Raw genomic sequence first — 287,907 nt, 5'->3', positions numbered from 1 at the left:
GGGGAAGTTATAGTGCTACGGTTTTGTGGAGAGTTGCAGAAGAGGGCATCAGAGAGAATGCTTAATTTTTGCCAGGACTGAGCCCCGGCACCTCTCAGCTTGGCAGTTCATAGCCCTGGCACCTCTGGGGTTGCCATGTCAGTTATGAAAGTAAAAAAATTGCTTGATCCCTGACACTTCTTTCATTACAAATTAAGCACTGGCCAGAGGGATTTGTTGGGGAAAGTTTACTGGCACCAAAGACACCAGGAACACCCACGACTCACTGCCTGAATGGAACTCTGTGCAGGGTTCCTGAACTCTGAGTCTAGACACAGTGCTCGACATTTATCTTCTTATAGGGCGACACCACTGGGCCCACTGGTCCTCATGTTGATATAACCCTATTTTACTGCTCGCCCTGTCTTTCCCCTCTGCTGTTTTTCTCCATTCACCTATAAATAAATATTTCCCTTCCCTATTGTCATAAACATACAGCTAAGGGTAGCATAAAATCCCTCCTTTACCTATAAGGGGTTAAGAAGCTCAAATAACCTGGTTGGCACCTGACCAAAAGGACCAATAAGCGAAAAAGATCCTTTCAAATTTCTGGGGGAAGGGGTTTTTTTGTGCTCTCTTGTTTTGTCCGGGATAGAGAGGGACCAGGGCAGGAAAAACCATCTTCTAAAACCCTACCTGAAATAAGTGTCCAAGATTACAAAAATTGTAAGTAATAGCAAGGAAATGCGTTAGTTTATCCTTTGTTTTAGCTTGTGAATTTTCTTGTAGGATTTAACTACTCTGCCTCCAGGCAAAGAAAACAAAAAACTCCAGCTGCTCTCACTTAAAAAAAAAAAAAAAAAGTGTCCTTTTTTTAAAAAAAAACCCTCCCTGTCTTTCAAGCAGCCAAAAGAAAAAATGTGTTCTTTTTAAAATCCTAAGGTCTGTGCTTCTGGTTCAAAATTATCCCACTGCTCTGCCACCATGTCAGGGTTCCCTCCCCACTCTGAACTCTAGGGTACAGATGTGGAGACCCTCATGAAAGACCACCTAAGCTTATTTCTACCATCTTAGGTTAAAAACTTTCCCAAGGCACAAATTCTTCGTTGTCCTTGGACGGGATTGCTGGCACCACCAAGTGAGTTAGACAAAGATTCAGGAAAAGGACCACTTAGAATTCCTGTTTCCCAAAAATATCCTCCCAAGCCTCTTCACCCCCTTTCCTGGGGAGGCTTGAGAATAATATACTAACCAAATAGGTGAACAAGGTGAGCACAGACCAGACCCTTGGGTTTTTGGGACACTAAAAACCAATCAGGTTTTTAAAAACAGAACTTTATTGTAAAGAAAAAGTAAAAGAAGCACCTCTGTAAAATCAGGATGGAAGATAATTTTACAGGGTAATAAGATTTAAAACACAGAGGATTCCCTTCTAGGCAAAACTTTAAAGTTACAAAAAAACAGGAATAAACCTCCCTCTTAACATAGGGAAAATTCACAAGCTAAAACAAAAGACAAGCTAACGCATTTCCTTGCTATTACTTACAATTTTTGTAATCTTGGATGCTTATTTCAGGTAGGGTTTTAGGAGATGGTTTTTCCTGCCCTGGTCCTGTCTGTTCCGGAGAGAACAACAAGAGAGGACACACAAAAAAACCTTCCCCCACAGATTTGAAAGGATCTTCTTCCCTTATTGGTCCTTTTGGTCAGGTACCAACCAGGTTATTTGAGCTTCTTAACCTCTTACAGGTAAAGGAGGGATTTTATGCTACCCTTAGCTGTATGTTTATGACACTTATATTGTGATTTTCGGGTGGGGGGAGGATGTTTACTTCAGGTGGTTTGGAACAGGTGCCCATCAGAGCAGGCCAGAGCCACCCTGCAGATTGGTGCCATGCGGGTGCTATAGTTACAGAAGTTTAGGCCTTTTCTAGACTAGGAGGCTCTCTGGATTCCACATGAGGATTGTTGTTAAAAAAAAAATTCCACTGTTGCTCCTGCTGATTCAGTTCCAGCAGTGGAAGGAATAGTGAGAGCCCTTGTACGGGCTGGGCACCAGGCACTGGCTGGTGTTAGAGGTGCCCTATGGTCCAACTCTGCTCAGAGGACATCTTCCTTTGAGAAACTAGATGAAATGTGCTATATCAGAGCTAAGTATTATTATTATTATTATTATTTATTATACTTAAGCCCCTTCATATTCAGTTTAAAACAATTTGTACCAAAAAATTCCAGGGTTTTATAAAAAGTATTATTCAGTTTTTTCTGATTTTCACCCTACTTTTGTATCATTCAAATATGTAAAAACTAACTTGTTTTATTAGGAAAATACAATACATTGCATGAGATATATGTATTACAATAATACATTAGTCTGTGTGCATATGCAAAGCTGCCTATTGAAGTAAGGCTATGTATTACTCTAGAAGATACACACAATAAACAAACAGGCATGCACGTAAGCTTTGAAGTGTGTGCACATCTGAACGTACTGATGAATCTCACGCTTACCACCTACAACATTTCAAGCTTGTTAGCTGATAATGGTTTAAAGATTTGACACACTAAAATGGGAAGAAAATGAAAATCTGTATCAGAATATGTTTCAGAACGCAAGGAAGTATTCAAAAGTTTAAAAAAAACAATCAGGAGAAAAGGATGAAGCTGAGTGTATGCACTGCAAATGGTGTAGCCCAATTATTAAATGTAAATATTTATATGCTAATAGTTCTAAGAGTACAACAGTAAACTGTTTATTTAAATGAAAAGTTTTATTTGGGGATTAGAAATATATTGTGTTCTAAAACTTGGAGATGGCATTGTGTTTTGAGTTCTTTTTTAGTTCTGCAGCAAACCACATTGACGAATGGAATTCAAAGCATTAATCTACTGAATACTTTTTTCCCCTCTCTTTCCATACACCAAAATAAACCCCGATATTTACCCAGAAAAATTAATAGTTTTTTGCACTGATTTTCACCTGTTTTTGTTGGTGTGGTAATAAACACTGAAAAATCTGCCCCCAAAAAAATAAAAATAGAAGCTGAATACAAAGGGCCCTATTGATACCACTGTAACTGAACTGGTGAGAAATTCTGTCATAAATATAAAGGGAAGGGTAACCACCTTTCTGTATACAGTGCTATAAAATCCCTCCTGGCCAGAGGCAAAATCCTTTCACCTGTAAAGGGTTAAGTAGCTAAGGTAACCTAGCTGGCACCTGACCCAAAATGACCAATCAGAGGACAAGATACTTTCAAATCTGGAGCGGGGGGAACAAAGGGTTTGGTCTGTCTGTGTGATGCTTTTGCCAGGAACAGATCAGGAATGCAACCTTACAACTCCTGTAAAGTTAGTAAGTAATCTAGCTAGAAATGCATTATATTTCCTTTTGTTTAATGGCTGGTAAAATAAGCTGTGCTGGATGGAATGTATATTCCTGTTTTTGTGTCTTTTTGTAACTTAAGGTTTTGCCGAGAGGGATTCTCTATGTTTTGAATCTGATTACCCTGTAAGGTATTTACCATCCTGATTTTACAGAGGTGATTCTTTTACCTTTTCTTTAAGTAAAATTCTTCCTTTAAGAACCTGATTGATTTTTCATTATTCTTAAGATCCAAGGGTTTGGGTCTTACAAATTGGTGAGGATTCTTATCAAGCCCTCCCCAGGAAAGGGGGTGTAGGGCTTGGGGGGATATTTTGGGGGAAGATGTCTCCAAGTGGGCTCTTTCCCTGTTCTTTGTTTAAAATGCTTGGTGGTGGCAGCATATGGTTTAAGGACAAGGCAAAGTTTGTACCTTGGGAAGTTTTTATCTAAGCTTAGGGGGTCTTTCATGCCGGTCCCCACATCTGTACCCTAGAGTTCGGAGTGGGGGAGGAACCTTGACAACTTCTAAGAGAAATTTCCTTGTGTCAAGATTCCTCCTCCACTCTGAACTCTAGGGCACAGATGTGGGGACCTGCATGAAAACCTCCTAAGCTTACTTTTACCAGCTTAGGTTAAAACTTCCCCAAGGTACAAATTAATTTTATCCTTTGTCCTTGGAATATCCACTGCCACCACCAAACTCTAACTGGGTTTACTGGGAAACGTAGTTTGGACACGCCTTTCCCCCCAAAATCCTCCCAACCCTTGCACCCCACTTCCTGGACAAGGTTTGGTAAAAATCCTCACCAATTTGCATAGGTGACCACAGACCCAAACCCTTGGATCTGAGAACAATGAAAAAGCATTCAGTTTTCTTACAAGAAGGCTTTTAATAGAAATAGAAGTAAATAGAAGTAAAGGAATCACCTCTGTAAAATCAGGATGGTAGATACCTTACAGGGTAATTAGATTCAAAACATAGAGAATCCCTCTAGGCAAAACCTTAAGTTACAAAAAAGACACACAGACAGAAATAGTCATTCTATTCAGCACAGTTCTTTTCTCAGCCATTTAAAGAAATCATAATCTAACACATACCTAGCTAGATTACTTACTAAAAGTTCTAAGGCTCCATTCCTGTTCTATCCCCGGCAAAAGCAGCATACCGACACACACAGACCCTTTGTTTCTCTCCCTCCTCCCAGCTTTTGAAAGTATCTTGTCTCCTCATTGGTCATTTTGGTCAGGTGCCAGTGAGGTTACCTTTAGTTTCTTAACCCTTTACAGGTGAGAGGATTTTTCCTCTGGCCAGGAGGGATTTTAAAGGGGTTTACCCTTCCCTTTATATTTATGACACCTTGTATGGACCAGGCTTATAGTGACTGAAGAACTTGTGCAGTAAATCTGGGTGGAAAGCAGTTGGCTATTTTTTGTATTGCAGTACAGCCCTTATCAGGATCTGGGCCCCGTTGTGGTAAGTCTTCACCGAAGGCTCAAATCTTGGACTTGGAACCTTCTATATTTCAGGTATCCTACCCCAGCTCCCACTTTTCATTATTCTGTTTGAGGCTTAAACTCTCGATGCCTGTATAATGTATAATATATATTTTAAGGAATACATTTTCTCTGCTGAAAACTTTGCCCACCAGCCCATTCCCCAGCTGCTTATTGCAAATTTTTTGTAAAGAATTTTGAAGACAAGGAAGTTTATCTGGCGGAAACGGCTCTCTATCTAGAAGCAGAAATTAATTTTAGACTCTGTGTATAATTTGATTAAAACAATAGATGAAAAGTTATATGTTGCAATTCCAAATGCTCTTTAGTGAATTGTAACCTGCAAATTTAGTAAGGATTCTCTTTTCTGAAAAATCAAGGCTCACTGAAAGGAGTGGTTTTTAAAATCATAATCTCAAACAGTTATGGAAGTTTATAACTTTGAATCAGTCTCTATATTGGAGAGGATGATGTGGTATCAGTGTACCATGACATGGAAGTAATTCGCTTGTCCCAGCATGGTTGTCATTCTGATTTTAATTTAGACTTATAGACTTTAAAGCCAGAAGGGACCATCATAGTCATCTAGTCTGACTCCTGCAGACCAGAGAACCTCACCCACCCACTCCTGTAGTAGACGCATAATTTATGACTGAGTTACTAAAGTCCTCAAATCATGATTTAAAGACTTCAGGTTACAGAGAATTCATCATTTACACTAGTTTAGTTTAAATCTGCAAGTGACCTGTGGCACATGCTGCAGATAAAGGTGAAAAGCCCCTAGGGTCTCTGCCAATCTGAGCTGGGGGAAAATTCCTTCCCGACCCCAAATATGGCAAATATGAGCATGTGGACAAGACCCATCAGCCAGACACCTGGGAAAGAATTCTCTGTAGTAACTCAGAGCTCTCCCCATCTAATGTCCCATCATTGGCCGTTGGAGATATTTGCTGCTGGCAGTCACCGATGGGCTACATGCCATTGTAGGCCGCGTCCTCATACCATCCCCTCCATAAACTTATGAATCTCGGTCTTGAAACCAGTTATGTTTTTTGCCCCGACTGCTTCCCTTGGAAGGCTGTTCAGAACTTCACTCCTCTGAATCAATACTGACCTTCAAGGAAATGTAGAGTCTGCAGTACAGGCTGGTTATTTGCATTTACTCAGATATGAAAATATTGATGGACTTAAGTTTTGCTTTGAAATTCAAAGAATGCTAGGTCAGCACTGTGACAGCTGTGCCTCTGCTCAAGTTTTGAACTAACTGTTGCTTTGGTTTTGTGGGCCTCATTGCTTCTTAGCTATATATTTATTTTACACTGTAAAGTTCATATACAAGATAGTTGCCCTTTTTTCTCTGTGTTCTAAAAATAAACAAACAAATCTCGGTATCACATAGAGTTCTTGGAGTTTACATTTTACTTCTTGTTACTTGGTTGGCCTGTCTCCAGGAAACAGACAAACAAAATTTTTTAGTTCTTGGTTTTCTGCTCAGAGTAGGTGTTTGTTTCAGAAAGAATGGGCTCTGCCATTAGGCCTATTGCCATTCCTATCTTGAATGTACAGTGTGGTTAATCCTATCATCTCTGGAGACCTGAGATTCAATTTGGTTTATGTATAGTCAGGAGTGAGGCCCTGATCCAAAGTCCATAGATAGTTTCTTACTGACTTGAATGGGCTTTGGATCAGACCCAGAAGCATGGCTGTCTAATTCCCAGAAAATATGTCTAGTTCTATTCTATACAGGTCTTATACTGCCCACATCACTGTAGTATCTGAGTGCCTTCCAGTAAGTGTATAAAATCTTGTGACTAATATCTGACATTCTTTCTCTCCTCGTCTCCCTAGTGTAATGTAGTTTGTTTTGTTAGGCTTTTTTAAAATATGCATATGCCGCTCTGTGTTTGTATTGGAGAAAGCACCATCAAAGAAGTACACCTTGCAATTGGAGTGAAAGGTGGGGTCGATTGTAATGGTCTTTAGTGCCTGCGGGCATTTGTTCCACAGGCTGATTTTGGCTCTTGAGAAAGTTCTCCGAGATATATTACATTACTATAGTCCAGCCAGGAGGTGACAAAGGCATGTATAACTTGAAACCAGGTTATCATTCTCCAGGATGGGACAGAGTCCCTTTGCCAGATAGAGATGGTAGAAAATGTTACTTGCAAATGCTGCTATGCAAGAGCTTAGTGTCAGTGAAGAACCCAGGAGCACTCCTATCCTAAACTACAGACTGAATTGGCCAATTGTGGGTGTGTACCTTCAACCAAAGGAGTCTGCACCAGGGCTGCAAACTCCTCAGAATGTTTTCATTTGCCCACCAGCATCTCTCCATCTTGTTCAGTTTCAACCAGCTGTTCTTTATTTATGAGCTGATCTCATCCAGCCACTGGGCCGTGTTAGTGGTAGTGTAGTTGTATGTAGTGAAGGATACGTAGAGCTGTATATCATCTGCATATTGCCGGCACTTGACTGCATGTCAGCTTACCAGTTCATCTAGTGGCTGCGTGTAGCTCTTGAATAGGACCAGAGGGAGAATGGATCCTTGTGGGACTCAACAAGTGAGGTCTGGTGGCAAAGGTGCAATTTCGCATCACTACTCATTGGGTGCATCCTTCCTGCAAGTACTCAAACCCGGCACCTCTGCCACCTCTCTCTAGTGGAACAACAGTCTCTAATAATTGACAGTGTCAAATGCTGCAGTTTGAGGAGGATGAGAATGGACATCTGCCCTCCAGCCATCAACAGTGGGAGATCATCCACCAATGCCACTAACGCTGTCTCCATCCCATGTCATAGGCTGAATCCAGATTGTGTCATGTCTAGGACACTGGCTTCAGTTAAATGAGTCTGTAGTTTGCCTTTGACTAGCTTCTCTATGAGCTTGCTCAGAAATCAAAGATTGGATAGTGGGTGGCAGTTGGCGAGATCCAATGTATCCAGGGTAAACTTCTTCAGTGTTGGTCCCTCTATTGTGTGTTTGAAGGTAGAAGGGAAGATTCCTTCTCTGAGTGAGGCATTGGCTGTTTCAGTCATGAGTGACACCGGTTGCTCATGACCTTTTCACAAACCAAGAGTGGCATGTGTCAGACTCTTGGGCCATGACCGATACTTCTTGTAGAGTGAATGTACCAAATGCAAGCAGACTGTTTACTGGCTGATATGGAGGGAGCAAATCCATCCTGTTTGAGAAGCCTTCCAAACATGACTACTTTCAGCAAAGTAGGATGATAGTTCTTCGCAGTACTTTGCGCTCAGTTCTGTTATGACCTGTAGGCTTTCAGGGTTAAAGAAGTGGTTTGCCATCCTGCGTAGCTCCTTACGTTTGGCATCTGTAATGGAGGCTAAAAGGAGGCTTCCCTTGGCCTATAATATAGCTTCAGCATAGGCTTGGAGAAATTCTTTGTTTTAACTTGTCTGTTTCAGACTTCGTTTTCTGCTATTGCTGCTCAAGTTTCTGTCCCACTCTCTTCATCTGGCAAAGCGTGTTTGAAAACCAAGATCAGTGTTGGCAATAGGAAGGAAGGGACTATTTGGGGGCCAGTTTGTCAATGTTTGAGGCTAGAGCACAGTGATTGTGATTCACAAGATCCTTGGCACAATGTCCTGTGGGTGAAGAGATGCTGGCTTTTAGCAGGTTTAGCAGGTTTTGGAATTTGGGCTCCAAGAGTCTTCATGGTTGAATTGGGATCAGGGGTCTTTCTTGTTGGCTCGGAGAGTTGATGATGATCATCTCTCCAAGACAATGGCTGGGATATTGACATCTAATCAAAAGACCAGGTCTGGAGCATGACCAGCTGTGTGGGTTGGACTGGAGATGATCTGGGAAAAAGCCTAGGGAGGCAAGTGAGGAAGTGACTTCTTGGGTTTTTCATCAGTGGTCTTATCAACAATAATATTGCAATCTCCCATGTTGGCAAACCTGTCTGGTATTTCACCACTATTGCCAACAAGGTATCAGGAGCTTCTATCTAACCCTGTAGCCTTTGGTGGTCTGTAAATGAGCACAAAACTCATGTCAGCTTCGACACTGATTTCTATTGTTAGATGAGTGGATTCAACTGATCTTCTCTTACCAGAGGCACCTGTTTTAGATTTGAAGTTTGAAGAGACGATTAATGCAATGCCACATGCCTTCTGAGTCTGTGATGAGCCAAGTAGTCTCGAGGGACAGGATGGGCTAGCATGGGGCTCACAGTGTCATCCAGATGTCTCTGTGATGCTTACAAAGCTATGCCCATTGTATGGTGCAGTTGGTAGTCTCTGTTGGTAGTCTCTGTTCAGGAAAAGACCATTTTTTAAAATTTTGTTTTATAGTAGTACCCAGATACTCAATCAGGGTCCATTTTGCATGTGTTCTGCAAACCTATACCAAAAGACAGTCACAGCCTCAAAAATTAGTTTAATGCCCCCATCCTACAAACGCTGGTGCTCTACTTCAGTCTCATAAGTTTATTCAGAATAGACAAAACATGCAAGTGGGAGTAAGGAAGAGAGGCAGTTGGAGAGGAGGATAGCAGTGTCAGGAACATGCAGTTACACAGACTAACTACAAGAACAATTCACAGGGTTTAAGTAGCTAAAATACACTAGATATTAATGGTATCGGAGATCACTGCTGCAAAAAACTATATTTACCACCTAGCCTGGTTTACTCCTGGGGGAATTCTGCGCTACTACATGTGTGCATAATGAGCTGTGCATAGTTTTAATTTTTTGTGAAGAAAAAAGCTTCTGCAAATGTTGCTGCAGTTCCTCCTTTTGCCCACCAGAGGGAGCTGTGGTGATTGAACACAGCAGTAGCTCCCTGCCAGTGAGGGAAGAGAAAGAGCCTGCCCTCTTCACAGCGCCTGTCCGGCCAGGTCAGGAGACAGGGACTATGGGAGACAGACTGTGTTGGGTGCTGGGGAGTTCAGACAGCGACTCAGAAGGGTTAGTGGGGGAGGACAGACTAGGGCAGGGGTTGAATGGAAGTGGAGGCACAGGGCTACATGGTGAGGGGAAGGGGGTACAGAGCTACATAGGGACAGGGGAGTGGCTGGGTGGGGGCACAGAGACACATGGGGACAGGGGCAGATGTGCCTGACTGAATGGGAGAGGTTAGGGGTCAGCCAGGGTCTGCATGGGAGAAGCTCCCTAACAATTCCTCCCCACCCCCCAAAGCAACCTTTTCCATACTTTTCCCACCCATACCCAACAACCCTCCAAGTTCACACTCAGGCTCCTTCTCAGCAATTTACTCCCCTCTCCCACAGTTCCTCCATTACCCCTGACTCCCTCAAGCCTTTGCACTGCTTCTGAGGGGTGCAGGAAATACAATTCTCCATTGTAGTTTAAATTAATTATTATTCAGAGTTCTGTATTAATATGCCTAATAAGGAATTTTTTGTCAAAAAACAGTTGCTGAATCTTTTGACAGATATTTTTAAATAAATGACCAAAAATAATTGAAACTGGTGTGATTGTATTGTGTTATTTTGACAAATAAAATATGCAACATTTTGCAAAATTTTAAAATACTGTGCACAGAATTTTTAATTTTTTGTTGCAGAATTTTTAATTTTTTGGTGCAGAATTCCTCCATGAGTACTGATTGTGAGAACTTGTCTTATTGTTGATGCTAAATTTTAAGCACTCTGTTGTGTCTTCTATTCCTTCTCCATAACAAAAAATCAATTTTAACAGAGTGATTGTGTTAAAAGTGCACAGTTCTTTCTGGTTCTTCATCCCCTCTCACAGCTATGGCATTATCATCCATAAGGAACTCATTAATTTGGAAGAGTCTTTAAAGCTACAAGCTGTCTTTTCAGAATCCGTCTACTGATTTAGGAATGTTTTACGGTATATGCCAACTCAATAATCAAAATAATTTGGTATTGGGGATCAAACCACAGCCTCTGAAGAACAATGGAATTTACTGCTTGCTCCAACTTATTAAATAACAGCACCAGCTTTTTGAATAAAGAGGAGCCTGGTAAGACTTGATGTAATGGCAGAGTAACTAATTTTGTTCTTAAAACAATACTTGTTCTTTGAGCCCTTTAAACTTAACACAAGCAATTTCTCACTTCATAACTTTCCTTCCCATGACCTTGTTTTGGAATACAATACATGCAGATGGCCTACTTAACAGAAGAGACCAATCATATTCTGCCAATTTCCAGCTACATTTAAGTATTTATGGATGACTCAGAAACATTTCAGCCTATGGAAACAAATCTTCTCTTTCTGTGTGGAAAGACAGATGTGTTAGTGGCTGTACATTCCGCATTAAAAAAGAAATCCAACATATGGCACCTGGCCAATAGCATATGCGTGGTATTTGACTCGTGGCTTCAAATAGGGACAAAGAAATCACAAATTTTTGCACATATCTAAACAGTGTGCTTAGTATAGCATTCAGTAGCAGAGTAGTATTTTACAGTATCCTTCCAGAAAAATGACTATACAAGTATGAATGTGAACAATAATTAAGAAGAATTAAAAGAAGCAGCAAACATGAAATAGTGACAAGGATTGAGCATTGCAAACTGTAATGGAAAGTGCATTCCATCTCAAGGGGGTTATTTACAGAAAACTCTAGTTCCCATCACCACAAGATTATAATTTAGGACAAATAGAAGTAACCAGCTAGTTCTGAAACAGCAAGAGCATAAGATAAGAGCAGATCAATCCAGCTTATTTAAGGATCTTGGTTTTCAGTTTAAATCAGAACCATCCAATAAAATTACACCAATTGCAACATTCTTTTTCTTAAGAAATAGTTTTAAAAACAAAACAAAAAACCCTACTGGAAAAAGTGACCAAAAATGGCAAGGCTCTTTTAAAGGAATTTTCATTGGAATTTTTGTTGTTCATGATGTCCGCTGTAAATTGCACCCTGTACCACTTCCTGTTTATCGTCTCCGCAGTTCATATGTAATTGTAAATAGCAGCAGCAAAGTAAGCTTTGTGTGTGTGTTTGTGTACTGTGTTGGAATGCAGGTGGTAAACAGTAAATGAGATTGAAAACAGTTTTTGTATTTATATTTTCATTACTAATGCAACAGCTTGTTTCTGCATACATTTAATATTCAGATAAAGAAAGCCCACCCAGTTTTTTGAGGAAGTTGCATGACAAAAAAGGAGCCAAAAAATAAACACTGAAAATGAGTATAACTAGATGCTGAAAAACAGACACCCCCACATGTTGGGGAAGATCCTGTATAAATCTTAAAAATAGAATTTTCAAAACATTATGAAACTTTACAACAACCTCCCCATAGGAGGTCATACATGTATACACTGAGCGCTCTGGTATCTGCAAGTATGTGGGCTACTGCCTTCTAAAGAAACTGAATCTTTGTAATCAAAAACTCCTGAGAACAAATCACAATAATCTAGCAATGACTTGAACATGAGCATTAATGAACATTCAAAACCACATACCGATCAGGAGGTCATTTTTGCAACATTTTATATGCAATGACGGGTTGTCAATAGTCTAAATACAGCCACTACCTGCACGCTGCACGTAGGAACTGATGATACATTCCATAGATTTGTGTGAGTGTGTTCTTGCCATGTATTCCATTCATTCTAACACAGCCTGGTACTGCTTGGTCTGAAAAGCTGCTGCCACTTGTGCAGCCTCTGCTGTTGGAAGTTCTCCATCCTTTGGGTAACTGTGTCAAAGGGTCATCCTAGGGCCTTGTTATTCATTATCTGGCCCAGGGCCAAGTGCCTTGTGGCTCTTCCTGCCACTTGGTATTAGCAGTGGCAATTTTTGAAAACACTGAGCAGATTCTCTGTTGGTCTAAATTGGTGCAAGTCCACTGAATTCAGCAGAAGTTTGTAGTTTAACCCCAGCTGAGGGTTTGGCCCATTATTGCCTTTTTTAAATTGCCAGTGAAGAATATCTGGAGTTTCTGCTTCCCTTCTAGTGGTGTCCTGTGTGAGAGACTTGCATGCACTGCTGAATCTCATCCAGGAGAGAGAATTCACTGCCTGCGAATGGAGCATCTATCACAAAACAAGACACCACTCACTATGCAGACATTGCCACCCTTTTTAGACTCTCATCCCAGGGCATGGGGAGAAAGGAGAGAGTCACTAAGAACACACGCTTCCTTCAGTGGCTCATTTGAAGGGTCCTCCATTCTCCCACTTTTTGGGGGGTGTCCCACAGGGTTCTGTCCTGGGCCCCTTTCTGTCATTTTGCGGGGAGAAAAAAACTTGAGTGACCATATGGAATTAGACCAATGCCCTCTCTCCAACAATGGCCAGTAGTGGATGCTTAGGGGAAGGTGCAAAACCTCCATAGTGCATCAAACTGTGCAGTACTATACCACTGATGGGAGGGTTCTTCCTAACTCCAGAGGGTGAGCTCTCACTTCTATATAGCATCTGCTGTCTCATGTCTTAGGGCCTGATACAAAGCTTGTTGAAGTCAGTAAAAAGACTCATTTATTTCAATAGGTTTTGGATCAAGCCCTTGTTCTCTTAAGTCATTCCTTCCCATCGTTCCTCTCTTCCCACTTGTCATCCCTACCGCTGAGCATTTTCATTGACTTTCCTTGAACCTGTTCTAGATCTATGGTTTTTGAGATGAGGTGACAAAAATAAGAATGTACCATTGATTTGTATAACTGCATCATAATGTATCTGTATTATTCTCTATGGGCCCAATCTAAATTCTCTTTGAAGTCATAGGATGGGGCACAAACCCCATTTTACCTGATCATTTAACTGCTGTAGTACATCAAGCAGACTCTTTTATGGAGCTGCCCACAGTGATTCTTAGGTTTTGAATTAACAGTAACATCTTTAAAAAAATCAATCAGTGTGTTCACATGGGAAAATTCAGCTCAGTTTAGGAAGTTAGTGTCAGGCCCATGCACCATTGAAGAGCTGTGTAAGCTCTCAAAACAGGCCAAAATGGGTCTTCAGCTGTGTATAAATCTTGTGCTAGCCCTCTGCGTGGGGATGGATTTAATCCAGATGGTTTAGGAACCAATCCCCTGAGGTGCTGAGAGTTTTCGTCCCTCAGGGATTCTCAGCAATCTGCAGAGCTAGGCTCTTTGTTTTGTGCATCACTTTCTATTTGGAAATATTGAATTTTATCTGCCATTGCAATGGCCAGTTTCCTAGGTTGTCTTTCTAGTGTATCCTCACAATCCTTTTTGGTATTTAACTTTGTTAAATAATTGTGTAACCAGAAAATATTTCTGGAGTGTTTAGATTGCCACGACATACTATTTTCTCTAGCAACAATGACTTCTGGCTTCCTTGGGTAAGCCGAAGATGCCGGGTAAAGTTGCAAGTTAATTTTTAAAAATCTGATTGTTACCATTCCTTTTTTGTCTAAATTCCAGGAAAGTAGCAATAGGGATTTTGTATTGCCTACGGCAAACAATAGGCATTTTTTAAATTCAGCACAAGGGGGGCGGGGGCGATGACTCTGTGATTGTAATATTAATATTCAGATTTTAAAGCCATTTGGTGAAGGGTAGTATTGAAAGAACCAGCTTCACCCTTTGAAAACATTGGCAATCTCACTTTTAATTGCTGTATGGTAAATTTTATGATTGCCCAAAATATTCAGTGTAGCCTTTGTTAAATTAAGCAGTGCTGCTGGCTGTAGCGAGGATCTCAGTTCATTGTTGTTTTGGGGAGGCAGTCAGGTCTGAGAGTGCCTGTGATTTAAAATACCTGAACTGATTTAAATCTCCCAGGCACTGGAATAAGAAGACTACAAAATGGAGGAAAGTAAGACTAATTTGCTGACTGTCATAATGAAAGATGACTCTGGAACAGGAGAATAAAAACCACATACTAATACTAACATGCTATAAGAGTTTTACTTTGCCAATGCAATCTGTGTGAACTGAACATTATGTAACACAGAATGACGACAGTAGACAAAAGGAGGACTTAGAAATGGTGCCATCTGTTTATCCCCCAAACCAAAAAGAGCAAATGCCAAGGAAAGCTTGCATATTCACAAGAGAACGAAAGCTTTCTGAACCCTGGCTCTCACGTCTCCAGCTGTTTCAAAACTTCTCCTGCAGCTATTTGGGTGTCTCTCCGATCTTACCACTTTATGACAGTCTTTACACATATACATTTTATGCTGAGATGCAAACTAAATTAAGTTAGAGACCCAATAGAAATCATATTTCTTGAATCTGTGGCATTGTTATGATGCCATGTGTTTATACACTTCAGCTTTTAAGAGGACAGTCCATTTTCATGTCTTCAGGGAGAAAAGCACAGTTTCATAATCAAAAGAATAACTACAGAGGCTTAAAGCTTGACCTTCCTTTACCATCTTTTCTACCCTGCTTACAAAACCATAATGTATATTTATCATTATTAATCCCTCTGAGCCAGATTCGTTTCTGGTGGAATTCCATTGACTCCAGTGCATTTCTAGGAAAGCGGGGATTTTTTCAACTTTGTGAATGTGTACATTTGGTAAGCAAAACAATTACATTAAAAATTAAAGTTTATATCCATATACAGGGCTTGTGAACTGAATTTTTGTTTGCTCAGGCTAAAATTCATCCATTTACATGAGAAAACCTGTACTCTTTGAGTTTTATTTTGAGGGTGTGAGTGGTGCTGGTCCTCTGCACAAGAGGGATTTTTTTTTTCACTTGAGAGATTAACTGAAATAATCATTTCACTTAAAATCAAAAGGTACTGTCAAAATCCATTCAAAGGAGTACAGTCAGGTGTGTTATGTACAGACCTAGTTCAGGTATCACAGATAACAATACTATTTTCCATATTTATTTGTCTAATTATAATGAAAACAAGATTTTTTTTGACTAAACAGGGTGAAATTATTATATAATGGAAGACTACCTTTGAGAGGGACAATAGCAACCACGAAAAGGAACACTCATGCCACACTCTAAAATGTCAGTGTTTGACTTTGCCAGGGTCACCTGCATGAATGAAACCCAGTACAAAACAACAATAATAAGCAATCCTAGGTTTGCAGGATCCCGTGGTATTTTCCAGTCTTGAAATCCCAGCACTGTGACACTGAGAGACCTGGCTGCAAAACCCCATGTTTCAGGTCTTTAGATTGGAGTATGGTGAAGATTTTGAATAGCAGCAGCTTTGAGCTATTTGTACACTGGGCCATTTTAGGGAGCAGTTTGACTTGATCCCAGAATATTTGAGATTGCAAAATTGTGCTAGAATTGCATTCTCCAGTCACCAGCAGACAAAAGGAAAATAAGAAGTGGCTCCAACTATGCACTAAAGTCTTGTCTTCACTACTGTGCTACACTTGTGCTACTGCACCAATATAGTGCGTATGGGGAAGACATGCTATGTTGACGAGAGAGCGCTCTCCCATCAATGTAATTACTCCACCTCAATGAGAGGCAGAAGCTATGTTGGCAGGAGAGCATCTCCTGCCAACATAGTGTGGTTTAAGTCGATGTAACTTACGTTGTTCAGGGTGTGGTTTTTTCACATCCTTGAGTGATGTAAATTACATTGACTTAAGCGGTAGTGTAGACAAGCCCTGAGATGTACAAATGCCACAGATAGTGTATATGCCTTATAATCAAGAGCTCAGGACCTTTTTGATCTTGCGAGTCATATTAAAATGTTTCCGCACTTCTTTGCTGCATATTGGTTTCCTAAACCTGCAGGATATCAGTAGAATAAAGTTCCATTTCTCCTTAATTGATATTAGCATCAGAATACTTACTATACACTGGTGGTCTTTCTACAGAAATCATTTGAATTCTGCCTCTAAAAACACAGGCAAGCAATGATGTTGCACACCTCCGTGGCTCCTCTTGTACTTTCTGAATGGGATAAATTCACCCTGGGAGTAATTCCATTGACATCAATGGAATTACTTAACTCTATTGATGTCAGTGGAGTTACTCCAGGGATGAATCTTGCCTTGTACTTGCAAGTAATTTTTATTTGGAAGGTAAAACATTATTAGTCAAAGTTTTTGACAACACTGTCCTTCCTTAGGGCTTTAACAAACAAATGTTCCACTTCCTGATTCTGAGGAAGAGAAGTACAGGTTTGAGGTTTTTCTATTGTGGATAATTCTGGCACACACAGATTGCATTCTGGAATAATGTGTTGGCAGGAATAAAAATTAAAAGGGAGTGCCAAAATATTATATTTGATGATTAATGGTGCTGAGAGGCTATTGAGTAAAGGTAACTTGAACAGTGCTTTGAGGCCCTGTTCAGGTTCCCATTGATATCTGTGGAGAAACTCCTATTAACTTCAGTGGTGCAAGATCATCCATTAAGTGTTGGACTCCAAAGAGGAGGATCACCTCTCTCACTCCTCTGCCCGAGTTCTGTGGTGTTTAGCTGTTGCTTGTAATTATTAGAACTGGGAGCACTGGCTGTTGGGAGTCTGAAAGCACAGGAAACAGGAAGGATGGGGGAGGAGTTGAGAGGCTGGGAGAGAGCTACGGAGGGCGCAGCAGTAGCTTGGTAAACAGATTTCCACTTTGAAAATAAAGTCCTGTTGAAGCTTGTTAGTACCTTGCCTGGTTGCTACAACGTTTTGGCAATGAGGATGGATCTTCTGCCTCTGAACCCACCTGCACCCTTTCTGCAAAGCCCAGGTGAGCCTCCAATTGCTTTTACTACCTGGATTCATATGCTTGAGACTTATTTGCTTGCAATCAGTAATACAGAGATTTCTGAAGTAAGAAAACGTGATCTACTAATCCACTGCCTTGGAGCAGAAGGGTAGCATATATTTTACACTTTTCCCCTTGCAGATGATAAATATGAGACTGCACTCACTGCATTAAAGAATTTTTTTTGGGCCAAAAGTGAATGTAGTAGCTAATCGCTACAGATTTCGCCAGCATGAGCAGAAACCAGGGGGAACTATTATGCAGTATATTGCTTCCCTGAGGAGTCTGATTGTAAGTTGTGACTTTGGGAATATGGCAGATGAGATGATTAGAGACCAGCTCATTGAGAAAACAACCATGCTTCATGTAAGAGAACGCTTACTTCTAGAACCACAACTTACACTAGAAAAAGCAATAACCATTGCTACTCAGATTGAGTCAGCTACAGCTGAAGCCAAAATAATGAGCATGGGTACAGGAGGCACTGTCCAGGCTGTGACTCCTTTGCAGAAAAGTTCACTACCACTGCAGACACACAATTGCAAGAGGAAAACTAATGAAAAGCCACCGAATCAGCAAATTCAAAATACAGTAAAAGCATGCTTTTGCTGTGGATCCCCACAACACCTTGCAAGCTACACAGGATGTCCGGCAAAAGTAGCTCAGTGCAATCATTGCAAAAAGATTAGACATTTTTTTAAAGTATGTCACCGTAGCCAGTTCAATCAACAGGTGTATGCAGTTACAATACCAGATGTTACTGTGCTGAGCATGGACAAAATCACTACTGCACATATTCCAGAACAGATAAAGTGCACTGTAAATGTTTCCGCCATACCCTCAGGCAAACCATACTCTAGTCAGCTAATGTTGGACACTGGCTCAGCAGTATCTATACTACCTGATTCCATCTATCTGCATTACTTTAAAGATGCGCCTCTTATTGAACCCAAACTTCGCTTGGTGTGCTATTTGAAAAACCATATTCCAGTACATGGCTGCCTGCCAGTAATAGTTACTTTTGGTGATTGCTGTGTAACTTCAGAGTTCTACATTGTCCACAAAGGCACTCCTATCCTTGGCAGAGATTTATTGGCTGCTTTAAATCTCAGGGTAGTTAGTGGACGAATTGATCTTCCTCAGCAAAGCACTCTTGCGGTACACGCACCAATTTCAGCTGGGACCCAACACCAGGTTGAGGAGAAACTCAGCTGTGCTTATGGGTTTCTGCATAAAGGTAAAATGCGGAATAATGTGGTGCCTATACGACAGAAGTTATGGCGGTTACCATTTTCAGTCAGGGAAGCTGTTTCAGAGGAAGTTAGAAAACTTGTTCAAAAGGACATTATTGAAGAGATCGACTCCTCAGAATGGATTTCACCTATAGTAGTGACTCAGAAGAAGGGTGGAGGCATTCGCCTTTGTGTGGACTTAAGGGAGCCAAATAAAGCTATTGTGATTGACAGCCATCCTCTTCCTCACATAGAAGAAGTATTTGCAGAACTCCGTGGAGCAAAGATGTTTTCTACTCTTGATTTGCAGAGCGCATGCCACCAGGTTATGTTGCATGAAGATAGCAGAGACCTCACAGCATTTATTACACATGAGGGACTATTTTGTTTTAAACGTGTTCCATACGGTCTCAAATCTGCCCCAAGTGCCTTTCAAAAAATTGTCATTGATTCTGAAGAATCAACATGGAGTTCAGTGCTATCTGGATGATATTATCATGTTTGGAAATACTTCTGAGGAGCAGGACAATAACCTGCAGTCTGTACTAAACTGCATCAGCACAGCAGGCCTCCAGCTCAATAGGTCCAAATGCAAATTTGGGCAAACTGAACTCTCCTTTCTGGGGCATACAATTTCACAGGCTGGATTAAAACCTGATCCAGATCATATCCTGGCAATTTCAAATGCTCCTCCTCCAACAGATTTGCAAAATTACAAATTCCTTCTTACATTCCTTCTTGGGTCTTACCTCCTGGTATGCAAAATTCATTCCCAGTTATGCTTCTGTCATTGAACAGTTATGGGAATTACTATGGAGAAGTTCAACCTTAGTGTGGACAACAGATGCACAAGCTAGTTTCAAAACGGTGAAAGACTTGATTGTACATAGTCCAGTACTTGCACTATTCAGTCCTGTATTGCCCACAGTTGTAATTACTGATGCTTCTGATTATGGACTTGGGGCTGTTCTCACACAACTGCATGAGGACAACACAGAGAGGACTGTTGCATTTGCTTCAAGGACACTAAGTAATGCTGAGAGAAAATATTCTACAGTCGAAAAAGAAGCACTTGCTTGTGTCTGGGCTACTGAAAAATGGAGAACTTACCTGTGGGGCCGCATGTTCAAGTTACACACAGACCATAGCCCTTTGACGACATTGCTCACCACGAAAGTACTGGGAAGAGCAGCATACCGTATTGCTCGATGGTCTGCAAGACTACTCTCTTTCAATGAAGAACTGGAATATAAGCCTGGAAATCAAAATGTGGTCGCTGATTGCCTTTCTCGCCTGCCTTTACCTTCACCAGATGGTCCACCGGAGGATGAGGATGTAGTAGTTGTGCTTATTACAAGCACTCTCACTGCAGTTACAAGAGAATAATTTCAAGCTGCTTGTTCAGCGTGTCCAATTCAACAAAAACTATGGGAATTTCTGACAAAGAGATGGCCCAGTCACCCTAAAAACTTTGACCCAGTTTTGCTGCCTTATTTTAGAGTTCGGGATGAACTTTCTTTGTTTGATGGCTGTGTTCTGTAAGGTACACACCGTTCCTTGTGCCAGAAGAATTACAGTCAAAACTCATACACCTGGCACACGATACTCATCAAGGAATTGTCCGAACCAAACAACGACTATGGGATCTGTATTGGTGGCCAGGGATGGACTCTCAAACTGAAGCACTCATAAAATCCTATGTCACTTGCCAAATGCACGATAAAACAGCAGTGACATGTACCTCTCCATTACAGCCTGTTCCTCTTCCTGAATCTGCATGGGAAAAAGTGGAAATTGACATTTTAGGACTCTTTGATACTGCTCCTATTGACTGCCATTATGCCATCACTTTAATAGACTATTTCAGTAAATGGCCTGAGGTAGCGTTTACATCGCAAATCTCTTCTGCTACAGTAATTAAGTTCCTCTCTTCAGTTTTTAGCAGGGAAGGTAACCCCAAAGAACTGGTTTCAGATAATGGTAGTCAATTTACTTCCCTGGAGTTTGAAACTTTTCTATCACAGAAGAACATTTTACACAGAAGGTCATCCCTATATTACCCTCAAGCCAATGGGGAAATTGAACGGTTTAACAGAAGTTTGAAAGAGTTTGCAAACGGCTAAACTGGAAGGGCGATTGTGGATACCCTTCACTACTGATTTCTTGCAAGCATACCGGGATACAGGACATGCCACAATGCAAAGATCACCCGCAGAGTTACTGCATGGGAAACAAATGAATACTAAACTGAACATTGCTGGATTGTTAAAGGCACAACCTGATGCCCCAAATGAGGATGATGTGAGAAAAACAGTAGAACAGAACTCAGCAAAGTCTAAGGCTTTCACAGACAAGCAGCGGGGTGCTAAGGAACCAAAGTTTGAGTGTGGTTCCTTCGTTAGAATACGAAAACCTGGCATTTTACGCAAAGGGGACCATAAATTCACAGCTCCTCTTAAAATCATAGAGAAGAAGGGACCTTACACCTATCGACTTTCTGATGGGCGGGTACGGAATGCTTCTTATCTTGCACCTGCCTATGCACCAACAGGAGATTATGCCAACACCCAGTCTTCATTGGATGACTTCACCGTAGTACCAACACAACAAGACATTGCACTGGAACCGGGGCTTGAGAGACGGCCTGTCAGATCCATACGACCACCTGTCTGGACTAGAGACTGTTATGTAGTATTTACAGTGTATTCAGTGTAATATTTCTGCCAATAGTATAGTGTCTTGTTTCATATTTGTTCCTTTGGTTAGAACAATAATATTTATTTTAATTGGGAGAGTTTCTTAAGAGAGGAGGGAATGTGGTGTTTAGATGTTGCTTGTAATTATTAGAAGTGGGAGCACTGGCTGTTGGGAGTTTGAAAGGACAGGAAACAGGAAGGAGGGGGGAGGAGTTGAGAGGCTGGGTGAGAACTACAGAGGGTGCCGCAGCAGCTTGGTAAACAGGTTTCCACTTTGAAAATAAAGTCCTGTTGAAGCTTGTTAGTACCTTGCCTGGTTGATACAACAAGTTCAGAAGGGAAATTGCCACTGTTGAGTGAGTCAAGAAGTAAAGGGAAATCCCGGCTCCTAGTATTGGTTTGCTGCTTCTGCTGGCTTCAGGGAGCAAAGTTGGTGGTGTTGCTACAGCTCCCCTCTACTGGGAGGAGAACTGGATGAATGATGGTGGGGAAAATATGTCTGGTAATTTATTTGAAAATATCATGAAATTCATCCAGCTTAATTCAAATGTTTGATGTTCTGTAAGTGGAAGTGAAGATACAATCTTGCAGCAAGATCTGCCAGCTGCTAAAGTCCCCTACAAATTTAGGGCTAGAGAGAGTTGCCTGCCACCACTTCCAGAATGAAGAGGAGCGATGTTTCACTGGGTAGACCTCCTTTGATGGTTCACTCCACTTACAATGAACTTTGGGCTGGTGGGGGGAGAAGTAGTACATGTATTTCACTGTAGGAAGTTCCCACTCTATTGGATATACGCTGTAGTAATAATGATATTTGTACTTAGTTTTTTACCTTGTTAAAGCACTCTGTGTAAATTCACCAATTAATCCTTACAACACCATTTTACAGATTGGAAACCAAGACCCAAAGAGGGTTAAGGCCAAAATTTTCAGAAGCATCCTCTCAATACACAAGAGTATCCATGATTCCCAATCAAAGTCAGTAACAGTCTTGGATGCTGAGCATCTCTGAATATCTGCCTATCAATCCCCCAAATTAAGCATCCAAAATTAATGGACATTTGGAAATTTTGTCCGACACAACTTGTCCAAACCACACAGTGAGTCATGCATGCCAAGCTCCTAGTACCATGCTCAGCCTAAAAGGCTATGCGGCCTCATGTGCAGTGTGGTAGAGTTAATTTTGCTGAATATAACTTTTGCATTTCTTGCTCTTTTTTTGTTCAAATTTTAAACCATAAAATATTGCTGTAACTTTCCCCTATTTAACTTCCTTGTTTAAAAGAAAGGCAAGAAGAAAAAATTAATTAGATATGATTACTATATATGACTGTAAATGACTATATCTGAAACCATTGGACTTTGAGTTCCATATTTTTAGATTTTTCTGTTAACTGAGAAAGGGAATAGACTGAGCAGGGACTTAGCCAAGCACTAGGTCATGTAAAATGATAGACTACCATGATGCTGGAAGGAATGAAGGGAGAGTGAAACTGAATGACCCTGCAGCATGATTCTTGGACACAGGGAGGCGCTCTAGATACAAGGGCATGCTCCTACATACTTGTAAAAACAAGTTGGAGTGTTTTTAAATGCAAAAAAAGTGTTATTCTCAGATGCCTAATTTGAAAATGCTAAAAAGATTTTGTTCAAACTTTTAAACAAAATTCATCTTTGTGGGGAGACTATGGAAAACTCCCCAAGAGCAGGTGGTTCATAATGCAAATTGGATTGCAAGTTGAATTGCAACGTTAGGTGCATGTTTTTGCTACTGGTAAAACTATCATATGGCAAGCAGCTTCTCTGTTGCAGATAACGGAAATCAATTTAAATATTAATGTCATTTTAAAACCAGCCTTTGCAATTGTAAAATGCACGAACTCAGATTAAAACAAAAAAGGAAAAATAAAGCAATTTAAAGTAAAGTGACATAATGAAAAGTAATACTTTTTTCTCTAGAGGTATAGGAAAAGAAACTAACTGGCCCAGTGTCCATTAAATTGAAATGGAAACTACCTACAAAAGTATTCGGGTTACAAGGACAGCTAATAATTTCTTCTTCTTGAGTGTGGGAAATGCACAGTGAGAACGTGGTCTGTTGGTGCCATCTATTGTGTATTTTTTGAAACCATAAATATATCAACCCTAAATGTTGTAGGATTTGACCATATTCCCCACTAAAAAGTAGAAGGGACCTTTGCACATTCCAGCACTACTTCCAAATTTTGATTGAACTTTACAGATAGACCTCTACCTCTTCCATTCCTTAGAAAACGTACATCATAGTTACTTTTATAACACCTAGCAGCAAATGCCTTCTCATGCTAAGTGTGCGCACCTTGTGAAAGATCCTGCCCAGTAGAGTTTACAAGCTAACAGAAGCAGAGACACATAGGAAATTATATAGGCAAAGAAAGCCACATATTACAGCTAGGCTAGGCTGTGTTCAAGTAGCAGTTGTACTCAACAGAATGTTTCTTTTTGTTATTTGGTCACCTCATTTTTATTACAATTTACTCTTCAACTACTTTTGCTGCCTTCAGTGGTCTGTTCTGTATATTACCTATTTTATAACTTAATCTTTTTACAGAATAATATCACTAAATACTAGTGTTTACTAAGTGATTCAAAGATTCCCAAGCTTTCCAGGCAACTGTTTCAGTTCACCAATCCAAGAACTCTGCTGTACTAAATGTACCTGCTGCTTCCCATTCAGAAAGTTAAAGTACATATGTAACTGAACGTGGTGAATGGGTAAGAGACTTGTTTAGTACAGCCCCTGGTCCTCTCCTCTTTCACATCTGTTCTTAAAACACATTTCTTCCATGAAGCCTAACAGGGATAATTTGCTAAAGGAGTTTGCCAGAAGCTGGGACTGGGTGACAGGCCATGGATCACTTGGTGATAACCTGTCTGTTCATTCCCTTTGGGGCTTGCCATTGGCCACTGTCAGAGGACAGGATACTGAGCTTGATGGACCTTTGGTCTGACCCAGTATGGCCGTTCTTATGAGTGTTGATACTTTCAAAAGTAAAATAAATTAATAAATAAATTACACACCCTTTATAATCAGTAAGATATTTGGAAGCACAGATCAGAGAATAACTATAAGAGATTGTATAGGGAATACACAAAGGAAACATGCCTGCAGTTCTATAGGGGGCTACTTAAGAGTGCTAAAACTGACAGGAGTGAAATTTATATGGATTGCCGCTTAACGTTGTGAGTGGGACTTGCAAAAGTGCTCAGCATTGGCTTAAATCTTCTTCCATTGAGGTCAATGTTAAGTCTTCCATTCAGAGTTAAACCAATGCAGTGAGTTTTTGCAAATCCCCTCCTACAGGACCCCATTGTGCTAGGTGCTGTACAAACACAGACCAAAAAAATGGTCCCTGCTCAGAAGAGTTTACAATTCAAGTAGATTACAGATCTGTGTAAGCTTTTCTATGTATTAGAACCCTTGTTTCTGGTCTCCTCAGCAGATATTATTTAGCTGCTCCCATGTCCCATAGCACTGAGCCAACAGAGTAGATTTTTATGTGGTACCATATCAAATTTTTTTTGAGGTCTAGGTAAACTATGTCCACTGTAGCGTCATCACTATTGATTCTTACTCATTTTTCTCCAAAAGATGCATTAGAGTCATGGGCATGGATTTTCTTTTGTTACTTCTTGCCACTGATGCTGATTAAATTCTCTCTCTTGTTCTATGGTCAGTGCTTCCAATGTCCTACCCACTTTCAGGACCAGATTCTCAGCACTGGCTTCAGTGGAACTGCACGTAATTGCACCAACTGAAGATCAGGCTCACGAGGTCAAGTTTGTGCGTGTGTATTTTCCAGATCATCCCTGAGTCCTCTTTTTAAATATAGTTTGTATTAGCGGTTTCTTTTGCTATTTCCCATGTTGAAATGAGCTTTTAAATATTTTGTTAGAACTTTCTTTATCAGAGTTGCGAAGTGCAGAAAAGGTCAAAGAATCCTTTGCCCCTGAGTGCCCAAGGAAGGAGGAAAGGTCCAATTCTATGAAAGGAAATATGTTGCCCAAAGAATCTGGAAAAAATCCTCTCAGGATCACACCACCGTAGCTGATAAAGAAATTAGAGTTACTAGAGACTGAGACTACCAGGGCTAACTGGACTCCATCCTTGACTTTTGAAGGAGGAGGCAAAAGACTTCTTGGGGTGAAATTCACCCCTATGCAGAAGGCCTATGTGCCATGTAACCCTAAGTGGTGCATAAACTTTGTGTCTTCCTGCATAGGGGTGAATTTCATATTTGTTACTTCTGAGGCTGTACTCTATCAGTATAGGAATACCAGCATACTATACCAGCAAAGCGCTCCTAGTGTGGACACATCTTATACTGGCAAAACTGCATTTTCATCAGTATGGTTTATTCCAGCCCCACTCCCCCCCCACCGCCTGGCCAGTTAAAAAAGCTGTACTGGTAAAAGTGCAACTTTGCCAGTATAACTTCATCTATAGTAGGGGCTTTTGCCACCACAGCTATGTGGAACTGGATCACATCTCCACATCCCAACCCACATAGCTATGCTGGCTGACATCTGTAATGTAGACATAGCCTCAGACAGCATACCAGCCCCTTCATTGATCTCTTCTGCCTCCTATTAAAAAAAAGAGAGCAAGAAAACTAAGAGAATGCATGTTGTATGTTTGTCCATCTTTCTTTCTTTACACTCTCAAAGCTTCATTCTGTAAACTTGCCAGTTCTCCCCTTTGCCTGGGTTTTTTGTGCGGCTGTTTTTATTACTGTTTGCATTTCTTTGTTTATTTAGCCTTCTTTTTAACTTATAATGTATTTATTGTTATATGGCCCTCATTACCTTCTTAGGTATATTTCAATTTCTTTGTGGAATCAACAGCATCTTGGAAGAGATTGTTTTAATTAGGTATTGTCCAGGATTCTGTCTTTGACAGTGGCAAGTACCAAATGCTTCAGGGGAAGGTGAAAGAAACCCTAAATTTGGCAGATATGGGATAATCTGCCTCTTTTGAAAGCCATGTTCTAAACCCTAGTAATTAGAGATTTACCTGATGCATGAAGCATGCATATCTCCCAATCTTTTTGTATTAACTTTTTTATAAATCTCTATATTGGTTATCCATATAAATGTCTTTACCATCTATAATTCTTGCTAAATTCTTGTCCTCGATGACATCCTGTGACACTGAATTCCTACAATTGTGCATTGCATGAAAAAGTATCTCCTTTGTATAACTATTTAGGAAGTTTTAACAGATTTACAAAACACTGCCATGTAAATATTAAAAACAAAACAATCATTATAACTGTAAGTTGTTGGTTTTTTTGGTTAGACAAATATTTTGCAGTAATATAATAATCAAATCTATTTAATTGGGTGTTGTCATATTACAGAGGGATCCTTTTTCTACCATCCAGGACATGTTGTTTGTGATTAATTTTATCAAATGGAGTGAAACTACTGACTCTACTCATAGTCATCAAATTGGCATATCTATAACATGTTAATATTCAAAAATATTGGACAGGTGGTGCTTATTTTTTTTAAGATGAATGTACTTTGAGTACTGAATAAATCATAACCAAACGTCATCTAAGTATTTATTTTGCCTCTATTTTGATGCATAAGTAATTGATGCATTGATTTTTTTTTTTATAAAAACAGTCTCCCCTATTTTCTAGAACTATTCCTTTAGTTTTGGACTATTTTTCTTTTGCCAGTGAGTGGCTATCAGTGTCTAGCAGTTACTAGCTAATAAGAGATTAACTTTTCATTTCTTTGAGTGTGAACATTTCCATTTGGGAGCCCCAGGAGGACTACCAGTGGATTATTTGGTAATACATAACCAACAGTTTGTAATATTTGGCTACAAATCATACCCCAATACTTTCTAATGACTGGATATGTCCATCTATGTGTATACAATCTCCTCTTTCAAAGCAATTTCACCAATATTTATCCCCAATTATTGTTTTTTGATGACTTTCAAGAAGTCCCTTCTGGTTAATTTTCAAGTTAATCCTCAGATATCTGACCCTCCGCTTCACTCTGCTGTTGCCAGTATGTTCTCTGTCTTTTCTTTTCCTACTCTCCTTTTCCTGGGTTTCACCATCTGCCATGATTTTTCTAGCAGTTTATCATTAGCTTCTACCTCTAGAGTATCTGCTTGTGTGCCTGAGATTTGGATTTCTATCCCAAATAACTGGAGTGTAGTTTTCCCTCGTTTTAAGTGTCTTACTGTATAATAGTTATTTGGAAGCTGAATGGGAGCTTAAATGGGAATCCACATCTGTAGTGGATATCTGCCTTCCTGAGTGCAGCTGTAATTTCCCCATCTCTCTTCTTTTTTTTAAAGTTAGAGTAGAAAGCTCTTTGAAAAATTGTAGCTGAAGGTATTTGAATATGAGATCTAAATAACCTCTAGCTTCTTTCAATATTAAATCATTCTTCTGATAATCAGATCTTTGAGTCTGTTATGAAGCCCAATAGAGAGAATAGTGCCGTATGTGCTCTGGCCACTTTCACCTTTACCAGACAGTTCAGCTTTAGCAACTCCGCTATCAGAGTTTTTACGTACAAGACTGGATTTCCTTCTTCAGCATTTTCAGGCAACCCCTTAATTCTAATGTTGTTTCTACTTGCTCTAGTTTCTATTTCATCTAATTTAAGCTGCATCGCTCTTTCTCTGCTCCAGCGGTGCTCACATGCAGCTCTGCATCTGTCTCTCTCACTTGTTTCTCCTAGGCCAGGTTATAGCACAGTTACTTGATCCTCTATATCAGTAACTTCCATCTTTACTGCTATACTTATGGACATCATGGTCTTAAGTGCAGAGATCAATTCCCTGAGGTTCATTTTGGTGGCCAGTTAATTTTCTTTAGCCTTGTCATTCCTGCCTGTTTTGGCTGCCATGTTTTCACTTAGAATCAAAAGGGCCTCTCCAGTGTGAGCCTGAAACACTCTTCTTAGTGAGGTAGATTTTTAAAACTTTGGGATTTTTTTGGAGGGTCCATTCTCTGCTACCATGTGTTTTGCTTTCTTGGAGTATTTAGTAGGTTTAAGGAGTCAATGGAGGCAGATTACTTCACTATTCCTGAATAGCGTAGGCTTCAGGCAGCCATCTTTGTTCAGCTTCCTGCTGGTCCCCAGTATTTCCTTTTATCAGATTTCAGTTGGTCTCCTTTCAATTTAATCAAATGTCCCCTTAACACTGATGCATGTCAGAAAGCATACAAGATTGTTATGGAGTGTATCAAGTGTGTGTTTTACTTATTAGGTTGTTTGCAGTGTTGTTGTAGCTGTTTCTGTTGGTGAAAGAGGCCAGCTTTTGAGGATTCACAAGCTATTACCTCATCCACCTTGTCTTACTTTATGGGCAGCTTTGTGGCCTGTCTTCATGACAGGGTGCAAGTTCCCCTTTACTCTCCTGTACAGGCTACCCACATCATGGGTCACTGTACAGGGGTGTAGAAGGGAACAGCCTTTCGGGGGCTGCTATTTTGCTACTTTCCCCTCCACCCCACGCAGGTGGGCAGCACAGCTGAGCAGTATAATTCATTGGTATAAACTCGCAGTAGATTACTTTCCCTGGAGCAAAGGGGAAAACAGGGCAGGAATTGTGACTCAGTCAGTTTCCCTTCTTGGTTTGCCCTTGTGTTGTCACCGCTATGGTTTGTCCCTCACATAGGGCAGATTGTAAACTTACAATCAAGCCCTGTGTTAATTACCTGCATGCTTGTTCTCTGCTTGATTAGGAATACTTTCCAAAGAGATCCCTTGAAATGAAATTGCTTTGTTGATTAAGAAGGGCCATTGAAATTGGAATGTATTTTTACCACCATTTCAGTGGACTTAACACCCAGCTAGTCAGTCCCAGAGTTGACACACCAAATACCGTCCAAGACAGTGTTGGAGGAAACTGTGTGTTAGTTGTTCCAGGGCAAGACTCTTTCACTTAAAGGATTTCAGTTCCTACATTTCATGTCTTTATGTCTCTGTCTTAGCTGTATAAGAACTGCATATTGTCAGCTGAAATTATATCCAGTCCATCATGCTAATTAATCTAGTGAGATTCCCAAGTGTAAATCTTATTTTATTGGGAATAATTATTTTGTCATACAAAGTAAAACTTTGCAATAGTTATCAGATACAGTAGGGTGTGCCATCAAGCATATCAAGGGGGAAAACATATCAATGGAATGTGTTGCCTGGGACTGTGCAGAGGACTGAGTATGTGTAACCCACACACCTTCTGGGTGTGGTGGTGCCCCCCATCTAGTGGCATGGAGACCACTTAGAGAGATAAAATGAGTCTGCTCTACAGCCTTAGCTAACAGCCAGCTGGCTTTTAGCTCATGCACTTAGCTCAGGAGGTCATCTAGTCTAACCCCCTGCTCAAAGCAGGGCCAATCACCCTCCCGCCCCCCCGCTTGATCCTGCCCGCTGAGGACCGGAGTCTGTTGGCGTTACATATGCAGCACTCTTCTTGTTGGATGCAGCTCCTTAAGCAAGGGGGAAATTCTGGCTCAGATGTAAAAATGGGCTGGCAGAGTGGACTCTCAGGGAGACAGGGAATGTGTCTTTCGCTAGTTGCTGTTCAGCTTTCTTCTTATTTAATTTACCACATTTTTGGTTTAATGTATTATTTGTGCTGAATTTCTGTTATTTGGCCAGAATAAACTTGTGTGCATTGCCATTTAATCATGCAAGTGGTGTTTCCTCCTTATGGTTCCGTATCTTGGCTTGGCATGTGTTTGGTGCCAAGATTCTATGACTGAAAATACAGGATAAGCATCCCACATGTGGCTAACATTACTTTTGTCATGCTAATGAAATATTCTTCATTGTGCTTCATACTGAGTCTATGAATGCAAATTTCCTAACTTTTCCCAGGTTTCTAAATCCTGTTTTTCCTTTCTTTTGAAGTTCCCCTTTCCTTGAAGTTATTGTGAGTCCTACATCCTTGTGAGGTATCAAAATAAATGCTATATAACATTGTGTCTTCTTTCCCCATAGGACACACATTCTTTAATCAGCCAGGCACATCTCTTGCATTTATTGTCTGGATTAGGTTTTCAACAGGAGGCGTCATGGTTACACTTTCAAATTTAAGGCAAACAGAACACTAAAGATAGCAAAGCCGCCAGTGCTGTCAAGCAGAAAAAAGTCACACTATTTTGGCTGTGGGGAATCTTAAAAGGAAACTTTGTCGGGTTTTTTTCCAAGTTAATAAAAAATGGAGACTCAGCAGAATTTGGCTTTAAGTTTAATATACATATCAAAGGGTGCATTAGCAGCTGGCAAGTCTTAGACATCACTCTTCACTGATAGTGTACATGATATTTAATATAAAATTAACCCCTAATGACAATTACCAGTATTTCTGCAAATGACTGTGATATGCCCTGGAAAGTACAATTTTTGCTGAACTAGCCTGATAGCTCAGTGGTTAGTACCCTGTATGGAGTTAATGAAATTTTGTCTTTTCTCTGTAGTGCATGAAGAATATTTCTGCCTCCAGCTACTAGCAAATGCTAGGTCCTGGTTAGTTGTAATATGGCAGACTCTTCAATTATTATAGCAAACTTCCACCCCAGACTCTTCAAATGCAGTAATAGTTTCTTTAAAAAAACAAGGTATAAAAAGATTTATAGTAAAAAATATTTAGCAGCATGTCCCATGGCCTATCTCAATCTTAGATGCCCTCCAGTAATGATATTCAGTTCCTTTATATAACTATAAGTGGCTCCCCTCCTCCCTCTGCAGTTCTCTTTTTGATGACTCAAGGGTAGGCTTGCCTTCTGCTGTCATTGGTTAGAAAGGTATGCTGGAAGACCTTTGCCCATGCTAGTCAAACAGCATTAAGGTCTCAAAGCATCCAACTTCCCTCTGACTGTTTCTGAAAAGTAATATTTTATTATCCCTTTCCTTCCCATTACATTCTTCAGCTTTAAGCTACCTCGTAGCCACCATTAAAATAAGCTTTTAGCCTTCTACAGGGAAGAAGAAACTGATGAGCAGAAAACATTTTTTCAAGCAATATTAACAGTCCAGACTTCCATCTAGGATATTTATAATGTACCCATTAGCTTGACACTATAAGTACTGAAATCCAGTAAACCATAAAACTGTAGGCCTTGGAACAAAGTTACCCATGTCTGCTCACAACACCATCTTCCTCCCACCCAGTGTCTTGCAACTTAACAGGACATAGACCTTGACAAAAAAATATTCGGAATGTGGGAGAAAAGCACAATCTAACGTGCTAATTAAAATTAAACTGATTTAATTTTGTTCACTTTCTTGACACTTTGCAAATAATATGCAAACCGTATTTTCCTTTTTAGTTTAAGACTACTGCCATTAATCAGACTACTATTAATGGAAAAACCATTTCTCTAAAGTGAAAAGTTGAGGAGCTTCTGTTTTACACTGTAACAGAATTTGAAAGTGCTTTTACAGGTCACCTTTTGGTACCTTTTTTAAATTATCAAACAGTATTAAAAATTATAAAATATTGCAAGGATGCAGAGTAAAGAGCCCATTCAGGGGGAAAATACATTTAGAAATGTTAGTATTAAAAAGGTCTCCTTGGATAGGATTTTGCAGATTGCAGAGTTGATGCAGTGGCTTCATGTCATATCAGCACTGAAATCCCTTGTTTCACTGCAACATTTTCTTTAATTAAAAAAAACCCTACAATGTTCATTGATAAAAATATAATTTCTCTATTTTCAGAAGTCTTCATGCATTTCTGTTGATATCCTTAAGGTAACTCCCTATAGGAAAAATAAGATCACTTTAACATAAATTAATTACATAGTATTGTGCTGTGCAATACTAGGGACCACAGCGACTGCATTGGGATGTTTTGGCAAAAGGTAGAACATGATGAGAGCGTTTGGAATTTTGGAAGGGAAAAGATATTACCCAGCCCTGTGTTTATTTGACTGTTCCATTGTCTGGCCATGATATGAGAGTCCTGCTGGTGGCAGAGAGAGCAAGTAGTGTGCTGTGTCTAGGAATGCATTATGCACATATGCTATTTTCAGAGAACAGATATACAGTTGGTGGTCTGGCAATAAGTATGCAAGAGGCTCAATACTAAACCATCAGCTCAGTTCTATCAATGTGCAATCTCTCCACACTAGATGGTTTTCACTTAATATTTGTAAAAGTATTTTATGTTAAAAAGGGGAAAAGAATGACAAGTACATCCTTCCACAAATTATTGGACAGTATAAATCAAAGTGAACAACTTTTAAAAAAAAGGGGGAGTCTGATTGAAATGAAGTGAATTTTTACATAAAATCCCTCTTAAAAACAAAGAATGTTTTAAAAAATAAACAAAACCCAAGTCAAAGTGAGTTACTTCACTTATTTTGGTGCCATGTTATACACGTGCACCGTACTATTTACAGGGTCTGATCCTGCAAACACTTAAGCACATGAGTAAAGTTATCAATTTATCTAATCAATTTACCAGATAATTGATTGGCTCAGGATCTGGCACCAGCACTGGATTTTGAATAATTATATAATTAAAGTAAAAATGTTCCTGGTGGAAACCAGAAACGAGCTCTGTGTGTTATAAAATCTGTATGTGTGAATACCTTTAACCTTTCTAGCTTAGGTTAAAAATTATTAATTTCTATAGTACCTATCACTATATCATTGATAGTCCTTTTAAACTACTGCTTAGGCTTATAAATACCAACCTGAAAATCTCTAATGAAGGTTAAGAAGAAGATGATAAAACTAAAGGCCACTGTCCATTCGCAGATTGCACTCACAAAATGGTAAGTATAATCCTGATGGAAATGAGAAACAAAACACACTTCCATATAAAACACTAAAACAAAATTAACACGGAATGGTAGACAGAAATGGCAAATCAAACAAAAATAGAAATTCTCATTAATGTACATGTAGAGAAATATCAAACCTGTAAATGGCTGGTCTTGCTTAAGTTTTTGGAATTGCCCTTTCCTTTATGTTTGGGTAGAGAAAAACATTTAGCGTGATATTCATACATTCCACGTCTTTCCAAGGTGGATAACAGCTGCTTGGGTAAAACGTCCCTTCTACTCTTATTTGTCTATTTGTGGCATGTAACTAGTTCTGTTTGAAAACTCTGAGGATGTCATCGGCAGCAAAAACAAACTCCTGTATTCAATGCTCACATGTTTTTATTCTAGGATGTTTATTATTTGGACTAGGGTGCTGAATGCTTCCTGTAAGATGCTGAGAGCCCACGACACCAGTCAACTTCAGCAGGAGTTGAGGACTCTCAGAAATTTGCAGGACTAGCTCCTTTAAAAGTACTGTAAGAGTGAAGAAAGGAAAATGTATCCAATATTCCATATATCGCATGTATACATCACTTGTACCATTATGAAATAGTGAAAAGCATAACAAAACTAGTGACTTCATATGTAACACACAGCCAGTAAAAATAAACACATTTAATTGACAGTATTAAGTTTATAAATTGTGCAATAAATTATATGTTTCCAGAACATTTTAAGTTATTGCACCTTCATGAAGAGAAGTGAACTTTATATATAATAAAGTCACTCCATTTCCAGTGAGATCAATATCTCTCTATTTATTTAAAAACCAAAATTTAAAAATTAGCAAAGAAAAAAAAATTCTCTTTTCCTTCCCCGTTCCCAAACACCTATATTTCAGCAAATATCTGATCCAGACTGATTCTCAGAAGATCTGCCCAGTGCTTTGTTTCCTGAAAGCTAATACAGGTTTAAGCTTTCGCAGAGTACTAAATATCCTATACGCCAGGAGTGGCCAAACCGTGGCTTGCGAGCTGCATGCGGCTCTTTTACAGTTAAAGTGCAGCTCTTAGAGCCCCCTTTTTGCCCCCACCCCAACCCCCTGCATTCTCTATCTACCAGAGTGGGGAAGAGGGAGCTCAGGTCTCCTGCCCTGCAGGGAGGTGGGTCTTCGGGCTTCAGCCTCACAGGAGACGCCTGCCAAACTCGGGGCTTCCGCAGGACTGGGACTGAAGCCCCAAGTCCCGGCAGGCATGCCGTGCAGGGCTGAAGCCCTGAGCCCCAGCAGGCGTATTCTACAGGGCTGAAGCCACAAGCTGAATGAGGCATGCCTGGCTGTCAAACGTCTGAAGATTATCATATTTGGCTCAGAAAGTCAGTAAGTTTGGCCACCCCTGCTACAGGCTTTGCATACTCTACCATTAAATAATATGTATTGCATAATAAAGTTAATAAACTGTAGGGAAAAAATACCTCAGTAGAAGGATATAAAAATAAGTTCACTTTGGCCATAATCATTCCTATTAAATGTTAAATGTGATGGAGACAATGGCCCAAATTCAAGTCATTCATTCAAAGCCACAGAAGTCAGTAGAGCTAGGCCTCAAGCAAAAGCATGACATTTTAGTGATGGCCATCCTTATCACATGTACTGTGCCTGCACCCAGAGTGTTTTGTAAAAGAGGTGTGCTAGAAGCTGTCTTGTAATGGGGCACAAATAGAATGAAAGGGTTTTTTTCTGAAATATGCCAAATGTTTCAATAAAAGGACCCCATTCCATAACACAATAAACACAGGAGCTTGACATTATTAAAAATATCTAACTTGTGAAGATTCATCTTCTCAGCTGCTTTTCCACTGTTTTGTCTAAGCATGTTGCCCAGCTTACCCTTATAAACTTTAGTAACAAGATGCAGGCACTGCATTCTTTTACTTCATTTGTAGAGAAAGTACTCCCTCCTGTGGTATAGCTTGTCCACAAATCCAATTTTGAGATCCTTCCCAATCATCACCACAAGTGCTCTAAGATCCTGATCCACAAGCCATTTAAGTTAATGGAAAGACTGCTATTGACTGCAACAGGCTTTGGATCTGACCCTAAATGCTTAATCAGTGGCAAGGATTTAATTAGAGATGCTGAAAAAGTACAGTAAAATAAAGACCGGAGCTAAACAGTCATCCATAATTCAAACCAAGATATTCCTGAGGGTTGAAGATTAGATTGATTATTTTATTTATTTCATTTTTTGAGGATGTGGTTGCATAAGGAAGTAAAAGTGCTGAACAACTCACTTCTAGGGAGGTTTTATCACAAGATTTCTCACTCAATTTTGCATAATCAGATTGTCTGGAACTTTGGGCGCTTACTTAAAATGAAAATCCAACTCTTTTGAGGTTTCCCAATCACTAATTTTAGGAAGCCCAGCTGTTAACTGTTTTTTCCCTAAATAGGGAAATGCCAGAGGCTTGACATCTTGTTTATCGTCATACACTATTTAAATTCCTTGTGCTCTTGTCCTTACATGTGCCTAAAAGTACATAGCATCGCATACCCAAGCTAATAGACTGCAGGATTAAATTGGTTACCTACTAAGGGTTTACCTTTTCACCTGGAATCCAGTCAATTTTTGTTATGGAAATTAATGATGCACATGCAATCACTGGGAAAAATGTAAAGGAAATCATAAAAATTGCTTAATGAATAATAGTGAAAATATTTCTATTTATAATGCATCCCCTGTTCCCATTCTCTAAGACTGAAGACACCAAACAACAAGTTACACTGCAGTATAAAAACAGAATATTAAAAAGCCAAGCAAACATAGTATATTCCCACAAAGCGTCTTATAGTGATCAACACAAAAGATACTCTGAATAAATAAGATTAGGGGTCTTTGCAAAGGAGGAGGGTGAGATGAGGCATTCTTATGGACAGGAGAAGAAACCAAGAGTAGACCCTGGCTGTATGGCTAAGATGTGTAATCATTTGTGTGAACGCTGCTTGTCATTTATGGTCCAATCCAAAGCCAATTGAAGTCAATAGAATGATTCTCATTGACTTCAGTGGGGTTTGGTGCAGGTCCCTAATCTGTGGAGTGACACTCTGGTTAGCCTCTAAGAAGGAAGTTCACCAAGTCTCGCAGCCAAAGAATGACCACCGAGGCCATCTAGTTCAGTATAAAAGGGAAATTGTGGGTGCCAAAATGAAGGGCTAGAGTAGGATCCTCATGACCAACCTTTGATCAACTTTTGGTTTCTAGGGCTATATGTGGCAAGAGGGAACCTAGTCCTGTGATAAGGGTGGTGTTAGCATTGTAATGAAAAAAAAATCCCCCCAAACATTTTCTAGCCTGAAGTTTAATGGTTTCACTCAGTGCTAATGAGGCCAATTCAATTAAGGTGGAAGTGGCCTATTCTCAACAGTTAACAAGAAGGCGTGAGCTTGTCACTATTGAGAATAGGCCACTGTTGAAAATAGGCCATTTCCACCTTAATTGAATTGGCCTCGTTAGCACTGACCCCCCACTTGGTAAGGCAACTCCCATCTTTTCATGTGCTGTAATATATATACTGCTTTCTGTATTTTTCACTCCATGCCTCTGAAGAAGTGGGTTTTAGCCCACAAAAGCTTATGCCCAAATAAATGTTAGTCTATAAGGTGCCACAAGGACTCCTAATTGTTTTTGCTGATACAGAGTAACATGGCTACCACTCTGAAACCTGTCAATGAGTAGTAGTCCTGTTCATTAGTTTACTCATCTGAACCAGAAGGCATCACAAAATGGGGAAGAGATGGCCAGCCCTCTGTGGAGATAGAGGTGGTTAGGGACTATTTAGAAAAGCTGGACGTGCACAAGTCCATGGGGCCGGACGAGTTGCATCCGAGAGTGCTGAAGGAATTGGCGGCTGTGATTGCAGAGCCATTGGCCATTATCTTTGAAAACTCGTGGCGAACCGGGGAAGTCCCGGATGACTGGAAAAAGGCTAATGTAGTGCCAATCTTTAAAAAAGGGAAGAAGGAGGATCCTGGGAACTACAGGCCAGTCAGCCTCACCTCAGTCCCTGGAAAAATCATGGAGCAGGTCCTCAAAGAATCAATCCTGAAGCACTTGCATGAGAGGAAAGTGATCAGGAACAGCCAGCATGGATTCACCAAGGGAAGGTCATGCCTGACTAATCTAATCGCCTTTTATGATGAGATTACTGGTTCTGTGGATGAAGGGAAAGCAGTGGATGTATTGTTTCTTGACTTTAGCAAAGCTTTTGACACGGTCTCCCACAGTAGTATTGTCAGCAAGTTAAGGAAGTATGGGCTGGATGAATGCACTATAAGGTGGGTAGAAAGCTGGCTAGATTGTCGGGCTCAATGGGTAGTAATCAATGGCTCCATGTCTAGTTGGCAGCCGGTATCAAGTGGAGTGCCCCAAGGGTCGGTCCTGGGGCCGGTTTTGTTCAATATCTTCATAAATGATCTGGAGGATGGTGTGGATTGCACTCTCAGCAAATTTGCGGATGATACTAAACTGGGAGGAGTGGTAGATACGCTGGAGGGGAGGGAGAGGATACAGAAGGACCTAGACAAATTGGAGGATTGGGCCAAAAGAAATCTGATGACGTTCAATAAGGATAAGTGCAGGGTCCTGCACTTAGGATGGAAGAATCCAATGCACCGCTACAGACTAGGGACCGAATGGCTAGGCAGCAGTTCTGCGGAAAAGGACCTAGGGGTGACAGTGGACGAGAAGCTGGATATGAGTCAGCAGTGTGCCCTTGTTGCCAAGAAGGCCAATGGCATTTTGGGATGTATAAGTAGGGGCATAGCGAGCAGATCGAGGGACGTGATCGTTCCCCTCTATTCGACATTGGTGAGGCCTCATCTGGAGTACTGTGTCCAGTTTTGGGCCCCACACTACAAGAAGGATGTGGATAAATTGGAGAGAGTCCAGCGAAGGGCAACAAAAATGATTAGGGGTCTAGGAATGATTAGGAACACATGACTGATGAGGAGAGGCTGAGGGAGCTGGGATTGTTTAGCCTGCAGAAGTGAAGAATGAGGGGGGATTTGATAGCTGCTTTCAACTACCTGAAAGGGGGTTCCAAAGAGGATGGCTCTAGACTGTTCTCAATGGTAGCAGATGACAGAACGAGGAGTAATGGTCTCAAGTTGCAGTGGGAGGGGTTTAGATTGGATATTAGGAAAAACTTTTTCACTAGGAGGGTGGTGAAACACTGGAATGCGTTACCTAGGAAGGTGGTAGAATCTCCTTCCTTAGAGGTTTTTAAGGTCAGGCTTGACAAAGCCCTGGCTGGGATGATTTAACTGGGAATTGGTCCTGCTTCGAGCAGGGGGTTGGACTAGATGACCTTTTGGGGTCCCTTCCAACCCTGATATTCTATGATTCTATGATTAAAACAATGATCAACAGAGGTGATTTCTCTTCCAGAGGCTTGGATGCTGTGACTCATATCTAGCAGCTCATAGTAACGAGTTTATACAAGAACACTGTCCTGTCAATTAGGTTGAATGCACCAATAGAGTAGTTGGCGCACAAGTGATCATAACTTTTCTTTAAGTAAAATGTAATTTGTTTTATATGTATAAAATATATATTTTATATACAAGAAAAACGTTTTTTCAACAGGAACTTCACAGCAGAGTTCCTTCTCTCACTAACACTGCAGCTGTCACAAGCCCAGCAGGATCACAAAACAGTCAGCAATTATACAGATTATGAAATAAGTGAATATTATTTGTCATCTTTGGTCTGTTTTTAGTTTCCATGTTACATGGCCAGGCAGCATAATAAAATAAACTTCCGTTTTCCCAGAGCAGGATTTCTTACCAGATTTACAAACTAGTATTTCTGACCTCTTCACATACACAAAGCTATTACAAATATTTAAAATATAAAACAGTTGAAAGAAACAGGTTGAAGCAAGAAGACAAGTACATACATATACTTGGTATTATCCAGCATAGTGATGTGGGTCAGTCATGAGTTGCATTATGAACATTCACCACCATGAGTGAGAGAAGCTGCAAATTTAAGAAGTATACTTGACAACAACCATCATATTCCTGTGTTGAGCTAACAATATTCACCATTGTGAGCTGGAGAAGCTGTGAATGTGAGCACCTTAGGTCATAGTCTGCCTTCTGAAACATTTGTATAACTTCAATTACTGCATGCTGTTGCTACTCCTGGGGGAATTCTGTGCCTCTGGGCAATGCAGAATTTTGCAGAAATTAATGTTGTGCTCACAGAATTTCCTTTCCCCCATAGAAATTGTCTGCAATGCTGCTGGCTGCTACTGGGAGCCGCTGGACCCACCAGAGCCCAGCTAGCACATAGAAGACACTGCCAGGGGGTGGGGAAGGGAACTAGAGGGTTCCCAGCAGCTGCAGTTCCCCACATGCCTTGAGGGAAGGAGACAGTGGTGTGCAGGAAACTCCACACAAGCCTGTGACCCAGCATCAGGCTTTTTCTCTCTCTGGGCTCCGAGGGTAGTGGGGGCGGGTGTCTGGGCTGGGGGAGGGGTAGAAGGATGGGTGTCTGGGCTGCGGGGGGGGGCCCATGGCTGGGCTTTGGTGTGGTGGTGTTTGAGTATCTGGGCAAGGGGGGGCATGGCTGGGCTCTGGGGGATATCTGGGCTGGGGGGCTCCCACAGGTGGGCTCTGGGGGTAGAGGGGTTGTGGGTGTCTAGCCCCCCCAGCTAGGCTCTGGGAGGAGGAAGAGAAACAGGAACTGGGTTGTCATAGGGAGTTCTTTAACTCTCTACTCCTGGGGGAATTTTTTGTGCGTCTCTGTACTGTTACAGACATATTTGCTAACAGGTATTTTGAAATAAATTACCAAACTAATTGAAACTGGTGTGATTAGGTAGTGTTATTTTGACAAATAAAATTTGCAGAATTTTAAAGTATTCTGCACAGAATTTTTAATTTGTTGGCACATAAATTCCTCCAGGAGTAAATTATTGCACATACTCTGATGGGAAGGTGGTCTGCCTATTTCAGGGCCAGGAGGCCTGAGGCTAGCCAACCCTGTTCAATCACACCTCTGTATGCTAATTAACTATATCCTAGCCACAGGGGGCAGGATTGATTGGGGGCAGATGAAACATGTGAGCCTCATAAAGGGCAGAGAACTGTTTGGCAAAAGGGAACCAGAGGGAGTAAGTTGGCTTACTGTGGCAGGCTCTGAAGAAAGGTCTAAACAGAAGCTGAGGGCTCCAGAGAAGCAGCCTGGGAGTAAGACCCTGAGAAAGCAAGGGAGGGCCAGGACAGTAGCAGAGGGAGGTTGCATGCTGATTTCTTGGAGTCACAGAGTTGGACAAGGAAGACAGAGGTCTGTGGAAGGACTCTAGCTAAAGAGAGCTGGGAGCCCTTTATGTTGGAACTTCAAGTTGAGGATTGTTTTGTTAATAAAGGCAGATTCCAAGCAGGGAAGTTAGTGGACAGAAAGACTGTGTGGATTATTTTTGGGAACTCAATGAGGAAATTGAGACAGAAAGTGCCTACATAATGGGAACTTATGCATTTCAGTATTTAGTTCCTCTAGCTAACACTCCAAAGATGGCTAGATAGTTTATCCAGGAGGAGACAGTACAGGCTAGAAGGATGGCTGCTTGCCTCTTCAGTCAGAGGGCCAAATATAGATAGGCTCCCACCTGCCCTCTTTGTTTCTTACAGGGTAGTTTGGCCTGTATGTAGTGTGTTGGTGGCTGGTTATTATAGGGTTAACTCTTATACATGAGTGGTGCACTGTGTGTTGTATTTACATTCACTAGCTGTCTCTTAGAATAGAATCCCCTTTGCTTTCTTCCCTACCGCCCAACCAAAAAAAAAAAAAAAAAAAGTAGGAAACAAGGGCATAAGACTTAAGTACGCTACTGACAACTGAGGTGTAGCTTCTAGAAATATCCAGTAATTGCCATTCATGCTTCTTACAATGCCAACTTGCTAAACATGGTGCTCCATCTGCAATATAAGCAGTAGCCTGGCATTTATCTTACTTTAGAAGTGGTTTAATGTCAGAGGAAGAACATTTGCATGTAAAGATACAACAATGTGATACACAAAAAGGATACTGGGAATAACAGCTATGCATGACACGATAGAGATGGCTATCCTTATATAACATGTACAGTGACTGTTCCATTGTGGACATGACTTGAAAGAGATGACAGACTGAAGTGTAATGTAAACAACACCAGAGCCAAAAGCCACAAGAGCTCCTCCATCATGGACGCTGGGAACAGATAACTCCTGGAAAAAGAATCAGCAGAGGGATTATCTGTTATTATTCATATTACAGTAGTGCCTAGAAACTGGCTGTAAAAATTGGGCCTACAGATCTGTCCTAATTGCGAGCTCTGCTGTGGTAGGTGAGGGAAAGGTTAAGGAATGTGTCAATAACCTATAAACAACAGTTGTTGAAGGGAAAAGGAGCAAAAGCGAGACAGATTGAATTTGTATGAACAAAAGATTGACTGATATAACTCAAGGACCATGTTAAATAGTAAACAAGAGGAATAGAGGACCAGAAATCAATTAACCAAAACTGGTGTGTTGGAAATTAGGCCTAATTGGTGGAGAAAAAATGAGGAGACTAGCTATTCCATCCATCACTCCCTTTTTGGGTCCTTAAAGAGACTTTGGGGAGGGAAATTTGGGTACTGAGATGAGCTTCACCATCTTGGCTGCTGCCCCACCACTTCCTGGGACATTAGGCCTTCATCATCCTGAGAAATATCTGACCTGAACCAGGCCAGAGAAAAGAACTCAGACAACACTGCCATCTCCACCAGTTCCAGCTAAATCCCAAATACCACCTGAACAATTTAGTGATTGTGAAAGATGCCAGCTTGAAGGCACTGGCAAACTGAGTGCTTTTCCCAGAAAAGAGGTACCACACAGATGATGCAAGATTGCCTATGCTATCTGCCAACATGTCTTCATTTTATATTTGAGGGACTGGTTTGAGGAGTGATAAGTTCATATTCTCTATACCTAGCCAGTCCTTAGTTTTTCTGCTGCAACTGTCAATGAAATGTTTTGGTGGTGTTTTTCCTCACTGCTGGTAAGAGACTAGAACTGGCAGGTCACTTCAAATACCCCACTCTCAGATGGTCAGTCAGACAGTGTGCAATATAAAAGCTGGGGGGAGGGTGGTGTGCAGCAGTCCAAACCAGTGACTTTGAAGTGTAAATCTCCATATCCCTCTATCAACCCCCTGAGCTCCTTCCCCTTTCCATGTCATCAGCCATCTTTATTTATGTTGTGATATCCAGGTTATTGAAGATTCTTTCACTCTGAAATATATCTGGAAGTGAAACCTACAGTAAAATAAAGTATATGGCCAGTCAAAAGAACTTCCTGGATTGTCTAAATGTATAAACCGCATATGTTAAACTATGCCAGGTCTATATCACCTCTGTGCCAGAGAAATCTTCTCATAGCTAGTTAAACCAGCTTTTAAGCTGGTTTCTGCCACCAGAGCAATGCAAAGCAGCATTAATAGAACATGTCTTCCTTGCTTTTGTTATATCTTCTTTCCCTTCCCGGCATGAAGCCACCTTTCTCTCCTTTTCCTTTCCTATGATGGTGTAATTTTACTTTGTTGTTGTCTTCAACATCTGCTTCCCCCCTTTTACTTCACCCCTTCTCCCCGCCCCCCCCATTGTGTTTTATTCTGTTTAGATTTTTATACTATGTTCAGTACTGTGGTATCTAAATTTTCCTTTTCCCCACCATGCTTTCTATATATGAAAACAGAGTCTCAAAATTGAAAGTTTTGAATTGAAAAGCAAGCTTAACTACGAGTGTTGTTACCAGCACCACTGTTCTCTTCTTTTCTAACTTATTTCTTGGACCGTCTCTGCCTTTCATCGTCACCTCCATACATGCTAAAAAGGGCTCAGAAAATTTGCCTAACTCATCACGTTCTGAGGAGTTTCTCCTTTAATAGTCAGTCGCTTCTTAACACGATCCCACCAATTGTATTTCACTTCTGTATTTTAAAATAATGTATGATTAAAAATAGAGAACAAAACACCTGAATCACCTCTGTTCACCTTCACAGAAGTTCTTTTGCTTTTAGGAGACATTGCTAGTTATCTTCCGCCCACACTTTCTGGCTGTTTTGCTGAGCATTCAGGAGCAATACCATTAAAATTATAAAAAGAAAAGGAGTTCTTGTGGCACCTTAGGGACTAACAAATTTATTTATTTAAGCACACAAGAGATCCAGTTCCTGGACACTACAGTGCTAATAAGCGATGGTCACATAAACACCACCCTATACCGGAAACCTACTGACTGCTATACTTACCTACATGCCTCCAGCTTTCATCCAGACCACACCACACGATCCATTGTCTACAGCCAAGCTCTACAATACAACCGCATTTGCTCCAACCCCTCAGACAGAGACAAACATCTACAAGATCTCTATCAAGCATTCTTACAACTACAGTACCCACCTGCTGAAGAGAAGAAACAGATTGACAGAGCCAGAAGAGTACCGAGAAGTTACCTACTACAGGACAGGCCCAACAAAGAAAATAACAGAACGCCACCAGCCATCACCTTCAGCCCCCAACTAAAACCTCTCCAACGCATCATCAAGGATCTACAACCTATCCTGAAGGACGACCCATCACTCTCACAGATCTTGGGAGACAGGCCAGTCCTTGCCTACAGACAACCCCCCAACCTGAAGCAAATACTCACCAGCAACCACACAACAAAAACACTAACCCAGGAACCTATCCTTGCAACAAAGCCTGTTGCCAACTGTGTCCACATATCTATTCAGGGGACACCATCATAGGGCCTAATCACATCAGCCACACTATCAGAGGCTCGTTCACCTGCACATCTACCAATGTGATATATGCCAACATGTGCCAGAATGCCCCTCTGCCATGTACATTGGCTAAACCAGACAGTCTCTACATAAAAGAATAAATGGACACAAATCAGACGTCAAGAATTATAACATTCAAAAACCAGTCGGAGAACATGTCAATCTCTCTGGTCACTCGATTACAGACCTAAAAGTGGCAATTCTTCAACAAAAAAACTTCAGAAACAGACTCCAACGAGAGACTGCTGAATTGGAATTAATTTGCAAACTGGACATCATTACATTAGGCTTGAATAAAGACTGGGAGTGGATGTGTCATTACACAAAGTAAAACTATTTCCCCATGTTTATTTCCCCCTCCACCCCGGACACTGTTCCTCACACATTCTTGTCAACTGCTGGAAATGGCCCACCTTGATTATCACTACAAAAGGGTTTTTTTCTCTCCTGCTGGTAATAGCTCACCTTACCTGATCACTCTCATTACAATGTGTATGGTAACATCCATTGTTTCATGTTCTCTGTGTATATAAAATCTCCCCACTGTATTTTCCACTGCATGAATCCAATGAAGTGAGCTGTAGCTCACGAAAGCTTATGCTCAAATAAATTTGTTAGTCTCTAAGGTGCCACAAGTACTCCTTTTCTTTTTGCGGATACAGACTAACACAGCTGCTACTCTGAAACCATTAAAATTATACTTTCCACCCTGCCTTCCCCAGTACCAAAATGACCAAAAAACTTTCCTTACAACTAATTTTACTGATTAAAAATTTACAACCGAGCTCACAAGATTTGTATAGATAAAAGCAAATTATAAAATTCACAGCATGTGTGAAATTGAAGTGTTTTCACAAAACATGTAGCAACTTGTTTTGGAGAGAGAAAGAATGAAGTCCCCGCCTCCCGCCAGTCTCATTCAGCCCTACTATAGCATTTTACATGTTGACTTATTTCTCTAACTAGGGAAAAATGAGGGTTTAGAGAAAAACAAACCACCACCATACGTGAACTTTCTAAGTGAGTTAATGGTACAGTATGATCTACTGGTTAGGGAACTGCACTGGGTAGTCAAGAGAGCTGGGTTCTAATTCCAGCTTTGCGGCTGATTTTCTGACTTTAAGGAAATCACATAACCGCTCTGTGCCTCGGTTTCCCCGTTAGTAAAATGGGGATGATACATATTTTCATAAAGCTTTATTAGATCTACAGATAAGTGCTATGTAAGAGCCAAGTACTATTGTTAATAATAAAAATAACTGTTCAGTTCACTTACTATACCATACAACTGTAGGACCCAAGGTATTGAGAACCCCCAGTTCCCATCACCATCTATGACAGTTCAGGGTACTCAGAAATTTGAAGGATTGGGTCCTTATTTTGTCATGTCTTTCATGCAGGCTGTACCCAAAATACAATATAAATAAACAGAAGAGATAAGATAAATTAAGAGTAGGACTGTCGATTAATTGCAGTTAATGCATGCTATTAACGCAAAACAATTTAACTAGATCTAAAAAATAGTCGTGATTAATTGAAGTTTTAATCACAGTGTTAAACAATAATAGAATACCAATTTAAGTTTATTATAAATATTTTTGGATGTTTTTCTACATTTTCAAATATATTGATTTCAGTTACAACTCAGAATACAAAGTTTACAGTGCTTACTTTATATTATTTTTATTACAAAAATTTGCACTGTAAAAAAGATAAAATAAATAGTATTTTTCAATTTACCTCATGTAAGTCCACTCAGTCCTTCTTCTTGTTCAGCCAATCACTAAGACAAACAAGTTTGTTTAATTTACAGGAGATAATGCTGCCTGTTTCTGATTTACAAAGTCGCCTGATACTGTTACAGCCAACATTGCCAGATAGTTACATGCCAGATATGCTAAATGTTCATATGCTCCTTCATGCTTTGACTAATAGGCTCTAAAGTTTTACATTGTTTTGTTTTTGAGTGCAGTTATGTTAAAAAAAAAATCCTACGTTTGTAAGTTGCACTTTCACAACAAAGAGATTGCACTACAGTACTTGTATCAGGTGAATTGAAAAAATACTATTTCTTTGTTTATCTTTTTCACAGTGCAAATATTTGCAATAAAAATAATATAAAGTGAGCACTGTGCACTTTGTATTCTGTGTTGTAACTGAAATCAGTATATTTGAAAATGTAGGAAACATCCAAAAATATTTATAATACATTTAAATTGGTATTCCATTATTATTTAACAGTGCAAGTGAAACTGCAATTAATCGTGACTAATTTTTTTAATCGTTTGACAGCCCTCATTAAGAGATGAGAAGGTAAAACAGGCAAGATCAAATGAGAATCAAAATTAATGATGTGACTGGGCTCCCTCTCTGAGTTTTATGCCAAAATTGTTTTTTGTTTGCTACCGATAGAACAAATCAATAACAGGGATTATTTTAAGATCCAAAGCATGATTTATATGATTTAATTTCTATAGCGTGTAAATCTTTTGTTACAAAATATTGCCTGAAGGTAATACTAACAGAGCTGGACACTGCACTGGAGACTTTTTAGCCTGAAACATCCAACGTTTAATACTTGCAAAACTGTATTCCTCAGTTTTTGAAACCATCCATGGATTTGCTAACTCACAGGCCTTATCTCTCTTCTCTCCTCAGCTCTCTCTGGTTGCCTATTACTGTTCTTCTCTGTTCCTTCCCTATACACAATTGTACATTGTTAGGTTACTATACACGCACAATACTGTGTACAAAACAAAATGTGCCTATATTGTGGCCTAACAATATATGACTGAGTTTGTTATCAGAAAGTCACATAACAAACATGGCAGAACAAAAAGATGGGACTATAGCCTCTCCATTCCAACAAAAAACATGTTTCTCTCTTGGTGCCTCATTAAAATGGTTTCCTCCACTCCAAATGCGAAATCTTCTACTCTCAGTATATAAAAACCTACAGTATATGTAATCACATTAAGTAACAGGAGGAAACTGGCAAACAATGAATTATTAATGTATTCTATACACAGTAAATGGCTTGAAACAGATTAATTCTACTAAGAATGAACTTTACTATACGAGGATAGTCATAATAATAAATGAAAGTTCAAATATCCAGATTTCAGAGGTGAAATCAAAGCTGGTAACAAACTTTGCAAAATGCTGTAAATTATTTAAACATACTGTTTGGCTCTGGCTTTTGGTAAATTATTGATAAAGTACAGCAGGCTACATGACATCCCAGGGAAGATTAAAGAAATACTTCATAACATCCCACAGTTTTTTCCCCTCAAGGGACATAATCAACTGATTTTCTACTAGGTTTGCAGAAGCAGTAACACAGGAACTTTGCAATAATTGCAAAACACTTGGTTTGGATGGCCTTTTGCAACTCTAGCAGGAGTTTATACTGTGGTGTAGAATGCTTCTCTCAAGCTAGAAAGGAATTGGGAAAAATGGTGGAATATAGATGTTTTTTACATCAGTTACTTTCAGAAGAGTTCCCATGCAATTCTGTGTATTCCTTTCCTCATCCAGCACAGAGAATGAGAGTGAGGCAATAATGAGACTTTGCTCATTTGTCTCATTTTCATCTAATTAAGAAGTAACTCTCAGAGAGGTGTAACAGTCTTGTGATTAAGATAGTGGCATGGGTCCCAGAAGATCAGGGTTCAATTCCCAGCACTCCAACAGATTTCCTGTGAGACCTTTGATAAAACCACTTAATATCTCTTTTCTCTTGTCTGCAAAATGGGGATGATACTTCCTTTGCCTGTCTCTTCAGACTGTAAGCTGTTTGAGGCAGGGACCTGTACCTTATTATGTGTTTGTACAGCATGAAGCACAATGGGGCCCTGACTTTAGTTGGTTTGTATTGCAGTCCAAATAGTAAAATAAGGAATGTCAGAATCAGTGAGAACTCATCTTATGCTTTCTGACAAGATCCCAAAACCTTATTAAGAATCTTTTAAAGAAAGAACAAAAAAGAGTTGGAGAGAGAAAGTTAAAATAAAAAAAGGAGATAATGGGCAGAGATCAAAATTTTTCTTTCTGATCTCTGGTCAAGGACCAGGGCTAGGAGAAGTTTATTATTGTATTTTTTTAAATAAAATATTTCTAGACCTTCTGTTTTGCAAGATTTCCAACTGCACATTCATGTCATTCTGCTTCCTATCTTACTTTTTTCTCTTCATTGCAGTATTGGGAGCTCTTGATGTTACACTGATATTGCCTATTCTGCTCCCGTAACACTTCTTTTGTCTGGTCTGGTGGTTCTTGCTCTCTGCTCTGTCTCCGCAGCATGTACTGAGACAAAGAGAAGGAGGGGACCACCAGGAGCAGACCTGGCATCTTAGGAGCATGAAGAGTGCTACCAGCAAGTGGGCAGTAGCAAAGGGAGGGACTATTTCTGGTTCAAGATACCTCAAAAATATTTGTAGTTAAAATGTTTGAGGAGTAATGGTATTGAGAGAGGTGAAGCAGGACAATACAGAAAGCAAGCATGGGACGCATATAAGGAGGTAAGGGATATTAGAACCTCAAAGTGTCCATTGGGCCCAAAATATTGCTCAGGCATGCAGGAGTGAAAATCACACTTGGAGTTGCAGCTAGCAAGGGATGTTAAGAGTAACAAGAAGGGTTTCTTCAGGTATGTTAGTAACAAGAAGGTGGTCAAGGAAAGCGTGGGCCCCTTACTGAATGAGGGAGGCAACCTAGTGACAGAGGATGTGGAAAAAGCTAATGTACTCAATGCTTTTTGTCGTCTCTGTCTTCACTAACAAGGTCAGCTCCCAGACTACTGCACTGGGTAGCACAGCATGGGGAGGAGGTGACCAGCCCTCTGTGGAGAAAGAAGTGGTTCAGGGCTATTTAGAAAAGCTGGACGAGCACAAGTCCATGGAACTGGATGCACTGCATCCGAGGGTGCTAAAGGAGTTGGCTGATGTGATAGCAGAGCCATTGGCCATTATCTTTGAAAACTCATGGTGATCGGGGGAGGTCACGGATGACTGGGAAAAGTGCCCATCTTTAAAAAAGGAAAGGAGGAGGATCTTGGGAACTATAGGCCAGTGAGCTTCACCTCAGTCCCTGGAAAAATCATGGAGCAAGTCCTCAGGGAATCAGTTCTGAAGCACTTAGAGGAGAGGAAAGTGATCAGGAACAGTCAGCATGGATTCACCAAGGGCAAGTCATGCCTGACTAACCTAATTGCCTTCTATGATGAGATAACTGGCTCTGTGGATGAGGGGAAAGCAGTGGATGTGTTATTCCTTGACTGTAGCAAAGCTTTTGATAGGGTCTCCCACAGTATTCTTGCCAGTAGTTAAAGAAGTATGGGCGGGATGAATGGACTATAAGGTGGATAGAAAGCTGGCTAGATCATCAGGCTCAACAGGTTGTGATCAATGGCTCCATGTCTAGTTGGCAGCCAGTATCAAGCAGAGTGCCCCAAGGGTCAGTCCTGGGGCTGGTTTTATTCAATATCTTCATTACCTATCTGGAGGATGGCATGGATTGCACCCTCAGCAAGTTTGCAGATGACACTAAACTGGGAGGAGTGGTAGATATGGTGGAAGGTAGGGATAGGATACAGAGGGACCTAGACAAATTAGAGGATTGGGTCAAAAGAGTTCTGATGAGGTTCAACAAGGACAAGTGCAGAGTCCTGCACTTAGGATGGAAGAATCCCATGCACTGCTACAGACTAGGGACCAAGTGGCTAGGCAGCAGTTCTGCAGAAAAGGACCTAGGGGTTACAGTGGACGAGAAGCTGGATATGAGTCAACAGTGTGCCCTTGTTGCCAAGAAGGCTAATGGCATTTTGGGCTGTATAAGTAGGAGCATTGTCAGCAGATCGAGGGACATGATCATTCCCCTCTATTCGGCATTGGTGAGGCCTCATCTAGAGTACTGTGTCCAGTTTTGGGCCCCACACTACAAGAAGGATGTGGAAAAATTGGAAAGAGTCCAGTGAAGGGCAACAAAAATTATTAGGGGGCTGGAACACATGACTTATGAGGAGAGGCTGAGGGAAGTGGGATTATTTAGTCTGCAGAAGAGAAGAATGAGGAGGGATTTGATAGCTGCTTTCAACTACCTGAAAGGGGGTTCCAAAGAGGATGGATCTAGACTGTTCTCAGAGGTACCAGATGACAGAATGAGGAGTAATGGTCTCAAGTTGCAGTGGGGGGCGGGGCAGTTTAGGTTGGATAGTAGGAAAAACTTTTTCACTAGGAGGGTGGTGAAGCCCTGGAATGGGTTACCTAGGGAGGTGGTGGAATCTCCTTCCTTAGAGGATTTTAAGGTCAGGCTTGACAAAGCCCTGGCTGGGATGATTTAGTTGGGGATTGGTCCTGCTTTGAGCAGGGGGTTGGACTAGATGACCTCCTGAGGTCCCTTCCAACCCTGATATTCTATGATTCCAAGTTCTCTTAGTAGAACAGCCAGTCTTCCTCCCTGCTAGTCAGCACTCCAAAAATAGGTACAGACTTTGCCCTCACCTCTACAACGTCCCCACTGTCTACCAGCCTGGAGAGCATAATAAAACCTGAGTTTGTAGCCCAAATTGGAGTCTGCTGCATCCTGCATGACATCAGTTGATGGGTAAAAAGCTGACTAGCTGAACAAAATATACTTTTACTTGGTCTCTAAATGGATGGTGTGTGTTCTGTTGCTCTATGAGAACACTAATTACCCAATGTGGTCAAGTATCTTTAAGCTCAGGAAGTGTGCTGTTTTCTTTTTAAAAGAAAGAGAAGTGGACAAAGACATAGGATTAGTAAATTATCTTAGTCATTTGCTTACAATTTTTACAGTATAAACTATAATGGCTTGGGACATAAAAACAAAATATTTCCACTCAAGTGTTCTTAGAATAAGACTTACTTTCTCAGGCAGCAGGAAGATGCAAGTTGCACGTACACACAAACACACACAAATTTCAGCCTAGCTCACAACCCACTACTTCTTACAGTTGCAAAATTTCTGTGCTCTAGGTCACATCTACCTTCACATATCCTTCTAAACTGCATGGTCTTCTATGTTCCTATGCATCCTGACTCAGCAAAGCATGTAAACACATGCTTAAGTCCATCCTCATTCAAAAAAGGAAGGTACTATCACCTGTGCTTAACTTTAAGCATATAAGCAGTCCCAGCTTTTGTTGGTATATGCTGAACCTACAATAGGAGGGTTTGCCAATAAAGCTAGGGTAGAGAAGACCTAATTTGTTTTGCCCTCCACTCTAAACCTGAAAGGCTTAACAGATCACTTGTTTCACTAGAGTGATAACTTGCAGACTGGTGCTATTTACACCCTGTCTTTACCTGTGAATAAGGCCTATCCTGTACTCAAGAAGGTTTTGCCAGTATATCTAGACCAGCAAACCTACCTGGTGTAACTTATATCAGCAAAGCAGTCCTGATATTAGAATAGTAGAATAAGCTAAACAGGTAAAAGCACTTTTATGCCAGTATAACTATGTCTACACTAGAGCTTTTGAAGGAATAGAAATGTCACCAAAAAAATCACACCCTTAACCGATACTGCTATACAGGCAAAAGTTTCTAGTGTAGACGTGGCCTTAAGAGAGTTAGGAACCAAATATTTCCTTTGAAAGACTAGTGGAACAAGATGGAAGTAAAACATTGTTTTTCATGTTAATTTACTGATCCATAAATACAGCATTAACCATTTAAATCTATAATTTTTATGGTTAAAACTTTTAAAATTAGATTTGTGATTAAAATTGGACCATACCTGAAAATTTGCAACAATGCCCATTCCAATACAGCCCAGCAATCCAATACATAATGTAATTAAGTTACATGAAGGATTCATAAAATGTGATGATTCGTTTTGCTTCTCTATTATTAAATATCTGATGTACATTGTAGCTGCACCTAAAAACAGAAAGAAAAAAAACACCCCAAAACATTTATTTTCATTTACCATGCAATTATATTATCCTTTTTCATTTTCTTTGGTGAAATTACACATACATTTACAAAATTCACTTAAAACCACTATGCACTGAATTACATCTTCTCTAATTCTACTGTGATGGGAGTGGGAATGGGGACTAAAAAGTAGTAAGTTCTACATGTATTATTTTCAGATGCTATTCTGAAGGGGTCTCCTCAATACTATCTTCCCCAGTTGCCCCCATAAATTACTTTGGGACAATTTAGGAAACAGGGTCATTTCAGTCCCATTACAATTTGGATTTTAGAGAGCAGAGAATGTTGACAACCATGCAGCCAGCATCAAGATTTTAGTCAGGAAGAGGGGATGGAAGAGGATAAAGTATGGGCCAGATCAGACGAGGAACATTCACATAAAGAATCTGACACATCAGAAAAGGGCAGACAAATAAACAGTGACACGTTTTTAAAGTGCTTGTACACAAATGTTAGAAGTCTAAATAATAAGATGGGTGAACTAGAGTGCCTCATGTTAAAGGAGGATATAATAGGCATCACAGAAACCTGGTGGAGTGAGGACAATCAACGGGACACAATCACTCCGGGGTACAAAATATATCGGAAGGACAGAACAGGTTGTGAAGTGGGGGAGGAGGGGTGGCACTATATGTGAAAGAAAATGTAGAATCAAATGAAATAAAAATCTTAAATGAATCCACATGTTCCATAGAATCTCTATGGATAGTAATTCCATGCTCTAATAAGAATATAACAGTAGGGATCTATTATCGATCACCTGACCAGGACAGTGATAGTGACGATAAATGCTAAAGGGAGATTAGAGAGGCTATCAAAATGAAAAACTCAATAATAGTGGGGAATTTCAATTATCCCCATATTGACTGGGTACATGTCACCTCAGGACGAAATGCAGAGACAAAATTTCTCAATGCTTTAAATGACTGCTTCTTGAAGGAGCTGGTACAGGAACCCACAAGGGGAGAGAGAACCCACAACTCTCGATCTAGTCCTGAGTGCAGCGCAGGATCTGGTCCAAGAGGTAACTATAACAGGACCGCTTCGAAATAGTGACCATAATATAATAACATTTAACATTCCTGTGGTGGGAAGAATACCCCAACAGCCCAACACTGTGGCATTTAATTTCAGAAAGGGGAACAATGCAAAAATGAGGAGGTTAGTTAAACAGAAATTAAAAGGTACAGTGACTAGAGTGAAATCCCTGCAAGCTGCATGGACACTTTTCAAAGACACCATAATAGAGGCTAAACTTAAATGTATACCCCAAATTAAAAAATACAGTAAAAGAACTAAAGAAGAGCCACCGTGGCTTAACAACCATGTAAAAGAAGCAATGAGAGATAAAAAGGCATCTTTTAAAAAGTGGAAGTCAAATCCTAGTGAGGTAAATAGAAAGGAGCATAAACACTGCCAAATTAAATGTAAAAACGTAATAAGAAAAGCCAAAAAGGAGTTTGAAGAATAGCTAGCCAAAAACTCAAAAGGTAATAATAAAATGTTTTCTAAGTACATCAGAAGCAGGAAGCCTGCTAAACAACCAGTGGGGCCCCTGGACGATCGAGATACAAAAGAAGCACTTAAAGACGATAAAGTCATTGCAGAGAAACTAAATGAATTCTTTGCTTCAGTCTTCATGGCTGAGGATGTTAGGGAGATTCCCAAACCTGAGCCGTCTTTTGTAGATGACAAATCTGAGGAATTGTCACAGATTGAAGTGTCACTAGAGGAGGTTTTGGAGTTAATTGAAAAACTTAACAGTAACAAGTCACCGGAACCAGATGGCATTCACCCAAGAGTTCTGAAAGAACTCAAATGTGAAATTGCGGAACTATTAACTATGGTTTGTAACCTGTCCTTTAAATCAGCTTCTGTACCCTATGACTGGAAGATAGCTAATGGAACGCCAGTATTTAAGAAGGGCTCTAGAGGTGATCCTGGCAATTACAGACCGGTAAGTTTAACGTCAGTACCGGGCAAATTAGTTGAAACAATAGTAAAGAATAAAATTGTCAGACACATAGAAGAACATAAATTGTTGCGCAAAAGTCAACATGGTTTCTGTAAAGGGAGATCATGTCTTACTAATCTAATAGAGTTCTTTGAGGGGGTCAACCAACATGTGGACAAGGGGGATCCAGTGGACATAGTGTACTTAGATTTCCAGAAAGCCTTTGACAAGGTCCCTCACCAAAGGCTCTTATGTAAATTAAGTTGTCATGGGATAAGAGGGAAGAGCCTTTCATGGATTGAGAACTGGTTAAAAGACAGGGAACAAAGGGTAGAAATAACTGATAAATTTTCAGAATGGAGAGGGGTAACTAGTGGTGTTCCCAAGGGTCAGTCTTAGGACCAATCCTATTCAACCTATTCATAAATGATCTGGAGAAAGGGGTAAACAGTGAGGTAGCAAAGTTTGCAGACAATACTAAACTGCTCAAGATCGTTAAGAGCAAAGCAGACTGTGAAGAACTTCAAAAAGATCTCACAAAACTAAGTGATTGGGCAACAAAACGGCAAAAGAAATGTAATGTGGATAAATGTAAAGTAATGCACATTGGAAAAAATAACCCCAACTATACATACAATATGAGGGGGGCTAATTTAGCTACAACTAATCAGGAGAAAGATCTTGGAGTCATCATGGATAGTTCTCTGAAGTTGTCCACGCAGTGTGCAGCGGCAGTCAAAAAAGCAAATGGGATGTTAGGAATCGTTAAAAAAGGGATAGAGAATAAGATGGAGAATATCTTATTGCCCTTATATAAAGCCATGGTATGCCCACATCTTGAATACTGCATACAGATGTGGTCCCCTCACCTCAAAAAAGATATACTGGCATTAGAAAAGATACAGAAAAGGGCAACTAAAATGATTAGGGGTTTGGAACGGGTCCCATATGAGAAGAGATTAAAGAGGCTAGGACTTTTCAGCTTGGAAAAGAGGAGACTAAGAGGGGATATGATAGAGGTATATAAAATCATGAGTGGTGTGGAGAAAGTGAATAAAAAGAAGTTATTTACTCGTTCCCATAATATAAGAATTAGGGGCCATTGAATGAAATTAATGGGTAGTAGGTTTAAAACAAATAAAAGGAAGTTCTTCTTCACTCAGCGCACAGTCAACCTGTGGAACTCCTTGCCTGAGGAGGTTGTGAAGGCTAGGACTATAACAGGGTTTAAAAGAGAACTGGATAAATTCATAGAGGTTAAGTCCATTAACGGCTATTAGCCAGGATGGGTAAGGAATAGTGTCCCTACCTTCTGTTTGTCAGAGGGTGGAGATGGATGGCAGGAGAGAGATCACTAGATCATTACCTGTTAAGTTCACTCCCTCTGGGGCACCTGGCATTGGCCACTGTCAGTAGACAGGATACTGGGCTGGATGGACCTTAGGTCTGACCCAGTATGGCCATTCTTATGTTCTTAAGAAAGGTTATGACAGGGAGATGAGCACTAAGTTGGAAGATGGACAGTTTATTAGACTTTAGTCTGCCCTGATAGATATCTATATTCGGGAACCACATCTGTTAATGACCAGCATATAGTTTCTTTGTTGGATGTAACAGGAAAAAAAGTGCACCCAACTATGTCATCAGAAATTGTTCTTAACTCTTGGGGCCCAATTCTGACTAGCCCTTGCCATAAGATCCCTCCAAACTAGTGTATACAGATATTTTTTGCCAAAATATCACTATCTTTAGGCTCTTATACTCAATCTATAGGCCCTAATACTCAATTAATTCCTATCAGAGATCTATTTACATATGAAAATTGACTGCATCAGAGAACTGCATTATAACAGGAGTGGGTCAATATGTTGTAAATCGGGCTCTGAAAAGAACAGTATAACAACACAGTTCATAACTCAGGTCTTGTCTACATAGGGAAGAACAAATCATACAGTGTTATACACAATTTCCCCAACACAGTAAACTTGCCTATGCAGATAGGCACTTAGAGGTGATATAATTGGAGAAGGAGGTTGTGTATAGACACCATTTTGGGGTTGGGGAACATATATGCTTAAATATACAGGCCTAGATTCTCCGCTCCATCAGATGAGAGGAGGGTGCGCAGTCAGTTGCAGTTCCTTGATTCAGGACCGCCTGGCCCCGCTGCAAGATTCCTGACGGATCGGACAGGGTGGATTGATTTAAATCAAAGCAATTTAAATCACTGATTTTGATCATGATTTTAATTAGCAAGCAGGAAACCTGGATTCAAATAATCAAATGTGTTTTGCATTTGTACTTTTTAGTTAATTTCATAAGACAGATTGATTCAAATTGGTGGTAACCACTGAAACATGTCAATTTACAACTAAATATAGCCTTTATACTAAATTGGTTCTTCTTTTTGTGCACCAGGAGAATACATTATATCTATACACATTTAAGTAATTACATAGCTTAAACTTACATTTATTCAGATTCTTATTTTTTACATTTATATTATGTTAGAAAATAGTTATTTACTAGATGATAACTAATTTTTACTTGTAATCTGTGTCAATCTATTTGAATGGATATTCAAATTCAATTAAAAGTACACAAAACCGGCATTTTTAAATGTGTTGGATACATTTAAAAAGTTGATCAAAATGTTTATCAAAACATGTTTTTACATTTAAAACTAACTTATTTATTAAAGGAAGTATTGCCTGCAGTTCGTGAATTGAATGTTTCTGTTCACCATGTCCTTCAAGATTTTAGAACTAGTAGAGCTCATTCTCTCACACCTGTTTTTATTCATAAATTGGAAGAGGATAAAAAGCTCTCCTGCTTTTTCAACTCCCTTTTGAATGAACTAGTCATTGAACTGAACTAGTTGAATACACTGAAATGATGAAAATATTTTCTCTGCACCTGCAGAAGAGGCCACTGCTATCAAAAGCTGGTATAGCGTGTCAACAAATTCTGGTTCCAGGTGCTTAGCCAGTGACTTCAACCATTTCAGTTATTTCACTTTCTTTGAAACAGCAAATATGCAGCTTAATTTCCTTTTTGTATTTAATTTAAATTATTTTAATAGATTATAGTAAGTTTAGGCCTCAACATAGGTTGTCAATTTCAAATGTTATTTTGAATAGATTTATTTTTTTTAACTAAACCTATATTTAATTTAAATTTTTAAAAATCAGATATTTAAAAAAAAATCAAAATCACTGATTTTTATCCAACCTGTTAAGGAACCTTATGCCAGTGGAAGACCAGGCATAGCTGAGCCCACACCACTGTTCTACCACACCTCTCCTGGTTCCACACCCACCCTGGCCCCTCCTTTCCCTTATACTATGGGTTGTGGTGGGGAGCAACTGGTGCAACCAGATTTATATCAGCCGACAGTTTTCTTCCACTGGTCATTTCTAGCTGCTTTAAGGCCACTTTGCACTGATTAAGTGGTCTTAGTAGACCAGAGAATTGATCCATACCATACACTCACTGACCCCAAAGTGGCACTCTGCAGTTCCCTCTATAGTGTTCTGGAGTAGGCTCTCTGCAGTATTTTGTGGGGACTGGAATAGGGACAACCAGCACTCATCCTACTTCTAGATCCAGGTTCTCTGATATTCAGACAGAATTTGCCCCTTAATATGCTCAGACCAAATACCCATACATACCTAAAAATGCTGAAATATTAATCATAAACCCAAATATGCCACTTTCTGGAGGTTTTGTTCCTGTGTCACTAAAACAAGAAGAACAAAAAAGTTAGTTCATGAAGCTTGTAAGATTCAAGTCCTCAATTATACAATTCCCTAAAAGAAATGTCATTTGTATGTAGTTTTATTTTAAGAAGACAGACATTTAAACAAGGAAATATAATGTCCTCTGTTGCCTGTCTAAGGCTTTACTGGTCGAACTGAATGTTTATTTTTGGGTGAAAAAACTGTTATCTTACAATAGAATACAGTCTCTGGGCTATATCCCTCCCGCAATTCATCACTCATACAGACCTGTGATGACCTGGAGTTACACAAAAGGTATCTATGAACAGCAGCTAATTAGAAGGACATTGGTGAACTTTACGGAGGATGGCACTGTCAATGCCATTTTATATGTCAATTGCCAGCTAAGCTAGTACTGTAGTTAAGACGTCAATCGACAGTATGCAGGCTTGTGGGAACATATGGTTCTGTGTTGGACTGTTGGATCCTACAGATGGTTCTGCTATCAAAGGGCAGAGTTGTACTCTGATTCACACCCCAGTCCTCAGTATCCTGCTCTCCCTACATGTGTGGCTCTGCCTTTGACGATAAAAGGACGGAGCAGCTACATTAAAATGATAGAACTGAAGGGCCCCAATTCTCCTTTCATTTACATAGTAAAAATCAGGACTAACTCCATTGAAATCAGTGATATTATATGAATGTAAAACTGCTGTAAAGTGAAAGGAGAATCAAGACTACAGCACACTGTTAACATTCAAACCTGCAACTGGTTCAAAACATAAGCTCTGCAATTTTCCCTCCTTAGCTTGCTATTGTGTTTAGTAAAACAATTTTATTAGAGGCACTTTAGTAAGGTAGTTTCTGCTATATCCACACAAGTCTTCTCTTCAGGAATACATGGGTGCTGGAACTAGGGGTGCGTGCCACACTCCCTGGCTTGAAGTGGTTTCCATCATACACATGGTTCACAGTTTGGTTCAATGGCTCTCAGAACCCCGACTATAAAAATTGTTCCAGCACCCCTGCAGCAATATGGTTGTCATTTAATGGCAAAAATGTCAAGGTTCTTGCTAAAATTCTAGGAATAAATAAATGTAGGTTTTACAGTATACATATAGACAGGTTTCAGAGTAACAGCCGTGTTAGTCTGTATTCGCAAAAAGAAAAGGAGTACTTGTGGCACCTTAGAGACTAACCAATTTATTTGAGCATGAGCTTTCGTGAGCTACAGCTCACTCGGATGCATCCGATGAAGTGAGCTGTAGCTCACGAAAGCTCATGCTCAAATAAATTGGTTAGTCTCTAAGGTGCCACAAGTACTCCTTTTCTTTTTGAGTATACATATAATTATAGTACACTAAACAATATACACCATAATGATCCTTGCTGGTATTGCACATTGAACAATTATCATGCACACTGTGAAGAGAGTTGTCACTTTGGATGGGCTATTACCAGCAGGAGAGTGAGTTTGTGTGTGGGGGGGTGGAGGGTGAGAAAACCTGGATTTGTGCTGGAAATGGCCCAACTTGATGATCACTTTAGATAAGCTATTACCAGCAGGACAGTGGGGTGGGAGGAGGCATTGAACAAGCAGTTCACTTAAGTGATGTGTACTCCCTGCTCTCCTTCCACTTTTCTTACTGGTTATCTTCTTGAAAGGAGCCACCAATTCACCTACTCAGTAATTTTGAGAAGCCTTCATTCTTGTAACCACTGATGTGACAAACAATTCCTTATTTTATTGTGATAGAAAGAAAAGGTGTCAAACGCCCAGAAAACTAATATAGAATATTGAATTGTACTTAGATTCCCTCTATTCTGCCACTTCCATTTATTTACAACCAAATTTTCAAAAATGGCCACTGACTTGGCTGCTTCAAGTTTTTGACTGCCCAACTTGGTTTAATTTTCATTAGTATTGAGCATCTGAAGTTCCCATTGACTTCAACTGAAATTGTGGGTGCTCAACACCACTCCCTCAAATCAGGCATCCTAAAAAGCCAAGGCACCCCAAGTCAGTGGCCGTTTTTAAAAAAAGTTTGGCCATCTTGTTTACTTCAAGTAGGAAGACTGGAAATAGACCTTCAAAATTAAATCGGAGAATCACAATCTCCCTCTGCCCCCAAATGATTGATGTGCATAGTCTGTCTATCACTTCCTTGCAAATTAGGCTAGCTGGTCAAGAATGGCAAGAAACTAGATGGATACATTGAAGATAGTGATGTGAGTCCTTTTCTTTGTGAAGTTGTTGTAATGAATACTGAAAACATCCATACTGACTCCCAGCACATATGGATAAAAATTCTAATAGGGTTCAGAGAGCAATAGCTTGGGAGACTTCAGCATTTAATCAGTATCTTAGAGTTTGTACAGCCTCTCAGGACAATGTTAAGATTTTCTATTCATCTTATCTTCTAGTTATTATGCTCGTTCAAGTCAAAGACTTGCTACAGCACATACTTTTTAATAATCACACATTCCTTACCTGACAGTGAACCTGGTAAAAACAATAAAGTTGCCTCAATTTCACATTTAATAGTGTAGGTGTATTTGAAATCTTTGCTTTAATTATCAAGGCCTTTTTAACCTTGAATTTTTGATATTTTCCTCATGAGCCTGGAGTAGTTTTATAAAAACGGCAGAAAACTTACTTCCAAAGTGAGCCACTTCAGACAATTCTGAAGTACTTCTGCAAATTAGAAACTGCTCTATGCAAGCCAAGTACTGAACCGTGGTTACTTCAAAGCCTTTGAAGAGCTTCAGGTGAGAAAGGAATGGAATCTGCACACGTGAAGTACGCAGTAATTTGAAATTCTGGGAACACTTCACATTTTAAGAGCAGTCCAAATAATTTTAAATTGTACTGAGCTCCACTCATTATTGAATTAAAGCTGTCTTAAATTAAATTTTATAGAGTTCTACAGTTTCAAGCAAACTCAGTGCTGTATATACTCAAATATGTACGGTATTTAAAAAGGATTGTTTTTTCATACCACAATATCATAGGCACATCTACAATGTAACCATAAGGTACAGTACTGGATTTTCAGGGACAAAATCATGTTAAATTCTATACTTTTCACCATACAGAATAAAACTAACATGAAATGAAACCTTAAAATGCATAACTGATGTTTTCAGGATCACTATTGTAGATATTTTACACAAATGATTTGCTTTAGCCTATAGTTGAGAAAGATTTAAAATGAAATTACATTCATCATATAGAAATTTTTAAATGGAAAAAACTATATAGCGCATATGAAACAAAACCTGCTATTAATTTAATTTACAATAACGTACAGGTAAAGGTAACCCACTGTGGATAAAATGAGGGAATTAGCGAGAAATTATAATATTAATGTTTAAGATTTCCACTCAGAACTCTGCTGAATCAAATATTATTTTGAAGTGTATGGAGGTGAAAGCGAACGAATATTTAAGATCCAAAATATTTACACTCACTGTCAGAAAATACCTTATATGCCTACTATAAAGTCAAATTCTTCTGCTTCAAAATGAAATCCCAACATTTATCATCACAAGGAATTGGCATGATATACTTCCATACTATGACATTCATTGATCCAAAAAGTACCATCTTGCAGAAAATATCCTTAGGAGTCTGACTGAGTATTTAAGCCACCAAGTTAAAAATGAGCCAGAAAATTCAACCCAGTACATCCTACTGAATGACTTCAAGCTTTTTTGTAAAGATCAGTTTAGATTCTGAGCAGCATAAAGAAAAGGACTCACCACCCATCCTACATCCACTCCCCATTTTAGGTTCTGTATATGATAGACTGTGAAGTCCTGTTAGCAGTTTCCTACCGACTGTGTTTAAGCAGTTTGCTAGAAAGATATTAACATAGGTGTCCTGGCCAGTGTAGACAAGGCCTATGTCTTAACATATCTGTTATATCATAAAGAAATACAACTGAAATAGCTATGAGTGGACATATATTGGGTATTTATGAAATAAAAATGATTATAACTGAAAACTTGAATCAAACCTGTTAATATCTTGCTTTGTCTAACTGGAACTCCCCTTTCAAGAGAATTAGTTCATTTTTTAATATCCAGTAAATAAGCCAAGACTGGCATATTGCACAATTGAAATATCTTGCAACATTCTTCCCCTTTCACTTTAATTATGCTAACTTATGGCTAAATCCCCTGATTAAGCTAGTTATTAAACTAAAGGAATGAAGCAAGTACTAAACAGTGTAACAATGTGTTACAGCTGTTTTGCAAGAATCACAATATCATCCTGAAGAGCACAGAACGCTGAATCAGTCATCTATCAAAATCAGTTGAGTTCATAACTATTAAAAGATTGTATGCCAAATTTTGCTGCATGTCCTGTTCCACCAATGCAATTCTATGATGCTCTGAACTGACAGGGCATATTTTCTGAAGGGGTTTCCTGAGTATGTATTTATTCAAAATCTTAGACATATCAAGATTATAAAGTCTGGTCTTTCCTAGTTTTATTGAAGGATCTCCTGGAAGATAGAAGGATATTTAATGTGAGACCTTAACACCTTCACTGAAGGGTAAAGGCGTTGAATCTATAACTTAGGCCTAATCTCCATACACTTCTTGTACTGATATAACTATGTCAGTTAGGAGTGTGATTTTTTTTTTAAAAACCAAAAGTTATACCAGCACAATGCCCATTGTGGATACAGTTATACCACTGTAAAAGTGGTTTAAGTTTAAATTGGTGTATCTTATTTCCCTTCCATTGGGGGGAGGGGGAAGAGCTATACTAGAATAAACACCTTTACACCAGTAATACTGTGTCCACACTAGGGGGATTGTACTGCTTTAGCTATACTGGTATAGTTTACTCCTGGGGGAATTCTGCACCACTCTGCAATGTAGAATTTTGCAGAAATTAATGTTGTGCATGCAGAATTTCCTTTCCCCACACAGAAATGGGCTGCAGTGCTGCTAGCCGCCACTAGGGACAACTGGATGCGGCAGAGCTGGGTTATTTGCAGCTGGGCTCTGGGGGCAAAGAGGGTGTGGGATCTGGGTTGAGGTCACCCCATGGTTGAACTCTGGGGAGCAGGGTTTTGGGTGTATTGGCTGGGGGGCCCCACAGGTGGGCTCTGGGGAGGAGGGGTTGTGGGTGTCTGCCCCCCGGATGGGCTCGGAGGGCGGGGGGAAAGGGGGCAGAGAAACAGGAACTAGGTTGTCAAAGGGGTTTCTTTAACACTCTACTCCGGGGGGGAATGTGTGTGTGTGTCTGTATTGTTACAGACATACTTGCTGACAGGTATTTTGAAATAAATTACCAAAATAATTGAAACTGTCATGATTATGTAGTGTTATTTTAACAAATAAAATTTGCAGAATTTTTAACTTCTTGGCACAGAACTTTTATTTTTTTGGTGCAGAATGGCCCCAGGAGTATATAGTTACAGCAGTACAATTTTTGCGTTTGCAAAGCCAAAGGCTTCCTGGACTCAGAATGCCACTGAAGTTAAATAGGTGTAAATAAATACACAATGTTGTTTTAAATGGAATAAATATCTCTTCCCCTCTTAATTAGTATTATGTATTATTTGAATTGCAGTTGCCTCTAGAGCAGGGGTCGGCAGGCGAGCCCGTTTTTAATGGCACACTGCTGCCTGCCGGGTCCCAGTCGCTGGCCCCGCTCAGCCCGCTGCTGAACCCAGGCTGGTACCCCGGCAGGCAGCAGCATGCCATTAAAAATCCTGCCCGCCCCGCTCTTCTCCCGCCCCGCAGGATGAAGAAGCTTGGTCCTGCCGGCTGCTGCTGCAGGGCAGGCAAGCTCCCCCCTCCCCCGCTTCTTCCCCCAGCATGCTGCGTTCCTGCCCCTCCTCCTCTCCCTCCCTGCCACCGATCAGCTGATGGCCCTTGTGTGGGAGGGGGAGAAGAGGAGCTGTTCTGGGGAGGAGGCGGAGAAGAGGTGGGGACGGGGCCTTGGGGAAGGGGGGTGGAATCAGGGCATATCCCCTCCAGCCCCCTGCCATGAGCCACTCTGGGCAGGGGGCTAGGAGCACCCCCATGACCCCAGCCCACACTCCCAGCCCCCTGCCCTGAGCCCTGCACCCCCTCACACACACCCAGCCCCCTGCCCTGAGCCCTGCACCCCGCTCACACACACCCCAGCCCTCCGCCCTGATCCCTGCACCCCACTCACACACACCCCAGCTCCCTGCCCTGATCCCTGCACCCCGCTCACACACACCCCAGCCCCCTGCCCTGATCCCTGCACCCCGCTCACACACACCCCAGCCCCCTGCCCTGATCCCTGCACCCCGCTCACACACACCCCAGCTCCCTGCCCTGATCCCTGCACCCTGCTCACACACACCCCAGCCCCCTGCCCTGAGCCCTGCACCCCGCTCACACACACCCCAGCCCTCATCCCTGCACCCCACACACACCCAGCCCTCTGCCCTGAGCCCTGCAACCCCCTCACACACACCTAGCCCTCTCCCCTGACCCCTGCACCCCCAACACACCCCAGCCCTGACTCCTGCACCCCCCACACATACCCAGCCCCCTCACACCCCATGTCCTAACTCTTGCATGCCCCACATTCCCACCCCCACCCCTCGCACGAAATGGGAGCTGCCCAGGTAAGCACTCCACACCCAAACCTCTTGCCCCAACCCTGAGCCCACTCCCTCATTCTAGCTCCTGGCCAGACCCTGCACTCCAACCCTTAGCTTGCTCCTTCACCCCCAGCCCTGTGCTCAGTGCACTCCCACCCTCAGCTCAGTGCAGAGAGAGGACGAGAATGGGCTAGAACCAGGAAGAAGGTAAGTAACCACTCTATGTGAGCAGGGTCAAGATCCCAGACCGGCAGTGGGCTGAGCAGGGCTGGCAGCCAGGACCCTGGCTGGCAGGACCCAGCAGACGGAACCCCAGACGGGCAGCGGGCTGAGTGGCAGCGGGCTGAGCAGCTCAGCCCGCTGCCAGTCTGGGGTCCCAGCCGCCAGCTCCGCTCAGCCTGCTGCCGGTCTGGGGTTCTGGCTGCCGGCCCCTTGCCAGCCAGGGTCCCGGCCGCAGGCCCCGCTCAGCATGCTGCCAGCCTAGGTGAACGGAACCCCAGGCTGGCAATGGGCTGAGCGGGCCAGCAGCATAAGATCAGCATTTTAATTTAATTTTAAATGACGCTTCTTAAACATTTCAAAAACCTTGTTTACTTTATATTATATAACTATTGTCGTATGTATAGACTTATAGAGAGAGACCTTCTAAAAAACATTAAAATGTATTACTGGCATGCGAAACCGTAAATTAAAGTGAATAAATGAAGATTTGGCACACCACTTCTGAAAGGTTGCTGACCCCTGCTCTAGAGGCTCCGATCAGGGCCCCAATTTTGCTATGCAGGGTACATACATACGTGTAATTTAAAATACCCAAGTCTCTGTCCCAAAGAGTTTACACTCTTAGAGCCTAATCCTACAAACATTTAAGCACAGAAACAATTAAAGATAAGCATGCAAATATTTACAGGAGCAGGGCCCATATATTAAGACAATAAATGGAGAAAAACTGATGAATCAGGGAGAAGAGTGGGAAGAACAAGGTAAACAGTTACATGATTGTGTTTGTTATAAGAAGCAACAGTCACTTAGCCCTGGTCTACGCTTAAAAGTTTTACTGGTATAACTATTTTAGTTAGTGATGTGGGGTTTCTTTTACCCAAACAGTTATGCCTGTAAAAGCCCTAGTGTGAACACAGTTATATTTGTAAAAAGGTGATTTAGACCTGGATAATTATTCCTCTTCCCATATGGGAATAGCTATACCATTGTAAACACCTTTATACCAACATAAGTGTGTCCACACCTCGGTGTTGTACCACTTTAACAATACAGGTATAGGTAAAGCGATACAACTTTCTCATGAACATAAGCCAATGGGACCTGATCTAAAGACCACTGAAATCCAAGTCCATGAGAAGCTCTCTATTGACTTCAGTGGGCTTTGGATGGGGGGCAAGACTTTTAAAGGTATACTGTATAGGCATCTAAAGATGCAGATAGGTATGCAGTGGCATTTTCAAAAATACCTAGACACCTAACTCCCATGAGGTTAGGAGCCTTGGAAAATCCTGCTAGGTGCCGATCTGCATCTTTAGGCACCTAAATATCTTTTAAGTTCAAGCCCAAGGCCCTTAATGAGTCATCTTTCTTGTATCAGAGGGGTAACAGTGTTAGTCTGTATCCACCAAAACAACGAGGAGTCCAGTGGCACCTTAAAGACTAATAGATTTATTTGGGCATACGCTTTCGTGGGTAGCTTATGCCCAAATAAATCACCTGTATCTGTAATTTTCACTCCATGCATCTGAAGAAGTGGGCTTTTTACCCACAAAAGCTTATGCCCAAATAAATCTGTTAGTCTTTAAGGTGCCACCGGATGCCTCCTTTTTCATCTTTCTTGTGTCTTTTGATGTCATCATTTATACCACTTCTCCAGTTTTCACCATGGCCCCAAACTAGCAAACTCTTACACATGTGAGTAACTTTATGTGTTTACAGTAGTCTCATGAAACTACTCATGTCCACAAAGGTACATAAGTATTTTCAGGATTGGGGCCATAGTCTTCCAGCCTAAACAGGATTTGAAATATATATTAAAAAAAACACAAGCAGGGGAGGGGGAAAAACTATACAACCCCTACTGCCCCACACTGCCTTTTAGATTCTATTTACACACCATAAAGGAAAAAAGGGAACAAATGCATTTCTCCCCTTTGCCAGTCACTTTTAACCTTCTAGGAACTAAATCAAAATAATTATTCTCCAAAATATTCAGATATTAAATATGAATAAAGTCAAAACTATGAGTAATTGTATTTTACTTAACTGTACTTGAATATTGAAAGTAGAAAATAAAATATAATATTTTAAGACATTTCACACACATGCCCTCCCATCCCTTTCTGATGTACAGTAATGACTTTTATCCCCCATCTAGTTTAATTATAAGAATGCTAAGTTATCAGGAAAAGAGAGAAACAAACATTGCCATAAAAATTGCTTCAGTCTTGGTTCAGTAACCCAACACATAAACAAAGATGACATTTAAAAGACATCCTCTAAAAGACCCGGCCATGAAAATATCAGATTCTGGGCTCTCTACACAGACTATAAATACTGCAGGACACCAGCTCTTAAATAAGGTCAGACTCTCTCTAGATCCTTGAACCACGTTGTTGCTCTTTGGGTCCAAATAGTGCTATCATGGCACAGGTAAAACTCCCAATACCCGAGAGAGTTTTACCAGGATAAGTAGGACACTGCAGGGGCTTGGGCCTAGGGGAGGCTTGCTTAACCCCTGTTCTGCAGTCATGAAGGAAGCAGGACTCGCGAGAAGCATGACTGGTATAAGGAGAGCGGTCCTGCCTCCCCCGCGTCCAAAGGGCTCTACTCTATGCTATGGGTGGGGGGCCCTGTTGCAATACGTGGTTCCTTCCTCCCGCTGGGGGCAAGCAGCCACCCCGGGGACCAGCCTCTGCTCTAGGACGAGACCAACTTCCCTGCCTCTCTCTCCTCGGCAGGAAGAGCAGGATTCTTCTCCTTTCCGTTGAGGTGTCAGCGCAGTGGCCTTCCCTGCCCCCACCCCGCCAGCTTCTAAAACCTCAGCCCCTTCCCCCCCCTGCACCCTCCCCCCTTCCCCAGCCACCTGGGCTGCGGGCTCAACTGCTTCTCCCCACTCCAGCCCTCCGCCCACCTGGCTGCAGCCTGCTCTCCCCAGCCACCTGGGCTGCAGCCTCCACCGGTTTCCCCCCACTCCAGCCCTCCGGTCTCCTGGCAGCCTCCAATATTACCTCCCAGATCCCAGCCCCCATTTTCGCTGCCCCTTACCCGAGGGCTGCTACCTCGGAGCCCTGCGGCTCTGCAACCTGGGGGCAAGCCCCGGCCTCTGCCCCGCCCCTCCAGCGAGCAGGGCAGGGGGCTCCCACCTGATGTAGGGGACAAGCGGCTCCACGTGCCCGCCTAGCACGGCGATCATATAGGAGATGATGAAGGCGGCCGAGGACCAGCAGACGAGCAGCGCGGGGATGAAGGCCACTCCCGGCATGAAGCACAGCATCCTGCCCCGGGGGCCCGCGGCCGCAGCCCACCCCGGCCGGGCACGGGAGGCGTCGGGCAGCAGGAGCGGCCGGGCGGGGTGGAGGAGCGGGCTTTGTTACGGAGCCAGTGAAGTCACAAAGCGGATGGGACAAGGCTCAGCGGAGGAGCCACGACCGGCTGCCAGCTCCCCGCTCTCCAGAGACACCCCGAGAGAGGGTCTCCCTGCCCCGCCAGAACTGCACGGTCTGTCCCCGCCACACACACACACACACACACTGGGCGTGTTCCCCTTCTCTCGCACTCGGGGCTTCTTCGCTCTTCCTCCCCACGCAGGGCTGGCCCCGTCCCCTTACACGCACACGGGGCTAGTCCCTTCTCTCCCGCGCACAGGTCTTCCCCTCCACGGGGCTATTTCTCTTCACAGGCGCGACACACACAGGGCTGTCTCTCCCCGCACTGTCCCCTCTCACACGCAGGCACACGGGTCTATTCAGTCTCACAGCCAGGCTTAGCTATCTAGTCCTTTGGCCCCTGGCACATTCGAAAAGTAAGCCCATTCAAGGAATTGTCTCTCTCCACCCCCTCCTGACGTGGGTCTTCCTCTCTCTCTCTTATGATTTATTGGGTAATAGTGTAAAGCAGCTAGTGCTTTCGTCCCCCGCCCCCAAGTTCACACAGAGACTTCTCCCAAGCAGCGCTTCACCGTTACCGCGCGCGAGGGGAAGGTCCCCTTTCGCTTTCGTTTCTGCCCTTCACGTGGATATTGCTGCTCCTCGCTTCCCCTTTTTGTTTCCTGCACGGAGGAATTCAGGGTTGGCTGGCGTGAACGCCCCAGCAAGCCCTGACTCTCCGACTGACTGCCGCAAAGTTAGTTTTAGCATTTTTGAAGCAGACTTGCTAACTGCCCCTATCTCTAACCACCGTTATCGCCCCACTGAGAACAGAGCTGGTATAAGGAGATGAGGAGAGTAGCGAGATGATTCTTTGGGACACATCCAAATGGTAACATTTATTTTACATGAAGAGAGAGAAACACCTCAGATGTCTTCCCTCCCATCTGCCTTTCAGCTTTATGGTACAATCTTGTTATAGAATTAACTTGAGTGATCTAGTCTCCAGTTATTTCCCTTCTGTTAGCCTGTCATGATGGAGAGTAGCCACACCATCTAACAACAGGCCAGTTGCTGTAGCACCCTGGCTGGGTTAAGTAAGCGTTCCCTCAGCTGAGCCTAAGGCTAGCTAGCTCAGGCTGGGTAATGAGCCAGCTGGGCTGCAGCAGAATCACCTGTTTGGCCAGCTGCCCAACTGGCTGCAGGGAGCCAACAGGTCTCTATTTAAGAGTTGTTTCAGAGTAAGCTGTGTTCATCTGTATCTGCAAGAAAAGGAGGACTTGTGGCACCTTAGAGACTAACAAATTTATTTGAGCCTAAGCTTTCGTGAGCTACAGCTCACTTCATTGGATGCATTTTTCAGTGGAAAATACAGTGGGGAGATTTATATACATAGAGAACATGAAACAATGGGTGTTACCATACACACTGTAACGAGAGTGATCACTTAAGGTGAGCTAGTAGCAGCGGGGTGGGGGGGACCTTTTGTAGTGATAATCAAGGTGGGCCATTTCCAGCAGTTGACAAGAATGTCTGAGGAATGGTGGGTGGGGGAATAAACATGGGGAAATAGTTTTACTTTGTGTAATGACCCATCCACTCCCAGTCTCTATTCAAGCCTAAGTTAATTGTATCCAGTTTGCAAATTAATTCCAATTCAGCAGTCTCTCGTTGGAGTCTGTTTTTGAAGTTTTTTTGTTGAAGAATTGCAACTTTTAGGCCTGTAATCGAGTGACCAAAGAGATTGAAGTGTTCTCCAGGTTTGTGGCACTGCAGTGAGCTACACTGCCCTGAGAATGCTTTTACAAAGTATCTTGATCTGTGACCAGCTTATGTTGATTTATTTAAAAAAATATGTTTTCCAGGTTATCTTTGCAAAGAAAAGGGCTGGATATTTTGTCTACAAATATTAAAGCTCAGATTTGTATTCTCCTTTCTAGTTTCCTACAAGAGGGAGGCCCATGTCCACAGGCTTTGTGTATTCATCCTCACCAGGAACAAAAGCTAGCTCATGTTAGCTAACACACAGTAAATTCTTAGTGAAGACAAGGCAATGTGTCATTTTAACACAAGTTTGCAGGACATGAATTCAGAACACAAATTTTTGCTGAGTGAAAACAAGGCATAAGAGGTCCAAAAGCCAGTTCTAGACACAAGGGGTATTTACATTGCAATGTAAACTCCACGTTAGTGGGACTTGAGTCATCTGACCCTGGGTTAGAGAACCCAGGGTTTAAGCATCTACACTGGTTGTTAACTCTAGGTTAAAAAAATTCTAATCCAGGCTTGAATGTAGGGCTCTGGCATCCACACTGCTGCATCCACCCAAGTCAAACCAACCATATCCCAGACTCCCTAGTGCCATCCTGAGATGTGGCTGGAGTAGCCCTTTGACCATGGTGCAGTGTGGGAAAACTTGACCTTCCATCCTGCATGCTACAGGAAGTTTGAATAGCTGCCAACACATCCTGCCAAACTGTCATTTTGGTTTGTGTGTTCCCAGCTACCAGCACCAGCAACATGAAAGAGGCGGCTTTTAAATAACTTATTTTGCGTGTGCTTTCATTCCTGTGTCAAGAAAAAGGCAGAGCTTCCATGAGATGCTGGTTGACCTTTCAGCCGTGTATTCTGAACTATCAAAAGCACCTGACAGAGCTAATGATGGAGCAAGAGGAGGAAGACGCAGATGTGACAGACTCAAACTGGCTGATACTGCTTATGATGCTTGCTTGGTACAGCTGCTGATGCCCCCCAAGTAGACTTGTGCTTCTGGAACAGGGCCACGAGCACAGACCTGGTGGGACCAGTTAACATTATCGTGCAAACCTGAGATGACCAGCAGTGGGTCCAGAACTTTTGCATGAAAAAAGCTACATCTCTGGAGCTCTGTGAGTAGCTTGCCGCAAGCCTCCAGCGTAAAGACAAAAGTGTGAGGGTGACCATTGTGATCCAGAAGCAGGTTGCTATACTGTCTGGAAGCTGGCTACCCCAGACTGCTGCAGGTACATTGCCAACCAGTTTGGTGTTGGAAATTTGACTATGGGTAAAGTAGTGGGGGAAATTTCTGAGGCAATAAGGGGTGTGGTTTACCCCAAGGTGGCGGGCATAAAAGACCAACCATACAGTGGTTTTCAAACTTGTTTTCTGGCAACCCAGTTGAAGAAAATTGTTAATGCCCGCAACCCAATGGAGCTAGGAATGAGGGGTTTGGGGTGTGGGAGGGACTCAGGGCTGGGGAAGAGGGTTTAGGTGCAGGGGTGAAAGCTGCAGGGTGGGGCTGGGAATGAGGGGTTCAGGGTGTGGGAGGGGGCTGTGGGGGGGTCAGGGCTCTGGGCTGGGGGTGCAGGCTCTGGGGTGGGGCCAGGGATGAGGGGTTTGGGGTGCAGGAAGGGGCTATGTGTTTGTGGGGGCTCAGGGCAGGGGATTGGGGCATGGGTTTGGGCCACTGGCTTACCTCAGTCAACTCCAGGTCAGCGGCACAGCATGGGTGCTAAGGCAGGCTTCCTGCCAGTCCTGGCACCGCGGACCTCACTGGGCCCCGGAAGCAGCCAGCAGCAAGTCTGGCTCCTAGGTGGAGGCGCACAAATGGCTCAGTGCGACTCTCACCTGCAGGCACTGCCCAGCTCCCGTTGGCCAGTTCCCAGCCAATGGGAGTGTGGAGCCAGTGCTCGGGGCAGGGGCAGAGCCCCATGGCCCCCCCACCTAGGAGCTGGACCTGCTACTGGCCGCTTCTGGGGCACAGTGTGGTGTCGGAACAGGTAGGGACTAGCCTGCCCTAGCCGGAAAGTACCGCCAATAGGACTTTTATTGGCTCAAGTCGGCGGTGCTGACCAGATCAGCCATGACCAAGTGTCTTACATTCCACAACCCAGTACTGGGTTGTGACTTGCAGTTTGAAAACCACTGCTGTAGTAATTGCTGGTTTTGAGAAAATGGAGTTTTCTAACTGTGCCTTTGATGGGACTCATGTACCCATCTTCCCTTCTTAAGGAGCACATGAGAACTTAAACTGCAAAGGGGATTACTCCATTGTTATGCAGGCCCTTGTGGACCACAGAGGGAAATTTATGAATGACAACATGGGTTGCACTGGGGAATTTCATGATGGCAGAGTTTTTTGCCCACCACAGTCTATATTCATGGACAGGCTTCCACCAAATGACACGGTCATAAATCTTGGTTTTTGAAACTGTACCCTGATTTAAGAGGCCCTGGCAAAAGAAAGTTTAATTACACTCTCAGCAGATGTAGAATAGTTGTTGAATGTGCTTTTGGCAGATTGAAATCCTGTTGGAGATGTCTACAGACCCATTTGGATTCCAGTGTCATCAATGCTGTCCGCCTTACTGTGGCTTGCTGTACTCTTCACAATCTTTGTGAAGCCAGAGGTGAGCCCCTTTCTGCTGAATGGACCCATGACCACGAGAGGACACTGAATTGGTACACTCAGTCAGAAAGGCCACCTATCACAGATGCACCTGGGCAATAGAAGTCAGGGATGCTTTGTGCTCCCACATTATGGACTTGCATGGCCTAACAGAAGTGTGGGAAATAGTATCTTTATGAATGTGTTTGTGCGAGATGGAGATGGGCTTATTGATTGTAGTGGGTTTCAATACTTGGGGAGGTGGGTGTTGATTGTCATGCAATGTACTTATAAATGACATGACCACTTCTGAAAAAGGTGGATGGTGTGAATCATAGTATAGATTGATGTAGATCAGCAGTTCTCAAACTATGGGGCGGGCCTGCCAAGGGAGATGTGGGAATTTGACAAATATCACTTTCCACATTGCCAACCTTCCTTCTGTGCTTCTGCTGGCATGGTGCTGTCTTCAGAGCTGGGCGCTCAGTTGCCATCCACTACTCTCCACTTTGCCTTTGCAGCTGGGTGGCCGTATATGTACTTGGGGAGCATGTAAATGATTACAGATACAAAGAAGGGGGGCCTGATCAAATAAGTTTGAGAACCACTGGTGTAGATAAACATATTGAGAAACAGTGTTTGCATACTAATTCCTAATTGTCCCTGACCATGTGTTCACTTTTATTATTTTAAATACAGATTGTATGACTTGATACAATGATAAACTTTCTTGATTAATTAAAAAAAAGTTTATTTATAAATATGTATTAGAAAAATACAACATTCAACCACTGCCAGGCAAGCCAGCTGACATTACCACACTAAAAACACCAGTAACAGTACCTTAAAAAAAACAAAACAGAAAAACAAAGTGCATGAATAAATGCAAACAGTGAAAACAGGTACAAGACAGAAACACCCTACCATTGCATGTCCCCTGCCCCCATTCTTTTTTCCTTTCTTTCCCCATTTGCTGTGCCCTTGGTGCCCAGGTTGGGATGGAGGCATCCCTAGGAGAGTGGGTCAATATGGAGGGTGGCATGGGGTAAAGTTGCTCTGCCCAGCCACTCCTGGGGTTTGATTGCATGGGCAACCCAGCCATGGAGTTTTCCAAGCTGTTTCTGGACTGCATCACATCCTACCACACGGGACTTGGATGATGCAGCAGGAGCCGACGCTCTTGCAGCCATTAGTGATATCACCCACTCAAACAGCTCTTTCTGCTGAGCGCTGAGCTCCTCCCTTAACTGCCATTCCTGTTCCAGGAGCTGTGAATCGAGTGCCTGCTCCCGCGCTGAAACCCCATCCTCAAGGTGTGCAGCCAGCCTGAGTCTTTCCTCTTGTCTCTCCTCTAGCCGCAAGTATCTTTCTCTTTGGTGCTGGACCAGCTTGTTGGCCCTGTCCAGAACTTCAACTATAAGTTCATCATGGAAATGCTTCCTCTTGGAATGGTCCATGAAGGTAAGTTGGGCCAGGCTTCCGCTGCAGTGTGGGTGAGCTGTGGAAGTACTGCAGCCAGTAGAGGTCGAGGGGCCTGGAACAGGACAAGACACAGAGGGCTATTATCTCAATTAGCTCAGTGCAGGAGCATAGAGAAAATCCGTGTGGAATGTCAAGGACAAAATGTTACTTTTCCAAATTGAACTTCAGTATATTGTGAGAAAATAACATTTGCTTTATAGTTTGTGGCTAGTAGGGAGAAGGCTCCAACCGGCAAGTAAAAGAAAGCCCTTAGAATAATAAGTCTTATTATAAGTATAAGTATTATAAGTAGTGGAGAAGGACATATGTAGGATGTAACTAATAAAATAAAGAGATGCAGTAACAAGACAAAGAAAAACTGCCTTAAAAGAAACAGGTCCAAACCTTTCCACTTGTTCTGCTGCTAAGCGGTGGGGGCTGGGGTGGGGGGGAGAAGAGAAGATCAGAGAGGAAGGAAAGTAGCAAGAATAAAGTGCTTCAAACTGGGTTTTTGCTAAAGTTAGATGAAGGATAGAAAGAGAGCCATAAATCTGAATGTTCTTCATCAGACCCTTCCTGATCATGCTGGAGTACACCAGAATGAGACGGTCAGCCTAGGTCTAGCCCATTTGTACGTATATTGATCGCATGCTTATGAATACTTTGTTACTGTATTGTCTGTAGTGACTGCTTATTTTTAGGCTGTTAGACATGTTTAGAGTTATTGCCTAATGTACCATTTGGCGTTTGGATTGAATAAAGGAATTTATGGTTAAACTGGTGTTGTGTGATTTCCCATATTAATAATTTTCAGTATTAGTTCCAACATGTGTTATAGATACTAATGGGTTGAGGGACCTGTTACAACACAGGAATACTCTGGTATAGTTAAATCACAGTTGCTTTCCCCAGCATTTTAAAAACTGCCATTCAGTGTTGTAAAGCTGGCATCCTCAGTCCTACAATGATATGGCAATGGTGGTGTCATCACCATGGTAACTCTACATTGCATTTTGTACATCATTGTTTGGAGGAAGGCTGGTAATAGGGCTAAACTGTTAGAAGTTTATTCAGAGGTTGTTGGCTTGAGGCCACAAATGTTGAGTTTGGCTATGAACTCCGAGGCTGGATATTCAGAGGAGGAGTAATGGATATTGCCGTTACTCACAACTGTGGAAACTCAGTCAGGTGAAAGCACTTTGTACAAGGCCTGGTTTGAAAGCCCAAGGACTGACTAATGGCTAAAAAATCCAAAATACTGAAAACACAAACATCTCTAAGTGTTGATGGACTGAAGAGAGTTTCTATTAAATCTAGACAGACTGTTTAGATAAGGTTTGCATATTTTGCTTATCTGAAATTTGTATCTATCAAATCTAGACCTTTTCTATTATGCCTATGATAGTATTTAAGCACTGGCTGGGTGAGGGGAATTTGGACTGTGTATATTGCACTAGATTTTTCAGCTGCTCCCTGCTTTCTGAGTGCAGTTGAGACAAAGTACAAAGGAACCAGTTACAGCTGCATGGATCCTGGGGCTGGCTTGATGCCAATCTTGGCCCTTTTTAAAATTAGAGCAACATAGGAACTGCTCTAAAGCACTCAAAATGGTAGCAACCCCAAGAGGCTGTCCACCATCTGGGGACTGCTAGACTACAGTGTGCTGAAGCCAAGGCCTCCTTTGCCTCTAGACTGGGGCTGGGAAAGTGGTGTATATGAACCATATATGGCTACCAGCATGATCCCCAGCTAAGGAGATCTGGTGGCTTCCATTCAGGCTCTGCCCAGGGGTTAGGTGGCAGTCAGAATCTGTCCTGTTATTTGTTTTTGGTATTGTTTATAAATACTGATGTAAAAAAATCTATTATGATTGCTGTTATTCACAAAAAGAATTGCTCATAAATAAAGGAATACAAAGGTCTTTGTTTTGCTTGTATGATATGCAAAGAAGTTCTGTAAGGGTATTTACATTAGATATATATTAACTTCTATGATTTTTGCTAGAGGCTCCCTGGAAGACTGAAGAACTAGTAGGATTATATCAGCACAGGAAATGAGAGATGGAGACCAAAACTGTTGATTGAGGATGGGAGGGATTTTAGTCAAACAGTTCATAACCTTGTGTTCTATTAATATCATTTTAAACCAAACACATGATGATGAACACCTGGAGGAAGAGCTCTTTGTTAATGATTCAGCATACCTGTCCTTTAAACGGAGGGAACGGTCTCACTCCAGTTCTCCAATCCTCTGAGTCTAAGGAGACCTCCAGCACAAACAGGGAAGTGAGGGTTTTTTTTCATTTAAAAGGCAAAAAGAAAACACCTGCTTTGGACGCCTCACAGAAGGGGGGGGGGGACACTGTTTTTTCCTTTGCGTGTTACCTTTAAGACCCCTTCATTTTACCATGACTCTACCACCTTTAACATTCCTTTAATCAGCAATATTTTTCTAATTTAAAAAACAAGCCATTTCACCCTTAACGATTGAACGCATAAGCAGTGGAGCTTTTGCACTCAGATGTATCCTTAGTGGGTTTGTGCAGCATGTATCTTTTTGAAAACCTGTAGATCTGAGCAGTTCTATGGAAACAATGAAGTATTGAGAAGACTCTGCATCAAGTGACTTGGATCATTGTAGCCATCACCAGGTATACAATGTAGCTTTAACCATTAGCAGAAGAGGTTTTTTTAAGTTGAGTTAGGGCCAAACCTGTGAAACTGGTTATGGATCAAATGCCTCTGGCCAAAGATCCACACCCCAACCTGAGCAGAATTTCACATAGAAGCAGGATTTCATCCACATCCTCCTCTCTTCTTATCAGGTGGGAGCTGTGAGTGGAGTCTGGCAGCTGTGCCAACAAAGGGCAAGATGCCTTTCCCATTTGCTGATGTGATGAGGAGAGGGAGGTCAGTAAGGCCCCAATATAAAGACTTAAGCAATGCTTAACTTTATTAAAGCACATAACCAGTCACTATCACATTAACTTTAATGGGACTACTCCACGTGTGAAGTTGAACACATACATTAGTCTTATGTCGGATGTGGAATGAGGGCTGTCATCTATCCCTCTTCCACTCAGTTTTTAATCCTCCAGCTCTCCAACATTAGATAGGATCTAAACATCTGTAACGGAATGTCCTTTGCATTTTCTCTGAACACCATTTTAGTGTATATTATATTCTATAAGCTTCATGTACACTGAATTCCTTTTAAAATAGTTTTTGGGTCCGAATAAACTCTAATCATATACTGTTTTTCCCCTCTTTTGTTTTGAGGTATGTAGCCCATCTGAGATGTAAGGCTTTATTTCTTAAGCAGTACTTATGTTATTCTATGGATTGTAATTTCTTTTTCCTGTCAAACCATGACTGATTAATTCCAAGTTTCATGCGTAGTGATGTTTACAAAGAAACTATAGTTTTATCCTTGCAAGGATGTCAAATGCAATGATATTGTATAATCACTTACTAGCTCAAGCATGTGAATTTGTGCATTTAGGTCTAAGTCTTGTATGATGCACACCCAGCTGTTACAAAAATTTTTTATGATAGACAAGAAATTATTTCTCCAAACTACATCCTGACACTCACTTAGTTTATACGTGGTAGCTAGAAGTCATGTTGTGTTATTGATGTCAATAACTTCTCCCTGTCTAGGACGTCTCTTCCCCGCTCCCCACAACAAGAAAAAAAAAAAAAAAACTGGCATCTGTCACTCCTCTGTTTTTGTTGTTACCTCCCTGATTCTGTTCAGGATCTTGACTTCACTATCATGGTTTTCATAAAAAACCTTGTTAGCACATTCCCATTAGTATATTTTTACGACCTGTGATTTATAGGTATGTTTATGGTCTTCTCCACCTAGATGTTTTATTTCAGTAGAATCAGTGTAATCTTTATGTATTTTTTCTCCACCATGTTTAACTTCTTTAGATAAATATAGTATATGATGATCATATTATCCCATCATGTATCAGAATTTTCAGTTTTGTCTAGTTCCTCTCCCAGTGCCAGGCTCCCAGCTCAACTGATTTTGCTTACTCAGTGCTCTTCTTCTTCAGGTCTGGGAAATGTACTCAAAGGCATGGTCGGCGGGTGGACCCACCCCTTCGGGGAGGCTAGCCTCGCAGCCCGCCCCCTTCTGCACAAGACCCTGCCCCTGGGACCACCCCCTCCGGCTGGAGAAGCCCTGGGCCAGCAGAACCCCGAGCCACACCCCCGTCCCTCAGCTCCAGAGGAGCCCTGGGCCTTCCCCAGCCAGCCGACCAACCTGAGCCCCAGCCAGAGCAGTCCTGGCCACCCCGGCTGGCCCAGGGTGGCAGCAGCTTCAGCCCAGTGTCCCATGGCAGTGGCTGCAGCCCAAGAAGGCAGAGCCTTTCCTGGCCTGTTATACCTGCCGCCCATGCTTAAAGGGTATGTTTATACTGCAAATAAACACCTGTGGCTGGCATATGTCAGATGACTCTGGCTCTCTGTAAAATATCAGTGTAGATGTTCTGGCTCAGGCTGGAGCCAGGTGTCTGGGACCATCGTGCCTCTGGGACTCCGTGAGCTTGGGCACCAGCCTGTGCCTAAACATCTACAGCACAATTTTACAGCCCCACTAGCCTGAGTGTGACAGGGTTGCTCTACTCACCGCTCAGCAACACCTCCTTGTGGCTCATCTGGGGAATTAGCTCTGCTACTTAATCTGATGCTCCTTCATGTGGTTACTCAGTCTGTCAGGATGGCATAGGTCAGATATAGAGTGATCGTTTTGTGAAAAGTGTTCACCTGCAGGTGATGGGGTGTTTTTGTCTTATTTTTCTGTGTGAGTTCATTTGAGAGTGCAGTGATTCTGTCTCATCTCACGCACATAGCTGCTTTTTGGGGCATTTAATGCATGGATGAGGTATGCCACATTCTGTGATAGGCATATGTGTGACCTCCCAGTCCTCATCCTCAAATGAAACCTGCACAACACCTTCAAAAGGTGAGCCTGGGAACTTAAATTCATAACTTTGCTAGATACTAGAAATCCTGGAGTGAATAGAGACACTGGAATTATGGCTTAATACTGAAATCTATAACCCACTTAACTCCCCTTCAAGCTTTCTTCCTTTCCTTCTTATGACTGGAGAGGTGTTACAGGGCCACTTCCCCTTGAATGGTCCCTTGAAACAGAGCTCCACGTCAGCTCAAAAGTTTGTGTCTCAACAACAGAAGTTGGTATGATAAAAGATATTATCTCAGCCACACTGTTTTATGTAACAGTTCCTTGTCTCTCATCTGACTCCTGGGCCAACCATTATTAAGGCTACAAATCTTTCATGGAGGTCACAGATTACATGACTTTCTGGGACCTCCATGACTTCCGCAGCGGCTGGTGCGGCTGACCACAGGGCTACCCGAGCAGCTGGGGTGGCTCTGGGGCCAGCCGCACTGGATGCTGCTCTGGCGGGGCTAGGCAACTGGTTCCGGGTGCTGCCCTGGAACAGTGGTCCAGGAGCAGCAGTGGTGCCACAGACCTCCCTCGCCTGCAGGAGCAGCTTCAACAGTGATGGGGCCACAGGCTGTCCCCCACTCCCAAGAACAGCAGCCTCCACTGGAGCACCACCTCCCCACCCTCAGCAGGTAAGATTTAGTAAGGGTATTTTTAATAAAAGTCTGGCTGTGACTTTTTGGTTACTACCCATGACCGTCCATGATTTTTACTAAATACTCCACTCCAAAAATCTTCCTTAGATGCTCATTACCAGAAACATAGTTTCATTTTGAAAAAGTTGCAACCACTTCTCTGTATAATCCATTCCACAAATGCTTCATAGTAGCTAATATATCAAACTCCTCTTCTCTGTGCCATCTTCTTCATTGCATTAGGATTCTTTAATTCTATCTAATTAGCTGGCCATATGGAGCATGGTAACATTTAAAAGAAAGCAAATAAATATGGATTAGCTCTGGAAAGAGTAGTAACTCAGACAAGATTATGGTGTGGCATTGAAAAATTAGGCTAAAGCATTATGTATATCAACTTGTCTTTAAAAAAACTTTAATTTTAGTAAGACTTGTTAACTTTATATTTAATATATTTGGCAGCTAGGCAAAATGCTTTCCTTTTTTGAGACTTTCAATAAACAAAGGACACTAAAAGCAATGGATCTACTGCTGCTTTTCATAGGGCAAAGCCTTTGCTTGTGAGTCTGGCTCAGAAGGCAGGGTTCATTCTAGATTGCTCTCAGCATGGAAGCTCATTTTGCAATAATATTCTAGAATGGCTATTGTCATTTTGGGGTTCTCTGGAACATCTGTTGTCTGCTCTCTAACAGAGACATTGTTATGGTCATTCACATGTGTGCGTTTTAACTATTGTAATTTGTTCCAAATGGGGCTTCTCTAGAAACTGATTAATATGATACAACATAATGTGGCTGCCATTTTCTCCTTGGTATAGGAACAATGGAATCTGTGAATATCTGCCCTCTACACTGGTTTCCAATAAGGAAACAGATCTAATTGAAGGTTTCGCTGACTGTATGTAAAGCCTTTGATAATCTAGGTTTCAGGTGCTTGAGTGCTTGCCGCTCCTTCTATGCTTCTCGAAAGCATTTGGGATAGGCTGGATTTTTGCCCTATAGACTTCTTGCTGAATGAACTCTCAGTGAAACTCCATCCCTGAAGGTGTCTGCTGGAGTCATAGAATCACAGAAGATTAGGGTTGCAACAGACCTCAGGAGGTCATCTAGTCCAACGCCCTGCTCAAAGCAGGATCAACCCCAACTAAATCATCCCAGCCAGGGCTTTGTCAAGCCAGGCCTTAAAAACCTCTAAGGATGGAGATACCACCACCTCCGTAGGTAACCTATTCCAGTGCTTCACCACCCTCGTAGGGAAATAGTTTTTCCTAATATCCAACCTAGACCTCCCCCACTGCAACCTGAAACCATTGCTCCTTGTTCTGTCATCTGCCACCATTGAGAACAGCAGAGATCCATCCTCTTTGGAACCCCCCTTCAGATAGTTGAAGGCTGCTATCAAATCCCCCCCCTCACTCTTCTCTTCTGCACACTAAATAAGCCTAGTTTCCTCAACCTCTCCTCATAAGTCATGTGCCCCAACCCCCTAATCATTTTTCCACTGGACTCTCTCCAATTTGTCCATACCTTTCTATAGTAGGGGCCCCAAAACTGGATGCAATACTCCAGATGTGGCCTCACCAGTGCAGAATATAGGGGAATAATCACTTCTGGGTAGGGATTTTCTTTGAAAATTTGCTTTCAGTATTGAATGCTCAAGCTGACTTGGTGTTCAGGCCTCCTCTGGATGCTCCACAAGTGAGATTTTCAAATCTTTATTGCTATGATCTTATGGTTTCCAGTCACAACTTTTGCTTGTTTCTAAATGCCACTGTCTTCTCCATCTCATTTAGAGCCACAGAACACTTTTCAGCAATCCTCTGTGGCTTACTGTGTCCTCTCCAGCACCTGAATTGATACAAAAATCTCAAAAATAGAGAGAGGGAAGAATTGGTTGCTGTTTATGTTTTATTAAAGTAGCTTTTCTCATTCTGTGCTTAGATATTGGAGCACTGGGATATTAATCAGATAAGGTTAGTTTCTATGCACTATTACCAAAATTTTCAAAACCATGAGAAGGTATAAATATCTATTAAATACCCATTTAGGGACTCAAGAGTTTTTAAAAGTTATTTAAATTTAAATTAGATTTAAAAGTTAGCGTTTGACAGCACCTAAGGGCCCAACAGGATTTTCAAAAGCACCCATGCAATTTTCCTCCATGCTCAGCTTGATTTGAAATTCCCCACTAGCTTCACATTAGCATATGTACATTAACAATTTATATTCACAGGAGACTGTAAATACCACTTGTGGATTTATAGGTACTTCATTACACCGAATATCTCTGCAGTCCAGTACCATCTATCATAAAACTGCCATTATTTCTTTTTATTTAAGAGATAAGGTCAGTGGAATTGTTTTATCAAAAGCTAAGGTCTCAATAAATCATGAAGCAAAGATGAGTATGTATTTTCAAAGCAGGTGTAAGCAGTGTCAGGATGAGCTCCACCCTGACATCTGGTGGTGAGGTGTGGCAAGTTGTGGAAAAGAACTTCAGGGGCCGATCTCATTTGCATAGGCACACCCACCACGCCTAGAATGAGACCATAGTTGCCCAAATGGTCACTTTGGCTGCTGTGGGATCCCCAGTGTCTCTGTTATTGGGGCAGAAAGAATAAATTGTTATTACCCTGATTATGGGAACTGTGCTTGGAACTGTATGTGGCCTTTTGTTATGATGGAGGGATTCACCATCAACTAAGTAGCACTCGCTAGGCAAGGGTCATGGGTTCCAAAACTGTGTGAATAGAGAGAGGCTGGGGACAAGTATTAATACTTGGTGGCATGGGCCCCTTGGTGAGGGCCTTACATGCTAATTGCACTTCCTCCTCTCTCCACTGTGGAATATCAGAGCTAATTTTGATTTCAGTAGAAGTCTAGTTATAGGCTGCTGAGCTCACTTTGGGCTGACAGTGCACCAGCACTGGGGCTTCCCTACTATAAGCTGAATTCACCTAAGAGCTGAAATCACTGAGTGTTGTGTTAAGTAGTGGGGGATCCTGAAGATATATTGTGGAACAGTTTGCGGGACGGCTGGAGTGCCTTGCGGACCGGCTGGTGAAGCAGTTCGACGCGGAGCAGTTTGTGGATGGCAGGAGCTGCTTGTGGGCTATGGAGCTGAGCGAAGGAGTTCGTAGGGCAGGTGGCAGAGCGGAGCGTAGCTGAGCGAAGGAGTTTGTGGGGCGGCTGGCAGAGCGGAGCGCCGCTATGGGGCGGTCAGCTTCAGATCATGTAAGGTGCCTCTTACCCCCGTCCCATTTCCATCCAGGTTGGGAGGTAAAGCTCCGCAGATAAACTTTCGAACTCTGGGGCTGCCCTGACCAGGGACAGAGACTTTTGGGGCATTGGACTTTTGGGACTTTGGGTGATTTGGGGTTGCTGGACTCAAGAACCAAAGGGAAAAGGGCATGCCCCAATTTGCTTGGGGTGGGTTTTTTGCTCATGGGTTGTGTTATGAATCCTGTTGGTGGTGTTTCCCCAACATAATGCCACATTGTTTCTCTCTGTTATTAAAAGGCTTTTGCTACACTCAGACTATGTGCTTGCGAGAGGGGAAGTATTGCCTCTTGGAGGCGCCCAGCGGGGGTGGTATATATTTGTCCCAGGTCACTGGGTGGGCGCTCGAGCCGGTTTGCATTGTGTTATTGGAATGGATCCCCTAGATATTGAACCCGGCCCTTGTTGCTGCCAACTCTGACGGGCAGAAGGGTTACACAGGGAATGCTGGTCTTGTAACAGCGGCTTTAATTCTGCTCTATACCAAATAACTAATGTAGACTTAATTATTATATCTGATAGATTATGGTGCTATCAAATGACAAATCACTGTGTTACTACTGAATCTGACATGGTTTTGGGCCCAAGCGTACAAAGTGCTAGGTACTTCCTGTGAGAGGCTGAAGACTCCCACTGGTTTCTGAGAGCTATTAGCACCCTCCTCGCTCAGGAGACACCCAACACGTCATAGTATGAAACCCTTAGGAGCAAATCTTGAGGAGTTGACCCACTATTAATAGAACTGTTTTCATTTTTTCTTAAATGTTACTGAAAATAGGTTATTTGTATTTAATCATGACCCTGCACTGTCTACAGCTCAAATTTTGCCACATTGTGCTAATGCATGAGAACCAGAAAATGACACATTAAAAACAAAAATGAAAACTACTAATTTATTTTCAACTGAGTAAATTTAGGGTTCATCCTGCAAACCTTTATTCACATAAGCAGCCCTTACAGTAGACTCCTTATATAGCTGTATGAATAAGGATTTTCAGGATCTTAGTTTGTGAGGTATTAAACAGTCAAGGAAATGCATGATCTCATAGGATTGGAGCTATTATCAGTCCTGAAAAAAAATCAATGTAAAAACTAAATATCACTAATGATTAAGTTTAGCTTTTTGAATTTTCCATTTGAATAATCAAAGGTGCTGTTAGTAGCACAAATAATTTAAGTAGTTTAAAAGCTTAATTTCTATAATTAAAAAATGTAATATTTACCTAATTGCCTAAAACATTTGGGCCAGATCTGTAGGACTAGTCCTTCTGCCCTTTGCTCAGCTCAGGAGAGGGCATAGGTAGTTTTAAAGCCACTCTAAAACTTCCCCAGGCCTGTGGTACAAATTATAGCTGCCTTAGAACTGCTATAAATTGTGCCAGATGCTGATGGCTTCCAAGGGCCATTATGACAGCCAGCAATTACCTGGATTTGATGGCTCCCTGGCCATGTGAGGAAAAAACGTTTTTAAAGAGTCTAATAATCAGTTTCTTCTAATCTGGGACCCTGACCATGCATTCATCCATTCATAATTGTATGGCTATTGCATGGTGTCAATACAGGGAAGAGTTAAGGCTATCTGGATGCCTTAATTGTGCACTTCTTACCTTAATATGTTTGGATTTCTTTTAAGTGCAACCTCCACTCTGGATTTATGGGATAATACTTGACCAGATACTTAGCACAATTAATATTAAACAATGGGGAAGAAACACAAGACAAAACAAGGAAAGAACAGGTTAAAGACTATTTAGATAAATTAGATGTGCAGTATTCAAGTCCATAGGGCCTGATGAAATTCCTCCTAGGGTATTTGGTTCAGCTACTTCCTTGATCTTGAAACTGTTAGCCATTTTCTTTGAGAATTTATAGAGGACAAATGAGGTCTTAGGGTGCTGGAGAAAGGTACTATGTTTTCCAATATTTTAAAAGGGGAATAAAGAGGAATTACAGGCTAGGAGAGGGCAACATGAGTTAAGGGGGGAGGAGGAGGGATAGTAAAGAGGGCACCACTTTCTCCCCATAACAATGAGTGATGAAATGTCACTACATTGGTTCTTTTAATAGATGCGCGGGTGAGATCTATGTTACATAATTTATCTCTCAGACACTGAAGTATATGAGGAAAGTGCTGTCATCACAATACTGCAGACACAGTGAGCTCAAGGTGTCTTTCCTGGCATTGTATTTTACTGTGCCCATGACCAGGCTGCTTGCCTCAGGATCTACTTTTTGTTTGGCTACAGTGACACCCCCCCCACCCGCCCCTGTCACAGGGGCTGGAACTAGGGGTGCTGTGGCCCCCCCCCTCCCGGCTTGAAGTGGTTTCCATTATATCCAGGGTTTACAGTTAGGTTCAATGACTCTCAGCACCCACACTATACAAATTGTTCCAGCGTCCCTGCTGCCTGTGGCAAAGGTGCAATCGGTATCACCGGGACTGACTCCATATTGACAACCCTCTGCCTTTGAAAATCACAAATCACCCCCCCCCCCAAAAAAAACAACCCAACAACCATCCACCCAGGATAATTTTACAAATGACACGGGGGGTGTCCTTTTTATTGGCCTTGGAGCGGGGGGAGAGAAGAGGCGCGGGGGAGAAAGGCAGGACACTCACAAGGCCTAAGAACGTTGCTGGAAGGGAAGCGGAGTCTCGTGACTCCCGGAGCTGGGGCTCGAGGAGACAACGGGCTGGGGGTGGGGGTGGGACTGCAGGACACGCGAGCGCTGTGTCTGTGGGGGCCCTGGCCCGTCGCCCGTGGGACCCCGCCTCAGTGGGAGAGGGCGGGGGTGGCCCCCGGGTAGCGGCACCGTAGCCGGGGGCTGCCAGGCCCGGCCAGGCCGCGTGGCTGAGCGCCGGCTCCCCTAGGTGGCGCCGCCGAGTCTCGCATCGCCGCCGCGCCCTGCCCCCGCGCCCGGAAGCGGCGGCGGGGATGAGCCGGGCTGGAGGCGGAGGCAGTGGGCGGCGGCAGCGGCCAGTTGCTGGGACCCGGCCCCCCTCCCCGCCCCGGCGCATGGCAGCGCGGTGAGCGGGCGGCGCAGGGTGATGGTGGTCGGCGGGTCATGCTGCTGAAGCTCCTGCAGAGACAGACCTACACCTGCCTGTCCCACAGGTATGGGCCCTGCCTCTGCCTCGGGGGCCTGGTCCTCGTCCTCGTCTCCGCCCTGCAGTTCGGAGAGGTCAGTAACGGCCGGGCCGCTCCCCCTCCCCCACTCCGCGCGCGCGCGCGCGCTTCCTGCTCGCCTCCCCGCGCAGCGCCCACCCGGCGCGCGCGCGCCCTGGTCCCCTCCACCCCCCCGCATCGCCCACCAGGCGCGCGCGCGTCCTGATCCCTCCACCCCCCGCAGCACCCACTCTGCCTGCGTGCCATGGTCCCCCCCCGCTCTCCCCGCAGCACCCAGTCCGCGCCCGCGGGCCCTGCTGCCCCGTCTCCCCGCAGCACCCAGTCCGCGCCCGCGGGCCCTGCTGCCCCGTCTCCCCGCAGCACCCAGTCCGCGCCCGCGGGCCCTGGTCCCCCCCCGCTCTCCCCGCAGCACCCAGTCCGCGCCCGCGGGCCCTGCTGCCCCGTCTCCCCGCAGCACCCAGTCCGCGCCCGCGGGCCCTGCTGCCCCGTCTCCCCGCAGCACCTAGTCCGCGCCCGCGGGCCCTGCTGCCCCGTCTCCCCGCAGCACCCAGTCCGCGCCCGCGGGCCCTGCTGCCCCGTCTCCCCGCAGCACCCAGTCCGCGCCCGCGGGCCCTGCTGCCCCGTCTCCCCGCAGCACCCAGTCCGCGCCCGCGGGCCCTGCTGCCCCGTCTCCCCGCAGCACCCAGTCCGCGCCCGCTGGCCCTGGTCCCCCCTCTCCCCGCAGCACCCAGTCCGCGAATGTGCCATGCTCCCCTGGTCCCCCCCCCCCGCTCCACAGCACCCCCCCACGCATCTTATCACTTCCCGGCCCTCCCTCCTCCTGCAGCACCCACTCCATACGTGTGCCATGCTCCCCCTTCCCCCGCAGCACCCACTCCGTGTGCGTGCCATGTTCCCACTCCCCGCACAGCACCCACTCTGTGTGCCATGCTCCCCTGGCCCCTTCCCCTCCACAGCAACTCCCCCGCACATCTTACCTGTTCACCCCCCCCCCTTGCTTCCCCCCCCCCCGTCCGCATTTGCCCAGCCAGCCCCATCTGTGGTGCTCCTGCCTGATGCACCCACCTTGTGCATGTGCCTTGGAGCACAGCTCCCCTGAGTCCCTGCCTCCTTCCCCCTGCAGCACCATGTGCCCCTGTAGCAGCCCCCACTTCCCTTCTGAGCGCCCTTGCAGCACCCACCCTGTGCATATGCCCTGAAGCACAACTGTGCCCCTCGCCTCCCCAACCTTCCCTCCTTCTTCTGCCTTTAAACACTTGCCTTAAGTATGTGAATTACTTCCCCCCACAGTACCCTCTTTCCCCCTTACTATCAAGCTCTGATGCTCCTGCAGAACTCCCCACCCCCACCTTCTGACATTTACCATAACGCAATGCCCTGTCTCCACTGTCATGCCCTGTGCTTCCACAGCACCTACCCCAGTATGCTGGCTTCCCCATGCAGGACCCTGTGCCTACGCAGAAGCACCCACACATCCCCTCCTATAACTTGTGTTTCCAAAATACCCATCTCCAGTGCTTCCCCTGCCCTCTGAGTACTACCACCCCTGTGCTCTTGCCTTTCCTCCCTATATTCCCCCATGCCCAGTGCACTGGCTACTCCACGGTATGCAGCACTTGCTCCAATGTCTCTCCGGCACCATCACAGAACCCTGTTCAGTATCCCTATGCAGTACCCATCTACAGCACTTGACCCACGGTGCTACTGCCTCCATACAACCTTGCCTTCTGCAGAAGTTTACAGCACACCAGTTCAGTGCCCCAAGTGCCCTTGCTCCTAGGCCTTTCCCTAGCCCGTCATCAACCACTACTTCTCCTGTGCCACTCCTATCCAGTGTCCCTGCTTCACACCTTGTAGCACTTCCACCCATGGATGCTCTGTTTTGATGTCTTGAATTTATCACTCTTCCAGGTGCTGTTCTTCCCTTAAGCAACTCCCACTCTCTTCTCGTGCAACATTCTTGCCTTCCTATTGCTCTCCACTGAGACAGCTGTATTTGCTGTGGGGAACTGAATGTGGAATTTTGATGTATTTGGTATATTCAGAATACAGGGATTTGTGTATAATACAAATTGGATCCCCTTCAGCTAATCACAATGCAGGGTTTTGTGGAATTGCCAATTAAACATTCAGTTCTGGGGCACTACTCAATATGGTCATATTTACCCTTATTTTTAATATCTTACTGAGCTCTTTATCGGGCCAAATTATGTTACATCTGTGCAACCTATTAAGATCACTTCACTGAAAGTGTAAGTTAAGGCCAAATTTGGTCATATATATAAAACCCCTCAAGTCAGTTAGCTGACTTCTGTTTTGGAAAGTGGATTTAGGCAACTTGATTTTAAATTCTTTATTCAGCTACTAGTTTGTATGTAAGGCTATATGTTTTTAATATGCTAAGCAGAAAACTTATATCCAAGCATAACCACAGTAATTTTTGTTGTGTGTATATCAGTACTGCCTACTGGCAGCTGAGATCCTTGCACTGTTGTTGTACCAAGCACTCTACAAACACATACACCTTGTGTTCACTAGAGACTTTTTTTAATGTTAGTTAACACGTGTGTAGGAGCCTAGTGTAAATAAGTCTCAGGTAAGGTTCACCTTGATCAGGTAATGTGTTAAAACTACAATATTCTAGTCTATACACAGATCTTAACGCATCTCAAAACAGCTAATATGTAAAAATACACCTCTTTTCCAGTATAGCCAGGGACATCCTTGCTCTAAGAGTTTACAGTGTAAGTAGACAAGAAAGAGGAAGGGAGGGAAGGGTGACAGAGGTATAAAGGAATGAAGTATCTTGACCAAGGTGAAACAGCAGGTCAGTGAAAGGTTAGGGAATAGAACCCTGGTCTCAGAACCTTGTTAGACACTGCCTGTTTTGTAAGTAGTTTTACTTTGCTCTGAAATTACTGTTCTGATGCCAAGATAACACAAAGGAAAAGATGTATGATGATGCTTTGATATTGCTGACAGTATGAAATGAATCCTCTATCTGGGTGGGGTGTGATTCTTGTTGACTCTTGAGCTTGTGAAAGGATCACAGTTTAAAAAAACCCAACCCAACACATGCCAGGATTTAGATTTTCAATGTGATCAGCATTTGTTGACTCTAGCCCCAATTTGATTAGCACTCCTGCATCATGAAAGCAGTTTGTATTGCAATTTAATATTTTAAGATAAAATACTCGAGATTTTTGAAAATTGAAGCAGTTTTACAATCAAGTAGCATGTACAATTTTGTTTTGCAGGAGAACACAGGGAACTAATATACTATATGTCTTTACTGAAAAATGCCATTCTTCTTTTGGTCCATTTCAGAAATATTGTATGAATTTTAAATGTCAAGAAAAGGGCCTTTCAATCTTGACTGGTCTCAGCAGGCCTGGGCAGTGAGAGACTGGGTACAATCTTCACTTTCTCAGATATCTTGGTTTCTTTGTTTGTATAACCTCCATCCCTCCCTCTTCAGATGATTTATCATTATCACTTTTTTTTATCAGGGCAGGGTGATTGGAGTTCTCTTTAGAGCTATGTTAATGCCACTTGTGAATGGCCGGTTGTTACCACAGTAGGGGAACTGAGTTCTTCTTCTCCCCTGCAGCCTGGAGAGCTGAACTTGGTATTTCCAACCTCCTGCTGCTCAGCAATATCATCAGTATTTTGACTGGCCTGCTTTTATCGTTTTTAATATTTTTGTTCCGTAAATAATATGCAACTTAATTTTTCCCTAATAAATGGGCTGAACTGCCTGGAATGATTTGCATATGCACAGATACAGTAAACACTCTTAACTATATATCAGGTCAACACAATCAAAAAAGAAATAAACACAAGCTTTTGAGATTGACAACTGCAAATTTTGGGGATTGTCAAAATCAAATAGAATCAGAGGGAACACTGGCCTGCAAATGCAACATAAAAATACCCTTCAGGTCTTAAAGATCCCAGTCCTCTAGCAGTTTCTCTATTTCTACCTAGATATCTATTGGGAGGATTTTTTAGGGAATTTATCCAGATTTTATCAAACAGAGAATGTTTGTGGAGGGTAAGTATGCCTTTTTGTAAAATGGATGCTAAGAGGCTGGAAGCCCATGTTTGGGGCACTGTTATTTCATTGTGCATTTAGAGCAGTATCTTACCACTAATTTTCCTGTGTTTTGAAACTGACTGGTGATTGTGCAATGTATATGTTACATTGTCCTTTGCAACTCCTGGTGATAAAATCATATCTAAAAATAAACTAAAACATATACTTGTTTGCATTGATGTGCAGTTAGAAACCCCAAATCCAATGTGCACATCTGATAACGGATGAGAAATCTTCCACAAATGGTGGTCACATACCAGAGTTTTATAAGCTTGCATATGTCAATAATTATCAGTTTATAAGATGAACAGAATTAATTCTTCTGTTTAATGGAGGAATTCATCTTAGATAAAATTCCATTAGAATAAACTACATTTAGGAATGTTAAAGTTGAACAGCAGTGAAAAATCAGGAAATGCCAAAGACCTGGTTGGACAGGCAACTTTAACTCCTCCCCCTTTGATTATGCTAAACACCGTGGGAATGAATTCACTGTGCAATGCATTTAGCCACCTATTTATGCATGACTAAGAATTTGTCTACACTGCCCCTGTGTTTGGACTATAGAGGTGTGGATAGTGGTGGGCACTGAAGTGTTGAGCTGTAATTCCCTTGCGTGGATACTGCAGGCATGAACTAAAAGGTTCCTAGTTTGCATTAATGTAATCCTGTTTGAAGAGGATTATGTTAATGCGAACTAGATACCTTTTAAATGTAGTCCTCTTCAAACAGGAGTACATCAATGTGAACTAGGAATCTAGGAATCGCTTAGTTTGCGGCTGCAATATTCACACAGGGGAATACTTTGGTGTCTCCGCTATTCAGATCCCCATAGTCCAGAAGGCGGGGCTCTGTAGAGAGGTCCTGAGTTTTCTTTCATTTAGAACTAGAGCCAGGGCCGGTGCAAGGATGTTTTGCGCCCTAGGCGAAACTTTCACCTTGTGCTCCCCCTTCCCTCCCCCCCGGACTCTCACACAGTTGACACAAAGTATTAGCGAAATGATGCAGCTGCAATTGCCAGAGTCTTAGATCTGAAACAACTCAAGAAAAATAGTTAGCTTCAGTCGACAACCTCCGAAAACTAGTAAACCTAGCACGATAAACAGTCTGTCAGAATGGGTAATGGCTGCGTGCAATGTCATTGCCACTTTGTACCATAGTGAAGCAGTACGCTTGTCCCACCCACCCCCGACACTGTCCCTGGAACACAGCCCTCCCCAGAGCCCCCCAGCACACAACCCCTCTGCCTCCCCTCGGAGCCTGGCAAGGCATACAGTGTCGTCTCCCCAAACCCAGACCAGTGCACTCCGCCTCGCTCCATAGCCCCCTCCCTGGCCGGCTTGGCCCGCTGGTCCCCCACAAAGCCTAGCCCAGCACACAAAGAGTCCCCCCTTTACAGCGCCCAGCCAGACACACAGCCCCCTTCGACCTCCCTCCACCTTCTCCCCCAGCACATAGCACCTCCCCTCCGCCTTCCCCCCCCCCCAGGCCTGCTCGGCACACAGCACCCTCCCCCCGCCTGCTCTCCCTCCCCACCCCGGCACACAGCATGCCCCCTCCCCCTCCAGCCCTGCCCAGCACATGAGTGAGTCCTGCTCCTGTCTCCAGAGTGTGGCACGCAGCCCCCTCCGGCCCAGCTTGCCCGTACCTCAGCCTGGCCGGCCCACGGGACCCTGCCCCCTGCTCCAGAGCTTGGCATACAGCCTCCTCCCACCCCCAGCCAGCCACGCCACGCTGTCCCTCCCCCCAGAACCTGGCACACAGGGTCCCCGGCACCAGCAAGCCCCTGCTTCCCCCCCACGGAGCAGAGCCCCCCGGGCAGCACATGGAGCCCCCTCCCCGGCAGCCCTAGCCTTCCCCCTCGCTCCGTCCCCGCAGCCCGGGCATCCAGTGCTCCCTCCCTGCCGCCTACCTCACCTCCTGGGGTCCGGGGAAGCAGGGGTGGGGCACGGGGCTGGCACCTGCAGGGGGAAAGGCGGGGGGAGAGCGATCAGCGCGGGGGGGCAACCCCAAGCCCGCCCCCCCTTCTGCCCGGCCGCCTCCCATCTGCGAGCTCATTGCCGCTCATCCCGCCAGAGCCCTTTTTGGCGCCCCCAAATCTTGGTGCCTTAGGCGGCCACCTAGTTTGCCTAGTGGGTACACCAGCCCTGACTAGAGCTGATTGAAAAACAGAGACAAAGCGGTGGAAGTTTGAGTAAACTTTTTGCAGTTTTTCATTGATATTTTGATTTGATGGCTATTGTTGGATTCTATTTAGAATACTGGTAAAACTGGCTAAATATTAGTGCAAAATATACTTCACCTGCCTGAAATGTACTTTTCACTCACTATTTGTTCAAGTCACAACAGATCTTCACAAAATCACTCAAAGGTACTGCTTATCAGTGAGGGCTGTCTCCTTGCACATTTCAACTCGCTACCCTTCAGCCATTTAAGCACAAGAGCTGTTCAGAAACAGTCACATATATTTTAATGGTAAGAGTGTATTTTTGTCACTCTTCTCGTGCTTAAAAATGACTGAATTGTGTTTGAATAAAGTTTCTAGAATAATTTGCCCATGGGCAGACACCAAGCATAAGAAGATGTTGAAAATTATGAGCTATCAGAACTGGGGTGATAGTGCTTTAGTTATAGCTATTGCTTGTGATCCAATTATAAAACAGAGAGAGACTGCTATCCTGTTGCAGAACTTAATACTGATGCCAGAGTGGCACTTGCAATTAAGCAAAATTGGGTTTGCCTGCTGTAAATCCACCGCAGTAGGCATTAGTGCTGCCAGTATAATGGGTAGATAAGGCAAATCGTTCAAAACTGATAACATACTGGTAGCTCAATATGTGAAAGTTGGCTTGTTGGCATCAAGCCCCATCTATGAGTTGAAGCTCAGTGCTATTTAAGTACAGTTCGAACTTTTTTGTATCCAGTAAGTGTTATAACCAGATTTAAATATTGCATCCCACAGTTAGGTTGGAACATGGTTGTTGAACTTCATTATGGCAGAGTTTGGTTATAGACAATTTTTGACTGAGCTTCTCTTGGTGGTTCAGCTTTGTTCAAAGCCCTGTGTAGATGGAACATGAGTGAAACGCATATTTGGATTACTAATACAATAGTTTCAGGGTAGAGACTTAGTACAGTGGGGCCCTAATCTTAGATTCCTTAGGCGTTACTGTAATACAAATAACAGAATGTGGCTGCCTTCTTCATAGAAAAAGGTGTACGTCAGGAGTGACAAACATGACATTTATCTTAAAATGTGGTATTGCTGCAGTCGTTTAGTACTGTGACTAGTTCTTTAATTATAGAATATAATCCAGAATGCACAGGATGTGATTTAATGCATCTTAAATTACTGCATATATAGGCTTGGAGTGGTGATGCTCCTATTTAGCTGGTTGAATAATACATTTTGTCATTCTCTTTTATTGAGGCACGTATTACACTTATTCGTACCACCATTATGCAAGGAAACAGAAAAGAAAAAGTCCCCAAAACTTGTCCCAGTGCCTAGTCTTGCATCTTCATTGCTTTTAGCAGGTCAAAGCAGCTAGTGAAGTGGGATTCATAAATCTTTGTTTTTGTAAGGTGACACTTACGTAGGTCCTTATGGTTTAACTGATATACGTGACAAGGTATTTGCACAGTTAACCCTCTTCTTTCTCAAAAATTGTATTCATAATATGAATTGAGATTTTATTATCTCAGAATTCTAAAGTGTAGATTATGCTTGGATTCATCATTTTTAGTAATAACATCTACATTAAAAAGTACTGTTTGCCAGCTTAGTTCTGTGTTAAACTAGTTTCTGAGACTGTGAGGAGACCAGCATATCTGCTAGAGAGAGGGGGAAGAGACTTAGATGAAAAACAGATTTTTTGCATTGTATTATTTTGAGATAAGCATTTATTTACCTTCACATTGAAATAGCAATGAGCAAGTTATGCTTATTTTGTAAATTCTGTCTCCGTGTGTGAGAAGGACGAGAATTGACAGGCATGGTTTTGGTTTCAAAGAGCCTTTTTTTGGAGACTTGGAAGGAGGTTTATATGTGCTTGTGGTAGCTCCAAATAAGTTGACACTAGACCTGATCCTGTACCCATGTAAGTCAGTGTAGGAGGCTTGTCGTTGACTTCGGTGATGAATGATTCAGCTCATTGTGGAGGTGGCTTTAGAAATGTTGTATTCTGTGAATGCTAGCATGGAGAAATGACTTATCTTGTCGTTTGATGTTCTTTTTTAATGCAAGGAAGAAGCAACCATATAAATGGCACCCAGCTTGGTGAATAATTGGTATGAAGTATTAAGAATTATTTTTAAAAAGTAGTATCATGTTGAGGGGGAGAGGAAATAATCTCCTTTTGTGGTAATTATTTAGTAAACTCTGAGAACTGGTAGGTAAAGTCCCATAGGAAGAAAATCTAAGGGAAAAAAGAGCTCAGGAGAGCTTGCAGTTTCTCAGAGAAACTATATTAAAGGCTCAACAGCAAACTGGCCTGATACGAAGGAAAGATAGGAAGACTAGAAAGAGACCAATATGGTTCTATCAGGAACTCTTGAGTGTCCTGAAAATAAAAAAAGAATCCTACAAAAAGTGGAGACATGGACAGATTGCTAAGGAGAAATACAAAAGACTATCCCAAGCCATCAGGGACAATATCAGAAAAGTGAAGGCACAAAATGAATTATACCTAGTAAGGGACAGAAAAATCAGTTAGGAGCAAAAGAAAGACAAAGTCCTCTGCTTAGTGGGTAAGGAGAGTTAATAACTGATGATAACAATAAGGCCGCTGTATTTAAAGCCCATTTTGCTTCAGTCTTCCCTAAAAAGGTAAGTTGTCGCCAGATACTCAACACAGTTAATATTAACAACAAAGACGGAAGGAACACAAGCCAGACTAGGGGAAAGAATACGTTAAAGAATATTTAGATAAGTTAGGTGTATTCAGGTCGGCAGGGCCTGGTGAAATTCACACTGGAGTATTTAAGGAACTAGCTGAAGCAATCTCAAAACCGTTAGCGATTGTTTTCAAGAATTCATGAAGGATGTGTTGTACCAATAAAATAAAAAACAGCAGGATCTTATTAAAAGGGAAAAAGGCAAAATACCACATTTATCGTGAATACAGGAAGAATCATAGTAAGCAGTTAGTTATAGCTATAACATTCTATTCAATCTCATATTTATTCACACATTCAGTCACATACACACACATGAGGAGGGAGCAGGGTCTTGTCAGAGGCTCATCGATATGGTCCTGGAAGTTGGTTTGCAGAATCACACCCCAAAGGTCTCACTTTCTAGAGTCCATTTTTATAGGAATTTCTTCCTATGCCAGTCTATGGGAATTGCTTCATCATGCTGTTGCTGAATCAATCAGCAGATAGCACATTCCTGACGGCTCTGTGCTGCTAGATGTTATCTTGTTCTTTGGTTCTCCCATTCTTGAGGCTGTTGGGTGGATTCCAGCCTGCCCTCCAGGGGTCCTCTCGTTATTTCCACTTGATGCCTTCTTCAGCCGATGGACACTGGATTCTTAGGCTGGCACCTCCCTGATCATTCAGTTATTATCCACACCAAGCATCCATCCACATACTTCCTCTATCTCTATTTTAATCACGATTGTTAATACAACAAAGGGGCAGGGAGTCTCTGGGTGCTGTTTCTGTTGTTACAGAGTATTGCTTTGAGTCTCTCTCTCTGTGAATTGCTTTGAGAACAGACTCTGTCTCAGAATGTACTAACGCAATTAGCAGCTTGCAAGTTTCACACATAGAGGGAGAGAAACAGTACCAAAAACCAAGAGACCTCTTAATTAGTAATACCCTGGAATTTAAACTATGGGGAATCAAACTCATTTGTGATTTTAATACAGAACTTCTTTAATATGATCCAACAATGGGTGAAGTCCCAGAGGGCTGGAGAAGGCCAAACATAGTACCTGTCCCTCTAAAGGGGAACAAAGAGGACCTGGGGAATTATAAACTAGTCAGCCTAACTTGGATACTTCAGAATACTATTAAACAATAAATTTGTAAGCACCAAGAGCAGGGGTGGGCAAACTTTTTGGCCCGAGGGCCACATCTGGGTGTGGAAATTGTATGGCGGGCCATGAACACTCATGAAATTGGGGGTTGGGGTGCGGGAGGGGGTGAGGGCTCTGGCTGGGGGTGCGGACTCTGGGGTGGGGATGGGGATGAGGGGATGCAGAAGGGTGCTCCAGGCTGGGATGGAGTGGTTCGGAGGGTGGGAGGGGGTTCAGGGGTGGGGCAGGGGGTTGGGGCGCGGGAGGCAGTCCGGGGTGCAGGGTCCAGACGGTGCTTACCTCAAGCAGCTCCCAGAAGCCGCGGCATGTCCCGCCTCCGTCTCCTACACGGAGACGTGGCCACGCAGCTCTACGCATTGTTCCATCTGCAGGCACCGCCCCTGTAGCTCCCATTCGCCGCGGTTCCTGGCCAATGGGATTTGCGGGGACGGCACCCTGGGAGGGGGCAGTGTGCAGAGCCCCCTGGCTGCCCCTACGTGTAGGAGCCGGAAGGGGGACATGCCGCTGCTTCCAGGAGCCATGCAGAGCGGGGCAAGCTCTGGACCCCACTTCCGGGTGGGAGCTCAAGGGCTGGATTAAAACATCTGGAGGGCTGGATGCGGCCCCTGGGCAGTAGTTTGCCCACCCCTGACCGAGAGGATAATAAGGTTGTAAGTAATAGCCAGTGTGGATTTGTCAAGAACAAATCATGCCAAATCAACCTAATTTCCTTCTTTGACAGGGTAGTAGGTTAGTGGATGGGGGAAGCTGTAGATGTGATATATCTTGATTTTAGTAAGGCTTTTGGCACAGTCTCGCAAGACGTTCTCATAAGCAAACTAGGAAAATGTGGTGTATATGAAATTACTATAAGGTGGGTGCACAACTGGTCAAAAGACTGTGCTCAGAGGAATTGTTGATGATTCACTGTCAAACTGGGAGCACATGTCTAGTGGAGTACTATTCTATATTGTCATTAATGACTTGGATAATGGAGTGGAGAGTATGCTTATAAAATTTGCAGATGACAAACTGGGAAGGATTGAAAACACTTTGGAGGATAGGATTAGAATTCAAAACTACCTTGATAAACTGGAGAATTGGCCTGAAATCAGCAAGATGAAATTCAATAAAAGACAAGTGCTGAGTACTATACTTAGTAAGCCAGAATCAAACGCACAATTACAAAATGGGGGATAACTGGTTAGGTGGTGGTAGTGCAGAAAAGGATCTGAGGGTTATACTGGATCACAAATTGAATACAAGTCAACAATGTGATGCAGTTGTGAAAAAGGCTCATACCATTCTGGAGTGTATCAACAGGAGTGTCATATGTAAGACATGGGAGGTAATCGTCCCACTCTAGTTGGCACTGGTGAGGCCTTGTCTGGAGTACTGTGTCCAGTTCTGGGTGCCACACTTCAGGAATGATGTGGGCAAACTGGAGAGTAACAAAAATAACACTCTCAGAGCTAGGATAATGGACTAGATGGACCATTGGTCTGATCTGTTATGGCAATCCTTATGTCTCCCAGCTGAACTACAGTCTATGGGCATTCTCTTTGTGTCATTACTTAGTGTGTCCTGGGTTTCAGGTTTGATCTGTGCTTGGAGATTAAATGTGACATTTTTTCTTTGGTTAATTTCCAGTTTGTGTGTACTAACGTGCACATCAGACCTGAATTTTATTTTTATATTTATATAAAAATAAAATAGTAAAGGTTTTGAAGAGAGAGAAGTAAATTATCATTAATTCTAATTTAAAAAGAATGTGACTCCAAGTTTTCTTTCTTTATAGGTTGTCCTGGAGTGGAGTCGAGACCAGTATCATGTTTTGTTTGATTCTTATAGAGACAACATTGCTGGCAAATCATTTCAGAATCGGTAAGCTCTGGTGTAACTCTTGGGGTTGTAGTGTTGCATATTTAGCTATTTGGTGTGTTTGCCAGATGTTTAAGATGCAGTAACATACTGTATAAGTGGATGTTTTTCCTCCTACAAATTTTAAGTCTGTACTAAAGTTGTATTTGATTTTACACTTTATGTATTAAATCAGAAAATGTAAATTGGAACCAATAGTGATATGAGAACTCAGATTTTAAACTTGTTTAATAGCAATTTTTACACTACATTAGCACTTCAGTCTGGACTGAACAAAATAGTTCTTTTTAGCACTGCAGAAGGGAAAAGTGACTAATTTCGCATATTAAAGTGTGTATATATAAATACACAAGTAAAGTTCCAACTTGGTTTATTTTTACATATCAGGAAGCGTTGTTTTCCATATGTTGTAAGTTTTCCTTCATCTTGTATGGAGGTTGTTATTAAGTGGAAAATGTCACAAGGCATGGAGAAAGAGGCCCTTTTAAACAGAATAATTTTAAATCAGAGAAACTGGTCACATCAGAGTGAAGCCTGAGTCATATGAATAGTTATTCTTCAGTTGTGACAACTCTTGGGAGGCTTCTTAGAATCTTTTAGTTCACGTTTTGAATAATCATGGGGTCTACTGTTCAGGAAGTCAGTATGCCTGTGGGCTATAATGTGGGAGAAGCTACTTAGGGTAAGTCGTTTGGTTTCTTTTAGCCTCAGTAAACTCAGCTGGAAACTTGTCTAAAAAAGAGGACCTCACTGAAAACCAGATGCTGAATCAGAGTTAAAATGTTTTGGGTCATAGGACCATATAAATTAGTTGGGTGGGGGTAAGTGGTTAGATCATGTAGTCCACCCCCCTGCTAGTACAGGATTGCTCTCTACTGTACATTTTGTTGTTGTGCGTTAGACCTCCCACTGCTTCCGCTCACCTCCCCACCCCCAAAAAGATCAGTAGATAAAGGAAAGTGGGCACTTTTGGAGCTCTTTTAGATGATAATCATTAGTTTAGAGCTGAAATGTTTCTGCAGAACTATGCAGTGGAGCTTTTTGGTCTGTCTGTCCCTATCCATATCCTTTTCTAAAATGCCTGTCACTATGGTAAACTGGGTACAGGGATTTAGATAAAACAGTGGGGTTTGTCCAAAAAGGGCATGAAAATCTCAGCACTGTTGTATGGATATAGTCAGTTTTCCGTTTTGCAATGTGCAGTCTAATTCTTTTCTGCTTTGGTTCTTCAGGGAATGCTTCCTTTTAGAGGAGACTTTTGCCACTCTTGAGCTGAAGGATCAGTGAATGAGTGTAACTGGTGACTGGACAAGTCCTAAAGTTTTCACAGTAGGCACCAGAGCTGCTCAATATTTGGAGTTCATTAGCTTGTCTTTACACTTGCTCTGTCAGGTGTGATAGGAAGGGGTCCGCAGTATTGGGAGGTTTGTCAAGAGATTTGTATACAATTAGCTATTCCATATTGCAGTTTTCTTGGAATTGGCATACCAAAAATGACTTTGGTTTAGGGGTGTATTTTTCTTGCATCTGTCAGCTACAGTAGTACAAGTCTTCCTTGTTACCTAATCCTGGGAATATGATTAACTGGATATCCTTAGCACATGAGCTGAATCAGTGTGGGGCTGGTGGAATCTTTTGGTGAGGTTTTACAGACATGATGTTACTTTTGCTTTTTGTATAACCTGTAGATAGAGGACTTCTGATTTTGATACTTTCTGTCCTGTCTGTGTTTATGCTCCGAAATGAAACTGAATGAAAAGGAGGGACCCACAACAAATTGGGCTTCAGAGAATTGTTCCCATGAAAGTAAACAAATATTTAAATGGACGGAAAGTAAAACACACCTCTTTCAGATATCAAGTGATCAAGCAGTTTACAGCAGAGAGCAGTACAGTTTTTGGGAAAATGCTAGTACAGTTTCTACTTTGTTTAGATCTCTGGTGTAGTGCCTTTTAAAAACAATAAAAGAACATCTCTGAGGGAGAGGAATTATTTACTCTCAGGACCAATGTGGACACAAGAACAAATAGATATAAACTGGTCATTGGGAAGTTTAGACTTGAAATTAAACGAAGGTTTCTAACCATCAGAGGAGTGAACTTTTGGAATAGCCTTCCAAGGGAAGCAGCGGGGGCAAAAGACGTGTCTGGCTTTAAGATTAAACTCGATAAGTTTATGGAGGAGATAGTATGATGGAATAACATGATTTTGGTAATTAATTGATCTTTAACTATTCATGGTAAATAGGCCCAATGGCCTGTGATGGGCTGTTAGATGGGGTGGGATCTGAGTTACTACAGAGACTTCTTTCCTGGGTATCTGGCTGGTGAATCTTGCCCATATGCTCAGGGTTTAGCTGATCGCCATATTTGGAGTCGGGAAGGAATTTTCCTCCAGGGCAGATTGGAAGAGGCCCTGGAGGTTTTTTGCCTTCCTCTGTAGCATGGGGCACGGGTCATTTGCTGGAGGATTCTCTGCTCCGTAAAGTCTTTAAACCACGATTTGAGGACTTCGATAGCTCAGACATAGGGGAGAGGTTTTTCGCAGGAGTGGGTGGGTGAGATTCAGTGGCCTGCATTGTGCAGGAGGTCAGACTAGATGATCATAATGGTCCCTTCTGACCTTAGTATCTATAAATTCCTCGACAAACTATTATACATTATGATGTGACTTTCTTCAATAACATCATAAAGTTAAAATTTGACTTATGTACATAGGAACACATACTTATGCTTAAAAAAAAGTACAAATTTTTATTTTGTGAGTGATTTAAAAAAACTGGTGATTTTATTATTAATAATTATAAGAAATTGTACTAAGTAGTTGTAAGGACAAGGAAAATTTCTTGTTCTTGCCTTTAAGGCTCAACATTGCAGCTTTTCTTTCATCTCCAGCCTGGTCTTTTTCAGCATTCCCATGAGACACATTAGCCTCAATACCTCCTCCTTGCCTTCTCTTTGTTTTCCTTTCATGCTGTCTGTGGTATGTATATTGCTTACCCCAAAACTGTTCACCAGATCACTTTCCTCCTCTTATTAATAATCTTAAAAACTTGCTGATTCAGTCTTGCATGTGAGAATCTACATGTTAACTGTATGATTGTATGATTTTCAGCTCTGTCCTTCCTCCCCCAACTATTAACAACCCTTGCTTGTTGTGGCGTGTTGAATTTATATTGTATGCCGTTCTGGGACATGACCAAATAATATTTGAGTGTTCCAAAAAGCGCTAGATACCAAACAAAGCAAGTGACGAGATAGTCCCTGCCCAGTACCGTAGAGCATACAATTAAAATCGAATGTGACACAACAAGTGAAGGCCACAAATAGGTGGGAAGGAGGGGAAGAAGATGAGTGAGGCTGGGGAGGGAAAAAGATGCAGGGGATATGGAGCCAAGAAGGAACAGAGTGGGGCTCCAGGCATCGGGAATGGAGTAGCAGAGTTGTAATCTGGGCCAAGGGAGATGGGAAGAAATTGGAAAGCTGAGGTGGGGAGGGGAAAGAGCTAGGGCTTGTAGTAGGACTGTGCCAGCAGGTGAAGGTGGTTAAGAGAGTTCTTATCTACTCTGAGCCTTACCACACAAATATAGAACCAGCTGTAGGAGGTGAGCCTGGCAGGCTCTGGATCTCCAATGGTAGAAGCAACAAATTCCTATAGCTGCAACTAAATGCCCTCTTCAGAGCTATGCGCTCCCAATTCCTGGTCAAACAAGATCTGACACCCCCAACTTCCTTGGCTGGCAACTGGGAAGTGGGGCCTTGTGAGGGAGTAGAGGAAGTATGGTAAACGTAACACTTTTTAAAAAAATAAGAGAATTGTTTTATTGACTGGAAACCTCCCAAATTTCAAAGTTTCATTTAATAGTAAATTCCACGTCAGATATGTAAAGGGATCCGCTTTATGCAGAACACCTCATGTAGAGACTTTATACTGAGCAATTGAGGAGGAAGATGCTGAAGTAGCCTTTTTTATTCCCTTTTAAATTTAAAGCACAGTAATACGATAACATGCCTTTTGAGATTTAAAAGTCTGTAAGTTATTTTTTGAAGAGGCAATGCAAAATTTACTAAAAACTTGAAAAAAGATTCACTAAAGAACTATAATTTTCTCCCTTAATGCTACTGAATAATCCTAGTGATAGTTAATCACTGTACTCTTATTAGGTGTAACCTTTGTAAAATACTTATTTTTTATTAGTGTTTATTAGTAACCATTAATCCCACAACAATGTTAAGTTTATATGGAATCGTTTTAAGGAAAAAAATATGTATAGATGAGAGTTTGGAAACAGTTTTAAAAGCAGCCTTCAGATTATGCACATACAAACAGTTAAGTGAAATTATGATGATATTTTTTCTAATCTTGTAGACACTGGTTGTTTTATATTCCCTGCTAATGGAGAACAGACTTGTCAAACCAGTATTATAACTGAGACATAATATTTTTATAACCAAATACATATAACCATAAAATGTTTCTTTCCTTAATTTTATTTACAAATTATGTGGCTGAATAGGGCAGTACTGTAATAGGCACATTTTAAATATAGTAGCTTATATTGTACTTCTAATTGATATGATATATCCATATTTAGTGTTAGTGACAGTTTAAAAATAATACATTTTAACAGTCAAAACTAGCACTAAAAATCTCCCATTATTTAAGAAAGAATTGGAATTGAGATTATTTTTCAATTCAGCTCCTCAAAATTAGAGTGAGTTAATAGTGAGACCTTGCACTATACCCAGAAAGTCAACATACTTAGGCTTTGTTGGACTAAGGAGGGAAGCAAATTCCAGAGTCAATGCTCTTCCACTTAAAATTCGTAGGATCTAGACATACAAATCTAGAGATTGTCTGTCTGAATAATCCATCCAGTCACAACCCATAAAAAGAGCTCTTGTTACTCAGATTCTAAGCCATGATGGGTCTGATGGGTGAAAAACACCTTAAATTACACCTAATAACATATCAGAAGCCAGTGCAATCCCGTGAAGCAGAGGTGAAATAAACTCCATGTGACACAGTGCAGAGTGACAGGTTTCAGAGTGGTAGCCGTGTTAATCTGTATCAGCAGAAAGAACGAGGAGTACTTGTGGCACTTTAGAGACTAACAAACGTATTTGAGCATGAGCTTTCGTGGGCTACAGCCCACTTCATCAGTTGCATGTAGTGGAAAATATAGTAGGAAGATAGATACACAGAGAACATGAAAAAAATGGGGGTTGCCATAGCAGCTCTAACCAGGCCAATCGATTAAGGTGGGGTATTAGCAGCAGGAGAAAAAAAACTTTTGAAGTGATGATCAGAATGGCCCATTTCAAACAGTTGACAAAAAGGTGTGAGTAGCAGTAGAGGGAAAATTAGCATGGGGAAATAGTTTTTAGTTAGTGTAATGACTCATCCACTCCCAGTCTTTATTCAAGCCTAATTTAATGGTGTCCAGTTTGCAAATTAATTCCAGTTCTGCTGTTTCTTGTTGGAGTCTGTTTTTGAAGTTTTTTTTGTTGAATAATTGTGACTTTTAGGTATGTAATTGAGTGTCCAGGGAGGCTGAAGTGTTCTCCAACTGGTTTTTGAATGTTATAATTCTTGACATCTGATTTGTGTCCATTTTTTCTTTTGCGTAGAGACTGTCCGGTTTGACCAGTGTACATGGCAGAGGGGCATTGCTGGCACATGATGGCATATCACGTTGGTAGATGTGCAGGTGAATGAGCCTCTGATAGTGTGGCTGATGTGATTAGGTCCTATAATGGTGTCCCTTGAATACATATGTGGACAGAGTTGGCAATGAGCTTTGTTGCAAGGATAGGTTCCTGGGTTAGTGTTTTTGTTGTGTGGTGTGGTTTGGTTGCTGGTGAGTGTTTGCTTCAGGTTGCAATTATTCAACAAAAAAACTTCAAAAACAGACTCCAACAAGAAACAGCAGAACTGGAATTAATCTGCAAAGGGGACACCATTAAATTAGGCTTGAATAAAGACTGGGAGTGGATGAGTTATTACAATAACTCAGAACTATTTCCCCATGCTAATTTTCCCCCTACTGTTACTCACACCTTCTTGTCAACTGTTTGAAATGGGCCATCCTGATTATCACTTCAAAAGTTTTTTTTCTCTTGCTGATAATAGCCTACCTTAATTGATTGGTCTCTTTAGAGCTGGTATGATAACCCTCATTATTTCATGTTCTCTGTGTATCTACCTGTGTATCTATCTATCTCTTCCTACTGTATTTTCCACTGTATGCATCTGATGAAGTGGGCTTTAGCCACGAAAGCTTATGCTCAAATAAATTTGTTAGTCTCTAAGGTGCCTCCTTAGAACAAGTACTCCTCGTTCTTTCTACTGCAGAGTGAATATCTCTAGTCCCCAGAAATAGAGCTTTCTGTGTGTTTCAGGAGTCGTCTCATGCAGAATGCATTATAGTAATCCATTCCAGAGGTGACAAAAGCACAGATAGCTGTGGTGGAATAGGAATAAAAAAGGAAACATTGCAACTTCCAAGCCAAGTGAAGATAGAAAACATTGTTGACCATCACTGCTATATTGAACACCCAGAAGTAGCTGATGATCCAAAAGGCACCTTTAGGTTGTGAACAATTGCAGAAACAGTTATTTTCTGTGATCGATTTTTTCCAGCATAACCTTTGTCTTATCTGAGTTTCAGCTAACTGAGTTTCACACCTGACCAGACGCTAGGAAAACCAATTAACTAAACTTTTATCTCCAGGTCTGGTAAAGCTGAGCTGTAGACCTGAGTTTTTCTCGCATACTGCTGGGACTGCAATCCAGACAGTTTCTCAGTCTCTTCTAGCAACCTCACGTGCACGTTAAACAGGAATGACAGACTAAGGCTCTGCAGTACTGCTATGTGAGAGAGCTCTTGAGACAATGGAGCAATTATCCGCTACTGTCTGTCCTGTTGAGCAGTTCTGTTCTTTCCCCTTCAAATACCATCTATCCTTGCCAACACCACCTTGTGGTCAACAATATTAAAAGCAGTTGATAGATCAAGAGGAAATTGAGTTTGTTTTCTCAGGGCATGAGTGTCGTGTCATTCATGTGAGAACACAAATCTACCAATCTCACTAAGAAATTTATTCAAGCCTTACTGATTAAAAGTAATACAATGCTCTGAGATCATAAATAGCCTAACATTGAGTGTCAGCATTTCAAGACTTTGCATAGACATAATAAATTTGCTTAGCTAAAACTAAATTTTGTAGAGGCACTGAACCTAACACAAACTAGTCAAACCTGTTGAATCCAGATCAGTATTTGAAGTTCATTTTTATTTGGCTGGAACAAACCCTATATTTATTTAGCTAGTACTTTTTGGTGTTTGAATGTTTAACAAAAGTCTGTTATAAATTCAGACCTTGCTGACTTCTTTTTTGGCTGAAAGACTATTATGCAGGGGGGTGTTAATTTTTAAAAAAAGTTCAATCAAATTCTGAATTTTTGTACGTTCAAAAAACTCAAGTTTAGATGGAGACAGTGAAAGATAAGGACTAAATTCTGCTTCAGTGGAGTTGATTTCTGATTTCAGGGGGAATTCCATTGGGTTGTAAGTACAGGTTTTGGCTCAAGTGTATGCATATTATTAAATTATTTTATGCAGTTGACTTGGATAGAACAGGATGACTGAAAACCATTATTCTGAATCAGGTAGTTTTTTGATTAAGCCAAAGTTAAAAGCTATCATGGTGAAGACTATGGACAGTAGAAGTGTGGGGCATTTGTTTTCTCTCACAATGATGTGTGTTAGGAGAAAATTTGTGATGTTAATTGGTCATACAGTAACTCCTCACTTAATGTCCTCCTGCTTAACGTTGTTTCAAAGTTACATTGCTACTCAGTTAGGGAACATGCTCATTTAAAGTTGTGCAGTGCTCCCTTAGAATGTCGTCTGGCTGCCTGCTCTGTACACTGCATGTAAGATTTTGTGGAAGAGCAGCAACTTTACAAGGGAGCATTGCACAAGTTCCTCCTCCCGCTCCCTCCCAGCGCTTAGGACTTTCTGGGGGTGGGGAAGGAGTGGCAATGCGGGGTGCTCCGGAGAGGAGGTGGGAAAAGGTGGGCCTGGAGCGAAGCAGGGACGGGAAGAGGCGTGCCTGGAGCATCCCCCAGCAAAGTCGGCGCTTGTTCTTCTCCAGGTAAGCTGCCACTGCTGCTGCGAAGTTGCTTCCTAGCGTCCTTGCCTGCAGCGGGCTGTGCCTGTGTGGGGTAAGCCAGGGGCACTTCCCAACCACAGTACAGTACAGTACTGTACAGTATATAATGCCTTTTGTCTGCCCCCCAAAATTTCCTTGGAACCTAACCCCCCCCGCATTTACGTTAAATCTTATGGGAAAATTGGATTCGTTTAACATCGTTTCACTTAAAGTTGCATTTTTCAGGAACATAACTACAATGTTAAGTGAGGAGTTACTGTACTATAACAGGGCTGTCCAATCTTAGGGTTACAGTCTGTCACCCTGAATGTGTTTAGTAGCCTATCCATAGGACAACTACTCCACATGAGTAATGATAACAGAATGTAGTCCTTAAAATGCAAAACCCCAAAAGGATAGTTTAAAATACTTGTTCTTCATACTAAAGTACACAGATCAACTACAGTGGGTACATCAGCCTGTTGGTAGCTTGGGGGCAGAATCAGCCCTGCCAGTCACTGACAGCAGGGGAAAGTCTTGCCTCCTGAAATTCCGTCCAGTTTGCTCTTCCCCCATGGTGACAGGCAGCTCTGCCATACCCTCATGCTGCATAGATTTTTGGAGTGAAATTCCAAAATTTATTTCAAATTTGTTGCTAAAATTCATCTTAAATAATTTTTCTGGCTAATTTCCAGCCATGTCCCAGAGCTGCATTTTTGGGAGATTTGTCCCCTCAGCTCCAACTCCTCGTCTGAGGCGTTTGCAGTGGCTGGCACCCTTGCAGACTTCAAGGGGAGAAAGCTCAGAAAACCAGGGGCTACAGTTAAGGGGTTGTCTCTCGCTCCCCCCTTTAACACTCGTCTCACTGGGGAGCTCTGCTGACTATGTGGGCATGCAGTTTCCCTCTCAGCAGGTTAGGCAGGGTTACCTCCCTGGGTGGGAAAGGAGTTCTGATGGACAAGATGCATCCCAGGCTGGATGTGGTCACCACAGCTCCCTCCCCTGGCAGGAAGGGAAGCATGCAAGACCAGAAAAGAACTGGTTCTGGGGCAGGCAGCCCCGCCTCTCCCATCTTAACTCAGAGGAGTGAAGCCAGAAGGGGGGCACACCAGATGGAAGATCTTGCCTATGTCCCCATAATCTACACCAGCAACCTCATCTCTGATTGTGGACCTCAGACACCTTCTTCACCTCCACTTCCCTGCAGGCCATGGGTGAAGGGCATCACACACAGCACAGACACTGCCAACACCAGAGTGTACAGTAAAGGGTCTCTGGGTTCAGCTTCATCCCCCTCCTGCCATCCCTATAGCAGCCTGGTCAAGTCTTTATCGTATAATGTTCTCAGCGTGTTCAAAAAAAGGAAGTTTTGGACAAATCCCAACATTAAATGCTTACGGCATCAACCTTATTCCCACCCTGCATAGCCATAGAGCACAACCTTGGAATTATTCTGCTCCTTACAGCACTACCCAAATCGAACCCCTGTAAGAGGTGCCATTATATTTCCTAGCCAATAGAATAGGCCTTCTGATGGCTGTTACCTTTAATCAGGTGAGCTTTTATTTGAAGTTGGGAGTTTCTTTAATAAGACCCACTGTTGTACTTTTATATCAAAATGGTAGTCCTCACAACTGTAATTTGTTCCCTAAGTAAATTCAAGAAACTTTCCTTCTTTGGTTAAGTATCAGAGTCCAGTCATTAGAAGCACTGATAATCTCAGGGCATGTCTTTTGTACTGAGATCTGCTAGATGGGCATTAGCAGGAATGCTGGACAATTGGTTCAATGGCTCTCAGCACCCCCACTATACAAAACTGTAAACCCTGGATATAATGGAAACTACTTCAAGCAGCACCCCTAGTTCTAGCACCTATGATATTAGTTCACTAAATTCTACATATTGGGCATCTAGTTTTAGCTAATACCATTTCTTTTCTTTTGGCAGAGGTCTTCTCCATGCCTTAGTACCCAGGGGAAGATGGAGGTCTTATATATATATAGTCTACCTCATTTTGGATGTCCATATTTAAAGCATGACCCTGCTTCCCACCCTAAAGGCACACTGCTATAAAAATCCCGGTGTAAAAGATCTGTGGACTTTGGCATGAAGAAAAATAGGGAAGTTTATCTGTGCTCATCTGAAAAATTCCTTTCTTCAAGTAATAAGCTTCACAGACCCAGTCAACCCTGGAAACAAATGGATCATCCAGAATAGAAATGGAAATTGACATCCAAGAGTTTGGATTTGTTATTAGGTTGAATTTATTATGCTCTGCAGCAGCAAAAATAATTGTAATTTTCCTGAAAGTATGTTTAGCGCAAGATGTAATTTAAGAAAGTAGATTTGAATTATCCTGGCTGTGGAAGTTATATCAATTGGAGGGCACTTCAATAGGTGGGGCATTTCCCTGTTGCCAGTATCTGTCAGTTCTGGTTCTTCCCCCAAGCTACAAGTAGGCTGAAGTACCCATTGTAACAGGTCTGAGGACCTTATTACTTGAAGAAAGGAAATTTTCAGGTAAATTTTCTTACTAATTTATTCTAAACTGCTATTGCTGCTTCTGAACTAAGTTTGCTAGAAGACCTGTAATCTCTCCAGATGCCTTATGGGAGTGCAACTCAAGATACTAGAGTTGGATCAGGGATGAATTTGTTCGCTGTTGTCTAGAGTCTATATTATAGACCCTGCTTTAGCTGTTGGTTAATTAAACTCAATGCTATTACCCAAGAGAGACTCCTGGAGTGAAATCCTGGTCTCGTTTAAGTCAGTGGGACCAGAATTTCATCCCTTGTCTTGTTTTTTTTCTCTTGTTCTGTATAATTTACCAACAATAAAGGCGTGATTCAAAATAGTCTCTGTACTTCAGACTGTTTTGTCCTCATCTGAGTAGTCCATGTACTAAGAGTGTGCCTGGATCTTTACATGGAGGATTTGAAAAACGATTATTTTAATAGGAGGTTATTCAAAGTCATTGGATAAAAAATTGGAGTGAAAGAGGAACATGTTAAAGCATTCTCTCATTGAGTATAACTAACATTTTGACCACTAGTTAAGTTTGATGCAGATGATCACTTTGTCTATCACCTTCTCTTAGTTTTACTTCTGCAGAGTTGTGTTAAAAGCTTTTGTATAATTGGGAGGATAATACACAGACAGAGAGCAGCGTTTTACTTTGTTCAGTTTTTAACACAGAGTCCATGAGTTTCAACTGTCTTTTGTATTACAATGTAATCCATGCTACTGTCATACACTTGTAAATAGGTTATACTGCTCTTTCTTGTGGTTTATGTAGACTCTGTTTGCCCATGCCAATTGATGTGGTGTACACCTGGGTGAATGGCACAGATGTTGAGCTGATCAAAGAATTGCAACAGGTTAGAGAACAGATGGAGGAAGAACAGAAAACAATGAGGTAAGAATCTGTTCAATGGAGACATAATACAGTTGTTTCTAGCTGGCTGCAGTAATGCTTAATGGATACTCTCCATTTTCTTTTTGCCATGTTACTCTGCATGTACAGCCAAACTAAGACTTGTCAGTTTTATTTCCTTGTTCTTATACACTTGGCCTTCATCAAAATGAACTTCTTTCAAAACTCCTTCCAGCAAGGAACAGCTGACTATTCGGGCAACCTTTCAAATACAAAGAAAATATTAATTTATTGTGACCTTGTCATATCTCAGCATGGATTCACCAGGGGAAGGTCATCCCTGACTAATCTAATCGCCTTCTATGATGAGATTACTGGTTCTGTGGATGAAGGGAAAGCAGTGGATGTATTGTTTCTTGACTTTAGCAAAGCTTTTGACACGGTCTCCCACAGTATTCTTGTCAGCAAGTTAAAGAAGTATGGGCTGGATGAATGCACTATAAGGTGGGTAGAAAGTTGGCTAGATTGTCGGGCTCAACGGGTAGTGATCAATGGCTCCATGTCTAGTTGGTAGCCGGTGTCAAGTGGAGTGCTCCAGGGGTCGGTCCTGGGGCCGGTTTTGTTCAATATCTTCATAAATGATCTGGAGGATGGTGTGGATTGCACTCTCAGCAAATTTGCGGATGATACTAAACTGGGAGGAGTGGTAGATACGCTGGAGGGCAGGGATAGGATACAGAGGGACCTAGACAAATTGGAGGATTGGGCCAAAAGAAATCTGATGAGGTTCAATAAGGATAAGTGCAGGGTCCTGCACTTAGGACGGAAGAACCCAATGCACAGCTACAGACTAGGGACCGAATGGCTAGGCAGCAGTTCTGCGGAAAAGGACCTAGGGGTGACAGTGGACGAGAAGCTGGATATGAGTCAACAGTGTGCCCTTGTTGCAAAGAAGGCCAATGGCATTTTGGGATGTATAAGTAGGGGCATAGCGAGCAGATCGAGGGACGTGATCGTTCCCCTCTATTCGACGTTGGTGAGGCCTCATCTGGAGTACTATGTCCAGTTTTGGGCCCCACACTACAAGAAGGATGTGGATAAATTGGAGAGAGTCCAGCGAAGGGCAACAAAAATTATTAGCGGTCTGGAACACATGACTTATGAGGAGGGGCTGAGGGAACTGGGATTGTTTAGTCTGCAGAAGAGAAGAATGAGGGGGGATTTGATAGCTGCTTTCAACTACCTGAGAGGTGGTTCCAAAGAGGATGGTTCTAGACTATTCTTAGTGGTAGAAGAGCACAGGGCAAGGAGTAATGGTCTCAAGTTGCAGTGGGGGAAGTTTAGGTTGGATATTAGGAAAACCTTCTTCACTAGGAGGGTGGTGAAACACTGAAATGCATTATCTAGGGAGGTGGTAGAATCTCCTTCCTTAGAAGTTTTTAAGGTCAGGCTTGACAAAGCCCTGGCTGGGATGATTTAATTGGGGATTGGTCCTGCTTTGAGCAGGGGGTTGGACTAGATGACCTCCTGAGGTCCCTTCCAACCCTGATACTCTATGATTCTTGTTTTTTAAGTGCCATGCACAAAAGTGGCTCTCTGCAAATAATAACTAAATTTGGTTTGGTTTCAGAACTCTGCAAGAGAAAGTTTTTTTTTAAATAGGAGAAAAACCTTATTTATGCCAACTTTTTGAAAGCACAATGAAACATTCCTTTGTATTTGGGCTTTGTTAAAAACTTCTATTAAAACCTGTGCTCGAGTGCTCCTTTTAAAGTTCAATTTTGAGTATCATAAAAACTAAGACTGTGCAGAGAAGGATATACATCATTTGAAGATATAAAACAGATTAGTTAGCTCTACAGGGCAAGGGAACTGCGAAAATCATGCATTGCAACATTCAAGGCTTCAGTTTTTTAGGTATTAACTTGTTCTGGACACACCTATTTAAACTTGATTGTATTATAAAATTATCCACCAAAAACTTCAAACCCTAGGCAGCCCACTATTCAGAAAACAAATGCTGCTGCTGCTGCTGATGCTGCTGCTGCTGCAGGTTATGTTGTCCAGGAACACTTGATTCAGTTCTTGGTCAGCAACTCTTCAGGCTTTTTACCTAATCTATTCACCACCTAGAAAATCATCTCATTCTGTTACTCAAGCTGTTATAGTGTTCAGTTGTAATTAAAAACAACAACAACAAAAGTAAATAAAAGGTAATACATTCATCCATTTTTCATATGTTACGGTCTGTAGCTAGGTTGTTAACATTAATTGTCCAACTGAAAAGTGAAATTCAGTGTTCATGTGGCATTTTATTAATATTTTATTATTATTGTTTACATAGCAATACCTGTCAGAATGTGCTAGCTGCTTTCCAATATGGGCATAATCCTGGCTCTGATAACCTTACAATTTTTGCATATCTAATCTAATCTAATCTTTCCTCGTGTTTTACAAATATTAATAAATTTAGCCTCATAATACCAATGTGAGGTAAGGAAATATTATCTCCATTTTATAGATGGAGAAACTGAGACACATAAATTGAATGCCTTACCAAAGCTCACACAGGAAGGCTGGAGCAGAGTCAGATAGGTCACCTGAGTCCCTGTCGTATGCCTTATTCACAAGATCATGTGTTTCCTTCCTCTGCAAATACATTTTCCTTCATGTCCTCTGGAGTAATTATAGAAGAGTGTTCTGTTATGGAAATCATTCAGTTTCACAAGACATTCTATGCCCAGGTGTCTGAATATTCAGCCCAAATTCTTTATAATTGACTCAGTGTAATTTAATGTAACTTTATTTTTTGTTTAGGGAAATGCTTGGGAAAAATACAACAGAACCACCTAAGAAAAGGTAAACTTTTTTAGCCCTAAATAATGAAGTCAAAGAAAGCAAGAGATGGCTTACGTTTTTGTTTGAAATTAATTTCAGTTTATATGGTATGTTTGCTCTCTGGTGACCAGTGCATTCTTATCTTTTGTATCATTTCAAACAATTTAAAATCACAAATATTTGCACTGAACAAAGATAATGAGTAAATTGTGAAAATGGGTGTGCTTCTCCACAAGTGAAAGTTTGTAATGTTTAGAAATTGTGGACTTGTTGTCTCTGTTCTCACATAATTTACACTTTAAAGGTTGGCCCAATGTATATTAAACAGAGTCCTGTATAACCCAAAAGCATTAAAGATTCTCTCCTTTATACTGTGTTCACCTTTCCTTCTACCTGCATAGCATTAAAGATTCTCTCCTTTATACTGTGTTCACCTTTCCTTCTACCTGCATAGTGTTACAAGTAACTGCATATAATATAGAGGTGCCATGTCAGTATGTATTGCATTCTAGATATTACATTACAGCTTTTCTGTTCTAGTTGATCATAGGTCTCAGGAGCTATGTAAAGATTTCCACAATATTTCCCTGAAATGGACAAAGGGAATAAAATCTGAAATTTAATTGTACGAGCTGTTTAGAGCTTTATTCCAAATGCTTCATAATATGCTTGTGTGAAGATTTTTAGTCACTGTCTGGGCTTTCCCCAACAAGAATGGCCTTTCTGATATGAACTTGACTCAATGTTTTAAAAATATATTTAAAAATATGGGGATGGAAAGTTGTGGTACACTCTGAACAAATGTTGCTTACGAAGGTCACCACTCTGGCATTCCTTCTTTCAGGGTGGCAAATCTGGTTATTATAGTCCATACTGTGGGCCAGATTTCTCATAGGCTGTTTGGAAAACTGCCTTTTTACGGTTAGCTGATGGATGAAGGGCTATTAATGGCGCAGGGATAGTATAGATCCCCACCCCCCATTCTGCACGGCACTTTGCTTGGTTTGCTGTAGTTTGAAGATCATTTGGGTTAAACCACAGTTTTTACAAATGTTAACACAGTAAACAGGAACTTTTAAAAAATTGTATCTCCTCACCACTCCAAAGAAAACCAGAAAAAGTCAGCGATAATGTGGATGAGTTAAAGTTATAGCAATAGGATTTTTTTTTAGCAAAACAACCCTCTTTCCTTCTTCCAGAATAGTAAGCCACTTACAAATATAACAGGGGTCAGATTTTACAGAAAAATGGTCAGAAGTATTCAAAGAAATGCTGCTAGCAGACTTCTGTATATTGTGTCTCCCAAATGTTAACGATATGTTAATTTTCGATTGGCATTAAATATACTTTTGATATTTTGTTCTAGTGAGAAGCACCTGGAGTGTTTACTGACACACTGCATTAAAGTGCCAATGCTTGTCCTAGACCCTGCCGTGCCTGCCAACATCACTCTGAAGGACCTGCAATCTGTTCATCCTTCTTTACAAGCTGCTAACAATATATTCTTTATAGCAAAACCAAAAAATCCTTCTACCAATGTGACAGTAGTTGTTTTTGACAGTCCTAAGGAAGGTAAGAACTGGTTTGTTGTGTTTTCAATCATCAGAGGGAAAACCAATATTTTTCTTGGTACTAGCGTTGCAAGGTGAACTTGGCCTTTATCCAAACAACTTCCTACCCCAGACCAGTCTCTAGCTTTTTTCACAGGGCCTTTCCTACGCAGCCATGCCTGGGGTCCTTGTCCAGCTCTTTTGGTGAATACCCCCACGCCTGATTTTGCTTCATTACCTGCTCTTTTTAGACTGACCAAGAAGCTTGCATGGTTTGGCCTTCCTATCCCAGCCGCCATTCTTAGCTGAAATCAACAGCAGGCTGTGCTTGGGTCTTTGGCCTTCTTTAAAGGGTCAGCCCTTTGTTTCGCAGCATCATCTGTCTGTCCTGGTGGACTGTTCCTTTTTGTCTCTCTGGAAACCACTTACCATGTAGCGGGTGCTACAGTAAACAAATAATAGACTGCATTTAATAAAGCTAAAGGAAAAAAGGCCATGCTGACAAAGCTGACGTAACTGTATGTTTGTTGTTAACGGAGTATTTTCCTGTTGAAGTGCACATGGAATTCTTAAAAACATGCACTTTAAGGCTACTGTGACAGAAGGAGTGTACTCTCATCAATCTGTACTTCAAGGTGCTGATTTTTCTGAGTCCTGTAAGCTTTTAAGTGGAATTTTGAAGTTTTGCCCACCTGTATGTTGTGAACGTCCATGTTGCTTCCTTTGTAGGTACTCCAGTTTTCCATACCTCTTCAGACATTTGTACAAATAGTTGGTTATTAAGTACACCAGTGGTTCTCAACCAGGGGTACGCATAACCCTGGGGATATGCAGAGGTCTTCCAAGGGGTACATCAATTCATATACATATTTGCCTAATTTTACAACAGGCTACATAAAAAGGACTAACAAAGTCACTACAAACTAAAATTTCATACGGACAATGACTTGTTTATACTGTTCTGTGTACTATACACTGAAATGTAAGTACAATATATATATTCCAGTTGATTTATTGTATATGGTAAAAATGAGAAAGTAAACAATTTTTCAGTAATAGTGTGCTATGACACTTTTTTTTCTATTTTTAATGTCTGATTTTGTAAGCAAGTGGTTTTTAAGTGAAGTGAAACTTGGGGGTACGCAAGACCAATCAGACTCCTAAAAGGGGTACAGTATTCTGGAAAGGTAGAGAGCCACTGGTGTACACCACGCTGACCCTTACTCTGAGAAAATAAACTGTCTCCTGTAAAATATAGTCCTCTTCCTACTCCAGACACTTGTGGATGCTTAGGAGCAGGGAAAGTTGGACCATTGTCCACTACATTAGAAGCATCTCCTTTATTGGCCTGCCTACCGAATACAAGGCGCTAACATGGTAGAACATTATGTTAAACCTTAAATTCAAATGTATTTTTTTAAAATAATTGTCAGACTCCAACCATTTGTTCAGGTGATGTTGTCTTGTACAGTACTGTGAATGCAGTCTCCTGTGCTCTATTTCTGTCTCTGCCATTGAATTGCTGCTTGACCTTGGCAAATCATTTTAACTCCTTTTCCTCAGTCTATCTGTCTGTAAAATGGTATTACCTCCCAGAGTTAATTATAAAGCTTTTTGGGATTCTTTGCTGAAAAGGATTATATCACTGCTAAGATTAGTTATTATATGAATTTGACATTACAGGTAAATTGCTGTGTTCGATAACATTTTCCGTATTGTATTGATAATCTTAGAAAGTTGATCTTTTAGACAGAGGAGAATAAACCCTAGAAAACCTTTTTGAATGTATTGTACTAAATACTAGATCTAATACGGTACAACAGGAAATTGTATACTTGCCAAAAATTAATATTCTTTACCTTAGAACAAACAGCAGTGTCTAGGTATTTAGCATTTGTATAAAAGATTCTCAGAGCAGGTACAACTTCTTCATTTATCTTAATGTATAGTGTCAAGCAAGTGGTCACCACCTAACCAATAATTCATAAGTAATGCAGACAACTTGTGGCTCTGTAACCCATTCACATTCTTTTTTGTAAGATTTTAAGCTTTAATTTGCAAGAGATGAATTTAATTAATAGAATGTACTAAAATTATGACCTCTGGAACCATTTATTTATTTCAGCTGAAGATGCCCATTCTGGAATGTTAAAAGAAAGCAGCAGACAGACAGTATGGAGAGGTTATTTGGTATGTTTATTTAAGAGTTAAGTTAATTACTTACATTTTTTAACTAAACTGTCAGATGTTGTATAAATTTAATTTTCTTTTCCTACATTTTTAAAAAGTATTTCTTTCACTGTTTGCCTAAACCTGTGTGTAATAGTGTGAGAGTGTTTTTAAAATAAAATAAAATATTCTAGTTTTGAGGTTTGGGCTAGGTGTCAAATTTAGCTCTCTTATCTGGAGAAAGGTTTGAGAGATGTGTGAGTGAATCACTGTGGGTTTTCAAAAAACAAAACAAGAACTAACTAGAAATTCTATTTTTCTTGTAGACCACAGACAAAGAAGTACCGGGTTTAGTGTTAATGCAAGATTTGGCTTTCCTTCATGGATTTTCAGCTACATTCAAAGAGACAAATCAGCTAAGAGCAAAACTACCAGAGAACTTGGCCTCTAAAATAAAACTGGTAAGAACTTGCAGGGGAGAGTAGTTTGATTACATTGTTTTGGAATTCTTTTTACAGAGAGATCCTGGCCAGTCAGATGCCAAAACTTCAGTGCATGACCTTCAAGCTTATACTATGGCTTTTGCTGATAGTCATCATCTTTCTCTCCCGTGCCCTTAAGGTTATTTTCGTCCATCTATGTTCTTGCATCATGAAGTACATCAGGATAGTGCCTCAAGTAATTGCTTTCAAAATTGCTTCCACAATTGTGTATCTAATGGCTGTCCAAGCTGTGGAGGTTAGGTTGCTACCTTTCAGTTGTTCAAAAACTGAAGTACTGGCTGTGTCAATTTTTCCAAGACACATTCACAGCAGTCTCCTCTCTGGCAGAACAGTCCCTTGGTACCTGCCTATCTAAATTTGATTGGAAGACTTGTATTGTTCATGTAAGGTCCTGGCTAGACTTCTTTTCTCTTTGCATTTGGAAGAGTTTGTACTGGTTAGAACACTAAAGTAGGAGTCAGGACTATGGTTCTGTTACTGACTCTGCCACTTACTCTTTATATGACCATCGGCAAGTTGCACAGTCTGTGCCTCAGTTTATCCATCTGTAAAATAGGGCCGTGTTTTTTGGACATAGCAAAAATGAGAGGAATCATGGCAAGAGATGGCACAGACTGCCGGGGGACTACTGGTCATGAGGACCCTTTCTTCTTCCCTTCCCAGGAGTCCTGCCCCCACATTTTGAACTGTGACTAAAATGCAGTCTTCTGATTAGCTCTATCCCCCCCCTCCCCTTTTTTTTTTTTTTTGCCTTTCTCACACTCAATCCTAAAAATCCTAAATCTCTGGTGTGGGGTGGACAGCATGGAAGGAGGAATTACTGTATGGAGTAGGGAGTAGCAAGGGGTGGGAGTGGACAGGTTGGGCCTCCAGGGCTCCTGATAAGAGGAACAGGGACAAGGGGGATGGTTGACATATAATGGAGCTAACAGGATACATACCTAATGTCACACAGTTTTCTTATATATCTAACCACCTCCTATCACCGCTCCCCTGGAGAGCTGGGTGGCTGGATCCCAATCCCAGCTGGGAGCTAGGGCGAGGAGCCCCGGGCAGCTTGAGGCCCAATGCCAGCTGGGAGCTGGGGCAAAAAGCCTGGGGCAGCTTTGGATCCTGATCCCATTTGGGAGCTGGGGCAAGAAGTCTGGGCAGCTTTGGACCTTGATCCCAGCTTGGGAGCCGGAACGAGAAGGCTGGGTGGCTTTGGACCCTGATCCCTGGTGGGAGCCGGGGCAAAAAGCCAAGGAGCCCCCTGCCTGCTCCCTGCCAGGAGTGGGGCAGTCTTGTCAATTTCACAGCTCAGTGAGCCATGAAATTGACAAGCCTGCCCAGCTTCCCCCTGCAAATGAGGGGCCAAGAAGCCCCAGGTGACTTCCCCCCACGCCTGGTGGCGAAATGGGGGAGGAGGAGAAGCCCTGCGTGGCTTCCTCCTTCTCTTGGTAGTGAATGGGTTCAGGAGAAGCTCAGAGGGGCTTCTTCCACACCTTGCGGGGCAGGGAAGGGGGCGGGGGGGCAGCCTGCCAGGAACTCAGGAGCCTCCTGGCAGGAGCCCAGTCTTCCCCTCTTAGGTCGGTGGAAACGCTCCTGGTGAGGACACACACCACTCACCCAAGGAGGGTAGTGTAGACATGTGGTGGCTGTAAGTCGACCTAATATAGGCCGGCTTAGTTTTGTAGTGTAGACATACCCTTCTTTGTATTGTGGAAGTGCCTAGTCAAGAGCTGGGCCTCATTGCACTAGGCACTGCGCGCGCACACACACACACACACACACACACACACACACACTCTAATATATAAAAACAAAAAGATGGTCTCTGACTCAAAGACCTTATGGTCCAAGATGAGAGATGACAGGTTCATACTACAGACAGTGAAGGAGGACCTTTTACAGTGTGTATTTAAATTTGAAACAATTCTGCTATATTAACTTTTATTTTTTTATTTATATCATTTGTAAAATGCTTGGAGATATTCTGATGGAAGAAGTTAAAAGTATGTTAATTGTCACAAAATTATCGTTCCCTGGCCCTTCTGACTCTCATGCAGTTTCCCAGTCACACCCTTGCAGTGGTTATTTTACAGTGCAGTGCTGCAAGTAAGGGACTGTAAACAAATTTTGAAATCACTTCCATTAGCAAAGGTGGCTATATATGAGGGGGGAAGGAAAGAGGGGAAGGGCATTAGAAACCAAAAAGTGAAGCTGGTGATACATTTACATACAGTGCTAATGACTCTAGTCTAATAGAATCTGTTCTTTTCTTGAGTCAACACATTTCTGGATCCGGAGACCTATAAAAATAGTTCTACCATCTGGACTGTAAAAGTCTTTTCTTGAGAGCTGTCACAAGTTTTCTGTATGTTTTGTAATAGGTGAGCTCAAACTGGAGTTGAGAAAAAGTGATGTTTACAAAGCAGTGATTGAGTAAGGGACATCTTGAAATTAAAAAGTAAATAAATAAAAAAACCCTGCAGAAATATGTTTGATCATTCTGTCTATAATCAGATCAGCTTGAGGGACAATGTAGGCTAGAGGACTGAGCATGATTAGGAGCCAGGAGCTTCATGAGTTCTGACCTGGCTCTGCTATCGACGCACTATGTGGCATCAGGCAGTTTGCTTAAATTCCTTGTCGGCTTCCCTCTCTGTAAAATGGGGATAATGGTCATTTACATATCTCACAGCAACACTGTGAAGATTAATGTTCATAAAATGCTGTGAAGTTTTAAAGAGTGTTAATACAAGATGTGAATTTGCAGGGTGAAAGCACATAGATAATTACCTATGAAATTTATGTATTAGTAATGTAATGAGCTTGAAGTTTATTGGTCCGCTGTTAGCTGTTAATGTGCTTACTAATCATATTTGTTTTGTGGGCTGAACATGTTCGGGTAGGTGTGCTTTAATATTTAGTCCACTGTTTGAACTCTTATTTCCACTTACAATTGAAACTGCCATATTTAACACGAGATGGCGCTCCTGCTCTTTATCATTCAGTCTGCAGCTTTTACTCAATAACAGGGTTTCTTAATGGTGACTTGCAAAGGAAATATATTGGGCTTGGTGTTGTCTAGCCTAGAACAGACTATGGTGACGTAGGAGCTAATCAAATGGACAGGAGAGTAAAGAGACTGAATTGAGTGATGGAGAGTGGGAGGGATTTTTGGTCAGACTTTAAAACTCTGGGGGGTGTTTTGCTTTGTTAGAAAACCTATCTCTGCTCCCTTGTTTTCAAGAGATTGTTTTGCCATATATACTATGTAGGTATATAAATACACACTACTGTTTTTCAGCAGAGTTTTGTCTTTTCTTCAAAAGCTTTTCAGAATCTCTACGTTTAAGAGAAAAATCTTAAGCTAACCTAGGTGGGCACATGCCCAAACTGAACTGCTGCCTTATCATATAGCTGTATTCCTCATCCCTTCCAACCCTGTTTGTCACCCTCATTTGGATTGTCACATGTGGAGCAGCCAGAGCACACAAAATAATAGTGATGAAGAAAGGAAAACTATTGGTAGCAAATCCAGTCAGGAAGCCATTCCTAATACCTGACCCTGTTTTGTCGAGGTGGTAAGGTCAAGTCAAATAGAAATTAAATATTTTTAAAAACCGTTTTGGGGTGGGTGGAATGGGAATCTCAGCCGTTCATGTCATATGCCAGATATCTGATTCTCCGGGGCTGCATGACGTTGTTGTATTCCTAAAAAAAGCGCATGTCTACTAATGGCAGCTTTGCAATCTGTAGCATTTCCATATCAGTATTTTTGGAGATTGCTTGCTGAGCAGACCGCAACTATTCCTCAGCCATACAACTACAGAAGCCATCCTTTCATCAGTATGTTCAAATGATTCCCTGGAAGGTCTGCAATTTATTAGATTTTTCTAATGGCAAACCTCATAAGTCAGATTGAAAGTGATCAAATAGCATATGAGTCAAACCATCGACAGCTTTAAAATGTCACAGGCATGACAGCTGTGCTTGTTTGATTGCTAAGGGATGGGGTGCTAACACTGTGACAAGTGCTGTCTTAAAAGGGGCGGAAAAGGTCAGATTTAATCGAAAATAAAAATTAGTCCGAGGGAGTTAATAGTTACATAAAAATCTGGTGGGATGGTTCAATTGTTTTTTAACTTGATATAGTATTACTGTAAAGTACTAAATTAGTTTTACAAATCTCAGCCAACTAAAAATGTATGCATTAATCGACAACTGTTTTTATTAGCGCTAACATTTTTTTTGCACAGCACCGAGGAACTGACGACATATTTGCTGCTGTTAAATTTTCAGTCCAGCTTTTAAATATATACACTGTGCTTCTAGAGAACTGGAACACAATTGTGCATTTTAAACTTGTTTGGATCTTGCACACTACAATGTACAAATAAATCCTTATAACATTTAACTTGGGTGGTTTTACTTTTAGCAAAACATACCAGTCTCCTGCCCTTTGCAAGCCACATTTGCTGTCAGATATAGCATCCAGTGTAAGCCCCTTCTCATCCTGCACATTATGAAATCTGATAGCCAGAATAACTAGTGGCAAGAGATAAAAACAGCTAACAGATCAAACAGTTCCCCAGTAACGAATGACCTTAGCAGCAGATTGGCAATCATGTTTGAGGACTCCGAGAACCACCAATGGATTAGTTCTGAAGCCTTTTGTGTATCAAATTTCGAGATCATAAGTTGATCCTTCAGCCGTTCTAAAAATTTCATGTTACAGGCATAACTGAATTGCCTTTCTGTCCCCAGAAAGGTGTTACTTTAGAAAAAGGTATAGTTCCTTTAATGAAAAACTAAACTGAGGTTTCAGAAAAATATGAATTTCATTGTGGGGAGACTAAAATGCATGATTTAATGTAATAATGAAGCATTTCTAACACAAGCAGATTTATGGCTGCTGGATTGCAGTGTAATAAGAGAAACTTAGTTGGAAACAGTAATATCAGGCACACAATGAAGTTTTATGAGTATTGTTCTATGAAAAAAAAAAGAAAATTTCAGTTTCCCAGCATTAGGTTCTTCTTCCTGAAACATGCCATGCATTTGAGGATGTCAGTTTTCATTTACCATGTTGGTGCCCTTCATTGTTAGGTTGCTTTACAATATAGTTGATATTTTATAAGTTTTCATCATTCAGTCTTTTCTTAGTACGATCACGAGAGAAATACAACAAAAAAATGAATGAGCTTGCAAGGGAAAGATCTCTCTTGTGTGGATACGTGCCAGAAATGAAAGATTGTTTCTCTGCTTGTATAGTTACAGCTTTATTCAGAAGCCAGCGTTGCCCTCTTGCAACTGAATAACCCCAAGGGTTTCCAAGAACTGAGCAAGCAAGCTAAGAAGAACATGACTATAGATGGAAAAGAATTGACACTTAATCCTGCTTATTTACTGTGGGATCTCAGTGCCATCAGTCAGGTAGGTAAATTTCACCAAGGAATGTATAGTGTCATAAGTTTCAAGGAGTATGATTAAATAAATACAGTTAAGGAACAAGTATTTCTCCCAAAATTATAGGATTGTTAGGAATTGGCTATTCCTGCCATATAAAAAATAACTCTCTGATCTTGAAACCTGGAAAGAAGAGTTTGGAGGGAGAGGAGCTTAATCAAATGGTCTTTTAGGACCACTGAGTCAAAAATATTTGGCCTTCCATACACACTTTGGTAAAATTGTCTGCAAACTTGTCAGATTATTTTAATTTGACAAAAGTGTCATGTCTCAGTAGATACTTAATTTCACATAAGCATTTTATTTTTCATGATGGGAAAAAGACTTAGTTAAAATAGCACATTTTGTTTGCTCCTCATGGCATTTCTTTTCCCCCCACCCCCTTTTTTTATAATAATATACATACTGTTAGTAGTGCCAAAATATTAATGGTGTCTCATCTAAAAGCTTTCAAAACAACTTTTTTGGCCCTTTTTATTTAACTAGAAGACTTCAGTAAAAGAGAACTGTCTTCTTCTGTGGAACAAATGACAAAGCCCATTTTTATCAAAATTATATTAAATGAAGTGAGGAACTTCTATTTTCAAAGAAAGATTTTTTTTAAAAAAAGAATCTTGTCAATTGCTTTCTTCCAAGGCCTTTTTATATTATAGTAAATCACATATATATAGACAGACAAAGCAAATGCATATATTTTATTATAAAGTCTTGTCATATGCTGTAACCAATCAACAGCTTAATCCTATAATTAAAATTGAATACTTCTGTGAACTTTTGCTTGGCTTATGGGAACTGTTCATATTTTCTCACTATAATGCAGAACCTTAACTCAGACTTCACTTCCTCACGGAAAAATAATGCATTATTCCGTTCGCTGATGTGTGGATGTCTGAGGCATGTATATTGGTGTTCCTGAGGTGGGAGTTAAGATTTTGAGCTATAGTATGATTAAGGAGTATGAGGTATATATTGTGTTATTGGAGATGTATAGGACTTATTTATGTGGTTAGAGTCTGCCTTGAAAGTGGTAGTCATTCAAATTAAGATCCATTAAAGAGGGATACCTTAACTGGACATTCCTTATAAGGGTGACGTAGATGCGGATTTCCCTTAGGGAGTGTTAACTGTCTTCTAACAAAGGTTTTTTTGTTTGCTTTTTAGGGGGATTAAATGTGTTGCGATAGTGACTTCACAATGTGACTTACCTAACAAATTTTAAAATGAGGTTTCAGTCTGAGTATAGTCTTTTTAACAAGAAAATACTGAAATATTTGAGTTTATTTGATAGTTGATGAGACCTGTGTGCCTCTTCTGTTCAATAAACTATTTTTGTTGGGAGTTTTTAACATAGAAGAACCCAGGATTTTTAAAAAGTAGATTTTTATAAAATGTGTATTGCACAAGGCAATTCAAGCAAATCATTAGGATGACAAATATTTATAAATAGTATATAATACAACAGAACCAAGAGGCACAACTATTAAAAATGCCTTTTATACATTAATGTCGTGAAACATAAAATAATTGAAATACAATGTGGCTTTGAGTCAGTCCACCACATGAGGGAGTGTGAGATCAGGAAAATTATATCTAATCATAAGCCAGGAAGATAGGGTAGTATCTCTCTGGGACCTTGAAGAAAGAGGAGCCAGATTACTCAAATAACTGCCTGCCCCCATTATGATCCATGGACATACTGGTGATACGTAGTAGTCAACAGTGTAAAGACAGCTGATGTCAATGTATTTTAGTGAAACCAGACAGTTTGTAAAGGAATAATGGTATTTTTTCATTATACTTACCCTTTAAGAGCCACAGCCCTCGTCCTGCATAACACTGACGTACGCATGTGCTTACTGTAAGTTATCCCATTGACGTCACTGAGACTACGTGCACTGCCTCATTTAAGCATGTATATAAACCTTTGTAGGAATGGGACCGTAACTCTCTAATTAAGTGTAAATATAGGTCTAATTCTTTTCATAGTCTAAACAGGATGAAGATATTTCAGCCAGCCGTTTTGAAGATAATGAAGAGCTGAGATATTCCCTCCGATCAATAGAGAGGCACGCCCCTTGGGTTCGACACATTTTCATCATCACTAATGGGCAGATTCCATCCTGGCTTAATCTGGATAACCCTCGGATAACTATAGTAACACATCAGGTAAAACTCTCTAAAGGATTCTATAGTGATTTTAAGATGCACCTTTTTTTCTCAGTAAACCTTGCATTTTATTGCAAAGGTAGAAGGAACCATGTTAATTTCACCTCGTTTTATTAAAACATATTGCATTTTATATTTCACTTTGTTGCTTCACAAGACAACTGAAGGTATATCAAACTTTCAACTTGCTCTTTGTTTTCAAAGAGCCAGAGGCTTCAGCTAAATTGTCTGTCTCTAATACCCTTATGAAGTCTGTTTATAAAAAAAAATTGAGGGAAAGTAAATGCTGTTTGAATCTCAATCCGTAAAGAATTTCTTAGGGCCAGTGGAAAGCCAATAAACTTGTATTAAGACAGGATAGACTAGCATTATTGTTACTGGAAATAAGAAATACCTGAAAAGCTGTATTAGTTGTGTCTTTTAAAACTGGCTTTAAAAAATTCCTTCAAATCTACTAAACAAATAAACAGCAACAGAAAAAATCACTGGCTTTTGGTTAAATAATTCTGGAGTTTTGGGTATCTTGGCATGCTCAAACTCTGAGCAGTATGGGAGTCTTTCCATGGGGATCAGTTGGCTTTGGATCAGGTACAAATAATGCTGGTCTGCCAGTTATGACAGAGCGAAAAAAAAACAGTTTAAGCTTGAAATTTGTATGTTTGTTAGCTATATGGAGAGACGATGGTAAAACTTACTTCTTCTCTACCATCTCCATATTTATTTTCTCTATCCTTGTGTCTCTTTCTCCATCTCTTTACTATTCTTGTCTAAATTCATTTTTACATTGAATAGATAAAAAGCATTGTCTGATGTACCTGATAGTTTACACGTGTGTTGAAAAAACACCTACGTGATTTGGGGTTTTTTTTTTTTTGGATAGGACATATTTCAGAATTTGAGTCACTTGCCTACCTTTAGTTCCCCAGCCATTGAAAGTCACATTCATCATATTGCTGGCCTTTCCCAGAAGTTTATTTACCTGAATGATGATGTTATGTTTGGGAAGGATGTATGGCCTGATGATTTTTACAGTCACTCTAAGGGTCAGAAGGTAAGTCACCATGAAACAAGATTAATCAGAAATAGTGCAGAAACTTTTTCTGCACTAATGTGATATAAACTGAAGAAATTCTAATATGAAAGGAAAGGCGGACTAAAAATATTTATTCTTAAAAATTAAACATTTGGTAGCAGAGATATGAAAAAAAGTGTTTTCCATACCTTAGAATGCTTTTATAATGTAGGTGTCATGCTAACAGTGCTAGCGGCACCTTTGTCCCCTTTTGGGTCTCTGAGTGCACTCCCTCAGCTATCGGACGTCATATCTTTACCCTCTCCTGGGCTGGAATTCTGTAAACTCCCACTCTTAGACAGGGACCTGAGTAAAGTACCCTGTATATCAGTCGTGCTTACCCAGCAGGTCTGTCTGGGAGTCTGATACTAGTGGCATTCAGTGACATAACAGCTTCCCTAAAACCAAAGTAGTGTTTTAACAGTAGGAACAAAACATTTACAGAAAAAGGATTAAAACATCCAATGACTGCCATCCTCTGCTGATAATCAAGGCAGGACTAACTTCTTCAGACACCTCCAGCAGGTGCTTCTATCACAATCTTGTTTCCCCCAAACAACTCTCCCTCTTACTCCCCTCTAAGAGAATTCCTTTTAAAAAGTCCTGGTGTACCCTTAGAACGTCTGTGTTTAGGGGTTATCATCAAAGCTAATAATTCTGGTATTTTCCTTTAATAATTCTGCAGTGTTTGCTGAAGGTTGGCTTATCCAGAGCCATTTTTTCCCTTTCTGCTTGTCTTTCTTTTCAGCCCTCTATTAAACTAAACTAATATATTCATGCAGTAAGCATCCCAATAACCAGGTCAACATATAGTATTAAAATGCTGCAGAGCAGCTCCATTTCCATCACAGTAGGTACTTCTAGTATGGATTGTGAGAAGGTATCATGAATGAATTGATTCACTTCATTAGTCCTGCTTATCCAAATAGCTGCAACCTATTTTATTTCTCTGGAATAACATGTGAGGTTGTAAAGACACCCGTCTCCCTTGTGGAAATAATGGATCACAAACAAAAGCTTTGTAACAAAGCTGATGTCAGCTACATAGGTTATTAAAGCTCAAAACTTGGAGAGGAATCTTCTGCAGTAATCATGTCACTGGGTGAAGGTGCACTGTGTGTACCTCAAGTATGGCAGTAAGGGATAATTTTTTTTCTGTTGCCACTGCCATTTAACTTGCTTCCATGTTGTTTTGCCCTCTTTCACAGAAGTAAACTTTGAAAGGGGTTTTGCGGCTAACATTTTTTGCTTATTAATTCCTTATGTTTCCTGGGGAACAGTCTATTTAAGAGACAGTAGATTTAGTGGTCCCCCGATAACACTGACGCAGAATACTCCTGAATCTCCATGTTTAGGTTTGCTGCTAACCAGTTCCTCTCCGAACACCCATAACACTCTCAGTGTCGCTATGTCCAGTTACTACCCACATCATATACTACTGCTCATGAATTTATCATATTTATAGCCTAACAACATCTTAGCAACATCCATGTTTAAACATAATAGTAGCTAGAATGATTTCATCCATGGGGTATGCCTACAGTAAACTTCTTGTGGGGGGAAAACTTTGTGACATTTGTTATTTATGTTTTATAGTGTTACAGTAGCATCTAGAGACCCCAACTGTGATTGGGGGTCCCATAGTGCTAGATGCTGTACAAAAACATTACAAGAGACAGCCCTGCATTGAGGACTATGCAGTCCAAATAAGACAAAGGGTGAGCGGGAAACAGAGAAAGGTGAAATGTCTTGCCTTCACTGACACAGTAATTTAGTGGCAAAACATGATTAGAACTTGGGTCTTCTGACTTCCATCCCAGTGCTCTTGCCGTTAGACTATGATATTGCTTAGGGCTTGTCCACATGGAGGCATAGTGCATGGCAAGCCAGGGGTTGACTGTACAGCTCACTAGCTTGCTGCACACTAACTGTCTGTCTGGATCCTGCTACCATGCACTAAAAGTTCCGTGGTGCACTTTGATCTACTGCTTGAAACAGCAATAGGTCAGAGTGCTCTATGGAACTTTTAGTGCGTGGTTACAGGCAGTGGTGAGCTGGAGCCGGTTTGCACCGGTTCGCTAGAACCACTTGTTAAATTTAGAAGCCCTTTTAGAACTGGTTCTAAAAGGGCTTCTAAATTTGACAGGCCAAAAGTGGCGCCTTAGGTGCCAACTCCATGGGTGCTCCAGCCCTGGAAAATTTGGTGGTGCAGAGCACCCACCGGCAGCTCCACGCCCCACCACCGGCCCCAGCTCACGTCCACTCTGCCTCTGCCTCCTCCCCTGAACGCGCCATCCGGCCCTGCTTCTCCGCCCCCCCAGGCTTCCCGCGAATCAGCTGTTTGCGCGGGAAGCTGGGGCAGGCTGAGAAGCAGGCCGCGGCTTCCCGCTCAGGCCCAGGGAGGCGGAGGTGAGCTGGGGCGGGGGGTGTGAGGAGGGCCGTCCACGCCGCAGCAGGCAACCCGGGGAGGGGCCGCAGGGGAACTGCTCCCTGCCCCAGCTCACCTCTGCCACCCTCAGTCTGAGCAGGAAGCCCCCGTGTGCTTCTCAGTCCTCCCAGGCTTCCCGCCTAACAGCTGATTCGCAGGAAGCTGGGACAGGGGGCAGAGAAGCAGAGCGGGGCAGCGCATTCAGCAGAGGAGGCAGAGCGGAGGTGAGGTGATCTGGGGCCGGGCGCGGGGTGGGGAGCTGCCGGTGGGTGCTCTGCATCCATCAAATTTTCCTCGTGGGTGCTCCAGCCCCAGAGCACCCAGGGAGTCGGCGCCTAAGGCACCACCTTCGATGTGATCGGGGGGGAGCGGCCGCTCCCCCTGCTCCCCCCCAGCTATGCTCCCCCGCCCCTAGGAGCGAGCGGGACCTTCCGGATGCTTCCTGGGAGCTGCTCCAGGTAAGCACCTCCGGGACTCCCCACCTCACCCCCCAGCAGGTGCCTCTGGCTCTTAGGGGTGGGCACCCACTATGGTAGCCCATGAGACCCTCCTGCCCAGTTCTGGGAGCAGTCAGCGGACAGGGGAGGAGGGTAGATGGGGCAGGGGTCCTGGGGGGGTCATCAAGGAATGTGGGGGCGTTGGATGGGGCAGGAGTCCCCGGGGGGCAGGGGTGGGCAATGACCCCCTCGTGGGGTGAGGAGGGAACCCGTTAAGATTTTGGCAGCTCATCACTGGTTGCAGGGTATCTGTGGTAGGCTAGTGAGCTGTATATTCACACCATGGCTTGTCGTGCGCTAAGTGTCCGTGTGGTCAAGCCCTTACACTATCATTGATGCAGCTGATAGCAATAGTAGAAGTGTTACTGTAAAGAGGGCACATGAGATTTTTTCCATTGTATATCTAATCCTGGTCAGAGCAGGTCTTTGTGAGATTGTGGTTAAAAAACACTGATGACTATTTAAATCCTGCCTTTGCTAGTGTTCCCACCATTGTACCACTGGTAGTGCTGCACCAGTAGGAGTGCTTTCTCAAAGTCTAGTGTGGACGGGCCTTACACCACCATAAAATCATAAACCTGGGCATATTTTGTGGTTAGTAAACTGGCATCAAGATATAGTGGGAATTACAGGAATTTGAGGTGATTAAAAACTGTTGCTGTTGACTAGCAGAAAATTTCAACTGCTTCAGTAGGCTTTAATAAAGGTAAATAGTCACATATTCAGCTAAGTCCTCTAATGAGAGCTGTCATCCAGTTCTTCATTTTATTACTGTTTTGTCAGGTCTCATGATAACCTGGAGTCAAGTGAAGTTTTCTATCATGAAATCTGATCAGTAGTTACAACTGGGTTTAAATAGGGGGTGGGAAGGTCTGAAGAAAAAGTGCTTCATTTTTAATGCTTGTAAACTAAGCATATTTTGTTCTACATTGTGTTATGTCAGAAATTCTTGGAAACACTTATCTCATAGATTATCAGATGCTTAATGATTAGTATGTTAGTTCTACATCTGTTTGTCACATGCATGACTAATAGGCAGCCCCAGGAAACTTTTGGGTCAGCTGACAAATGAACTGAAGTCAGTTATTTTAGACTTTTTTAAATCTTTTAAACACTGTTTAACCTTTATATAAATATTGTCTGTGGGAATGAATCCAGGGCCGAGAGTCAGGCGGTCCTGTATTCTTCTCTTGGCTCTTTAATCGATTTACTGTGTGGACCTCTGAGCCTTAATTTTGCAGACCTGTAAAAGGGGATAATACTTACCAGCCTCACAGGTGTTAAGAATTAATTATTGTTCATAAAGGTCTTTGAACATGTAAAGCAGTATGCATAGATAACTGCTAAGTCTGCTTATTTGACTGAAAAACTGAGATTGTAATATTATTCCTTCTAGGTTTACTTGACTTGGCCTGTGCCAAACTGTGCTGAAGGATGTCCTGGCTCATGGATTAAAGATGGTTACTGTGATAAGGCCTGTAATAATTCAGCATGTGATTGGGATGGAGGGGATTGCATTGGTAAGAGAATTCAGAAACTAATTAATTAATCTACTTTCTTACAAAAATTCTGTAACTGGTAAATTATCCTGTATATGTGAACAATTCCCCTTTTAATAGAAAAAAATAAATTGGTCTTTCTTACAGATATAAAGATACATTTCATTATGTGGGAAATAACATGCTTCAAATTACAGTATTTGAGCAGTACACAGGGAAATCTTGCTCTGTGTATCGGATCTAACTAGATGAGATGGAGGGTTCTTTGAGCCTTAATGTCTATTAGCTCTGCAGCTCTGATGGTAGTAAAATGTTGGTTTTACTCATGAACAAAGCACACATCACTCAGAAGATTTATAGGGAGAAGAAGTATAGCAGTAATAAGATATCAATTTCAGAATCATTCTTCTGACCAGAATCCCTCTTTAAGGGAAGATTGAAGATTAATAATGGCATTTTACATACTTTTGACAGCTGTGTATTCTCTCTCATATCACGGATTCAGTATTATATAGTTGAGTTTTAAATTAAAATTGGACTTTAGGTATGAATGTTTTGCCAGAGTATTTAATACAAAGTTTACTTTGTGAGATTAGTAAATTTTTAAATTTTACATGCTCTGTCATTCATTCCTTTTGCTAAGGAGATTATCCACACTCATTTCTCTGTCAGATTTTTCCTGATGTTTTAAAAACCTGTTACAGAGCATGCTCTGGCTAGAGTCTAGACCACCTCCTCAAGCCTGGTCCTTATGAATGTTTGTGTTCAACACACATCCATATTTTGAGTACTTATTGTCCAGTGTGAAGCTAGCAGATGGTCATGTCTTTGACATGGTGGACCTGAGGGTCTAACTATAACATGCTCTGTCTTGACATCCATTTCTCCACCTTTAAACACCCTAACTTTCTCCAGATGTGAACACACTGAAGAACATTATTTCCCCTTCCATTTCTCTTCCTGTCAGATACTTCATTTTATGAGGGTGATTTTTTGTTTTTCATAGATTTATATAAGGCTAGAAAGGACCACTGTGCTCATCTAGTCTGACTTCCTGAATAAAATATAGGGTACAGAATATCACTTGTAAGTCTTGCTGTGGAGGGAATTGTTCTTCTCTGCTATATAAGTGAGTACTATTAAGCACAAGAGCTTTTGGTGCATTTTCTTAAAAGGGAAATCTTGTTTTTAAGCTTTGGGATGTAAATGTATGCACAGGATTAGAATGCAGATGAATGTTTTCCCCTCTGTATTTTAAAATAATTCTAGATGCTCTTGTTGCAGAGTTTCTCAAAAGTCCTATCAGTGTTTTTGTCTTTTAAAGTTAAATTTTATTCTAAAAAATTATTCTATAAAATGGCATCTTTTCATTCTACTGACTATTTCCTGTGAATGTTCAGAGTTCTTCTTTGAGTGCTGGTCCCTATGTATATTTCCCATGTGGGTATGTGTGAGCGCCATGCTCCTGAGTCTGAAGATTCTTAATAAGCATTGTCTGTTGACTCACACATGCACAATAGCCTTCCTTGTGCTCCAGAGTGAGGATGTAAAAGGCAGTGCAGGCTCATGCCTTTCTTGATCCTTCTTACCACTACATGGCCTGAGTCGGAACCCTCTGTGTGCAGATTTCTCCAGCTTCTTTCTTATAAGCCTGTAAATAGATATTGTAGATAGTTTTTATATTTAATAGAATTAGAGTTTTATATAGTATAGTTAGAATAGCTTTAGGGGAATCCCTTCCCTCAGTCTGGAACTATGCCCAGAGTACCAGTGTTTAAAAATTGTGTCTCTTGCTCTCGCTCCTTCTCTGTGAGCAACAACCACCAACACTGCCTCTGCTTTTTGGGTGAGATGCATCTCTCTGCAAAGTGCAGCATTTGCCGCTTGTTTCCCCTGTGAACTTGTGAAGCTCATGAGATTATGGAGAAGGTCATGAGACCGCATGCTGATCTGGGCTAGGGAGACTGACTCTCTCTCTCCTCCCCCCGAACATTGGCCCCGACTGACAAGCAGCCCAGTGAGTGTGAACTTGGGAGTGGAGCATGGAGCTGCCAAGCACAAGGAATCATCAGTCAGGGCTTTGCATGAGAGTAAAGGGCACTCATGGATACAAGGACAGATCCCCTTGCATGTCTCTGTCTGGGTCGTGTGAGCCTCTGCACACAGATTCTAAGGCTCAGGATCACTTAAGATTCCCAGGCAGGAGGGTATAGCACAGAAGAAAAAGGATTAGTCAGTCCCATTGTTGGCTCCAACTCCTAAACATAAAGACTGGCATTCTCCAGCTCCATCTCAGAATGTTGGACCTGACCCTTTGGCGGTACCTGCCCACCATCGGGAGGACAATCCACCCTCAACATTTCGGGACACATCGGAACTGTTGTTCCCGACTGCAGGAGTGCCCTGAACATTGGGATGTGGGGACACTTAAGTCTTTCTAGAGGATATCTTCTTCTCTTATCCTTAGCCCCCTCTCCTCTCAGGCCTGATTCTGTGAGAGACATTGCCACAGCAGAGGATGAAACTACTTTAGTAACACAGGAACCCTCTCTGCTCCAACCCTCAGGCAAGCGTGTTCATCCTCTGGTACCGACAGCCCTACCAGTAGAACAAGAACAGGTCTCTGACTTGGGTGAGTCAGATGCTCTGGCCTGTTCTTCATCTCCTTGCAAAGAGATGAGTCCTGAGAGGGAGTGCAGAACATCCAGATGCCCTACTCCCAGATATGACTTTCCCAGGGACTACTGGTACCTGATGCTGTGGGGTCCTCTCAAACTGTTGATCCCTCATATTGTCCCTACTGGGGCCTGCATGGTAAATGTCCCAGGAACTGTCCATGGGCCCTACAGCACCTCTCCCACATGGCATCTGCCGGATCTGTTAGAGTAGTAGTATAGGAAACTGAGCCAGATTTACGCTACCAACAGGGATCTCATTCTCGTCTCTGGACTAAGTGATCACTCCATTTTCACTGGACAACCCTAAGGAATACCAGGAGCTACTGCAGAGGATAGCAGATGACTTTTAGATCCCACTGGAGGAGGTCCAAGTTCCCAACACTGTCTCCTTGACGTTCTGTAACCAACAGGTCCAAGCAAAGTGGCACTCCTGGTAAATGAGGTTATCATGGAGCCAGCCACCGTGGTCTGGGATACCCTAGTCTCCTGCGCCTCCACACATAAAAGAGCTGAGAGGCACTATTTTTTCCCAGCCAAAGGAGCTGAATTTCTTTTCATGCAACCAGTGCCCAACTTGCTGGTGGTTCAGGCAGCCATGTAAAGAGCAAAGTTGCAACACCCTTTGGCTGACAAGGGCTCAAAGAGGTTGGACCTTTTGGGAAGTAAGGTATTCTCTTCTATGAGCCAGCAATTCCATATCGCTAACTATCAGTCTTTGTTAACAAAATACGATTTTAACAACTGATCTAGGCTGGTAGACTTTAAGGACAGAATTCCCCTCAAGGACAGAGCCCAGTTTCAATCCTTCATCAGAGAAGTCAAGCTAGTAGCAAAAACATCCTTACAAGCTGCAGTGGATGTGGTGGACGCAGCATTTACAGGGCTTGCTACTGGTGTAGTTATGAGGTGTGAGTCTTGGCTTCACTTTTCGGGGTTCTCCAGAGAGGATTTACTGTTTGCGTCAAACTTGTTCAGCAAGAAAACTGATGAGTCTCTGCACTCACTGAAAGACTCTAGATTGACCTTCCACTTCCTGAGAATTTATACCCTGGTGCCAAAAAGAAAAAACTACAGCCAGGTGTATAGGCAAAGACCATTCTCTCCACAAACATTCTACCACAGGTGCCCAGCTGAGCCTCTGCACAAGCAACAGGGTTCAGAGACCTCAATTTTCAGGACCCTCTACTACCACGACCTCCACCCAATCCCACTCACCTGCTAAAGGAGGTACTTTTGATGCCTCGGTCAATAATTGCCTACTTTTATTGACGCCAACCACTTCTATTTCCCCTCCTCCCCACAAATCTTTGGGGGAAGTCTTTCACTTTTTGCCCACAATTGGGGCTCTGTCTTGACAGATAGGTGGGTTCTAGAAATTACTAACATGGTTACTCCATCGAATTTCTCTCTCTCACATGCTGTCCCCACCACCACCACAAACACCTTCCCAATCCCTCATGAGGAGATTCTTCGCCAGGACGCAGACACTTTTCCATCGCAGGGCAATAGAACGAGAACCACCTCAGTGTCAAGCGAGAGAGTTCTATTCCCCATACTTCATAGTTTACAAAAGATGTTACTAGTGATGTGTGAGAAGGAAAGAGTCTAGCTTGACTCTCAGTTCCCAGGCTGTTTGTGCAGTACTGATACTTACAAGAATTAAAAAAGTGATTACTTGTGAATTGAAGAAACTGTATCTGGAAATCCGTAATACAAAAAACATGGAACACCATAATAGCAAGCCACTTTGCAGCACAGAACTGTACTTTACTTTAAGAATATTTAGTAAATAAATTTGCTCCTGTAGAATGTACAGTGAAAACTGATCTCAAGCAACCAGCAAGGGAGTAGCAAAAATCAGTAGCTTACCACAAATTTGTCTTTAATTAAAATTTGGACAAATATATATTGGTAACCTTAGCAATATTTAAATTGGTCTTCTTAAGACCAGGGGTTTCCTATTTAAGATAGAGTTAACATAGGGTAGATTTCACAGTAGTTTATAGGGGAAGAGTTAGCAATCCGCTAATGTTAAGATTTGATGTTAGTATGTAAGAGTCTTCTTTTTTTTTCAAACTAATTTTCACAAATGAGGTTTAAAATAGTAGCGGAGAGTAATCCGTGTCAGAAGTAAGGGTTTTAATGGATGTTTTCCCCCCCACATCTCTACCCTCCTTTAGGGAACAGTGGAGGTAGTCGTTACATTGCTGGTGGTGGTGGAGGTGGTGGAGCAGGGAATGGCCCACCCTGGCAGTTTGGTGCTGGAATCAGTGGAGTTTCTTATTGTAACCAGGGCTGTGCCAATTCCTGGCTGGCAGATAAATTCTGTGACCAGGCATGCAATGTCCTCTCTTGTGGATTTGATGCTGGTGACTGTGGGCAAGGTATGTAAAATACATAATTGACAGTCTTCATGTGAGAATTCTTCAGAACTGTATGTTACTGTTTTGTAGTTATTGCTTGTGGAGTCCTGTGTTAAGACACATTGCAGAGTTGAGGGAAAAGAGCTGTGAGTGTATTACCAGCTTGGGAAAATGCGTATGGGTGGTTGTTTCATGAACAAATTCACTCAAAAGAGTGTTTGGGGCTGATTTCATTTTTTCTTGAGCAGTTATTTATTAAGTATGGACAGTGAGTTTGGTGCTGTACAGAACACAGAGAGAGTATCAAGGTCCTTGCCTCAAGAAGCTTACGTTTTAAATTAGAAAATTCAACACAGACACACAAGCACCATGGCCTAATCTCAGTGACACATTTATAGATACTTACCTCTGAACTAGTATTGAAAGGCTTCACATGATATTTCAAGGATTCATTTGAAGGAAGAGAAAATTTCAGGGATGCTAGGAGAGGGAGGGAGTTACAAATATAAGGGATGGCATGGAAAAGAATATGAAGATGAGAATGGGAGCAAGATACAAAAAGGCTTGGGAGGAGTGCAGGCAGTATAAAGAAATGAGAGCACAGAGATGTTTGTAGTGTGAAGTTATGCAGAGTCTTAAATGTTCATGTAAGAAATTAGAATTTGATATTGAAGACCAGAGGAAGTTAATGGACCAGTTCAAAGAGGCGAGTGACGTGGTCATAGTAGTTAAGTGGTAGATATTAGCAGCTTTTTATGTAGGTGGGAGGGGCTGAGCTGAGATGCAAGAAGGCCAAAAAGGTTTTTGTTGTAGGAATAGAGCGGAAAGGACAAAAGCATGAGAGGTTGATGAGAGCTTGAATGTGGGACGTGGAGAAAGTGAGAGGAGTACAGTAAGATGCCAACATAGCATCCTAGGAGGATGACGAACTTGTCAGCAGTGGTGGAGATGATTAGGGCGGAAGGAAAAAGTTCATTTTGGCCATGTTGATTTTTGAGGTCTCTAGCCAAGATATGCTGATGTAGTATAGTTCATCTAAAGAAACATAAAAGTATCCATTAGAATGTGGTGAAAGCAAAATTTGGGGGTTTCAGTTATGATCTGTAGTTTAAAATAAATGAGGGAAAGTGGTAACGTGCCATAAAAATGCTGAAGGTGGAAATTGAAAGTCTGATGATCACAGCTTTAGAATCGCCACTGGAATGAATGGCAAGTTTATAAATCTTAATATGTTATAAAATGGTGATCCATTATTTGGATAAATGAATGAGAAAAATTGGCAGTTACTGTAGTTACCATTTTTGAGCTCACGCTCTGTTGATATTTTGATTACTGCTTAAAACGGGATTGAAGAAAAATGACAGGGTGATAAATTATTAATTCTTTGTTTTTCCAGATCACTTTGACGAGTTGTACAAGGTGATTCTCCAGCAGAATCAAACCCAGTACATTATTCCAAAAGGTGAATATCTGCCCTATTTCAGCTTTGCTGAAATAGCCAAGAAAGGAATTGAGGGTGCCTATAGCGATAATCCAATTATACGTCATGCTTCTGTTGCCAACAAGTGGAAGACTATCCACCTTGTAATGCACAGTGGAATGAACGCAACTGTGATCTATTTTAATCTTACATTTCAAGATAAAAATGATGAAGAGTTTAAAATGCAGATAGCTGTTGAGGTTGATACCAGAGAGGAACCAAAATTGAACACAACTTCCACCCAGAAATCGGACACTTTCATTAAAATTACACCTTCAGTATCAGAAGCTGAAATGATTTTTGAGGATATTCCTGAAGAAGAACGTTTTCCAAGAGTCAGGAAACGTCCAAATAACACAAAGGAGAGTTTTCTTGAAGATGTGGTAATGCCAGCAGTAAATGTGTCTTTCCTCCCTGAAGATGTTCGGTTGGCTCTGTGGAACTTGGATTTAAAGCTAGAAAATGGTGATATCACTCATAAAGGTTATAATCTATCAAAGGCTGCTCTTCTGAGATCTTTCCAAATGTTACCTACAATGACAAAAACAAAGGAGATGCCAGGCATGGAAAGGAAAGGTATCTATGATGATGTAAAAAAACAGAAGAACCTTACCAGTTGGCACAAGCCTGATAAAGATTTAATCAGTGGCAAAAGAGAAGCTGTAACAAAAAAACATGAAGCAGTTCCTTCAAAGTCAGTAGCTACAAAGAGTACTGTTGTGACAATGAAGGTAAACAGGCAGTTTCCTCTAAAATCAATTTCTGAATCCATGCCTGTAATCCAGAACATGGGAAATAAAAATGGATCTCGAGAGAAAATACTGAATGCACTCATACCAAAAGAAACCCATAAGTCAAAAGATATTGGAAATGTGGAGACTGTGGAAGAGAAAAAAGAGGAAATGGAAATAAACAAGCCACATGCCAACGTAGATACAGCAGGCAGCAAAGTGTTGCCAGGAAGGAAACTTCAATATTACACTGGAAGTGATCAAGGCTTTTTGCCATGGGAAAAAAATAAGTATTTCCAAGATCTTCTTGATGTGAGTATCCTAATGCATAACACAAAATATATCACTTCAGAAAATTTGTCATCTTTGCTTTATGCATAATTTAATGGAATACAGTTAAGGTGAAAATCACAATGAAACATTCTTTGCTTATGTGGCAAATTCTGAAATTCTGAAAACCCCAGAGATATTTTTAAAATCTGTTTTACTTTTAGTTATTTTCACTGTTCATTTACTTTCTGCGCTTCTCCATGGGTGATGAAAGAACTGTCCAAGTTCACTTTTTCTCTCTAGTTGGGTTTTAGTCAATTTTGCAGTCTAGTTTTCATGCACTGGCACAATGCAGTTGTTCAGGTTTACAGCACTGCAAAGGAAGGTTTAAATTAGTTCTCATGTAGATTTGTATATACATACAAAATTTTATTTTTTTGTATAAATCCAATCTTTAGAAAATTCCATCTACAGTTTTGGGTCTAAAAGGTAAGTTAAGTGTCTGTTTTATTATGCCAACAAAAACTTATAGGAACCGATCAAGTGAATACAGGAGGAAATCCTTCCCAGATGTCTAGCCCAAAAAATTTGTTCTGGGAATCTCTAGAATGGAAGAAGGTAGAACACACAGAGTCATTTGACAGAGGTTGCTCCTAATTGCTTTCAACTACTAGAGGTGCTCCATTTAAAATGTAAGATATTTTAACTCTTTAAATTTAATCTTTGATTGAAGGTTCCTTCTACATAGAATCCATACTCCAGAGACATGATTTTGTTAATTGTAGGTGCGTAGCCATCAAAGGGAATGCAATATTACATACATGTCCTGCAACAAATAGTGGCTTTTCTATTAAAATTTAATAAATTAAATGAGGTTCCATATGTCATTTCCTGTCGGTGCATGAGAGTTTTAAGGAAGGTCACATTTCAGGCCTAAACTGTCACTGTAAAAAAAAAGAGAACTCAACTGTTTGAGCAAAAACATTTGACACGTCTTACAGTTTTACAAATATAGAAAAGCACTTAGTACTTCATTGGAATTATCAACATACGTGTGTGTTAGGATCTCTAATAATGTAACCCTGGGTTATGCCTATCATTTTGTTAGGAAGAAGAGGCATTAATTAAGGAAATGTCTTACTTTACTGATGGTAAACGAATTGGCAGGCAGTTGAAAGATACATTTGCTGATTCCCTCCGATATGTAAATAAACTTCTAAACAGCAAATTTGGATTTACATCTCGGAAAGTCCCTGCTCACATGCCTCATATGATTGACCGCATTGTTATGCAAGAACTACAAGATATGTGAGTATGCCTTTGTTTGAAATAAGGTGAAACTCCAGAGCTGTTGTAATTGTGTCTGCTCCCTTGAATTTATAGCTTTGTGTTGATGATTGACTGTCTATGGGTTAAAAGAAAAGGAGTACTTGTGGCACCTTAGAGACTAACAAATTTATTTGAGCATAAGCTTTCGTGAGCTGTAATAATGCTCAAATAAATTTGTTAGTCTCTAAGGTGCCACAAGTACTCCTTTTCTTTTTGTGAATACAGACTAACACGGCTGCTACTCTGAAACCTGTCTGTGGGTTGAGCCTGACTGCTCCTTAAACTTGTATTTTGAGGGGGGGAGAGAAAATTATTCCCTCATTAGGACAACAGTGTTAAAATAAGTAGTCTTTGGAGAACTTTTTGAACTTCAGATGAGGTACTTTTCTTCAGTAAGGAATGTTTCACTTTAAGGTGGCAAAGTAGTGAATTGATTTGTATTGTATCTGGGCAGGTTTCCTGAGGAATTTGACAAGACCTCATTTCACAAAGTGAGACACTCGGAAGATATGCAGTTTGCTTTTTCATATTTCTATTACCTCATGAGTGCAGTTCAGCCACTGAATATTTCCCAGGTTTTTGATGAAGTTGATACAGATCAGTCAGGCATTTTGTCTGACAGAGAGATTCGCACATTGGCTACAAGAATTCATGAACTGCCCTTAAGTTTGCAGGTACATTTTCTTCAGAAACCATTTTTGTTGTTACTTCAGCTGTAAAATTCAATATGACCATTATCGCAAGAGAAAACAAACACACACAGCAACATAAGGCAATTCTTAAATCTTAAACATACAATGGAAGTTTTAATATGTGCTACTTTTTTTTTTTTTTTTAAATAACATTCAGGCAAACTATCACTAATGTTTTAGCTGTAGTAGAAGAGCAATCTGTTTTCTTCTGAGTTCAGTAAGGCATTTGGTTTGAACATAATATAAAATAAAATGTTAAATGACTTAGTATTTGTTTATATTATGGTAGTGCCTAAAGGTCCTAACCAGGATTGTGGCCCCATTGTCCTAGGCTCAGTGCATATGCATAGTAAGAGCGAGTCCCTGCCCTGAAGAACTTACAACTAAATAGACAAGGCAGGTGGAGTGGTGAGAGAAAGGAAGTAGCGTAATAGTATATATTTATAAGAAGATAGCACCCTAAGACCCCATTGTGCTGGCCACTGTACAAACAAAAAAAGACAGTCTCTGCCCTGAAGGGATTGCATTCTAAAGACACAAACAGACAATGTGTATTATCTCCACTGTACAGATAGGGAGCTGAGGCACAACGCAGATAAGTGACTTGCCCCAAAGATCATGCAGGAAGTCAGTGACAGAGCTAGAGCTAGAGCCAGATCTCCTGTGTTCCAGGCCAGTGCTTTAATGAGAAGACCTTTTTCCCCTCTCTCCAATTCTTTCCTCCTCTCCTCCCCATTGTTAAATAACTTAATAAGTTATTTCAAATTTTGAAATTTACATGAAATCATCAATAGTGCAATTTTATTGATGTTCAAATGGAAAGGGCAATTCCTTTGCTTTGGTTGTGCCTCTGTGGCCCTGATTCAGCCAAGTATTTAAGTATATGCCTGACCTTACATAGGTGAGCAGCTCCATTGACTTTAATGAGACTCGTACTTAATACCTTGCTGAATAATAGCCTATATGGGGTATATATTTGGGGTATAGCCTGTATTTGATTTTGTGCAAAAATAGTCCAATACATTTTGTAGCTAATATTTTAAAGGTACTTTTAGACATTCTGAATACAGAAGGAATATAGTATAATTATAGAACCATGTTAGTGAGAAAATATGTAATGGATTTATTTCTTTCCTCCTTCTGGCAGGATTTGACAAGTCTGGAGCAAATGCTGATAAATTGCTCTAAAGCACTTCCTTCCAACATCACTCAGATTAATGTCATTCCTCCAACTCAGGAATCTTATTATGATCCCAATCTGGTAAGAAAATATTTAGCCTGAAAGATGTAAATTTTGTCTCATTTCCTGAGCTTGTATCTACTGAATTAATTGTTTTCCCTGCGCAATTTTAAGAATAATTCACAAAAAATATAGCATGTATGCAGATTTCTTATGTTAGGTATAAAACTGTTATAAACCACACTTCTAGTTGTTAAGGTCAAGAAATATTCTCCACAAAAGTAAAGAATGCAAATTTTCACATACGTGACATTTATAAGGTTGTCCTTTTTTCAAAACGTGAAATGTAGTTCAGCATGTTGAACCAGAGAGGCAATATGCACTGTCCTCATTTATCTGAGGGTTTTGATGGCACTAGACAAGTGTTGATCTGGAATTTCTCCAATTTGGTGAAGAGATTAGCTCTGTGTGTACCTAGTCTTGAGATGCTTTCCTCATAATTCTGATACTTTTGAGTAACTCCAATTGACTTTTAATGTGGTTTAGGCTTCCAGTGCCTAAATCACTTTTGAAAATGGGACTTGGGCCATGTCTACTTGCTTTGCTGGTTAGGTGTACTAGTGTACTATAATGGCAAAGTGCTTCTAGTGTGAATTCATCTTTTGCTGGTGTTTATTCCATACCCCTTTGTTAAATGACGTATGCCAGTAAAATTGTAGTTTGCCCATATAAGCTGATCTATACTAGAGGCTTTTTTTGGCACAGCTATGTAGGACAGTGATCACACCTCTTCACACCCTTGACTGACATAATGATGCTGGCAGAAGTTTTGTAGTGTAGATATGCCATTAGGTTATGAAGTCATTAGGTTGCTTTTGAAAAATGTACTCTAGTGCTTTGCTAAATTGGGCTTTATAGGTTCAAACCAATACTTTGTGGTACATTGTACTCAGAAATGAACTTGTTAGGCAGAGAAAATCATGGAGCACAGAATAATTACTTCCAATGACAGTCCTTTAAAATACATGAATTTATGTACCAAGGGGACCAGGCTGTCCTAAAGGAGCTGGTTCTTGGCAGTTGTTTCTTCAGCAAGAATTGGAATACTGATCAACCGCATCAGCCTGGTCTGATGAAATGTAAATGTATATTTGGGAAAACTCCAGATATTCAACACGTTGCAGTCCAGATTACCTCATTGTCTTTTGTGGTATTCACACCTTTGTGATCATCTGAGTGAAGTTTGCAAAACTATGCAATGGTTCAGTCTAGGTTTGTCAGTAAAGTGAAACTTTGAGGAGAGGCAATAAACTTTACTTGGGATAGAGTTAAAAGTAAGTCTGAATAGTTAGGAACAATTTTAAATTATTTTAATCTCTTTGGAGTGCTAATAAACTGTCACTAATCTAAGCACTAATCATGAGTACTAACATTATCATTTCTAAGTCCACTTCAAATAGTGACATAACAGTGTTTGTTTTTAGCACAGAGGCAGAATTTATTTTTACTTTTCTGGGTTGCAAGGGCTAAATTTGTAGGAATCAATGTAGCACTGTAGAAAACTTCCCTTGGGAATAGAGATTTGGTTCCCAGAATTGTTGTTTCCACATAGTTCAGACTAGGAATAATAAGCTTAATACCCATCAGCTGTTCTTTAGCGCTTGCCTGACCAATTTTACTAGTTGGCATTGACTGGCTTGCATCAGGAATGCCAAAATCAGCTGTCCAACCTGCTTCAACTAGTGAATATTGTATTAGAGATGGAATGCAGAAGCTAAATAGAAAGTTTTCAGAGTAGCAGCCGTGTTAGTCTGTATTCGCAAAAAGAAAAGGAGTACTTGTGGCACCTTAGAGACTAACAAATTTATTTGAGCATAAGCTTTCATAAGCTACAGCTCACTTCATCGGATGCAACCGATGAAGTGAGCTGTAGCTCATGAAACCTTATGCTCAGATAAATTGGTTAGTCTCTAAGGTGCCACAAGTACTCCTTTTCTTTTTGTAAAAAGAAAGTATAACAAATACTAATATTAGAATGCACCAACGTCCCTTCTTTTTCTAACCAAACTGATTGTTTCTCATTTTCATCCTAGGAGCAAAGTTTTGTATAGTTCTCTGGAGATTGTAGAACTCTGTTCTTTTTATAATGCATTTCTTTCCAGGAGACTTTTAATAATATAGTTTATAGAGCAGTTATGCAAGGATGTTGTTTACCCCAGTTGTATTTTCTTACAGCCTCCAGTGACTAAAAATCTGGTAACTAACTGTAAACCTGTGACTGACAGAATTCGTAAGGCATACAAGGACAAAAACAAATATAGGTATGTTATATTATTTTTATTTTTTATAATTGTTTGTATAATATTTGTAAACACATAGTAATAAGATGAGAGGTGAAAATGCATAATTGATCATAGACTGCACTGTACATGTTAAAATAAATTTAATCCAAAGCTTCCTATTTGTGGTACTTGAACAGAAATAAAAACAGAATTAATAACTACTTATTTTTTTTCTGTTAGCTTTTTATTAAATTTTATTTCTTTATTTTTATACATACACAAATGAAACATAACAAATTATACATAAACTTCTACTAATGTGTTAACCATTTGCTACCTAACCTTTACCATACTGGAGACATTTAATTATATGTAAAAGGAATGTTTAAAATAACTAATTTATATTTGTATTACACAGTTTACAAACAGACAAAAATTGTTTATACAAATCCAAATAGTTTTAAATCTTATTTGGCCTTATCCTTATTTTATGTACAGAGAAATTGAAGAAGAAAATTTATTAGAATAAGATAAAGAACCGAAGCAAACTTCAGAGGAGGGGGAAAGAAAAGAAGAGGGAAGGAAGTGGGCAGAGGGGGAGATGGCTGGAGGGGGAGTCCGATGCATTTAATAGTATCATTTAGATGCTTCCAGGAAAGCATCTGAGAATCTCTGAGAATTTTTCTTGGGTATTTCTATTACAGCATTCAGCTCTTTTCCTGGTGGCCAAGGCTCCAATCTTCAAATGTTGGTTGCTTTTTAGATTTCAGTTTTTGCGGCACTAGGCTTTTAGGAATTATTAATGCGATGCTGAGATAACTACTTATGTTTTATGTTTCACCACCAAAAAGGATATGTTATTTTTTAATTTCAGTGATAATATACTTTTGGTAGCCTAAACGTTTTTCATATTACATGTATTTCAGAGAACGATCACTATTATTTCGCCTCAATTCCTTTCCTTGGGCCAAATCCTGACCCTAGTTTATGTAACTGTAAGGAGTACAATAGCTCCAGATGGCTATGTAAATTAACTGCATGCAGCACAGACTGATACTAAGGACTGCTGGCATAAAAAGGTGCAGAAGGAATCTTCCTCTGCTTTGCCTGTGGTATATGTTAATCTGCTTGAGAGGGGATCCCAGTCTCATATTTCCTCATTCTGCTGGGGAAAGGAAAGCTACTGTAGCCCTAGCTGCCTTGTGCATTTCTTGCAAGGAAATAGGTGTGTTGAGAATTGAGAATGGGATTCTTCTGTTGGTTTAGGGAGGGGTCATTGTTGTCCTGCCCTGTGTGTGCTGGGAATCTGTCTAAGCTCTTGAGCTCAGAGCTCTGTCAGATCTAATAGCCAGGGGAAATGACTAGCCGCACAGCCTGTTTAGTTTCTTTGGTGGCCCTTCAGCCGAGATGGAACTCATGATCTAATTTCCACAATGCCACATACGCCAGATGGGCTCGACAATCAGACTCCTCTTCCAAGGTGGGAGAGCTGTTTGGGAGGCCACTGAAACTTGTCTCCCATTGCCTAAGTGGCTACAGAATCTAGCAGTACTGTAGAATCTAAAAGTTATGAACTGACCAGTCAACCACACACCTCATTTGGAATTGGAAGTATGCAATCAGGCAGCAGCTGAGCCACACAAAAAACAAATACAATACAGTACTGTGTTAAATTTAAACTACTAAAAAATAAAGGGAAAGTTTAAAAAGAAAATTTGACAAGGTAAGGAAACTGTTTCTGTGCTTGTTTCATTTAAATTAAGATGCTTAAAAGCAACATTTTTCTTAGCATAGTACAGCTGTATTAAGTCAATTTTCAGTTGTAAACTTTTGAAAGAACCACCATAACGTTTTGTTCAGAGGTGTGAACATTTCAGAGTTAAGAACAACCTCCGTTCCCGAGGTGTTCATAATGCTGAGGTTCTACTGTATTATAGAACTGCTGAAGGCTTTGGGTCACAGATGCTGCTTGATCCAGGACTTGGCCATTTATTTATTTAATGACATCTCAAAGTGCCCTAAATGCTTGGCAGAGATCATAAACAGGCCACTGCCCCAAAGAGCTTACAGTCTGATTTTAGACATGGCACAACAGATGAGGTGACAAACACAATAGGGAGGGAATGAGGCAAGGAAAGATGAGGCACAATATAATTAATTATAGGTTTCAGAGTAGCAGCCGTGTTAGTCTGTATTCGCAAAAAGAAAAGGAGTACTTGTGGCACCTTAGAGACTAACAAATTTATTTGAGCATAAGCTTTTGTGAGCTACAGCTCACTTCATCGGATGCATTCAGGGGATAATACAGTGGAGAGATTTCACTTAAATTATGTTACTCAGTTTAAGGCTCATCTTGGTGGTTTTATTAATTTTTAATATAAGATACAGTGATTGTAATTGGCTTACTTGGTGTTGTGGACATTGTTAAAAGGAGGGATTTAAATGAGGAGGTGGTAGTGGCCAGGCCTGACAAAATAAGAAAAATGTTCCATACATATGGGGCAGCTTGAAAAAAGGAATGGCAACTTTTGTGGGACAGTTAAACACGGCATCAAAGGTACTTTTAGCCTATAGATTTCTTTCCGAGACTTTACACTTCATACATCTACTGCTTTGTCAATATTTGTAATTTATTGCATTTAATTGTAAGGCCCACATCTCGCAAAGACTTATGCACCTTTGTCAAGTTAAACAGATGTGTGAATCTTTTCAGGAATTGGTCGTAAGATTAGAGTTTTATCCTAATCCTAATTATAGTCCTCTCTAATTAAAATACTTCTTTTTTTTCCCTTCAGACTTTCAGAGTGGGGAGTGAAGGGGCAGGGGAGGGATTGAGAGAGATTGGTTTTAAGAATATGTGATACAAACATAATAAAGCATACTTTGTAAATAGTAGAGGCTTACATAGTTTACAGGAAGTCTCATTAACATTCTTCCTTTGAGATCACTAGTTAACCAATGTGAGTATGAGAATTCAGGTCTTAATTTTCCAACAGGTTAATAACAATTTTTTTTAAAATGTACAGAAAAGAGATTTTGTGTAAGAGTACCAGTTGTAGTGAGTTAGCTTCCTTGAGTAAATATATTGAGAGATGAACCAAATTTTAAACAACTCTGGGCGGGGGGGAAAGGATAATCAGATGTAGAGCAGTGCAGCAATAAGACATTTAATTTGTAGAATGTCATGTTCATAATGCCTGACTCACGCTGTTATGCTAATCTAAAAATTGTTTTAATAATACTAAGGTTTGAAATCATGGGAGAAGAAGAAATTGCTTTCAAAATGATCCGCACCAACGTTTCTCATGTAGTTGGCCAGCTAGATGATATAAGAAAAAATCCCAGGTACACATTAATTGTTTTCTATGTTTTGAGATTGCTTTATTTTCCCTTGAGACAGCTTCAAACATCTCATTTTACAGGGTGCTTTTACTAATATTTATTAGGTGTAAGGCAATTGTGAGTAAAAATTACTTTTTAAACATCAGGTTGCAGTCTTAATCATAAATAAACACTATTCTGTCACTAGCACTGCAACTTATTTTCACTCCCTACTTTTTCTGCCACATAATTTTCATATTTGTAATGAACTAGAAGTGTTGAATATTCTAAAAAACATGATGAAAATTGTGAAGAACTTTCATGCGGTCATGCAGAATAACTTGTGTATCTGACTTTTTCATTAACCACTGCTAAATTTTTATATTTATAAAACCATTGGAAATTTGCAGAAAACTTCAGCAGCTGCTGCTGAGAGTTTAATCTTGAATAGGATTCTACAGATCACAAACATCATATCACAGGCTTTAAAGAATTGGCCACTTTGTGATCTGTTTTGTACATATAATATTTAAATGATATATGAAATATTTGAAGACACTGAATATTACAGTATGTAGGCATTTGTCTAAACATTTTTGAAAGATCCTTTGTTACCAAATCAGCGTGCTGATTTACTTTGTATACAGTGTCAAATGTTCTGCCCCACCTACCTACCGTCTCAGGATATTTCTACACAGCCTGTGGCAGCGAGTCTCTGAGCCCTGGTTGACAGACTCAGGCTTGCACTATGGCGATACAAATAGCTATGTAGATGCTCCAGCTCTGGCTGGAGCTTGGACTCTGAAGCCTAGAGAGGAAGATGGGCTTCAAAGCCCAAACTCCAGCCGGAGCCGCAACGTCTACTCAGCTATTTGTAGCACCATAGCATGAGCCTTGTGAGCCAGCGCTCTGAGAGTCCCTGTTACGGGTTGCTGCTCGCTGTGTAGACGTACCTTCAATTATAGTTAACTCTGCAAGGAGTGGAAAGAAAATAGAAATGCTGAATCTTAACCTAGAGTTCCCCCTTTGCTCTTACAGTTCTGGAGTATCTTGCAGGCGGCATTCTATATTAGAGTAGGATATGCAGAGTCAAAAGAATTGAGTTGTAGTCGCAGCTTGTCCACTGATTCAGTGTGGGAGCTTGGGCAACTCACTTAACTTCTCCTTGTCCTTCTTTCCTCAGGTGTAAAATGTGATAATGCTTTCCCAACTTTGTAAAGCCTTATCCAGTGCTTTTCATCTGATGACTTCAGAGTATTATTTTTTGCTTATTTACTGATCCATGTAAAAGGTTTTTACTAAGTGCTCCAAGCAAGGGAGAGCTTTGTGGTCTAGGCATCAGTTTTGGAATACCCAGAACTATTGGACCTGCCCTTTCAAATCCTGAAAGAATTGAACTAGTCTTTCCATCTTGTGAAGAAAATGAATAAAATTCCATTGTTTGCTGTCCGACAATCTGTTGGACAAAACCTTGAAAACTGAGGTGCTTTCTGTTCTTTTTGGATATTAAAAATCCATTTGATTTACTTAATTCTACTAAGACAAAATATCTCTTCTGCACACTGTTGTGTAGAGCAATGTGTGCCAGTTGTCCTGGTTGCCACACAGATTCTAAGGTAATGGGCAGAATATAAAGATCTAGGTAGACTGTGTCCGTCACCCCAGAGAGAGTAGCATGGTGACAGTTAAGCTTTACGTAGGTAGCTGGTGAACCATTTTTAGATCTTTTGGAAGGCCAGGTGCTAAATACATGCAAAATATTATTTTCTCCGCTATTTGAAAGGACACATTATACTGTACAGCAGCTGACTGAGCCCATTTCTTCACAAAGGTTAGCAGTTACCAGGCATATGTTACCAGATATGATTTCTTTCTCTGGGGAAAAAGTAAGGCTCTCTTGTCTTGCAATATAAATAGGGCACAAAACCTTGCCCATATGTAGGAAAGGACATTTTGCTGCCAAACACCACCTCAGAGTGGCCAAGGATACACAGCTGTCAGGCAGACTATATGCTGCTTCAGTTACAACAAATAGCACTACCTAGATCTCAATGTCTTTCTATTTGGACTCTATACAAGAGGCATTGTGGGGATCCTGGTTTATTGGTGATTTTCATATACATTCTAGAGACAAGGTGTGTGAGGTAATATCTTTTACTGGACCAACTTCTGTTGGTGAGAGAGATGAGATTTTGAGCTACACAGTTTACCAGTAAAAGTGTGGGAGTTTTTTCTGACTACCAAACCTTTAAGCTCAGCCTGGGGTCTGTAAGTCAAGTTATGTTCTGTCTGGCTTATGTGTCGTCATTACCAGTAAAGGTTATTCGGGCCAAATTTTGCCCTCAGTAAAACTATTACCTTCCATTGCTTCACATGAGAGCCTCTGAAAAATGCAATATAAATGGTTTAACTATTAGTATTGTGCTGCAGCACCTAATACAATGCAAATCAATCTATCATTTATAATATTGAGAAAATAACATGAATTATAAGTGACCCATGAAACTATCTTGCTAGTGTTGTAATTTGGGGCTTCTGTTCTCTGTGATCTTTATAATCAACAGAGGGCTGTGAGATGACTCACTCTTAAACATCTGCTATTAATTCCATTAGAGGGCAGTGGTGCACACAGACACATGGTACAGGACAGATGCAAATGTAATATGTGTTAGGTACAACAGATATTGGGACTTCTTGCCACCCTACGTGCTCAGTGGATGAGGAAGGCCTTGACTCCTAACACCTGGAAAATTAATCAGATAAATGCAAAGATAAGGAGTGCTGTTACCTGTATTCGAGTATATCTATATCCACCAAAAATACAGTTTGCAAATAGCTTTGTTATCATACTAAAAGAAATATCCTAATATTGACTCTTCGTTTTTCTAGAAAATTTGTTTGCCTAAATGACAACATTGATCACAATCATAAGGATGCTCAGACAGTGAAGGCAGTGCTTCGGGATTTTTATGAATCAATGTTTCCCATACCGTCTCAGTTTGAGCTGCCAAGAGAATATCGGAACCGCTTCCTTCATATGCATGAGCTTCAGGAATGGTAAATTTTACAGATTCTCTTCCACATTCTGTGTGAGCTATTGTGTTGTATCAGCATCTAACTCAATGTATAGAGCAGCTGCTGAGGGGTGAGTGCTGGACAGGCTCTGCAGCTGCCTCCCCAGGGCCTTCCACATTGCTTCTCTCTCCCGAATTTCCCCCTCCGCAGGCCTCACATGTGACCCTTTAGCACATTCTGACAACCCAGTGTTGAAAAACACTTGGTTTAGAGCATGATGAAATGCTGTTAGAAATCCAGTTTTAGCTACAATTGAGTTTAAACCATGTTTAAACACAGTGGCCTTACATTTGAAACTATATACTGTGGAGTGGGCCCAAGAGCTGTTCCAGCATGCTACTAAAACAGTTCACTGGAACTGAAAAGATTTGTTATGATAAATATGTGCAGACCTTACGATGTACCTTACAAATAACCATTTTGCTTTTTAAACCAAGTTATATAGGGGTAAATTGTTACACAATAGTGCATATTTTTTTCTCTTTATCTGGATATTTTTACTCAATGGAATGTTAGGAACTTTATGATATGTCAGTGCAAAGGTACAAACATTAATATATAAAACTCTGTTTCCATTTTTGTACAGGAGAGCATACAGAGACAAGCTAAAATTTTGGACTCATTGTGTGTTAGTGACATTGATTGTGTTTACGGTCATCTCATTTTTTGCTGAACAGGTAAAAGTTACAATTTCATCCAAATACACAACTTTAGTAGTATACAGTGTCGTCTCTATAAAATGAATTAATTTTTTTAGGGGTTTTGAGCAATAGCTGAAGTACTGTTTCGTGGCATATAAAACACATGTAGTAAAGAAGTTTTGGAACAATAAAGGAAGGAAGACACCTTGACCAAAGTTTTCAGAAGTGATTCGTGATTATGGGGTGTCTCATTTTTCAGGTGACTTACTTGCGAGTCCTTAAAGGATCCTGACTTTCAAAGGGTGGGTGCTGAGCACCTTTTGAAAATCAGGTCCATTTAGGGTGTGTCAGTTTGGGTCCTCAAAATCACCAGTCACTTTTGCAAATCCTAGCCTGTAAATATTTCTATCAATCAAAAGCAAAGTAAGATAACACTAGGAAAAATTGATTAAATACTGATCAGCTGGTCCAGACAGTATCCAACTTAGGGCAGAAAGCATCTGATCCAAAGCCCACTGAAGAAGTCATTAGAAAGACTCCTGTTGACTTCAATGGACTTTGGACTAGGTCCCAAAAGAAAATGTCTCCAGTTCGCCAAACCCTTAGGCATGAGAATTATTTTATGCACATGGGTAGTCCCTTTGAACTCAAACATAGTCAGTGGAACTAATCACATATTTTTGTTTGCAGGATCAGGGCCTTAGATAACAAACTTATCACTGAAAATTATGTTTGCCTGTTATGTTTCCTGTTGATAAACCTTATTTCTATTGTAGTGTTTGTATTTGATGGAAAAAAATAAATGAACCATGCTGTTGTCCAATTTCTTTTCCTGTGTATCTGTTCTATGCTGCTATGTTAATCTTGTTCACTCTTTCCATGATCTGATGAGGAAAGTGTAATTTTTGAAAACTTGCCCATTATATTTTTATTTAGTCCTATTAAAAAAAAGTCACCTACAGCTCTTGTGTGTGCTGCCCCTCCCCAACTCTCCAAGTTTGCAGCTTTTTTAGCTACTGGAAACTCCTGCTGTATAAAAACTTGGCTTCGAAGGTATAATTAATTTAGTGAAAGGACTAAAGCTCTAAATTTTATATTTAAGTACAGACAGATTTGTGGTAATCCTCTTGTAATTAATTGTGCCCAGTTATTTTATTAAGCTAGTTAAAATATGCACTTTCAGATTTAGTATATTATAAGTCTTGGAAATAATCACTCACTATTGTTCGAGTGTTCTTGACCCAGACATTGACAAATCTAATAGAGACACCTAAGCCTAATAGAAGAGAGTTTGAGTAATTGCTCCCTTCCTCTTGTGTAGGGAAAAAATTGAGGGTATAGTCTTTTATACTTGATTGCTATGAAATGGTCAAGGTTTTATGGGGTTTGTGGGAAGAAAATTTGATGACCTGTTCCCCTTTGATGTTTGGGAAAACTAAATATTAATTATTTTTTTAACCTTTCAGCTAATTGCACTTAAACGAAAGCTTTTTCCGAGGAGGAGGGTCCAAAAGGAAGTCGGTCATGAGCGAATCAAGGTGTAGAAGAGCTTTGCTTCAAAATCAGTCTACCTCAAGCTGTAATAAGCATTTAAAATTGTTACTGGAGAAGTGTCTTTATGATGTAACATTTAGCTAGTTGGACATGAAGAAAAAAGTCAAATATCCATAATTTACAGCCTTCATGGCGCTCCATGTAACACCCAAGCTCCTGAAGTTATGAGATGGGGGGAAGTTAGAAGGAGTGGGCATTGGCAGTTCTCAACTGGTTTTACTCTATAAGCATTATCCTTTTTATAAAAAGGGTTACTGAAACAAACCTAACTGCATTTAAAGCAGTGGACTTTGCCAACTAAGTAAAATGTTGGAAAGTTTAACTGTTCAGGATTAACTAGAAAGATATCCCTGACCTTGCATTCCAAAGCATTTTGCAAATTGCTGAATTAATCAATACATTGTGTTGATGCTGCTTTTCCAGTTTTAGAAGTAAAACAGAGGATAATTGCTTAATTTCCCAATTAGATATAGTCTACATTTGATGACATTTACATTGTTTAAATATAGCAACAATGCAACCTCAAATTGGTGGTCTCTAATGAGGAATTGGATGATACATATCCTAATGATATCATCAAGAATCAAACTACTATTATTTTAAAGATTTTATTTCTCACCTAATTCATCAAACTGCCAGGAATACTGTGGTATTGTTTGTAGGCCTAATTACAAAGAGAGAGCTACAGTCAAGTAAAAGTGACTAGGATGTTATTATTTTACAAGTGTTGTAAATATACGAGCAAAAGTGCCTCACCATATGAATGAGTAATATATTGTTTTAATGTTGCATTGTATTAGAGCGATGTTTCATTTCTGAATTTGGTAATTATATTCTCATATGAAGCATTAATGTTTTAAAATTTGGACAAGCACGGGCAATCCTGTCATACTTTCAGACCAGTGTCAGGATAGCAAGATTTTTAAGGGGGAGACAATACTGAGACACTTTTTTCAAGCAGATATTTTTGACAGAGTACTTGCAATCATAGTTATTAACAGTAGTCTTCTAAAATCACTTCACTAATTATTTTATAATTGGAGCATGAAGTATACAATACATTGTGTGCTGTAAGATATTCAGTTTGTTTTAAAAGTAACTAAAGTCTTGTGATAAACAATGAAGTTATTTTGGTTTATTCTGTTTTTGCTCTAGAGGAAAAGAAAATACATCCAATTTAGTAAATTACTCGCACCTATTATTCCGGTAGACTTTGCTTGTCATTAGAAATATTCAAAGGTAACTCTAATTTGTTTTCATATTATCCAGGGCATATGCCGATTGTTAAACCAAATAGAATCTAATTTTTAAACATTTTAAAATATGAGCATTTGTATTTTTCTTTTTAGAATTTCATACTAGAAGATCTCAGATGTATTTAATATGCTGTGACATACTAAAGTAAACACACAGCATATAAAATGAGCAGTTTGTATCTGCCCTACTTTCAGTTGTCAAAGTCTTCTATTTTGGCAGAAGTGTCGAGGATGGTAGAATACTTCCACAAATGAAATTACAGGAAAGCCAGGATGAAATAAAGTTTTATATTTTTAAAACTTTTTATTTCAAAAAGACACTCACTAAAAAGTAGATTAAGTCCAAAATTTGATCTACCTTAAAATTGTTTTAGTATTCTGCACTGTATTTTTTTTTAAAGTACTTGAGTACAAGAAATGATTAAAGAAAAATAACTACAGGGCCAGTTTTTCAAAACTTTTGGCTAAGTTACATGTGCAAATCATGAATTTCCATATACAGATGGCATGTCAGTGCACGGATGTCCATTCATTTCTGCAGTTTAAGCAAACACTTTTGAAAACTAGGTTCATATTATTTTGTTTTATTGCACCAATAGCCAGCCAGCAGACAGAGCATAAATTAACTGACAAAATTTATTTCCAGATCTGTGTCAATGTCTGTGACAGTGATATCAAAAAGAATGAAAGGAAGCAGAGCTGAAAAAAACTGGGTGTAGGAGGAAAACATTACCCCAATATTTCATAAATTGGAAAGGACAAAACTAGTGAAGTAAAATATTTCTAATCTTCTATGAGGTTAAAGAGCAGAGAGTAGAAATCAAATGATAAATAAGTTCTTGACAATATATTTTATCTTTTTGCTCACTTTTCAGAATTTTTTACGTAACTGTAATGTACTTAGATAAAATAATTGGGAGAGGTGAAAACTTCATTGAGATCATATTCAGATGATGAAGCATATAGATTCATTACATGATTTGAGAGAAATAAAATCTTAAATTACTTTCTGGAATTTTCTGTTCAATATGGTTGTTACAAGCAATACGATTGTTCTGAGCCATATGATGATCGCCACTTCATAAATTAGGATATCAGAAATATGCTACCACTATAATATCTGCCAGCAGCTGATAGCTTACTCATATCATTTTTGCCCCAAAGGTCATATCTTGTCATCTTATTTAAAAAACAATTACTTTTGAAGTGACCTGTTTCAAATACAATAGATCTTAAAATCAAAGGAAAATTTTATGCTGAAATTAGCATGTGAAACAATATTAAAGTCCAGAGAGAAAGGACTTTCAAAACTTTGCTACATTTAAAGCTTTCGATCCTCTTAATTGCATCACTTTCTTCAGCAGTAAAATTAGTGAATATCACCTGTTGAGGATAACTTTTACTGAAACAAAAAAGATGGTCTCTAGCATTTGGTCCATAAGTAGTAAAATGCATGTCATAACCTTCTAGCTGAGGGGTTTTTGGCTGTCGTCCATAACTTTGTCAGCAAGGAGTCACTTGAGGCAAAAAATAAATCTTCAGATATGAGACGTCAAACAATTTGACCATGAATATTAATGTAACATTTGCTAGTATAAAGCTAAAAAATGACTGTATAATAGGCTATTAAGGCCTCAGTCCAGCAAGGAGCTCTGTGTGGGTGAACCCTTGCATCTGTACAAATGTCCTCACAGACCTAGGATAGATGCTATTTCAATATACTGAGATAGACCGTCTTTGTGAGTGCCTTTGGAACAGAGCAAGTAAATTATTAGTAAAATTGAAAAATTATCTATAAATAAATCACATTTTAAAAATATTGTTTACATTTAAAATATTTTGATGTCAGCTTTTTTCCTTATTCACCCTTAGCAAAGTATTAATACATTTAACATTTTATTACCTAGTGTCTCAAGGGGCCTTTTTTTAGGGCCTGTTTCAAAGCCCAGTAAGTTACTGGAAGTCTTTGAATTGTCTTGTGAGCTTTGGATCAGGCTCTAAGGCCCTGATTCAGCAAGACATTTGAGCACAGGAATAATCGTATTGAAGTCAAAGCGAGGGCTCATATGGTAGGCAGGTGTTTAAGTACCTTCCTAAATTGGGTCCTGTGTGTTTCCTTTAGAAACCACATTTAAGGAAGTGAGATGTTAAATAAAGTATTAAATAAGGAAGAAATATTAAATAGGTTCAGGTAGATTTTCAAATACCTTTGTAAAATCATTGTTAAATTGATTATTCTGGTTTTGAATCAGTTTGAAAACTATAGAAATACCGCTTTACAGATATCATTTTTCCTAAGTGTTAATCCAAAAATGTGTTTTTTGCAAAGAATGCTGCTGACACTTGAGCTCTAGAAACAAGATAATCTCATTTTCTTCTTTCTTTCATGGGTTTTTAGATATTTAACATAGTCATTGTTTTAGAACCGTTAACTTGAAGATCCTGTCAGGCTTTCTAAAATATAATGTCCTTATTAGCTGTAACACCTAGTAGGACCCTAAAAGGAACTAAATTTGTGCAAGAGCACTCTCTTATTTGATGTCACCAGTAAAAAGAGTGACACTGGAACCAGGAAAATTCTTATTATTTAGTACAGGGGGTGGCCAACCTGAGCCGGAGAAGGAGCCAGAATTTACCAATGTACATTGCCAGAGAGCCACAGTAATACGTCAGCAGCCTCCCATCATCCCCAGCTCCCAGTGCCTCCTGCCCACCGGCAGGCCCCCTGATCAGCGCCTCCCCACACCACCTGATCAGCTGTTTTGTGGCATGCAGGAGGCGGGGGTGAGGGCATAGCAGGCTCAGGGGAGGGGGTGGGAAGGGGTGGAGTGGGGGCAGGGCCTGTGGCAGAGCCAGGGGTTGAGCAGTGAGCACCCCCCAGCACATTGGAAAGTTGGTGCTTGTAGCTCTAGCCCTGGAGTTGGTGCCTATACAAGGAGCCGCATGTGGTTTTGGAGCCACAGGTTGGCCACCTGATTTAGTAAATTGCAGAGTGTGTTAGAGGATGTGAACCTGTCTTGAAGAATGCATGGACTGCTGAAAGGACTGAATCTTCAGGATTTTATACACTGTGAACTTGATGGGCATAGCTATTGCACAGAATACTCTGCAGTAGCTATTCCAAAATAACTCCCAGTGTAGACAAGGTCTTAATCTTCCAAAGAATATGCATCTGTAAAAGAAAAAAATGTGAGCAGCGTTTTTGGACTTAGAGAAACTTGTGCCATGCAGCGTCCTCCACAAATGTCTGTTTTTGACAATTCCCTTTGTTAAAAATTACATCATCCTTCTTCCTGTTATTTTTACTGTGATTTCCAACTTCTCAGTTGTCTGAATAACTAAAATCCCATTTTTGCACTTGGTTGATCTTCAACTACTTACATCACATACTTATTTTTATTCATTTCTAATTCAAGCTATTACAAAATCAATTATGCATGGTTGCATTGTACAATAAAACATTTCTAGATGTTGATTAGTGTCTACTAGTGTATCGTCTTGTTCTGTATTTGCTTGGTGTGTCTTTTCTAGACCTTCAAGGAAAGGAGTCTATCTTTTCTATTAATTTACATTTACCGTTTACATTATATTTACCACTTCTGAAATTCAGGCACCTCTTAGATTGATGGTGGCAAACATCCATTGCCCAGCACAATGTACAGCAGTGGCAGAAGGCAAGTATTGGTCAGAACTTTGTTGAACACAGAAAGCAGAAACATGCCATGGAGGATAATGAAGGTGGGTTTGGTCCCCGTGTGTGAAATGTATGTGGATACATGAGAGTGGGTGAATACGTATGAGAGGAGAAGTGGATGAATAGGTGCCTGGAGATGAGAGCTTGTGGTGAGTGAAAGGGTCTGTGGTGTTGGGGTGGGTGGATGTAGATACCCCTGGGGAGACACACGTATTGACCAGGAGCTGGTGTACGTGAATCAGACAGGATTTGGGGGCTATTCAGTCCCTTTACCCAGGTTCTTTGAGTGAGTCAATGTGCTGGAGCACACAGGGCACAGGTGGGGGGAGAAGCACCAGGATTTGCCTTTTGGGGGAAGAGGGAGGAGTGACTGGCTACGGGAGACAAAACTATATTGTGAAAGTTCCCCTCAGCACTAAAGTGAGTGTGGCCCAGTGGGGGCTGAGGGAGACCAGGTTTCTGTGCTAGGGCAGGAAAGGCACTTACTGTTGTTTTTGTCCTGCTCCAATTGGTTTAGAGCTGAGGACTGTAGAGATGTGTGGTAAAAGAGGGAGGGGTTCAGTACTGCTTATCTGGGTGGTGGTGGTGGGGGGAGAGGAGAAGCTGGGTTTTGAGGGGACCTGGGTGTGTGGTGGGGATTGAGAAACTGGACTGTGGGGGATCAGGGTGGATGTGAGGGGATGGACAGGCTGGGCTCTGAAGGGGTCGGTGGATGGGGATGGAGAGGTTGGGCTCTGAGGGGATTAAGGTGGATGTGGGGGCGATGGAGAGACTGGGCTGTGGGGATCATGGGGGATGGACAGGCTGGGCTCTGAGTGGATCAGGGTGGATGTGGAGGGAGGGTGGAGAGGCTGGGCTGTGGGGGATCTGAGCGTGGGGCAGATGGATGAGACTGGGCTGTGATGGGATCGGGGTGGATGTGGGTGGAGGAATCGGGGGGTTGAACAGGGTGGATGTGGGGGGTGTGTGGAGAGGCTGGGCTGTGGGAGGAGCAGGGTGGATGTGGGTGGAGAGGCTGGGCTGTGAAGGGCTCTGGCGGGGGGCTTTTCTCGCAGGGGCTCCTCCCCCTGGCGGCGGCGGCGGGGGGCGGGGCTCGCTCGGGCGCAGCCGCGCGGGGCCTCGGGCTGGCTCTGTGCAGCCCGGGCGCGTTGGGACGGGAGGCGGCGACGGCGGCGGCTGCTTTGGGTCCGTGCGGTGAGGGGCGCCGGGGAGACGCGGTCTCCGAGGCGGAGACCCCCGGGCGAAGCCGCTGAGCGGGCTGGCGAGGAGCAGATGCCCCCCCCCCCTCCGGAACCATTTCTGTCTTCCGGCTTCCTCCTTTGCCCCTCAGGAGCCGCCTCCCCCACCCGCCGACCGCCCCTGGCTGGGGCTGCTGCGGGCGGGGCCCCGCCAGGCGCTGGGTGCGGCGCTGAGGTGGAAGTGGGCGACTCCCTCGGGGGGCGGGGATCTCACACGCGGGCTTGCAAGTCTGATCTGGGCGGGGAGAGAGATATTCGCAAGAAATAAAGACCCAACTTTCCCCCCCACACACACCTTTTGGGGGGAACGTGAGACTGAGGTGCCTGGATCAGTGACTGTGTGACAGGGGAGGCGGGAGGGCTGTATAAGGGGAGCGGGGTCGCTTTAGCTCAGGGATAGTCGATTATTTTTTGTCAAGGTCCAGATTTCTCATCAAGGCAAAGTCAAGATCCGCACGCCTGAGAAAATAAAATAATAATGATAATAAGTAGACAAAAAGATTTTGAGGTCTGTTCAAAAGCATATGGTGGTGTGTATTAGGCCTGCTGTCTGGCTGTGAACTACCACTGCTTTAGCTGGAGGGAGTGAGACGTTCCTGCCCCACAGAGGGGCCTTGAGCACAAAGCATTACATATCAGGGGTATGAAGCAGTTAAAAAAAATGTATGGTGATTAATGGCATGGTTAAAAGAATTAATCGCACTCTTAAACAATAATAGAATACCATTTAATTAAATATTTTGGATGTTTTCTACATTTTCAAATATATTAGTTTCAAATACAACACGGAATACAAAGTGTACAGTGCTCACTTTATATTTATTTTTGATTACAAAATATTTGCACTGTAAAAAACAAAAGAAACAGTATATTTCAATTCACTTATAGAAAGTACTGTAGTGCAATCCATTTATAATGACAGTTGAACGTACAAATGTAGAATTATGTACAAAATGTAACTGCATTCAAAAATAAAACCATGTAAAACTTTAGAACCTACAAGTCCAGTCAGTCCTACTTCAGCCAATCACTCAGACAAACAAGTTTGATTACAATTTGCAGGAGATAATGTTGCCCGCAGGAGATAATGTTGCCCGCTTCTTGTTTACAGTGTCAACTGAAAGTGAGAACAGGCATTCGCAGGGTACTGTTGTGGCCAGCGTTGCAAGATATTTGTACCAGATGTGCTAAAGATTCATATGTCCCTTCATGCTTCAACTACCGTTCCAGAGGACATGCGTCCATGCTGATGACGGGTTCTGCTCGATAACAGTCCAAAGCAGAGTGGACTGACGCATGTTCATTTTCATCATCTGAGCCGGTTCCACCAGCAGAAGGTTGATTTTCTTTTTTGGTGATTTGGGTTCTGTAGTTTCCGCATCGGAGTGTTGATCTTTTAAGACACTTGAAAGTATTCTTCACACCTTGTCCCTCTCAGATTTTGGAAGGCACTTCAGATTTTTAAACCTTGGGTTAAGTGCTGTATCTATCCTTAGAAATCTCACATTAGTACCTTTTTTGTGTTTTGTCAAATCTGCTGTGAAAGTGTTCTTAAAACGAACATGTGCTGGGTCATCATCTGAGACTGCTATAACATGAAATATATAGCAGAATGTGGATAAAACAGAACAGGAAACAGACAGTTCTCCCCCAAGGAGTTCAGTCATAAATTTAATTAATGCATTATTTTTTTTAATGAATGTCATCAGCATGGAAGGCATGTCCTCTGGAATGGTGGCCGATGCATGAAGGGACGTATGAATGTTTAGCATATTTGGCACCTAAATACCTTGCAACGCCGGTATCATAAATATAAAGAGAAGGGTAAACACCTTTAAAATCTCTCCTGGCCAGAGGAAAAACCCTTTCAACTGTAAAAGGTTAAGAAGCTAGGATAACCTCGCTGGCACCTGACCAAAAGGACCAATGAGGAGACAAGATACTTTCAAAAGCTGGAGGGCGGGGGGAAACAAAGGCTCTCTCTGTGAGATGCTTTTGTTGGGGACAGAACAGGAATGGAGTCTTAGAACTTAGTAAGTAATCTAGCTAGATATGCGTTAGATTCTGATTCCTTTAAATGGCTGAGAAAATAAGCTGTGCTGAATGGGATGTAGATTCCTGTTTTTGTGTCTTTTTGTAACTTAAGGTTTTGCCTAGAGGGATTCTCTATGTTGTGAATCTGATTACCCTGTAAGGTATTTACCATCCTGATTTTACAGAGGTGATTGTTTTTACTTTTTCTTCTATTAAAATTCTTCTTTTAAGAATCTGAATGCTTTTTCATTGTTCTTAAGCTCCAAGGGTTTGGGTCCATGTTCACCTATGCAAATTGGTGAGGATTTTTATCAAACCTTCCCCAGGAAAGGGGGTGTAAGGTTTGGGAGGATTTTGGGGGGAAAGACGTTTCCAAACGGGCTCTTTCCCAATTATGTACCTGTTAGACATTTAGTAGTGGTAGCGATAAAGTCCAAGGGCAAAAGGTAAAATAGTTTGTACCTTGGGGAAGTTTTAACCTAAGCTGGTAAAAGTAAGCTTAGGAGGTTTTCATGCAGGTCCCCACATCTGTACCCTAGAGTTCAGAGTGGGGAAGGAATCTTGACAGCCGGCTACAAAAGTGCCACACGAATGCCTGATCTCACTTACAGGTAACTTTGTAAATAAGAAGTAGTCAGCAGTATCTCCTGTAAATGTAACCAAACTTGTTTGTCTTAGCAATTGGCTGAACAAGAAGTAGACTGAGTGGACTTGTAGACTCTAAAGTTTTACATTGTTTTGTTTTTGAGTGCAGTTATGTAACAAAACAAAAATCTGCATTTGTGAGTTACACTTTCACAAGAGATTGCACTACAGTACTTGTATGAGGTGAATTGAAAAATACTATTTATCATTTTTACAGTGCAAATATTTGTAATAAAAATAATAATGTAAAGTGAGCACTGTACACTCAGTATTCTGTGTTGTAATAGAAATAAATATATTTGAAAATGTAGAAAAACATCCAAAAATATTTAATAAATTTCAATTGGTAGTCTATCATTTAACAGTGTAATTAAGATTAATTTTTTTAATCGCAGTTAATTTTTTTGAGTTAATTGCATGAGTTAACTGCAATTAATCGACAGCCCTAGTAAATATAAATCCTGATTTAGGAACCCCCACAACATCCACAGTTGCAGTCTATAAGCTGACCAGGTTTTTGGCACCAGACCCACACATCGAGAAGCCTCATTACTTGATCTGTCTGATTTTTCTTACCCGTGTCAACTTGGGCACCTGAAAGCCAAAAGACAAGTTGAGAATTTCAGATTTGTCCCAAAGTTTTCTCTCGTGTTTTAAGATGATTTTTTGGGGTCTCTTATCATGGGATAGGGCTGCCAACCCACCAGGATTGTCCTGGAGTCTCCAGACATTAAAGATTATGTCACATTCAACCAAAACTGGCAACCCTATCATGGGAAGTTTTAAAAAAAAATTCATACACAATATACTTTTTAAAAAAACCCATAAAACATTTTACAATATAGAAATTGAGTCATAGCACAGAAAGTTTGATCTTCAAACTTTTAAGATTCCTATAGCAGTATAATTTGGCCATGTTGCACATAGTGTCTATTTGTTTTATTGTAAAACATATTTTCAACAGGAAGTATAACAGAAGATATAAAATTAACAGCCAAAACAGAAATAGGAAGTTCTACATGTGTGAGAGATTGCTGTGGCAACCTTAACTTTTGAATCCTCAACCTTAATGTGCATGAACATATGTTTTTGAATTTAATTTCCCTTTATTTAAAAAAAGGTAATTTTCAAGGGATTTAATATATGCATTTTATTAGTATTACACTTCTGTTTCTTGCAGAACCTGTAAGTGTTGATCTTATGGGATATGCACTTGAAGCTCAAACAAACCTCTTTTGAAATCAGTGGGCGTTTGAAGTCCGCTTGATTTTTTTTTTTTTTGAAGGAATTTTTAAAAGTATAGATCACCGTAACACATTTATGCATAGAAGAACCCCAAATGGTGGCTTGAAAATAATTTCTTGTGGGCTAAAATACCTCCACAGCCAGATGCTGCTCATGTAATTTAGTACAGCCATGCACTCTAACACATTTTACTATATGTGTATGTTATTTTCTTGAACAGAAAGCATTAAGAAAGATTTTTAGTGTCATTTTAGCATACACATACTTTTAACGATATTTAATAACTTTTCTTCAAAATAAGTAATTTTAAACATTCATTTTAACTATTGTACAAAGGCACACATAAGAACTCTAATGCTTTGAGTAACTAAATGCATGTCATATATTTACAGGGGCACTATCAATATTTTAAATATATAATTGTACTACTTTATGCAAACTACGCTATAAACCAAGTCTACAAAGTGTAGCTAAAAATTAAAGTAATTCAGAAAATGAATATGTATGGGCTTGAGAGGTTTTTGTTTTGTTTTGTTTTTTTCATATTTCCAGTAGGAATCACTGGAATTTTACTCTTTAAAAAAATCATGGGAAGAGGTGGTTAACAAATATAGTATATTTGTTACAGTAGAGAGAAAGCCTCTGATTATGGCACCATCTGGAAGAAAGCATGCAGGGAAAGCTGGTAAACCAATACAGGAAGATCAAGCCTTATGTGCCTATGACTTTCAGGAAGAGGAAAAGAAAAACTTGAGTGGATCAGAGGAAGATATTAGGGAAGGTGCAGTATGTTCCCTGAAATCATTTTCATCAAGTTTTATGAAGTGTGTGCATGTATATCTATAGATATATTGAGATATATATTTAAAATTACTGAAAGGTTAGTGATACAGTATAATGCTGTTTCTTGTTGACATTTATGATGGTGAATAAAAACAAGGTAGTTTCTATGTCAGAGTGATTACCTATTTAATAAGGTTTCATAATTTTGCTACTAATAGCTTGACTTCTGAGTTAAAGATTGACTGACCATCACCTGGAGAGAACTTTTTAAAACAATGGAACAACTCCATGTAGTATGCAATTATATGTCTGAGGTTTATTGGTGCCTGTAATAGAGTAAGATTTTTTTAAACTCTCTCTTGTCCTTCAGTCTCCAAGATGGTGCTCTTGTTTTGTGGTTCACAATAGGCCATTGATGACATGGAAGCACTGCTCAGGCAAGAGCAGCATGCTCTTGTCCTCTGGTTAAGCATGACATTGTTCTCCATCTGCTCTGTCTGAGCCACATGGACAAAGAGGTGTAAGGAATGATGCACAGATCAGCTACCTGTTTACCAGGTGCCGATTGATGTACCTAGCTGTGCAAGGAAAGTGTTCTGATGTCAAAGGGTGGGATTTGGATTGTGGTGCTGGCAGTGGGAAGAAGGGAGGGGCAGAGAGTGAAAAACAGTAAGAAAAATGGGCAGAAGTCTTGAGGAAGAAGGGTGAGAGGGCAAGAGGGGAGCCTGAAGAGAAGATAGATAACAAGGGAGGAAAGGGGAAAGAGAAGGAAGGAGAGATCAGCCAGCCAGTAAAGGAGTTCTTGCTTCTGTCTTGGGAAAGTGTAGTTTGTCATGAGGGACATACTTTGTTAGAAAAATACAGTGGTGGGACTTAATTTAGAATTGACCAACCAAATGATGGCAGCCCTTCAGAGTGAAATGAAAGGCTTTTGCACAGAGTTAGTTTGCACAAACAGCAGATGATGTAGTTCTCTAGTCACTGGGTGGCATGCCACAAATGCTGCAATCCTCTCATGGTTTATATGCATAATTACCATTTAGCTATGGTCCCTCGCACATTTATATATCAAAACAATTATTTTGTGTAAATATATTTTTACAGAATTTTCATCAGATGCCAACAAAACTGATTTCAAAAGAGAAGTTTTGTACAGATACTGGAAATGCTCCTCTTACACAGTTGTGGTTCTACTTCTGTCTAATGTCATGTCAGAAAATGAATTGACGATAACTATATTGTAAGAAGTACTTACTCTCCTTCAGCTAGCTTTGTTAGCAGGTTAGTTGATGTCCAAAAGAGCTAACAGCAGAGTAATCTTTAAAGGTATCACACCAGGATTCCCATACTTTGATCTCAGCTTCCTACTGTGGGAGAGCTTGAAGCTCCATCGTTCAGTGATTTTCAACCTTTTTTAATTTGCAAACCCGTAAAATATTTGGAATGGAGTTGTGGACCCCTTTGGAAATTCAACCTGCGGTCCACGGACCCCTATCATAGAAGTCTTAGACTGACAGCTGACTTAAAGAATTCAACTGTAAATGTTGTGCGTGCTTGGCATAGCATTTGACACAGTAGGAGGAAGGGTGCTAAACAGTGGGCTTCTATGGTAATGACAGTGCTTCCAGATTTTCACCTGAGGTGGGGGTATTCACATACTTTTGATTTATCAGAAAAACAGAATGCCTTTTCTGGGATCAGAAACTTAATTTTCGTAATCACCTTTCGTGGACCCCTTAGACATAGTATAGGGTCCCCCAAGGAATCTGTGAACCACAGGTTGAAAACCATTGCCCAAGATTTTTTTATTTTATTTTTATTTTTTTTGCCCTGAGCGTCACTGGCACTTAGGCATGAGTCCCTTCCCAATGTTTCATTCCCTCACCATGCCTCAGTTCCCTCCAGTATCATTCAGTTACTTTCTGAATACGGTCAACAAAGATTTTCTCTCCAGGAACTCTAAGCTGATTTTGTCACCTATTTTGGATGCAGTCTTTCGACAGGCACATTCTGTCCTTTATTGGTTTTTCCCTCTTCCATTGTGTCAATTAAATCTTTTAAAGTATTTGCCTGAGATAGTAAAATCTGAGGCTGCTGTCTCATACTCAGGATGTTGGGTTGCCTATGAAGGCTTTGTTTGGCTGATAACTCGGAAGACTTTGTCACATCACTCCATGGTGGACTAAACCTAAAGAAGGCATGATCACATCTGGTTTATTTTGAATACAGCACAGATCATGCTTTTAAAGAAGTGACCCTTTGTTGTTACACTTCTCAAACAATCAGAGTTCTTCTGCATATATGTACTTGAGGTGCTGCAGCTAGTGCTTGGTTTTGGCATCAAGAGAAGAGTCTCCTTTTTGTGTTTTGTGAGTCTATGTTAACAATATTTCTGAGAGGGATGCTCAAGCTCTCCCACTCCCTAGAGTTTGTTGTTCTTTGGAATGTGTAGTGATGCTTTGGACTTTGGCTCATGTTGTTTTTTAAGAAATGTGAAAACATTCATAAAAACATTTTTGGCAATATATATTTCTGGTTCCAGTGTGAGATAGCCCTCAGGTTTCTTGCTATCCAGTAGTGGAAATCCTATGTGTTTGGAATCTTTTTAAAGAAGGGATAGTTACTGTGAAATTTGATAGTTGAAGTATTACCATTCACTCACCTCTTTTCCCCTCCAAATTTAGGTTTCCAATTTAAGGTGATTTGTTATTTTTAAGGTTTAGATTATTTCCATTTTTGAGATGATTGTCATGAGTTTTGGAAAATGTTCAGGTTTGTGAGCCATTGTTGCCTGAGCATTCAGGAACTGACTGAGGAGGTTATGGGGGAGCTAAGGCAGTGCCAGTTCAACACTGGGGAAGGATTTGTGTCCAAGATTCCAGTGCATAAGATAGCCAAAGTTCTAAGAGCTAGAGGAGTTTCAACTTGTTTCATGCTAGAGAGCTAAGACCCAAGACTGGAAATCCTATATGATGAGATCTTGTAAGAAAGTAGGATTATGCATAAGTAATTATCCCTTTAAATAAAATAATTTTCAGCAAAATATTTTGTAAGTGGTGTCTGTTTTTGTTGTTTTTAATATATAAAGGTGACACTCCAGTAATTGATAAACATGGAAAAAAAAGACCTTCAGTGACTCCTCATGCTGTAGTTGAAGAAGATGTGGGGTAATTTGCTTAAAAAACTTATTTTTATTAAGAAAAAATTTCCACATAGGTATTAATTACTGAAATTTAATATGCCTATTTTTCTCCTAGTAGATTCTAGTCAGATTTTTTTAAAGACAGTAAAATCTATTAGTAATATATTAGTAAAGTAGACTACAGTTATGTTTAAAAAAGGGAAAACTTCTATGTTTTATATAGCAATGCCAACTTTTGAATAGCTGTAACTATCAGCTAAAAAAATTATTAATATTTGTTTTCTGGCTTCTCAAAATTCTTGCTTTCTCCCAAAGGTAGTTTGAGTTCCACCCTAGACAGTTTTATCATTTTGCTGAACCTCTTCCCCAATTCTTACTTTTCTTGAGAATGACAGTAATGCTTCAAAAATTAAATGTGTCCATTATTACCTGAAAAGATCCAATTATTTTTATAAGTAAAGTCAGCTTTTTGAGGCTTATGTTTGAAAATATACAGAGTTGGAATAAGTGTTAGTGACAGTAGATTCCAGTCTGTGACGACTGGGGTGATTGAGATAGAGACCAGTTCTTATATGGTACAAAGAAAATTGTACCCTACAAAAAAAAATGCATGTAAACGAGAGATCTTCCTTTCCTGTTGCCCAGAATGTCTTGCCCTTATTTAATCTCTCTGCAATTTCCCCACTGCCACACATATCCGGTTAATCTTCTTGGTTTTTCCTTAAAAGTGCTGTGCAAATCCATCCCAGTCTACATCTTGCACCTTGTCTTGTATCATCATCCTCTGCTCTTCCAGTGATGCCAACCATGATGGCACATTTATCTCTTCCCATGTCCCTCATCATCCTTATATATAGAATTCTCCTCCCAATTTTGGTTTACCAGTTCACTCTCTTTTCCTCAAACAGATTCCCCTTACAGACTGAATTCTCCCTTGTTGTCCCCAGGAAGTTAGTTAATAGAAAACTATAACTGAAAAATCATGCAAGTCTCTCTCTGGACTTCCTGCTCCATCCTATCATGTGTGCATATTTCTCTTAGCTTGTAAATTCCTCAGGACATGTACTGCTGTCATTTTCTGTCTTGTACAGCAGTGACAATTTTATCAGCAGTTACAAATAATGATACGATAGATAGATGTTAAAACTAGGCAGTTAAACTTTGAGGTATATACAATGGTTCTAATTCTATTGTCATTTATACAAAAATAGTCATATCAAGTTTTTGAAACACTATTTTGTAGGGGTGAAGTACAGACTATGTTGGAACGATTTGGAGGTACGTATATTTTAAGATATTCATATAGTATTGAATTAAGAAATATTAATGTTTAAGTAACAACACTGGAAGTATATAGTCTAACTCTTTTTTATAATAACAACTTTAATTAAAGTATCAAAGGTTTAATGTGAGACGCAGAGTAAAATGATCACTCTTTATAGCATTGGATACAGCCATTTTCCAGCAGAAAGTGTCAATGGACATGCATAAATGGAACAATATAAGATAAGTGCTAAAATGCAAACATAGTGAAGATGCAAGTATTCTTATAGGCTAATTATCAAAGAAGAGAGAATGGAAGGATACATGAGTAGAATTTAATACCAATCACAGTCTAAAGCAGAAAGGAAAATTTTAAAGATGAAGTATGACAGGAACTTATGTAGTTATTTGGGTGAGAGTCTTCCAGAGTGGCAGGGCAGTATGAGTGAAAAAAGCTATCCCTCTCACCTTCCCCTTTTTGTCACAGTGAAGGAGCAAACTGAAGATCAGGAATGTAGGAGGGGTGTGAGAAAACAGGGACATAAATGTATTCTATAAATTAACATATTATGTAACAAGGGGCAAAAAGAAGTGGGAAGGAAGAGGACAGGAAAGACAGGTCATGACAATAAGATGACTCATCTACTCAACAATTCGTTGAGTAATAATTTTATTTTTATCTCATATATAAACAGATGTCTTATAGAATAAATATATTTTGTATGTGGGCCTCAAAGTAGGAGTGGATCTTATGGACCTCCCTTGTGCATTAATTAACAATTTAAAAATGCCAAAGATTTCTTGCTTTGGAGGTAAATATAAGAATGTTCTGCTAGTCAGAGCAATCTGACAGGAAGATTACTTCAGTTTTTGAATAATTAAATAATAGGAAGTTAATGCAGCCTAATGTAGGCCAAAGATAGGTAAAAGGATGAGATATGGAGTAATCAGAAAATGTGTTGAGAGAAAGAGATAATGCCATCTGCACAGAAATAATAGTTAAGAATGGAGCTAGCAATGAGACATCAGCTGAGACAAAATAGAGGGACAATAAGAGATCAGTTGATATAGTCTTGAAGTAATATATAACAGAAGGATCAAAGTGGTTGTTACAGGCATGAAATTGGGTATACCTGTAATTTGCTTAATACCCTTCCAAACAAATTTATATATGTAATAATAAAACAGCGATGTTTACTCAAACCATCCTTTTTTAGAGCTATTTAATGTGCTTGAAGAATGAGAAATTATTTACCACTTATATTCATTTAAAAGATTTTGACAGCGTTGGTAGGCCCACAATTTTGCTACTTAAATCCAAGTAACTTTAATAAATATTTTTCCAAAACAATTTTAGTCAGTGCTTTTTGAATAAATAACATTTTAAGTGTCAGCAGCCCAAGTCATATGAGTAATTTTTCAATGATAAAACTTTGTGTGTGCTTCACTAACGCACAAGTTATATAAAAATGGTAATAGTAAAATATTTTGAAATTCCGAATAAAATGCATAGTAGGTCTGTTGTAATACATAATACAATTCCTGATTATTATTTGTCTAAATACAGCTGACATTAACAAGGCTCTCTTGGCTAAGAGGAAAAGATTAGAAATGTATACTAAGGCTTCTCTTAAAACCAGTAACCAGAAAATTGAACATGTTTGGAAAACACAGCAAGAACAGAGGTAAGAGTTACAGTTATTGCTGGAAAAAATGTGTTCAAATTTGTTTTTCTGGATGACAGAATCTGTTGTCATAGCATCAGGAATTGTGTCATATCTACTCAGGCCACAAGGGACATTCTGCCCAAACATCTGGTTATGTGCATCTGCTTTGTTTAAATAAGCGTAATAGAGTAACACATCTCATTCATTTTATGAAAGAGAAATTTGACATGAAAGTTTCTGAGCAAACACAAAATTTTTATTTTTGGTCAAAATGTTGTTCCACTTTAAAACTGAAAAATTTTCAGTAGAAGTTTTCAGTAAGATTTTATGGTTTGGTTTATAAAAACGTCAAATGCTTTTTAAAAACTAAAAAGTATTACTCATAAGTTTTATTATGTACTGAAAACTAATCTTAGGTAACTTTTGGATTTTTTAAACTATTAATTCATTATTTTTCTTTCTCTCTGAGGCATGTTTAATTACTCAGAGAGACAGGCATTAAAGGCAAAGGGAGGTGAAAAACGGTACTAGTAAAATATTTAAAATTCAGACACCTATAAAATATGTACCATATTCAAAATATTTAACAATATGATACGAAGGTTTTATTGGTACTCATTTGGAAGGACTAGTATAACTCACTCCTGGGGCTGGTCTACACTACTATTTAAGTCAATGTAACTTACGTCGCTCAGGGGTGTGAAAAAGATGTAAGTTACATCGACTTAAGTGCTGTACACACCGCGCGCGATGTTGGCAGGAGACACTCTCCCCCCCTGACATAGCTTCCACCTCTTTTTGAAGTGGAGAAATTATGCCGATAGGAAAGCACTCTCCTGTCAGCATAGCGCATCTTCACCAGACGTGCCACAGAGGTACAGCTGCATCGATGCAGTTGCGCCGAAGTAACGTGGTAGTGTAGACTTGGCCCTGGTTTATCATCCCTGAGTAATGTAAGCATTTTAAACCTGCATTGATAAAATATTTTACATGCGCACACAATGTATTAATTTCTAATTTATTTAAATTCCTGTGAATCAGTATAAACCTACCTTCTTGTTTTTATGCCAAAGATTCCACTGTGGGAGTGGCCAATGTAATTAAGACCCTATGTGGAATAGCAGGGCAGCTTTCCTAGTGCCCATCCTCCCCTTCTCCATGTGTGGGGGTGGTTCCTGCGGACCCAATACTCCTACCCCCTTAACAATAGACAGGACGGGAAGGAGAGGTCCCGGTTTTTGTGGGGAGATGGAGAGAGAGAGAGAGGTCCCAGTTTCTGTGGGGGTGGAGAGGGAGACAGAATGATCTCGGTAATTGGAACATGCACAGAAGTACATCTAAAATGCATGGCAAGTATTCAAGGCTCTACGCCAGCCCCCTTACCTGTATTTGGCTTTGCACCTCTGGTACTTGTCGCTGGTCCAAGCAACCTCCCTAATTTTTTTCATAAACATCCCTAAAAAACTCAGAACAAGTTGGATATTTCTGATAGTGTTTGCTCTGATTTGGATATTGGCCTGGTAGTTGTATTTAAATGCTCTCTGCCCAATATATAATTTTAAATGACATTAGTTTACCCATAAACAAATGTCTATGTTCTCAATTTTTCAAATTGATGCATAGAATCCTTTTAGGGTTATATTTCACCATTTTAATGAGCAAAAGTAGCTTAGGTCTTTATTTTGTGCCATTCCCTACATATTGGTAGAAAAATTCTGCAAGCCCCAGGTCTTCAACTTCAAGAAAATAGAACTTCCTCTTCCCACTTCCAAACCCTCCACCCAGAGAAACTGACATTTGGTCAATTCGTCTTTTAATCCTATGTAAACACTATTATTTATAAACAGAATGTTTTAAAGTATTTCTTCTGGCATTAGTGGCTCTACAATTATAATGGCCATGCCAACTGAGACATGTTTTGCCACCTGTAAAATGGGGATGATAATATATAGCACTTTTCGTAAGTGATCAGTTAATGCTAGAAGTTATTGTGATGTATTTATAGGCAGAAGCTCAACCAGGAGTATTCCCAGCAGTTCTTGACTTTATTTCAACAATGGGATATGGACATGCAGAAAGCAGAGGAACAGGAGGAAAAACTAGCGGTTTGTTTCTAGCCTGGCAACTGTTTGATACATTTGTTTTATAATACATTCACAAGTGCTAATTATTCTTGTTAGACACCAACCTCCCACAGGCATAAACACACTTTTTAGGTGAATTTCAGACAAAACGTGGTGTGCGGGACTGACAGTGTCTTAAAAGTTTTCTTTCGTTTTTTAGGACTTCCCAAGTGTAAAATGTTTATAAATTATCAGCTGTATTGCAAACTGCAGAGGTGATAAAGAATATCTGATGTTGTAGTGTCTCTCCCTTGGCTTATCAATATAGAGGTAAATGCTCCTCATGTGCAGGAGCCATATGCTGACCCACTGCAGAGATGCAAGGTTCCCATGGAAGATCAGAGCAGATCCTACATGTCCTGCTATATATGGGCAAGTTTCCACCCAAATCACTAGAGACTGTGGGGTAGGGTAAGAGAGACTGGGACATTATACTTGGGATGGAAGTAGAGAAGCGATGCCAAGTCTGTGTAGGGTAGGATGACATTGGGGAATTATAGCATTTACACATGATCCTGTTAGCTGGGAACAGAGAGCAAGAGCAGTTACCCTAATAATGGGGGAAGGAAGCTATATAATGGCAGAGGGGTACAATTACTCTGGGAGCACATTGCACCAGTTTAGATTACTTGGAAGAAATTGTGTTCCTCTTCAGTTTGCAAGTTGTGCTGTCCCCTGACAGCAACATAGGTCTAGAGAATAGATTTGGACAGCATTTCCCCTTTCCTTGCCATCCCCACTATCTATCAAAGATCCATGTTATAGATTCTAGAACGTGGATTACCAGTGAAGGGGGAACTTATACTTTTGAATTTTGACAGCATCGACCTGTCTAACTATTGCTTGTCAATTAACATGATTCTTCTTTGTGTTTTAGAATATGTTTCGCCAGCAACAGAAGGTTTTTCAACAAGCAAGAATAGTTCAGAGTCAGAGACTGAAAACAATTAAACAGCTGTATGAGCAGTTCTTAAAGGTTCAGTATATATACCTTTTTTAAAGCTAGACCATGATTCTGTTAGAGGGATTCTTAATGACTCCATAGGTAAGGCTGCATTGAAATTTACAGTTAAAATAGGATTAAAATTCCCTATATTTTACAATAATTATTGAATTAAAATCCATTTAAGGATGATACTGGTAAGAGAGCCTTACACATGGTTCCTTTAATTAACCAAGAATGTTTGTGTAGTGGTATTTTGGAGCCTGCAAGGACAGTTCCATTTTCCATGAAGGTCTTGTCTAAACACCCAAGTTGTACTCCCATAACTAAAATCTGTTTTAAAAAGTGATGTAATTAAGCCAGTCAAACTCCTGTGGGGGCACACACACATCTGATTAAAACTGTTTATATCTGTTTACCTTGCATTTGTACATTTACCAGGGTAAACTAATCAGACTGAAATCAAATTAAGAGTAACCAGAACTTTAGTTCACAATGTGTCTGTGTGAAGACTAGGCCTTAGATTAATGTTATGAAAACTACTTCTTTGAAATAAAATAGTGAAATATTTCACACTATTTGAAAATAAAGCATAAGCCAAAATTTAGCATTTGTTATGCTTGTGTTATATGTAGCAGTCTCACTAAAAGTGAATGGCTACCATAGAATAGTGACCCATTGTCAGTAATCTTTTTACAAATAGCTATTTGTAGAAAGATAAATGCACATATTAAGTAAATTAAAATATAATTTAAATAGTTTTTATGACAAGAAGTTATGCTTCATTGGGCGAGTTTTCCAAACACAGGACAATAGGTATTACGTTTAATAAACCGATATTAAAACTGAATATGCACTCTGATGCCAGCAACAAAAGTCAGTCCAAAATAGGGGTCTTCTGTGAAAGTGGGCCCAACTGGGGCAGTTAATATTCACTTCAGTTTAACTGACTTTCTGGGGTTTTGTTGGTTCACTATGTATTTTGGTATTATATTGAAAGTGAGGTACACATTTTATAAACATACCCTTAACATAAATGGTTAATAAATGATTAACAGAAGTTAAATACATTACAGACATAAGTAATATGTATAATAGATTATGGACTCTTAACAATAGTTTATCTAAGTTATTAAAACATCACTTGTTAACCTTTCATATACAATTTATAGATGTACTCTTACTGTAAAGTGGTCACTACTTATTTTAAAATAAGATAGATCTGCTAACTTTTGAATGAAGAAGAGTCTATTTTGTATCTTTACCTTCTCCCCCATCTCAGAAGCTACATGAATATAGGTGAGATGAATAATATAAATAGTATCTCTCTAGTTTAAACCAAGTATGTGGTTTTATAATCAAAGCTGGTTTAAGACCCCAAAATAGGTCCATCTATTTCCAAGATACTACTGTTCTACATTTCCCTGAGCTCTGGTACCGAAAACAGTTTAACTGCTACCATAGACAGAATTAAAAAAACAGTTTTCAGCAGTACTTGAGTCTTTGTTCTTGCATTTTCTGTGGTCAGCAATAGGTTAGTTTCATAGTTAGTTGGACCTGAAGAATCTGGTTATGTTAAAAAGTTACTATATAATGTATTAGTTTGAAATTAGTGTAAAAGTTAATAACCATTCTGAAAAAATTGGACATAGCTACCAAAAAAGAGAGAGAAAAAATGAAATTTAATTTGGAGTAGACCTACTCAAAGAAATAAACCAAGTTTAATTAAACTTTTTAAATTTGAAAGGTGTGGTTTTTTTGTGGGGGGTTTGTTTCATTTTTTGTTTGTTTGTAGAAAAACAAATTTCATAATGTTTTCCCCCTCTGAGTGCAGTAAAATGAATGATGTCCAGAATTCTCACCCCCCATCCCCTTTGACTTAAGTGTTAGAGTAGAAAAGGGAGTGAGGGAAAAATCCAGAAATGTTTTTTTAAAAACTAAACTGAAGTGGAAATTTGTTTTGTTAAATGACATTTTCCCCACAAAACCTCATTTTTTGGCAGGAAAACTTTTCTGTCAGTTTCAACCAAGTCTAGTTTAGAGTAGGTTTCAAATCTCAGTTAGTATGAAAACAAAACAGGTGCTCTCATACCCTATTGCTAAAACAGAAACCAAAACTAAACCTAGTTATCTATCATCTTAATATTAGACAAACACATCTGAAATAAAAGCCTATTTAACCATATCTTAGTACTTTCAAACTTTCAGTTAATGTGTCATATAAAAGCAATATTAAAATTAGAAAGACAAATTACAGCTACTACTTAAGATGCAAAGTGAATGGAATAAAAGATGACTTTAGTGCTTGAACTTCCAAATAAAATCAAAACTCAAATCCTGCACACATTTACACACAAGCTTAACTTCATGCTTTTGAGTGGCCCCACTTATCTTGATGGGACAAGTGATATTTAAAGTTATGGACAATCTTAAGCATTTGCAGAATTACAGGTTCCAAATCGTATGTGAAAGGGGTGCAGTGCAGGGCATTTAAATTATGAATACAGGAGGGGGAAAAGAGGAATATATCTCAGGCCTGATTATCAGAGGCACTTTACACCTGTAGCTCTCATTGGCTTCTGTTAGAATTGTTAGTGTTCAGCATGTAGTTGTTTTCTTAAAACACTACTGCTACAAGATACCCTTTTCAGCTGTTACTCAGTTTTATGCTCTACTCTCAGTAAGTCAACTTTATGCAATACCCTTGTAACCCACTACCAGACAGGTAAGATACTTTGCATGGTGTTGGCAGTCTAATCAATATTCAGTATATTGTTGTAAACTGGAAAAGTATTTCCAGTATTGCTGCATGTTTTCCAGTTGTGGGATAACTCTGGAACATGAAATTAAGATCCCTTTTCTAACTTGCTAATTATGATACAGTAGAACCTCAGAGTTACAAACACGTCAGGAATGGAGATTGTAACTCTGAAATGTTCGTAAAAACAAAACGTTATGGCTGTTCTTTCAAAAGTTTATAACTGAACATTGACTTAATACAGCTTTGAAAGTTTACTATGTAGAAGAAAATACTGCTTTTAACCATCTTAATTTAAGTGAAACAAGCACAGAAGCAGTTTCCTTACCTTGTCAAAAATATTTTAAACTTTCCCTTTATTTTTTTAGTAGTTTACATTTAACACAGTACGGTACTGTATTTGCCTTTTGTGTGTGTCTGCTGCCTGATTGCATACTTTGGGCTCTAAATGAGGTGTGTGGCTGATGGGTCAGTTTGGAACTCTGTAGTGACTGTGGTGTATGGTGCTCAGTGAGTTTTGTTTACTTCTGGTTTGTGAACAGGATTTGTTTGGAAATCTAGGTGGTGGTGGGGCTTAGTATAAAACTGCTAATATTTGTCAGTTTTAGTATAATTTCTATCATTTAGAGTATGGAAGAACTAGAGAAAAATCATGAAAACCTTCTAGCAGGTGCACAAAATGAACTTCGCAAAGAAATGGCTATGTTGCAAAAGAAAATCATGATGGACACTGTAAGTATTAGCATTGATTTATGGGGAAAAACAGTTAAAAATGTAAAGACAGAACATTAAGTAGAAAAACCATTTAACATGCACTTTTAATTCTTTCAATATATCAGACTGATGTGGTATTTTTTTCCTAAATGTTGCATTTGTTCAGTGTTATCTCCTTTCTTGTAACAGCAACAGCAAGAGATGGCAACTGTTCGCAAATCTCTTCAGTCCATGTTATTCTGATGGCTCAGTGAAGAAACAACTTGCACCTAAGTAACATGATACAATTATAGCCATTAGCCATGGAAAAATAAGTCTGTTCCTTTAAAATTCCAATTTAAGAGTTCCTATTAATCAAACTGTTACATGTATTATTTCAATAATGTTACTAGTGAAATTGATAGTCATATTTTTTCATGTTCTTAATGGAAGAGATTGCAAACTGGATTCGTTCCTCAGAAACTACTACTACGTCTTTAAAATGTCTGCTCGAATCCTCCTTAATCTCTTTGCAGTGAGAGTTGCTTTTCTAACTCTAAGGCAGTGTTATAAAATGCAAGACTATAGCAGTATGGAGGTTAATAGAGGTTTACCTCTTGAAACAGGTGAATATGAATCTGTGTACGATAGGCAGCAGTAATGCAAAATGGATCACAAAATTCCACCAATAATGAACATCACAGGATTAAAAGGACACATTAAAAACTTGATGCTGTTATGCAAAAATGTACCTTTGCAACTTTATAATTGTGAACTAAAGAAACCACCAAAATAATCCTAGGTTGTGTGTGTACATCTTGCATATTTAGCAGGATAACATTCTGGAAAGTTTAGGAATTAAAAGTATGGTACACACGAATTACATTTCTTTGGTACTTTAGGTTATTAGACTACATCTTGTTGTTTACTCTTTTTCTGTTCTAGGCACTGTAATGGTTGAGGGTTTTTTTAAAGTATCATTAGTAGCCTTATTATAAGCTGTACATTGTACTTTACTGCACTAACAAGAACATATGTTTGCCAAGACTTGTTAGTCATGTTAAACCAGATATTTTGGCTTTACAGCATAGTGTGCCTAATTGGTTTAAATGAGCCACATTAAACAACAATTTACAACACAGTCTGCAGTGATTATTGATAACACTACACATCTATATACTATCAGTTCCTGTGGACCATTTTGGAAGAGATACTAAAGCAGATGCCCATCTCCAGAGCTGTAGTTAGAAGGGTAGTTCTTGCTGCTTTTTGAAAGAATTAGCAGTTTAGTGAAGATTAAGTTTTTAAAGTAAATTGTTTATATTTTGTATATCACAGTACAATGAATTCTGATTTACTTTACAGCCAGGTTGGAGTTTTCATGCATTTGTTTTACAGAAAACCACTGTATACACATTCATTTCTTACAACTTAGGAAAGCCCTGAACTATTTTCAACATTTGGATTTAATACCAAACAAAAAAAAAAATTTGGTCATTAGCTGCTTGACATCACGAACAAATATAACTTGCAGGAACTTACACTCAATTGTAATGACAGTTTTAGCTTTTATTCTAAAAAAGAATGTATAGTAAAATGCCCATAAGAAGGAGAGATTTTTTTCCCCAGTCTTTTCTAGAATTGCCCTAAAAATGTAGTTTTCCAAAGGGTTCCAAAACCAGACTGTAGAGATTCTGTATAAAATACTTGTCCATTACTTAGTATTTACATTTTGGAATTGGGTCCCCCCAGTTTTCTGACTGCTTCCCAAATTCTGGAGCCTGTGTCATTTTTTAGGGAGTTATTGTTGCACTATTTTCTGGATAGGGAAGTCTGGGCCAGCTGTTCATGGTGCCAGGGCAGTTTTTCAGTCCCTGTTTAAAACTGGGATAGAGGAGGGGAACAGTGTCCTAGAGGGGGAATTTGTGATGGCCTACTTCTCTGAGATTGAAATGTTGCATTAGTAACCACCATGCAGCTATGCTCTTCCACAACAGTTATTAGGACTCAGAGCAGATAAACACTCATTCAGTGCTAATTAGCACATGTTGGGAAGACATGTTAAAGTGTGTGAATCTTTGGTGGCTACCAAGTCATGGAACTCCACTTATATTAGCTCTAAGTTGTCATTTAAATATAATCAGATAATGGTGTAAGATCTTTTCTGGTGTGATATAGTCAAACAAATGTTTTTCAGTCCAATAGAAAGTATTACCTACAACATTAATACCCACAGGCACAACTCTACCCTACATTGCAACTTGTTTTGAGAGTACAACACAAGCTTCTTAGGCCTACTGGTTACTGAAAATAAGGCTGAGCTTGTTGTGGATGAGAAACTACCAAGTCACTGAAAATTCTTTCATTAAGCAGTTCTTGTTGACAGTATTTTTGAGCAACTGATGCATCTCACTGAGAACTGTTAAAGTTGTCATTGCTACTTTTCACTCTGTATCTTATGAACAACATACATGAAAATGAATGTTAAAAGTTCATTTGTGCATGATGCTTTTCTCCCAGTTTATTGAACAGGGTGAGGAGGATGAACTCTTAAGCCTTATCTAGATGGTCGGGGAGTCATGTGATTCACATAAGTGCAGCACCACTGATGGCAAGCAGTAATATAATCTCAGTGATCAATGATCCTAGTTTCCAGTAGGATTCTCTAATAATAAATAAGAGGTAGAGAACCTCATGCCCAGAAAGTATAACCTTTATTCAGAATGCTTGGTAAACAATGTTTTTTCAAGTTTATTAGAAGCAGTAAGAAACACCACCACAGGAGTGCAGATATATCACAGGTGCATGAAGGTGAGAGCTTTCACCCACTTGAAATCTAACAGGATATTATTGCAGTAATAATGTTGGTGGGTTTCTTCACAAAAGTGAAAGTCTTTAGTATATTCCAAGCTTTGGGAATGTTGTGAACTGCATTCTTCATTGCTTAAACTGCAAGCCAGAAATTGATAAGGGGTACTTTCACATTGAAGGGCTTTTGTAACTAGTCTATTGAAACAGCTTGGAGGGGTGAAAAGTTAGGGTTGACATCTATGTTATGTTTGCTACCTAAAAATTCAATTTGGTGGAAATGTCACTAGCCCTTAGCTAAAGTAAGTCAGATCTCTTCTGCTGATTCTCATTTATTTAAACACTGGGTTTTAGATTACCATTATTTTTGGCCAGTATTTTCAAATAGACAAATGTATTAACCCATGTATTCACAGGGGATATTGCTTTATAATAATCCATGATGAAATACAGTGAAGTGTCTGATACACTGTTTTGTACTTAATCTTTTGAGATCTTTTTCTAGACAGATTTTCATACTTAACTCATAGGAAAGCCTGGTATTTAACAAGTTATACTTAATGCCTTAGAGTCTGTGTTTAAAAAAAAGTCTTACATACAGCTTGTTATTACCATAACAAAGTAAAACTACAGAGAACACATTTTGATGGCAGTTAGTCTGATGGGTTGCACAGTTGTGTTTAAAGGATCCTTGCTGATCAGATCTCTAAATATATAGGCCCAATATTTAGTCCTGCAGATTTGCACTTTCAGTTTTACTGGTGCAAATAACTAGGGCTAAATTTATGCCATTTAGATCCATCTGATGTTGCTTGTAAATTAGATACTTGATGGAAATTCAGTATTACTTACAAATTACAATGGGTGCAAAACTAGAAGCCAGGCCTTAGAAGGAAACTCAAGCAATATATATTTTCAGTAACTGCTGAAATGGAGGCTTCACCCCCTGAACCTGTACTCAGAGATAATGATATTTGAAATTGGTAGGCAGAGTTTGGTATAAAAGATGAAGCAGGAAGAGAAAATCCAGTAGTTTTGTTTTTTTTAAACAAAAAAAGCTTGGATTTGTCAGGCACTGAGCTCCATTGACTTCTCTTCACAGTGTCAAACACCATGTATTATAGTAACAGCAGCAGTGAGTTGCTGGATGGTTAATTTTTAATCAGTCTTGATTTGAAATTTATTTTAGGCGCAGACTGGAAACCTGATTAATTTCATAGCAATTCTCAGCAGTTTGAGATTTTAGAAAAGTTTTTGTGTGAAACGAAACAGCTCTAGAATTCTAGTATTGAGTACTTTAGATTTGTAGTCAGTCTATGTACCAGAATAAAAAGTTATCTTTTCTCAATCAAGGAGAATCTAGTGCATGGCAGAAAATCAGTTTCAGACTGATGAATCCATGATCAAAAGTAATGATTAGAATACAATGGAGGAATTTTATGCTTCATGATACAAGCATAAATCACAATAGACTCTGCACAACTTCATATTTAAGTAATCGTATTGGTTATCTGAGCAAATTACTGAGCTTTTCACTGTCTTTTCTTGAAAAGCTTTGTCTGTATTCCTGAAAAGGGGATCTACTTCATTCATTATTCCCCTAACTGCTTCTCCTCTTCTGCTTGAACTACTAGTCAGTATGGTTTTGAACCTGTTCAGGAGCTTGAAGTGATGAAATTCTGAAGACATGTATGCGAAGGTGAGCAGCAATCTGCATGCATACACCAGTGGAGTATCTCAGCAAATCAAACAAGGATATAACCTAAAAATAAACAAAAACAAATTAATGTTACCAAAAAAAAGCTTTGAAACCAAAAGGTCTACCCTATAGCTCAGCCCTCATGTTCATTTATTTTAAGAATATCTTTGTTAATCCCATCTATTGTTGGGTCAGTAGTTTTAAAAAGGTATTTAAGTGATTAATTTATACTCCACCATGTTAATTTACAAGTTTAACTTCAATTTGACTTTTTAAAACCATTATTGCAAATTAACCATGTATTTGTATTTCCACTGCTAACAAAGCTTTCGATCTGAATGAATGATTAACTTACTCTGCTAAATTAAGATTAACATCAGAGCAAAAGCCTGAATTCATGGCATGAGTCTCCAGGATTTTCTTTTGTCCTAAACTTCAGCCCCAAACCATGAATTGTAGAGAATAGCTACCACTGTATTGGGTGCCAAGAAAGGAGAAACAACTAGTTTAACTGATGGCATGGGATAAGAGGGACTGAGTTTTCAACCTGCCCCTTATATACACCTCTGTATGAAAATAAGTGTTTAACACTGTTTCAGTGGATTTGTAAATTAAAGTTTAAAATAAATGCTTACCAATGCTATCCATAGAACAATATATTCGTCAATAAAACTGTTGAAGTACTGGTCCAAAAATAGAAGACCTGGCCCAATAAATGCAGTATCTTGAAGATAGATCTCGCTTTTTGTCATGTGGGCCACCTACATAAAACAAGATTTGATAAAGCTACAAAGCTTGACATTTGGCATCAATGAAAAATTTACTTTGAGAATATGAACTATTATGGTAACAAATATTTAAATTAAGGAACAGTACAAATAAATAATGCTTTTAAAAAGGGACAGTAAACCTGTTCAATTGACTAAAACCCCCAGTTTTTTTTTATAAGGACATCTTCTATTTACAGTTACTTTAAGCTCTGCTACTATTTAGGAAGGTCTTTTGGATGAGCCCAAGAGCACCACCACAAGAATGCTTTTGGCTCACCCTTTCTAATACATGCCTGCTTGCTGCTCAGTTAGTTTCAGCATTGCTGCTGCTGTTACTCCTACAACCCCTTTACATTAAAGCAGTATAAGTATGCAAGTTTCTCACCTCACCACCCATAACAAAGAAAGTGACATCACCATGAAGCTCATGTGACTACTAGACAACAAAACAGTGACACTGGTCAAATGTGTTAGTGCTGTCAACATGTTAGCTATAACGAAGACTTCCATTAAGTAAAACAAGCTACCTTTGGATCCAAAAGGTATGTAACAACTGCACATAGAGCTCTGTAACAACTGCACAAAGAGCTCTTCCTTCCCAAAGGCCTTCTCTCCTTCTGACTGGTAACTAGCTGTGTTTACAAGTTCTTGTACGCCTTCAAACAGTCTTACTGAGCCTTCTGGATCGAGTCCTTCCTTGTTACTCTGCTCTGTATGCGCTTGTGAAGTCTAAGCAGCGAGTCTGTGCCATTCTTGCTGTAAGCCAAGTAGTTGCTTCTCAACTCAAACCTAATACTTTTCTATTTAGCTTTACAGTGAAGGTTTGTTAGACACTTGGAATAGTCAAAGCATGTACCCATACAAAACAAAGTCACAAGAAAAAGGTCCTCCAATATTTATATCCAGAATAATGCTAACGAGCTTGTTGATTTTGTGGTTTCCTGTCTGGGTAAGGCAGATCTCAGTCTGGTGAGTCCTGCCCTCTTACGAATGAAAAAGAAAAATAATGTAGATAAACATAACATTGTACTTTCAGTTGTCTAGAAGAACTCTGTGTATGCCTTAGTCTAAAGATTAAAAAGTTAAGGCAGGAATGCCATAACCACTTGGCTATAGGGTATTCTTGGATGGATCTTGATGTCTCCTGTTGAAGCTGTTCCACTTTGTACAAAATATTTGACTACTGGCCTTGAATTTGAGTCTCCTGCATAACAGGTTAGTGCCCTAACCAGTGGGTTATGAAGTTGCACTCCCCCTCTTTGGCCCAATGAATAATTATTTTATAAAAGTGAAAGTTTCAACAGGCAAGACAGACACCCCCATAGCCCAGTAATTAAGGCACTCATCTGGGACACGGGAGAACCAAGTTTTGAATCAGGCAGAGTCGTCATGACCTGCTCCTCAGGCTGTTTTGTGCAGACCCCAATCCAGCTGCTATGCTCTAAGGAGGGCTCTGAGCACATCTATTGGATTGGATCCCACAGCAGAGATAGTGGGTAAATATCTAGTTTGTGAACCGCACTGAAGCACAGGTGAAAGTTAGTTGCTAAGCTGCATGCTGCTGGTAGTCTCCATTTCCCCCCAGTAGAAGATCAGGAGCCTAGGGAGTTTAGGCACCTAGGATTTTGAGGATTAAATTTTGACTGTGGCCACCTCAAGTGGCAGTTAGGTCCCCTTGGTGAATTCCAGCCAGTCTCTGACAGGCCCAGGTTAGTTGTTGTAATAATAGAGGTTCTGCAATAGCCAACAGGGTATATTAGCAGAGTTGAGTAGGAGAGCTTACACAATGCCCACCTACAGCACTACTCTCAAAAGTACCAAATACACACATCCAATAAATAAAAACAAACAAGATTCCTTACCACCAATTTTTGTGTGATCTTAGCACTCACAAATCCAAATGTTAAGACATAGAGGCAAGGATGCTTTTCAAACAGCTGAGTTGTAGATTTTTTATAGATCATTATTGCCAAAGTGATAATTAGCCCTATATGGAGGCCTGGTGAAAGAACACTAGTGCCCTGAAACACACAAAGCAGAAAACATTTCTCATCATAACTTGAATCATACCATAAATTTTTGGACCCAATTTTCAGGACTGCTGACCAACCACAACTTCCACTAAAAGCCAAATGAAGTCACATGTACTCAACATGTCTGGAAGAAAAAAAAAAATCAGGTCCTGAGTTGCTGTGCAGCAGGGGCACTCGCATTGACTTTTCTTTCCCATTCTATTTTATAAACTCAAACCTCATGGCAGTTTCTCTGACAATACAAGACCCCTAATCAAGGGTATACAGAAAATGTGACTTGGATTACCACTGCAGTTGAGTTATTAGCTGTCTCATTCATATATATTTAATGGCTTTACAGACAGCATTAAGGTATATCAAACAGTAGAATCAATGTATTAGATTGCTTAAATAGTCAGTAAGATGATCAGAAGTACTAAGTTTTTTGTAATGTAAGAATTTAACATACAAGCCAAACACAGTAAACCGCTTCTTCCCCACCCCAGTATTAGAATACAGTTTAAATTCTAAAATAGCTTACTGCGATTGTAGATCCATTTTTGCCAACTCCACCACCAAAGATGACATGGAAATAGTTGGAACAGGAAAATAATGCTCCACCCACTATTCCAAGAACAGGAAAAGTCTTCAATTTTAGGTCTATCAAAGGGATCTTGCAAGAAAAATGTTTTTTTGAAAAATTAAAGGACATCATTCCTTGGAAAAAGTTAAACTGCTGCTGAAATCTCCAAAAACAATTTGTATTGCTTTATTTTAACTATCCCTTTTCCTTGAAACTTATACTCAAATCAACAATTTCAGAGTACAGTCCTGTCCTTAAGATGATAGGATACCTTTTTCTGGTGGGTGGGAGGCCGGGGGGAGGGTAGGGGAGTGGGAGAAATGTTTAAATCCTGGAGAAGTAGGTGGTTAAATTCTGCCCTTGAAATTCAGCTGTATTTTATGGTGCTTTAGAATTTGCAACACCCTTAAGCTCTTTTTATACTTTGCTAAGTATTTCAGATTCGATTGAACAGAAATCTGTGTCAGAGGAAAAAGGATAGTTCTTTCTAAATTCATTGGTCAGCACAATGGAGCACCACAGGAAATGCAAACTCCATCTGCCTGCTTTGTGATCACATTACATAGTATGCTATATGATGCATCTTTGCATTATGTATATTATCCAGATATAGATTTAACAAAATATTTACCTTTTAGAGTCAAATGCAGTTTCAAGAAAACTTCCAAGGCAGCAAAGGGTTAAAAAAGAGGAGCAATAAATTTTCTGAAACCACGGACTACATATTTTTGGAGACAGACTTGTTTTTTCTTTAACATTAAAATGTAAGGCAGAGATCTCTGCATCTCAAAACAATCCACCAATTAACACAAAAAGAATATATAGTCAATTAGCCAAGTTTGTGAAGTCTGAAGATCCCACTTATGGTTTGCATTTCAATCTTAATAGTTTCAGAAACAGAACAAACGATTTGGGGAGAAGAAAACCGAACTGTTTAAGAGAACATTTTCCTCTAAAAATAATTTGCCATTTCATAATTGCCAGATTGATGAATGAGTCAGATACAATAAAACATTACCAAAATAATTTAGACTGCAAAATTAACTTGATGGTATTGATATCTATTCCAATCAACTAGTACGGTGTATTATACAGATGAAACCAACACCAGGAACAGGAACTACAGTCCAATATACAGCAGGCTTCAAATTGTTTTCAATTTTTAAAAATATTTGCATTCAATCCTATATGGTCCTATTCTACATGAAACATATGAGCTGTTCCCCCTTCCCTCAAATAGGCTGGAAATATTTTTTAATATACTGATGCCAGAAGACTGCTGGGTAGACATTTTAAAGTTACAGGGCCAGATCAGCTCTTACGCCAGTGTAAATCCAGTGCAGCTCCATTAACTTTAACAGTTACTCCATATTTACATCAGCATAAAGCAAAATTTATGCCATTGGATTTGTAGATTTTAATGGACAGTTTGTTTTACAATTGAGACAGTCTACTTTAAAAATTATAATTTTGAGCAGAAATTTATGGTACAGGAATAATTAAATATAAAAATTGGATGCAACAGAAACTTACATCTGAAAAATATAGACTGTGGGTAAGATTCCTTTGAACTATAATCAAAATGTATTTTCCAGGCCTAAAGTTTATATATGGCAGATGGGGTCTTTTTCCTCTGTGTAGCTCTAAATTCATGCATAGGAAACCACACAATCACATCCAAGAGATACAGTACTGAACTACATGGAAACAGGCACCCTATAGTAAATATATAAAGCAACATTTGTATGTATTAAAATTAAATAAAAAAATAAGATTTAACAAATATAACATAAGCTGAATACAGAAGATTTGAAAAGCAATTACTAAACATCAATTCACCTGCACATGACAGCTTCAGATACAACTGTGAAAGTCTGAATGCTTGATACACTTACCTTATAGTCCCACATAGTAGTTCCACCAAATGCAGACATCAAGAAGAGGATTATTATGGCTATCTGAACTTCAGTTACATCAACCCTAGAAAGAAAAGAGGCAGCAGGCTTAGTTCATACATCTGTTTGTTGGGGGGAGGGAATGGGAATAAATGATTAGGTAATTAAAATGTATACATTCAGGACATGCCATGTATATAAAATACCTGATTTCTGTGACCACAGAATTCTACATACCAACTAAAGCAAAAACACACTTTGCTAAATACCTGTTTATCATTTATAGTTATGCACAGAAAACTTGGGAGGTTGTTTGTTTGTTTTTTAATACTGTATAGCTATTTTGGAAATTTTAACAAGCTTACAAATCACTGTTATATAAATATTAAGCAAAATGATAATTACAACAGTGAGCTTTTAACAAAAAACAAACAGTATCATCATCAGATCTCTCTATTTAACAAGGTTCTATTCGTTTTGTAGAGTGAGTCTTTATACCATCCAGGGCCTGTTTTATTAAATTGAGTGAAACTGACCATTTATCAAACAATGTGATTATCAAACATCAATATTCACTAAAATTAGACAGGTGTGGTCGGTATTTTTGCAGGCAAATGTACTTTGAGTGTTGAATAAATGGCAGCCAAATATCGAACATTTGTTTGTCACGCGCATTTTGCTAGATATGAAATTGATGCATTGATTTTTCCATAACCTCCCTTTTTTAAAAAAACAAAACCATTCCTCTAGTTTTGGACTATTTTTCCTTTTTCTAGTGAGAGGTTAAAAAGAACATTTACAGGAGGTAATGCTGCCCACTTCTTAATTATAATGTCACCTGAAAGTGAGAACAGGCATTCCCATGCCACTGTTGTAGCCAGCGTAACAAGATATTTATGTGCCAGATGCGCTAAAGATTCGTATGCTTCTTCATGCTTCAACCACCATTCCAGGGGACATGCATCCATGGTGATGATGCTTGTTAAAAAAAGAACGTGTTACTTAAATTTGTAACTAAACTCCTTGGGGGAGAATTGTATGTCTCCTGCTCTTTTACCTGCATTCTGTCATATTTTTCATATTATAGTAGTCTCAGATGATAACCCAGCACATGTTGTTCGTTTTAAGAATACTTTCACCACAAATTTGACAAAAAGCAAAAAAGATACCAATATGGAATTTCTAAAGATAGCTACAGCACTCGACCCAAGGTTTAAGAATCTGAAGTGCCTTCCAAAATCCGAGAGGGACGAGGTGTGGAGCATCCTTTCAGAAATCTGAAAAGAGCAACACTGCAATGCGGAAACTACAGAATCCAAACCACCAAAAAAGAAAATCAACCTTCTGCTGGTGGGATCTGACTCAGATGATGAAAATGACACATGACACATGGATGCATGTCCCCTGGAATGGTGGTTGAAGCATAAAGGGACATATGGATCTTTAATGTATCTTGCATGTAAATATCTTGGGACACTAGCTACAACAGTGCCATGCAAACGTCTGTTCTCACTTTTAAGTGACATTGGAAACAAGAAGCAGGCAGAATTATCATCTGCAAACCTAAACAAACTTCTTTGTCTGAGCTGAACAAGGAGGAGGACTGAGTGGACATAGCGTGGTCCTTGTACTCTCGACTGTAAGGAATATACAAGGTTAACATCACTTCCAGGACTAGCCTCCCCGAAGTAGAAGAGCACAGGCCACGTACCCCTGGATAGGCTCAACGAAGCATAAATGCTGCACCCTCCTCAAACAGTGGAGAAGTGAGGTGAAGTGTCCACTGTGCTCTTGGAGCTCTGGGAAGTACTGTGCACCCCAATGACTAACAGTGACTTTACGAAGCCATTACTGTAAATAGAGTTTAATGTATTGCAAATCAATAGCAATTTTACAGAGGTCTCAGGGACATCTGTATAAAGGAATGTCAGTTTTGATATGAATTTCAGGTCCCGGACCAGATATGGATTTCAGATAAAACAAGAGATTGAGATTTTTTTTTTTTTGGCTGGGGGGAGAGGGAAGGATGGGTGGAAGGTAAAATGAGGTGTCAAAATTTGATGGGTCAAATGCAAAGATCAAATATGTACAATTCTGAAAAGAGTTCTACTTACTTTCCAAACTTTAACATGCCCGATACATATGTCTGCCAGTGAGCACAATAAAACATGAACATTCCCACAAAAGAACAGAAAAACAGCCAGTCAGGGTTCGTTCCCAGTCGAACAGCTATGCAGGCTCCAATGGAAACAAAAACTGAAAGGCAGAGATAAGCATGGTTAGTCATAAATAATTATACTACCTGCAATTTTAAAGACAAACACTAGACAAAGTTTGATTGCAATAGCATCAACAGTATAGTGACTTGTTGGACAGCATTTCCCAAACTTGAAGCTGAGCCCCCTTCAGGAAAATGAAACATATGGTGCCCTTTACAGCCCCATAATGTGTTGTTAGAGGCTCAGCCATCTTAATTTATACCTTTTCAGCCCTCCCACCCCACAACCAGGGAGACATACCCACATGTTGTGTAACACGGTTATAGGGTAGTGATAGTGAGTTACAGATTACTGTAAAAAGAGGTTTTACATTTTAGAATAAACTTTTTTTTCTGAAATCTGTTTAAACACAAAAACACATCACACCATCATCAAGTGCAGATCAAATATAGGGAATCTCATCACAAAATCTTTAGAGAATTGGAATATTGTGAAAACGGCAAGAAAATGAACTCTTGGGTAACCTTAACTACATCACGCACAGCTAAGCACTCACTGTAGTGTTCCTTGTTTCATTAGGTTTAGGTCAGGGTTTCTCAACCTGTGGGTTGTGACCTAAAACTGGGTAACTGGAATGTTTCAAAGGATCACATGACAGTTCCAGTCCCACGAGACTGTTGTGGCCTGGTGCATGGGGTCACAGTGCCACTCAGGTTTGGCTCAGCTACTCCTCCGTCACGATGATGCGAAGGTAGCCAGCTCAAATATGAGTGAGGGGCACTGTGATGCCTGTGTGCTAGGTCATGACACTCACACAAATCTGGCCCAGCTGGTTCCCCCCAGAGGGGGAGGAGCCAAACCTGAGTGGTGGTGTGATCCTGGAGGTGACAATGCCCAGAGTAGGGAGCTGAGCTGAGCCAGCCCCATGTAACCAGAGCTGCAGGGGAGGTTCTGCAAAGCCCCATCCCCTCAACACCCTATCCCCTCAGGAACAGGACCCAGTCCCTAGACTTGGGGCCATCACACATACCAAAGCCTATTTACTGGGTTAATCAAACATCTGTCATAACTTACTCGACAGAAAAACTGAAGGCTGGCCTCACTACTTATGTGGCTCGAACACAGTGATGAGGGCTGTATAAGTATCTAAGATGCTAGATACAGTATAAATACCTGCAGTTCAATTTTAATTTGATGCTAAATTGCCAAGATAAGTTAAGGTTTATAGTACAAACAACAACAAAAGTGGGCTATTAATTTCAGATATTAAGCAGTAGCCAATTAAAAATTGTGACTTGGACAGCAATTCAGAAAAGCATCACTTCACGAGAGAGAAACACAAGAACTTGCATGTTTTAGTTTGTTTTGTTTTTTTGATGGAAGCAGTCTAGCCCATCATTTTGATTTCTTCCTTAAAAGGAAATGAAACCTTTTCTAATTAGAAAGATTGAGTCACGTCAACATAATCAGGAACTATGAAAGTGAAATGAGGAAAAGTGAACACACTTAAAAATTGTTAGAACTACAGTACCAGGTCAGGAGAGATTTAATTCCTTATTGTTACTTGTATTAGTCATCTCGGATCTAGCGGAAATATATACTGTAGACGCTAATGTTAAAAAAAGTCTGCAGGATGGTGTGCCTACTGCCTGGCGATACTGCACTTCTCTCCAAGGAAATCTTTGAATGTACTGCATTGCTTAGAAAAATTGGTAAGATTCAATAGAGGGAACACACTCACTTCAAACTCTCAATGTACGCCTGCAAGAACTAGGTAACATGCATTATACATGTCTCAGGGCCACTTCTAAAATATTTTCCCACTCCCTAGGTTAGTAAGTAATAACCAGCTAGCTCTCATACAGAGCTTTTCGTCACCAGTTCTCAAAGAGCTTTACAAATGAGGTCAGTAGTCTTATTCCCATTTTACAGATGGAAAACAGAGGCACCAACAGGCAAAGTGACTTGTTCATAGTCACCCAGCAGGCCATAAAGAGAATCCAGGACTCCAGAGTCCCAATCTAGTTTTATCCATTAGGCCAGACTGTACCTTACTCGGATTTAGTTTTTTCCAGTTACCGTGCCCCCCGCCCCCAGTTTTAAAAATGAAGAAATAGTTACCTGTGGAAATACTGTCACAGCCATGGTCAAAAAGTTCCCCTAAGGGGGAACTACTATTTGTTCTTCTGGCTTGTTTCCCATCAATAGCATCCAGGGACTGGTAAACAAAGAGTCCTAATGCACACAAGAGGAATACCCAAAACGGTGCCTGAAACAGATGCATAAATATCAATACTGTCAGTTCCAGATTACTTACTATTAACCAAAATCTATTATACTACAGATTTTCTCTGCATGAAAATCTTTCAGAGCAGTAACGTGCTAAGAGACTACCATGGACAGGCCAAAGTCTTCTTTCAGTTTTAGCAGTGTAAATTGCAGTAAATGTGAAATGAATTACTCAGTTTACATCACTGAAACAGAATCTATGCAGCCTCACACTTGTGCTTTCATTTACAAAACTAAAAGTTTAGGTAGATACAGCTATCTAAAGTGGCATCAAGATTAATAAACTTCAGTTTTCTCACCTGAAAATTGAGACAGGTGCACATAATTAGTAGGAGTGGTTCTATCCAGGTTTATGGACACAGAACCCAACCCAAAAAGAGCTTCTTAAAAAAAAAAAAAAAAAAAAAAGAGTTCAGCATTTCATTCAAATTCTCTGAAGTCAATTAGATGATTAACTTTGAATTTTATTTTCTTCCTTGGTATTTAGAGAACTGGTTATATTTGTATATCAAATTTCAGTTAATACGCAATTAAAAGTAGAAAATGCATTACGTAATTTTGTTAACAGAAGTTTTAGTTTTTAAATAGACAAAGTTGGAGATTTTCAAGGCTCAAAGGGCAGACACCTAACTTCCATTTGTGCCTTGCAGAATCTCTCCCAAGTAAATAAATGGTTCTCTCTTAAGAATGAAGAGCAACTGTCTATTGAATGTAGACTTTGATCATTTATTTCGTTCTTGTTTTAAATTGATTGTGAGTTGTTTTTGATCATTCATTACTGGGTTTTAGTTTAGCAGGACTTGCCATGGTAGTGGTCCCATCTCGGAGGGGAGATTTAGCTTTCAGAAATCAGTACGATTTTGAAACTAATTAGTACTTACTGATTACTTTTTCTCATATACCCCCAAATCTAGTTTCAGTCCAGGTCACATTTTTGCCCCCTAGTTGTTACCAATCACACTTTACACAAAAAATTATTCGGGAAGAAACAAAGTCAAAGGTTACATGCAAGATGTTTATATCAAACAGATAAAAAACCATCGGAAATCATGAAAATTAATTCTCTTCTACCCCTACATAGGAACTCTGTTACATCCTGCCCTCAATTACTCTTCTACAATCCCTCCTCACTGGGAACTCACTGGTGTAACAGGGCAGAATTTGGCTGTACCACATACATCGTAATCAAGATAGATAATATTTCTTTTCAAAGTCTGTTTATTAAAGGTGAGTGAGTATCTGGGTAACAAATTATACATTGTATGGATATACTGAATATTAATGAGTAGATGTGGGGCTGAAAGCCAGGAAATAACCCACTTTAAATAAATCCTCACACAACAGGTACGCATCTACATAAACCAGCCAGCGGTCTCAGTCAAACCAGAAAAGAGAAGAACTTTGACAACTGAAAATAATAAACCTTTTTTTAACTAAGTTAGGACAGGAGGTTTTCATGGAAGGGAATGTAGAAGGGGGAAAAATGAAAGTATGGTGAGACAGTTGCTCTTAAACCCTCTTCATTATATCCCATCATAGCACTTGTGAACCAGTTTGTTTAGAACAAATCACGCATCAGATTTAGACCCATCCCAGGAACCCACAAGACAAGACCTTCCAATGAAGACCATATTTAAGGAAGATTCCATTTTGAGCTTAAAAGCCTTGCTCATAAAGCCAGAAAAGAACAATACTTAAAGCCATGAATTTTTAAACTTAAAAAACAAAACTTAGATAACTTTCAGAAAGAAAAGATTGTCAGTATCTCTCTACTTGGGACCCTTCCTAATCCACTTAACCCTGATACAAACTTCTAAAGAGAATCTAGTATACTTCTGACTTGGAGGCAACAGTAGCATCATCCTAGTTAAGAGCAGGCTGAGTAATCCTTATCCGGACCATTGCTAAATCTATTTTAAAATTTGTCTAGCATCATGACGGAAGAAATATAAAGTAATGAAAACTCGAGGGAAAATAAAGGATCTGAATGTCATGAGTACAGAATCAGATTAATTTCCAGAGTATGTCACACAAAGGAATCAAATAAGAAGTAAAAACAGGACCTAAAATAAACCTTAAGGAGCCCTGAGAATTCATTATATTCTAGCTAAGTTTGTAAACGGATCTCAACCTGACCCCTAAATTGCACTTGCAATTCTGCAAGTACAGAGTTTAGTTAGATACTCATCTGATTGTAGGACTAGTGTTGGTAGTTACTGTAGGTGTCTAATTTCTACTTGTACCTGCAAACAGTTGGCACAATTTTAGAAGCTTTCTTAGAAAATACGGGCTTTCAAGATTTTTAAACACGTCCACTGTCTTTGGGTTTAAACAGATGACTGCTGTAGCAGCTGTTCTGAAAAAGTTTATCAAGATACTGAGGTTGCATCACTGTCGTGTCCTACCCATCAGAAGGAACCAGGGGTTGCATCACTTCCTTTAGTGCATGCATAGTGTTCACACATTTACTATCTCACAGTGTCTTTGTAAAGCTCCAGGATTAGGCAGGCGTATTTCCTCCACACCATCCCCATTTGGCAGTGAACAATTAACTTTGTTCTGCTGGGAAGAAAACACCTCAAAATGCTACAGTACTCTTGGTGAGAGATTGGGAGTAAGAATGGAGAGTTGTGACCTGTCACGGAGTCACAGTCTTGGTGCATCTTTCCCCTGTACCTTTAAAACTCATATCAAGGCTTGAGGACTCTCAATCCAGGACTTTCACAGGCACTAAATTACCGACACTTTTAAAATATATTATGAAATGTGTACTTACACTTACCTATGCTTTTTAAAAAAAGTGTTAAAATTCAGTTTCAGTAATTTAAGGTATTACTAGCAGGGGACTTTAATTATATAGAATCTTTTGTCTCTTTAATAGTCACAATTTTATAGAGGGAAATGCAGTGTTGTACTACTCCTCACAATTAAATAGTCAAGACTCTCACTCTATTATAATGGGAAAGGTTGCTTCTTGTGGCCAATTATGTAGAGTTGAGAAGTTGAAGTATACTATTGTGCTGTCAGGTTGGCCAATGATTTAATAATTCATGAAGTGTTTCATTACCACATCCACCTTGTCTCTCTAGTATCTTGGGACTGACACGGTACAACTACACTGCATAAACACAATTTGGGTATTAAGAATTAAAAAGCAAATTTGCATGCTTCTCCCAGTTTGCCCAACTAAAACTTTTTTTTTTTTAATTAAAGAAACATAAGTTTGCAGGCCTTTAATCTACAGCTAGAATGCAAAAGTTTAGGGTAATTAAAAAAAAAAAACAACACATAGACAAGCCAAGATGCTCAAGTGTTACAATATCAAAAGATCTGTAATACACTAATCCTAACAGCTATGTTCCAATTTGTTGTGGCTAGCACAGTTTCAACCTTGGTATGGGTAAAGTTATGAACAAGCCAGATCTCTGAACAACTGCACTCCCATAAACCCTGTGGAATTTTTGTCTGTTACCACATACCAAGCTGCAACTAACTACAAGTTTGTAATTCCATCTCACTGCATTATTACAATCCCAATAATGTAAATTCTTTTCTGTATGATCCACATGTATTTTTCCTGAAGTGAAAATATCTGAGGGTGATATTTAAAACAGCAGGTTAACCCATTAGTCTTTAACCTGTGAAGGCAAGAGTTCTCCTACATTTTGGGTCACAAGTGAAAACAAGTTTGGAGGTTTAATTTTAGCTCCTAACACAGGTTTCTCCACATCCCAAAAGCACAGCAGAAGTCAGATCCAGATCATGCAAGTGGATCTGCGCAGATGGGCCTTTGCAAAGCCCCATTTACATCAATGAGGTGCTGCAAGAGTCTGACTGTGTGAGTGCACTTGCAGGGCTAAGGCCATCGTTTCCACCTTGTGATAGAAAAGTCTAGGCCCTCTTCACCCCTGCCACACGTGCGGTAGTTCAGAACTGCAAGAGGGCTCCCACACTGCTCATGCTCTCTTTCTTGGAATGAAAAGATGACAGAATTTGTTTGGACAAACAGGAGTTGGATAACAGGGTGAGTTTGTGTTGTAAGGAGATGCATACATTGGTGAGAGAGAATGTTGTGATGGGAGGCATAAAACGACCCCCTAAATTAAAACAAGAACAAGAACACAGAATAAAAGGAGGTTCCTGCTTCATATTACATGTTTACAATGGATGTTGTGATGGTTGAAAGATTTTTAATTTAGACTGCCAGGTAAAATCTGACCCAGCATTTAGGTTTTACAAAACTCATCTTTTATAAAATTAACACCACAGAAAAAAGTGGGAAAATATCTCATTGGGCTAGTGCACTATAGTGCTATACACTAAAAACAGAAGTGCAGTCATGGCAGCATGAGGGCCTAGTCACCCCAACTATGATCCTATTCAAGACCCCAACTATGTACTTGGAGCGGTTACCCCCTTCCTGCGCTTGCACTACCATGACTACAATTTTATTTTTAGCATGCTAGCTGAGTCAGAGCTAGTACAGGTATGTCTATCCAAGCTGGAAATTACAGCCCCAGCTCCAGTACAGACGCTATATAGCCTAAGTCTGTGGTTCTCAAACTTTTTTTTTTTTTTGCAGACCACTTGAAAATTGCTGAGGGTCTCAGCAGACTACTTAATGATTTTTCCAAACCTTGTTTGTACAGTTAGCTAACTATTGTAAAGTGCTTTAGATAAAAGCGCTATAGAAAAAAAAATTAACTTTTTTTTGTTCTATAAATAAAAGCACACAACTCATTTTAGTAACAGTAGTCTTACCTTTCTAATGTGATGGACATGCCCTCTCTCCCCCGCTGGGGCTGGGAAGGGTTGTGGGGGGGGGGTCTCTCCCCCACCCACAGCAGCCACAGAACTGAGGCTGGGAAGGAGGGCCATCTCTCCCTGGCAGCCGCAGCCCTGGAGCTGGGGAAAGTAGCCTCTTTCTCTGGCTACTGCAAACCTACACATCCCAAATTCCCCCCACTCCCCCCTCTCACCTACCTCTATTCCCCCAAGGCTACCACCTCACCGTACATGTGCATCTTCTCCAGGGTCCAAGCACTTAATTAGTGGAACCATGCCAGCGTGGCTCCACTAATTAGGTGGGTGGCCCTTCATTTTCTTGTGTGCGGCCGTCCAGGCGCGCACCTTAGAGGGAACTATCTGCGGACCACCTGAATGGAGCTTGCGGACCACTGGTGGTCCATGGATCACAGTTTGAGAACCTCTGGCTTAAGTTAACAGAGTAGCATTAGGCACTTTAAATGCCAGCAACTTCAGTCTACACTAGTGCTCCCATCTTTGGAGCCGAACTGTAGATGGGATTGGTTGGATATTGTGAGGAAAAAGAACCATTTAGTATTGCAGAAAGCCAAGATTTTCATGTAATGTCATGACTCCAGGAGCTTGGACTTAAGGACACCAATATTGTGTCTCTCATGATAAAATCATGAGTGCTGGCAATACACAAGACAAATCTTCTCTCTAGAAATGTCAAAAACAGGCTTGAAATTCATCCCCCCACAGGCAGTTTCCTTTCCCATCCAACGATGGAGGTTTGGAGTAAGTCAAAGTATTAGAAACTATTTAGCATCAGAAGCAACCTCCCCACAGACCAGGCCGCACCAACTCAAAGTGGCACCAGACCATTCCAGAACAACCGATGCAAAACCTGCAGACACATCTCTACTGCGTCAATGATCAACACCCGCCCCCCACAACACACCTTTCAAGATCCATGGGTTCTACACATTCCTATCACAACATGTGAGCTATCTCATCCAGTGCACTAGATGCCCCAATAAAAACTATGTGGGTGAAACCAATCACTACGATATTGAATGAACTCACACAGAAAAATGATAAAAGACAAAAACATCCTATCACTTGCGGGTGAACACTTCACAAAGCCATTACTCTATATCTAACCTATCAGTCCTCAACCTCAAAGGAAACCTCCACAGCACTTTCAAAATACGAGCCCAGGGGGCTCAAATTCATTACTCTGCTAGATATTAAAGTCATGACTGGACAGAAACACTGGATTTATGGTTTACTACAACAGCATATAACCCACTAACCCCTCTTTTTGTCCTACGACTGCAGAAGCATTATCGGGCCACTCTACCTTGCATGACCCCTTACAATATGTGCTCATTATTTATGCTAAACAATCTGTTCCACCTTGTTGTGATGCTGGGAGTACTTTTCTCAGACCTGAAGAAGAGCTCTGGTGGCTTGAAAGCTTGTCTGTCTCGCCAACAGAAGTTGGTCCAATAAAAGATATTACCTCACTCACCTGGTCTCTAATATCCTGGGACCTATACCGCTAGAACTAAGCTGCATAGTACAGACCCTGTTGGTTGGCATTATAACAGTTTGGTCTTTCCTTCGTAGACATGGTTTAGTCCCTTCTAGAAAGAGAAGGCCAAACATAGTTATAACACAGGTGGGGCACTATTGATGCAACACAGTAGGATTTACTATGTGCATAGGCTCGAAACACTATCTGAAGATATAGTGCTACAGTTGTGTGTTTTTTACAGCATCCTGGGGTTTACAGTAGGAAGGGATTAAAATGGGAGCAGGTTCTCAGTTTGTGTAGGAATTTGTTTTGCAGTGAGTGCTGTGTGTTAACACCTGGAGATTACTGTGTTTGTGTGGCTGTTATTTACACTAGAGAGGTTATAAGCCCTCACACAATGAGTATATACAATGTGCACAAAAGGTGTTACAGGGAAAAATGAGGGTTGAACGCTAGAGTTGCTGGGGGAAGTTTCAGTCAGAGCAGGGACCGTGGGGGCAGAAGGTCAGTTACAACATAGGTGGATTTAGTGATTACAGTGCAGGAGAGACAGAAGTTGTTTACAGTGGAGCATATATGCAGGGAGGAGGAGAAGATGTTTGAGTGGGGGACAGGGACACGATGCAGGGGGTGAGAGCTGGCTAGAGAGGGTTATAACTGGGATTACTATGGAGCGTGCTGGGCATGGGAGGGTGGTTACTGTGGGGGAAAGGGTGGGGTAGTTTGGGGGGATGACAGTGGGTGGCTGGGGTAGAGTAGGGTGACCAATTTTGTAGGGACAGTCCCAATATTTGGGACTTTATCTTATATAGGTGCCTATTACCCCCTACTCCCATCCCAAATTTTCACACTCGCTGTCTGGTCGCTCTCGGGTAGAGGGAAGATTAGCTTGGGGGTGGGGCAGTATGGGGCAAGGGGGGTGATTTGAGAGGGTGGCTGGGGAAAGAGGCAGAGGTTGGGGGTTACTGCAGGCGAAGGGGACAGGCTACTGCGGGGTGAGGGGAGCAGCGACACGGCCTGGGTTAGTCTGGGCCGGGAGACTGGGGGAAGCAGAAGCTACTTGGGTCTCTGGGAGGCTGAGGGGGGCGGCAGAGGGACCCTCTGGCCGGCGGTACCTGCTCGGTGGCGCTGGGGCAGTAGGCGATGAGCAGCAGCGTGGTGAGCAGGTTGAGCAGGAGGCCGCTCAGGGTGATGGTGTTGGGGGCCAGCCAGGCCGGGATCTGCTCCACCAGCCAGGCCCAGTAGAGCTGCAGCGGCGGCTCCAGCAGCGAGCGCCCGGACGCGCTGTAGCGATGCTGCTCCAGCCGCCTCAGCTGCGCCGCGCTCAGGGGCTCGGGCGGCGCCCACAGCCCGGCCATGGCAGCTCCTCGCTGGGGCTCGCTCGGCGCCTGGGCCCGGGCCTGGGCCTGGGCCTGGCTGCTCCCGGGGCTCGGCGGGGGCGGGCGCAGCGCAAGGAGGGAGGGACGGAGGCCGGAGCGCAGCCGCTGCCCGGAGCCGATATTTAACCCGCCGCCCCCGGGCCCTGAAGTGCGCCCGCCCCCAGCACTCCCCGCTGGGCTACGGGGAGCCAGGCAGCCCCAATCCCCGCCAGCCCCCTCGGGGGCCGGGCAGCTCCTCCCCCCCAGGGGGCCGGGCAGCTCCTCCCCCCACCTCCCTGTGCTCACTCCCCCCTACCCCCCAGGGAGCCAAGCAGCTCCTCCTCCCTTCCCCCATAGGGGATCTGGCAGTGGCAACCCCCATCCCACCCTACCACACCTTTGCCCCACAGGCTGAGCCCAGCAAGCCCACACACGCCCCATGGACCCTTCTGTACTCTGTATGTAATGACTGCGAGCTAGTGGTCTCTTAGGCACTGTGATGCCTCTAAGGCAATGGGGTGCCCACCCCCTCAGCGATAACTAAATTAGGGTGACCAGATGTCCCGATTTTACAGGGACAGTCCCAATATTTTGGGTTTTTTTTAATATGGGCTCCTATTACCCTACCCCCCACCCCCGTCCCGATTTTTCACACTTTCTGTCTGGTTGCATCCGATGAAGTGAGCTGTAGCTCACGAAAGCTTATGCTCAAATAAATTGGTTAGTCTCTAAGGTGCCACAAGTCCTCCTTTTCTTTTTGTCTGGTCACCCTAAACTAGATGGAGACAGGTCACCTGTGATAATCAGATCAGGTGCTACACCTGTCACATCATCCCTTGCTAAGGCCTGGTCTCCACAGATCACACTTTCCACTAGGGTGACAACTTGCCCTGTGTTTTAAGTGACATCCCTCTCTTCCGTGCTTAATATCCTGCAACCTATATATATGTTTAGGCACTACCACTTCTTAGCCCTTATGCTACCTAAGCACAGATCTGAAAGCACTTTACAAAGGAATGTAGGTATCATTATCCCCATTTTACAGATGGGGACTGAGGCACAAAGAGGTGAAGGGTCTTGTCAATAGTCATGCAGCAGTTAAGTGGCAGAACCAGGAACAGAACCAGGTCTCTTGACTCCAAGTCAAGTGCCCGACTGCAGTTGATCAACTAACAGTGAAAAGGATCATACTGTGGTATAAAGGTATGATTCTGTGCTGTGTGAGATTTTTGTGTCTTGTCATGTTTTATCTGACTTAGAGGTTCTCAGACTATGGTATCTGAACAATTGATGGTCCATGAAGCAGTTGCTTGTTGTCTGCTGAGAGCTAGCTGTTCACAAAGTATAGGTTTCTTCTCCTTATTTCCAGTAACTAAATTGCATTAAGAGACGGATACAAATACATTCAGTATCTTCCTAATATTTTTTCATGTAAACAATTGCCTTGCTTGCCAGAGGGCTGTTATACAATTGCAAATAGGAGGAAGTTGTCTGTTTAATTGCAAATGGGAGGGGATTCGCATTGTCATGAATAAGAGGGGAGGAGTGTCACAAGATAACCGCTGTATTAAACTGTGGTACACTGTGAAAAAGTTTGAGGCTCCCTATATTGCAAGTTCCTCAGGGCAAAGGTCTACCTTTTTTATTTGAATTCACAGTGCCATTCAGAGGGACATTGTTGTATGAATAATAATATTGTTTGGTCACCAATGTATAGAAAGGATGTAGAGAAATTGGAAAGGATCCAGAGGTGAGCAACGAAGATGATCAAAGGAATGGAATGCAAGCCATATGAGCAAAGGCTGAAGGAACTGGGTATGTTTAGTTTGGAAAAGAGGAGATTATGATAGTGATTTTCAGATACTTGAAAGGCTGCCATAAAATAAGATTGAGAAAAGTTGTTCTCTTTTGCCACAGAGGCCAGGACAAGAAACAATGGGTTCAAATTACAGCATAGATAGCAGATTTAGATAAAATCTCAGGAAAAACTTCCTAACTGTAAGAACAGTAGGACAATGGAACAGATTGCCTTGGGAGGTTGTGGAAGCTTCTTCACTGGAGGTTTTCAAAAGGAGGCTGGATAGCCATCTGTCTTGGGTGGTTTTAGACACAACAAATCTTGCATCTTGGCAGGGTTAGACTAGTTTCTGAGTTTCTTTTAACCCTGTGATTCTATGATATTGAAAGTAACCATGGGCCCCGTGTTGCAAAACTATGTAGGCTGTGCTTGAGTCACATTACTGTAGGTAATGTAGGTTGAATCCCTGCTGTAAATTATCCTGGTCATTTTCTCACAAACTTTATTTTATCTTAATATGATTTTCCTTGTGTACATTTCCTTCTGTATAATCCCTTTGAGAGCCATAGCTGAAGCCCAGGTGATTGGCTAAGTCACTGCTTACTATGCCGTGTCAAACTTTGAGCAAATATGAAATCACACAGTACGCATACAGGTGATTCTGACTATGAAGTGTCTGGAGGAAATAGTAGTTAAGTAATGGGTGTTTCTATTGGAAAATAGCCAAGATTATGGCATCATCAGATCCTCAGTGCAGTTGGTAAATAAGAATATTTTTCAGAGTATCTGGACATATTTTCTTACTCAGAATGGAACTTGCATGGTGTGTCCTGTAATACTTCAAATTTTTAATTATTAGGGCTGTCAAGGGATTAAAAAAATTAATTGCAATTAATCACTTGATTGATCGCACTGTTAAACAATAATAGAATATCATTTATTTAAATATTTTTGGCTGCTTTCTACATTTTCAAATATATTGATTCAATTCCAACACAGAATACAAAGTGTACAGTGCTCACTTTTGATTACAAATATTTGCACTGTAAAAAAACAAAAGAAATAGTATTTTTCAATTCACCTAATACAAGTAATGTAGTGCAATCTCTTTATCATGAATATTGAACTGACAAATGTAGAATTATGTACAAAAAAACCCCTGCATTCAAAAATAAAACAATGTAAAACTTTAAAGCCTACAAGTCCGCTTAGTCCTACTACAGCCAATCACTCAGACAAACAAGTTTGGTTACAATTTGCAGGAGATAATGTTGCCCGCTTCTTGTTTACAGTGTCACCTGAAAGTGAGAACAGGCATTCACATGGCACTGTTGTAGCCAGCATTGCAAGATATTTATGCCAGATGTGCTAAAGATTCATATGTCCCTTCATGCTTCAACTACCATTCCAGAGGACGTGTGTCCATGCTGGTGACAGGTTCTGCTCAATAACAATCCAAAGTAGTGCGGGCTGACACATGTTCATTTTCATCATCTGAGTCAGATGCCACCAGCAGAAGGTTGATTTTCTTTTTTGGTGGTTCAGGTTCTATAATTTCCGCATCTGAGTGCTTTTAAGACTTCTGAAAGCAAGCTCCACACCTCGTCCCTCTCAGATTTTGGACGGCACTTCAGATTCTTAAACCTTGGGTCCAGTGCTGTAGCTATTTTTAGAAATCTCAGATTGGTACCTTCTTTGCGTTTTCTCAGATCTGCAGGGAAAGTGTTCTTAAAACGACCAACATGTGTTGGGTCATCATTCAAGACTGCTATGACATGAAATATATGGCAGAATGCGGGTAAAACAGAACAGGAGACATACAATTCTCCCCCAAGGAGTTCAGTCACAAATTTAATTAACACATTTTTTTTTTAACAAGCGTCATCAGTATGGAAGCATGTTCTCTGGAATGGTGGCCGAAGCAAGAAGGGGCATACGAATATTTAGTATATCTGGAACGTAAATACCTTGCAACGCCGGCTACAAAAGTGCCATGCGAACACCCATTCTCACTTTCAGGTGACATTGTAAGTAAGAAGCAGGCAGCAGTATCTCCCATAAATGTATACACACTTGTTTGTCTCAATGGTTGACTGAACAAGAACTAGGACTGAGTGGACTTGTAGACGCTAAAGTTTTACATTGGTTTTGTTTTTGAGTGCAGTTATGTCACAAAAAATCTACATTTGTAAGTTACAGTTTCACGATAAAGAGATTGCACTTCAGGACTTGTATGAGGTGAATTGAAAAATACTATTTCTTTTGTTTATCATTTTTACAGTGCAAATATTTATAATCAATAATAATATAAAGTGAGCACTATACACTTTGTATTCTGTGTTGTAATAGAAATCAATATATTTGAAAATGTAGAAAAACATCCAGAAATATTTAATAAATTTCAATGGGTATTCTATTGTTTAACAGTGCAATTAATTGCAATTAATTTTTTTGAGTTAATCGTGTGAGTTAACTGCAATTAATCAACAGCCCTACTAATTATTAATATCTTTTAGCTCTCTAAACATTTAGAATCTGAGCTTTGAAATGTGTTGTCTTTACTGAAAAATAAAGAGAAAATATTTTTCCACTAACTTCTTTGTTATATTATTAATCTTTGGTGTTAGTTGTAACTACTGTAGGTACATTTTCAGACAAAAATGTGATTGTCAAGTTCACAGTTTTCTTTTAAATGAAGTAATTTGACTAAGATCACAGAATGGCAGTGTTGGGATACAACCCATCAGTGTGGCACTCTGACCACAAGGCCATATTTCCACAGTGTGATATTTTGGGGATCACCCAGACCAGTATGGGGTCCTGTCCCCACCTGCCCCATACCCAGGGAGTGCTTTAAAGTTGTGCTGCTCTGGCTCAGATCTCTGCCCGCAAACACAAAGTCTCGCCCTGTCTTCCACCAACCTAGTTACTCCTTTTAGGGTAACGCCAACAGCCACTCCGATCCCAAGTAACCCCAAATCCATCCTTCCTGAATTTTTAACTACCAGACATTCAAACATTTCCCCTCTGGTTCATCATCCCCCAATGATGTGAAACCAGCCTTTAGTTATCAGCCCACTTTGGCGCACACACTGAATGCAGTTTGCACAACAGAGACCTATTTAGGGTAAAAATAAACAAAATACTTATTTACTAGTAAAACCACACAGATTCAAAGATGACATAGAAAGGGAAAGCAAACATATACAAGTTACACAGGAAATAAAGATGAAGATATAGTTTCAGGCTTTACACTTCTATAGTAGATAAGATCTCTTTTCTAATATAAGTTACTCATTACCTTTGAAGAATTTCCCAGTGTATCACAGGCCATGGGGGATCTAACGTTCACAGACAGCTCCTGCCTTTGAGACTGTCCCTCAAGTTCTGAATGAAAACCTCAGATTCAAACCTCCTTTTTAAAAGGCTTTTTTTCCTACTTCTTGTTCAGCCAATCGCTAAGACATATACATTTGTTTACATTTACGGGAGATACTGCTGCCTGCTTCTTATTTACAATGTCACCTGAAAGTGAGAACAGGTGTTCGCATGGCACTTTTGTAGCCGGCACTGCAAGGTATTTACGTCCCAGGTATGCAAAACATTCATGTGCCCCTCCATGCTTTGGCCACCATTCCAAAGGACATGGTTCCATGCTGATGATGATCGTTAAAAAAATAATGCATTAATTAAAATTGAGACTGAACTCCTTGGGGGAGAACTGTATGTCTCCTGTTCTGTTTTACCCGCATTCTGCCATATATTTCATATTATAGCAGTCTTGAATGATGACCCAACACATGTTGTTCATTTTAAGAACACTTTCACAGCAGATCTGACAAAACGCAAAGAAGGTTCTAATGTGAGAGTTCTAAAAATAGCTACAGCACTCGACCCAAGGTTTAAGAATCTGAAGTGCCGTCCAAAATCTGAGAGGGACGAGGTGTGGAGCTTGGTTTCAGAAGTCTTAAAAGAGCAACACTTAGATGTGGAAACTACAGAATCCGAACCACCAAAAAAGAAAATCAACCTTCTGCTCGTGGTATCTGACTCAGATATTGAAAATGAACATGGTTCAGCCCATTCTGCTTTGGATCATTATCGAGCAGAACCCGTCATCAGCCTGGACACATGTCCTCTGGAATGGTGGTTGAAGCATGAAGAGACATATGAATCTTTAGCATATCTGGCACGTAAATGTCTTGCGAAGCCAGCTACAACAGTGCCATGCAAACTCCTATTCTCACTTTCACCAACCTATGAGAAGCAGCAAGAAACTCTTCTGTTTCTTCAAAACTAATCTAGAATCATTGCTCTCATATCCTGAGCTGTATTCATATGGGCCTAGTTCCACCTCTTAATTAACAATCTCTTCCCTCATAGAATGAGGAGGAACTCATTCTATGAATGTCCGGGTCACCATTTTGGATTTCTTTCAGACATCGCTACCATTGCAGAGGGCACTCAGAAGCTGTTGAGTTTTTGATTAAAGAAAGAAAAGGAGTACTTGTGGCACCTTAGAGACTAACAAATTTATTTGAGCATAAGCGTTGGTGAGCTACAGCTCACGGATGAAGTGAGCTGTAGCTCACGAAAGCTTATACTCAAATAAATTTGTTAGTCTCTAAGGTGCCACAAGTACTCCTTTTTGCGAATACAGACTAACACGGCTGCTACTCTGAAACCTGATTAAAGAAAGAAAGCAGAGAAAGAATAGGAGAGTGGGTTATTACTGGGACAAAGTAATGAATCATGTGTGGGGTTTGTTCGCTCTCACGTTTGGAAGGAAACAAAACATTTACTTTTTGGAGTTCAGTGGGATACTGGCCATTTCAGATTTGTTGCATGTTCTTCTCAGAATGTCCATTCCACCAAGTGCCCACAATTTAATGTAATACTTCATTCAGGTATGCATTAAATCAGTTTTGCCAACTCTTGTGGTTTTAGGTGTTTTTTTGTGAAGCCCGAGCTCTTGGAGTAATATGATTCTGTGAGAATCTCAACTTTCTAGGTTTTCTTTTAGAATTTATAGAATATCAGGGTTGGAAGGGGCCTCAGGAGGTCATCTAGTCCAACCCCCTGCTCAAAGCAGGATCAATCCCCAATTTTTGCCCCCGATCCCTAAATGGCCCTCTCAAGGATTGAACTCACAACCCTGGGTTTAGCAGGCCAATGCTCAAACCACTGAGCTATCTCTCCCTGCCTCCCTGTTTTTTAAAGTAAATTTCTAGCCTTTATGGTTGTGAAGAAAGCTTGAAAACATGAATCCTGAAGGTTAAAAAAGCAGAAGGTAAATAAATAGAACCCTAAATTTATTATTATTTTTTAAAATCCTATTACCTTAAAGTCAGTTGTATTTGTTTGAGGCCTGGCTTACGGTTACCTAGGGTTGGCAAATCTGCCATATCCATAGAGATAGATACAGTTGCCTCTATGCTTCATAGTGCAATGTCCCTGTGGTGCGGTTTACAATTGCATTGGCTTTTTTCCCCCCTGCTGTATTGCATTACTCACTTGGTTCTGATTTGCTGTCCACTGTCACGTCTAGGTCTCTTTCAACTGTACTGCTTTTCCAGTCTTTCCGTTTGAATATCTGTTCTGGAATATTTCCATGCTAGATGTATTAGATTGCATTTTTTTCCAAGTTGGATCTCCTCCTGATTCTACTTTCCAAGTTTCTTTGTATAATTTCTTTGTCATCATTAGTATTTGCAGCTAGTATTAATTACAAATATCATTAGCATTCTGTTTATTCCCTGTTATAAAATCATTAATTAAAGCTGTTAAATTAGGCTGAGCTGAACACTGGTCCTTGCAGCATCTGACCAGATAACTGCTCCTAAATTAAAATGGTGGTGTTTATCTTTCATTACCCTTTGTTTGTGGTCCTCCAGCCAGTTTTTAATCCACTTGAAATTCCTTTCCTATCTAGTTCAATCTTATAATTCCTCTTCAAGTCAATTTCAATTAATTTTGAGACTAAAATATGAGGCCCCTGTATTCATTCGCTATTCTATTGCATATCTGCATAGGTAAGTATAATTAAATATAAAGCAGTAAATCTAAGCTTTTTTTCACTATTGCTGTTCCAATATTCTACTTTTCCCTTTTGAACTTTATGCACACCAGTATTCGCATTCACTTCAATGGGGTCTATTGTGTGTATAGTTAAGTACATGCTTAAGTCTTTGCAGGATCAGGGCTTGTATTGCCTGATCAATCCATGAAGGGCTGCCTATTTGGTATTGTCTACACTTGGGTTATTGGGAGTAAAAAATGTGTACTGGTCCTAACATCATGTTGGCTCTACTCCTGGTAAACAAGGCACCTGAGGCCTTCAGTTTTTTTTTGGTACCATGATGTTTATTAGATGTGCTTTGAGTATGGTCATGTTTTTATGACTGTTAATCTTCAGTGGTGCACTCTAAAATACTTGAGACGCTTCTCTGTGTTGTCTTGAGAGCCATGCTAATTTCTGTAGATGGAATCAAATGACTATTAGCTGTATGGAGTATGGAGTTCCTTTATAGGGAAAGTAGGAGTCACTGTCTCCATGGACACTGGGTGAAATTTCTCTTAGCAAGATTCCTTAATATAAGAAGATGCATCTTGTATTTTTAACTTTATTTGAGAAAATGTTAATCAGCAGGGAGACTTGTGTGAGTTGGAGAAATAGGTTTAGTTAAACAGAAATGTGGTTTGGAGGAACAGATTTTTTGAAAGAAACTAACAATAACTTTGAAGCAGCATAGGTGTGGCTAAGTCATACAAATTAAACTAGGTGCTAATATGAGCCCCAGTCATAGAATCATAGAATGTCAGGGTTGGAAGGGACCTCAGGAGGTCATCTAGTCCAACCCCCTGCTCAAAGCAGGACCAGTCCCCAATTAAATCATCCCAGCCAGGGCTTTGTCAAGCCTGACCTTAAAAACTTCTAAGGAAGGAGATACTACCACCTCCCTAGGTAACGCATTCCAGTGTTTTACCACCCTCCTAGTGAAAAAGTTTTTCCTAATATCCAACCTAAATCTCCCCCACTGCAACTTGAGACCATTACTCCTTGTCCTGTCCTCTTCTATCACTGAGAATAGTCTAGAACCATCCTCTCTGGAACCACCTCTCAGGTAGTTGAAAGCAGCTATCAAATCCCCCCTCATTCTTCTCTTCTGCAGACTAAACAATCCCAGTTCCCTCAGCCCCTCCTCATAAGTCATGTGTTCCAGACCGCTAATAATTTTTGTTGCCCTTCGCTGGACTCTCTCCAATTTATCCACATCCTTTTTGTAGTGTGGGGCCCAAAACTGGACACAGTACTCCAGATGAGGCCTCACCAATGTCGAATAGAGGGGAACGATCACATCCCTCGATCTGCTGGCTATGCCCCTACTTATACAACCCAAAATGCCATTGGCTTTCTTGGCAACAAGGGCACACTGCTGACTCATATCCAGCTTCTCGTCCACTGTCACCCCTAGGTCCTTTTCCGCAGAACTGCTGCCTAGCCATTCGGTTCCTAGTCTGTAACGGTGCATTGGGTTCTTCCGTCCTAAGTGCAGGACCCTGCACTTATCCTTGTTGAACCTCATCAGATTTCTTTTGGCCCAATCCTCCAATTTGTCTAGGTCCCTCTGTATCCTATCCCTGCCCTCCAGCATATCTACCACTCCTCCTAGTTTAGTATCATCCGCAAATTTGCTGAGAGTGCAATCCATACCATCCTCCAGATCATTTATGAAAATATTGAACAAAACCGGCCCCAGGACCGACCCTTGGGGCACTCCACTTGATACCAGCTGCCAACTAGACATGGAGCCATTGATCACTACCCGTTGAGCCTGACAATCTAGCCAACTTTCAACCCACCTTATAGTGCATTCATCCGGCCCATACTTCTTTAACTTGCTGGCAAGAATATTGTGGGAGACCGTGTCAAAAGCTTTGCTAAAGTCAAGAAACAATACATCCACTGCTTTCCCTTCATCCACAGAACCAGTAATCTCATAGAAGGCGATTAGATTAGTCAGGCATGACCTTCCCTTGGTGAATCCATGCTGACTGTTCCTGATCACTTTCCTCTCGTGTAAGTGCTTCAGGATTGATTCTTTGAGGACCTGCTCCATGATTTTTCTGGGGACTGAGGTGAGGCTGACTGGCCTGTAGTTCCCAGGATCCTCCTTCTTCCCCTTTTTAAAGACTGGCACTACATTAGCCTTTTTCCAGTCATCCAGGACTTCCCCCGTTCGCCACGAGTTTTCAAAGATAATGGCCAATGGCTCTGCAATCACAGCCGCCAATTCCTTTAGCACTCTCGGATGCAACGCGTCCGGCCCCATGGACTTGTGCACGTCCAGCTTTTCTAAATAGTCCCTAACCACCTCTTTCTCCACAGAGGGCTGGCCACCTACTCCCCATGCAGTGATGCCCAGCGCAGCAGTCTGGGAGCTGACCTTGTTCGTGAAGACAGAGGCAAAAAAAGCATTGAGTACATTAGCTTTTTCCACATCCTCTGTCACTAGGTTGCCTCCCTCATTCAGTAAGGGGCCCACACTTTCCTTGCCTTTCTTCTTGTTGCCAACATACCTGAAGAAACCCTTCTTGTTACTCTTAATATCTCTTGCTATCTGCAACTCCAGGTGTGATTTGGCCTTCCTAATTTCATTCCTACATGCCCGAGCAATAATATTATACTCTTCCCTGGTCAGTTGTCCTATCTTCCACTTCTTGTAAGCTTCTTTTTTATGTTTAAGATCCGCAAGGATTTCACCGTTAAGCCAAGCTGGTCGCCTGCCATATTTACTATTCTTTCGACACATCGGGATGGTTCGTCCCTGTAACCTCAATAGGGATTCCTTGAAATACAACCAGCTCTCCTGGACTCCTTTCCCCTTCATGTTAATCCCCCAGGGGATCCTACCCATCAGTTCCCTGAGGGAGTTGAAGTCTGCTTTCCTGAAGTCCAGGGTCCGTATCCTGCTGCTTACCTTTCTTCCCTTTGTCAGGATCCTGAACTCAACCAACTCATGGTCACTGCCTCCCAAATTCCCATCCACTTTTGCTTCCCCCACTAATTCTTCCCGGTTTGTGAGCAGCAGGCCAAGAAAAGCTCCCCCCCTAGTTGGTTCCTCTGGCACTTGCACCAGGAAATTGTCCCCTACATTATCCAAAAACTTCCTGGGTTGTCTATGCACCTTCAAGTCGCCCATGAGAACCAGGGCGTGCGATCTAGTAGCATCTGCGAGTTGCCGGTAGAAAGCCTCATCCACCTCATCCCCCTGGTCCGGTGGTCTATAGCAGACTCCCACCACTACATCACTCTTGTTGCTCACACTTCTAAACTTAATCCAGAGACACTCAGCTTTTTCTGCAGTTTCATACTGGAGCTCTGAACTCCTGCAATGAGTGCCATGTGGGTGGACGCCTCTGCCCACATGGAGCTCAATGGCTTCAAAGAGGACCATTTATGACTGTACCTCATTGATACAAATGTCAAGATTACCCAATTTACCCCTTATTTTCCATTCTTATTTCCTCCCTTCTCTTTTGCACATCTTGGTCTGTCATTGTTATGTTCTCCACTTTATTTAGGCCCCAACCCTGCAATTTATAATGCATGGGCAGATTGCTACACCCACGTGGAGTCCCACTGAAGTCAATGGGGCTTGGGGTGATCACCCATCCCTTATTTTAAGGATTGTCCCTTGACCATTCTAGACATTAAATTGAAGCTTATGCTAATTGCATTGTATACTTAAGGGCAGGAGAAATGTACACTTGAGAGAAAAATACACGATGTGCTAAGGAACATGGTGTTTCCCTAAAATGTCCCTTAAAATACAGTACTGTTCCTTATTTTTCATGTGGTTTTCTCTTTTTTCCATCCAACAAAAGGGGTCTTCCTAGTGGGGCTCCTTGGTGGGTACATTATTCCGTCCACAAGTTGTCAATTGCTGGACTAGGGCCTTGGGTTGTAAGTTCCCCAGGCCAAGGTCTCACTTGTCTGTAAAGTGTCATGTACACCAGTGGCACACTATAAATTATCTGTTTAACTGGTTCAATTTGAGCTTTATATTTAACATACTCAAGTTGGCTGGGCCTAATTCGGGGCTTCAAAGAAAGTAAAAGGCGCATCTGCATTTATCAGAAGGAACAACTGTGGTAAGAGTCTGTGGGGCTGAAGCTCAGATCCCTGAAACATGAAGAAGCAGCTCTGTGCCTCCTTGGATCTGCAAAACTGCCCTCAAGCAAGTGGATCTAGTCACCAGAGGATCCTGGTACCGTACACATTGTGTGATGGTACACATTGGTGATGTAGTGCTGGTAGCTGGTACACATTGTGTGATGGTACACATTGTGTGATGTAGAGCTGGTAGCTGGTACACATTGTGTGATGGTACACATTGTGTGATGTAGAGCTGGTAGCTGGTACACATTGTGTGATGGTACACATTGGTGATGTAGAGCTGGTAGCTGGTACACATTGTGTGATGGTACACATTGGTGATGTAGAGCTGGTAGCTGGTACACATTGTGTGATGGTACACATTGGTGATGTAGAGCTGGTAGCTGGTACACATTGTGTGATGGTACACATTGTGTGATGTAGAGCTGGTAGCTGGTACACATTGTGTGATGGTACACATTGGTGATGTAGAGCTGGTAGCTGGTACACATTGTGTGATGGTACACATTGGTGATGTAGAGCTGGTAGCTGGTACACATTGTGTGATGGTACACATTGGTGATGTAGAGCTGGTAGCTGGTACACATTGTGTGATGGTACACATTGTGTGATGTAGAGCTGGTAGCTGGTACACATTGTGTGATGGTACACATTGGTGATGTAGAGCTGGTAGCTGGTACACATTGTGTGATGGTACACATTGGTGATGTAGAGCTGGTAGCTGGTACACATTGTGTGATGGTACACATTGGTGATGTAGAGCTGGTAGCTGGTACACATTGTGTGATGGTACACATTGTGTGATGTAGAGCTGGTAGCTGGTACACATTGTGTGATGGTACACATTGGTGATGTAGAGCTGGTAGCTGGTACACATTGTGTGATGGTACACATTGGTGATGTAGAGCTGGTAGCTGGTACACATTGTGTGATGGTACACATTGGTGATGTAGTAGCTCCGATGCTATCTCCACGCAGTTACCAATGCAAAGAGCATAACTGGGATTTCTTTACACCCCAGCAATTTCCAGCTGCTGGAATGACTCTTAGTTGACACTTGGCATAAACAAGAGCAGGCTTCAGGAGCAGAGGGCCTAAGGCACCTCAAATTTATGCTAGTCAGTAGATTGACAAATGCATGGTCCTAGAGAAAGCATAAAGTGGGCATAAAGCTGTGCGCATAAACACATGCACATCGCATAGGAGGCTATGCACACAAATTCTCCCCGCCACCGAAGAGCACTGAACACTTCTAGCCACAGCTCAGAGTCTGGTCCTAATAACCAATCTATTGTTGTGTATTATATAAATGAAGACAAAGTGCTTGGTGCTGCATTAGACACAAAGATCAAGAAAGCCCCTGCCTCAAAGGCCTTAGTCTAGAAGATATAGAAAGACAAGATTAATTGGGGGAATGCAGAGGAACGAGCTATCTTTAGTGTTTTATTCCATTTCCCCCTCATTTGAATTTGATATTTTACATGGTTTTATTTGTTGAGCTCCAAGCAGAGGTGGGTCTTTTAGTGAGATCTGAAATGCAAGGTTGGTGCCTGGAGCACTAGTAGTGGGAGTGCCTGTCATGCACAGAAAGCATGAAAACGGGGGGTGGGAGGAGAAGGAAATGAAAAGGGTATCAAGACTGGGAAGCTTAGCAGAGCAAAGGGCATGAGGATATTCAAGTTGCCACAGTGAAGGAGGAAGTGGTAACTAGATGCTTATAAAGTAGTGCAGAAACACTAGCTCAGCAGTGACTTGCCAGTGACAATAAAAATGCCTGCGGCAAAGAATGTCTTAATTATAATAGCCCATTTAGTTTCATAATTTTTATCTAATGGTTATTTTCATGTTAATGCTTCTTTCAACATCAGACAGCTGCTGTGTTGCAATTTCTGTATGTTTTCTCTATTATTGCATCAACCAGTTATTCCAACTACATGATAAACCTTTGAACAAGACTGCACTTCATAACCTAGCCTATGTATGGCGTTGGAGTAACAATCGGTAAATAAATGACAGGACAGAACATAACTGAGAACCCAGCCAAATTATTTGTTACCCCATGTTTTGTGTGTTTCACAGAGTTCAATGGAGAGCTAAAGAAAAATACCACATTCATTAAATGCCACCACCTGCTTCTCTTGGAGGTTAATGTTCTTAGTACTAAGAAATTAGTGTAACTGTTTTACCTAATCTAAAAATTTCTATATAAGTCTTATCCTTAATTTTCATCTTTCATGATGAGGAAAGAAACTCAATAGCAGTACGGTTAAGAATTACACATCTGCTGTGGTGTGTATAACAGATCAGTGAATTAGGGACAGGTTGGTGAAAAGATAAGGAGAGTTGTCACTATTCCTATTATAATTAAAAACACTGCAAATATAAAATAGTATACATGTTCCCCCACTTTTGTATGCCCCTTGTCCTAGACTGTAAGCTCTTTGGGTCAAAGATCATGTTTTCATATGTACTTGTGCAACACCTAGCACAATGGCATCCTGGTTACCACTGGCATGTCTGCAATGTGGAAATTAAATGCTAAAAGAAAGCAAAAGAAGCAGTGAGAGACAAAAAGGCATCCTTTAAAAAGTGGAAGTTAAATCTTAGTGAGGAAAATAGCAAGAAGCATAAACCCTGGCAAATGAAGTGTAAAAATATAATTAGGAAGGCCAAAAAAAGAATTTGAAGAACAGCCTAGCCAAAGACTCAAAAAGTAATAGCAAACATTTTTTTAAGTACATCAGAAGCAGGAAACCTGCTAAACAACCAGTGGGACCATTGGATGATCAAGCTGCTAAAGGACGCACTCAAGGACGATAAGGCCATTGAAGAGAAACTAAATTAATTCTTTGCATTAGGCTTCGCGGCTGAGGATGTGAGGGAGATTCCCAAACCTAAGCCATTCGTTTTAGGTGACAAATTTGAGGAACTGTCCCAGATTGAGGTGTCATTAGAGGAGGTTTTGGAACAAATGGATAAATTAAACAGTAATAAGTCACCAGGACCAGATGGTATTCACCCAAGAATTCTGAAGGAACTCAAATGTGAAATTGCAGAACTACTAACTGTAGTTTGTGACCTATCATTTAAATCCGCTCCTGTACCAAATGACTGGAGGATAGATAATGTGATGCCAATTTTTAAAAAGGGCTCCAGAGGTGACCCCGACAATTACAGGCCGGTAAACCTGACTTCAGTTCTGGGCAAACTGGTTGAAACTATAGTAAAGAACAAAATTGTCAGACACATAGATGAACATAATTTGTTGGGGAAGAGTCAACATGTTTTTTTGTAAATGGAAATCATGCCTCACCAATCTATTAGAATTCTTTGAGGGGGTAAACAAGCATGTGGACAAGGGGGATCCAGTGGATATAGTTTACTTAGATTTCCAGAAAGCCTTTGACAAGGTCCCTCACCAAAGGCTCTGAAGCAAAATAAGCAGTCATGGGGTAAGAGGGAAGGTCCTCTCATGGTTTGGTAACTGGTTAAAAGATAAGAAACAAAAGCTAGGAATAAATGCTCAGTTTTCAGAATGGAGAAAGGTAAGTAGTGGTGTCCCCCAGGGATCTGTACTGGGACCAGTCCTATTCAACATATTCATAAATGATCTGGAAAAAGGGGTAAATAGCGAGGTGGCAAAATTTGCAGATGATACAAAACTACGCAAGATAGTTAAGTCCCAAGCAGACTGCGAAGAGCTACAAAAGGATCTCCCAAAACTGGGTGACTGAGCAACAAAATGGCAAATTAAATTTAATGTTGATAAATGCAAAGTAATGCACACTGGAAAACATAATCCCAATATACATATAAAATGATGGGTCTAAATTAGCTGTTACCACGCAAGAAAGAGATCTTGGAGTCATTGTGGATAGTTCTCTGAAAACATCCACTCAATGTACAGCGGGAGTCAAAAAAGCTAACAGAATGTTGGGAATCATTAAGAAAGGGATAGATAATATCATATTGCCTCTATATAAATCCAAGGTATGCCCACATCTTGAGTACTGTGTGCAGATGTGGTCGCCCCATCTCAAAAAAGATATATTGGAATTGGAAAAGGTTCAGAAAAGGGCAACAAAAATGATTAGGGGTATGGAACAGCTTCCATATGAGGAGAGATTAATAAGACTGGGACTTTTCAACTTGGAAAAGAGATGACTAAGGGGGGGATATGATAGAGGTGTATAAAATCATGACTGGTGTGGAGAAAGTAAATAAGGAAGTGTTATTTACTCCTTCTCATAACATAAGAACTAGGTTTCAGAGTAGCAGCCGTGTTAGTCTGTATTTGCAAAAAGAAATGGAGGACTTGTGGCACCTTAGAGACTAACAAATTTATTTGAGCATAAGCTTTCGTGAGCTACAGCTCACTTCAGGTGCCACAAGTCCTCCTTTTCTTTATAAGAACTAGGGGTTACCAAATGAAATTAATAGGCGGCAGGTTTAAAACAAACAAACGGAAGTATTTTTTCACACAGCACACAGTCAACCTGTGGAATTCTTTGCCAGAGGATGCTGTGAAGGCCAAGACTATAACAGGGTTCAAAAATGAACTAGATAAGTTCATGGAGGATAGATCCATCAATGGCTGTTGGCCAGGATGGGCAGGGATGGTGTCCCTAGCCTCTGTTTTCCAGAATCTGAGAATGGGTGACTTGATGATTACCTGTTCTGTTCATTCCCTCTGGGGCACCTGGCATTGGCCACTGTCAGAAGATAGGATACTGGGCAAGGTGGACCTTTGATCTGACCCAGTATGGCCGTTCTTATGTTCTTAAATAATCACATGGTGAGATAATGTAAAATAACAATCAAACAGTATTTTGGTAGGTCTTAAACACTTCATGTTTATTGTACATTAAATAAAACACTTTAATTTCAGTTGAAAGAAACTTGATTTGTGGGTGAGTCATAAGAAATATAAATCTTCTAGATGAAGAAATATTCAACTGAAATGACCATTAAATGCACGTGTATTAAATAGTCAGTTTATAGCAAAACCGTATTCTTTTGAACTGCTGTTAGATTAATAAGATCCATTATCAAAAGAGGTATGTATGTCAAGGCCCTACTGGATTGCAACTGGTTGATCAGTCTACTTTCACTCTGACAAAAATATGCCTAACCCTACAAAGTACAAAGAAGAAGATTGTCTTCTCATGCTTATTACACAGCTTCTTCTTCTTTCTCATTAAAAAACAAACAAAACACATTATCAAACAGAAAACAATGCTGAACGTTACAAAATGTGTCTTGGCTTAAATTTCAACCCCAAAACAATCCATGCGTAACTTTTATTTTCAGCAGCAGGAAGGGGGGAAAAAAGCAGGGAGGCACACTGTTGTGATGCTATTGCAAGAATTAAAACGCTGGCTATCAGTTTCCAGTGCAGTGGCGGGAAAGCACTGTGGATGAGCTCTCACTTTCCCTCAGGGTTGCCTGCTTGCATTTCTTGCATATATGAATGAATGATATGCGGAGGCACCCCTTGCATTAAGAGTCTGAAGAATGAAAGTCCACCTATGGACAAGAAACAAGACAATCGAATGGTTAAAATTACCAAGAGAAGCAGATTTTTAAAAATATTTTTCTGGCTCTCTGTGAAAAATATTGACCCAGTTAAGTGACAGAGATCTAGTCAGTCCCTATGTTATATTTTCTCTTGACACACAGTGAAATTTACCCCTGTGCAACGGGCCAGCACAAAGGTTACTCATAATTTAAGTCCTATGTTGGCATTTTAAGTGGTGCATAGAACTTGTGCTGGCCCCTTGCAAAGGGGTGTATTTCACCTGTAATGGGCCAGAGTCGGTCATCAGTTGCACCCAGTGCAACCCCACCGATATACAATGCATAGCTTCATCCCAAACAACCCTGTTCATTTCAATGGAGTTGCATGAAGTGTATCTAAGAGTAGAATTTGACTAAGAAAGTCCAGTGCAGAGAACACTTGACAGGCAGAAAAAAGACAAGAAGTACAGATTCACATTATTAGTGCTGGATTTTATAATAAACATTTAGCAAAATATTTACTATACCTCTTGGAATTTGACTGAAGTATGTGTAACTTATTTATGTGTATGAAAGAATTGCACAAAAAGACCAGGATTCTCAAAAATAGATGCCTGAATTTAGGCTCTGAAGCCCATATTTAGGCTTGATAAGTAGCCTGATTTTCAAAAAGTTTTTTGAAAATTTGACCATAAATTCTCAAATAAATGAAGTAGAATTGGCATGAGTATTATTCCTGTTTCTATAGTAAAAAATCTCCTCTCCTAAGATTCAGCAGTGAGCTTTCATTTTAGTTTCAGCACCTTCAAATGGCACTGGCCCTTATTATAGTTTGAGCACAGGAGTGGGGGCCAGCAAGTCCTGAAAGAGACATCTTTTTCTGATACCGTGACCTTAAGGAAATCACTAAGGCCAGATGCTCCTCTTCTGCATTGTGTGGAGGGGAGTTAATGTGCATGGAAAGACTGCAGGGCCAATATTTGGAGGGGAGCCATGGGTACACTGCATATGCTCCTTCCAAACTGGCAATAGGCACGCCACACAATGAATACTGTCAAATACTGCTGTCAGAGCTCATCTTTGAGAGCTGTGAACCCTGAGGATGTGCTTCCCCCATTTCCTCACTTCCTTGATTCTGAGGAAAAACAGAATTGTCAAGACATATCTCGGTAGTTGTGGGTTGTTTTTTTAAGGTGATACATTTTGCTTTCTTGCAGAAGTTGTTCCTGACGTTATGTGGGAAGAAATTGAATATGCAGTTTGTAACATAAAGAAAGGGAGAAGTCCGGGAGTGGATGATGTTTGGCCAGGAATATCTCAAAGTAGGGGAAGATACCCTCTTCAAAGTGTTAGCGCAGCAGTTCACCATCTACATCAATAGCAAGCGTGTTCCAGATGCATGGAAAAAATCAAAAACAATACTATTGATGAAAAAACGTGATCCAGAAGAACTGAGCAACTACTGTCTGATCACACTCCTCTCACAAGTGTATAAAGTCTTCATCTGGGTCATACTCAATCAGATTAAGAAGGATCTTGAAATGCACAAAAACAAAGAACAAGCTGGTTTCTGCTTAGGGTATTTGACAATTGATCACATTCACTCAGTTCGGCAGCTCATCGAAAAATGCAAGGAATACAAAGTACCATTGTGTCTTGCATTTGTCCATGACAAAAAGGCATTTGACTCGGTAGAGGTCAATGCTGTTCTCAACACACTTGGAATTGACCGGAAATACATCAACCTGCTGGAAGAAATTAACCGCAATTGCTCAACAGAGATAACATTATTCAATGTCCCCTGCATTATTACTATATGCAGAGGATTCAGACAAGGTGACACAATCTCACTGAAGCTGTTTGCAGCAGTACCGGAGTCGCTGTTCAAGAAATTGAACGGGGAAGAAGGAATCAGAATTGACGGAGAACAGTTAACGCATCTTCTCTTCGCTGATGACTGTGTAATACTGGCAAAGGACATGGCAAAACTGGAGAACAAATTGCAGAAACTGCAAACGCTTTCGCATGATATCGCATTGGAAGTGAACATGTCGAAGATGAAGTGGATATGGAACAAGCATTGTGCAGAAGAAATCGTCACTGTAAATGGGAAAGAAATCGAGGAGGTTGACAAATATATTTACCTGGGTCAGCAGCTGAGCAGAGACAACTCATTCGAAGGGGAATGCAGTAGGAGGCAAAAGGCAGGGTGGGCAAGTTTCAACAAAATAAAGACATGTCTAATGGATGATGAACTGCCCATGAAGAAAAGGAAAGAACTGTTTAACTCCACTGTTCTGCCAGCAATGATATACGGAGTGGAAAGCTGGTCAATGACGAAAGCAGAGGAAGAAAAATTCGCTGTCACCCAGAGAGCAATGGAAAGGCGAATGTGTAAGATATCATTCCGTGATCACATACCGAATGAGAAAATCAGAAGGCGTACAGAGGTGACTGATGTAGTGCAAGTGATGTATGATGCAAAGCAAAGATGGGCGGGTCATGTAGTCTGCAGACAAGACAATAGGTGGACAATCCTCATCAGTGACTGGATCACCAGAGACCACAAGCGACCGCTGGCAGACCGAAAACGTGTTGGGCCGATCCCATGACAAAACTCTTTGGCCAGAAATGGAAAGAACGTGCTTGCAACAAAATAGAATGGTGTGGCATTGACTTGCATTCGTGGAGAGATGGACGAGGACAAGCTGGACAAAGATGACAGGTCCCAATAAGAGCTGGGGGGGTCTCACCATGCTGTGTGTTGCTTTGTCCCTTCCAATCCTCTGGAAAGCTCTGTTTCTTGTCTCTGGGGAGTTGGGCTTGCTTTGGAACTTTGACAGGCCGTGGTGTCTACTAAATAAGCATCCTACAGCACAGTCAACAGCCACAGCCTCTCAGGGCTTCCAGGGTTTGGAAAGCATATTGCTTTGGATCTGGCACCATATGGGTAAAGAGATAGGGCCAAACCTGTTTTTAGTTACACTGGCACAATGTAAACCTGGGGCTATCATGAAGACAATGGAGTTATTCAGAATTTAGCCTGGTGTGATGGAGGGCACAGGTCGGCCTGAGACCTTTAAAATAGATTTTAATATATTTAGAAACATGAGAAAATTTTACTTTTTTCACTGTGTGCAGGACAATACCAGGTCTGTTTTAGACCCAGCTTTGCATTTTATGATTTTGTTTTGTATTGTACCACTACTCTCTCTTGTTTTTAGTTAATTCTCCTTTTTTAAATAAACCAAATCTTGTTTTGTTGTAAGTGCTCACACATACTGCGTGATTTTACAGGAGCAGTGGTTTAAGGTAAAACTAGTCAACTGGGGTACGCTGCTCCTCTAAGAGCAGAGGACCTGGGATTTCTGTGAGTAGCCAGTGTCAGGAGCTGGACATCACAGGAGAATGATTCAAAGGGACTTGGGGACGAGGGTGCACCTAATGATAACCTACAAGATGATGACAGCACTGGATTAGCCCAGAGGAGAGTGCCTGAGTGGCTAACAGGCTGGTGATGTTAGAGAGCTAACACTGAACCACCAGAGACAAGGCTACCTCTCATTAGAGGCAGGGGGTAAAAAGGTGTATCTCAGTCTTGGGTACCCCATGAACCGGCAGAGAGGGACAGTGGGAAAATGGCAAATATTTTGCTAAAAATATTAAAGCTCACCCCTCCTCGATAGGGAAGGTTGGTATGTGTGATAAGGAAACTGCATTACTACTGTACCTTTTATAAGTCTGCATGGATGTTCACTTCTGCAAGATGCAAACACAACCAACCCCAATAACACTTACCTTCTGAGGCATTTCTGTAGCACACCAAAAGTTTTAAAGCAAAAGTACATTTTCAAGATGAACACATCATTCTCTTTACCCGAGCAAACTGTATATTTCAGCTAGATTAAACGGACTGATCCAATATGGATATAATTTTATTCTACTTACACAATTTAGAACAAGCCAATATATCCATTAACAACATTCTCCTACTAAAGAGACATTATTTAATTGTAACTCTAAGTAAGTGAGCTACATCATTTAAACTTATCACTCTTTCGGAGTTGTGCTTTCCCAGTCTTAGGTAAATGTTTAATACAGACAAAAAATGGCATGCTTTATAGCATTCTTTAAAACTTGTGTAATGCAAATTTTCATAAGAATCATTCATTTTTAAATAAAATTAACTGATGTAAAAATGGTCTCATTTATTTAGAAGTCTATCCTTAGATGCAAATAATTGACTGGAGATGAAAAATGCTCTTATGTTACTTGTATTTGCTCTATGGTAAGTAATTAACCTAACTCATGCTCTGTTAAATTCAGTTGAAGCATTTTCACTAGCAGAAAGTAAGTGGATGTACCACTAAAGGGAGTTACTATAACAAGCAATTATTGGAAAGATTAAGAGTTAATTGTTAGTTTAAGGATAGTGTAATACAAATGATTAAATTATTGATTTTAAAACATTTTCATTAAATGACATAATGAAAATCATGCCATACTTGGCAGGCTTTGTATGACGTGAAAACAGACATAAGCTTCATATGCAAGAATCATATGAAAGCTTACCTTAGATGGCAATATACATTCAAAAATCCTTACTGTGCAACTAAGGGAGAGAGAGAAAGAGAAGTAAGCACTTAATTGCTAACACCAAAGTAGAGAACTTGTTGGGTGAAATTATGTTCATAATGATGACAAGATGATGTTTTAATCCTTAGTCATGTAAAATATGTAAGAAATAGAAGCACATGGAAAGTAAATGGCAGGGATCCAGTACCACTTCAAAATTATAATTAATGTGTGATGTTAATATGCACAAACAAATATGACTGGCTTCTGTCATTAGTCTAGGGTACATAGTGGAGCTAGTCAAATTGTGCAATTGACTTTTAGAATAAAAGTTTCCAAACTTAGCTTCAGAAGAAGCTAAAACATATATATATATATATATTTGTGTTTTTCAACACAGGGAAAAACCCACCCACATAGCATTATATATATATACATATGTTGAAACTCTAAAAGGCAAAATTATCAAGTATAGACTAGTTACACACCAGTGCCTTATTATGTTTTATTATGTATTATTACGCACCAGTGCCTTTACACAAATACCTATTGACATTAGCTAAGGCATGCCATTTACTCTATAGGAACCATTAGTTTTAATAAAGTATTTTACGTATGTAGTGCTATGTCTGGGCACTAAACTGTAGCAGCCATTTAAAAAAAGAAATATTCAAAAATATCTAAAATGGTTGCAGTACATTCTAGCTTAATTGCGTCACAAGAGTAAGTTTTTAAATTGTGCATCTGAAAGCCTCCAGTACTGGAAATATCAGTGTTTGGGCATTTCTGCAATTTAAAAATGGCCACCTTTATATTTTTGAATTTTGGTAATGTTAAAAACGTCATTTCTATTTAAAGGGGTAAATTCTCTGCTGGTGTAACTCAGCTGAAGCTGAATTTAAAGTCAACAGGGTTATACTCATAGATAATTTATTTGGTTCTAAGGGTGAAATCCTGGCCCCACTGCGTGGGTATGTCTACACTGAAATTAAACAACTGCAGCTGGCCTGTGCCAGCTGACTTGGGCTTGCAGGACTGTTCAATTGCGGTGTAGACATTCGGACTTGGACTGGAGTCTGGGCTGTAGGACCCTGTGTGGTAGAAGGGTCCCAGAGCTCGAACTGCAGCTTGAGCCTGGGAGTCTACATGGCAATTAAACAGTCCCTTAGCCCAAGCCCCGCAAGCCCGAGTCAACTGCATGGGCCAGCTGTAGGTGTTTAATTGCATGTAGACATACCCACTGACATCAATGGAAAGGTCCCATTGACTTCAACAGAGTTAGTATTTCCCCCTTAGACTTTGCATGCCAAGTGTCAGCCTGTATTGAAGTTCTAAGTACCAATTCAGAATAGAAATCTAGTTTACAATAAGGTATACATTTTAAAATAAAATGGATAACACAGTGATACCTCTGTTCTTTCAATAAGTCTCCAGGTTATATCAAACTAACCTAAACCTGATCCTCTGAGATGCAGATCACCTCTTGAGAGGAATTGAGTCACCTTGACAAAGGGAGTTGCATACATTTAAGGTTTTATTTATTTATTTATTTATTTTACACATATATGCATGGTTTTATGTCTAATGAGAAAGTTTTAATTCTTGCCTCGACTTTGCATAACTCTGATGTTAGCTCCTACATTCTTGATTAATTTGGCCTTCTTTGCTCATGTGACATAGCCAATGTATGTCATGAGACACTAGCTAGTACAATCTAAAAGCAACTAAGGAATACACACTTTACATGCAAATACATTTTAATGTAAAAAGAGAGGAATGGAGTGGAAGGTAATGTCCAGTGGAATATGCTTTTTATAAACCTGTTTCTTCCCCGCCAAGAAGAATGGTTCTCCTGGGGTAATTATTCCATGATCCAACACTGCAGAATTGGAATATTCGTACTGGTATTTATTCTCGTTTGAAATTGTTCCCAATTAATTTATTTAACAACTTATTTTTTTTAATATGATTAATACCAATTGCAACTTTTCTCAGAATGCATTACTATCATTGTGTTATTGAAGTGATAAGTAACCTTGGCTTCACTCTTAAGGCTGATCACTCTCTCCAAAGTAGTCAATTATTTCATGACAACAGGATTATGAGTATAAAAACGTGTCGTGGACCATGAAATCTGGTCTCCCTCTGTGAAATCTGGCCTTTTGTGTGCTTTTACATTATACTATATAGATTTCACAGGGGAGACCAGCACTTGTTAAATTGGGAGTCCTGACCCAAAAGGGAGTTGCAGGGGGGGTCACAAGGTTATTTTAGGGGGGGGTCACAGTATTGCCACCCTTACTGCTGCGCTGCTGCCTTCAGAGCTGGGCAGCTGCTGACTGGGCCCAGCTCTGCAGGCAGGAGCACAAAAGTAAGGGTGGCAATACCACACCAGGCTATCCTTACTTCTGTGCTGCTGCTGGCGGTGGCTCTCTCTGCCTTCAGAGCTGGGCTCCTGGCCAGCAGCCCCCAATCTCCAGCTGCTCAGCTCTGAAGGCAGGCTGTTGCCAGCAGGTGACCTGTGGGGGAGAGGGTGAAGGGTCACATGACCCTCCCCAAACCACTGAGGGGGGCAAGACCAGCAGGTGGGGAGACGAAGGGGCAGGGCCAGAGCCGGAAGGGAAAAGGCAGGGCCAGAGCCTCTCCTCTTCCGGCCTCCTCTTCTGGCCACGCTGCCTGGTGCAGCTCGCAGCTCTCTCAAGCAGGCTCCAGCAGGCAGCGTGGCCAGAGGCTCCCTGGGACAGTGCATTAGTGGCTCCACACATGCCAGGGGGACTGGAGCAGAGCCCTCACCTCCGGCCAGATAACGTGGGTTGGGGAGGGGACGGGGAGAGCGCAGGGTCCCTAGGCTGGAGGCGGGGACGAGTCACATGGGGGGGTCATGTGGGGAGCAGGGCAGGGAGGAGTCATGTGAGGGGGTCACATTGGGGGTGGTGTCACGTGCCTCCCTTTAGCTGGTGTCTCCTTTTTGTCCCTCCCACTAGTTACCAACCCCCCTCACAACTCCTTTATGGGGCAGGAACCCTAAAATTACAACACCGTGACATTTCAGATCTAAATAGCTGAAATAATGAAATTTACATTTTTAAAAATCCTATGACTGTGAAATTGAACAAAATGGACGGTGAATTTGGTAGGGCCCTATTCATGATGAATTCTCTTAGGGCCTGATCCAAAGTCAACTGAAGTCAAAGGGAGTCTTTCTATTGATTTCAATGGGTTTTGGAACAGGTTCTATCTACTGAAAACAAAACAAGACAATGTTTATGAATTCTTATGACAAACCAGCCACGATTAGGAATCTAGCCCAAGGAACTGTAAAAAATATTTTAAAATTTTTCTTTGGGGGAGCGGGTGTGTGAAAAATACAATAATAGTTTTAATGGAATTCTGTGTTTATATAGTTTGTCATCTTCCAAAACATAGTTCAGATAGAACTTTTTTTCTTAACTAAGATCTTTTACAAAGTGCAGCTTGAACTTTTTCAGCACCCTTGTAGACAAATAAACTTGTCATGCTATTGTAGTAAATAGCTCAACTGTTTGCCATTTTAAGTACATCTAATAGACCTGAAAAAGATTAAGCAAATGCTGTGGTTTATCAGAAATAAATAACATTTATGAACAGAAAACATTTCACTGATGGTAAAATGAAATACTTGTTATTCTATTTGTCTATTATAGTCAATAAAATGTTTAAAGAAATGAGGTAAAATTTGTAACTCCTGATAGTCTAGATTTGAAGCCTAAGGTGATATATGCAAAGTGATAAAAGAATAAAATTGTAATGCACTACCGGTGTACCGTGCTATTACCATAACTTTTCATTTATTTAGATACCATATAAAATATGAGTAGTACACTGTATCCATGATATTTTTGTGACATTCCTAGGAATAGGTCTACGTGTTAAAACAGAGATTACTAACAGCTCAGAAACAGATGAAAGAAATTCTGGACTATTTAGAAAGCCGAGAGTTAGTGCAACATATAGCCTAGGATAGTGTATATCTGTCTCACCTGATGTGCTACCCAGAAAGAAAAGTAGAGGCACGACTGTAGCTGTTACACTCACCAACCATGTAACATCCCTTAAATGACAACTCTGACCCTGCAGTCCTTGCCCAGGAAAAATTCACTTTGAAATCAATAATGTTTTGCCTGAAAAATGACTGTAGACTCAGGCCCTAATGTTTTACTTCCTGGAGTAAAGCAGAAGTTACATTTTAAAAAAATATACACACGAAGGTCTGTTTCCATTGACTTAGAACGCCTTTCCTCCAGAGATCACTTTTCTTTGTGTGGTTGTGCTGCTCAAGCATCTGATGGCTCTTGCTGAGGTAGCAGACGGGCTGGGAAGGGTAACAGAGCGCACAACCATCATATAAGCGGATGGATGGGGGAACACTGGTAAAGTTACATTTTTACAGTCTGGCTATGTGTGATACCCACTGCGTTTGTCTCTCTTTCACATAGCAAACCCGGACTGTTTATTAACGCACAGATGCCAGAAGCTGGGACTGGACAACAGGGGATGATGGATCATTGAAAATATTGCACTGTCCTGTTCATTCCCTCTGAAGTATCCAGCCCTGGCCATGGTTGGAAGAGAGGATACTGGACTAGATGGGCCACTGGTCTGACCCAGTCTGGCCGTTCTTATGTTCAGTACAATTGCTGATTATGGGCTTGATCCTACTCCTGTTGAATGCCATGGTTAAACTCTCCCTGACTTTAAAAGCAGCAGACTGAAACCTCACAACAGATGTACTGTATTTGAGTCTAACAACATGCTTCTTTTGAAAGGTGATGAAATTAATGGCAAAATATGCTACCTGAAAGGAAGGAATATAAACAAGAGAGATGATTCGTGGTCCCTAATTGGGAATTAGGAAGGGGAAAAGGATTTGCATGCCTCATGAGTTGGGGAGGGGGGGTGCGCTGGACTGCCCAACGGTTAATATGAGTTTGGATTTAAAAACCATAACCATTTAAAACCATTTAAAAACCAGTCAATCAACAAGAGAGGTGTGACGTGGAATAACAAAAAGAGAGTGAGAACCTACAGCCCAGGATGGGACACTGACAAAACACACTATTTCTAGGACTCTTTCCAGATCTGATGCAGAAAATGGATACGTGCTTTGAACATTAAGACTTTCAGCTTTTGCATAGTCTCTAAGGTCTGTCAAGATCATTCACTTTACTTTTTTAAAGTAAATATTGAGTTCTTTAAGAAAAAAAGGAGGCATGGAAGCTATAAATAAGGATCCAACAATGATCATGCTTTAAAGCTCTTGAGGGCAAAGGCAGGGGTGGAGGGGGGGAAGGTTTTGTTTAAAAGTGGGGAAGGATGGACTGAGGCATCACCATGGGGAGTGAGTTTCACACCCTTCTTCCCATCACAGCACATGCATGATTGTTTGCTAATCTAGGATGTGATACCATAGCAACTGAGGTCATTTGAGGCACTTGAGCTAGCTGTCCCCTGGCAGTATGAATAGGACAGGGCTGCTAGTTTGACATTCTTGCTGAATGATTCTTTGGCTTTGGAACTTGCTTCCTGAGTTGGTCTGCTGAAAACTTCAGTGTGACCTTCAGGACATGCTGCAAGACCTGCTTGTTTACTGAGGATTCTCCTTGGGATGGATGATTGGGGGATGAAGAGATCTAACTGAGGGGCTGGGGCATGGGCAATGTTAGGAGCTGAGTTGTGAAGAATTTTTTCCCTTTGATATAACAAGCTGTTGAAGTAGACAGTCATGGATGGGGGTAGGCATGGCCATCAGTGGCAGTATTTTGGATTGTTTGCAATTTTTTGTGCAATGTCCAGCGCACCGGACTAGAGTCTTATAAATTCATTTTTTAAAAAAGTAGTAAGAGGTGGGTGGTGTCAGATCAAATTCCCATCAGGGAAAGGCTCAAAGAGGTCATCTCAAATGTAGCTGGTAATTACTTTTTGCATCATAGACATTAAACTTCTACCTAACTACATTACGGAGCATAACAGACCCATTGAAAAATGATCTAAGCCTTTTTACACTTCAAACATCAATTTGTAAATGCCAAATGTAAAGAAACAAGATTCACATCAATATTGATCAGAATGGCAAAATCTCTCATTCATTCCTCAATAAACCACTCTTCAGGGCAGGACCAATTCTTCGTCAACGATTTTCAGGTCAATGTTGCAAAGTAACCTGTGGCTTAGATACCAGGGAAAGGCTGAATAAAGAGGTGGGTCTTGCATCATATACTAAAAGTGGCAAGACTATAATTCATCCTGATGTCCAGTAGCAAAGAATTCCAGAGTATAGGGTTTCACACTCAACAAAAGCACCATACTGGATCTTTTCCCATGTACAGTTATTATCAACACTGTTGTTGGGTTTACTGAAGAATGCTACACAGTCTTCGGCAACAGTAACATCTATGGATGCTTAAGACTCCTAAATTTGACAAATATTAACCAACATTGTTTCTTCTGTTTGAACATGTTTGATATGATCTATTTTAATTTAATTAAAAGCTATTCTATAGGGGAAAAGTGCCCTGTTAAGTCATTGGACACACAGAGAGACAGAGAGATCTTACAGAGAGATCCGATGAAGTGAGCTGTAGCTCACGAAAGTTTATGCTCAAATAAATTGGTTAGTCTCTAAGGTGCCACAAGTCCTCCTTTTCTTTTTGCGAATACAGACTAACACGGCTGTTACTCTGAAAAGAGATCTTACTGTGATCATAGAATTGTGTTATTTTGACCATTTTATTATGAGCAGAACATTAAAGATTCAAAAGTTGAAGGTAACTACTGGTAAGGTATTTAGGGCTTGGGGGCTTATGAAGTATAATGAAAGATTAGTCTAACTTGGCCTCTAGATTTTAGTGATCAATGGCTGTCTTTGTTAGGCCATATAATCTTCTGCTGTGCTGTGAAACAGGGAGCCTTGCTTGGTATTAAGAAACAGACTGTATACATCTAGAATGGAGGACATCACTTTCACCTGCCAGAATATAGTAAAAAGGTAGCAGGACAGTCAAGAAATGTGGCTTTACTACCACTCTCATTAGATGAACACACCACTTTATGAACAGACCAGTTATGTCATTACTTCCTTGCTACCATATTGGAGCTGTGTGACAAGATTTTTCAGAAATGAGAGACAATGTTAATCATAATCCAAAAAAAACAGAAAGCAAACAATATAGAAAAGCTAAATATATTGGCTTTCACTGCATACAAAATAATGGCTACAGAGTAAGTCTTTTATGAACTGGTAATCCTATGAAAATATGCTTTTTAGACCATTTACTGCATGTCTGATCCAAATCCCATTGACTTCAGGTGTTGGATTGGGCCTTAGGACCATTCACAATACCTGCAGTCAATACTAAAACATCTTGAATTCATAAAATATATTCATTTAATGGATTTAAAGGGATATTTTCAAGGTTGCAGAAATCTGACCAACTTTTTCCCCTTCATATCTGTTTGCAAAATCAGTATGATTCTCTATATGTATTTTTCCTAAAAACAAATACAATAATAAGATCTATAAGCCAGTGAAAGATTCTCCTTAGGAAACTAGTGGACGTGCCATTACGTGAGGCATTTAAAAGTACATTGGGCAAAACACTAGGAAAATATACTGTAGGGAATAACCCTGCACTGGACAGTGGAAGAACTATCTAGATCAGTGGTGTAACAAAGCTTCAAAGTACCCTGGGGCAAGAATAGGTTAGGGAGCCCTTTTCTGATTTTGAAATCTGCCCTTCTCCAGGTCCCCCACAGATCCAGCCCCCATCCCCTACCTCCTTTCCAGCCCTCCTGTCCCTCCAGACCACTAGCTCCCTCACAGCCCCAGTCGAGCCATCCCACCCCCCAGCTCCTGAAAGATTCCCTCCAGCTCCCTCGAGGCTCGCTACATGTCCTGAGTACCTGCCACAGTTCCCCCCTCCCCGCCTGCGCACCCTGCTCCATTTCTGATCTGGCCCCAGCCCAGCTCTTCCTCAACCATCCTCCAGAGTCCTTCAGTTCAGCCCCCAGCTCCCCCAGTCCCTATGCAGTCACCCCCGCAGGCTCTTTTAGTTCCCCTCCTGCCTCCTATTTTCCTGATCCCACTCCAGCCCCATTTCAGGCCTGTACAAGCCCTCCCCCAGCTCTGCTCCAACCCCCTGTAACCCCCATTCTCCCATCTGTGATCCACACCCTCTGAGCTCCACCCCAAGCCCCTTCCCCCACCTTCAACAGCTCTGATCCAGCCCCCCAGTTCTACCCAGCTCTGCTCCAACCTCCTCTTCCACCTCCTTTTATTTTCTTTTGTTTAAGGCTGACAAACTTTATTGCCGTGTTTAGTTTGACTCCTTTTGGCATCCTTTACAGATTCTCCTCCCATCCAAAACTGTTCCTTGCCTAATGCTTGTGACATGTGCTGTACATCGGAGAGTCGCGCTAAAGTTTGTCACATAAGCAGTACACCTGGTCCCTAAGGGTCATGTCCACTCACGAAACAACCCGTGAAGTCAATGGATATTTGAATAAAAATGGTGGTAGGATATACCCCCTGGCATTTGCTTACTGCACTCTTGACTCTAATATATACTGTATCTAAACAAAGAGTGGATTAGCTCTGATCTTCGAAACCTTACCTTTCACTTCCAGTTTGCATTCAACCGCTGCCTCGCCAAGCTCATTGACTGCTTTGCAGGTGTAAGTACCTCCGTCATAAGGGCTGGGTTTGCGGATCTCCAAGGTACAGACACCTTGGTTACCAAACATCCTGTATCTTGGGTCATTTAATATAGTCACTTTGTTTTTCATCCAGCTTATTTTGGGCTGTGGTAAAAAGTGCACACAAATATAGGGAATTAAATGCTAATCTCTTTCTGTGGCCTTGTATTAAAGTTGAATGATAGATTAGTGGTATGCAATGAAAAAAATATTGACAAAAGGGAAGTTGTAGTCCATCCATAAAAATAAGTTTGGGCTATATCATGCCATTGTTTTTTTAAGCACAGCTCCCTGTGGCCCTTATAATTTAGCTGAATTCAATCAAGGTAATATTTTTGGGTGGGCAAAAATGTAGATCAGTTACATTACAAAGGGTGTACCATATAATATTAAATGACTAATAATGTTCAAGATCTAAATATTCTAGGTTGGTCAATAAAGCTGTTTTTTTTTTACTAGTAACCAATGCGTAGACCTTAATCAAAAACCTTGGAAGTGAGTGGTGGATCAGAGAATGCTTTTAAATAAAAATTCTGAATTCTGATTTTACTGGGTCAGTTCAATTTTCTACTCTGGAAAAATTCGTCAAAGAGAGAGATAAACTCAGTTGGACCATGTGTTTGTACAGTGCCTAGCACAATGTGACCCAGATCCTGACTGGGCCTTTGGGTGGTACTATAATATAAATATGAATATTTATAATTATAAAGAGTATTTTGTTTTAAACCAAAATCCTTATTGATGTATTGACCATGCAGCTCTTGTGAGTTACTGAAGTAGCAACCCTACATTTGCCTTATCAGTTTGGAAAAATCCACATTTTCATTAGGATAATCTGTGGATTTAGTAAATCTCATAATACTCATGTTGTAGAGGGGTAAACTGAGACAGAAGGAGATGTGATTTGTCCATTGCGGTACAACAAATCAATGGCAGAACGGAGAAGAGTACTTAGGAATCCTGACTCTTGCTCTATTCTTTAGCCCACTGATTCTCCTTAGAGCATGTGTGTGAATTATAAGAACAGGAACAGTACTAGAAAATATCAGTGTCTGATTAAACTCTCCTTTCCCTTCACTGATGTTATTAAGTGGTATGCCATACCTTTGGATTTCCTCGAACACTGCAGTTCAAAGTAGCATTGTAACCAGCTACAGCATATGTGTTAATTAAAGGTTGAGTAAACATTGGTGCTTCGGTGAAATTAAAGTCTTCATAAATTGGATTTTTGTAGATTTTACCTGTGAAATAAATACAAGACGTTCGGAGCTGTTAGAACAAAGTTAAGCATTTCATACTGTTTTCAACAGTATTCAATTGTAAAGAGTGAGTCTGCTCTAGTTTGCACTGTTTTATATACCAATGTAACTCCATTTATTGCACTCATTCTCACTAGCAGCAGTGAGCAGATTTGAGCCTGGAAAGTTACTGTAGCCCAGGGGTGGGCAAACTTTTTGGCCCGAGGGCCACATCGGGGTTGCGAAACTGTATGGAGGGCCGGGTAGGAAAGGCTGTGCCTCCCCAAACAGCCTGGCCCCCACCCCCATCTGCCCACTCCCACTTCCCGCCCCCTGACAACCTCCTTCAGAACTCCCGACCCATCCAACGCCCCCTGCTCCTTGTCCCCTGACCGTCCCCTCCTGGGATCCCCCCGCCCCTAACCACCCCCCCCCGGGACCCCACCCCCTATCCAACGCCCCCTGCTCCCTGTCCCGACCCCATCCACATCCCAGCCCCCTGACAGCCCCCCCGGAATTCCCATGCCTATCCAACTACCCCCTGCTCCCTGACCCCTGACTGCCCTGCCCCAGAACCTCTGCCCCATCCAACCGCCCCTTGCTCCCTGTCCCCTGACTGCCCCCCGGGACCCTCCTGCCCCTTATCCAACCCCCCCCCCACTCCCTGCCCCCTTACCATGCTGCCTAGAGCAACAGGAGCTCGCGGCCCTGCCGCAGCCAGCCACGCTGCCCGTGCAGCCCGGCAGGAGCGGTGGGCTAGAGCGCTGGTGGAACGGCACACTGAGGCTGCGGGAGAGGGGGGACAACAGGGGAGGGGCTGGGGGCTAGCCTCCCCGGCCAGGAGCTTAAAGGCCAGGCAGAACGGTCCCGCAGGCTGGATGTGGCCCACGGGCCGTAGTTTACCCATCTCTGCTGTAGTCTCTGATCATACTGTACAGAGGATTTAAAATCTTCCCTTGTTGTATAAATACATGGTATATTAAGTATAATGTATATACTCTGTGTGCACGCCTGCAATTACACACACACACTTTGTACAACGATATGAATACTGATTAGCGGGCTGGTAAGAATGATCAAAGCAGTGACTATAAAATGTCACTTAATGTTCCACATTTATTCTTGTCATTGATTTCTTTTCCTAATTTGTTCCATCTACAACTAGTATTTCCTAACTGCCAGTACAGTAAACTTGGGCTGGCCCAGTCTCTGAAAAGCCAGACGTAATTCTGCTTTATATTGCACAAGCACCATCAATAAAGACAGCAGAAAATGTGTTGATTCTGTATCAAACAAAATCTAGTCGAGCTGGCTTTCTCACTGATAATGTATCTGCCCTTGTGGTGCTGACAGTAGTAAATAAATTATTTTTCTCTGTTAATTACGCTGATGCATAGAATGGACATATGGGGTGAAATTCACCCAGTACCAAGGGCCAGCACCAAGGGCTACGCACCACTTACACCTTACTTAGGCTCTCCAACAGGTGTTCACAGGTGCATCGGCCTTGTGCTGGCCCTTGGCACAAGGGTGAATTTTCAGTGACAAGAAACAATTTCTACAGCCCCCTCTTCTGACCACCACCACCCCACTTTTAAATAGAAAACTATTTCAGCTCTGAGCGATCTCACGGAGAAATGCCAGCTTTGTGAACTCACTGTTTTTAGTTTTCTTAGGCAGTCCCCATTTTTGATGGGCAGAATGGAGACGCTTTTCTTTCGAGTGAGAGAACAAAGTTCTGCGTTGCCAGCAGGAATGCCATTAGCACTGGCTCATACAGCAAGCGACTGTTGTCACTCATCTCTCTAAACTTAAGCCAACTGCCTTCACTGTACGTACTGTATGGAAGAGACTGAGCATTCCTGAACTCAGGTCATGCTCACTGCCATTCTACTTTACAACAGTTAATGTACAGATTACAACAACACCTTCGTTTCTACTTTAAACTGTTTGAAAGCTCAGATAAATAATTCAGAATTGAGAGGGGAACTGATGTTACCCTTTAAAATCAAGCGTCATCCTCCCCTGGTTTGTTGCTTGTCCCATAATTTGTAGTTGTGCGCAGTGAATGCCATACACTACCAAACTGGAATGGCAGCAATTTACACTCACTTTGCACTGGTGTAAGTGGCTACACCAGGTACAAACAGTGGAGACTCAAATCTTTTTGTCTCTTACTCTCTTCCCCACTCTGAAACCCACCCTTCCCCCTTCAGAACATAATGGACAGCTAACCATCCTTTGCGATCACAGCACTCTCCGTGGTCATTGTTGCGTCCTCACTGAGGCCACACATGTTTTCAGCAAAGATCCGGAAGTAGTACTCATTTCCTATGATGAGTTCAGTAATGGTGGCACTGGTTCGGTGGTAGTGCTCAATTACAGTGAACCATTCCTGCAAGACACAAACACAGACTGAGTTTGCCTGCAACACACTTCATTTATCAACAGCTAGGGTTTAGAATAGCCACGGTGCATATGAAAGCATGAGAACAAATTTTAAGGAATTTATATAACCAATAAGGCATAACACAATAACTGAGTTAATGGCAATGAATTCTAAGCTAATCACTACAGAATAACTGGATGATGATGGAAGAGTCACAAGCAATTCACCACTGTGCTATGAAGGGTGAATGGAAAGTGAACTCTATTAAATTGTCACATACTGATGGTTAGTCAGGTGGGATAATTATAGGAAGTGCAATATTACAAAGGTCCTATTGTGCAAGAGAAGAAAGGCAGGCTCTGCCACTCAGATTTCATATTGCTGACAGAGAAAGTACTGCTGCAGATAAGAAAGCAAGTGACTGCAAAACAACAAAACTAACAACTAGAAGTTCTAATGTGTCAACCTCCAAGAGCCCAGTACATCCCAGTACGAATCTGCCTCCTCTGGCACTAGGCTAAATGAACAATATGATTATGAGAAGTATGATTCCATTCCGGTGATTTCTCATGACTTAAGAAGAGTTGATAGGGTAGGAGGAGCAGTGCATACTGCCCAAACTACAGACACTCGATCAGCACGGTGACTGGATCTTAGAGGCTCTTTTCTTTAGCAGTAGCAACAGTATGGTCTAAGGAGAGCAGTGTGTAACGCTCACCCAGCCAGACTCATGCGACTGGAAGAGGCCAGGTCTCTCATGGCAGTAGCCACGAGGTAATTTATTTGATAAAAATATGACTTCCAATTCATTCTTGATTTAATTTTGAGAAATCATGTGTAAATAAGGGACACTGACACAGTGCAACAAACAGCTAAAAAACCCTGTTTGTTAAATTAGTTTTTGAGGCAGTTCCTGGGACAAAGTTACAGGACAGAAATAAGCATTCAATGTATGGCATGTGGGTTATTGTTTTTTCTGTAACAAAGTCCTATGGATGTGATTTCATCAGCTCTGAATTCCTGTGATTTCTGGCACAACACTCATCTCTTGGGCAGTATTATATACTCCAGTGCATACTGCTTCAGGCATCTATCTGCATAGCTCTCAAGAGACCCATGTTTAGATGAAAGGCATCTCTTTAAATACCAAATTTAAATTTGATCTTGGTACACAATATCCACCTAGTGAGATCAGCAAGTCTAATGCTAAAAATATTATTCACGTAAAGCAGAATCTGACCATGAAAATGCTCTCTCTTTTATTTATGCCACCCCTTCCAGATGTCTTCCTTTCTCACAGTATATATTTGTGTAAGTATCTTGTGCCAGAGTTTGTACTGATATGTATTAAACCTGCAGAGCCACATTATTTTAGACTTCCCAGTAATATAGCTCATAGCACTCAGAAAGGATCATCCACTTGAAAGAACTTGGGACTCCCTTTCTTCAAAGGCAACTGTTTTCAGAAAATATCCCTTTGGAAACAATCATTATCTAAAATCCCACTTGGTACTATTACAGGAAAATTCTTGTCACAGACAGCGTGGAGATAACATGGAATCACTGCCCTATGAGCAAAGAGTACATTTTGGACACTAGTTATTATTTTATTTTTTATTACAGTAGCACCTAGAAGTCTGAACTAAGATGGGCCCCCATTGTGCTGGGCACTGTGTATGGATATAATCAGAGACAGGTCCTGGCCTGAACAGCTTATGATCTAAAGAAAGATGAAGGGTGGGAGGGGGAATAAAGTCACAGGGAGGTGAACTGACTGGTAAAAGGTCACACAGCAGGTCAGAATATTAGTATTCTTCTAATGCAAACTGGTTCATATCTCTTAGATTCACAATGTCCAAACTTGCAGTATCTATTAAATGTAGAAATCCAACCACTGTCTCTTACAGAGCTATAAAAGAGGGGCTTGGTTGTGATATAATTACAATAATTAGCTCTCATATAGCACTTTTCATCTGTAAATCTTAAAGCACTTTACATATTGGGTAAGTATCAGTATCCCAATCTGTAAAATAGGGTTAATGATACTTACCTAATTTGTGAAGTGTAGTACAGAGAAGTGAAGGGATTTGCCCCAGGTCACCAAGCAGGCCAGTGACAGCTGGGAATAGAACTCAGATCTCCTAACCATCTAGTGGACTACCTGCGGGGCCACACTGCCTCCAAAATGAGCATTTGGGATTTTGATTCTCTATTTCCAGAGGGAACAAAACAGAATTATTATTTCTCTGAGCTCCCCGCAAACTCTGAGGGGTTTAGACAAATGAGATTCCGAGCTACTCCCACCCGTCCCCCTCACTTGCACCATCTCTAATCTGTGCTTTGCATAATGACAGGTTTCAGAGTAGCAGCCGTGTTAGTCTGTATTCGCAAAAAGAAAAGGAGGACTTGTGGCACCTTAGAGACTAACCGATTTATTTGAGCATAAGCTGCTGTAGCTCACAGAAGCTTATGCTCAAATAAATTTGTTAGTGCCTAAGGTGCCACAAGTACTCCTTTTCTTATCTCTAATCTGAACACAGATTTGTAAATACACATGTTTTCATTTATAAACTTCGAGTACTGTGGACACTGGGATTTTCTGATGAACTTTTGAGATTTTCTGAGTAGTGGTGTGGTTCTGTAATGATCCAATGCCTCAATCATTGACATTTGTCCATGTAAATAGGGCTTTCTATATTTAAAAGAAAGAACGTGGTGACTGTTGGATTTAAACTGAGTCAAACATATTTTATAACTTACCATGCTCTTCTTGTCCGCTTTTTGAATCGTGTACCCAGTAATGGCAGCGTTACCATCATCCTTTGGTGGCTGCCAGGCTAAAGCAACATTCTCTCCCCAAACATCCTCAATCTTTACAACATGTGGTGGGCCAGGGCGATCTGTAATGATGATATGGCACGGTCATCTTTCCATTATGCCTGCTCTCTGTTTCTCTCTCTCTCAGATATGATATATCTCTATCTATATCTATATCTAGATAGCTGTAGATATATATCTTACACATACAAAACAATGCTAAAAGAAGACTGCAAAGTCAAGCACTCAAAATTTAGGAAATACCAGAATTTAAGTTGCCTGTGCAACCTTTAATTTGACTCCACTGTGCACATGTGTTATGATACAGTTTTCAGTTACACAATCACCTACTATTTTTGCAAAGATATAAGCAAATGAAAACTTGATCTTATAATGGGAAGTCTCAGGCAAGCTTAAGTATCGACTGTGTTACCAGCTTCACCTATAAGATATAGATAGATAGTGTATGAGATTTCCCAGGTGTCTCTCTTTTTTCCATCATAAGGCTTTTTTGGGGGGAGAGATAGCTCAGTGGTTTGAGCATTGGCCTGCTAAACCCAGGGTTGTGAGTTCAATCCTTGAGGGGGCCATTTAGGGATCTGGGGCAAAAATTGGGGATCGGTCCTGCTTTGAGCAGGAGGTTGGACTAGATGACCTCCTGAGGTCCCTTCCAACCCTGATATTCTATGATTCTAACACTGATGGTCTCTTCCAAGTCATGTTTGTGAGAAACTAACTCTTGCTACAACAGAGCTGTATCAGATCTGACTGAGTGCCATCTTAACAGTAAAAAGCTTCAGTTTTTCTGACCAATATGGAACATAAAAATCCATTACAAACAGTGAAGTAGTGTAGGATTCTAGGGTGGGACTGGAATGTTCAGGCTGGTATGGACGTTTTGTACAGAGGTCCCCAATTACACTATCTGAGGACCTCACTCAGAATCTCTGGCCAAGTGAGCTGAAGTAGAGATGTACCATGGTACAGAGGAGGCTGTAACTGGAAATCTCATGTTTTCCAGCACACTGGTAACAAGTTTTTGGAGTCTGCTTTGCCAAAATACATTTTCTTATTTTTTTAAACATACCAACTACTTGAATATCTATTGTAGCTTTGTCCACCAGGTTTTCTACTTTCACTTTCAGGTCGTATTTTCCAGAGTGGCTCCTCTCTGCCTTTCGGATAAAGATGATAGTATCATTTTCACTGTTGCGGATGTTAATTTGATTCTTGTCTACGGAAACGCCATTTTTCTTCCAAGATACTTTTGGCCTTGGTCTTCCCTGTAAAAAGCCATGGAACAACTGAAGTATGCTTCTGGGAGGAGAAAGAGGTGTTAGGCTGTCGCAAAGACAAAATAAAAGTCTTCTTGAACCAGAATGGTGGAAACTCTTTAAAGAAAAAGCAGATAACTCTAAACACAAGGCAATTCAGAGGCAGTCACATGTTCATATACTTGTTTTTTTCTGAACTTAATGGGCAATATTATTTTGTTTTCAGTGGTTCTCAGAAGCAGATGCCCTAAGAGAATCACAGTGTGATATCAATAGACACTAACTTGTTGATCATGCAATGTCACTACTGGGAGTTTGCTCTTCTAGAAACGAGAATTTCAGGCGTGCTGTCCAAATATGGTAACTTCAGTCCTTTCAGAGTATTTTGGCTGAGTGTATACACCACACAGTAGTACTTTTATTTACCAGGAGTAGCATTTCCTATAGCATATATTGTGCCCGGCATCTGTCTATGTGCACAAAGGAAGGAGAAAGCATAAGGTCTGGACACAGTAGGGGTCCTTGCACTCAGCAGAGCAAAGACTCTGCAGACAAGTGTTACTGGAACAGCTAGCCTCTGCAGAGGGTGTCAGATAAGGTCAGGCTATGGCCCTGCCTCCAGCCAGCAGAGCTAACCAGCTGGAGTAGAAAGTGCATGTTGCATCCTTGAAAGTTCTGGTTCAACAGCTGTGCTTCCTAGGGGCTCTATGAGGCATTGTTGCACAAAGATTCTGCTGGGTTGGTGAAACTTCACATCACCCCCAAAGCAAGACAGAGAATAAATGTCACATTTCAGCTCTAGGCACCATATCTTATCATTGTCCGCCTATTGCAACTGCTCTGTGCTGTGCTAGTGATTATCTTGTGTGTAATGGCAGGTCTACATTGGAGATTATGGGTATTCTGTGGACAACAGACAACAGATCAGCACTGTTTGCTAGTTACAAAATTCAGTTTTCAGCTGAGCACAATCTGATTTCAGAAGGCACAGAAAGAGCCATCTGGCAGGTGTCCTGGCTGTCCAGGATTTAATTCTGCTTAAATTAGCTTCATGCCCCACCACAGTTGTATAACATGCAGTTCTAACAATCACAATATAAGAAAAATAAGCATTAATAACTGTGTCTTTGTTTCTTACCTGGAAAGGAACAACAAGATTCACAGCTTCTCCAACCCTTCGAATGTAGGTTTGTTTTAAGTGTCTTGGTAGACGAATCTTTGGAGGTTCTTAAAAAAAAAAAAAAAGCGTGTTTTTGTTTTTAGCTGTGATATTGAATTTAACAATGTTGGTGAGCACCAACATTAGTAACATTAAAACCTATGGCCTACATTCCTCCGAAGTGAGATGTGAACTGGATGCCTCCACTTTTGGGTTCCCAACTTAAGACACCTTAAAGGGGCCCTATTTTTTAGAAAGTGCTGAGCGCACTGATAGGCTAATGGGTTGGTAGTGATGGACACCGTTAAAAATGATCAAACTACACAAAAAGACGAAGGGCCAGACACAGCTCCTGCTAAAGCTCTTCTGTGCTATTCCAGTGGTTCAGAAGGTCTTTAAAACTGCACTATCTGGCCAGCTGAGGAGTCTCCCACCACAGGAAAGGGCTGTGGGAGTGTGTCAAATGTTCAGAGTGCTGCTACACTTTCATGATCCCTGCTTGATATATTGGCCCCATGCTAAACTGCTCTGATTTATGCTAAGACAAACCAGCCTCTGGCAGCCCCCTGGATTGGACACTTGCAAAGGCAATGTACAACTAACTACCTTTGGTCCCAGCTGGCTACAAAGATATTGGGGGGTAAATCACTTCACATGGTGCCAGGGCAGTTGTACAGATCCAATAGTGGACAACAAAGTGTGTATGAACGGACGGTCAAATTCAGCTTTATTACTAGCTCTCAAATTTCAAATCTTGCCCATGTGAGCACTGGTCAGCAGCACAAGAAGGGAATGAGACTGAATGTAAGTGTAACCATGTCTTTCTGCATTACTGTTCTTTCCACTTTTTGAGGTGATGAAAAAGCAAATTGAAGTGATAGATGTGGCCTACTTTCACTACTGTGCCTGCAGCTTGTTCTATCCAGCATCAGTGTTGCCAATTCTTGCAATTTTATCAAGAGTCTCATCAGATTTGGTGTGCTATTTATTATTTTTTAAGCCCCAGCTCCTGGAGTCCTGTGAGTACATGAGAATCTCAACTTTCATTAAAAGAAAAAAGCAAACTTCTAGCCTTCTTGGCTGTAGAAAGAAGCTTAAAAACATGAGGCCTAAAGCTTCAAAAAAACGCAAACAAACCAGAAGGCAAAGAAAAACAACCCAAAATGTATTATTTCTAAGGCAATCTCATGATTTTTGAATGCTTGGAGTTTGCAGTACTGCATTGGCATGGTTTCAGCATGTGACTGCATGGCAGTGTTTCTGCAGTTTCCAACTGCAGGTGCTAGTCACAAGAAAGAGGAAGCATGAACGCTGAAAGTGTGTGTGTATTGGGGAGAGAAGAGAGAAACAGTGGTGTAGCTCACCTATCACTTCCTTGACTAGAATAGGTTGTGGGTGCAATCTAGGTTCACTGGGACCAGCAGCATTCACAGCTTTTACTCTCACGAAAATTCTGGAACCAGCTGGCAGGTCAGTGATGGTGTACCTTGTTTTGTCTGTCAGTTCAGGGTTAGCCACTAGCCATTCTTCCGCTGGGTTAGGAAAAAGAAAAAAGAGGGGGCAAAATTACAGAATTCTACACATAATCACTTCTCCATCAAGAAAACTTATAGTATAGCCAAAAACTGCACAGAGACTGTTGCTGAGTAACGATTTTATTCTCTAATAATGCTATTATATGACATTGATTTGGATTAATACAGAGATAATAAGGAGGGAAATGTTTCTAAGGATACTCAGCATTATCTTTTTTAAAAAGTAAATACATGTGAACAGTAATTACAGGATGTAATTAAAGAAATCCATTAAAAGTCTGTTGATAAAAAACAAGGGCCTATAGAGTGTGGTTTTCAAAAGCACTCAGCATTGGCCTAACTCTGCTTCTGTTGAAGTCAATGAAGAATTTACCATTGACTTCAGTGGGAGCACAGTTAGACCAGCACTGAGCACTTTTTAAAATCACACCAGTCGTGTATAGAGGATAGTAGCACATAATTAGCTATTTATGAAATGTCAGTTTTCCTATGGCTACTGCTTCATTTGGGAGACAGCATGGTTCATGGACAGGGCCTAGGATTAGCAATCTGAGTTCTATCCCCCAGCTCTGCCACTGACTGGCCATAGGTAGGACACCAAAGCTCTCTGTACCTCAGTCGTCCCATTTGTAAGATGAAGTTAGTGATATTTACTTACAATTGTAGAGTGTTCTGAGGTCTAAGTATGGACAGAAATGTTTTATATGATCTAACTGCATTCTATTGTTCGCTCTAATGCTAATTAATGAAGTATTTGTTATTTAGCTGCTTTAGAATTTTAACAAATAGGGCTGCCATGAAAAACAGACTCTCTGCTTATCACTTTACGAAATAAGGACAAGACTGATCAGAGTTCTTCAAATGATTCCAGTGTTCTCAGTTTTTTCATCTTGCTGTAATACGGTCACATATAATTCGTGGATCCATTGCAAAATTACATATTTTTAGAAAAGCCCAGGTTACATATGACACAGTTTCCCTCATCCCTCCCCTCCTGCCCTCCAAATTTGGATCACTTTAAGATCCCTAGCTTTTTGACATTCAGAGTCAGATTGCTATAGCAACAAGTCAGGAGTTTAACTTTGCTTATAAAGAAAAAAACACACCACTGTGGTATTGGCCGTCAAGACAAGTAAGTGCACTATTATAAGCTTTAGTGCACTGGAGAATAACTGAAGAATATTGGATACATTTTTATAAGGATGGGACCCACTCTTAGGAAGAGATTAAACACAGTTCTGTTTAAAAGAATTTCTTCCAACTAAACACAAGAGGGTTGGAGTTAGGGATTCAGTTTCCTGATCCTTTCCCCATCATCTGAATGCTCCTAGATCTTTCTGTTGGTAAGTAAAGCTGCAGGTTCTGGAGGTTCATGGCCCCCAAAGTCAGTTAGGCTCTCAGAAATCTGTCTTGGTATGCATAAGAAAGTTTTATAACCTTCATTGAATACTGTACCTTCCAGGTCATGAGTTGCCTCCACCAATTCATCACACAGATCTGCCGATATACCTTGTGAGAGTCCATCATTAAAATTAATCAGACACCCACTTTCACACAGGAGTATTGTCAGTGGTTAGCATTCCCTGTTAGTAGTTATGCATAGAGCTGTACTGCTCCCTGAAGATTTAGAGGAGGAACCTGTAGGGTGATCAGGGAGTTTGCAGGCAAAGTGCATCTGGGGTGAGGGACAGTCACCAGAATAAAGCTTGTATAAGTAGTACTCTTCCAGGTAAGCAGAGTAGTTTAACTGGTTTTGTCCATGGTTTATTAAGGCCAAGGCTCAATCCATAATGTGAGGTTGAAGAAGAACGAACCACACCTGACCCAAATAGGATAACTCAAGGAAGTTTTCGTTGTACTATCTTCTCTCTGCATCAGGTCCCCATTCTTCTTCATACCACTGCTTTGCTGTCTTCAGCCCTATCCCCTGGCCTGGGTGCTTTGTGCCTGAATCTCTCAATGAACTGGGAAGTGCATCCAGGTATTTAAACCCATGAGCATCAGGGCATTTGCCTCACTCCATTTGAGCATCCCTACAGTAAAACCTCTAGTGGCTCCAGAACGCGTTTTGGTCCCAGTTTGTGCTCAGGTGGGAACAGAAATGAGGCCTAATCATATCTGGATAAACAACTTGTCCCTCAAACTACATATGGCACAACAGGACCTCTTCTTTGGGCCAGTTTTAACTTTGAAGGTGCGTGGGAGCTACTATTCAGGGTGATTATGGCCCTAGAGATGGCTAATGGGGAAGAAGAGATGCTCTTCTGAACAATTCATGGTGCTCAGGGAAAAGGTGGCAGGTAAGACAGAAGAAATTTTTTTTTGGATTGATCAGTCATGAAAAGGGGAAAGGAAAGAGAAAAAAGGAGAGTTTGAGGAGAGAAATGGAGAAAAAAGAGAGAAGGAAATATAGTACAAAAGGAGGGAATGGCAAGAAAGAGTATTGAGAGAGGGAGGACAAAGATAAAGGGAAGGAATGAAAAAGACGTTTGAGAGAGGACAAATTTAACTAATGGGAAGGAAAGAAAGAAGAATAGCAGAGTGCAGGAATAAAAGTTAATTTAAAGTAACCCCTAAGGTTACAGCTGTCATGGCCATAGAATCATGGGCTCTGCAATTTCCACAATTTTAAAAAATCCATTATTTTGGTTCTGGTGCATGCTGGTGGGTGGATGTGATGGCAAGAATCTGAGCCAATTCAACTGAAAACCTTGTAAGCTGCCAAATTGCTAGCTTTCAGAATAGACCCAGGTCTAAGTGGTTGTACAGGTCCTGTGCAGGCCCTTTGTACAGGGATGAATTTCACCTGTAGTCAGCAAAAGCTCATTAACTAACCCTGAGATGACACAAAGAACTAGGTCAGTCCCTATATTACTGAGGTTTAATTCCTCCAGGAATTCCTCCCCACCAAGGAATAAAGGGGGAAAAAAGACCTTCCACCCCCTTTTTAAAGAAGAATCAAGTTGGATATTAAAGGCTGGCTCTGGGGTAGGATCTCCTGCATTGAAACATATTCCCTGTTATCACAGTGCAAGCCCAGTTCTAGATATTCATCCCAATGCTCCAATTCTGCAATAGATACATGTGGATGCAACCTTACAGCTACATGGGACCCACTGAAGCCAGTGAGTCTCTGAATGGCTACAGAGATCCATCTGTGTGGATCCAATTGCAGGATCAGGCCCTACACTTGGGAAATAAAGGTTTCTAGGGTACAAACCAATGCCTGTGACACCTGACACTTGTAATCTATATATTTCTATGATTTTCCCCCTTCTCCCTATTACCACCCTATGGTTTTTTGTAAAAAATTTGATGATTAAAAATACTCTAATAATCACACATTCAAGGGCAAGAAAGAGACAACATACTATTGAAGGGATAAAGAAGCGGGCTAGAAAGGCAGAATCAGACAGATGAAAGATACAGTCATAAAGGACCCTGACATTCAAAAGAATTATTAAACATTATAGAAAAATTAGTCCGAGGGACAACAGACGCTGGAAAAGACTGAAGAGAACAGTGTAAGAAAGAAAAAGGGATACACAGTAAGTTAAATATCTATTTATTTGTATTTTCTATAAAGCTTGCTTCCTAAATGTTATGATAAAATATATACATACATAATTTTGATTGTGTATATATAAATGTATATGTATATATGTGAGGCATATATAGATATATACAAACACACACAAAAATCTATGTAAAATACATTGTAATCATTGTATTTTATCTGAGGTGGGTAACACCAAAATGACAGATTCAACGGTCATTTTGTTGTATCTTCTTATGTTTTAAACCTATCTGAAAGAAAAAAAGTAAAGAATTTGCTCTGTTCGACAGGTATACAAGGATCTTTGGTCTCCTACCACTTTAAATGTATATTTGGAAAATCCCTCTCAATACTATCCCTGGTATTATCATAAATAGTGTATTTAGCCTCTTATCTGATTAGAGAAAATTCCTCGTGCTGTTCTGCAATGAGCTACATAGTACTGAGACCTTACGGCCATATTATATCCCTGATTTTTCTCTTTTTGCCCAACACTTCTATTGACTTCAGTGGGAACTATGTGTGCAGAACAAGGGCATAATGTACGGCAGCTCTTAGATTCATTAAGTCGTCAGTTGCCTTCTTAGTACAGTGTTTTCTACAGTGTTTATTAATAATATCCATGCCTGTGCATTTGAAATATCATAGGAAAATATGAATGTATCATGTATGTGCTTCATTTGGATCTAGTACTGCATGTTTCCTCTTTCCAGACCTTCTCCCATCTCCCTCCCTCCATACATGAAGGAAAACCCTTCCTACCGTTCCAGTTGTGTTTACCTTTATGTCAACTGCTCAGTACCTCTGAGCTTCTTCAATTTTCTTTCCTGCTCCTTAAGGATTTTCAGCCCACTCCTACAAGGTGCTGAGGGCTTCCTCAGAGATGCTGACAACCCTTTGCTCCTATTGACTTGACTGAGATTTAAAGGCACTCAGTACCATGCAGGATCTGGCTGATTTTCTGCTCTATTTTTTCCACTGGGGTGTTTAAATCCCAAAAAGCTTTCCTGTTGTGGGTCAAATGTTCTATCCTGTACAGCTCTTGCCTTCAGGCTGAATCCTACAGACTTTCCGCATGAAAAACTCCTGTTGATTTAAATGCACAAACTGGCGTTCATTTGTAGAGAATTGTGTAATATGGTTATACTAGTCCTTAGATTTACAGCATAGATAACATCGCAAGTGGTTAAAATGAACTAAACTGCACCACTGTTCATCAAAATTTGCATTTCTCTGGCAGACTCATTCCCCTGGATGCCCCAGAAATAGTCATCTTGGACGCCCACAATGACTAGAGTTTGCTTATTCCACTGTGTCAAGTTTTGCTTACCCATTCCAGATGTCACCAGCCTTCGTTGCTTTCTGCCCCCAGACTCCATTTCTGTGTCCACTCAGAAGAAAGCTTCTGCTAAGTATGTAACTGGGAAACACTGAGGTTTTGCTATTTGATCACTTTACACAGTGAAACTGCCGGTTGTATGATATATATTGTTTGCACTTCTCTGTCTCCCTTTATTTTCCTCCGCTCATTTAATTTTCTCTCCCCCTTTTCCACCTTTACACTCCTCCTATCCTCCTATATTCCTCTAAATCGGAATGAAAAATCCTGTACGTGAACTCTCCCAAATGCAAGGGGCATTCAAATCCAAATCTGAATTTTGTGGCTTGGACCACTTCTATTTGATATCATACCACAGCCACAGGGCTGTCTGTCCTCTGTATGTGAAACTGGTACTCGAGGAAGCCACTATTGATTCCAAACACAGAGAAAGCCTTTTGTTAGTATTTTGAACAGATTTAAGATACCAGATATAGACTCTCCAAGCTCCTATGTGACTGGACTTTAATCCAAAACACGTCGAAATGTGGTTCTCCAGTTTTCTCCAACTGCCAATTAGGAAGTTCATTTGTCCTGCTTTTCCTTTTCCCCCATCCATCCAAATATTTAATCTCTCTGATATAGCCAGATTTCATGTCCTCAGGGAGCAAGCTGTGGAAGCCCCTGAACAATGAACTCTTGCACATCAGCACAGTGCACTGCCCCCCAAGTCACTAGACTAACCGGATGTTGTTTTGCAATGCCAGATCAAATGTAGGAACGGATAGGTGTGCAGTAGCTAGAAAGGAGCCTGGATGAAACCCCATAGCTTGAGAATTCTGGCTGGCTAACTTTTACCTCAAAGCAACAGTCAGCTCTCATGGAGAAAACGTGGGGCAAGTCTCACCTAGTTTAAGCACTAGGAGCATGCTATAGTTGTTGTCACTTACTTCCTTCAAAGCAGTACTCTATAACATAGCCGTCTAAACCTGCTGCTCCAATGTGATCTGGTGGCCGCCATTTCATTGTAACAGTGCTATCAGTTACTCCATCAACTGCCAGGAGAGTTGGTGGACTGGTGACAGCTAAAAATAAAGAAAACATTTGTATTAGCATTAAAGTGTGCACTTATGATATACAGCAAGCGGGAATCTTCTAATTGCTGCCCAAAGTGGCAAAACAGATTCTAGGGCATAGATACTGGAGAATTTAAGGCTTTATTTCTCACCTTTATGAAAGGTGTGTGTTTTATTCTGTCCCATTAGAAATTAAGAAACACCTGCTCAGTAAATAAAATACTGGCCCTCCAGTAACTGCTCCCAGAACTTCCATTTACCAGGCTCTTCAGCACTGATGTATATTTGGATAGATGAGAAGATCCTCAGACCACAGTATTGTTACTCTCAGAAGAGGAGAGGTCACTCTTTCCCTATGCTTCCTAGGACTATGAGTGTCCTCTGTAAAAGGCAGCAAAACCCTACTGACTGAGGCGGATTAAGATTTATTGGGATCCTGGGCACAAAGAACATTTGGGGCCCCCACACCCTGGGGGCCTAGGGGTGCTGGAACTGGGGGAGGGAGTCAAGGCCTTCCATTTTTAAAAGTGGGAGGGCTATGCCTGTCCACCTTTTAACATGGGCATAGTAGCATTGGGCAGGCACGAAGCAGTGCTGGAAGGGGCTGTGCTTCACGGCAGGGGAGCTGATAAGTTGATAAGTGCTCCTGCTATGATGCGCAGACCCTGCTAGTGGAGCCAGACTCTTCCCAGTGCAAGGCTGAGGTGGGCCTTAGCCCCCCCCCTCCACAGGGCCTCCTCTTCCCCCTGGGCAGGGACAGGGACATGGACATGGACAGGGTCTGCTCTTGCCATGCTGGCCCCCACCCAGGGCAGGTGGAGGGTCTGAGGCTCCCCACAGTGTCCTGGCTCCCTGGGCAGTTCTTACTACGGCCCAGCTCTGGCTTCTGGCCTGGCCAGGGGGTGGGCCCTTGGGGGGAAGTGAGGGAGCAGGGAGGAGCCACAGTTCCAGTGCCACTGGCCCCCCCATTTCTACAGAGGTTCCAGCATTCCTGCAAGGGCCCTCAAATTGGCTGGAGCCCCTGGGAATGGGCCCTGAGTGGGCCACCACTGCCTACTGACCTAGAGAATAAGGTACTGTGTGTACTACAGGGAAACTGTGTTTATCAGAATCATTTAAAAACATGTGTGTTTCCACAAAGGTGCCAGCATGGCTTTCTGGGACACTGTCCATCAGGTTTAACCAGGTTGGGGCTTACTAGGGTCCTGGTCCATGAATAGGGCTCTTAGGTGCTACGACATTACAGATAATACATAGTCGGGTATGCAAAACTATTTACAATATGGTTAGTTTACCCTGGCTAAGAAAAGGTGTTGAAACCACGTTAGCCATTCTGGGGAAAAGAAATGTGATTTCACTAACATGGTATGGTCAATGGAGCACAGGGCTGGAACCCAGGACCCCCTTAAGTCTGAATCCTAGCTCTGCTACCTAACTTACTGGATGATTTTGGCCAACTTAACTACTTTTCCCCAATTTTGCCATCTGTATAATGGAGTTGATACCAGTCAACTTACAATAGGTTGAGAGGATAATTTACTGTTTGCACAGGCTTTGGAAATGGCAAAGCACTACGCAAGTGCTAAGCATTATTACTAAAGGAGTAAGTGTGAAAGAAACTCAGATCTCCATATGGAGTTCATAGCACATGACACTGAGCCACTCAACGTGAAAATATTGACGTTTGATTTTTGGCCAATTTTAAAGATTAATTTCCAGGGCTTGGTTGCTTCCAGAATGGGAGATTCTTATAAGGAATACACAGAGGGACCAAGACTGTCACTGATCCTATTCTCTCATGAATTCTGTCCACTGTATGCCACTCGTGTGCTCTTCTGCGTAAAACATCCCCTTGCTTCACAAAAAGAAGACATTACAAGCAGAAAGTTAGGACTGTTGGATGTGGCTCTTTAAAATTTTATACACAAGCCAATGTTTTAAATGTGCAGATACTTCTATATTCTGGTTTACTCACCCAAGGGAACAAAAGCCTTTGAGGGCATACTTGGTTTGGAAATTCCTACTGCATTAACAGCAAATACACGGACCTCATAAGCAACACCTTCAATCATCTTCTTTGGTTCAAATGTTGTTTCTTTACACAGGTCAAAATTCAGTCTCATCCACCTGGAACTTTGTTTCTTTTTCCTTTCAATGAAATATCCTATTGAATAAACATAATTATGTAAACTTAAATAAAGGACCAGCATTTGTACAATCAGATACAAAGCCAAAATGAATGCCATCTTTTTGGCTGGCCAGTACCCTTTTCTGGCTACCACTCTACATTCCTTTCTGATCCTTGGGGTTTTGCTAACAGTTGCAAGTTAGGCTTTCTCCTCCAATTGCAACCATTTTTAAACGTAATATTATAACATCACAGTATTTAGCCCACGGTGATTAAGAGCCCAGGTCTACCAGCTTCTGAGCACCCCTGATGTCCATTTATTGTTGTATATTGGAAGCTGCTCAGCTAGACATGGATCTGTTCCCTAAGTCTGCTAACTCACAAAAAGAACAAAGTTTCAGAGTTTGGTGGTTTATGATAATACGCAAATTACTCACCCAACTCAGCCCTGTCAGAATAGTGGTAATTTAATAACATTACAAGATGGTGAGGATAGTCTTCATGTCTCCAAGGATCTGTAACCCAGATATCCAAGAGAACACCTCTTATAGAGATTAACAGCCATATGATGCTTTTCCTGTGGATTTCCAAGAATTGAACTTTCCAGGACCAGAGGCTGAGCCATTTCAATTCAGGGTCCATTTCTTTGGAGTTCACTTCCCTTGACCATACTCTGATATCACCAAACAAAAGAAAGGCACTTACCTAAAAGAGGAGACCCGCCATCAGAGGCTGGAGGTTCCCAGTTCATAAAACACCAGTCTTCACCCACCTCAGTCACGTTTGGTGCAAGAGGAGGGTCAGGAACATCTGTTGCAAACACAATAAACATATCTTAATTAGAAGAAAATGAACCTTAAAAAGTTTTTCTAAAATGAAGTAAAGGAGGACACAGAATACTGTAAAATAAACAAAATAAAAATAAAAATTCTTAAAGTGGAATCAGGCTTTTCCATGAGAGTGAGACTAAGAGCAGCTTTCAAAGACAGAATACATACGTCACAATAACCAAGTCTGGAGGTCAAGAAGGTGTAGTTACTGTGACTAGATACATGGCGGGAAGAAAACGTCAGAATATGCTGGAAATGAAATCCTGTCCTGAGCACTATAGGAATGTGGGCTTCAATGTTTAGCTCAGGCGGTCAAAAAGAGCTCCCACTTTGTGAACCCTTTTGACTAATTTGGAGCAAACCTCTTCATAGAGAGGAAGGATGATCTGGTGGCTAGGGTACTATGCTGTGGCTTCTGAGACCCCAGTTCAGTTCCCTCCTCTGCCACAGGCTTTGTGTGTGAACTTGGGTGAGTCACTTATTTCTCTGTGCCTCAGTTCCCTCTCTGTAAAATGGTGATAAAACCTCACAGGGGAGTTGTGAAGATAAATACAGCAAAGGTAGTGAGGTGTGTGCCAAAACGCTATGGAAATGGGAGCCACATAAGTACCTTAAACAGATCATGAGGGTAGACAGCCACTGGACATAAGGTACTTCAGATGTTTCTTTCACCCTACAGCTGATAAGTCTATCTATAAGGCTCCAAAAAGGGTCCCTCTAGAAGGATGGGATCTGGAATGCCAAACACTGGAGTGGGTCACAAAACAGAGGAGCCCTAGGGCACCATAAGAGATATGAAAGACTCATATGGGAAAAAGAAACTGATTCTAGGGGGGGATTTCTTTAACAAGTATTTATTGAAAGTGAAGTAGATATGATAAAATCTGCCAGTTTGGTGTTGTGGCCTAGTGCATGAGAATGACTTACCAACCACCTTGATGTTGATATTAGCTGTGTCTTCTCCAGCCTCATTCTTTAGCATTATTTTGTAGACACCTGAGTCATCCCTCTCAGCTATATCAATTACCAAACAGCTGCTATCCGGATAAGTTTCTGCTCGTATTCTGCCACCAGTCTCCGTGATCCACTAGGAATCAAAATAAGGGGAGGGGAAACATAGCATTTTCTGACTTGAGAACCAGAATGAACAAAAATCAAAACTAAAGTACACTACAGTACATTTAAAGGAAAGAAATCTGCAAAACAACTACAGGAACCATCTTGAGCTTTAAATGTAAAGCTCAAAGTTTCAACCACTTACTATAAATAAAATGACAACACAAATAAGGGATGGGTCAATCATGACTGGATCCTTTCAGAGACTCTTAGCTTTGACAGTACCATTAAAATTTACTAAGGAATACATAAGGATTTGACCATGTGGTTCTTACAGAAGTCAATGAGAACCATATGTCCCTATCTCTGCATGCTGCATTGAAAATATGGAGGTGATAAATTTGGCTTCTTGGAACTATGTGGCCAGAGACAGATCTATGTGAAGTTTTGCATTGCATCACCATAAGGAGTTTGCCTGGCTCATTGTTTCACTACAAACTTGAAACTCCAATAGTTGTCAAGAGGGTCATTAACATTTGCAAACATGGGCTAAGTTATGGCTTTTTGTCAAAACCTTGCAGTTTTACATAAATTATGCAAAAACCAGGTAAAGCATTGGTGGTTTGGACTGTTATGTTTAAATTTTCCGACTGCGTGAACTCCTGTGAAGCAGATGGCTTGAATCTGTGAACCAAAACCCATCAAAATAGAAACTGAAAGCATCAGAAGAGTAGGTTAATAAGGCAACTCACTTTAGAAATGCAATTCAAGTGCTATTTAAAATGTACTGAGTAGCTGCAGTTCAGCTAGTTTACAGGAAGAACAATTTCCTCAACTGCAGGAATTTGTAGGCCTGTGTTATGCAAACTAGACAATCATAATGGTTCCTTTTAGCCTTTTCCAGGAATCTATGAGAAGAGCAGTCTACATTCCAATAATAGCACATCTGATATGTTTGGCTCAGTTCTCCAAAGGAGCATGGAGATTGGGTTTTTCTGTCCAACAGAAACATGCACTTCAGCAGAGGAGAGGATTGCGCAGGCTACTCTACGCTGTGTCCGATTCATCCCTGCCCTTTATATTGTATGTACAGCAAGACCATTTCATCCAGCTGCATGATTTTAGCTATCCAACCCTTGTTTCAAAATAACACCAAATGGAAAACAACAACAAGCCATAAATATATATAAAGCTTACTCTTCTCCTTGGAATCAGAATTATGGAGATACAATGTAGTTGAGCAAGTGTCTCCTCATTATCTTTTGCCAGGGTAAGGGCCATACAACTATTAAAACAGATTGACTCACTATGCTGAAAACTATTTTTGGTGAAAAAGGCCCTTCCCCAGACTACAGAAATACGCATATAGTAGCACCAGCTGTTATACCTTATCCCCTTTACTCCACATAACTTTTGGAGTCGGCTCTCCAGAGATTGGGATCTCCAGTCGTAGTTTGTTTCCTGCTACTACTGTCACCGTGTTATCGTCACCAAGACCTTCCAGGTGGAGCCTAGGAGGATCTGAAAATTCAGACATTGCCAAATTCATTATAGTCCTGCCACATTGAGAAGCACATTTGGGTAAGTACAATGACCTGGGCATAATTGTGCAATATAATGCAGAGAAACGTGGTCCAAAACACTCTAAGTTGGGTGCTTCCCTGATATTTTTAATATAGTTGAACCATCTTTTTTTGGGGGGGGGGGAAGACAACCAATCCTATTACCTTTCTTACACCACCCACCTCCAAACATTCTCCAAAGGCCCACAGCAAAGCCATTGATAGGTCACTGCCATTCTCTGTTGTTCTTAGCCTGTTTCCTCTCTCTCTGATACCTGTATTTTGTTATATATGGCTCTTGTAACATAACATTATATTAAAGATGTACAGTTTGACAAAGCCACCCCTAATATTCAATGGTTACTATTAATATTAGGATTCATAACCCAGCTAACAGGGCATTATTGAGGGGACAGTCACTGTGATGTTTTACTTTTCTTTGAAAAATTGGGTTAATTAACAAACCACATATTTAACTGATTTAACATATCTTGGTGAATAAAATTAACCATAGATTGCTTAATGCACTTGGTATGTGGGGCAAAGTGCACCTGTACCACTATTCCTGTATCAAATCAGTTGACAAAAAGTGTCAGAATTCAAATGGGATTGAAAGTCAAAACTTTGAAGAACATAACGCTGCATTCTGCTGTTGTAACGCACGCTACCTAGAGGCCCAGCAGCTAGTGTTTGAAGAAAACTCTTAAAACTTGCTTATTTTTAGGCTTAGAAATTCAGCAGGGGAATCTTTCTTGTGGCTTCAATGGTCTTTGGATCAGGCCCTCAAATCATAACCAGATCATGATTTCTTACTATTTCCCTTGTATTTTGCCTAAGTAAAAACTCAGGTTTGCTAATGGGAGATTGCATTTGTGTTCTGAAGAATTTCTGACCAAAATCTTGGATCTCTCACACAGCACTCACTTTCCACAGGTCAAAGAAAACTTTATAAACTATAGATGCGTCATGCACTTACCTATGACATGTACTCTGCATGGTATGTTAATTTTATAGGCATCTGGTACAAACATGTAATCACCTTCATCATCAACAATGGAGCTTCCTATAACCAACCTGTGGATTCTGTGAAAAATTAAAAAAGAAACCCATTTAAGTTATATTTTGTAGACTTTATGCAGATAAAAGGAAGAATTATTGTTACATCTCAAGTTATAAGTTCACCAGGTCTGCTCATTTGTGTCAGATTGCTGACTCTAAAAAAATCTTTGCTACTGTATACTAAATAGTGTTTTAGCTGATTAAACTGTTGGTGATTAGAATTTGATTTTCTTGAGAAGGGCATCAAGGAAAGTAGGACTAATTAGGGCTCTTAATGTTTTCCGTTTGATCATGGAAATGGAAAACTACAGGGAGTGTAATCTGTTTTACTCAGGTGTGTTGAGCCACTGCCTATAAGTTGCAATTAGATCTCTATGAGAAAATTTGATGCCCCTTTCCCAGGAACTAGGCCTTATTTTTGTTGGTCCTTCCTTGTGACTCTACTGTTTCTGTCCCTGGAACAGAGTGGCAGGGGAGTAAGCAAGGCACGCTGCTCTCTATCCTATGCCTGGGTGAACTCTCCAGAAATACACAGATTTTTTTGGGCTCCTGTCTTCTGGTTCGGCTAAGCTATGCTCAGGGCAGGACCCAACTTGAGAGGTGCAGGAAAAGTGGCTTTATACCACCTTTATGGCTCCCGTACCCGAGCCCAGGGTGCCAGGGGCCACAGGTTAGAGCAACGGCAAGGCTATTCTACTGTATGCCAACATAAGGGTCTATTATGCAGCTGGGATTTGTCCCAAGGTGCTCCTTACATTGGGGTGGTGGAAGAGTGAGTAGAGCCAACATGGTAGCATTATACCACCCAAGAATTCTCCTACACATGTGGAATTCCCAGATACCCGGTTTAGTGTGTTGGTGCAGGGCAAAGGAAAAGTATTGTGGTCGAGGATCTGGCTCTTAGTTTTTTTTAAAATGGAGAAAATAGTAAATGAATTCCGTTCTGAACATTTGACTAATTCTCCAGAGATTTTAAATGCAAAGGAACCTGATAAATGCACATAACTTGTATTGGCAGAGATGTGAATTCTGTGCGCAATACATGGAAATGGAATAGAAACAGACAGTAAAACAGAAATCTTAAAATGGAATTTCTCTATCATTTCTAATAATTGTTTTAATAATTGTTTTAATCTTGCTACTTAATGTCCTACAAGGAGTGCAATACAGAAACTTCAGGCAAAATGCATCCCTTGAATGTAGGTACATCATGAAATATTCCATTATGGCTAATCAACAGTCTGAGTAAACTGACTGAAATAGAGAAGCAGCAGTGAAGATGGTAGCTGACAAATATTGCTCTTATTGTGAGGTCAAATATCTCTGAGGGGGTTGAATGGGAGGGGTGGAAAAATATCAATGGGGCAATTCACACTCTGGCATCGCCTGAGGTCAGTCACTATTACAATTCATGTTTCAGGATGCCTACCTTCCTTTGTGATATAACTTTACATGGTCACTAGCTGAAAGAAGTTGCCCATTTTTGTACCACTTCCCTTCTATGTTCTCAGATATCTCACACTTCAGGGTGATTTCTTTCCCAAGCCTCACCGTCTGGTCTGCTAGTGGCTGCATTATCTTCAGTGGTCTCACTTCAGAAAAGAGAACCATGGAAATTAGTGCTGATATTGTATAACCATTCATGATTTTATTTGGGAGCTGCTACTAGCAGCCATAATCTGAAAATCAGATAAGCGCCCCTATGATCATTAACCCAAAAACCCTCTCATGGCTAAATACTAGTAATATATACAAATCCGATATGCATTCTTTACTTAAGCTGTGAAACATTTAGCTTTTGATTGTTTCATGTAACAGTGACTGAAGTTCTTTAATTGTGTGTATTCTTGAAAAGTGCCATATTGACTGGGTGACGGTACAAGAGACATAATTCCTTCTCTGGTCCACAAAACAGGCAAGGAATGGGCAAACACTGTGCATGCTTTCCTTAACAACATGTCAATGAGGGACCACCTTCATAGGACAGATGGTACATCTCTTCCACTAGTAATTGTAGTGAGACCACAAATTTAAATTTATATATACCAGTGATCACTTATAAGATGGTAGTTGCTTTCTCTCACTTGCAACATGGACCAGATTCAGACTGGTGAACCAGAGATGAAAGTTTGTGTATATTAATAATTTTCACAGCCAGCCATACTCCTGATAGCTATTATCTTGACCTATTGAAATAGATTAACCAAAAATGGGACATGTTCGCAAACATTGCAGGACTTAATAGGTCTCGAAGAATGAGCTCTGCTAAATTATATTCTGTCATAAATACACACACACTTACAAAATGATTAAAAGTATGTTACAATAATTTCCAACACTTGCCCTAAAGTAAAAAAGCAGTAAACTGCAAATGTGCATATGCTTGGCTAGAAAACGTATATTCTAGCCACTTTTAAAGATATATTGCCAAAACTCCAGTGTGGGAGGTTAATTGCATGTATTTCTACGTCGTATTTTCAATATTGTTTCTATTCTTTTTTCTGTTGACAAGTCTAAGGGTTGGGGATTAGGGAACTAGTTCCTAGTAGCACTACTCATACTTACAGAGCTGGTTGGAAAAGGTTTATTCTCCCCATGGAAAATGTTGACCCTTCATAAAAAAACGCTGTTTTTTTTCTGGTTTTGGGTGAAAAAAATTGCCTTTTGGTTTTCTAATGAAAAAGTTAAAAATGTTGAGAAAAGCAGACACTTTCTGTGAAAAATTTAAGTTTGTCAAAAACCCAATTTTTCATCAAAAATGCTTTGACTGAAATTTTTCAACCAGCCCTACTTAATTGTCTGTTAACCCCCATAATAGCCAAAGGAAAAGAATGCAATGCACTGATCCTGGAGATTAGCACTAGAAAAATCACTATGAGAAAAATCAGTTGGAATCACTGTCTATCATGATGAGCAATACTCATTGTATCGTTATGCTCCTCCTTGTGCCTGTTTTCAACTGTTGTCCGGTGTCTTATAATTAGATTGTAAGCACCTTGGGACAAGGACTGTCTTTTTGTTCGGTGTTTCTAAAACACACAGCACAATGGGGTCTTGGTCAATGACTAGGACTCCTACGCACTACGGTAATACAAATAATAAATAAATAAATATGTTGGTCAGGTTTCCCAGTAGACTCGTAGAAATAGGCAAATAGCAATAGTGTACTAGTTCTGTTACAGGAGTAAAATTTCAAGCACAAATAGAAAGATGTACAGTACTTACAATCAACTGCAAGCTTAGCAGCTGACTGCCCTCCCGTTGTCATCACTGAATAGGTTGCATTGTCTGCTTTTGTAGCTTCATCTATGATCAGAATGTGTTTTTTACCATCAACCTTAAGTCGGTATCGAGATCTAGGTTCATTGGTCAGCTCCACACCATTCTTAAACCTGATAGAGGATAATAAATATTACTTCCTTAATGAAATTTACCATTGCTAATACTATATCAAGCAAGTTCTGCATGAATAAGTATCCTGAAGAGATTAAGAGAAGCTTTTGTACAACATAGGGCAAGAGAAAAGATTTAAATGAACTAATTCATTAAAAAGAAAAGGAGTACTTGTGCACCTTAGAGACTAACAAATTTATTTGAGCATAAGCTTTCGTGGGTTACCGCCCACTTCATCGGATGCATGCAATGGAAAATACACTAGGATGATTTTATATACACAGAGAACATGAAACAGCAGATCGAGGGACGTGATCATTCCCCTCTATTCGACATTGGTGAGGCCTCATCTGGAGTACTGTGTCCAGTTTTGAGCCCCACACTACAAGAAGGATGTGGAAAAATTGGAGAGAGTCCAGCGAAGGGCAACAAAAATGATTAGGGGTCTGGAACACATGACTTATGAGGAGAGGCTGAGGGAACTGGGATTGTTTGTTCTACAGAAGAGAAGAATGAGGGGGGATTTGATAGCTGCTTTTAACTATCTGAAAGGTGGATCCAAAGAGGATGGATCTAGACTATTCTCAGTGATAGCAGATGACAGGACAAGGAGTAATGGTCTCAAGTTGCAGTGGGGGAGATTTAGGTTGGATATTAGGAAAAACTTTTTCACTAGGAGGGTGGTGAAACACTGGAATGTGTTACCTAGGGAGGTGGTGGAATCCCCTTCCTTAGAAGTTTTTAAGGTCAGGCTTGACAAAGCCCTGGCTGGGATGATTTTGTTGGGGATTGGTCCTGCTCTGGGCAGGGGGTTGGACTAGATGACCTCCAGAGGTCCCTTCCAACTCTGATATTCTATGATTCTATGAAACAATGGGTGTTAGCATACATGCTATAATGAGAGTAATCAGTTAAGGTGAGCTATTACCAGCAGGAGAGAGGGGGAAAAAAAAACAAAAAACCTTTTGTAGTGATAATCAAGATGGGCCATTTCCAGCAGTTGATAAGAACGTGTCTTTGTTGGGCCTGTCCTGTAGCAGGTGACTTCTGGGTACTCTTCTGGCTCTGTCAATCTGTTTCTTCACTTCAGCAGGTGGGTATTGTAGTTGTAAGAATGCTTGATAGAGATCTTGTAGGTGTTTGTCTCTGTCTGAGGGGTTGGAGCAAATGTGGTTGTATCATAGAGCTTGGCTGTAGACAATGGATCGTGTGGTGTGGTCTGGATGAAAGCTGGAGGCATGTAGGTAAGTATAGCGGTCAGTAGGTTTCTGGTATAGGGTGGTGTTTATGTGACCATCACTTATTAGCACCATAGTGTCCAGGAAGTGGATCTCTTGTGTGGACTGGTCCAGGCTGAGGTTGATGGAGGGAGGGAAGTTGTTGAAATCATGGTGGAATTCCTCAATGGCTTCTTTTCCATGGGTCCAGATAATGAAGATGTCATCAGTGTAGCGCAAGTAGAGTAGGGGCATTAGGGGACGAGGGCTGAGGAAGCGTTGTTCTAAGTCAGTCATAAAAATGTTGGCATACTGTGGGGCCACGCGGGTACCCATAGCAGTGCCGCTGATTTGAAGGTATACATTGTCCCCAAATGTGAAATAGTTATGGGTGAGGAAAAAGTCACAAAGTTCAGCCACCAGGTTTGCCGTGACATTATCGGGGATACTGTTCCTGACGGCTTGTAGTCCATCTTTGTGTGGAACGTTAGTGTAGAGGGCTTCTATATCCATAGTGGCTAGAATGGTGTTTTCAGGAAGATCGCCGATGGACTGTAGTTTCCTCAGGAAGTCAGTGGTGTCTCAAAGATAGCGGGGAGTGCTGGTAGCGTAGGGCCTGAGGAGGGAGTCTACATAGCCAGACAATCCTGCTGTCAGGGTGCCAATGCCTGAGATGATGGGGCGTCCAGGATTTCCAGGTTTATGGATCTTGGGTAGCAGATAGAATACCCCTGTTTGGGGTTCTAGGGGTGTGTCTGTGTGGATTTGATCTTGTGCTTTTTCAGGGAGTTTAATTATTATTATTAGTTTAATTCATTAAGGAATTCATTAAACTAAAAACATACTATTGCTGTCACAGTATTTTTAAAAACAATATTTTCTGATCTTTTCTAGTCACATTTCACATTATATACACAGAAGATTAAACGGTCCTTAAGACACTGCACTTTCCATTCTTGGAGAAAACAGCATCTACTCTGAGGTGGATGAAAGTGGTTTACCATTTCACATTTGCATCCTCTTCAGATACTTCACAGGATAATTCTACTCTTTCACCAACATAGGTATTCAGGTCTTCCAGGGCCTTGGTCACCACCACTGGGGGCTCTATAATGAGAAAAAATTATGGTTTTATGTTTCAGAAACATAACTAAACAAAATAGAAAAAATGTATTGTAACAGTACAGAAAATAATTATATTTTAAAAATTCTAATGTCAATCATCTTCTTAAGATATTGGCTAAGACTTCGGCTTTTTTCTACTTGAAATCAGTAAGAAGATGGCCCATGTACAAATAGCAGGTATAGTTATTGCAAGATCTGGAGTCAGTTAAAAGAAAAACCTACCTCTTAATCCATTTTACAAACAGTGTGTTAACCTAAATGGATTAAGTGCAGATCCACATTCCTACTTTCCTAGAAGCCCTCCATCCCCCAGAGTACAATGTTCTCATCATACGCTGCGATGGAAATGGCATAGTATTGAATCTTCATAGGCTAGATGCATCCCTGCTTGTTAAAACTCAAGTCAACTTAATAAGCAAGAAAGAATACAACCCTTGTACTACATTAATTTAAAAGGACACAGACAACTATTTGATAGGGTTTTTAGTCACTATTGTTTTAAATAACTTTTTGATATATATGAAATGGCTTTTCTTTTCCTGTAATTTTTCTTCCTACAAACAGGAGTTTCCCTTCAATTTTCTAATGCAGCTTTAACCAAAAGGTTTGCCTTTTATTCAGTTCCCTGCTTGTGCACCATTAGCACCATCAGTGATTCCAATAAGAATGTTAACAGCACAAATGCAGGGAGACTTGGAGAGCCAGCCACCAATCCATGCTCTTGAGAGAAAGCAGAGTTTTCTCTTAAGGTCAGTGGCCTAAATCTACAGCTGGAAAGATTGGTTTGTGATGATTTTCAAAAGTTCAGTTGGCTTGAGTCTATTGAGTATCATCAAATCTCTGTGCTGCTAGGAAGGCTAACACTGTAGTCAGTGGATCCCCAAAATAGGTTGCAATCTACAGAGGATCACAGCTTCACAAAACTTCTATGCGCTGAAGTTACCACTAAAACACTAAGAGGTGGAGGAAAGAAGAATCAGTAAGGTTGTCAAAGAGATAGAGAGAGATCGTAGGGGATGGGGAGGATAGGACATACCGACACACCCTGGGCCAGAGCCTCACCTGATGTAAATCACCATTGTTCCAATAGATTGAGCCATGCTGATTTACAACAGTTAAGGATCTGGCCTGCTGTATTAAAACTAAAAAGCAAGATGATGTACGCTACCTCTTACAAATAGTTCTGTGGAGCATTTCTCATCACCAGTCGTCACATGATAGCGGGCGTCATCTGCCATTGTGCAGTTATTGATGAACAAAATTCGCTGGTTACCTTTGTGCTCAAAAATGTACCTGTTTGAATTTGCACAGAGCAACCCAGAGTTAGAAAAACTTGGTCTCTTTTGTTCTCCTTTTAACTACAAAACATTCAAGGGATTATTGTGGGGGGAAAGCCTGTTTTGTGCATGGCTTTGGAGTGGGTGGCCTGACAGGTCTTCTCCAGCCTTAACAAGGATGGAGATGTGGTAGTAAATATCCAGTAGCAAGAAAAGCTATAGGCTTGTTTGGCACCTAACTCCTTTGGCTCATTTGAAAATCCCAGCCACAATTATTTGGAAAAATAATTGTAAACTGGCTCTTGAAGATAGCAGAACAAAGTGAGTATCTGAAGTCCTAGACCAGTAAAAGAAAAAATAACCAGTAACAGGAGCCTAGGCTTCATTCTGACACTCTTAACAGGTTTTTGAGGTACAATAACAGCTGAGGTGAAGAAGTTACCATTATTGGTAGGCCAGATGGCTCAGGGGAGTTGTAACGGGATATGGAGCATTTCACCTTTATGTCCCTGGTTCAGATTTGCTTCACCTCAGTAATGACCAAAACTTATTAGCATTTGGCAGAGGTTCTGCAGCCTGTGTGAAATGAGTTGGTGGTTTCAGTTCAGCACCTGCAGGATGGGTGTCCGCAAATCAGCCTGTGGTGAAACCCTGAATTGGTCAAGGCAGATTAAGGGATTAAAGAAAAAACGCCTAGACTTTCTGCATGATGGCGGTCATTTAATACTGGGCCAAATCCTGCACCGGCTAATACTGAGAAGGGAAAGCTACTCACTGAGTCCTCTGTACAGGGGCCTTGCTGGTAAGGATGTTCTTGGCAGGCTAATGCAAGCAGTGTACTGGGATTTTGAGTTGAGTACATTTTGCTGTTCCTGGGAGCAGGGTCACCTTGACCTTATCCATTGATAGATAATAAGTGGTGCTGACCTTAGCATAAGCGATAATTGATTCAAGGAGCATTGGCCATACCTGCTCCCTCCCCTATCTTCCCAACCACCACTCCCCTAATTTATAGACTCCTCTCCACCCTCCCGGTGACATGACGCATGGTCTGGTATATAAAGCCAGCCATCTCTCCTTCAAGTCACGCTGCAGAACCGCTATAGAGTAATTCTGACCATACCATTTCCCAATCCCTTACAGATTAGAGGGCAGAGTATAGTTCAGTATGTTTTGTTGTGGGAATATATTTTACATTCCTCTCTATTCCTGGGGATGCAGAGAACACTCTATATTAATACTGAAGCATACTGTGGATTGTTCTTTGAACTGTAGTTCACTGGCACCTTTACAGCGTGCATATAACTTATATGTAGTTTGATTATGATAAACAGTCTGCAAAAGAAGTTGGTGTGAGCTTGGTCACCAAGAGGGGTAAATCTACACAAAACAAATCCAGCGTTAAGGGAAGATGCAATGTGTTAGTTCAGCAAGAAAGTGTGTGGAATTTATTTGACGTGTTTAGTAAAAATCACTTACTTTGTACTTGGTCGTATTTCTTGGCCATTTTTATACCACTTGAGCTCTACCGTTGGATCTGCCAACTCCACCACAAACCTTACTTTACCTCCTTTATCCACCTGATATGCAGGATCCAGAATTTTGGAAAAAGCTGTTGCAGGGTGTATGAAAAGAAGAGGAGAAACAAATGAAAATTTGCATGTTATAAGGACATTGCATAATGCAAAACCCAACTGGGACTGATACAGTACATAACATGGAACCATTTATAATGAACTTAACTACGATGGAACTCTCAGTTGTTGTTGTTATTGCTACTTAGGCCAACCCTGAAGTCCTTACTTAGGTAAAATTCCCACTGAATTTCGTGTTGTCAGAGTGAGCACTTTGTGGTTTGCCTAAGAGTGAATGAAAGTCCCAAATTGTTTCAACGGATTGGAATATGCAAACTGCAGTTCCTTTTATAGTGGAACTGTGCAAAGCATTATAAAAATACCTGAAACCAGGCAAAAGTAGTCCAGTTTCAAATTTCATTACAAGCTCAAAACTCTAATGAGGTTTGCCAAAGGATTCATTCAGGTTTGCAAATCTGCTTAAGCAAAACCTGGTCTGAGTTATAATTTTGGGCCAATTTGTGGCTTTGTATAAAAATCATATAAAATGTATGGTTTCACTTCATTTAAACATAAGGCTAGGTAAAGCCTAGAGGTTTCAAGAGAATTTCAGTTTGGGTTTTTATTTATATTCAGGCGCAGAAGTGAGACTCAGAGGAACATGTCCCCAGTGGATTGAAAGTGAAGAAAATGTTCCCACAGATAAATTGTTCATAACTAATTTCAGTGTAGTCAGTCTCGGTGTGACAGCAATTGCAACCTCATGCAGTATCTTTGGGGGGAGCAGATTGTATTAAATTTATGTATCACTGTGGGTCAGGGATTATATGTATGATTGTGTTTCTACTCCAGGAGGGAGGGTTACCACAGCTCCTTCAGGAACTAGAACTGTGTGTGTATGCGGGAGGGGGTGAGTAAGGTAAATCACTCATGTTGTAAACACCTCCAGAAAGGTATCTTCCCTTGGGGAGGTTTACATATTCCAGTTCAAACTGAGTTTCTAGAGACTATGAAAACAAAGAAAACAAACATTTTGGCTTAAAAGCGGTGTGTTTAAGCTGACTCAGGACCATCTTTTTATGGGGGAAAGGGGGGCTTCTCCCTTGCAAAAGGATTGGAGAGACTTTGGCTTACTAGGGCCTCATAAAACTGACGGGTAACCTCTGATAAGCTTTTAGCATACGCATAGGAACTTCCATTGTTTTTTATGTTTTCTCTGTAATGCTTTTACCTTAAGAATAAATGTGCTTGCTTAGCAAGAGCTGTGTGGTAACTTGTAACTGTTTTCTATACATTGTTCATAGCCCACAGAGAGAAAAAACAATGCACAGGCACTGACTGTAAGGCAAACTGGCTTGCTGGGAATATCACAGAGTAAGGCAGGAAGTTGTGCAGCCTTAAAACCCCCTCTCAGAAGGGAGTGGCAGCAGGGTTCCTTCCCAGAGACAGGTGGCAGCTGAACACCTGAAACTTGACTGGGATCTCCTGGAGTGGACCATGGAGGTGGGGATACAGGTGCAGTTACCCTGAAACTGACACTCAGTTTATAGTGCAATTAGTGGGGGGTGAGAAGAAAGGTCTCTACAGATCTGCCAAAGCTAAAGATTTTCCCCAAGGTCTATAGGTTTTCAGACTCTCCTACAGGTCTGCAAGGAAAACCCCAGCAGCAGAAAAAACCTCATTGGTTAGGCAGCCTCTCCCCAGAGAGTGGGAGAATAGAAAAGGCAGCTAATCAGAGTTGCTGCAGGTGCTGAGGGACATCCTGGTCCTTCACCCCTTGGAGCAGTTTGTATTCCTTTCCCATTCTTCCTGCTAAAAGATTCAAATGTCCTTATGTGTAGCTGGGGTGAAGCTGTTCCTGCCAACTCTGCAGTTCCTGCTTTGATTCCCAGCACTGCTCCTGCACCAGGACTGGGAGGGGAGCTGAAGATTCTCCCTGCATGGCTCCACCTGCCTCTCCCCCTTTAGATAGAGTTCCACCGAACAGAGGAACTGCCATAGTGGTACAGATCAAAGGCCCATTTAGTCCAATACTCTCTCCTTCAACACTGGCCAGTGCCAGATGCTTCATCAGATGAGAAACAGTACCCATAAAAGTCAATTGTGCAATAACATGGCTATGGTGATGGAGATGGGTAACTTCTCCCTGACCTCAGGAATTTGGTGGCTGACTTCTATCCAGAAGCAGAGATTTGATGTTGTATGTAAATTTTTGTGCCAGTTTAGAGCAAGTTTATTCAGACATATGCTTAATCCCTTTTTGAATCACACTAAGTTCATCACTTCAATAATATCTTTTGGCAATAAATTCTACAAATTAATTAAATGCTATCTTTAAAAAAATACCATAAGTATTTCTTTTTATTAATTGTAAATATGTTGTTCTTCATTTACATGGACTGTCCCCTTGTTTATGTTTTATGAAAAGGTAAATAGGAGTGAGAGAGTGACCTTTTCTATAACATTCATTATGAGTTTGTATGTTAGAAGAGTTGAACCATATTATAGTACAAAGGGACAGTTTAAATCCAATTGCTTTTAACAGCCAAGGAAAAAAAATGGATCTCTGATTGTGTAAATGACAGTAGATAATTTTAAATTTCCAAGCAAGACTGAAGCAGCAGAACCATTTATTTTACTTCTCGTAGTACTCGACATAGTTAAATAAATGTACATTATTTCTGGATTTATTGGCCTAGAATATCTGGTGTGGCCAAACTGTGCTCAATGCAGAACCAGAGAGATTGAGCAAAGGTGGCCCTTATATCATCTTTATGGTCCCTCAATACTGTTACTGGCCAGGGGTTTCTCCAGTCTCTGGCATAAGTTAGAGCACTTTAAAGACTGCTCTAACTTACATCCATCTGCCAGTGGCCCCAGTGGACTGATCCAATAGATAGGGATCACTGGGATACAATAAGGCCTTGGCCATGCTCCCTTTTCTCTGGGAATGCTTCCTGACCTGTGTTCCGGGAGAGAGACATCTTTGACACAAGGGGAATTCTCTGAGGAACCAATGGAGTAACACAAGTATCTGGAATTAACCTGAGAAGTGCCCCGGTATACAAGCACCTGCCAGACAGTTACCTTGGACAGAATTGTGTGCATGTACATATGTTGCACTATTTGCATTACTAAGCATCTTGTACAAAATGTACAAGCATCTTGTACAAAAATAAATGACGAAGAGCAAATAAGATGTTTAGATTATTAAAGTTGAGGAATACTAAAGTGTTACTCCTAACATAGAGTCTAAATTACGCAGTCCTTAACCAAGCAAAACTCCCTTGCAAGTCAATGGGAGTTGTGCTCAATTAAGAACCGCAATTTGGCACACAGGACATTAGTGATAAATACCGAATGGTATGTGGCTTTTATGTTAAGCACTGTGAACCAAAACCTGCCTCTGGTTTACTCCCTGTACAACTTGAGTGGGGTTTCACTGTGTGTAAATCAGGTTAGAGCTTGTCCCCATATATTTCACAGACTTTGCCTCACCCTCTCTCGCAAGAAGTCATACCTGCACTCTTCTTCTCTTCTCTGCGCATGCGTTTCAGACGTTTTAACATGCCTCTCAGATCAGTGATACCATACTGAAATGCAATCTTCTCATATTCATTGGGATTAGCATTCTTCAGGAGCTCCCACACATCTATATCTGGCTCTTCCTCTTGTTTAATCTCCCTAACAGTAGTAAAAAAATAATTTTTTTATGTAGTATAGTTAATGAGACTTCAGTGCACTAGAAAAGAAAGGGACAAGTGGGTATTAAATCTATGGTGAGATTAGAAAAGTTTTGGTTAAGATTTGAAGATTTAAATCAAAGTTTTGATTCACTTAAGGATGGACCGGAGCTGGGTTCTGGATTCAAACCTAACCTGAGGTTAGTTCTGGATTCAAACTTTTTCACAGAACATGAGGTAACTAAATCAAGGGTTCTGGTTTTGTCTCTTATAGACGGATGGCTAACTATGAAATTCAGATACTGATCCAAACTTCTCCTGTATTTTGGAGAAGTTTGAATCCAAGGTTCTTTTTTGGGATGTCCAATATCATCAATCTGTGGGAAATTTTACATCCTAAGGAAAAAAATATTTGAAAATACAGTAGTATAATAAGGCTTGATTCTGATCTCACATAAACCAGTTTCTCATACTGCTGTAACTTCATTGACTTCAGTGAAGTCACTTGTGATTTACACCTACATTACTGAGATCACAGTGTAGTGTATAAATTCTATAGTTATAAAAGAGGCCTTTATTCTTTGAATGTAGACCACAATTCTGCAATTGTTTCTGGTAGCAGGGACACACACAGAACCTCACTGAAGTCATCGGCATAAGGGCACACCTGTTGTCAGGAATTAGTGCTTGCAGCTGAGCCTGGGACAGACTAGCTTCACCTCCCTAGTGAGCAACAGAGGACTTGTAGCTGAATCACACTTGGCTTGCAAGAGAATTACCTGATTGGCCAGACTGCCTGAAGGAACCAACGGTGTGCTCTTAAACATAGGAGCAGCATTAGGCCAATGGCTGCTCAACGCATTCGCCCACAGCTGCATTAGTTCCTGCTCCTGGCTTGGCCCCAGCCCTGCTCCTGCCTTGCCTCAATTCAGGTAACCCAGCTCTGGCCCTCAGCTCCAATTCCTGACTTTTGACTCTAGGTTCCTATTCCAGACTACTGACTCCAGGTCCTTCACTAGGCTGGACTCCTGCTCTAATTACTAGGTATGACCACCCACATTCTGGTCTCTGACAGTTTGCGCAGCCCAAAACCAAAATTGGGGTAGCTTCCTCTTCCAGGATGGATGCCACAGAAACTAACATCCCTTTGTTGGTGTTGGTCGCTGCCTTGCAGAATTTACAAACCCAGATTAGCACTATGCAGGAGCAGACACTGCCTTTACATACTCAAGCCTGGCACAAGGACCTTAAAAAATTGAAGATTCATTTACCAGGCAAGTTTGATGGACACCATGGAAAGTTCTGTGACTTCCTGAACCATTGTCGGCTCCTGTTTCTATTATGCCTGCGAATTTACCCCATGGATTGGTCCAGAGTGGGGCTCATCATCAGTTTGCTGACCAGGGAGGTGCAGGTCTGGGCCTCTCCACTATGGGAAAAATACAGCCCTTTTTTGGGCCAATTCAAGAATTCTGTCTACGTCATGGAAATAATTTTGATGACTCAGATTGAACATTCATGGCACAAGCTATGCTCCAGACCCTGAGACTGGGATGCCAACCAATCAGCTACGGAGTTTCAGCACCTGGTGACGGACACCAAGTGGTACAAAGCTGCACAGTGCTACCATTTCTGGCTCCATCTGAACAACAAGATCAAAGGCAAGCTTGTGTGCGCGGAAGCTCCGACCAACTTGGATGCCTTTTTCGCATTAAGATAGACAACTGCCTGTGGGCATGCCAACAAGAAAAGAAGTGGCTCCTTGGCATCGGTCAGAAAACCTTCCATACCCACCCACAGCCTGAGTCCATGCAACTGGACACAGCCTGACTCCATCTCTCTGATGCAGAGAAAGATCAACATGGGACATCAGGGCTATGCCTCTACTGCAGAGGACCAAGACACTTTGCCTTGAGTTGTATGGCAAAGGGATGGTAGAGAAAATGCCAGGTTCCAGCACCAGTAGAGGGATCTGGGTGAGGCTAGCACTTCCCCTTTGCTCCCATTCATGGCTCCTACAGTGGTCCTCAGGCACCTTGATGGCATCTAATCAATGCTCAACACACCTTCAGCTCCTGCTCTGTCTATGACATCCCCAATGACAGAGCTCAGCCTGGAATCACTGGTGCCTCCAGGAATTTTATGGACCTAGAATTTTCCCTAAAACACAAGATTCTGACACTGCATAAGGCCATGACTGCATGGAGACCATCAACAGTTCTCCCCTATGTTTAGGCCCAGTCACACAGGAGGTCACCCTTGGAGGTCACCACCCATCAGGGTCATCATAAGTCCTTTCAGTTTGGTTTGGTACATTTCCCACACTTTCCAATCATTCTTAGCATCACATGGCTTGTGACACACAATCTCCACATCATTTGGGGATCAAGCATGGTGCATTTTAATTCCCTGTACTTCCAGCAGTCCTGCTTTCCTGAGCCCAGTTGTCGATTAGAGTTTCTCCCTCTGAGTGAGTCCAGCCCCACCCTAAAGACTTTGGAACAGGGGGGCCCAGCTTGAAGGTGTCCCTGCTGGCCCCAACAGCAAGAAGGCTGATGTCCTGCCTTCTCGTTGGTGCTATGATTGTCCTATAAACCTTCAGCCCAGAGCCGAGGCTCCCTTTGGGTGTATCTACTCTCTTGCTGAACCAGAACTACAGGCACTCAGAGTCTATCTCTGAGGGAACCTGGAAAAGGGGATCATCTGTCCTTCTATGTCCCATCTTTTTTTGTGGCCAAGAAAGATGACTCTCTGTGGTACTGTGTGGACAACTGGGAGTTGAATAAAATAACCATCCAGACTCAGTACTCCCTGTTGCTTATCAACAAATACTTTGAGCAACTTCGCTCTGCCAGGGTTTTTACCAAACTAGACCTCCATGGAGACTAAAACCTGGTTCTGGTTTTGGAAGGGGATGAGTGGAATGCTGCCTTTCACACCCAGTATGGACACTGGAATATCTGGTGATGCCCTTCATACTGTGCAATGCCCCAGTGACCTTCCAACATTTTATCAATGATATAAATATAGAGGTGCTGTATCAGTTTCTTGTTGTATAACTCAATGATAGCCTCATGTTTTCTGAAGACCAGACTCTTCATGATCAACATGCGTGCCACGTCATGGAGAGGCTTCATCTGAATCATCTCTATGAAAAATTAGAAAAGCGTGAATTTGATCAGAATATGATCGAGTTCCTAGGTAATATTATTTCCCATGGGGAACTAACCATGGCCCTGCAAGGTATCCACTATCTCTAACTGGACAGACCAAGGGACACATGGTGGGGTGCAGCAGTTCTGAGGCTTTGCCAGCCTTTACTAGAAGTACATTTGAAACTTTTCTGATAGCTCCGCTGATGGCACTCTTCCGGAAAGGAGCTCAGTCCTTCTGGTCCCCAAAGGCTCAACTCATCTTTGACCACTTGAAGAGGGCTTTTACATCAGCACCCATCCTGGTCCACTCCAACTCCACCTGGTCCATTTATAGTAGAAACCAGCGCATCCAACTTTGCCATTGGAGACAAACTATCTGAGCAAAGGGGCATGTATAATCAACTTCATCCTCATGTTTTCTACTCCTGTAAACTAACCCCAGAAGAAAAGAACCACAATATCTGGGATAGAGAACTACTAGCAATCAAGACAGCCTTTAAGGAATGGCACCATCTCCTGTAAGGAGCTGAGTTTCTGGTGTAGGTTCTTACAGACCACAAGAACTTGGAATTCTTCTGCCATGGCCAGGTGCCTTAACCAACACTAGATTTGCTGATTCCTATTCTTTTCCAGGTTCAACTTCGTGGTGTTCTACTGCTCAAGGGTAAGAAATGGGAAGGTGTATGCCCTATCCTGCGAAGATGAATACCTCGTAATGGACTCAGAACCCCCTTCCATGGTCCTTAAATCATCTAATTTTATTAGTGGTATTGTGGACAGTAGCCTGATGTCCTCCATCCAATCTCTCTTGTCTCATGACTGTTTGGCACCCACCTCTGTCAGATCTTAAATACCACTGTTTCCCCACCAACTCAGAATTTCAACTGAGGGATGGGACAGTCGGTTACAAGGAACAGGTCTATGTTCCAGAAGGACACTTTATCCTCTTAATTCTAAAATTATGTCACGATACACCACTCACCAGCCACTTTGACCAAGCTAAAACCCTGAACCTTATTTCATGAAGCTTCTTGTGGCCAGGCCTATGCATTGATGTCCAGAATTACATAAACTCCTGCACTCTTTACTCCTGGACCAAGAAGCCATGCTCCAAGCCACTCAAACTCTTCCAGCTCTTGCCCATTCTGCCACAACCCTGGTCTACTGTATCACTGAACTTTATACTAGAATTACTATGGCTGCAAGGTGATATTGGTTGTGGTTGATCTTCTAACCAAGATGGAGCATTTCATTCCTTCTCGCCCTAGCTTCTTCTTGGAAACTGTTTTCTGATTTCATGGTTTGCCCTCTGGTGTCGTGTAAGTCCAAGCTCCACAATTTTTTCCTGGTTTTCTTCAAGATCCTTGGTGTGGAATCCCTTATATCACCCTCACCCCAATGGGCAGACAGAACATGTTAACCAGATCTTGGAAAAATGATTCCACTGATGCTTAAATTACCAACACTACGATTGTCTTCCCTTGTTACCATACACAGAGTTCGTTTATAACATTTCCACCCATGCCTCCACTCAGCAAAACCTGTTTTATGCTAGTTACAGATTCCATCCTCGCTTCCATGCCCACAGTCTCCCTGGTATCCACAGCAGTGGACCTGGTCACCCATCTGCATCAGATACAACAAGAGCTCCAAGAGCACCTAAGCACCTCTAAGGAAGCCTATAAATGCCATGCCAACGAGGGCCATCCAGACGTTCCCAACCTTGCAATAGGAGACAAGATCTGGGTGTCCATTCCAGAACCTTAAATCCATCCACCCCTCAGCTAAACTGGATCACTGATGCATAGGGCTCTTCATGATCATAGAACAGAACAACTTGGTCTCTTTCAAGCTACAGCTTACCAAGTCACTGGAAATTAATCCATGTTCCATACCTCCCTTCTCAAGCCACGCACAGAGAACCTGTTCCCTGCCTGTCCAATCCCCTGCCCACACCCATATCCATCAAGGGGCAAGATGAGTATGTAGTTCAAAAAATCCCTGATTCCAGGTGAGTTTGAGGGAAAGTCTAATACTTGGTTATTGGGAAGGTTATGGTCTGGAAGACCCATCCTGGGAACCAGAAGAGAATATCCATATGGTAGATATACTAGGAACTTTTCACTGGTCCCAGGCGAGCTGTCAGGAATTAGGGTTCGCAGCTGAACCCGGGACCAGCGAGCTACACCTCCCTACTGAGCAACAGAGGATTTGTAAATGAATCACAGTTAGCTGAAGGAACCAACAGGTATGCTCTTAAGCACAGCAGCAGCATTTGTCCAATGGCTGCTCAAAGTATTTGCCCACAGCTGCATTAGCTCCTGTACCTGCTTGTTTTCAGCCCTGCTCCTGCCTTGGCCCCAGCCTTGCCCCTGCAATGCCTCACTCCAGGTCACCTGGCTCTGACCCTCTACTCCGATTCCTGACTTTGGCTCTGACCCTTGACTCTGGTTTTCTGGTCTCTGAGTCCAGCTCTGATCCTGGGCTCCTATTCCTGGCTACTGACTCCTGTTCTAACCACTAGGTTGACTCCTGCTCCAGCCAGTAGGCATGACCACCCATGTCCCCATCGCTGACATCTGTATTTCTCAGACTGCAGGACTGGGGTTAAATTTGGTACAAGGCTGGTATTATGCGTCCACTGACATCTGTACTCATGACACAAATATGTTGACCTCTGTACCTACCGTGATTTTTAGTAATGGGAAGCATTTTCTTAGATCTCTAGAGTTAGTTCTGTTTGTTCAAGCTTATCAGATTTCATATTAAACAAGCTAGAGTATCATATTTGTTGTAGTTAGCTTCAAAGTCTGTATTTGAGTCAACAGAGTCAGCTGATAAAAAAACTAGTTAACCATTTTGAAACTGGCAAGCATTAAATGCAGGAATAATGGGGCAGTCTGGATAAGATTATAATTTTGATGAGATCCACTGATTATCTCAGAAAAAGAAAGCTGCTAGTATAATTTAGGGGCATAGGAAAGAGAGAGCAAAGGTCTTGACCCTTCTTTTCCAGAAGCACATCCTGGCTGAGACCAATCCTGGCTGATAAAATTTGACAGGTTCTGGTGGAATCAGCACTTTTGGCAACAGAGCAAGAACACAAATGTATGGAAAAATAAAAGAAACTTCAGCCTTTATTGCCTTATGGTATAGAGAAATCATGGGATCTCTGAGAAGTCTAGCAGGGTTGGGCCAGTGACTAGGGAACAGTACTATACCGTTATATAATCCAGAAAGTTTACAAGCTTTTATAGGTTTCAGAGTAGCAGCCGTGTTAGTCTGTATTCGCAAAAAGAAAAGGAGTACTTGTGGCACCTTAGAGACTAACAAATTTATTTGAGCATAAGCTTTCGTGAGCTACAGCTCACTTCATCAGATGCATCCAATGAAGTGAGCTTTAGTTCACGAAAGCTTATGGTCAAATAAATTTGTTAGTTTCTAAAGCTTTTATAGTAGTTCAGTGGTATTTTTAAGAAATAACTAAAGATGGTTCAAAATGTTCATGGTGGGTAGTATTACTCATAAGATAATATAAAGACTGGCATTGCACGGTATTTTATATCTTAAATTTTAGTTTTGTGCTTATGATTTATGGAGGCTGACTACTTACTGAAAACAGTCGTGTTTCAATGAGATTCCTCCTGCATGAGGTCAGGTCAAACCCAGCTTGCAAACATATGTAAAAGCTGACACGCGCTAAGGGATAGAATTCTCATCTCATTGCGCTGGCCATTAGCTGTGCAACTCCTATCAATGCTAATGAGAGTTACACACACACATCCACATGAACTGAGATGATAATGTGCCCCGTTAAAATCAGGCAGTGGTTGACAATTAGGATGAGCATGTCCAGATTTTCAAATAATTAAACAATTATTCCAGCCTCTCTATTCACCTTGCATAACTAAGAACAAATTTTGACACTTTGAACAACCACACTCTGTTTTGAGACTATAATATTTGTACCTGTGGATAGTGGGCAAACAACATTTATTACTTTCCAGGCAGATCCATTGTAAATTATCTAGACCACAATCTCATCCAATTTCCCCCACCCGAGAGATGTGCATTTTGTTGAAAAATGTATTATAAAAAAAATATAAATGTTTGAATCTCTTCGAGATCTGGCGCCTTTTGGAATTTCGTGGCATTATTGACCCATTGCTATGATGAGACATACCACCTCACACAGTATGTCATTAAGATGGCTTACTGGTTTGACTTCCTATGAGAGTGTCACAAAATAATTTTTAAAAGCAGCATTAAGACTCTATGCATTTAGACTTTTGTTAAAATATATATTGAATTTCAGAAGCTTAAATGTGGAGGCAAAATACTGGTCTTATCAATATAAAATTTATTCTGTTTAAAAACAGGTTGGTTTGGTTTCCCCATTAACCACACAAGAGTTATACTGTTTCTATTAATATATATTTTTATCATATAAAACAATGAATTATTTATGTTAGTGACGTGATAGTCACAATTTCACATTACCACAAAAACAATGAAGCCTCCCCATATGCAATCCATATATTAGTACCCCAAGACAGTCAATCAGAATGGTCATGTTACTTGTTGTTTCAGTAGGATAGTTAAATGAACACACATCAAATTGAAGTTCCTAGTTAGGAATGAAGAGAGGATAAAAAATGGAGACCTGGTGGATATGAATCAATTCAAACAATTCTTCCACATCCTGCTTCTACTATACACTGAAAGTTGGTCCCATGGAAGCTCTGCCACTGGTTAAGCTGGAAACTGCTCTTGGTTTTATTGTGTATTTTTATTTTTCTTGTAGGACAAAGTTTAGCTATTCAGATATCTAAGTTATTTATATGGCCCCTGTTATCATACTATCTAAGACCGTCACAATCTTTAATGTATTTAATGGTATGTGTTTTTTTCTTAGTCAGAGGTGAGTGCTAGCAGAGATTAAAGAAAATTCTCCCTTCAATTATGCATGTGTAGGAAATTATGCATCCCACAGTGTAGGAAAGATAGGAAGTATGGCTTAACCAGGATATCTTCAATGATCTAAAAATCAAAAAAGAGTCCTACAAAAAGTGGAAACTAGGTCAAATTACAAAGGATGAATACAAACAAATAACACAAGTATGCAGGGACAAAATTAGAAAGGCCAAGGCACAAAACAAGATCTAACTAGCTAGGGAAATAAAGGGTAACAAGAAAACATTCTACAAATACATTAGATGCAAGAGGAAGACCAAGGACAGGGTAGGCCCATTACTCAATGTGGAGGTGGGAATAATAACAGAAAATGTGGAAATGGCAGAGGTGCTTAATGACTTCTTTGTTTCAGTTTTCACCAAGAAGGTTGGTTGTGACTGGACATCTAATAGAGTGAATGTCAGTGAAAATGAGGTAGGATCAGAGACTGAAATAGGAAAAGAACAAGTTTAAAATGACTGAGACAAATTAGATGTCTTTAAGTCATCATAGGATGAAATGCATCCTATAATACTCAAGGAGCTGACTGAGGAGATATCTGAGCCATTAGTGATTATCTTTGAAAAGTCATGGAAGATGGGAGAGATTCCAGAAGACTGGAAAAGGGCAAATATAGTGCCAATCTATAAAGAAGAAAATAAGGACAACCCAGGGAATTACAGATCAGTCAGCTTAACTTCTGTACCGGTAAAAATAATGGAGCAAATAATAAAGCAATCAATTTGCAAAGATCTAGAAGATAATAAGGTGATAAGTAACAGTCAGCATGGATTTGTCAAGAACAAATCATGTCAAACCAACCTGATAGCTTTCTTGGACAGGGTAACAAGTCTTGTGAGGAAGTGGTAGACGTGGTATATCTGGTCTTCAGTAAAGCTTTTGATACTGTCTTGCATGACCTTCTCATAAACAAACTAGGGAAATGCAACCTACATGGAGCTACTATAAGGTGGGTGCATAACTGGTTGGAAAACCGTTCCCAAAGAGTAGTTATCAGTGGTTTACAGACATGCTGGAAGGGCATAATGAATGGGGTCCCGCAGGGATCAGTTCTGGGTCCGGTTCTGTTCAATATCTTCATCAATTATTTAGATAATGGCGTAGAGAGTACACTTATAAAGTTTGCGGATGATACCAAGTTGGGAGGGGTTGCAAGTGCTTTGGAGGATAGGATTAAAATTCAAAATGATCTGGACAAACTGGAGAAATGGTCCGAGATAAATAGGATGAAATTCAAAGTACTCCATTTAGGAAGGAACAATCAGTTGCACACGTACAAAATGAGAAAGGAGTACTGTGGGAAGGGATCTGGGGTCATAGTGGATCACAAGCTAAATATGAGTCAACAGTGTAATGCTGTTGCAAAAAAAAAAAAAAGCAAACATAATTCTGGGATGTATTAGCAGGAGTGTTGTAAGCAAGACACAAGAAGTTATTCTTCCACTCTATTCTGTGCTGATTACACCTCAACTGGAGGTGTCCAGTTCTGGGCACCACATTTCGGAAAAGATGTGGACAAATTGGAGAAAGTCCACAGAAGAGCAATAAAAGATTATTAAAGGTCTAGAAAACATGACCTAAGAGCGAAGATTGAAAAAATTGATTTTGTTTAGTCTGGAGAAGAGAAGACTAAGAGGGACATGATGACAGTTTTCAAGTACGTAAATGTTACAAGGAGGAAGGAGATAAATTGTTCTTCTTAACCTCTGAGGATAGGACAAGAAGCAATGGGCTTAAATTGCAGCAAGGCAGTTTTAGGTTGGAAATTAGGAAAAACTTCCTATCTGTCAGGGTGGTTAAGCACTGGAATAAATTGCCTAGAGAGGTTGTGGAATCTCCATCATTGGAGATTTTAAGAGCAGGTTAGACAAACACCTGTCAGGGACGGTCTAGATAATACTTAGTCCTGCCATGAGTGCAAGGGACTGGACTAGATGACCTCTTGAGGTCCCTTCCAGTCCTATGATTCTATGCTCTCCTCTCATTGACATCTCTCATTGACATCAATGGAAGTTGCACTATACTATATCCAAGGGCAAAACTGGATCCAAGGTCTAGAAACCTGGAGGGATGGGACTGTCCTATTAGCATCCAAACTTTAAATGGGGTCTTGAGGAGCAGATGCCTAATATTTTTAGCTGCCATCTCGTGAAGGAAAATCAAATTAACATTGAACACTTGTTGTTCATATACCTAAAGGTTTGGTGTGCATGTACGAACAGTTTGATGTTAGCTCCTTTTTGGGTATTAGAACTGCAAAGTCATGCTGCATATCATCTGAAAGCTAATTTTCCCTCATTTTTGTAAGAGGCTATCAAGTTTTCCTTAGGACCTCACTGTCTCAATAATATACCTGCCTGTTCTTTGAACAACCTGCTTGTTGCTCTTTGGTCAGATGATGAAAGAGCACATAATTCTGAATAAATAATAAGTTTACTGCATTCTCTAGCTGGGGCATGGAGAAGGAAAGAGCAGAAGAGTCAGTGATCATCTAAAAAAAAATCCTTCTTCCCTGATTTGCACATCTTGAACTAGAAAACCCCTTGGAAATAACAGAAATGCCTACATTTTGAAAGTATTGTATGTAATTTCCAGTCTGAGGATATTTGCTAAAGTTAATTTAAAGTGTGCCCAAAAGGGCCAGCTTAACCCCTATAGTTTCTTACTTTCCCACCAGACTCAATTTTCCAACCTGCTCATCCCTGCATAGGAAAAAAACTCCATGCAAACACAAAGAAATAGCATGTAGACTTAATACTATTGATTTGTTCCATTAAGAAAGTGCACCACAACCTAAAATCTTTGACACCACTCAAATCTGAGGCTTCTTTCCTGCCTACTATGTTTACATGATATGATTAGTTGAACTTTTGCATTTCAGACTCAAATAATAAAAGGTTAGGAATATCAGAAGAAAGTAAGATAATAAAATTCTTGAGAAATGATTAATGCTAAACCTGACTCTTTCTGTGTATGAACCTAATGGTTTCCAATCCACACCTGCTCACTTCATCACTTGGTTCTCACCTACGTTTCAGGAGACCACTAAAGTCAAGTTCTCCTGCATCCTCTTGTCCTTCACCGCTGTTGTTAATAAAAAAAAGATCAAATCTTTGTTTAATACAGAGGGACTTGGACAACACACATTGCAAACACTCTAGATGTCCTGTATATGCAATACTGTCTAGGCACACAAATAATGGTATAAAATCAACACAAACTTGTATTCGTTTCCACACAAGTTATGGTTCCATAACAAGCACTTGTGAAAAATAAACACAAAGGTTTGTATTGCTTGCTGTTATACTTTTAAGGCAAATTTTTGTAGATTGCATACATTAATTTGCTAAGATTTGTGTTATATTTTAGAACACAAATTCACTTAAGCCAATCAACACAAAGGGCTTTGTTTTTGGGTTTGAGTAATATGTATGTGTAAAAAACAAAGGGCTTGTGCTGATCTCTGTTATAAATATAAAACAAAGATTTGCATTGTTGAGTGTGCTGCATTTAACAATGCATAGCTGTGTCAGATACCAGCTAGCAAAGCATTACACTTAAGTTTAACCTCTGTGTGTCAGCAAAGGGAGAAGTCAGACAGAAAAAAAGAAAAAATACTTTGTACACTTTTAAAATGTGATTGTAGCCTTTTTAAAGATGCAGTCCCTTCTAGAAGGTCTTCTTAACACAAGAAAATTTTATTACAATATACAGTACATAGAAGAAAATGCTCTATTGTTGGGGTGATGACAGTAAACATTAGGGGCGAAATCCTGGCACTATTGAAGTCAATGGCAGTTAATTCAATGGCACTTGGATTTCACCTTAGAATTTGCATACAGTTTTCCCTTAAAAGTTTTCAGAAGTATTTTTTTTTCTGTTCGCATTGTGGTTGCTGTTGAGTCATAGTACAATGTGCAAAAATGCACCCCTAGGAAAGAATTAACCTTGAAATTAATATCCTTCTGAGAGTGAATTTATCTCAATAGCGCATCATTTAATAAAAGTTACTACTTAAGCACAATTATAAAGGTTGTTTGCTTATTTCTTTAAGTTAACAAATGACACTGGTTTTCTGTCCACAGACTGTGTTCCCAATATTTTTATTTCTGTTCTGGTAAGAAAAATGTGTGCAGATTTAGAAAGTGTAAAGACTATATCATAACAGTGGTTTTAATGGCTAGTTTATCTCAAAATTCCAATAATCTGAGAGAAGGTTTAGGATATAATGCTGTATACTAAGACTTCTGGAATGCATATATTTCAATGTTATTATCAAGATAAATTTGGCATGCATTTTTCTTTTTATCAGAAAATAATCCTATCACATTGAAGTCAACTGGAATTTTGCCATTGATTTCAATGAGTGCAGGACTGGGGCCACAGTAACTTTCACATCATAGATGATTACTATCAGGGAGCATATAGTAGGATATTTTAATGAATCACAAAATAAAATTTTAAAAATTATTGTAAAGAAATAGATAATATTTAATGGCATCTTACAAATAAGATGGAAAATGTATTGGGAAACACACATAAAAGAGTTTAAAACACAAATTTTGTCTTATGAAGTAATGATCTTAAGTGTCAATATCAATTTTTAAAAGTTGGGATGTTTTCTGTCTCTGATGTTATCTATCCGCCGTCTGCTAAAACCTTCTTTTGCAATGTGCTGGCTAAATCCCACTTGTGTAATTATTTTCTGCCTATCTAAAGTTCCTGTCTATTTTTAAATGAATGAGAGAAACAAGGTGGGTGGGTAATACACATTTTTCATTTTCTGCCCTGAACTACTGTGTAGTGTTAGTATATGATGTTTAAAGGCACTGCTTGCAAAAAGACAGAGTCTTTGGAATCTTCACAAACTAATTGCTACATAAATGTTAGTAATTGGTGTGGTTATTTAACTCTAGAGTAGAGCTAGGTGAAATTTTCAGATGAATAGTTTATTCACCTAAAAATACCGTTCTGGTCAACCTGAAACAATTTGTGAATGTGACATGAATTCACTGAATAGTTTCAGCCAGAAAATTTTTTGGCTAGATTCACAAAATGGCTGAGGGTAGAGAAGATGATGGTGGTACTCACCTGGGATGTGGGAGACACAAGTTCAAAACCCTGCTCTACATCTGACAGAGGAGGAAACTGAATCCATGTCTCCCACATCCCAAGTACCTGTAAATCACTGGGCTAATTAGTAAAAGGGGCACCTCCATCTCCTCCTCCTTCATCTGGTTATTATGTGACTCTAGCTCTTTTGAAATGCCTAGAAACAAAACATTTCAGGTTGAATGGCATATTTTGTTTGAACCAAAACAGACTTCTTTAATTCACCTAAATTTGGGGGAATGTTTTGATTTAGTTTGACCCGGACCAAAAATTTTTTTTCTTTTTGTTTTTAATCTGCCAGTGAACCAAAATCAATTATTTTCCCAGCTCTACTCTGGAGTTACTTAAAGGAAATGATATATAAGCTTTTATCTCTTAAAAATGGAATTTCATAAATGCAATCCTATAACTTTATTTAGCCTTTGCTGTGCTTGCTGTATGATTATCTGACTCCATCAACACTTCCCGTTATAGCAATTACACTCAACTCTCATTTTAAAGTCTATTATACTGTATATGCAGTTTCTGATGTAAGGCTACTTCATCCCACCCACTTTCAATTATCTTACATCCTACTTTTTTCATCCTTATTTGCAACACCACCTTTTTATAACACTTGATATGCTTGGCTAGGAGAGATGGTATGAAGTGATTGTATGCTATATGTGTCCATTATTGAGTAACTTCACAGGATCACCAGTCAAAGTTACCTTCTTTTGAAAGCAGATCGGATGTCAATAGATGGAGCAGCCTGAGAAGATTCTATGAAAGAAAAAAAAGTTAAAGAAATATTTTTACCTTGGTAAAAATCATCAGTGCAGAGGTAATCTTTCTTAGTACATTTCTCTAAACTACATTATACATTTCTGTATACAAGATTAAACTGTGTGATGTTTCTCTCACATTCCCTCCTGACCCCACACATCCTGCGTCTCTCTCACTTTTTTTCTCTCTCACGGACATCTTCCAGTTTTCAAAGTAAATTCCCTCCTGCCCAACACTTTACAGGAAAAAAGAAGTCCTGCATAATCTTATTGGGGGCCCAAATCATCATCAGTTGTTTTTTGCCACCCAGAATAGACTTTGTCTTTCTCCCGCTGTGTGGTCAGCAAGAAAGATACAAGAGCTTGGTCTGATGGAGAGTGGAAGATTCTGGGGGAAATTCATCCCTGTATCAAGGGCCAGTACAGGATCTCTGCACCACATAAACCCTATTTGGAGAGTTTATGTGCGATATAACTGATGGATAGACCTCTGTACTGGGCCTTGGCACAAGGATGAATTTCCCCCTGCATGAATTAGACATCTGAATAGATGAAACAACTCTGTCCTATAGAAAGTTTATAGATGCGGATAGATGAGTCCTTCACCTAGCAGCCTAATGAATACACACAGATTCCTAGGCCTGTCTCTGTCAATTAGCAATCCCTGGCTGATGACCAAGCTGATGACCTTGGTAATTTGGTAGGCTTGTTTTGCTAGGATGAACAAATACTTGACTAGGCTGCTTGGAATGTTGCTGCCCTCTGGGTATTTGGGAAGCTAGACTGGATCTGCCTACCAGCTGAAATTACAGAATCAGGTGAACGTTTGCAGGTTTTAAGATTTGAACAGTAGCCTTTATGCGGCAGACAAGATTGTTCGCTCTTGTTTGCTCATTGCTTCCTATCTCTCTTTAGCTCTGCAAATATGCATGTGCTAAACTTTGTTCATGTGAGAAGTCCCATGAGTAAAGTTAAGCATGTGTGTAAGAGGGTCTTTATCATGCATAAGTTGACAAATAATTTGGCCCTGAGTCTCCACTACATTATGCAGTCATTTATACCTGGGCAAAGTAGATGTATAATGCTATCACTGACTGGGTACCATTTTACACTCTCTCTGCACAGTTGGGGATTCAGAACCATTCCATATCAGAACCTCTCTTGGATGTAACTGCATACATAATCTCTCTCATGTGGTATCTCTTGACAGATTTATGACAGGCATTCTTTTTGTTTAGGAGAGGCCTGATCTAAATTCAATAGAAGTCTTTCTATTGACCTCCGTGGGCTCTGGCTCAAACCCATGCTTGCCAGCCACCCCCCTCTATCATATATTTCATTCCAAAAAGAAATCACAGTTGCTCAGGAGGCATTGTGTTCAAAAAGTTAACATTAAAACTTCCTTCACTGTGGCCTTGAGAATACAGTTATACCATATTTGTTGTAAAGGGGGGGAAATCTATAAATGGACTTTATTTATAAATTTATAAATCTATAAAAGGCAAATCTTACCGTGGACTTCAAGATCGAAAGAACAGCTATCGAACTTATCCTTATATGTTACTTCACAGCGGTAGTTCCCTCCGTAGTTTTCCTTAGCTTTAATGATTTGCATCTCAAATGTATAAACCTGAAATTCAAATGCAAAGTATAATAATTTTAATTTAGGATACATTTGTACAAAGAGGAAGTTAAAAGCTATGGCCTAGATGGAGAGTTTACTCTCTCCGCCTGTGTCAGGAGTGATGCAGAGCTGTGCTGCCCAGGAGAAACTCTGGACAGGAACTGTGACTCGGAGACCCCCTTTCAAAGTTATTACTCATAGGAGCTCCTGTTTTATGCCAGTGGACATGATGCATCAGATCCTTACCAGACACAACATCCTAGGGAAATGTGTGGTGCAGCCAGAAATTGAACCCAGTTCTCCTGAGTCTCTATCCAATGCCTGAACCACAATGCCCTCCATCCTTAGATGAATGACTGGTTAAGAATGGTTTTTAAGGCTTCAAGTTTTGTCTCTTTAAAAAAGAAAAATATAAGTGTACCTTGCTATGACGCTCAAATGTCTCCTTCAGCTGAAGGTGTTTGCCTGCTTTACTGGCCAGGTCCATCCATTTACCTTTGAACCACTTTACAGTTGGCTTTCGAAGAAGATCTTTGGCTTCTACTTTGGCTATAAATGTAATATTTTCTCCTTTAAAAAAGAAAAAAAATTCAGTCATTACTGAAAATGTGGTTGCCTGTCACATTTATACAAGTTTCTTTTATAGAAAGATTTGTGTGGATGGTAGAGGGGTTTGGACTCAAATCTGAGTCTGAACCGAGGTTTACAATGCAGTGTAGCTATGCCGTTAGAAGGAGACTTGACAGGGAGGTTGTATAGCAACCCCAAATGGCTGTCTGAAAGAGCAGTATTGATGGGCTTCAGAGAGGGACATGTCTAGTTCCTATTTCTCCAGTCCCTAGTTTTGTTTATGCTCTACAGACTCCCACAAAATCCTTTCTTCTAGTTAAATACTGAGAAAGTGTAAGAGCATACGAACAACAATCTCTGAAACTCTCCCACTGTGTCAGCTGTTGTACGGCTAACAGCAGTACAGGCAATCACCTGTCCTATCCAAGTGAGCACAACTTCCAGCTTTCACCCTGACTAAATTATTAGATCTAAATTTGGTCTTGATATTAACCAGTTGAATAGTCTCTTCACAGACAGGCCAAATTCGTTCTTCAAAGAGGAGTGTGTGATTCCCATTGAAGTTAATGGGAGTTGCATGTGCCTGAGGGCAGAATTTAAATCTTATGTGAAATGCACCTCTTGTCAGACTTGATCTGTATCGTATGACCCCTCATACTTAATGTGTTTCTAGCCACTTACCAACATTCACTGAACCACCCTGTGGTTTTTCAATAAATAAAGTGGATCGCTGGGAATTGTCAAGCTTCTCTGGTTCTTCTGGCGCTCCATCTCCAAGAGACCATACTAATATGCAGAGAGAGGGAGAAATATCATTTGTCTGAGCATGGTTCACTCCCACCAAAGTTCACTTACCTGAGTTCGTTAATTTCGCTAACCCTTTAGGCATCCTCAGTGGTATGCAAGTCTTCTGTTCCCTTACTCCCAGTGACACCCACTGTCAGGGATGGGGCTGTCACATGCTCTACAGTTCCTATTGAAATATCATCTTTGTGATGATGGAAAACGGAACTACTCAGGAAAGGAATTTGGGCAGATGGACGGTATAAGTGTCTTTTGTAACTTGGACTGTAATAATGTTCAGCCATGAGTGCTTTATAGGTATAGTCCATGAAAGTGCTTTGTAGAAACAGAAACCACAGATCAAAGGTCCAAAGGCACAGCCAGTCTTAGGCACAAGCAAGATAAGTGTGACCACTTGGTGCATGATTTTTGTGGATCTACCTCAATCCTGCACTCGCTCAGCAACTTATGCAAACTAATCTTTCCCCTTTGCCAGTGAGACAATGATGGGAAGAGGTTCACTGTTCAATCCCAATCTCTCCCTTCCATGATAGAACCAGTGAGATAGCAACTTGCAGCCTGATTTCCAACCCCCGCCATCACTGCCACCAGCCTCTCCCTACATGTACCCTCTTGGAGAGTTTGGGTCCAGCAAATCCCCAGGCCAGCCCTGTGCATAGATTGATGTTTATAGGTGAATAACTAGCCAGACACAAATGATTAAGTCACACACTCAGGTACAGATACTTCTCCTGTTGAAGTCAATGGGCATTCTGAGCCAAAAGTGGGCCGCAATGGTGAGAAAGGATGTATATACTGAGTCTCCAGACTATCTGCTCTCTGACAACTCCTTCAGAGCCCTGGCAGGAATCAAAGTTGACTCCCAGTGGAAAACCCCATGGAGAGCAATAAAGAAAACATTTGTGGGCCACAGCCTCTCCTCCTACAGACACGGTACAACGTGTCCCATATTCTGAGTTAGAATGTGTGCAGTAAAAATGATATATACTTTTCTTTAGACTGAGGAGTGTGGACTAGCACAGAGTGGGGGAAATGAATGTAGCTAGTAAACTAGGGCCACCCGGCAATATATGTCAGAAAGTACAATCTGTTCAGACGAACATGAATACTGGTCTATCCCCACAAAAGGCCATTTCTTTGCTCTCTTTGGGTCAGAAATGCCTCCTTATTGTTCTTGAATGGAAAAAAACCATGACACTGTGATTTGGATCAGTGTGTTCAAAGGCTGTCGGTCTCTGATCTTACGATTAACAAACAGGCAAAACAAATTGCAATATAATTGATATCTTGTTATGCCTCGTTGCTAATATAAAAAGGTTCTTTTCATGTACAGTACCTGTTTTATTATTCAGTAACAGGTTTATTACAGAATGAAGACTTTTCAAATAATATGATTTAAGTTAGGGGTTTCTGCTTCCTATCTCATTAACCTAATAGAGACATAGACCCTTTTGGAACTGTTGTAAAAGATCACACCAGATGTCAGCAGGGTTTTTACACTGTTTAAAGGATTATTACAGAAGGAATCATGCTGGCTGGTGAAAGTTAACATTGCACAGATATGTAATATTAACTACATTGGCCACCGCTCATTAGCCAACTGTGGAAAAAGGTAACCAAATGTTTTTGTTTTATTAAAGGCTATAACACATTTCAGAAGGTACAGAAATACTAAATAACTCCACTTCTAGGATGGTTAAAAGAACTAGGCTTTTAGCCTTGTCTCTTAATGCACTCCATGTATGCAGTATCCAGTTCTACTGCACATGTAATTGTGTTATTGCTCACATGTAAACACACATATACACATGCACATAGCCACACAAATGTATAGGGAGAGATGTATCTATCAATATGCTGTATATATAGTATACTGGTACACATACAATAACACAACATAAATACAAGTGGGAAAGGGTCACTAGTGAAAATTCTTCAAATGGCAGTGTTTGGTACTGGAATTTTTAGTGTGAAACCAGCTACAATCCTAATAAACCACAACGTGATCCTGCAAAAAAGTTATAAAAAATTTCTTTATGCAAGAAGATCACATAAAGTCATCATGTGTTTGGTTTTTATTAAAAAGATTCACAGATTTCGGCTATTCCAGGTAACTAACTGGGGTTGAAGTCCCATCTGCACATTTCATTTAAGAGAGATGTCTATTTCTAAATTTCCAAGTAGATTTTCCCAAGTAACCCCTTTTCTTTGACATTTAAAACCAACTGAAAAATTAAGATTTAATGGCATATGAATGACTGTAATATAAAATAAAGGTAAATTAGAGCCAAGAAATAATTAATTAATAATAATTGCACTATGTTAGAGTTGGAATGTTTCTATTTTTTTTTCAGGAGGTCTCACCTGAATCTTTTCTCTCCACTGACCGAGTACTCCCATCTGAAAGGAAAGAGTAACCTGGATGATCCCGGTTTAGAGATCACAGGGTAATTGACCTTAGAGTTTACTGGTTCTTTAAAAAAATTGACTGTACACAAGTAGAAGAGGTAGAACAGAAAGTTAGGAGCATAATCATGTGGAGATATCTCAATACAGGAATATGAAGAGTGTATAACTGAGTCTAAACTTCAATTGTCTTTCTTCTGTTTCTGTGTTTAACACAGGAAGACGCATCTCTGTGCAAGGCTTCCTTTCCAAAGGCTCACGTTTTAGCAGGACGCCACAAGGCCAATACTTCCCTCAAAATTCGGGGTAGTTCAAGATAACAGAAGACATTTCAGTCCATTATTCATCCCAAAGGACCGTATCTCCAAGTTTAACAATATAATGACTCAGATTGAAAAAAAAATCCAGAGAAATAATGGAAAAGAAATTTTGAGGGTTCTTTTTAGAAGTGGTTAAAATAATAGTTTTCTTTTTAGAATTAAGGGCCAGATCCTCAGCTGGTACAAATCAGTGTAACTCCACTGATTTCAGCTGAGGATCTGGCCCCCGTAATATTTCATTTTCAGGGGGTTTGTGTAACAGTTGATAATTTCTTAAGGGAATTAAAATAATTCACAGCATTTCTTACTTTAACAAGTTGACGTGCATCATTAGGCATTCCATTATTGTGTTTCATTAAGGGTTTGCACGCCTTTTAAAACAAATTAACATAAAACATGGTTGGAAAGCATGTGTGTGGGCAGGATGAGGTTTCAGCAACACCCCAAAGTTGGTGGCACTAGGACCTTATGCAGCATCTGTTACTGCTGCTTTTCATTCAGTGGTTGTGGTTTGAAGGCCTTTTATTTGTCAGCTGACTGGTGGTCAGCACTGAAAAATTCAAGCCACCTAACTTCTGATTGACTGGTAGAGCAGTGGCATCAGTAAACAGCCCAAGTAAGGTGACATCCAACCAGGTGAAGATAATTAGTTTTAAATCATAAGGATTTAGTTTAATTATAATTCTGAAATTTGGGTTCAGCTTTAACCTTAAAAATACAGTCTGTATTCATCCAGATGAATGCATACAGAGCCTGACTTTCAGAGCAGCTGAGCTTAACCTTTCACCTGCTCTGAAATAGTGACATCTCACTTAAGTCCTTAAAAGAAGATACAAGTGGGATTTCAGTGCTGTAAAAGCCTTGTACTGGCCCACTGCATGGGGAGGTGAATTTTACCTAAAGTATCTAAAGAAGTTTCTGTGTTGATGGAAATTATGCTTAAGTGCAAACTGCAGAATCAGGACCTATTTTTTTCTAGTCTAGCTTTTTCTAAGAAGGAAGGGGAAAAGCACTGTAATAATCCTAACCTGCTTGTGAAGTATTAACTGAAGCGGTGTCATCTTCATCTGTAAAAAGAAATATGAATAAAAAAAACATACAAGGAAAAAGAGTGCACTGTAGATTATCCTTTTTAGTACAAACAAACGAAAATGTGAAACCTGCAAAAAAAAAAGGGGGGAGGGGAGAGGGAAATCATGATAGTTGGAAACACTCGTAATGGAAACTTCAAAATGATGAATAAAGCGTTGAGTAATTCAGTAGCTGAAATGGTAAACCTTAATGCTCCAGGCAAGTAAAATAAATAAATAAATAAAATAATGGGATGTGAACTGTGATCTATTATTAAAATATGGATTTATATGAGAGTTTTTTAAGTGGTTCTGTTTGTTAGAGATGTAATCCACAGTGAATACAAAAGAACAAAAAATGAAATCAAGGTCAACCACATATCTGACCTTCTGAAGAGGATGTCGATTCGCTGACGTTCATGTCTGCAAGTAAAATGCGTACCACATATACATTCAGCATAACTAAACCATTTCAGACACGCAAGACATACCACAGTTTAATAAACCACCACTATACACACACACCTGCATTAGAAGATTAATCCAACATGAAGGGATTAAGCAACTCAGGTTTTTTCCATATACAGGTAACACTTCAAGTACTGAATCATTATCAGTTCACTTGGTTTTCATTTGATAAACCCTAAATAACGGCCCCACTCTTTGGTATGAATACTTCATTTCCTAAGAATTATAATCTATTTTAGCAATTGCACTGTTATTTTAAAATGTTAATTTATATACTATGCCATGAATAAATAAATAATAATAATAAAACCTGGAAAAGTATGAAAGTGCCATTAAAATATTGATATTAAGGGCTAGTGACAATATTCATGATTGTGAGGAGACCCTAGTGGCAAGATAAAAGGCACTTTCTACAACAGTACAGTATTTTTCGTTAGCTAATAACTGTATTTGAATTTTAGTTGTTGAATAGAAGACACACAGAGCTCAGTCTCTGGTGAAAATAGACCATACGTATTAGTGTTTTAAATGGGTTTTAGTAGAAAAATATAATTTTTACCTGTGTACTTGTTGAGAGGCTATAACAAACTAGATATAATTATGGCTTCAAGATATACAGACATACAGTAGACCCTCAGAGTTATAAGCACCAGAGTTACGAACTGACCAGTCAACCACACACCTCATTTGGAACTGTAAGTACACAATCAGGCAGCAGGAGAGACCAAAAAAAAAGACAAATACAGTACAGTACTATTTTAAATAAACTACTAAAAAAAAGAAAGCAGCATTTTTCATCTGTACAGTAAAGTTTCAAAGCTGTATTAAGTCAATATTCATTTGTAAACTTTTGAAAGAACCACTATAATGTTTTGTTCAGAGTTAACGAACATTTGAGAGTTACAAACAACCTCCATTCCCGAAGGGTTTATAACTGAAGTTCTACTGTACCCTATACATGTTAAATAAAATGTGCATCTTTAACTTTATAAAATTTTATTTAACTTTATAAAGTTAAATACAATTTGCATCTTTTTCTAAATTGGCCCAATATAACAACCTGTTTCCTCCTCTTCAGGAACTATTATAAATGGTTTTATGGTAACTAACAGCTCATTTAACTACATAGCATGGCACTTTAATGAAGGTAGATAGATGTGACTTCTCTGTTATCGGGAAATATTGAAACTGTCTCATTTGATTTTGTAAAGAAATTCACTAAGCTAACAGAGCTACAGAAAGCAAATGATGCAATATATTTCCCAATAAAACACTAATAACTTGGATGAAAGGTTGCTGAAGTCATTAATATAATTCTTCCACAAAACAGATAATACAGGATCAACAGCAGAACAACTTCAAACATTACAAAGTGGGGGAATGAACATGAAAGGTAATAAATATTGCCTTCAGATTCAGTTTCTGACCGTATTCACATGTGAAAATGTGACCACCTTAACTTTGGCCTACAAGTCATATTCATGCATACGTACTCTTTCAATGGTACACATACATTAGCAATGCCTATTTAAATATATAATCCTTGATCTTCTACAGCTAGACTGTACCTTTAGGCAGAGTCCTGTGTAATGAGGTGGTCTGTAGCTGTGCAGCTCCTGGAGGAGCCCCAGAGGGCTTAGAATTGGTTCTGGGGTAAATAATTTGTTACAAGATGCATGGAGGTTGCTCAGAGGTGGGTGGGTGTGGTCTTACTCTTTCCCCCTTACATCCTGTGCACACAAGAGAGGGTCTTCCACAATCTGCCCCTTAATTCTTAAGGTTTTTTTAAAAATGGTAACATTGCAGTTATGTATTTTACTGAAAAATTATAATTATTACTTTAGCAACCTTAATGTTAAGTTAATAAAGGTTTCTGTGTTGGTATTTTCTTCTTTTTTAAAAGAAGAAATACCACATAGGGAGCCCTGAAAGTTTTAGAATTGGATAGGCACAGATAATTTTATGTGCCATATGTATTACATTTTCTATGATGCTGGGTTCCACATGGCTTCCACAGTATGCTGATGGGATAGCAGAAAAGCTGTGCAGCTCCCAAGATGTACAGGAGGGGAGTCTCATTACAGATCTCAGAACCCCCATTCTGTACACCTTAGGAGGTGTGCTTCTGGAGAAGGTGTATCCACTGAGCTATATTGGAGCACCTACCCTGCTTCTGCGGCACCTGGACCTCTACTAGGGAGCCACATCCTCTCTAACAACCTATTTTCACCTGTGCCTATCTGAAACTAGGAGTGTTTTCTTGTGTAAAATTTGTACATTAGCTCTTGACATCTAATCTTTTCTATATTAATTTTCATGACAAATAAATATATATCTCATAAAGTAGACCTATATTATTTAGAGATAAAGATAGCTATTAGCCGATTTGAGATTTTGTTTCGATCTACATCTCTAGAAAGTTTGAACTGTTACAATTTAATAATTTCTAAACAAGAATGCTTCACAAAAACAACTCTAAACTGATTTTTTAAAAGTCATTCAGTCTCCTAACTACTGAAGGAATTCATATCTGACTTCCTCCAAAATTCAACCTACACATATAGTGATTTTAGTTCTGTTCAATATAGTCTCATGTCTAACAAACAAATGTACGCTCTACTTTAACTGAAAACTGAACGCTATTTTAAATCTGGAGTCACTATTGTCACTTTTGTAAAACAGCAGAAAAGGTTAATTGAATAGAGAGCAGATACAAAACAGCACAGTTAAAATACATGATACTTTTGTTAATTGTGGGCATGGAAACATTTGACTTCTGAGTTGTGCAGGAAGTTTGGTAATGTAAGCAAATGATTTGGATATTTGCTGCTACAGATTAAGCAAGCGAAGAATAGGAATTGGAATTTGAGAAAGCTAAAGACCCATACACACAGCAGGCCTAATTTTCCTCTCAGTCATACCCATGCAACCTCAGGTACTTTTGCTTAGGTTAATGGAGAGCTATATTTTACCCAGTCTGTGATATGGAAGAAACTTTTTGACCTTACCATGATTTAAGAATAATAATATGAACAGAACTATATTTAAAGATGCTAGCTTTTACAAAAAGGGAGGGAGTAAAGCGAGATGAAATAGATGAGAATGTGCATTCTTAAACTAACACAATACATGAAAATCATAAAGCATTTGGTCAATTATATATATATATATTGTATGTACTGATTATCTGTAACATTTAGTGGGGATAAAATAAATTATAGATCTATTCATAAATTAGAGATTATGAGGGAGTTGAGGCTATCCTTACAATTTTAGGTATCCAAATTAATGTACATAAATTAACATAAATTTACTATAAAGTCACAATGAAACTGGGCTAAATTCTCTTCTCACTTTGACCAGGATAAACCTAGAGTAACTCCAATTAAACTCACTGAATCAATCTAGATTTACACTGCTATAACTGAAAGCACAATTTAGTCCTAACAATGACCAAGGTTTTCAAAATTCTGTACCTAAAATTAAGCTTATTAAATAGATTGTTTAGCTTTTCAAAGTGCTGAGAACTCAGCAGCTCCCATTAAACTGTACAGGAACTTGTTGGCTGCTCAGCACCGTGAGTACCTAAGTGAAAGAACTGAAGTTTTAGTAGACAGATGAAAGGCTTAGTGAAACCTAAAGAAAATACAGAGATGAAACATGCAGACATTTTAGTAGATGGCTGGATAGAGCCTAGAGAAAGCACATCAGTGAAATACGCAGAAGTTTATTAGTAGACACCTGAATGGCTGGATGGTACCTAAAGAAAGGTGGTACCTAAAGAAAGGAATAAGCAAACTGTTTTTAGATTGAGAAAACCGTGATAACAATACTTTGTATACAAGATGATGCTAAATTTAAAAAGAAAAAAAATGGAAAATGGGATCAGTATAAGATGACATGGCTATAAATTTGGTGGAACTTCTGCTGATTCACTTCTTGTTCTGCAAATAAAATGAATACTTAGTAGCTATATCTGAGTTCTGAATTTTCCAGTTACACAACTCAGATGTCTATGAAAGTGGCAAAATTACACAGAAGCAGGCAAATTTTCTTTTCACTGCCCTGAACTAATCATTTCCAGTGAAAAACCTAGAAAGAGAACAAAGAATTTTTCACATGCTGTGACCCATTTTCTCAACTCTA

At 40.7% G+C, this 287,907-nt stretch overlaps 5 protein-coding genes across 12 annotated transcripts; 2 read left to right on the top strand and 3 right to left on the bottom strand.

Annotated features, from left to right (window-relative positions):
- Positions 1-30,641: 30,641 nt before the first annotated feature.
- DRAM1 (DNA damage regulated autophagy modulator 1) lies at positions 30,642-68,486 on the bottom strand. 3 transcript variants are annotated; one of them, XM_048831307.2, is made up of 7 exons: positions 67,652-68,486; positions 57,637-57,704; positions 51,812-51,954; positions 41,274-41,451; positions 35,784-35,842; positions 33,111-33,203; positions 30,642-32,171 (listed from the first exon to the last, which is right to left on the bottom strand). In XM_048831307.2, the coding sequence occupies exons 1-7, from the start codon at positions 67,780-67,782 to the stop codon at positions 32,127-32,129; spliced, it is 717 nt and encodes a 238-aa protein (XP_048687264.1). In that variant the 5' UTR covers positions 67,783-68,486; the 3' UTR covers positions 30,642-32,126. The 3 variants fall into 3 exon arrangements, with proteins under 3 accessions (XP_048687264.1, XP_048687274.1, XP_074979230.1); XM_048831317.2 differs by lacking the exon at positions 67,652-68,486 and adding an exon at positions 67,554-67,644; XM_075123129.1 differs by lacking the exon at positions 30,642-32,171 and having other exon boundaries at positions 33,116-33,203; positions 35,773-35,842; positions 67,652-68,485.
- Positions 68,487-85,514: 17,028 nt separating this feature from the next.
- Positions 85,515-155,756, top strand: GNPTAB (N-acetylglucosamine-1-phosphate transferase subunits alpha and beta). 2 transcript variants are annotated; one of them, XM_048831288.2, is made up of 21 exons: positions 85,515-85,779; positions 97,642-97,727; positions 109,176-109,295; positions 112,071-112,112; positions 113,458-113,663; positions 115,767-115,831; positions 116,137-116,271; positions 121,573-121,734; positions 123,754-123,933; positions 124,814-124,984; positions 129,327-129,450; positions 134,288-134,491; positions 135,867-136,993; positions 138,060-138,259; positions 138,735-138,954; positions 140,120-140,233; positions 142,388-142,473; positions 145,681-145,779; positions 148,645-148,812; positions 149,417-149,507; positions 150,938-155,756. In XM_048831288.2, the coding sequence occupies exons 1-21, from the start codon at positions 85,663-85,665 to the stop codon at positions 151,013-151,015; spliced, it is 3,795 nt and encodes a 1,264-aa protein (XP_048687245.2). In that variant the 5' UTR covers positions 85,515-85,662; the 3' UTR covers positions 151,016-155,756. The 2 variants fall into 2 exon arrangements, with proteins under 2 accessions (XP_048687245.2, XP_048687256.2); XM_048831299.2 differs by lacking the exon at positions 124,814-124,984.
- Positions 155,757-157,066: 1,310 nt separating this feature from the next.
- Positions 157,067-175,648, top strand: SYCP3 (synaptonemal complex protein 3). 3 transcript variants are annotated; one of them, XM_048831274.2, is made up of 9 exons: positions 157,067-157,160; positions 161,766-161,918; positions 165,009-165,087; positions 166,306-166,340; positions 167,893-168,010; positions 169,998-170,097; positions 170,993-171,091; positions 174,444-174,548; positions 174,720-175,648. In XM_048831274.2, the coding sequence occupies exons 2-9, from the start codon at positions 161,786-161,788 to the stop codon at positions 174,771-174,773; spliced, it is 723 nt and encodes a 240-aa protein (XP_048687231.1). In that variant the 5' UTR covers positions 157,067-157,160; positions 161,766-161,785; the 3' UTR covers positions 174,774-175,648. The 3 variants fall into 3 exon arrangements, with proteins under 3 accessions (XP_048687231.1, XP_048687221.1, XP_074979212.1); XM_048831264.2 differs by having other exon boundaries at positions 174,444-175,648; XM_075123111.1 differs by having other exon boundaries at positions 157,067-157,169; positions 174,444-175,648.
- Positions 174,554-196,507, bottom strand: CHPT1 (choline phosphotransferase 1). 2 transcript variants are annotated; one of them, XM_048831251.1, is made up of 10 exons: positions 196,186-196,320; positions 189,084-189,167; positions 188,617-188,764; positions 186,391-186,532; positions 184,277-184,361; positions 182,340-182,471; positions 181,649-181,807; positions 179,652-179,777; positions 178,969-179,079; positions 174,554-174,799 (listed from the first exon to the last, which is right to left on the bottom strand). In XM_048831251.1, exons 2-10 carry the CDS (start codon positions 189,105-189,107, stop codon positions 174,755-174,757), a joined length of 972 nt encoding a protein of 323 aa, XP_048687208.1. In that variant the 5' UTR covers positions 189,108-189,167; positions 196,186-196,320; the 3' UTR covers positions 174,554-174,754. The 2 variants fall into 2 exon arrangements, with proteins under 2 accessions (XP_048687208.1, XP_048687200.1); XM_048831243.2 differs by lacking the exon at positions 189,084-189,167 and having other exon boundaries at positions 196,186-196,507.
- Positions 196,508-213,248: 16,741 nt separating this feature from the next.
- MYBPC1 (myosin binding protein C1) lies at positions 213,249-283,714 on the bottom strand. Of its 2 annotated transcripts, XM_048831207.2 has the most exons (29): positions 283,681-283,714; positions 283,252-283,290; positions 281,862-281,897; positions 279,375-279,479; positions 278,545-278,693; positions 278,012-278,129; positions 276,446-276,497; positions 273,651-273,707; positions 262,332-262,495; positions 258,717-258,849; positions 257,129-257,253; positions 255,837-255,942; positions 253,451-253,617; positions 251,655-251,817; positions 250,143-250,249; positions 248,992-249,125; positions 247,476-247,635; positions 246,424-246,528; positions 245,566-245,754; positions 243,465-243,599; positions 239,096-239,149; positions 237,470-237,637; positions 236,085-236,173; positions 234,760-234,955; positions 233,616-233,755; positions 230,702-230,861; positions 228,333-228,469; positions 227,147-227,333; positions 213,249-213,932 (listed from the first exon to the last, which is right to left on the bottom strand). In XM_048831207.2, the coding sequence occupies exons 1-29, from the start codon at positions 283,712-283,714 to the stop codon at positions 213,832-213,834; spliced, it is 3,510 nt and encodes a 1,169-aa protein (XP_048687164.1). In that variant the 3' UTR covers positions 213,249-213,831. The 2 variants fall into 2 exon arrangements, with proteins under 2 accessions (XP_048687164.1, XP_048687174.1); XM_048831217.2 differs by lacking the exon at positions 239,096-239,149.
- Between the last annotated feature and the right edge of the window lie 4,193 nt (positions 283,715-287,907).

Source organism: Caretta caretta, chromosome 1 (assembly GCF_965140235.1).
Source record: "Caretta caretta isolate rCarCar2 chromosome 1, rCarCar1.hap1, whole genome shotgun sequence".
In the NCBI taxonomy this organism is placed as follows: Eukaryota; Metazoa; Chordata; order Testudines; family Cheloniidae; genus Caretta; species Caretta caretta.
The sequence above is the reverse complement of the archived record's forward strand: the minus strand, read 5'-3'. Positions and strand labels throughout refer to the sequence as shown.

What these genes read in the sequence shown, in the direction of transcription:
- DRAM1 (XM_048831307.2), bottom strand. Translation starts at nt 67,782, where the DNA reads ATGCTGTGCTTCATGCCGGGAGTGGCCTTCATCCCCGCGCTGCTCGTC. An exon ending in CCGCTTGTCCCCTACATCAG is followed by an intron (nt 57,705 to 67,651) that starts GTGGGAGCCCCC and finishes TTCTTGTTTTAG; the next exon opens with TGACACAGGAACAAAACCTC. An exon ending in TAATATTTCAGCATTTTTAG is followed by an intron (nt 51,955 to 57,636) that starts GTATGTATGGGT and finishes TTCTGTTTTTAG; the next exon opens with GTGCAGCTACAATGTACATC.
- GNPTAB (XM_048831288.2), top strand. Translation starts at nt 85,663, where the DNA reads ATGCTGCTGAAGCTCCTGCAGAGACAGACCTACACCTGCCTGTCCCAC. An exon ending in GGCAAATCATTTCAGAATCG is followed by an intron (nt 97,728 to 109,175) that starts GTAAGCTCTGGT and finishes TGGTTTATGTAG; the next exon opens with ACTCTGTTTGCCCATGCCAA. An exon ending in GTCACTCTAAGGGTCAGAAG is followed by an intron (nt 124,985 to 129,326) that starts GTAAGTCACCAT and finishes TATTCCTTCTAG; the next exon opens with GTTTACTTGACTTGGCCTGT.
- SYCP3 (XM_048831264.2), top strand. Translation starts at nt 161,786, where the DNA reads ATGGCACCATCTGGAAGAAAGCATGCAGGGAAAGCTGGTAAACCAATA. An exon ending in AGAGGAAGATATTAGGGAAG is followed by an intron (nt 161,919 to 165,008) that starts GTGCAGTATGTT and finishes TAATATATAAAG; the next exon opens with GTGACACTCCAGTAATTGAT. An exon ending in AAAACACAGCAAGAACAGAG is followed by an intron (nt 168,011 to 169,997) that starts GTAAGAGTTACA and finishes ATGTATTTATAG; the next exon opens with GCAGAAGCTCAACCAGGAGT.
- CHPT1 (XM_048831243.2), bottom strand. Translation starts at nt 196,428, where the DNA reads ATGGCCGGGCTGTGGGCGCCGCCCGAGCCCCTGAGCGCGGCGCAGCTG. An exon ending in CTGTGACAGTATTTCCACAG is followed by an intron (nt 186,533 to 188,616) that starts GTAACTATTTCT and finishes TCTGCCTTTCAG; the next exon opens with TTTTTGTTTCCATTGGAGCC. An exon ending in AAAATGGATCTACAATCGCA is followed by an intron (nt 181,808 to 182,339) that starts GTAAGCTATTTT and finishes TGTGTGTTTCAG; the next exon opens with GGCACTAGTGTTCTTTCACC.
- MYBPC1 (XM_048831207.2), bottom strand. Translation starts at nt 283,714, where the DNA reads ATGAACGTCAGCGAATCGACATCCTCTTCAGAAG. An exon ending in GAGGATGCAAATGTGAAATG is followed by an intron (nt 253,618 to 255,836) that starts GTAAACCACTTT and finishes ATCCTCTATCAG; the next exon opens with GTTTAAGAATGGTGTGGAGC. An exon ending in AATAGATATTCAAGTAGTTG is followed by an intron (nt 233,756 to 234,759) that starts GTATGTTTAAAA and finishes TCATCATTACAG; the next exon opens with ATCGCCCTGGCCCACCACAT.